Below are 280,258 nucleotides of genomic sequence, written 5' to 3' on the forward strand. Positions count from 1 at the left end.
TAGTTCATTTTCCCATTTATTAACTGGGTGATTTTTTTAGTGTAAAGATTTTTGAGCTCTTCATACATTCTAGATATTAATCCTGTCAGAAGAGGAGCTAACAAAGATTTTTTTCCCAGTCTGTGTTTTCTCCACATTCCTAATTCCTTTGCTGTGCAGAAGCTTTTTAAATTTGATGCTGTCCAATTTATTAACTCTTGTCATTATTTCCTGAACTTAAGGGTCCTATTGAGAAAGCCACTGCCTGTGTCTAAAAGCTGGAGTGTTGATCCTACATTTTCTTCTAGGAGTTTCATGGTTTCTGATCTAATTCTGAGATCTTTGTTCCATTTTGAGTTGTTTTTTGTGCAAGGTGAGAGAAAAGGGTCTAGTTTCAGTCTTCTACATATAACCAGTTTTTGTTACTACAGCTCTATAGTATAATTTAAAGTCAGGTATTGTGATACCTCCAGCATTGCTTTTTTTTGACTGAAAATTGCTTTAGCTCTTCTGGGTCTTTAATCCTTCCAAATGAATTTTAGGATTATTTTCTTCTAGTTCTTTTAAGAATTAATGATTAATGTTTTAACTGTATTTTGTATGGCTGATAAAGTTGAATATTGAGCAAGTTAAGTACAGACATGGAAGATTTTTTATACAACATATTTTTAGAGAAACTATAATGTCTGAGATGAAAAATTATAATGGAAAAGATTAAAAGCAGATTAGAAGTTGTTGAAAAAAGATTAGTGAAAAGATTAGTTGTTGCAAAGGTTAGTGAATAGAAACTGCCCAGAATGAAATACAGAGGGGGAAAAACTGGATAAAAAATTAACAGCATAAGTGAGCTTGGGAAAATTTCATGACCTAAAATACACAAAATTCTAGTCTCCTAGGGAGAATTAGCAGGAAGGACAGGGAAAAAAAATAATGGCTGATTATTTTCCAAATGTAGTAAATACTATAATCTCACAGTTCCAAGAAACTAAAAACAAGAAGAAAATGATACAAAGGCATACCATAACCAAATGGTTGAAAATCAGTGAGCTGGGATTCACTCCTACACTAACAGTTGATGCCAGAAGCAGGTGACTCAAATTTTGTTTTTATTCCCACATTTCAAGATCCGACATCATGGTTCCCCTCAGAGACAGCATCAACTGGCCGGAATTCCCTCCTCATGGGTCTCTCCCAGTTGCACTGGGAGGCTCTCCTCTGTGCTCCCGATGCACCAGTACCTACAACACAGAGCCTCCTCTTCGGAGATCAAAGTTTAAGCATCTCCTCATGGCCCCCCCTTCTTCCAGGCTGCTAGATGCTGGTAAACGTGACCCCTTCCCTTTGCTCCCAATCAGTAGTGGTGGGATTTGCTTCCTATTTAAAACTTCTGTGATGTTTTCATGTTCTCTTTTTACCTAAACAATTCTTCATATTAAATGCCCTGTTGTGGGCTGGGGAGATAGCTCAGCTGGTAGAGTGCTTGCCTCATGAGCACAAGGCCCTGAGTTCAATCTCCAGTACCGCAAAAAAAAAAAAAAAAAAAAAAAAAAAAAAAAAAAAAAAAGCCCTGTTACATACTTTCAACTTCAAAGAAGAATGATTGCATCATGTTAGGAAAAGTCATAAACTACTGTAGTATGGAACTTCAAACACACATAGAAGAGTAGGTACAGAGGCTAAGCAACCAGAAGTTGGAATGGGTTGGCTACTGAGTCATTTTCTCAGTTTCAAATCCACCCTTTTACCATTATCTTCATGGTTTGGGACTTTACCAGGTGAGCACCTGGTAGGTTCTGCTCAAAGAACATCATGCTACAGGGAGACAGAAGGCAGGAAGGGAAACAAGGGACTTTTATTCCTGTTTTACTTCCTCTTCTTCTAACCTCACCCTCATGGTGGGTCTTCGCTCAATAAGTAGCAAATTATTTGCAGCAGCAGTAGTTGGTTCAAGCTTCGAGTCTGTTCTCCTCCCTGCTCCCAGAAATAGCCTCAATACAGATCCAAGCAGCAGCAGGCTGGTATGCTCTCCTCAGAAGTCCACATCCCAGAACCATGGATTTCCTGAACTATTTTCTCCACGTGGGAATTCTTTTGAATTCCTGAGGCAAGAGCACCATTTATGTTATGCCTCCTTTCAGGGTTTTTGTTTCGTTTTGGTTTTGTACCATTTTGTGGGATCTTTCCCCAAACTTTCTAAGAACCAGTGACCAAATTCCTTAGATGTCTGGATCCAAACTCTATAGGGTCTCTTCCTCAAACTTTTAAATTCCATCAATCTCTTCTCTTTGTCCCCACAGCTCTAAGTGAGATAACTGCTTCCTGCAAGTATTACCTCTTCAATGCATTCCTTTGGTATTTTGTAATATAAAGACATACATTGCATCAATAATTTTATTATCAAGGATGCTACTTTTCACACGTTACTTTATGTTTCAATCTTATTATCTTCTGTTTTATCCCTATGTTTTCAGATAACTTCAATAAGGACAATAAGGGCTTAATAAGTGTAAAAGATCTGAACCAATTTTACTTTTTCATCCCCATGTTTGCTCCACTTTCTCCAAGAGGCAGCAGGGTAAAGAGACAAAGATGGGAGATGAAAGACCCATGTCCTTTATGTCCTGGGTAAGTTCAGCCACTAGGAAGCTACAGATTCTCATCTATTAAAATACAAATCACAGGGTTATTATAGATATTGAGTCAAGAATTTATGTGGATGTATTTATCAATTGAAAGTACAGTGTAAATAAATTTTCACCATTGTTACCAACTGGGACTAGATGGTGAAAGGTAAAGATGATGGATAAGAGAGGTGGAAAGAAAGGTGGAAAGAGAAGAAACAAGGGAAGAAAATATTCTGGAGCAATTTCTACCCACTCAGAAATAGCCTAGAACCCAGTTGTTACTGTTTTATAAGTTACTAGTATTTTTTCCCATTCCAGTCTATCTAATCCTCAGTCTACAAAGCAAAGACCCTTTCACCAGTAAGACAGAAGGCATTTGTTAACATATAGCAAATACTGTTTATTGCAGACTCTCCAGCTGACTCATGTGAAAAAGGCACTATGAAAAATTAATGAATCTAGATAATCTCTCTAAATGAATTTATGTTAAAATATACAACATTCTTACATAACATCTGCTTTATATATGTGAAATAATATAACATTTAATGACAAAAATCGTGTTTCCAAAAATAACATTTGTTGGAGGTTAGGTATCTTTCTTTTCTTTATCTAGAATCTTTCACAAGGTTAAAGTATGTGTAAATTAAATGTTTCTTATCACCAGAAAGACTTGACACATACAATCACATAAAATGGCCTCAATATCCTTTAACTACTTATATCAATATTCATAACTGAGGCCTTAATTAGGCAAAATACTGTAATGTACACCATTGCAGGCTACTTTCTTTGATAGATTTTGAATGTATATGACCTCTTGCCACTTGTGCTTTCTTATATATAAGTACACAGTACACATAATAAGCAGAATATAAACTAAATCAAAATACAAGCTATGCAAGGAATTGCAATCAACAGAGCCATGACAAATAAAATGTCTTGGGAATGCTCCAGAGGTTTATATTTGCATGTCCAAGGGCCGACTATACTTTACAGTTCATTCGTGCTTTAATTTTTTAAACAGTTGGCATTAAGAACTTAAAATAAATCTAAATATTCTATCATTGAGCATGTCAGAGGACAGACCCAAGAAAGCAGAGGCCAGCTTTAGTGAGCTACACCCTGAATGACTGACACCACACTCACAAAAAATGAATTATTTAGATTTGAATCATGGACGATACAGTTTACTTTGTGGTAGTGGATAATTCCTACTTATACAATAAGATGGAGTGAAATAACTAATTGGTAAAGTCGGAAAAATATTCCCAAAGATAAAAAATTCAGTCTAAAATTTGTCAGTTTTAATAAAAATAATGGGCCCAGAAGCAATTCCTCTGCTTACTCAGGTATTGTTTTTTATGGCAATGAATTATGTATACCAAAAAAAACCAGATCTGACATTCCCTTCAAGGCTTCTGAAAACAAAGCATGTTGCAATAATGCCAAGAATAATGGAGTTTAAAAACAAACAACAAATTAGTGACTGCTTCCTTCATCAAAAGATTCCACTCCCGAATCACTAGCAGCAGCACTGATCTTTTCCTGTCGTCTTCGCATAATTTCTTGCAACTCAGAGCTGCCATTGCTATCCTGAAAACAAACACAGTTTGGACAAGATGGTTACTGGTTGTGTCAGCTGTGGGGTGTGTAATGAAGCGGCTTAGGGTGCAAGTCAACTGTGGTTTTCTTGGAGTGCTTCTTCAGGAAAACGAAAGATTTCCCTGCACATAGGTGAAGCTTCTGGAGCCCACCAACAGGTCACATTAACACTGTTTTATAAAGCATCAGTGGAATTCAGTCACCATGTTTTTCATTTTAACATGACAAGGACAAATCAATAGTGCAGATGAAGTGCTCTGATTCCCTGAGAGAGAGGGGATATGTGTATAATAAGCCCAATAACAGGGTAAGTTATCAAAGAACCCTTTCCGGGTTAAACAAGACATAGTTGTACCTTCCTTTAAGGAGATGTTGTTTTTGCTGTTGTTATTGCAATACTGGCATCTGAACTGAGGGGTGCTTTACCACTGAGCTATTTTCCCACTCCTTTTTATTTTTTGGGACAGCGTCTTGCTAAGTTGCAGAAATTAGCCTCACATTTGGGATTCTCCTGCCTCAGCCTCCCAAGTCACTACAATTACAGATGTGTACCCCTGTCTCCAGCTCCTTTAAATTTTAAAACAGGCCAAAGAGTGGGCTCAGAACACACCAAGTTTTCCCTTATACCATTCTGACCCTTTAGGAAAAAACTGGCTTTTCTCATTCTCAAGCCCTACCTATAATCCATGAGTCTTCTCTCTTTCCTTATTCTTTCATCAACAGAAGTCTCTGGCAACATAGGTGAGAAATCTAAAAGGTGAATGGGATTCAGGAGATTCTAAAAGGGGAGGTGGAATGGTGGCTGAGGAACATGAGGAACCTCAAGTAGTCAGGCTCTGCCTCAATTCACACCCAGAGGAATTGGCAGCAAGAGACCACGATGAAGTGGTGCTGACGGCAAATGACAACAACAGGCAGCTCTGGAATGAAGGAGTTCAGGATCTTAGGAATACAGATTTTTCTAATAGGTATATTAGAAAAGGGTATCTGAGAAGTTATTTATACATTCTTTAAAAAAAATAAAATGTAAACCAGGCACAGTAGTGCATGCCTAAAATCCCAATGACTCTGGAGGCTGAGGCAGAAGGATCCCAAGTTTAAAGCCTGTCTCAGTGAGGCACTAAGCAACTTAGCTAGACCCTGTCTCAAAATAAAAAATAAAAAGGGCTGGGCATATGGCTCAGTGGTTAAGCAACCCTGAGTACAATTCCTGGTACCAAAAAAAAAAGTCCACAATTAATTAAAATGTAGAATAGTAACAATACTGCTTGAGAAAAGACATAATTCTTATTCATATTCAACATACAAAAAGCCATCATCATGACCTGATAAAGATCCCCCAAGATCAATGTCTTAGAGCAAATTTCCAAGGGGAATATAATAGCTCTTGATTAAGAATGCTTACAGGATATATATGCATAAAGCTATTGTATACTGAGTTATTTAACAGTTGAATTTATATAATATACCTGCTGGAAACAATTATGTATTGATTTTTATGCCAAAGCCTATACCTTTCATTTGAGTTCAAGCATAATTTTATGAGACAGTAAGAGCCATGAGATGTAACCATTGGAAAACAGTACCTTTACACAGCCTATTTTAAGGAGAGGACGACATAAAAATCTTAAGTATATCCAGCCTTGAAAACATGTACTCTCCTTCCATACAGACAACTATGACTAAGTAATTACTACTCAGGGCTCTCTGTTTTCAATGATCTCCAGTTACTATTCCACCCCCAATTATTCAGAAGTAAAACCAGGCTTAAGACACATAGCCAGGGTTTTAAGACTTTATAACCCACTAAGATCTCCAAAGTAAATATTAAGAATAGGCAGAAGAGTTCTGGCCTCTTAAGGCATTTACTAACTCAGATGTGAATTTTTTCTTTTCTTTTTTTTTTTTTATTTTGGCAAAATTAAAATTCCTATAGCAATAGTTAATGCAATAAAATAAGATCATGTTTTTTGTTCAATGTCCAAAAGTATATGCTCAAGCTCAGTTATGTGAATCTTTATAAGTTAATCTGCCTAAAAATGGTCACTGATGGTCTCCTGTAAAATTTACAAAAGCTGAATCACATTTAATTCAGCTTTGTAGGAAAGGGAAATTGGCCAATGTAGACCAGAATAGTTGTTTCCAGAGCTTTCAATCTACAGTCCATACGCTTGACTAATGCAGAAAAAAACCACTTTGGGTTGACAAGTCTTACCTCCAATGCAGCTTTTTGTACAGTGATTTGGCTAAAGACTCTGGCCCCTTCCGGGCACACTGTTCTCAGTTCATCTTTGTTGAGAGAGAAAAGTTGTGCACCATTTAATACTCCAAGACTATTGACAGTCCTGAAATATAAAATTTTAAAATCAGAACATTAAAAACATTGCCTCGATAGAAACCAGAAAAAAATCTGTTTCTGCTAGTAACATTTTTTAAAGGGTTCCATACCTGGGAACTCTCATTAAATGTCTCTGTAGTGCATGGTTAAAGGCAACTGACAAGGAACTTTTATGATCATGACCCAGAGGCTATACAAGATAACTGATTATGAACATTAAAAAGGAGCCAACGATCTAGTTTTATTATTGCTTAACATGAATTCCTTAAAAATTGTGGTTTATATAAGGAACAGACAGCTTTCAAGTTACAAGGTAATTGACTAACCACTGTACCTTTCAGTTGTGTTAAATGCGTTTACAAAATGTCAGGCTTCTTAGAATATGTATTATTCAAAGATTTCATTGTATCAAATATACACAAAAGGTCTATAGGCTTTTAGATTTTAGATTCATAGGACCTTTATCATGGGCTTTACTAAAGGAAAAGCTCTATTAGGATTTTAATTGATGACAGACAGTTAACTGCTTTTTAATTTTCCTGTGACACCATACCCCGCAGCAGGAGGAAGTCTATACTACATGTCATGTCCTAGATGGTGTGGGAAGTCCCACTAAGACCATAATCCTACCCTGTGTAACCTGTGAGAGAAAGCAAGGGTTCACAGGGGCTGACAGCTGTGGAACGGACCAATGATAAACAGATACTACCAACTAGAAAAGGGTGGCACCAAATCATAGTTATTTCTGTGTCTTTGTGTCTTCCTTCTTTTTTTTTTAAGCTATGTATAATCATTTTTTGGAATGAAGAATGCAGTCTGGGCTTTTATATTTTTTAAGTCATTTGTGACATGTAAATGACTCAACTGAAAATAAGGCATGCTTCACACAAAGAACTACCGAGGATCCAGAGTGAGACTTACACAGGGTTGAAGCCTTTCGACTGTAACCATGTCTTCACCTCCTCTGGTGTGGAGTCATAGGTGATATTGACAACTGGCACATTCTGCCGTGGCACGTGGAACTTCTTCTGAGCAGCACTTCGACCGATGGTCAGCCTGTGGATGAGCTCATCCTGCACTTCCTCCATCTGAGACTTCCTTCCTAGACACCAACAGGGAGCAGAGCAAGGCATGTTTGAAAGTTCCTAACATTACATTCCTCTCTCTAAGCCTCAATCCCAATGATTCTTTGACCCCAATAGGCTCATATTCTAAGACTTCTACCATCCCTCACTTTTACCCTCATCCAGTATAAAATCCATGATCCATTACCAAAGTAATTCCCTGGCTCCTCTCTCCTCTCTTCACTGTACTCATCTGGTAAAGCATCAGCCCTGGTGAATCTACCATCCTGTGTACTCTAGGCCTGCACAGCTGAGGATGTCACAATGTCAAATGGTCCCATTGACCACTACTGCAGTGGTGACCCCGATGGGTCTGCTCACATCCCCGACAATAACACACTTCCTTACTGCTTCTCACCTAGGGACAGTTTTGATGCCAGGGACCTTTGGCAATGCCTCGAGATACTTTTGGTTGTCAGAGCTGAGGGTGGTGAAGGGGGGAGGCTGCCACAGACTTACAATGGGTGGAGGCCTGCCACATGCAAAACATCCTCCAGAGCACAAGCCAGCCTCCCACCACAGGGACTAGGCTGGGAAACCCCACCTAGATCACATACAACCACACAGTCTTACCCAATTATTTAATATCTTCTACTTTCTCTGGAAACCTCCAACTCTATTCTCTAATCCTCACCCTCATGATCTCACATCCTAATTTCTGTATGAAATAAAGGAATTAGAAGAGAACCTCCATATGCTCCCCATTCAACTTTGCCCATTACATTACAGATGAACTGTGTCCATGCTCCAAGGCCAGTCCATCAACCTGCACTAGGCACCAAGTTCTCTGCCTATTCAAATACTTTGACTTCAATTTCCCCCCTCCACCAAATCATTTCATCAGCTTATTTAAATATGTTGTTATTTACTTATTAGTTCTCTTACCTTTAGATAAGTACTTTCTTACTAGGTTACCTCCCAGGGGCCATCCATTTCTCTGCTACCTTGTAAGCAAAACTCCACAAAGCGCTGCCTACACTAGCTGAATCCATTCCCATTCTCCCATTTTCCTTAGGTTCATTGCAATTCAGTTCCTCTCTCTACTATGCTTTGTAAAACTTGTAGCAAATTCCTTCCCAGCCATAATCTCATTTAACCTGTCAGCAACATTTGAAGCAAGAGGTTCCTCCATGAAAAACGTTTTTCTTGGGGTCTCTAGGGCTTCATACTCTCTTGATTTTCCTCCTTTTCAGTATCTTCCTCTAAATGGTCTCATCTCTTAAACTTAGTAATGTTACACCTGGGCAAAAACTGTGCACCTCTTCTCTGCCTACACCGCGACCAATGATCCTGTGCCTCATCTCATTTAAAAGCTGATGACTACCAAACTACTTGCTCCAGTTGCTATGTTTTAAATATGTGGTAACCCCCCAAAAGCTCATTTGTTACACAGTGCAAGAATTTTCAGAGGTGAAATGATTGTTATGAAAGCCTTAACCTAAACAATGGGTTAATCCACTGGGTGCTAACTGCAGGCAGGTAGTGTATGGCTGGCGGACGTATGTCACTGGGGGAGAGTCTTTGAGGTTCATATTTTGTCCCTAGTGAGCAGAGCTTTCTCTCGTTTTTTTCCTGTTTTCCATGTCCTTCATACCTTCTGCCATGATGTTCTGCCTCTCCTTGAGCCCAGAGCAATGCCATTGGCTATCCATGGACTAAAACCTCTGAAACTGTGAGCACCAAATAAACTTTTCCGTCTCTAAAATTGTTCTTGTCCAGTCTTTTGGTCACAGTGGTGAAAAAGTTGACTAAAACACCAGTCCTGACTACTACTCAGAATTCTATATTCACATTGTCTACTTAATATCCAATAGATATCCAATGAATATATCTGAAATATACCTCAAATATAACTTATCAATCCTAAATTCTTAATTTTCTTCCTGAAGTTTGCTTTTACTAAGCTTTTGGACTTATTTCAATAAATTCAATCTTTCCAGTTTGTCTGGTAAAAGTACCATGAAGCTACACTAGGCTGATCCATCCTATTCCCCGCCTATTAGGATCAAGTCTAATCTGCTCTATTCCCTAATCCTCACCCTCATGAGCTCACTTAAGAGTGAGAACATCCTGTTAGTATCACCATCAAAATATATTCCAGTTCAGTGCTGGAGATGCAGCTTAGTGGCAGAACACTTGCCTAGCATGTGTAAGGCCCTGGATTCAATCTCTAGAACGTCCAAAATAAAAATAAATGTATCTATCTATAGACAGATAGACAAAAAGAACAGACAATCTCCCAAATCCAACTACCTCTCCAAGGTAATACTTCTCTCCTCCTGAACCCCTTATTCTAGTTCACAATGTCTTCCTCAGTGCTTCCAAATTTAAAGGCCATTCCAGTCTCCTTAGCCTGAAATGCTGTCCCCCAAATATCCACATGGCTCCTCCTTCCTCTCCTTCTGATTTTCCCTGAGCTATTTGAACCACAGCCACCCCACCCCAATAGCATTCTCCATTTACAGAGCTATATTATTCTCCAAACTAACACTTTCTAATATTCTCTTGATATGTTTTTATGTATCTATCTCCTTTCATTAAAATGTAAGCCTGAGGACAAAAAGGGGTTTTCTCTGTTTTGTTTAATGCTATATCCCCAATACGTGGAATATGTTGTGATTCCATAAATGCTCACTGAACAAATTAATGAAGGACGCATTCTCCTGAATTTTTCACTGCAAGAGACCTTGCAAATCATCATGTACAAACCCCTTAAATAACCAGATAGAAAAATGGAGGTTAAACAGAGAAATGATCTGTCCAAGTCACATTGTTAATTAGAAATAGAATTTAGCTAGAACTAGATGTTCTGACTTTTCAGCTCAGACCTGTTTTATGGTCCGGGTCATTGAGACTGTCCTTCTCCCCCAGCCATTTTTGCTTCTGGGGAAGATGCATGGTTGAACTACCACCTTGAGGAAAACCGGGTGCAGGGGAAGGGTGGGGGGAGGGCAAGTATAAGAATGGGAATAATGTGTCTGTGTGTGCATTTTTCAAGCATGTATATACATACATCAGCACATTAAGTTATGTGTATGTTGTTTTCAAGAATTAAAAAGTATCTGTATATTGTTTTCAAAAAATTAAAACCAAAATTAGTGATACAGTAATCCAATTAACTAATCAAATTGGGAAGTGGCGATCCCTGGTCCCTAAGGGATATTTTTGTGATGTCATTATTATATTGTTGTTCTACATCTTTTTCTTTTCTTTTCAGGTAAAATGTTTTAGAAAATGTTTGGTATCCCTGTGAAGTAAGTGGAGTGTGAAATAATCAGTGTTGTTTCAGTCTAATTTTTTAATACCTCAAGTATTTTGGAAACCTTTTTTAGAAATCAAAAAAAGAAGAAAAGGAGGGAGGGAGGGAGGAGGGGAAAAGGAAGAAAGGAAGAAAGAAAGAAAGAAAGAAGTGCAAGAGAAAGTGAGAAAAAACACTATAGATTATTGTATTGAAATAACACATCACCCGCATTTCATTAGGTAACTTAAATTACTACATTATACAGCCATACATACAACGTATGAGTCCATCCCAAAGGAATTTTTAAAAAGTATCACCACATCAAAGGATTTATTTTCTCACCCACTGACTTAGCCAGCACACCATGGATCACCTTCTTTCAGGAAATACAAAAGGCCTCTTTCTAACATGCTCCTGGCTTTTGGTTTCCATTTTCAGTGTTCAAGCAAACAACAAATCAGACTAACTTCACACCTCTTTCTAAAATAACAGTTCTGATTATGAAAGATTAAACTCAAATAGAAGGATTAACATTTCAAAAGAAGTGGAAGAAATGCAAACCACTAAGGTGTTGGTATCTTCAATAGTGATAAGAGTAGAACCTTTCTGGATTATGCGATAAACCAATTTTAACAGCTTACATGACACATGGCTCCAAGAAGCTACTCTATATAGGTAACACACAATTACACTGCAGCAAAAGGAGTCTAACTGTGGCCATTTGTGGTATTTTGAAAATAGGCACAGTGGTTCTTGTCCAAGCATGGCTATCTGATAACATTTTTAAGAGTATTCACTTTCTAGTTCCTCCTATTTTATTTTTTATGAAAGGTTTAGGCAAAAAGCAGAAAATGTAAGAGCATGAAAGGATATTATTTGAGAAAAATGTGGTTCTCAATACACATACACACACTTAAACATGTCTGATTCTAAAAGACTGTTACCAAGCTCTAACATTCAGAGTAAAAACATGTCCTTGAAACAGTGCTATTAAGAAAGAAATGTTTTATAAAAAATTACTTTTGTTTAATGTCAAACTATACCTTTAAGATACCTTTAAAAAAGAACTTTACAAAAGTAACTGCAAATTTTTATTATTGTAAGGAAATAAGTGTATGTATTAATTTGGGGAGAGATGTTTATATTTTATATGCCAATGTCCTCCTTTTACTTATGAAAAACAGACTTGAAAATGATGAGTCACAATTATCAGGAGAGTTCTCTATCTTTAAAAGTATTCTAACTATGCCTCTTTCCCATTAGGTTATTCTTGGCTTCTTAGAGTCAGACAAAGAACAAACTGTTCCAATCCACATACTGTTCCAAATGGGGACTGGATGCTTGTGAACTCTGACCATAGGCCTGGAAAAAAGAGGACCACAGTGTCAAAGATTACTGTGTTGATCTAACAAAGGAGGGAAATGTTACAAACTTGTGGGAAGAATGAAGAAAGGAAGAGCCATTTCCCTAAGAGGAGAATTTTCCTTAGGGAAATCAATAAAATATTTATAGAACTTTCTCATCTTAAAACTACTTCTTTAGTATCCTTGCTTTTGCATCTTTTTGAAAAATCCACATGTAGCACATTATATTTTATTATGGTTATTCACACTTATACACATTGTTTTTGTTGCACAGAAAGAGCTAAATGCTTTTCCAAAATTTCATTTTCCCTTTAGTTTTCTGGTAAGGTTAAGATATGAATAAGAAGGTATTTAAAACAGTTACACCCTGGGAGAGAAAGTAATGTATAAAAGTAGGTGTGTGCTTATTGTACTTAACCAGAATTTCCAGAACAGTTGAACAGTAATTGTTTTATTTCTTTTTAAATTATTTTTATCAAGAATGATTATAACTGAGCAGGGCACAGGAACTTGGGAGGCTGAGGCAGGAGGATTACAAGTTTGAAGTCAGCTTCAGCAATTTAGTGAGACCCCTTATCCCCCCAAAAAAGTGTGGGGGGGCATGGAGCTGGGGATGTGGCTCAATGGATAAGCACTGCTGGATTCAATCTCTAGTATCAAAAAAATCATAATTAAATAGATATGGCTAAACTTACTGAGATGAAAAAACAGTAGGATGAAAATGAGAGTGAAAAGGATTTGAGATTTTAGTTTTTAACATGAATCAGGTGTCTGATCTCAACAATAAAGTTCATAGTTGAATATGTGTATCTAGAAGTCAGAAATGAGATTCGGTTTGAAGAATAGCTGGGAATCATTCTTTTTCCACAATATTAACAGTATTCAAAGAAATGGAAGCAGACTGATCATTTATAGTAAAAGTATATTTATATGGAGAAAAGAATACAAAACCCTCAGGGTCCCACGTTGATGGAACTAGAGATATCCATTTTACACGTGCACACACTCGTGCCTTCTATATGAAACATCTTCCAGGCTATAGTTTTCCAGTTTTATATAACAAGTATAGTTAAGGCAAAGTAATATTGTAATTCTTTAAAAACAATTTGGATGTTAAAATGCTATACTACAAAGTAAAACAAAAACTACCTTCTTCTTCCCAATACTAACAAAGATAATTCAAAGTTGGCCAGAGTGTCTTTTGTGTCTTTTCTGTTTATTTAAATTGGTTTTCATAGAAACCATTCTATAAAAATCAAATTTACATTTATGAAAATATGAACCAAACCTGCTCTAAATTAGATAAAAGCTGAATGTGAAGGGTGTGTTTGAGATCGCTTTTGGTAGGGATTATATTAAGCTAGTGACACTGTGCACTTGAGAGTAACAAACATGAAGAAGAGAAGCAGGAAAAGGAAGATGATGAGAGCAGTATGTACCTACTAACTGCTTATAATATAATCACGTTAGTCAGATCAGTCAGATTTTCAGCTTTGACACAGGTGACATTTTGGACCAGGTAATCCTACTGAATGCAGTTGTCTTGTGCAGTGTAGAATGTTGCTAAACATCCCTGGCCTGTGCCCATTGGATGCCAGTAAACAAGTCTCAGTTGTGGCAACCAAACAATGTCCCCAGTAGATATCAAATGTCCCCAGGGGAAGGGAGAGAAAGGTGAACTCACCCCTGGCTGAGAAGCATTGGACTAAATACTGTACATGCATTATTTCATTAAATCTTCAAACTCATCCTATGGAAGCAGACACCATTATTTTTGCCCCCACTATTCAGACACTGAAGTACAAAGAGGATTATTCAATTGTTGAAGGTCACAGAGCCAGTAAGTGATGCTTCAGTACACAAATTCCAGAATGTGTAGCTCCAGAGCATGCATTCAACTGCCACAATATATTGGAATATATGTAGTAATACTTACATGAGAATGGAGGGAACTTCCTGCTAATCAGTTTATAAACGATGAGAAACCAGGTGAAAAATCTCCGTAATCTATAAAGTACTATACGACTATAAAGGAGTATTGTTCATATTTAATAATATCTAATAACATCAGAATCAAGAATAAACGATATTCTACTTAACAGTCCTTTTAATTGACAGAAACTTTTTTCTCTCCCCCAGAAACTTACGGTCCACAGGCGGTGGTTTGTGTCTCTGACTGTCACGCACAATGCTGCCACCACTGTCACTGGAGCTGCTGTTCTGACGTGTTACATTTGCTGGGACTTTTGACACAGGAACAGGTGCTGGTACAGAAGGTGGAAGGGGGACAGGAACAGGAGCTGGTGTTGGAGGAGGTGATGGGGCAGAAGGAGTATCAGCTGGTCTTGGACCATACTCCATCCTTTGTTTCTATAAAATGACAAATAATTAACTTGAAATTTTAAAAATGTAAACCTCGATTAAGAAAATGAATTATACATAGGACATCGTTGGCTATTGATTTTAAGCTTATTTGCAAGCCTGTAACAATTTTGCATGTGTGTATGCATACACACACACACTTCTGATCCTACATGGTGAATAATAATTAAAAATCATCTTTTAAACATTCTACATATTTGTTCAAAGTCAACATATAAGTGTAAGGAGTAGCAATGATACACCAAGAGCAAACAGTATTATAATAATAAATGTCAATAAAACTAAATTTGGACTTGGATTCATAAAGATCAGGGTAGATCAAATGACTTGAAATTACTAGTGATTTCAATGGCACTGGAAGTCAATATCAACAGCATTAAACATCACTCCTTATTTTAAATGTATGCTATATTTAAAGGTTTTTAATTCTGCTATTTCCAAGAAATTTATTAAGGAGAGAAGCAACATTCTCATAAGGAGTATGCTCTAAAATAAATAATTTTTAAAACACTGATATTAATTCTTTGAAGGCACAACACTTTCTGCCACAATCTCCATACTGATCTATTAAAGTCAGAATTTTTCTTGTTAAAATGGATATGTTGTAGGGTGGATGGTGTGAGACATGGTACAGACATGGTCTTTAGGGCTGGGGCAGAGCTCAAGGGTATAGCACTTGCCTGGTATGCTCAAGATCAAGGGTTTGATCCACAACACCACAAACAAAAAACATATATTGCCAAACTATATTGTTAAATTGTGTGCATGTATGAATATTTAACAACAAATTTCACCATTATGTACAACTACAATGGAACAACAAAAAATACTGAAAAAAAAAGAGGAAATAAAGAAAAGAAAGTTATGGTCTTTGGTTAATGTAGATGACTGCAATTCATAAACAAACTACAAAAAAGGTATGTGGGGACTTTAAAAAGGCAGACGTGATTAAAAAAACATTGTTTCTCAATTTTTAAATCACAAATACTGATTATTATAAAACAGTATATGTATATATGTATTCCTTACTAAAAATCACAATAGTTAAAACTTCAAATGTAAACAAATTAATTTTAACTAATAAATAACTGCACTGTAAGAGGCTCCAAATTCTCAAAAGGCACATCTTCTTTATAGAATCAAAGATACAGAGAGTGATGCCTTGTAACTAAGGTATAATTTAAATACTGTGGTGGCACAATTTAATTATCTTAAAGTTTAGGATTAGCATATAAAATGCAAAGAGACCTTTTGGTAATCTGGTCCTTTGATTAGAACAGTATTTATTTCTATGTTTTAAATTGGCCCAAATATAAGGTAATATTGATTTCAAGAGTCCTCCCCAATTTCCACAGAGATCAAAAACAAAAACACAGCACTCACAAACACATCATTTCAAAATTAAAATTACTCAAAAACAACATGCCAGGCTTCATCGTGGCTGCCTTCACAGCGAATGAAGAACACCTGTGGAACTGCAGAGGGAGGAGCCCAAATTCTCCTAAGCCATCTCTTAAAAGCCAACACTCACCAACCAGCAGGGTGGGGAAGGTGGGAAGAGTGTAAGACAAGGATGGAAGTAGAACTGAAAGAAGGCATTATAATGCTGCCAAGTACCAGGGGAGACAGAGGGCAGGGAGGACAGAGGCAGCTAGGGAGGAAGAAGAGGAAGAAAGGGGCAGGATTCTGTCATGAAGTTAGATGGGACAGAGGATTGATAATTCCCTCAGCATTCAAGACCTGAACTATTTCTAATATATAAATAATGTATTAGAATGCATTATTATTATTATCACTATACTCCACAAAATATTCCTCCTATATTTGGGCCAATAAGATATTTAAAGCAACCAAAACTACAGCAAACACCACCAAAATGGAATACATAGCACACACCAAAGTCACCCAAAATATATTCAATGTTCCCTTGACCAGAATATTCTTTGCATGTAATTCCATGAAGGTTTAATGAATTCTTGCATTAATGTTTCGAAAGTGTCAGAGTTTAAAGTATTGTTTCTAAAGCTTAAATAAAGCAAAAAAGCAATGAGTTCTGCATTGCACGATGATTCATATTTTCTGCTTTCATAAAAACAAGAACAGCTAGTGTTTTGCTATCCATCAAATAATGCTATGAAAAACTAAATACATTGCGTGTTACTGTCGCAATCGAGCCTGAAGACAGGCTCACCAAATGTTCTGTGCCTCACTTCATTCATCTGTCATTGCTATACAATGCAACTTTATCAGTATGACTAACTGAATAATAGATTTTAAAAAAAAATGAAAATCTCCAAACTCGAGTGAAAAATTTTCATGACTTATATCATAAATTATATTTACTTGCATATTTTCCTCTTTTCTTGGTCCTCTCCTTCTGCCTCATGCTTCTAACTTCTGACATGAAAAGCAAGAAAAAGTGCCTTCCTTGTTCTGAGAAGGCAACCAAGACAGCTACTTTGTGGACTGGATGGTAACACATGACGTGGAGGAAGCACAATCAGTACCAATTGCTGACATCATTGCAGATAGGGATTGTTTCCCTCCCTATTTTCTTCACTTCTCTTTACCTACTGCTCAACTTCTGCCTCTTGGCTGTTTCTGGTTGGAGGTACAGAACTGATGATCCAATGTGCCTTCAACTTATAGAAAGTCTTGAAGGACAGAAAGGCACTCTGCATCATTTCCTTCTGTGCCAAAGGTGCTAGAGTTCCAAATACAAACAATATGTTGACCAATTCTTTCCTGGTAATTAGCACTGAAAGTCCCACATTCCCACAAAACCCTCAGTTTTGGGCAAAGTTGTCAGCGTGGGCAGCCTGGGGTGGACCCACTTTTGCATCACCCATTTTTTCTCACAAATATAAAGTTCTATTTAAGACAAAAATCTCTCCTTTTGTCTTTCTCTGGAAGAAGTCAGAATCACTAGACCTTGTAGGAAACTTACTTTCCTATTCATAATTAAGCTGGAATGAGTCACTTTTCTTTAGCAATGAAAGCTGAGTGAGAATTCTCAAGGGTTCAAGTTATCGAGAGACTGAGACATGAACTCCTGATTCACACAAGATACTGCTTCAGAGGGGAAATTATGCAAGTAACAAGCTCAAAAAAGCCATTAAAATTGAACTGTTTTTAAAATTTTAACCTACTCTGAATTACACATTTTTCTCTAAATTTGGTCTCTCTGGAACTCTGCAATGAAAACTAAGCACAGCTGGAACATTTGGAGGGTGTTAAGTCCAGAGATTGAATCCAAAAAATTATATTGAAAGAGTTGCCAGGAGGGAACGAATGTGGGTTACCTCTGAGAGCTCGCCAAGTAATTGCTATTAGGAAAATGGAGCAAATCACATTAAATGAGAAAATTAACACAGGAGATGGAACTAAAATAATATCAATTATAATTTACATCAAATATAGGAAACAGGAGCAAATTGGTTTTTGACAGTAAAATTACTTGCCTACGAATCAACCAATGAAGGAGATTTTAAATTTATATTACTCTTATCTAGCCATGTAAAACTAATCATACAGATTACACCACAGGAAAAACAGTGTAGAGTATTTCAGTTGTAACTATTTATGCATTAATCTGCTAAAATATTAAAATATAGATTCATTTTATTCTAATGGCTTATAAAACATACAATTATAGTACATTAAATGTAGGATTATTTCTTATTTAATAGTTGACTTTAGAAAAAGAAATAAACACCACAACAGAATTTTAGTGAGCTTTAGTTTTGAACTTGAAAGCATATAATTGTGTATGTGCCTGTTGGACAGTAATTATATATTTTAGAGTGGGTATTATTCAAACTGTCACAAGAAATACATGTTAAAATGTCAATACATGAGGCAGAATAAAAAGTAACCATCCTTAAGGTAAAATATACAGCGATAGAGAATACAACAGTGGTTACCAGGGGTGGCTGGTGAGGGAGGGACTCAGGAGGTGCAGGTCATGTGATACACAGCAGTGAATATGTAGGATGAACACACAGAAAGATCTAATATGCAACATGAGGGCCCTAGTTAACCACAGCATTTTCAGGATTTTTCCTGACTTGGTAGACTATTGCTGTTCTTGGAGGGTATGGATAACTATATGAGATCAGGGATACATTGCTTTGTTTTACTACTATAATCATTTTACTTTACTGTATGCCCATACATATGTATTTTTTCTTATAATATTATGTTGTATACTTTAAATATACACATAAAAATTTGTTTAACCAACAAAAAAGTAAACCCTGTCTCTAATTAATGAGCTTAGCCTTCTGAGATGAATTTTTCTAAAAAAAACCCAAATTTTAAAGAACTATACATTATCAGGAAGTTGGTCTTGCTGGAAGAATATGAAGGCATCATTAATAAAATTTATCACTCTGCCCAGGATTATCTGACTGTCAGGGCTGAGTTTAAAACACAAAGCATATATAACATGTGCTGGTTGCTCATTAGTTCCCTCTAGAAATATTTCCACTCTTAATTTAGGGCTATTTAAACATGCACATGAGGAAAAAAAATTATGAATCTATACTGGATTGTGAAGGCCACATAACCTGACTCCTATTTCACAGCCAAACAAGTCAAAACATGGGAAAATAAAATGCTCTTTTTAAGGTCCCACAGCTACCTAGTAGCAGAATCCTCATCTACCGACATACAGATTTGGACTTTTCCCACAGTGTCTAATAGTTAGGAAAGAGAGAAGATAAGAAACTGTGTTGAATTCACAGGATCACACAGACTGGGCATTCAAAATTATCTGAGTGTTGATAGAGTAAGAATATCTGTAATAATAATAATAATAAATACTTAATAATAAAAGGCTTTCTTTAGTCAGATCATTGGTGTATTAGAAATAAGAGCGGTGGGGAGGTAGTTTCTGTTTCTGGCATATAGCATGAGAATCTCTATGGCAAGGGGTAGTCCTAATAGATGCACATTCACTGTAATTCTGCAAATTAAGTCAGAAGAAATATCAAGAAACTGTATGGTAAGCAGATTCCAAGTGGAGAGAAAGAACCCAGGATGTCCACCTGCTACCCAGCCAAATGACCACAAAGCCCTGGAGTACACTGTAACAAATTTTCTAAAACTCAAAAGGTCTATCATTTCTCCATAATTCCTCATAAGCATATATTTCATCATCCCTGTGGTTTGGTTAAATTTTTTTTATTTTCCATATCTTTTTGTAAATTCTTTATTACCTTCCTCTCTTTATTTTTAACACAATTGAAGCTACAGGGAAAAGACATTAGGTGGGAATGGCTGTCTTCAGAGAGCTGTAAAAGGTCACACCAAATGTGAGGATATTAAATAGCCTGGATTCTCAGGGAACTCAGGTGACAATTCAACACCTATTCACCGGTGCCAGGTAGGAGCACCCTGCCATTAGAACAGAATTTCTGACAGAAAGTGCGTGAACAATTGGCCTTTCACCCCAAAACTGCCACAATCCACATACACTTTTTCTTCACTAGAAATGTAAAATTACAGATGAAAATAAGTCATAACTTTATACATTTAAAAAAATAGTTGGTGATTTACAGAAGTTACATGGAAATAGTTTACATCTAATTCCCTTAATTCTACCACTCACAAAATGTCCACTTTCTAAGTGAATCCTAAAATTTGGGTTATTTTCCTAAATTATTTTTTAAGTGAAAGAATGGACAAAAATTCAAGAAATGGATGCATAAGGTAAAAATCTAATTCTAAATTCTAAGAATTATGACTGATCAAATTAACTGTTAATCACAGTATAATGCATGGTAAAACTATTCTGAGAAAATGTCACTTTAAGCATTCATGCAGTGAAAAATTATAATCACCCTGTGTCAGCACTATTCCCTGTACAGCAAAGTGCATCAGAGCACAGCGTATAGATTCTGAGGGCTGGGTCCTTGTCCTGGCTCCATGTAGCTGTGTAACTATGGGCAAGTTGTTTCTCCTATAACTGAGTTCCACATGTAAACTGTGACAAGATATTTGGGGAATCAAATGAATTAGTATTTTTGAAGTCCTGAAAGAATGCCTGGTGCAGCATGAGCACAGACCACTGGCATTATCTCTTTGGGAGTGTAACACCACTGCTGCCCATGGGCGTGAAAGCCTCCTTCAAGAATGAGTCACAGAGGTCCTGCAGCAGTACAGGACAGGATCAAAACATGTCTGTTAGAGGAAGTATCTTTACATTCCTTTGATGGTTTTCGACCATGGGATAGAAGAGGCAGGAAAGGGAAAGTGTACAGGCCGTATGTGAGGAGGGGAGGGATTGCTGCTGCTCCTAATACAGCAGCACCAAGGAAAGGGCAGAGCCCTGGTGGATGATCTGGGGCCTGAGAATGTACAGCAGGCTTTCAGAGAAGATCTACTCAGTGCTGGGCTTCCTATTATCCTTTCTATCTCGCGCAAGATGCTGGCACTCAACAAACATTTATGAAATGAATGAATGAAAAGATTAGAATGATATAAATTGTAATCCAGTTGAGTTTTATAATGCATTAACATCACAAGAATCTACATAAATATGATATCTTTACTGTCATTCTGAAATAAGTCACAGAATTTTTCTTTAGATATTTTAGTAAAGGTATATCATAACATTGATGTAGAGATATAAAGATGACTGGCACATATTTCTAAGGATGCTTTTTTTTCCATATTACACTATTCACTTTTTAAGATAGGTTATAAATACTTTGAGAATAGGAATTATTTCAGAGCAGGATTTGTGGCAGATAGCAGACTGTCAAGCTTACTTATTAAAATCTTACAAGATCCTGATGCTGTTGTTGAGCTCAGCCCCAAATTTCCAGCAAGTGTTAAAGAGCAGATTGTTTTTAATACCTTTTAAAAGTAGGGCCCCAACATAAACACACACACACACACACCTTCTATACAAATCACTGCATTCATAGTGGCATTCAGAAATTTTCAGAAGACAGCAAGACAGTGTTGAAAGTTTAAAAGGAAATAGTCAAAGCAGTCAATCCCAAGGGACCACAAGTTTCTATTTACACAAAGTAGCAAAACACACTCCTGAAACTTGTGAGCACTTTAAAAAATTCTAGGTTGTGCCAAAGTTGACAAAAATGTAAGATGAGGTTCTGTTAAAGAAAAGAGGAATAGATTTTATGCTTTCCAAAAGTACTCTCTCTGCCTATAATATGTACTAACCATTTTGGTTTGGTTTTAGACAGAAGCCAGCTTTAAACAGAAAAGTCAACTTATGGCTCAAGCCAGGAATCAGAATTAAAGAACAAGAGTGAATAGCAAACAGGAAAAAGGCAACAAATACTAGATTCTGTCTCATGAAACCCCAATTGGGGAAAATACTTTGAATTTGTATTATTTGCAAAATTAAATATACATTTTTTTTCATTTTTGAAGTCTGCCTATTTCTAACTACCCTGCACAAAAGCAAAAATGAACTTGGATAATTGTTTTTAACATCTAATATAAAGTCTTGGCTTCTCCTCACACATAAGATTAGGGATATTCTTTGTGAATAGTCCTTCTTATGGATTCTCATGAGATAAATATTTGAAAAAAACCATATATCTCAAGGATAAATATCAGTGTTCTAGTCTTACATTTTAAGCATACATTCTAACACTATTTAACGCATTTTGTTCCATTGCCCCAGACGTGGAACACCTATAAAAACTTAAATATAATGATATATTTCATAATACATAATTATATCATATGTAATATAATTACATAAGGATAATACATTTATAATATAACAATATTATCATATATATAAGCTCTATATTATGATTTCTAATCTATTTTAAAGCACCTGGATCAATTTCATTGAAATATTCGAGAATGTAAATCTTGGGACTTAACTGGATTACAGAAATGGTAAAAACCTTTATAAGAAAGAAAATGAAAAACTGACATTCATAAACCAGACAGAAGCCTATATTATACCAGGTAACCACATCTTAAAATAAGAAAAGTACAAACTTAGAAAATAAACACATAAAAACTAAGTAGAAATGTCACTTCAAAAATCCACAGGAATGGAGCAGAGCATACCTTGAATAACTCAAACTCCTTCTTTGGCATCAATAGCTAATGACAAATGATAGACATAAATTAAGTACATAATATACATGCATGTTAGGCCAGGCAAAACTTAAGCACAGGAAATAGAATTTTCAACTGCCATCACTTTAGATTATAGAGGTATAGAAACTATGCACTAATTCTTTATTTTTAATTTTTCTTGATGCAGAGATTCTAATGAAGTCAGTCCCTCTGGACAAGCACACGATCTGCACTAGGCCAGAGCACCATGAGGAGCCATCTGTGTAAGTAACTCATCATAGCAGCAGGACAATGACCACAATTAGGTCTGGACAATCTGTATTTTATTAAGTCTATTCCTGGGATAAAAATAAACCATTTCACTGTGTATCCGTGAAGCTTCTACATGACTCCTTGAAATGATTATGGAGTCAGACATGATCCTTTTCTCAAGACTCTAAATATTAAAATAATTCTGGGGAGATAAGAAAGAAGTTACCCTAGGTTCAGAGGTTATGTGCATGTGAGAGTTCTTCTATTCTGGTTCTGTTAGCAGACTCAACTCTAGAGAGCCCATCACAGGATTGAAATCTCGGGAGTTTAACAGGGTGTGAATTCAGTTGTTATGGGGAATGAAATGACCAGGGTTACTGAAATCTTAAAAACCTGCCATGGGCCTCAAGAAGACATCAATGACTGAAATGAGAAACTCTGACCTAGCTAACCTATATATCATAAACATGTCTTAACTTTAAAATCAATAGGAAAAAAATATTATAATCCAACTGGAAAAAATATACACGTATTAGTCTAAGGTAAGGTGAGTGCAAATTCAAGGCTGGACAACAAAAGAACATTTAAGAGATTTCAAAAGGCAAAGACTGTTGAAAATCAACTGCTGGACACTCCAGTCATTGTCTCTGTGCCTCTCTCAAAAAAAGGGAAACCATTGGTGGATGCAAGTACTATGGATAAAGAGACAAGTGCTATTTTTTTTCTAATATCCAAAAAACAGTAGGTTGGCTGGGAGAAAGCATTATGAAGAGAAAGTCATTTACTGTTAAACATTTTGAGCAATTTCCTTAGGAAAAAATCAGAAAATATGTACTCTTCACTATGTCTCTTACCGTTAGCCCACCAATTGCTGCTAAAAAAATTGTGAAACCAATTAAAGCTCAAAATGATTATTACACAAAAGGTATTTAAATCCTTTCCAAATGATGAATTTGAAGTTTTATGAACTTTGTTAAAATATCATAATTACCTGTATGGTATGTGTATATGGTGGATCAGCACGTCCTAATCCAGATTCTGGAGGTCTCACAATATCCAGAATATTATTTGGCACAAACCCAGCATCTCCACTTGCATTTCGAACCTTCCACCATTGTTTCCTATCATCAAGTATCTGTCATCATAAAAGAAAGGCAAAATTACCATAAGGAACCAATCTATAAAGTTCAAATTTCACTCCTAGACTTCAACTAAAATTTTTTTCTCACTTCTGATAAATGGACTCAGATTATTGTTGATTTAAAGATTCTCAGGGATTACTCTAAGAATTACATGTACTAGTACAGAATAGGTATGGAATTGCTATGGTGAATCTATCCAAAATCTATTACCTCCCAAGAATGCATTTGCATTATTTGAGGTACTTACAGAGTACTAAAAGGACATCTTAGAAAGTCCTATTGTCTTCATTTGGGGAATAGAAAGGTAAAGTACGAAAACCATTTTTTAAATAAAATTTATTGTCACCATTCATCTTACATGTTCAAGATGAACTCTGTTATAACCTAGGAAAGATTTGGGTGTGGCAGTACTACCGAGTACACTTGTGCAAACATACTAGGAGAGAAAGAAGGGAACGTTTCCTCTCATTAAAATGTAATACTACATCTAAATTTGAAGGATAACTTGCCTTGATTCCAAAATGAATAAAGTCCAGAAGAAGGAAGACAATAATGTAAGCCAAGACATTTGTCTCTCTCCTGCCATACCTTATTCTAGGTAGCTTCTACTTGAACCTATGACATTATTATGGGGTCGGAAAATGGATAAAGCAGCCACTCCATCTAAATAGATAGAAATATCTATCATATACTGTATCCTTAGTTATAGAACATGAAGAATCATTTCTTGACCTGGGCATTTCTTTCAGGAAGGCTTAAAACAGACCAAAAGATGAATATAATAAATCCACTTTACTAAGAGCATAAAAAGGTAAGATTCTATTACCTCTAATATATCATCCTTCAGAACCGAGAGCTCACTGTTGTTCCTTGCTACAAAGTCATACTTGGATTTGGCATATTTCTTGGGTTGTGTTTTGAGTGGGTCATAATTTCTATAAAGAGGAAGACAAGAGACTATCATTCTACCAGCTCTTCCTGAAGGCTGAAAGCAAAAGCAAAACATGAAATCAAGCTAAATCTTACCAGAAAGCTTTCTGACAAATTATTTAGATGGCAGTTTAGTTTTATATTTTCCAGAATATAGGAAATAAAAACAAACTATGGCTAAGGCAAATATAAATGATGTAAAATAAAAATCATAAGACTAGTTGGTACAGATCCAACTCTAGAATTCAAACCTATGAATTCCTTGTCTAATAAATACACACATTGGATATTGTTTTATTAATCATTATCTCTCTACCATGAAAGAGCTAGAATAAGGGTAAATGCTATTATCTATTTTTCATAAAATTAAGAGAGACCAAAGAAAATAGTGGTAATATACGTTGATTTTACAATTCAAGCAACATCTCTTATCCAAATAAAAATATTTTAAAAATGTGACTAGGTGTCAATTTTTAGGAAAGCTTTGTGCAGGTATCTAAATTGTGAGGGAAGGTATGCGTTAGGCACAGGACTAGTAACACTTTGAAAGAAATAAATATCTTAATTCATTATAAACTTTTATAAATATTGTTTCTTTTTTCAAAAGAAAACTTTCTTAAAAACTAAATACCTCTTCTAATTAAAGTAGCATTAACAGATTAAATATAATATTATTTTATACATAACAATAAACCCAACGCATTAAAATACATCTATATTTTCTTCATAAATTTCAATAATAATGTTAACTCTTTATTAATTTTTACTCCCTAATCTCCTCCATTTACATTCCCACATTTCCTCACACATCTCCTCAAGAGAAAAAACAGAGACAAGATGTTTAGTCATTCTTGCCCTGCCAATTGGTCGTTCTTCTTGCTGCGTACCCACGTTCTCTAAACGGCTAAGTTTTGCCAGGGACTATGGGAGGACGCTATAAATACAAGGCATTCTGTCATCACAGATGTTTTGCTACCTCTTAAGTGGTAACTCCATTTAAGAAGGACAACAGGGATAAGAAGAAAAGATGATCTATAAGCTGTACAACCTACTGGCTAGTTTTGGTATATTAAAAATATATATGTATTGGAAGAAAAAGTGAAATTATAGTTACTATTACTATTATATATTGTTAATAAGTAAAAACCTATGGTCCATAGATTTCCCATCCCTATCTCTTTGGAAATAGCTCTTTTTTTGCCTACTTTATATATTCACATTATATTAAAATCTCATTTGAGGAATAAAAGATTCCAAAATTAAGTTAAACAAATTTCAGTTCTCCTTTTCTGCTCCCCATGTTCTTTCTCCTATGTTCTAGAAAATAATCCCTATAGCTAACAGAGAGTTGACTGTATTATAACAAAGAGTAAAACAACTCTGCCACTGGGTATCTGCCTTAGTTCATTAGAAAGAAAAGTTTGTGGCAGTTGTATGAAGTCTGTGCTATCTTATCCACCTCAAAAATGTTTACCCAGAATGCACCCATTAGCCACTATAGAATTTGCAAATCTTTATGGTTTATAGCTTCCTGTCCTCTATAGATTAAATCTAGATATGACAGTGATTATAGTAATTGATTGGAAAATCACAGTTCATAATTTTTTAAATGTTCCAGAGTTTATTAAGAAATTTAGAATGTATCAAAATGTACTGTTTCCATTTCTGATTTGTAATAATAGCTATTCCACTTGGTACAGAGTAGATATAGAGACAGCAATAATTTGAGAACATCTCTAAAATATGAATTGCATCTGAATAGCAGTAAATTGTAATCTCTCATTTTATTGTAAGGGCTCTACAAACTATGGAAATAGTCCAGGTGTCCATCAATGTATAAAAGAATGGATAAAGGAAATGTGGTATATATACACAATGGAGTTTTATTCCACTACAAAGAAAAATAAAATTATGGCATTTGCGGGAAAATGGATGGAACTAGAGACCATCATGTTAAACCAAATAAGTCAAACTCAGAAGGTTAAGGGTCATGTTTTTTCTCATATGTGGAAGTTAAGAGGAAAAAGGAAAACAAAGGTGGGGATGGATCTCCTAAAAATCAAAGAGAGAGTAATAGAGGAAAGGGACCAAGGGGTGGGAGGTAGAGAGGATGCAGGGAAGTGCTGGGAGTGATACTGGCCAAATTATATTGTTATATTGTGTGCATGTATGGATATGTAACAATAAATCCCATCAAAATGTATAACTATAATGCACCAATAAAAATGTGGGAAAAATAAAATAAAATCTATAACCCAGGGAAAATATTTGCTGAGTAAATGGTAGTTTATGGAAGAAAACTAAGTATGATGAATAATATTGTAACTATATCAATGATCACTTTAAATATGAATGACCTGAATATACCAATTAAAGCACAGAAATTGCCAAACTGGAAAAAAAGGTTTCTAAATTCATCAAATGATCTATCTAATGACATGATAATTTCACTAAACAAGGAACAGACTTCATATCGTACCTACTGCATTTCTGGCATGTAACAGAAATTAAAGTCAATGGTAACAATTATAAAAACAAATTCAAAACCTCTGTGTACTTCATGTCATACTACAACTTTCACGTAACTTTTTTAACAACACCAAACTTTCTAAGCAACAAAGCATATCAATGATCCAAGTATTTATCAACTGTCCCACCTCCCACTCTGCTCCACTGGGAGATGGGATACATAAGGACACCTGACATCTACAATTTACACACCACTCACTAGATTGCTTAAAATTTCTTTTCTCTGGTTCCATTTTGACTAGTTAAAGCTATTATCCCTTCATGGAATTTCCTATTTTCCATCCATTTAAATTTCCTACTGATCGAAGGTTCCTAAAGAAGTCTTATGAAATCCAAAACAATCTTCTCTGAATGAGAGAAAAAATAGTGGCCTTTACATCAACTATCCTGTCCCATACAAAATTCTGAGACAAATAATTTTGAAAATTTAATAATGAACTGATATATGCTCCCCACCCCCAGCAAGAGTAATGAATGATCGTTTTTCTTTTTTCTCTGATAGCCATGAATCTCAATGACAAAACTGAAATTCGATCATAATGTTAACACTTAGGCTTTATAGATTTTAATTATCATTCTCATTCTAAATTTCTTAATTTTATATTTTATTTCATTATATAAGTTTTACTGAAAACATTAATTGCATAGAATTTAAGTGACCTGCCTAAATTCACTTTAGAATTTGATAAGGTACAAAGGTTAATAAATCAATAAATTAAAAGTCAACAACTCAAGGGTACAAACTTCTCAATATTCTATAACAATCATAAACATCATGAAGTTTTAAAGATACTATATTAAACTGCCCATAATAAATGGTAGAGGTTATTCTATCAGGGATACCATACCTTGTAGATCTGCAGGTGGGGGTCAAAGAGGTAGTGACTAAAATGCTGGATACAATATCATGTACTTATTCACTCATTCAATCAATCAAATAAGTCTATACATAGTACCCACAATGTGCTAGAGGTTGTCATAAAATGGAACATGATAAAAATTTTCTACTATTAATATGTATAATAAGACTGAATGCACATAAGCCATCCTGATTTACTGGAGTGACATAACAAAAAGAAAAGGTAAGAATTACTAATCTGAAATAATTCCTAGATATTCTATGACAAAAAGAAAGAAAAAAGGAAATATAGGATGAGCAGTCACTCAGTCAAGAATTTCAAAGAAATTCTTCAAAACTGACTTTGACCTTGATCTACTACAAATTAATTATATAATTAAAACAGATTCAAATGCTGGCATTTTCAAAATACATTATTCATCAATGGGTTTTCTTTTTATTTAATTTAATATTTACAGTTGCCCTTAGAATAATATCTGTACAATTTCTATGCCAATTACTTAAGTAATACTTCAGTCATCATCCCTGACAAAGAATGAAAATTGTGAATCCTACCTTGGCAAGAATGACAAGGCATTGACTTAAATATTTAGTTACACTCAAGTTTAAAGATTCTATAAGAAAAGGATATATGAAAAATAAAGGTGGGCTGGGGCTATAGCTCAGTGGCAGAGCATTTGCCTAGCACATGTGAGGCACTGGGTTCGATCCTTATACCACATAAAAATAAACGAATAAAGGTATTCTGTCCACACACAACTATAAAAAATTAAAAAAAAAATAAAGTCAAGCAATACTCAGGATGAGAGAGGCTTCAACATAGGAGAGTACTGGGACAAGTTCCCTACCCCTTCATCTGAATGACGGCCTTCCCCTATCTCTGTTACCAGGGTTCCACCTCCTATCTTTCCCTTTTGTGCATGATCCCTATGTAAAGCTCACTTTCTGGAAAACAAGATTGAAAAAAAAAAAAAGTAAACCTATTCCTTCATTTTTTCATCTTAATTCTCCATCTCTAATTATATTTTTAATGGTAAAAATATGGGGAAATAAATGAAATGTACAAACTGGAAAATAAAGATAAAATGTAATCACATGAAATGGCAAGAATGGTGAGGTATTGACTTAAATATTTAGTTATACCCCAATTTAAATATTTCCATCTAAAGGAAGATTTGTTGCATGAGGGAAAAGGTGGAAATTGTTTCCCTTAAAAAGTTACAGAGCTGGAAAGTCTTTTAGACAACATCTGGTACAGATGAATTAAAAAGCTTCAAGATAATTCTTTCTTCTTAATATATGGATTCTTGACAGAAGTATCTTTTTAAAAAGGGAAGATTAACCAAAGATATGTGAACTAGGTGAGAATAAGACTGGAGGTCTAGATATCTTCTGCAACTCAAAGCAAGCTCTATAAAGAAACACCTGAAACTTTTCAAATCATTAGCAAATGAAAAGTAGACAATAGAGACACTGTCACTCATTAGCACTGAATCAGAGACAGTATTTCCTGGCCTGCCAGATGGCACCCATTAAATGTTACCTATCTGCATGGCGATTAGGAGTTGGCTTAAAAGCACCAGCGGCTTCCCCGTGATCCAGATGGGCCCCTCTTGTGTACACGTTGTTATTGAATGCATACCCATCAGCTGGAGGATACTCAGATACGCTGGAGTGCTGAAAGACAGCAGGGTAGGATAAGGAATCACCAAATACCATTCATTCAAATGACCACTGACATCCGCCATATTATGATCAGTTTTTATTTCCAAGTGATTATCCATTATGCTATTAAATTATGAAATTGGGATGATACATTTTGTCAAAGACCCACTTACGATAAAAAAAGTTATTAGTGCAAAGGTTAAATCTTAATTCTGAAAATAATCCAGTGTAAAAGCAGTAAGTTCCTTCATGAGGAATTTTAGTAATAGATGATTTGGGTATTAGATTTTAATTCCTGTATAAAACAAAATTGGTGTGTGGGGGGGAACCTCTTCAACCTTTGCTCTCCGAGTTTAAGAAACACACCCTCTCCACTTTAGCAAAGTCAATATTGTCACATGAAAACTCTCTGAACTCTATTAGATTTACAGCAACTCATTTTTTAAATTGTACACAGAATACCGTTTTTATTATTTTTTACAAATGGCAGCACTATTATCAGATATACTGATAAGGGAAGCACAGAAAGTCACAAAAATATTGATCTTGATAGTCAAGAGTCCAGGAAAAGACAATGCTAGAATCATTTATTTTTTGCATTTAACACAATTTGGACATGAAACTACTGGGTGCTACAAAGAGGGAAAACTGAGGCCCATGGGTCCCTGTGAGTACCATGGTCTTAAAGCTGCAGAGGATGTATCTCAGACTGGGAAAAAAACGAACATTACCACCTACAGATTTCATGTGGTTTCCTTATGTACCATGAAGCATGGGGAAAGAATGACAGATGCTGAAGCAGTTTAATTCCTTGGTATTCAACTGTTTATGGATTCACTAGGACAAATTTTTGAAATATTTGAAAATGGGAATGTTTTAAGAGACTCTTCAATAAATGGTTACTATAGCTAATCATAAAGGAAAGGGTGGCAGAAATGGGGCTGAGTTAATCCATGGTGTGGTGATGTCAAAATACCCATGTTATATTATTCCCCTGGAATACATAACAGGATATCGCACTTGGCAAACAAACAGTAGATGATTTTCAGCCATTTAAACACACAAGTTCAATCAATTCAGTTTATCATTTCCCTAGGAAATAGAGAGATACTAAATTGGATAAGTAATTTGTTTTTATTAAGACTGTGCTGAAGGGATGAAAGAAACAGAGTCATCCTCACCTTTTGCCTAGTTCTGAACTAGAGAGTGAGATTGGCTCACTGCATCCTGAGAGAGCCTGGGAGTGCTGGAGGAGGTGAGAAAGGACAGCAAATGATGGGCAAACCATGATGGCAACAGTGCAGTTGAGGGCTGCGGCTGAGTCAGAGGAAGTCAGGAAGGGAGAACTGCACCACATCTGTCCCTCCACGTCACCTATTCCTTTCAATTCCACACAAAATCACCAGATCCTGTATTACCCAAGTCTTGTAAATGTATTTATTATAGTAGCAATAAAACATAATAAAGTCTCTCTTCTAGGGATGATTACATTTTTCATGCATTTTAAATCACTATTACTTGGCCCCTTTTCCAACAAAATCTCAAGATAAAAAAATCCCCTACAATGGCCAGCAGGTGCTTTTCATTTCATTTTGTTAAACCTGTGAATGTCCACTTGAGTTATAAAATGGAAAAAAGTTTACAACAGGAAAATAACTCACACAAGGAAGGATTCTCAATAATTTATCTTTTAAAATTACTCAGTGAGGGTAGAGAAACTTACTTACTACAAGCCAGAACATAGTACTCTCTCTTTAAAAACACAAAATGAAAAGAATTCCCAAAAGTGAATTTGTGAGGCATACATTCACAGTGAGCATATTTTCTTATTTAAGATACGAATACTATAAACTAGAAATTTTTTACTTGAAAATAACTATAACTATATAGCAACAGCAAGTGTATCATAATTTCATGTTGGGTTATTTCTATGTATGTATAAATGTTCCTTTCTAAATGGGAAGAAAATTCACACTCATGAGCTCTGAATTATGAAGTATAGACAGGGATATATGCGATATATGCCTGCTAACCAATGCTCAGGGAAGTAAAGCCATCTCCTCAATTATGCATTTAGAGGGAAGGGCAGGTATGCAACCAGAGGAAAAACAATTAGGAAAAAAAATAATTTCAGAGTACTGTATTTGCTTTATTTTAAAACATTCAAGAGTTTAACCAATTTTCTATAATACTGTTATTGTCTAAAGAACGGTGCCCTAAAGGAATGATTTTTAAGAAATCTAATTTATATACATATTCTCCTTAAGTGGCCACAGGCTGTAATTTGCTAATTCACTTCTTTGTATCAGGTTTGCCACATTATAAATACCTGTCATAGTATGAGAAAATTAACCTAAGGAATTAAATAAAGGAAGGACATAGGACTTCAGGAGCATCTAGTTGTCACTTGCTGTTTCATTTTCAAACTAGACCTCATTCATCCAAATCCTCAGGTTCTGATCATTCCATTCATATTTGGTTCAGTTTAATTGATCTTTAATTTTCTTTTCCAATAGAACAAAAAGTCATAGAAAAAATCATTTTTAAGGAAAGTGAAAAGATAATACACCCAATTCCATTCCTTTAATTTGTTGCCCAAATAGGGTACAATCTAAAGCTTACTAAACACATTAAAGGCATTTTATGATCTCCTGAGGATGAGACCATGTTGCAAGTGATCATTTGAACCTGAAAACTGGAGTCCAGAAGAGGCTTTGGTCCTCCAGCCACGCCAACAGGACTGGAGAGGTTTTGAACTACACAAAAAGGAAGGGCTGGGGATGTGGCTCAGTGGTAGAGCACTTGTTTAGTATGTGCAAGGCCCTGAGTTCCATCCCAGCACCATTTAAAAAAAAAAAAAAAAAAAAAAAGGAAAGGAAGGAAGGAAATTTTAAAAAAGAAGGGAGGGAGGGAGAAAGAGGAGAAGAGGAGAGGGAGGGAAAATGAAGGAATTGGGGTGTTCAGGAAAGAGTCGCTTGGGGCAGACTTCAGGATCTAGGTGGAGGGAATTATCTTGAGTGTCTGATGACAGGAAAGGAAGCAAAAAAAAATAAGCCAAGGAGCAGTAGGGCACCCTCCTGACAAGGGGAGAGAGAGAGGTACATGCCAAAGAACTCAGGGTAACCAGGGCTGGGGAAGCAGTGGCAGCAGAGAGAAGACAGGGTTGATAGGCTATGGGAGAACAGCATGGGCTGGGGCAGAAAACCTAACAGTCACTGATTCTAGAACAATCTTCATATGAATGAGAACACAATCATAATGCATAGATCATTGCTACTCCATCTACAAAAAGATGATGGCTAAAAAAAGTTTACCTCAGTGGACAATCTTTTCATGTCTTGTTTGCGCTGATGTTCTGCTACATTTGCCACAGATTCAGCCAGGTGATACATATCTTGTTCCATTGGTGCCCCCATGAAGTTCAGCATGGGGGGTTCCCAGCCATTACGGAACCGTGGAACATATGGTGGAATAAACTGCTCTTTCGGCCACTCTGCTCTGGAGGAGGGCAGTAAGTCACAAAACAAAACAAATAACACACACTCAAAAGACAACATATACCTCATCTGGCCTCCATTCACCTAACAGGGAAAGTAAACATGTTTATCATATTTCACACCAGTTAAATGAAAGATTCAGTTATGTGGCATGATCTGTTTTCATTACTTTGCTGAAAGTCCTCATTAAACTCAACTTTTCAATGTGGATATGGGTTTTTAAAAATATGTGTAGGAAGAAGTGTGAAACCAGAAGTGTGATAAGTATCTACAGCATATACTTCAGCTAATCTGAAGTAGTTTCAGACTCTACCTTTCCCTTTGCTCCCCTTAAATCACTATGAAACCTCCTGAAAGAGATCTTTCAAAAGAGAAACTGTCAAGCCTGTTATTAAGGTTCATAATTTTTTATAATTATAAAGTTCACTAAAATGAAACAGATGACCAATTTTACAAATTAAATATATCAGCTCAGTTTTAATCAGCAAAGCCCACTAATCTGTAATTATAATCACTACCCATTCATCGCCCAGTGACTGAGAGAGACATTCCTACAAGCTCCTGATCACTCATGAACCACAAAATGGAGCAAGACAGGATTATGGCTTCACTTTTGCTATAATATGTTGCTTCATTTTTAATAAATGATTTAATTCTTTGTGTTATAGTTCTACAATGATGAAATAAGTCATTTTATTCAGATTACTATGTACTTTTGTGATTCTTTACTTTTTATGAGTTGTTAAATCAGCATATTTATTTTGTAATACTCTTAATCAGGATCTGAAATGACCCTTTTCTCATATTAAGAGTAACAATATATTTCCTTTAGATGTAAATTTTCGAAGGTTCATTAATGTTTTCACTTTATAGTAGAACCCAAAACAAAGTAACTAAAGAGCCTGGAATATTTTTATTGCATGAAAACTGACAAATTTAATAAGCTTTATGGAGAAAAAAATTAGATCCCACCAAGGTTTAATGTAAAATTATAATCTGCACACATTTAACAGATTTAAGAAATCTATTAAAGCAGTTTTATATAATGATATAAAAGCTGTATTATAGAGTATACAGTATGACATATTGATACATGAATAATAGACAAGTAAATATATAACAGATATGTAGAAAATTTAGATATTTTCACTATAAAAGCAAAAACTGTAGTGTTTTTAATGAATTTCTGTAAACCATTCAAAGTATAAATTATATACCAACACAAGTAGTCAAAAAGAAAATACATGGGAAAGATTTGTATGTGTTTTAATAGAAGAAAAAAGAAAACCATTTTGTGAAAATAAAATGCTTTAAAAGTAACTTGTACCTGATTTATTGAATTAATCCAATCAACTTTTTTAAAGGAGAAAACAATATATGAATGGGTCCATAATTTTACACCTACCCAAAAGCATTAACACAAAGTTCAAAGTAACCAAGTAGACTAACTATACTGAATGATTGACTCCAAGTAGAATAAAAAGATTTTGATAAATGAGCAAGCAAAAACTATTCATACATGAAATTAGAAATATATACTTGTTAATGATTTGTCTTTCTCAGTAACTTTATTGAAAAATGCACAATTCCAAAAATTACCCATTCTTCCTCTATAGTGCCACTGAGACTGTTCTGGTCTGGAGGATGCTGATGCTAAGCAATCTCTACTATAGCATGCATTTCCCAGAATGCTGCTGTCTCCAGTCACTAGACCCAACAACCAGACTGATCTTTTGGAAACAGATGTGGTCATGTCATACTTCTCTTCAATTACTCCACAGCCTTCAGAACCAGGCCCCGGTTCCCTCATGGCCTTGGAAACCTTCTGACCTACCCAGCTTACCTCGGACATAACACACTCCTTTTCCATCCCTCCTCCAGTCATCCTCCACCACAGTTCATCTCCAGATAAACCCATCACTCGCTCTCCCTGCTCTGGACTTCCCTGCTTCCTGCTTTTCCTCATGCCTTTCTTTCTGGTGGGAAGGACAGTCACTGCTACACAACAGAGAGATCCTACTTATCCTATTCAAAGGCAGTTTGACAAAGGAAACAAACATTGACTCCAGAGTCAGATGGCTAGGTTCATGTCCCCCGCTCTCTCACAAATAGTGTGACTCTGAGCGAATTACTTAACATCTCTGATCCTCACTTTCTTCATCTATAAAATAGGGATAGTAACAGCATCCATGTAAGCTGTATGGAAGAATACGTAGCAAACACGCGTATATGTTGTGTATACATACCTTACCTACTAGAATTATTATCTGTTGATTTTAAATGCCAGCTTTTTCACAAAAGCTAATTATCCTCCTCCCTCAGTCCTCTTCCTGATCCACCCTGCCAACCAACCACATTCTGCTTACCCCGTGCTCACGGCCCTCACCAAGGCTTACACTACATAAACTTCAACCTCCTTCACGTTAGACTTCAAGCTCTTTAAGCCTGGGCCTTTTCATCCTGTAACACCTAGTCTTTCACAGCTTTCAGACATAGAAGGCTAGATAAATGTATCATTAGATGAATGCAACAAAGAACAATACTTATAGCAGCATAGTATGGTTATTAATGCTGAATTCATGTTACCTGGCTTTCATCCAACTTTCTCCCAGTGAGATCCACAGCTGCCGTTCATCAGTATTGACAGTATAATTTAAGAAATCAATTGTGTCCTTGGTCAAGAGGGGGCTGAGTACTGAACTGGCTAGTTCAGGACCCCCTGTTGCCTGCACCACCTAGAATGATAAAGCATTTTTTAGCAAGAAGATGACTATTACTTCTGTATTTTCCAATTGTGTAGATAAAAACCCATGTCAAAAACAAGTACTGTTTTTATATATTCAAATTAAATTTTTATTTTGTTAAACACACTGCTGAATGAAAAGCAGCTTAATAAATCAACTTGTTGCTGGGCACAGTGGCACACACCTGTAATCCCAGTGAGTTGGAATTTGAAACAGGAGTTGGTAAGTTCAAACACAGTCTCAGTAATTTAGTGAGGCCCTAAGCAATGTAGTGAGACCTCGTCAATAAATAAATAGGGCTGGGGAGGTGGTTCAGTGGTTCAGAGTCCCTGGGTACCAAAATAAATAAATAAATAAATAATCCCCACTTGTGGGCTGGGATTGTGGCTCAGTGGTAGAGCACTCACCTAGCATGTGTGATGCACTGAGTTTGATTCTCAGCAACACATAAAAATAAATAAAGATTTGTGTCCATCTACAACTAAAAAAACAAAATTAAAAAATATAATAACTTGTCCAGTCCAATGGTGCCTTAAAAACTCTAAAAAGTTAACAGTTTAAAAGTGAATGGTCAACAGAATGAAACTAAACCCCTATCTCTCACCCTGCACAAAAATAAACTCACAATGGATCAAGGACCTTGAAATCAGACCAGAGACCCTGCACCTTATAGAAGAAAAAGTAGGTCCAAATCTTCACCTTGTTGGCTTAGGATCAGACTTCCTTAACAGGACTCCCATAGCACAAGAAATAAAAGCAAGAATCAATAACTGGGATAGATTCAAACTAAATAGCTTTCTCTCAACAAAGGAAACTATCAGCAATGCGAAGAGAGAGCCCACAGAGTGGGAGAATATCTTTGCCACTCATACTTCAGATAGAGCACTAATTTCCAGAATATATAAAGAACTCAAAAAACTCTACACCAAGAATACAAATAATCCAGTCGACAAATGGGCTAAGGATATGAACAGACACTTCACAGAAGAAGATCTACAAGCAATCAACAGATATATGAAAAAATGTTCAATATCTCTAGTAATAAGAGAAATGCAAATCAAAACTACACTAAGATTCCATCTCACCCCAATTAGAATGGCGATTATCAAGAATACAAGCAACAATAGGTGTTGGAGAGGATGTGGGGAAAAAGGTACACTCATACATTGCTGGTGGGGCTGCAAATTAGTGCAGCCACTCTGGAAAGCAGTGTGGAGATTCCTTAGAAAACTTGGAATGGACCTACCATTTGACCCAGCTATCCCACTCTTCAGCCTATACCCAAAGGACTTAAAACCAGCATACTACAGAGATACAGCCACATCAATGTTCATAGCTGCTCAATTCACAATAGCCAGACTGTGGAACCAACCTAGATGCCCTTCAGTTGATGAATGGATAAAGAAACTGTGGTATATATATACAATGGAATATTTCTCAGCCATAAAGAATAATAAAATTATGGCATTTGCAGGCAAATGGATGAAACTGGAGAATATCATGTTAAGTGAGATAAGCCAATCTCAAAAATCCAAAAGACGAATGATCTCACTGATAAACGGATGATGACACATAATGGGGGGTGAGAGGGGGACAAGAATGGAAGAAGGAGGGACTGTATAGAGGGAAAAGAGGGGTGGGAGGGGTGGGGGGAAGGAAAAAAGTAACGGAATGAATCAAACATCATTACTCTATATAAATGTATGATTATGCAAATGGTATGCTGTTACTCCATGTACAAACAGAAACAACATGTATCCCATTTGTTTACAATAAAAATTTAAAAATTTAAAAAATTTTTTTAAAAAAGTGAATGGTATCCACATATTGACTCTGTGACTGTATTTTTCCTGAAAAATATTAATGGTTATGCAGAAAATTTTTCATCAGTTAATTTCACTATGTTTTTTGATATTTTAAATATATGCATTTCAACTGGCAAATCTATTATCCCAACTTGAAAAATATGGTTCCAGAAATGAAAACTGTTGAAATGAACCTTGAATTATTAGTCCATGGCTATGCTGAGTCAGATGTAAAAAAATAAAAGGATCTGGGAGAAAGAAGACAGAAACTTGAGAACAGGTACTCTAATCTATGGCATTTCACCCCAGAATTTAATTCCAGGAAATTTATTTGATTGAATATGGATAATTTAATGACTAGCATAAACAAACAGGTGCCACCCTCTGATAAGCAGAATGAAGAAAGTGGAGATATAAACAGTGCTTCACACTTACTCCTCAAGAGCTACTTCCTGGCTAAAGAGCAGTTACCTCCTAAAGCAGAAAACAGAACTCATAAAAATATCACCTTTTCAGGGATGTGGCATAAGAAGAAAGGAGTTTTTTTCCAAATGGCTTCAGATCAAGAGTGAATTTCTCTTCCACTATCCAGATGGTACAAGTGTACTATGCTGTTCTATGCCTCTGTACTTGCACATGCTGTTCCCAGCTTCCTAGAAGACCCCTCCTCCATCAATCAGACCCTCCCAGGCACCACCTCTCCAGGGAAGCCTTAACTGCACAGCTAAACCCTGAACACAGCCTCCCACCATGCCCACCTCCTCAAAACAATTTATGCATATTAGAAACATATTACATTGTAATTTATGGCTTATTTTTCAGTTTCCTTTCATTTGAGGGTGAAGACTAAGACTTATTTGACTTTGAATTGCAAAAGACACAAATGAAAATACAGAAAAGATGATGGATAAAGGAGGCAGTCTGACTCTTGTTTGAGAACAAAACTTACCCTGACTACCCAGAACAGTAAATTTTAACTTCCAAGCCCTATAAGCATTTCCAGAAAACAAGAAGAGATGATTAAGAGGAAAAACCTGAGGGAGTAAAGACATAGAGGAATATTACAGAGGGAAGAGGAAATGAAAGAAAGGTAAATAAAAGGCTGTGGTCACAGTCTCCATCAAGAATGAGCAGGCAAAAGCATGAAGCTGTGGCTCTGCTTGTACTGCATGCTAAGGGTGGGAGAGCAACTCACTAGGTTGAAACTACTAAGTTCTGCCTGGTCCCTGAATAAATACCCCTTTCCCACTTGTCCAGGTAATGTGCCTGGCCCCACAGGGAGAACATTAAATGTAGTTACTTAAGTGTTATGATTGGGAGGACTGTTAATAAGGAGTCATTTTTTTAGAAAGGCAGAGATAAGATAAACCAATGTTTTTAGAAACATTGATTACTTGTGGATTAGGGAAAACAGTCTCACTGTTTTGTAGTTTTACTCTGCAATGACTAGATTTCTACTGACAAGTTGTGAACAATAAAAAGGGTGAAGAGAAACTGCTTTCTAAACAATACTTCCTATCATCCAAACTAAGATAGGATCAAACGTATGCCAAAAATACAAAGACCAAATGATATAAATTTTGTTAATGAGCTAGTATTTGTTACAGAACAAGAATTATTGAATCATAATTAGATAATCAGAAATCTGATGCTCTGTATAGAGCATTGGGTGGACACACTGATGAATCACCGATACAGTCTTGGATTTCCATCTTCTCACCTCCTGCTGCCCATCTTCTGACACTCATGCTAATGATGCTACTTAGTTTTCTATGTTTGTAAAGCAATGCTCTTCATAATCCTACCTCAGGTCTTGTCAAGTTGCCCCCAGAGAAAAAAGGATGAAATCTATCTCTTTTTGTTACTTTGATCTCTCTTTTTAAAAAATGTTTTTCTACTGTCCAAGAAAACCTTGAAATGTTCAGTATGCCCCATTTTTGATAAATATTAAAGAACTCAAAGACCACAGCCTTCCATGCTATACATTGAATCAGCATCTGCTTCATATGCTGACCATTCTTAGTCTTTGGAAAACACCACAAAAATGAAAGAGCAGCATGAATGATTCTCATAACTGCTATTGCTGTTCTATGATCATTTGTCCTTTTGAAAGGAGGAACCACTTACAGCCAACCATGCCACATAGTCCTGAGATTTTGCATGATGTGAAACTCTTTCCTCCTGGAGGCAATTAAAAGAAAGAGTTTCTGCCTTCTTTCTACTCTTCCGTCACTTGCCCTCCCCCATTAAAAGGGAAATGAATGATCAAATTCATAGAATTGTAGAGAAAGGTGCTTGGCAGCCCACTCTTCTTTGGGATCTGTGTAGACAACCAATCATTATTCCATCTGCATTCTGCTGCCAAGATCTACCCCAGTTCCAGCACTTTTCTGTATATACTCTTATGGTTTGGATGTGAGGTATCCCCCAAAAGCTCATGTGACAAAATGCAAGAAGGTTTGGAGGACAAATGATTAGGTTTTGAGAGTCTTAACCTAATTAATGAATTAATCCCTGAAGGGATTAACTGAGTGGTAACTGGAGACAGGTGGGATTCAGCTGGAGGAAGTGGGAATTGGCGTGTGGCTTTGGGGAATATATATTTGTATCTGGCCAGAGGAGTCTCTCTCTGCTTTCAGATCACCGTGATGTAAGCTGCTTCTCTTCACCACCTCTGCCGTCATAATGCTCAGCTTCACCTTGAGCCCCGAGGAGTGGAGCTGGCCTTCTTAGACTAAGACCTCTGAAACCATGAACCCTCAAATAAACCTTTCTTTCTTTACAATTGTGCTGGTGGGGTCATTTAGTCACAGCAGCAAAACAGCTGACTAAAACAACTCTTCATTTAATTCTCGGCTGTATTATAGGGTAAGATGGTTTTACCAAATACCAACTTGAGAAAACTGCTATTAAATTAATATGCAAATGTCAGAAATATAAAATAGTAAGGGGAGCATATAACAGACCTATTTCATTAAACACACAGGGAAAAATCATACCTAAATATTGAAAATCTAGGAAATGAAGCTGTGTATGTTGGCCTCTGGCACAAGTGGCATAATCTTTGCTGGATAAACTCACAGAACCATTCAGCTTACAAAGGGAAGAAATGTTTCCAATAAATTATTTTCAAGTTTTAAAAACTATACCTCATACAAAAATATACGTGTATGAGCAAAGATATTTTGGGGCGGGGGGAGTCATATGTGTTTATCAATATACCTTGCCTAGTAAGGCAGTCCAAGACTGCTAATTGTTTCCTGGCACCCATTCACTTCTTCCTTTTGGAAGAGAAGCCTCTACATTTCAGAGGGTACACGGCCTCCTAGATGGAGATTGTATTCCTTAGCAGTTAGGTATGGTCATGTGAGGAAGTTCACACAAATGGATACGGGAAGAAATTATCAGTTTAAGTTTGGAATCACCTTTTTAATGAAAAAGCTGTTTGCCCTGCACTTTGCCTTTATTTGGCTGTCACAAAGACCAGGAAGTAAGTCAGCTTCCACCATAGAGACAGCTGACAGTTACTAGATTCCTCCTGTTGGAAACAGTTTCTTCACTTGGCTTCCAGAATACAACAATTTTCTTCTTTTTCTTCTCCTCCCTTACTGTCCCTTATCTTTGCTGGTTCTTCCCAATCTCCTACCATTGGAAATACCCAGGGCTCAACCAGTCCTTTTGATCTACTTTATTTATAAACACAATCTTATTGACATCATCTAATGCTGTGTACATACAGATGATTCTCAACTGTACATCTCTAGGCCAGATTTCTCCATTGAACTCCAAATCCATATACTCAACTATTGATTCAAATTTCCCCATCTGGATACAACTCAGTTTTGACATGTGTAAACATGAATTCCTTGACTTCCTCCAAAAATCTGTTCTGCCCACTGCCTTCCCTTCTTAGTCAATAATCGCTCCATCCTGCCAGTCTTATGCCAAAGGAGGGATCAGTAGATCTTGCATAGTACATGCAAACCACCAGAAAATTAAAAACCAGAATCAGACTTTCTCTTGCCCCATCCAATGCCAGCTGGTCCATAATCTCCCATCTAGATTATGTTAACAGCCACCCTGGCCCATTCTTCACCCAAATTTCTAAAACTGCAGCCAGAGCAGTCCTTTTCTGCTGAAAACTAGCCAAGTATCAAAGGTCTCGCCAGTCATGTAAGGAACAGTAAGATGTGTCCTCAGGTTACTTTAGTGCCTTCTAATCCTATCTCCTTCTAATCTTTATCCCCTCATTTTGTTCAAGTCACAATACCTATGTATTCTAAGAACATGCTTTGCATATTACCACTCAGAGCATTTACACTAGCCTCTTTGTTTGAAACTATTTCCTTCAGAAATCAATATGACTCACTCCTTACTTCCCTTACTCCAACGGCGGCATCTTCTCAGTGAGGTTTCCCTAACCAACCCTATTCATAAAGGGTGACACTTCATGACACAAACACAAACACGTAGCCACCTATGGCACGCCCTGCTCTTCTTCCCTGTCCTATTTTTTCACATAACATCTAATTTTTTAGAAAACTTAACTGTACTATTTGTGCATTTATTTATTTACTATATTGGTTGCCTCTCCTCTCCTCTCATTACAATATAAGTTTCAAGAGAGTAAGAATTTTTATATGTCTGTTCCTCATGAGCTTCTGTAATGCCAATTACATAGGAGGTTCTCAAATGGCATTTGTTGGATGAACACATAAAGAATAAACATTCCAGAAAATGAAGACTTTAATGTAAAGAATTTGGGTCCTATATAACTTCATAGGGCAAAGCCATCCATCCATCACTTGACTTTTCATGATTAGCCTAGTTTGAGAGAGATAAAAACGCCTATATCACTGGGTGCAGTGGCACACGCCTGTAATCCCAGCAGCTAGAGGGCTGAGGCAGGAGGATTAGGAGTTCAGAATCAGCCTCAGCATCTTATTGAGGACTTAAGCAACTCAGTGAGACCCTGTCTATATAAAATACAAAAAAGGCTGGAGATGTGACTCAGTGGTTAAGTGACCCTGGATTCAATCCCCAGAACCAAAAAAAAAAAAGAAAAAAAAAAAAAAAGTCTATATCATTTAAGGTGCTTTATAATATATACCAGTGGGTTCTGAAACAACAGTATCCAATAAGTATTTCTTTTCATTTACCTAGAAATACCAGTTTCTTAATCTCTAAAATAAGGTGGTTTTGTCGTTGTTGTTGTTGATTTTTTTTGCCTTTGCAGTGCTGGGGATTTGAATCCAGGGTTTTTTATCTGCTAGACACTACCACTGAGCTACATCCCCAGGTCTAAAAAAAGTGCATGAACTCCCTATTTCTAAGGTTCTTTTAAATTCTCAAATTTCACATTCTCAGTGTTTACACAGATGGTAACAGCAAGATAATGAAGAAAAACTGATAAGCTAAATAGTGCAGACTCGGGGCTAAAAAGCATACTAAGAATAATTTACTAAATTAATAAAATCTCACCATATTTAATGGAGTAAACAAAAAATGAACCAAATCGGCAGCACTGGGGTTCTGGATATGAGACTTCAGTTTGGCCTGTAATATAAGAAAATAAACATATGTATCACTAAGATGTAATCAAGTAAAAAAATAGACACTTAAGGAGGTCTGATGTAGAATCAGAGGAAGAGTTATTTACCACTGGTTTTACTTTTAGTATATTCACCAGCCTGGAGAGAATGAGAGTAAAAGAAATTAGCTTAAAAAATAGGGGTCATCATTTTTTTACTAAGTTTCTTAGATATACAAGTTTTACAATTTGTTGTTTAAGACGAATTAAAACACAAAGAAAAAAAATAGATAAGATCAATTTTCCCTCTTAATTTAATTTTCAGGAATCTCCTTGCTAGGTTTGATCTTTTTCATTTATTCCTTCAAATTATATATAAATAAATTTCACTTACCAGAAGGTTAAATCCATGTTTAAACTTCTGGAAACAGTCAACAAATTCATCAGGAGGTGGAGGTTTTGCCCTCAGTGTTAAAACACCCTCTAATGAAACAAATAGGGGAAAATAAAAATGAAGTTTCAAGAAAAAGTTTTAAATAATAAAAAAATCATATTCATGTCTTCAAAGTTTTATAACACCAGACATGCAACCTAGTTACTCTGCCATATCTCATAGTGTAACTGTAATGAGGTGAGATGATCCAAAGTTTGAGTGGCTTCCTCTACTCTGCCACATTACCAAGGACTCACCTGATTCCATATATATGTATGATAGCCCTCTAGGCACTAGTCACTCTACTGCTCATTGCAAAGATTAAAAATGAGTAAGTTATAAGTCCTGCTCTGAAGGATCTTAAAATACAATGGATGACATAAATCAGAAAGAGATATGCCAACTAAGTATCATGAGAAGAAACTACACCTGATTGGTAGGTGGGAAAACGTATACCTAAAAGATGTTTCTGGAAGACAGTAACTTTTAAGATGAAATTTGAGAGGTGTCCCCCACACCCCACAGGGCAATTTGTGGAAATCATCATGGCTGGATGAAAATAGCATATGGAAAAGGAATTTGCAAGTACATGCAATAACAAACATTAAGCCAGAGAATCATGGGAATGGACAGGTACATTAAGGTAAGGTGGTAGATGATCTTGACTTACCAGGGTGAGGAATCTGATTAAATCAATAAAACATGGAACTAACATGCATTATAGCAGAAGGATAAAGTGACACAGAGATTTAGGAAGAGTTTTCTCACAGCATGAAAGGGATGAAGATTGCTTAGAAAGCTGGGTTAAAAAACCATAATCATTTAAACTGGATGCTACTTATGAAAAGGAAAAAAGGGGAAAATGAATGCAAGAGACATTGAGAAAATAAAGTGATGTACCTATAAGCTAGAGAATAAAGTCATGGAAGAATCTGTGGTTCTGAATCAGGTTGAGCAAGAGGATAGTTTGTTCTTTACAAAGAATACAGGAGGAAGTGGTTGAGACACCACGAAGCAACACTTAGGTTCAAAATATATGGAGGTGAGGTATGCGCAGATGTGCACATCTGGAAGACAATACTAAGTGCCAAGTGCTTCTTATACTGGTAAACAAAGATCTGAAAATCATCCATAATGGGAGGGACATTTATTGACTTGTTTTTTATATATTTCAAGCTATACCACTTGCCCAAAGAAGTATAAATGATACTTCCATATTTATAATTTTATATATTTTGAGGCATTTTAAATAGCTGAAATGCAGCAAACTTCAAAATTATTTCTATGTGATTCAAATGTGAATGTATTGTTTGGAATTGTATAATAATAAATTCAAATCCATTGACCTTTTTAATGAGAAATCGACTCATTCAAAAAATAATGAGGTTCTCCCCATTTGTGTACAATGAATCAAAATGCAGTCTATAAAAAAATTAGGTTCTATATTTATAATAAAATTAATCCACATAAGAGAACAGAGCTACAAATTTCTTTACCAGACACTAATTTTATAATTGATATAATGAAAACTAACGATATATGGTCACTACCTGAATCACAGAGTCTCTGTGATTTATACAGCGCATCCTAAGATTTTTCTTCACTATAGCCAGCCTGAACCAAAATAAGCTCTTTCCTGGGCTCATCTTCACTGTTTACATATCTGGTGCTATCCCCAAACTAAATAAGAACCTTGGTTCATAGTCAATGAGCTTTGCTAACCAGTTCAAAGGGCAGAAATTCTACTTAGAACTGGAGTCTTGAATAGTCTTTAGAAGATTAAGAAAGCCCAACTTACCTCCTGGCCCTTTTTTTTTACTTTTCTTAGTTTTTTTCCTTTTAGAAAGCTCAGAAAATGCTTCAGCTGCTTTTTGGAGCTTTGTGATAAAAAATTCAATGTCATCCAAAATATGGTTCAAGATTTGCTGGAATTAGAAATTACAGAATAAAATATAGAACAATGCAAAACAATTCTTTCTTTGCTGTATAATGCTAGTCAGTAAAGAACAGAAAGTTAAAAAAGAAAAGAGAATGAAACAACTGTAAATGCAGATCTTAAGTTGATCACTAATTCTAGGAAAAAGAATTGAACTAAATATACCTGTGGCTAATGTCTGACTTCTGCATTTTTCTTTAGCTTAATTTTGATATATTTTCAATGTCATCAGGAAAGCAGCAGATTATTAATTATTTTCGATTACTCTAATTTTCTCATCGTGTTCTCCCACACAAAGTGAGGAGGAAATTCTAAGAAATGTTTTGTTAGAAGAGCACTGAGCACTTTCATTTTGCTAATAAATGTCCTAATAAAGCACTGACAATAGTATTTCATGGAATTAAAGGCTCTTTGAATGCTGTGATTACCTAATAAACAAATAGCTGATAGGAAAAATAACAGGCATTGTGGGCAGGCAGTACAGATCAGTAGTGGAGAGCTTGCCTAGCATGCCTCACATGAGGCCCAACAAACAAAAAATAAAAATAAATAAAGAAAGAAAAATGGGCAGTAGCAAGAATTTCTACATGGTAAAATAGAGTTAATACATGTACTTTCAGGGATCACTGAATAATTAACTACCTTAAATATTGTATATATATATGTCTTACATACTGTAGTCACTGACTTTCTCTAATCTGTGTGAAACTTGTTCGTATGTTTCATACAGACTAGAATTAGGGGTTGGATAATGTTTAACATGTAATTGTGTGATGTAAAACTTAAGTGCCAAATTTCAAATTCCTTCAAGTACTTGTTTCTAAATAAACAGAAAAACGTATAGAGTGTAAAAAGTAATTATGGTAATATCATATTCTATAATTACATCACAAGACATTGTCACCCTACCAGTAAATTATTACAGGGAAATAAAAAGCATTACCCCTTACAAAGCATTAACATTTATTTATTTACATATTTACCATTAAAATTTACCTATTTGTCCTTTAAAATGCCACTTAACTGTTATTGTAGCATTCTAAAATAAAGTCTTAATAAACCCCAAGACATATTAAAAAGATATCTCAGGTATGTTTTACAACTCTGAGCAAAGACAAACTGAAATATTCCTTATATCTAATAATTTGGTCTCAATTCCTTTGTAAACTAGTTAATGTCCTAGTTCTCACAGCCTAAAACTACTAAGCAAATACTGGTAGAAAAGCAAAATAATTAAAGGGAAAAAGAAAGTAATTCAAAGAGCATAACCATCACTAGAAAAATAAAAAATAATTTCCACAAAACACCTTTATTTAAATCACCTCATCTCACTCAGTGTATTATTTTTCCTCTTTAAAAAAAAAAAAAAAAAGCTAATGATCTAAGATGAATGTTGTACTTACCACATCCCTGTCAATCCGGGCTGCTGTCATCTCTGGTGTTTCTTCCTGCTCATGATACTGCCGTGGTCTCTCAACTGAAGAAAGGAGAATCAAAGTCTGTAAGCCTTTTGTTAAGGTAATACCAGTACGGATTATTAAAACATGAAAACAGAATAGAAAAGAATGTCATGTGCAAAAGGGAACACCTAAACAGGATACATAAATCAAAAGCTCATCATCCAAAATGCCTCCTTGCCACAGCTATCAGGGTCACTTAGGCAGAGGTAAAGTCTTGGCCTTCCCACCCCAATAATGTTTATTTGCCCTATAATGCCCGTCTGTTCTCCCTCTTCCCTGTCAGTAACCCCTGAAACCAATCCTAACTTGGTATTCTTTAATTCCTACATAAGGAAGAAATATAAGCCAGCGATTATGCATCTATTTCTCAAAAAGCAGCCAACTAAATTCTAACACAGCAGAGCTACAGATTTCTATGCATTCCAACACTGTCACCACAACAAAACTTTGGGAGTTATTGTTGTAATTAAGCTTAAATCCACAATGTTTGGCTCATTAATTTTAAGCCATATTCCTTAAGTCAGAAATACCTTCAAGAATTTGCAAATTCAAGAATAAATATCTCAAGAGCATTTGAGATGCTAAGGCAGCTCAGTTGGTGAGAGCATGATGTTAGTCATGAGGTCGCTATCATGAGCTCCTTCCTGGTATGAGTCAGTTAACACAACCACCAGACACCAGAGCTGGTACAAATATTTCATAGTAGATTAAATTTAAAAACACAAGGATGAAACAAAAGCAGCAAATTACAATGAAAGGAAATATAACTCATGATATAGCATCATGACTCATGATACTCAATACAGATGCAAACAAATACTGAAAACTCTGTATTTCTTTGCCTCCTCTATGTTAACATTAACCATAAGTGTAATATTGGCCAAAAAAAAGGAAAAAAATTGCTGAGCCTTATGAAACTTAATTAGTGGCTATAACTACTTTAAAATCATTAGCATTTATCTATATGAAATCCTGACAGCTGCTGCTTTATATACAGCTGCTACCTTGGCTACCGTTACTACAGAAAGCAGGAACCCCAGAGAGGTCCCAAAATATCATCTGGAGGGCAGAGTGAGTGGGAGGTATGGTACCTCTTAGGGCTCTGGCAGGTCTGAGGCACCATTGCTACTAGTAACTTTTGGAAGTCATGGTAGTTCTACTTCAGGGGTTCCAAGAAGCTGTGTGCCCTGAGTTGGCCACAGTCTCAGAGGGATCAGAAATTCTCCTTTGCTGGTTTTTGGGGGGGTTCCAACTAAAACTGGCCTGGATCCAGACAGAACCTCATGCACTAAGAGTCGTGTTCTGTTTGGCCTGGAAGTTCTGAAAACCTTGCCTCACTGCAATTTTAACAGATGGCACTGTAAAGAGTACTTCAGACAAAATCTAACAAGAGGAAAGGGAGGTGGGGTGGGAATCAGAAAGACAGTAGAATGAACTGAACATAATTTTCCTATGTTCATACATGAATACACAACCAGTGTAACTCCACATCATGTAGAGTGCATGCCTGTCAAGCATAAGGCCCTGGGTTCAATCTTAAGCATTGCTTTAAAAAAAAAAAAAAAAAAAAAAAGGTAAGTTATATTCCAAGTATGTATGATATGTCAAAATACTTTCTACTTCATGTACAACTAAAAAGAATAAACAATTAAAAATAAATCTAATGAGAGCTTAGAAACACCTAGGAGTAAGTTCTCTCTGTTGTAAATTAGGTTGGACATCTGTTCTTACAAGTTTGTTCAGAATGGCTATAAACTTAGGTTTACATGTAAACTTTTGAAAATATCTTGAAGAATACAAGAAGTTTAATAAAATAGCAAATAATTCAGAAAAAAAATAATAAACACAATTTAGCAAAATGAGAACAGCAAATTATATTTACAGTCCTGTTAGGTATTGTTTTGTTTCCTATTCACAGTAACCCATGAATTATCATCCCCATTTTAAAGATGAGGCTAAAGCACAGAGAAATAACACTCCACAGTCTCAGATAGGCAGATCCAGGTCTCACTTCAGAGCTCAACTTCTGGTGCAGCAGATTCCAAGTAGAATTCAATGTCATTCAGTTTGGCAACTGAGTTACATTTCTTAACTACGTTGCTAGATATTCTGTCTGAATAAGAATTTACTAGGTAAAGGATGAGTGACTGAAGGAGATCCACTGAGTAGGAGGCAAAAGAGTAAGGTCCTTTGCATCAAATTTGAAATTGCTACATTAAATTTATTCCTCCCTAATAAATGAAGAGACTGGGCCGAATATATTTTAAGGTGTTTTTCAATCATAAAAATTTCAGATTCTTGTAAAATTTTGTGACAAAAAGTATCATTAAGTTCTATGCTATAACTGTTTTTTAAAAACAATGCCAAAGGGGGCTGGGGTTGTAGCTCAGTGGTAGAGCACTTGCCTAGCACATGTGAGGCACTGGATTCAATTCTCAGCATCACATAAAAATAATAAATAAAGATATTGTGTCCATTAACAACTAAAAAAAAATATTAAAAAAAAAACAATGCCAAAGGGAAATGAGATAATACACAGGCCCATCTGACAAGTTTAGCTCAAGGATGAAGCCTTTGTCCCTTCTCCATGCCCCTCCCACCAGTCACAGCTACTCTGTCCAGTGAGGGACAGAGCTAAGATCATAGTAAGTGCAAAGAATCTGTAGTACAGTCATAAAGAGAAGAGATCTGATGGTCTTTTGTTTGACATGTATTTTATTTCCATTTTTTTTAGCTGTTAGTCAAGTATAACTTCTTCTCTTAGAATTGAAAAATAAAGACTTGATCCTAACAACATATTTATTAAATGATTGGTATGAATGCTCATAGACAATAATCTTAACAGTCAAGGATTAACTTTCCTTTTCTAAGACTTATACATTTTTTAAGTACTAACTTGAACTTTAGCTCACAAAGCAGAATTTAAGAGCAAGTACTACATCAAAATCGAAAATAAGTGCTCATGGAGACTTAATCCTAGAGATACTCACAGTCCCCTTGGTCAGCGGCCCATGCTGACCAGGCTGCCACTCGACTTCTAACATCCACCTGGGTGATAGTCCCGGGTGGCACAGGTGCAGGAGCTCTGGGCGGAGGTGGTATGCCAGGGTCTGCTTTGGAAATCATCCTAAAAGAGATGAAAACAAACTGCACTCTCACCCTATTTCCATAACATGTTGATTCTCTCCATTTATTGTATTAGATCTTTAGCCTCAAAAAGAACTGTGCCAAGGGGTAATAAGGACTTCCTAACTGCTTCACATTGGATCTATTTATAAATATGAATGAGACTGAAAAATACAGAAAAATTAAAATTCACCTGAAAACTAGGATGAATTTTTTTCCCCTGGGTCTTGTGGGATTGGAAGGTTGAGGACCAATTACATGTCTAGTTTGTATGGCCTTAGGCTATCTTTTCTTAAAACACCACTCATCTGTCCCCCTCATCTGTCAGAGACTCCCACACAAGTAGGAGAAGCCATGTCAGAGAAAGGCCAGACACGTGGAGAGAAAGGAAGGAGCAGACACATGCTGACAACCTGCAAGAATATGTGAGTTGGGACTACAGGCTGTCATCTGTAAAGGAGAACAGCGTACCTCCACTGAAGATACGTTTTTGAAACCTTTAACAGAAAAAAAAGACACAAAGTCAATTCTACCCCTTAATACCTTTTAATGCTTTTACCTCAGGGCCTCAGGACGCCTTTTCTGTTTCCCTCCTTTACTGTCACTGATGGCGCTTTCAATATCTTCACTAATCAGGTTTGCCTGCAAGGACAGACAAGTTATCTGGAAGGCCATAGATCTTTCTTAGATTTAATACATAGATTAAAACAGAAAAAGGGATCATATTCATTGTCTGAATTGATATGTATCCTGATGCTATAGTTTGGATCTTGAATGTCCCAAAAAACCCAGGTGTTGAAGGCTTGGTTCCCAGCCTGTGGTACTGCAGGGGGTGCGGGAACCTTTATGAAGTGGGGCCTATGGGAAAAACAGTAGGTGTGTGGGGATATTGAGAACCCAAGGGCCTTCTCGTTTTTTTTTTTTTTTTTTTTTTTGCTCTTGGCTGCCATGAGGTGAGCAGCTACTCTGCGACAGATTCCCTACTACCATAAACCAAAAGGCAAAAAGGGTTAGGCAACTATGGACTGAAACCTCTAAAATTGTGAGTTACAATAAACCTTTCCTTTTTAGAAGTTGTTTATCTCAGGTATTTTGTCATAGTGCTAGCTGACAAACAGACTGTTAACTCATGGAATGAACTTCCACACTAGGTTGTACCTTTGCTGAGAACCACTTTATGTTGTCATTTCAGGTAAAAGTTAACTTTCTGCAATCTTTCTAATATCTTTCCAGAAAGATCAACAAGTAAGTACATTTTCTTGGGAATCAATGTGAGATAAGCAGCTAAGAAATTTATTTAGTTTGGTCATGAAGTATATTTATAGCCAGTGATTATTACTGTATATAAGATTACTGTTGATATATTCATCTTCTATTTTTGTGCCTGCTTGTTCTTTATAATTATGCTTTTCTTAAATATGTATAATATGTATTATTTTAGAGTAAGCACTGGTAATCATAAATTTTAGAGGTAAATGGACACTTCAAGATCATCTAATCTGTTCTATTTATTTTCTAGTTAATGAGACAAGAATACTTACATGAATACCAAGGTCATACCATTAGTGGAATGAAAGCACCAGTGACTCCCCGGTCAGTGTCACTTCTGTGACAATGTCTCAGTTCCACCAAGTTTTTATAAATATGTCAAAGGCTGTCTGCTGTGTATGACAGAAAAACTGATGATGCCCAGAAACACTGACCTTCTATGGGAAGACTATTATATTGCTAAGAAAAAAATTGCCACTAAAGTGGGCAGGACCACTATATGAAGTTCCATAATAAGCATTAAAATTCAAGAGTGATATTGCAAGATGATCCACATAAAAGAACCTGCATCCTATTTCCACTTGTAAATACTATGTGTATATATGGATCTATATCTTTAATTAGGCAAAGGAAAAACATGTCTCACATAGGAAGTATGGCACCAATGAGTGTTAGTTACTCAGTGGTATGTGAACTTTATTCAGGACAAAACAGTATTTGGTAAATAGTATTTGAACCCATCACTATCATCATCCCATATCAAAGAAGGAAAGCCCTTTGTTCTCAAACTGAAATCCAGAAACTCCCTCAGCAGGGTATATCTCAGCCCCCAAGGAGAACACAGATGCAAACACTAAATCTGAAGTACTTTTTCGCTTACTACTGTTTTTAAAACCACTGAATTAAATTTCACTACATTTTCAGAGCAAAATATTCATTTTAACATGTATTGATTTAAACACATCTAACCTTACAAAATTCTTTTTTTTTTGTTTATTCAACAAGTATTTATTGAGAACCTATTATATATGTTTGTCAAATAAAAATAATCAATAAATAAATCATATTTCTTTATTTCAGGCTGTGAACAAAATAGACAAATGTCCTGCCTAACTGGGCTATTACGTAGCAGAGAAGAAATATCCATAAATAAGTAAAAAGTAAATGCAGAATATAAAAAGCAGATGACAATAATGCTATGGAGAGATAACACAAGGTAGAGGACAGAGAATGGCATGGGTATCCAGCTGCATGGGGCAGTCAACATTCCTGGCAGAAGAATCAAGAGAAAGGCCCCTTTCTCACTGAGATGGGTCAGTGTGTCACACTGAGCAAGACTGGCCAGAGCTGCAGGGGTCAGAAGAGCAGACTGTTTGGGAGCTGGGGACCCAAGTGGTCCACAGGAAGGTAACATTAAAAGACTACAACCTTACAAAATTCTTAATATAATCTGTGAATTTCTAAATGCACTGCAGTATATAAAAATCTGAAGAACTTAAAATATGCAAATTAACTAAATGTCACAGTTCCTTTCAAATAAGATTTTCAGTCATCTATGACATAAACTGAAATTAGAAAAAAACCGTAAAATACACGTTTACACTCAAGTCTTAATTTAGCTGTAACATTGTAATATCAAAGAAATACAGAAAAGTTCAAGTGTTTACACTAGTCTTTCAGAATTTTTTATAAAAGTTCCAAGTATATTTTAAATTAAAAATACATCCCTGCCTTGATAAAGTACCAATCAACACAAAATGATTTCCCTTTTAGAGAAATCAACTAAATAAAGACAGTCAAGGTTGAAGATAACTTCTAAGGTCTAATAAAGTATCACAAATTATAATCATTTGAAAATTACAGTATACTTTGAAATATAAAATTTCAGGAGATAGCCTGTTATTACTGGCAACTATGCTCAACTATTTTCACAGATCACTTAGGGATTACAAATCCTGAGCAATTATTCAAGTCACATAATTAAACGGTGAACTTTAAACCAATATCATGGGAAACGTCTCAGTGCTTCACTATAATAATACATACTATGTGATTAGTGCAGAATAAAATAGGATAGCCACATGATTATTTATTGTCTATGAAGCATGATTTTTGCAGATTTGATTTTTAATTTTAAGTATTTTTTATGAGAATTTAATATATTATCTGTGCTTTTTAATCAAAATAAAAAAAATCTGATTTTTAACATTAACCTCCTCTTTATTTACTTGGTATGGAAACCTTAAGAAAGATAGTAATGTATTTGTTTTTCTTACAAAATTCTCATACTCTAAAATTCTACTATCTAATATCTGTATTATTGTAATAGGTAGTTCAAAAGCTGACAGAAAACCCACTTAAAAGAGAAAAGAAATTCACCATTCTTTTACCTTAATCTCATCACACTGAAAAAGATGAAGATCTGGCTTGTTCTGGGTTGGCTCTTTGCACACCAGGGCAAGAATCGAATCATAGTTGCATGAATGCATGACAGCTTGGCAGTGCTGGATTGTGTTTAAAGGAAAATTCTCCAATTCATTCTAAAATAAAATAATCATTTTAGTTTTTAAAATTTTTACCCACTTTCAAATAATCTGATGTGACAGCACATAATATTTGTGGTGCTTTCTTGAAAACAAAATTATATAAACTTCACAAACTTGCCTTTGATTCTAAATCAATCAGGCTCACAGCTCGGTCATCCACTTGAAGGATCATATCTTGAGTCCACACTTTGCCCTTGGCATCAAGCAATTTCAGCTTCCTTATTCCATCATCAACAGTTATCATAGCATCTTTCCGATCCAAAATAAAGGTAGTCAGGTGCTTATGATTGACAAAAAAAGGGAAAGGATTTATAGAACATACATACAAATTCTTAATATTTTATTTTTCAAAGGAAAGTAGAATTAAGCTAATTGAGGTCAATTAGCAGAGAAGAGAAGGATAAACACAAAGCACTTGATAACTGCATGGTTATCTGAGAATGAAGTCAAGCAGGTTTTTGTTGAATACAAAAAATGATGTTTTGATTCACAAGATAGCTAAACTTTCATACTGAGCCATGTTTAACTACAATAACATGATATAAAAACAAATTCTTCAAAGTTTAAATAGCATTCTCTTAAGTAAACGTTTCCCTGTTTTGCTCTATTATAGTTATTTAAATACCACACAATAGCACACAATTTGTTTTGGCAAGTACAAAACTCTGGACACTGATACCTCAGAGTAGCAAAGCAATTCTACTGTAACAACTGTCAAGCTTTCCATTCCATTGAAACCACTTACTGAAACAAAATGGTTTAAATTTAATTAAACATGCTTCAGGTAAGTAGAAAACTGAAAATAAGAGCAACAAAAATTGCTCCTTGCTTAAATATTTTCCATTATAAGCAGGGATCACCTGAATTCCAATTAAAAGCAAATATCTTAAAATATAACAATAGAGAAAAAACAAAAGAGAAACCATTATTTAAATAAAACTAATAAAGACCTTAGTTAAAACTAAAAATAAAACTAAAATGCTCACTGTATCAAGGCTGAATTTCAAGAAAATTCGAAGGTAAAAAATAGAAGCCTTTGTCTTATTTTAACTGATTTCAAATAGGGCCTGGAAACCTTAAGAAAGATATTAATGCATTTGTTTTGATTAATAACTAGTAGTTAATATTTCAATTTAATTGCTATGAAAAGAGAACAGAGACTAGCCAAAAACATTTATATGTAACATCTATTTGACAAAAATCTACAGGAAATGTCAACACTACTTAAAATACATGGTAAGAACGAAACAAAACATAATTCTGATTTTACTTCCAATCTGTATGTCCTTTAAGAGTCATTGTAAATAATACCAAACAACAAAGCATCTTACTTCAACTCGATACTGGGATATATCTGACACACTGCTGACACTGTCCCTTGCATAATTCTTCCTTTGTTCTGAAAAATAAATTTTAAAAGCCATTATTTACCCACTAATAGGCTGAATTTCATGTATTGGTATCATATGACATCTCTAAAACTAGTCTATCTCATATATAAATACAGTAGCTGACAAGTCACCATTGTGTGGTACATATGAAAACACTCACTGTTCAGAGTAAAGCCAAAAGCCACAAAAAAGCATAAATGATATGCAAGAACTCTTTCACCCAATAAAATTTTTCAGAATTCCAAATGTTAAAAGGATTATAATTTTCTAAGATAAAAAAGTTATTTCATCCAAAGGTTTTATTAATCAGGAACCTACTGTTTGACAAGAAAGATAAAAACTATTTTGTAAATTTCGTCTGCTGATGCACTAAGATCAAAATACAATTATAAAAATTGTCATACTGTATTATATGAGTTAGACTAAATTATTAAGATAATAGGCACTACATGGAACATCTCCTTTTACAACATCCGAACTGGACAATGTTAAAGAAGATTCAAAACATGAGTCAATCACACCCATTACTATTAAACATTAATAATTTCCACATCAATAGAACACAAAAATGTGATATTCATAACTGTGGAAATAGCTGTTAGGAAAAAGGAGATTTAGGTAGAGAGTTACTGCATCAAACTACTTAAAAAGCAAAATAAATCTGTATTTTCTAAAATACTGCAAAATCAAAAACTAAAATTAAAATATACTCAGCTGTATTTGTCATTTTTCACTTATCAAGCAATTTGCATATTTGTAAGTTCAGAACTATACTATTTCTTGTAAAATAGAATGCTAAGATGAAAAGGAACTAACAGGAAATCCAAAGATTTTAAATTCTAATTTCCAGCTTTGGTTCTGCCACTAAGTAGGAAACTAAATTTGGGCATTTGGGCCATTTGCTTAATGGTCTAGGCCTCAGGAGTCTCAGTGGAAAATAAGAAGATTCAACAAGATAAAAAAGACCCTTAAAGTCTTCAAATTCCAATATATATATATACCATGTGTGTATGTACAACTCACCTTTCCTAACAACCAATATCTTCTAAATACAAGTATGTGTCTTTCAGTTAATTTAGAAACATGTAGATAGGTCTACAACAGAAGTTGAAAAGTTCCGCTCAACATCAAAGGAAAAGCAAGTACAAAAATATAAAGAATGTATGCAGATTCAAAAATGTTAACAGAATTCTTTCAAAAAACTTGATCAATGTTTGTCTCACAACATATGAAAGTAATCATATTTACGTTTACTTTTAAAAATTAACATATTCCTTATATCAAATTACTCGAATATTATTTCAATGTTTCATTTTTGATTTTGCAGCATTAAAATTCCTTAATAAAAACAGACACACTTAAAAATTCAGTCTCTGCTACCTTTCCTTTTCTGTTTGGATGACGACCTGAAGAAGTATGATCCATCTGGTCCTACCAAAACAATGAGGTCAAAAAGGAAGACCTGGTTTCACCTCAAATTTGCTATTCTAATATAACAAAGCATAAATATTCACTAACTTACTGTATTTCAAATTAATATATGAAAAAGTAAACCACAACTTTTCTGATTACTAGTGGAGGATTAATAAATATGAGATTTTAACACTTAGATAATTATTCTTGGGAAGACCATTATGATTTCTGAAAGACAATATATAATTCAGGGATGTATCTGACAAAAGCACTTCTAGAAACAATCAGTATTCAGAAGCACTGGTTCATCATACTCTAATTCAAGTCTCCATGATAGACTCAGAACATGAGTATGGTTCTGCTTCCTTCAGTCTGACAGGACAGGTGAAAAATGGCAGTGGTTGCCATGATATCCAGTTATGATATGGTGGTTCCAGGATGTTTGAATGCTTGACTGGGTCTTTTGGATACCAGAATGGCAAACATGGCTGAGACCAAAAATACTGAATATTCATACTTGGATTTTCTCATTATGAAGTTGTAAGCATTCATCCCCTCAGTTTTCCTGCTGCAGTTTCTCAACCCCACAGAAACATAATTTACAGAAACCAAAGGACTATTTAATAGCATTTGTAAATAGTATGATATCAACTGAGCAATGTGATTGCCTTGAAGGTAAGTGTAATTCCTAATATTCCAAAGTAAGACCCATTTTAGGGTTTCTCTCCCATATTATACAATAAATAAGAAGCATGTTATAGAAAATGACCTTTTAAAGATTCTACAAATGTATAAATGCCATAAAATAGATTTACAAATAAATTAGTAGTTCTGATGATTTAAGTCAATGAATGAAGGCTAATATTAACATTTTAACAGGCAATTCTGAAAAAAAGCTCCCTAAAAGGTAAATTGCAATACATTTCCATTTTATGAGAATCATGTACTCACTAGTTGCCGAGAGTAATTACTCCTAAGCTGAAAAATCTCCCGCAAGCCTTAAAACAGTGTAAAAAGCCTAAATGAAGTCTTTCAGTGCCACTCAAGATAAAGCCTCTACTGAAGTCACCATTCTCTAACAATGGTTCTCATTCTTGGCTGCCCATGAAAATGAACTTTGAAAAGCACTGTGTGGGTCCCACCCTGCGCACTGATTTGTAGAGGCACTCCACGTGAATCTGGGGTGCATCCATGGTTAAAAACCACTAGTACTCCAACAATTCATATAAAGGCCAATTCATCTACTGTATGCCAACTCTTTCAAGCAGAAAATTTTCCTATCCAAATCAAAATTGTAAATCATGATCAAATGGCATATCAAACAATAAATGAGTAAATCTGGTAGTAGAGTTTTCAGTTTATTGTGTTATAAGCTTCTCACCTCCCAATATAAGCATAATAAGTCAGTGTCTTTCCACCTTCCCCACCTCGGTGTCTCTTTAACAGTTATAGCTTAGAACAAACTTTACCTGCTTATAGTAACCCTGGTTGTGTTTCGTTGCTTTTTCTGTTAACTTTATCCTATAGGCCGGAATACCCAAACCCAAACCAACAAATTTAGGTGTATTTGGTAATCAATTATAACAATTCTTTATGTGTCATTTTAGCATTGTTGAGTTGATATGCTATTGCATACAGTGTGCAATTTCCATGGAGGTGAGGCACTTGGCGGGAACAGTGAAAAACAATGAGCGATAATACATAAGGCAACTAAAATCAGTTTGACAAATCAGTATCTGAAGCAAGAGACCACTTCAGGAAACAAACAAGCTCATTTTCACAAAACTATGTTATTTAAGAATTAATTTTACTGGCCTGTTCAACTACTCATTTGAATGGCTTGCATCACGAGGAGAAAATCAGCTTTACATTTTTTTAGATAGTTTGGGAAATTTGCCAAACTGTCTTTTTGAGTCACCTGCTCTGGCACACTCTATTAAGCTGAGTTCGACTCTAACAATGCCCAATTTCTTCATGCTGTGTAATTGTGAGTCATTTACTTCTTAAGAATTTCCAAAAAACAGACTGTTTTTGCTCTTTTAAAAAAAAGTTTTGAAAGTTTTCTGTTAGTAAAATACACACTATAAAGAGGAGTGAGAAAGGAGAAATGGGTTTTAACTTTTAAATGGCCACTTGAACACGTAACAGATTGTTTTGGTTTCAATTATTATAATTAGAGGGACTAGCTTTAAACCAAGATCAGGAGAGACAGGGACAGAAAAAGAAAGATAGGTATGAAAACAAAAATGTGTGAGACAGGATGTTTGCTAAGAAAAGTGGCACATTCAGGAATACTGCTACAAAAAAGTTATTGAGCACTGTGAAGAAATTCAGGAAAGTCTACAATAAATTCAGTAACACAGAAATTGTGATTCATAGTTACAGGTTTCCTACACTCAATTCTTACCAGCAGGAAAAATACAAGTGTATTTTTTCACTTGTTGTATCACAGAATTTTAAACTCACAGCTAAAATGAGGCTTGAGAAGAGTGTATCATATGGATATACGATATTGGATATCGTATTTGCCCAATATTATTAGACTTTCTGATAACAGGAATCTCAGATTGACTGTAAATGTTGATAATGAAAATAAAGTATTACTGGCTGGTAATTTCTTGAAACTTGAGTTTCTCTGAGATGAGATGGCTTTAAGCAGCTGATTATTTGTAGTAAATGGCTACATTCCAAATTTTGTAATATCTACTATAAAGGAAAGTTACTTTTCTAAAAAGTTTAGCTATACAGAACAGCTGAAAACCCATACTTAAAGAAGTCCTCTGAGCTGTCATTGGAGATGTTGTAACATATAAATATAATGAGAAAATGTCTTAATTCACACTCAGAACCTATTTACTAACCAGAATTTCTCTCTAGTTTCCCAGCCCACAGATATCAGAAGCAACGCTACAAGAAGACATGTGATAATAACAGGGATGCGGCAACATGGGAAAAGCAGACCCAAATATTCAAAAAGGAAAATTAATGAATGATCTGGAGCAAAGGTAAGAAATGTAGCCTCTGGGAACATCACAGTGCATACACAGTGGGCACTCAGGTGACCCTCTAAGTCACCAAAAAGGAATAGACGTGCCACACCTGGAGGGAAGGGAGTATTTAATACACTTTACCAATATTTTCCTTAAAAATAACTTAAAATTTTAGTGTTTAAAACCTGACAAACAGGTTAACTGAAAAAAAAATATGTAAAATCTCCAATTCCTTGATATCAGTGGCTAAATGAAATTTTACTGTTATGAAATAAGTGGAGGAGAAAGACATGAATATTCTTTTGGTAAGCAAGAGTTATGTTTTGTCAGGGATGTAAATTATGCACAGCCTTTTACAAGCTGGTGTGGAATTTTCTGGTATAATAATGAAGAAATGGCAAAATAGAGTTATTAAAATTACAGCACAGGTTAACCGTTTTCCTAGAACAATTAACATATACCAAAAAAGAGATGCACTGTGACATAAAACAATACATTTTAGAGTACTTATATAAAAATTTCTCTAGAGTGCTATTAGGAGTAGTACCAACCATAAGCTTAAAAACAATTGTTACAGTGTTATTATCATTACTATTTCATAGATAAGGAAACTGGAAGTATTAGGTTAAATAATTTGCCCAAAACAGCAATTGGTAGAAGAGAAATCCCCTGGCTTTCTAACCCAGTCTGCCTCTCTTGGCACATTTAGTAGGAGCCATTGGAGTGACATTATGTGTCAGTCCTGCAAAGGGTTCTCATGAAAAAAACAATATGGAAAAGAAAGAAAACCTCTGATACAGTAACTAGCCTGTGGTCAGTATGTGAGAAACTATGACTATCATTGTGAAAATTCATAATCTAGTACACTGAATAGTATTCTCATGATCCACAGAAGTTCATGCATTATGTTAATATAATATATTAACTAAAATAGTAATTAATCCTGGAGAGACTATTCAATTAGTTTAATAATTGTGAAAGGAGAATTTTTAAAGAAAATGCATAAATTTCAAGGAAGTATTGTATTATAAATCATCAAATTTCTAGTTTACAAAGAGAAAGTTAAAAGTATGTAGACTGGGAGGCTAAACACTCTCAAAGATAACTAAAAAGACTTCAAGAATTTGTTTCTTGCAAAGGTTTGTTCAAAACACAATTATGTTTCTCCATGTCATTCTCTAGCTATTCATTCCATCATTTGCTGAGATTTTGGAATCTGTTTAAGAGGGAAAGCACAGTGTTCATGTGTGTGTGTGTACCACGTGTTTAGAGAGAGCAGTGGGTTATTAGACACAAATAAGAATGAAACAATATGTGCAAGTTCAAGGAACTTAAAACTCTTATTCTAAACCCCACACATAGCTACTCATCTTTCTTCCTCATAAATGCCTCCTGCATTTGCCCTTTTACACCCCAGGTCATATTCTCTGAATTACTTTCATACTGTTCATTTTCATCACACTACACAAAATTGACAAGCTTTCTCATAATTAGATTTTTTAAACTTACGTGATCTGACAATTCATCTAATCTTAAACAGAGCCTCAGTTCACTTTAAATGTAAAAGGAAGGGAAATAAAAATGTACTGCCTAACAGTTAAAGATTTTCAATCCTTGGATCTAAGATTTTTATAAAGCTGTCTTAAACATTAGAATTTACAGGTGAGTCCTATTTTTTTCATCCTTATTCCTTTCTTAGTAGTCTGAAAACAGACTTTTGGATCTGTGGTAACATGTGAGAGGATTATACTTCTCCTTAAAAAAAAAAAAAAATGGGAGAAATACGGGCTCGGCACGTCGCTTGGAATTGGATCAGCTGCGCCAGGGCTCCGGGCGGCTATCCGGAGGAGCAGCGTGGACTCAGGACTCAGGACTCAAGAAAAGGAGATATTGAGAGACTTGGGACCAACTCAAAGCAGCCGGGTGAGTGTTTCCCACTGGGCGGGCATCCCGGACGGGGCGGTATCCCCCGGACAGGGCAGTAGCCCCGAAAGCAGGGATCTTTGCAAAGTAGAACTGCTGGCGAGGCGCCCCTCCCCCCGCCGGAGCAGTGATCGCAGACAGCTGGGAGCATTGAAGAGGGGGCTGTTCACCACAGCGCTTGGACTCGGCGCAACCCACCCGCGCTCTGGGAGGCTGCCCAAAGGAGAAGGTGCTTGGTGAGCTGTTTGGACTGAACGTGACCACCCCTGAACACAGGGGGCTGCCCAGAGGAGAAGGAGAAATACGGGCTCGGCACGTCGCTTGGAATTGGAGCAGCTGCGCCAGGGCTCTGGGTGGCTATCCGGTGGAACAGCGTGGTGAGTGGTTTGGTCCCAGAGCATCCGCTCCTGAACATAGGGGGGTTGTCTGGAGAAGGAGGAGGAGCGCGGCGGGGTGCTTGGGCTCGAAGTGACTGCACCAGGGCTACGGGAGGCAGTCGGGACAAGAAGGTGCACAGTGAGTTCTTGGGACTCGTGACGCACCAGATCTCTGGGTGACTGCCTGGTGGAGAAAGTGGTGCGTGGTGGGTCACTTGGTCTTAGAGCGACCGCACGGAACAACAGGTGGCTGCCGGAGGAAAAGGCGTGTGGCGGGTCACTGGGACTCCGAGCGATTGTAAGGGGCTCCAGGTGGCTGCTCAGAGGAGGGTCCGCATAGCCAGGCGAAAAGTGCAGAGCAGGGTCCTAGACGGCTTCTTGGTGGAAGGGCCCCACAGACAAACTGAGGGGCGGAGCGAAGGCTCCAGGACTGCAGGCAGCTTCTCTGAGGAGAGGCAGCCGAAGGAGATTCGTTTGCGAAGGGTGAGGCTTCCAGGCCCAGGAGGTAGGTCCGGGTCCCTGGGAACACTGCAGAAGAAGGCTGCCCAGCCCAGGCGGTAGTTGTGAATTGAACGGAACCTCTGGGAGGAAAACCAACCAGCGAGACCTCCCCACCGGGTGACTCCTCCCGGTTGGGTGAGGTTCTCCCAAAAGGACCGTAAAATCAGAGACACAGGCCCAAACTGGTCTTGCATCAGCCCACAACCTACTTCCCTTCTGGATGACCATTCATCAGCAAGTGAAGGTACCTCTGCCCACTAGCAGGGAATATACCCCACCAGAAGGCCACCACCCCTAGGGAGTCAGCTCCCTTGTGGAGCACTGCATTATCAACTTCCTCCAAGATTTCAGGCTACTGAAGACTAAGAGGGGATATAATAGAAATCTTCAGGGATATTATAAGACAATAGAGGAAATCTGCAATATCACAGCGGTCAACTGATACCTGAACAATATGAGAAAACAAGGAAAGAAAATGCTGCAAACAAATCTAGATGTTACATCAATGAAACCCAACGACAGCATGGCAGAAGAAATGACAGAAAGGGAGTTCAGAATGTACATAATTAAAATGCTCAGGGAAGCAAATGACGAGATGCAAGAGCAAATGCAGGCACTGAATGATCGCACCAATCGACAGTTAAAAGAGCAAATACAGGAAGCAAAAGATCACTTCAATAAAGAGTTAGAGATATTGAAAAAAAACCAAACAGAAATCCTTGAAATGAAGGAAACAATAAACCAAATTAAGAACTCCATAGAAAGCATAACCAATAGAATAGAACACCTGGAAGACAGAACATCAGACATTGAAGATAAAATATTTAACCTTGAAAACAAAGTTGAACAAACAGAGAAGATGGTAAGAAATCATGAACAGAATCTCCAAGAACTATGGGATATCATGAAGAGGCCAAATTTGAGAATTATTGGAATTGAGGAAGGCTTAGAGAAACAGACCAAAGGAATGAACAATCTATTCAATGAAATACTATCAGAAAATTTCCCAAATCTGAAGAATGAAATGGAAGATCAAGTACAAGAGGCTTATAGGACTCCAAATATACAATATTACAACAGACCCACACCAAGGCACATTATAATGAAAATGCCCAACATACAAAATAAAGACAGAATTTTAAAGGCCGCAAGAGAGAGGAATCAAATTACATTCAGGGGGAAACCAATACGGATATCAGCAGATTTTTCAGTCCAGACCCTAAAAGCTAGAAGGGCCTGGAACAACATTTTTCAAGCCCTGAAAGAAAATGGATGCCAACCAAGAATCTTATACCCAGCAAAACTTACCTTCAAATTTGATGATGAAATAAAATCCTTCCATGATAAACAAAAGCTAAAAGAATTTACAAAAAGAAAGCCAGCATTACAGAACATTCTCAGCAAAATATTCCATGAGGAAGAGATGAAAAACAAAGAAACAAATCAGCAATGGGAGGAACCATCCTAAAGGAATTGTCAAATAAAGGAAGAACCAAGTCGTCTCAAAATAAATAAATAAATAAATAAAATGAACCAAGTGACCGGGAATACTAATCATATCTCAATAATAACCCTGAATATTAATGGCCTGAACTCATCAATCTAGAATCAACCACTGGGATAGATTCAAACTAAAAAGCTTTCTCTCAGCAAAGGAAACTATCAGCAATGCGAAGAAAGAGCCTACAGAGTGGGTGAATATCTTTGCCAATCATACTTCAGATAGAGCACTAATCTCCAGAATCTATAAAGAAATCAAAAAACTCTACTCCAAGAATTCAAATAATCCAGTCGACAAATGGGCTAAGGAAATGAATAGACACTTCACAGAAGAAGATCTACAAGCAATCAACAAACATATGGAAAAATGTTCAACATCTCTAGTAGTAAGAGAAATGCAAATCAAAACCACCCTAAGATTCCATCTCACCCCAATTAGAATGGCGATTATCAAGAATACGAGCAACAACAGGTGTTGGCGAGGATGTGGGGAGAAAGGTACACTCATACATTGCTGGTGGGGCTGCAAATTAGTGCAGCCACTCTGGAAAGCAGTGTGGAGATTCCTTAGAAAACTCGGAATGGACCCTCCATTTGACCCAGCTATCCCACTCCTTGGCCTATACCCAAAGGACTTAAAATCAGCATACTACAGAGATACAGCCACATCAATGTTCATAGCTGCTCAATTTACAATAGCCAGACTGTGGAACCAACCTAGATGCCCTTCAATTGATGAGTGGATAAAGAAACTGTGGTATATATATGCAATGGAATATTACTCAGCCATAAAGAATGATAAAATTATGGCATTTGCAGGCAAATGGATGAAATTGGAGAATATCATGCTAAGTGAGATAAGCCAATCTCAAAAAGCCAAAGGACGAATGATATCGCTAATAAGTGGAGGATGACACATAATGGGGGGGAGGGAAGGGTTAGTGTTAGGGTTAGAGTTAGGGAGGGGGGCAAGTATGGAGGAAGGAAGGACTGTATAGAAGGTAAAGAGCGGTGGGAGGGGTGGGGGGAAGGGAATAAATAACAGAATGAATCAAACAACATTACTCTATGTAAATTTATGATTACACAAATGGTATGCCTTTACACCATGTACAAACAGAGAAACAACATGTATCCCATTTGTTTACAATAAAAAAAATAAAATAAAAAAAAATGAAAGAACATGAAAAAAAAGGTAGCAAATTAAATTGACAAAATTATATATTTTATTTATCTTAAGTACTCATTGTATAAATAAAGTAAGATATATTTGTATAAAAAAAAAAAGACATAGACTGGCAGATTGGATCAAAAAGAAAGATCCAACAATATGCTGCCTGCAAGAGACTCACCTCGTAGAAAGAGATACACATAGACTAAAGGTGAAAGGATGGGGGAAAACATATCATGCACATGGACTCAGCAAAAAAGCTGGGGTATCCATCCTCATTTCAGATAAGGTGGACTTCAAGTCAAAACTAGTCAAAAGGGATAAAGAAGGACATTACATACTGCTTAAGGGAACCATAAATCAGCAAGACATAACAATCATAAACATCTATGCCCCAAACAGTGGCTCATCCATGTATGTCAAACAAATCCTTCTCAATTTCAGAAACCAAATACACCATAACACAATAATACTAGGTGATTTTAACATGCCTCTCTCACCACTGGACAGATCTTCCAGACAAAAATTGAACAAAGAAACCATAGATCTCAATAACACAATCAATAATTTAGACTTAACGGACATTTATAGAATATACCATCCAACCAAGAGCGAATACACTTTCTTCTCAGCAGCACATGGATCCTTCTCTAAAATAGACCATATATTATGTCACAAAGCTAATGTAAGCAAATACAAGAAGATAGAGACACTACCTTGTATTCTATCAGATCATAATGGTTTGAAGTTAGAAATAAATGAAAGAGTAAAAAACAGAAGCTACTCCAATACCTGGAGATTAAACAATATGCTATTACATGATGAATGGATAACAGAAGATATTAGGAAGGAAATTAAAAACTTCCTAGAGGTAAATGAGAACAAAGAAACATCATATCAAAATCTTTGGGACACTATGAAAGCAGTACTTAGAGGAAAAATTTATTTCATGGAGCGCATTCAATAAAAGAAGTAAAAATCAACAAATAAACAACCTAACACTTCAGCTCAAAGCCCTAGAAAAAGAAGAACAGACCAACACCAAAAGTAGTAGAAGACAGGAAATAGTTAAACTCAGAGCTGAAATCAACGAAATTGAAACAAAAGAAACTATACAAAAAATTGACAAAATAAATAGTTGGTTCTTTGAAAAAATAAACAAAATTGATAAACCCTTAGCCACTCTAACAAAGAGAAGACGAGAGAAAACCCAAATCACCAAAATTCGGAATGAACAAGGAAATATCACAACAGACATGATTGAAATACAAAACATAATTAGAAGCTATTTTGAAAATCTATATTCTAACCAAATAGAAAATGTCGAAGACATCAACAGGTTTCTAGAGACATATGAATTGCCTAAATTGAACGAGGAGGACATACAAAATTTAAATAGAACAATTTCAAGTAATGAAGTAGAAGAGGTCATCAAAAGCCTACCAACAAAGAAAAGTCCGGGACCAGATGGGTTCTCAGCCGAGTTCTACAAAATCTTTAAAGAAGAGCTTATTCCAATACTTCTCAAAGTATTCCATGAAATAGAAGAGGAGGGTACCCTCCCAAACTCATTCTATGAAACCAATATTACCCTGATCCCCAAGCCAGACAGAGATAAATCGAGGAAAGAATATTTCAGACCGATATCATTAATGAACATTGACGCAAAAATTCTCAATAAAATTTTAGCAAATCGCATACAAAAATATATTAAAAAGATAGTGCACCACGATCAAGTGGGTTTTATCCCAGGGATGCAAGGTTGGTTCAACATCCGGAAATCAATAAATGTAATTCACCATATCAATAGACTTAAAGTCAAGAACCACATGATTATTTCAATAGATGCAGAAAAAGCATTTGATAAAATACAACACCCCTTCATGCTCAAAACACTAGGAAAAATAGGGATAGTGGGAACATTCCTTAACATTGTAAAGGCCATCTATGCTAAGCCCATGGCTAATATCATTCTAAACGGTGAAAAACTGAAAGCATTCCCCCTAAAAACTGGAACAAGACAGGGATGCCCTCTTTCACCACTCCTATTCAATATCGTTCTTGAGACTCTAGCCAGAGCAATTAGACAGACCAAGGAAATTAAAGGAATACGAATAGGAAAAGAAGAACTCAAACTATCCCTATTTGCGGATGATATGATTATATACTTAGAGGAACCAGGAAATTCCACCAGAAAACTGTTAGAACTCATAAGTGAATTCAGTAAAGTGGCAGGTTACAAGATCAATGCTCATAAATCCAATGCATTTTTATACATAAGTGAGGAATCCTCAGAAAGAGAAATTATGAAAACTACCCCATTCACCATAGCATCGAAAAAAATAAAATACTTGGGAATCAATCTCACAAAAGAGGTAAAAGACCTCTACAATGAGAACTACAGAACACTAAAGAAAGAAATCGAAGAAAACCTTAGAAGATGGAAAGATCTCCCATGTTCTTGGATAGGCCGAATTAATATTGTCAAAATGGCCATACTAAAGGACGAATGATATCACTAATAAGTGGAGGATAACACATAATGGGGGGGAGGGACGGGTTAGTGTTAGGGTTAGAGTTAGGGTTAGGGAGGGGGGCAAGTATGGAGGAAGGAAGTACTGTATAGAGGGTAAAGAGGGGTGGGAGGGGTGGGGGGAAGGGAAAAAATAACAGAATGAATCAAACAACATTACTCTATGTAAATTTATGATTGCACAAATGGTATGCCTTTACGCCATGTACAAACAGAGAAACAACATGTATCCCATTTGTTTACAATAAAAAAATAAAAACTTAAAAAAAAAATAAAATAAAATAAATAAAAAATAAAAAAAAATAAAAAATAAATAAAAATAAAAAAAAATGGCCATACTACCAAAAGTGCTATACAGATTCAATGCAATCCCAATTAAAATCCCAATGACGTACCTTACAGAAATAGAGCAAGCAATCATGAAATTCATCTGGAAGAATAAGAAACCCAGAATAGCTAAAGCAATCCTTCGCAGGAAAAATGAAGCAGGGGGTATCGCAATACCCGAACTTCAACTTTATTACAAAGCAATAGTAACAAAGACGGCATGGTACTGGTACCAAAATAGACAGGTAGATCAATGGTACAGAATAGAGGACACGGACACAAACCCAAATAAATACAACTTTCTAATACTAGACAAAGGCGCCAAAAATATGCAATGGAGAAAAGATAGCCTCTTCAACAAATGGTGCTGGGAGAATTGGAAATCCATATGCAACAGAATGAAACTAAACCCATATCTCTCACCCTGCACAAAACTCAACTCAAAATGGATTAAGGACCTTGGAATCAGACCAGAGACTCTGCAGATTATAGAAGAAAAAGTAGGTCCCGATCTTCAACATGTCGGGCTAGGACCAGACTTCCTCAACAGGACTCCCATAGCACAAGAAATAAAAGCAAGAATCAATAACTGGGATAGATTCAAACTAAAAAGCTTTCTCTCAGCAAAGGAAACTATCAGTAATGTGAAGAAAGAGCCTACAGAGTGGGAGAATATCTTTGCCAATCATACTTCAGATAGAGCACTAATCTCCAGAATCTATAAAGAACTCAAAAAACTCTACACCAACAATACAAATAATCCAATCGACAAATGGGCTAAGGAAATGAACAGACACTTCACTGAAGATGTACAAGCAATCAATAAACATATGAAAAAATGTTCAACATCTCTAGTAATGAGAGAAATGCAAATCAAAACCACCCTAAGATTCCATCTCACCCCAATTAGAATGGCGATTATCAAAAGTACAAGCAACAGGTGTTGGCGAGGATGTGGGGAGAAAGGTACACTCATACATTGCTGGTGGGGCTGCAAATTACTGCAGCCGCTCTGGAAAGCAGTGTGGAGATTCCTTAGAAAACTTGGAATGGACCCTCCATTTGACCCAGCTATCCCACTCCTTGGCCTATACCCAAAGGATCTAAAATCAGCATACTACAGAGATACAGCCACATCAATGTTCATAGCTGCTCAATTCACAATAGCCAGACTATGGAACCAACCTAGATGCCCTTCAATTGACGAGTGGATAAAGAAACTGTGGTATATATACACAATGGAATATTACTCAGCCATAAAGAATGACAAAATTATGGCATTTGCAGGCAAATGGATGAAATTGGAGAATATCATGCTAAGTGAGATAAGCCAATCTCAAAAAGACAAGGGACGAATGATATCGCTAATAAGTGGAGGATGACACATAATGGGGGGGAGGGAAGGGTTAGTGTTAGGGTTAGAGTTAGGGTTAGGGAGGGGGGCAAGTATGGAGGAAGAAAGTACTGTATAGAGGGTAAAGAGGGGTGGGAGGGGTGGGGGGAAGGGAAAAAAATAACAGAATGAATCAAACAACATTACTGTATGTGGATTTATGATTACACAAATGGTATGCCTTTGCGCCATGTACAAACAGAGAGGCAACATGTATCCCATTTGTTTACAATAAAATAAAAAATAAAAAAAAATAAAAAAAAATGTTGGGGTTGGGGTTGTGGCTCAGTGGTAAAGCACTTGCTTAGCATGCGTGAGGCCCTGGGTTAGATCCTCAGCACCACATAAAAATAAAATAAAGGTATTTTGTCCACCTACAACTGAAACAAAATATTTAAAAATCGATCAATAAATAAGTAAAGAGTCTTAGGGTTATTATTAAATGACTAATTTATCTGGATTACTTAAATCTGATTCACCTGTTTTGATTCACACGTACCAAATCCATTCTTAATTTTGTTAACAGAATGACCCAAGACAAATTTCACCTATTTTCCCCTGATTAAAACATACCAAAGGCTGCTCAATATTTATAAATAATGTATAAATTGTTTGGTAAGATACTTCTTTTAATTTTTTTATCTGTTCTAATTAGTTGTACATTACAGAATGCATTTATACATTTTGATTAGTCATACATAAATGGAGTGTGATTTCACATTTTTCAGATTGTACATATGGCAGGATCACATCTATCAAGCAGTCATATATGTACATGAGGTAATAATGTCTGCTTCACTCTATTATCCATTCTGTCCTCATCCGCCTTCCCCTCCCTTCACTCCCCTCTATCTAATCTAAAGTAACACTATTCTTCCCTAGCACTCCCCCTACCTTATTATGAATCAGCATCCGCTTATCAGAGAAAACATCCATCCTTTGGTATTTTGGGTCTGGCTTATTTCACTTGGCATGATATTCTCCAATTCCATCCATTTACCAACAAATACCATCATCTCATTCTTCTTTAAAGCACAGTAATATTCCATCATATATATATATATATATATATATATATATACACACACATATATACAAATCAAGAATCAATAAATGGGATGAATTCAAACTAAAAAGCTTCTTCTCAGCAAAAGAAACAACCAATAATGTGAAGAGAGATTGGAAGAAAATCTTTATCACATGCACCTCAAATAAAGTATTAATCTCTAGGATATATAAAGAGCTTGAAAAACTTAACACCAAAAAAACCCAGATAACCCAATCAATAAATGGGCTAAGGAACTGAACAGACACTTCACAGAAGATTACAACTGATCAACAAATATATGAAAAAAATGTTCAATATCTCTAGCAATTAAAGAAATGCAAATCAAAACTACACTAAGATTTTATCTCACTCCAGTCAGAATGGCAATTATCAAGTATTCTTCTTAATGTGGTCTGTGTGAATTTTTCCAACTTTATTACCCCATGCACTCACTACCTTGTGCTCTCCAAGTAGCACCAAACTGCTTGCAGTTCATTAATTCTTTATATTCATTCTACAAGTAGCTCCTTAGCACAAATTATACATTAGACTTTGTGCTAATAAGCATGGGGTATCTGGAAGTGAACAAAACAAGTATGAGCCACCTTCACAGATCTCAGAGTCTAGTTCAGAAAAATCTCCTGAGAGATCCCTGCTGACCATCCCCCACTTAGAAAAACTGACGACTCCCACTACACCTGGGACACATCACCATCCAAACACACTTGACCTTTTATTATAAAAATGTATTTACTAGCTTATCTCACCAACATTGCACATAAGCAATGACAATATCCTATTCATCTTTGAAATAAAAGTTACAAAAATAGACTATGATGATCATAGTCTAGCACACTGACACACTTAATAAATATATGCCTAAAAAAAAAGAGGAAAGGAATTACTTTATTCTCTCAATTTTTTTTTCTTTTTTAGTTTTCTTCAAGTCACTCTCTAAAACATATGTCCCTTAAAAGTCAGGCATCAGATATTATTGGTCCTGTCCTGAACACATATTGACTACAAAATATTTGCTGACTACATTCTCTAGATATACAAATCACAACTATTTAGGAAAAAGTATGTCTCAGTATGATACTTGAGAAATGGAAATCAACACCAATCAGACTGACAGGGTCATTTTTTAAAAAGTATATATATATATATACATATATATAATGTGTGTGTGTGTATATATATGTGTGTGTGTGTGTGTATATATATGTGTGTGTGTGTGTATATATATATATATATATATATATATATATATAGGGAGAGAGAGAGAGAGAGAGAGAGAGAGAGAATATTAAATTCTTTCCATGAATGTATGTCTTCAGTTATAAAGCCAATTTACTAAGAATATAGGCAGAAATGAATCATGAAACTTTAGAATTGTTCATTCAAACCATAGACATGAAAAGACATGAAATTGTAAATCTAGATGATACAGAAAGAATTCCAAAACTTACAAATGATGCTGGTTCCTACAGTACGTAGTAACAATGACAGTATTGACAATAGCAAATATATAACATGTTTTCTACTTGCCAGGCACCATTCTAAGCATTTTACATTCACTAACTAGCTTGATCCTCTTATCAATGTCACCATATATCACCATTACGAGATAAGCAATATCAGGTACAGACAGGTGAAGTAATTTGCCTAAGGTCATTCTGCTAGTAAGTGATAGAACTGGATTTAAATCTAGGAAGTATAGTTCCAGAGTCTCTGCTCTTAACCATAATAACTATCCTGATTTTTTACTGTTAATACATTAATAAAAGGCCATACAGACCCTACACAAGGAAATGGACCTGTGGCACACTTCAAGATGTGCATTTTCTCCTTCTTTCTTCTTTCTATTTTTTTATACTTGAAGTTTAAAAAATATATGTATATATAAGACAAACTAGAGAGGTTATCAGGAAGTAGAGATTTGGAAAAGAAGTTTGATTATTCTGTAGTACAGAAAGAAATACAAGGATTGCTAATCATAACAACCTACTTCTCAAAAAGTTCAAGAGCTGTAAGGAAAAAGTCATCACCTGTCAGCTCGCCATCACAATTGGATCCATCACAAAGATCAACAAACATTTTACAAGTAACAAGTGGGAAAGCCCACTTCAGACACCCATGCCAGGTAAAAGACTTTGAAAGTGCTGCAATAGATTTAATTTATAGTTCTAAATTGTATGACAGCAAGCACATTTCATAACTTCAGCAGCTTTTGTAAAAAACCTTTCTTTAAAATAATTCTTATCTAGCTGTCACTACTTCATCTCAAATAATAGAAACAGGGTATGGATTCAATCTATGACCTTGAAATTTTAAATTTATAAAAAACTGGTTAGAAGCAGAATTATATCCCCTTCAAATAAACAAACATACCATATAGGGCCTTTGCACTTGTTTTTGAACTGTGATCTCTGTCCATTTGGGAAAAGGGGGGTGATGATCCGTAGCCACTGTAATAAAAAAATGGTTATTGTGTTGGGTTAAAGTCCAAAGTAGGTCATAAAAAATACAGAAGTAGAAAATAAAAATTCCAATGTGCCATCATCACCATGTGTTTAAAAAAGGCATACTGAACCTATGGTAAGTTTGCCAACACAAGCAAGATCCTGCTCTGGTGAGTGCTGAATAAGTACAACACAAACCATATGAGCCCAATGAGGACCAAGGTGGGTGCAAGTCAAGCCTCCTCTCGAGTGCCAGGTCAAACTGCAGCCTGAGGATTCCCCAAGGTTGGGACTATCTTAGAAGTCCCAACATAAATTTGCCATATCAATCAAGTTCTGAGTGGTAATACAGTTAAAACAAGTTCCCAGAGACTTATGATATAATGACGTAGATGCTATTATCACAAACACTCAAAATACAACCTATAAATAACACTTTATCACTAAACTTGACACGCTCAACTCTGTATCTGGTCTCATTACAAATATGTTAGATGAAGTAAATACTGATTTGTTAGCATTTTATTCATTTATTCAGTAAAAACTTATTAAACTTTAGAATCTAGAAGAGCAAGGAGAATGGGAGGGGGAGACAAGATACTGCTAATAATACAAGCAAAAATAGTTACAACAGAATGATACATCAGGGTGAAACTAATAAACATAACAGAGGATCAAGGAAGGATTGACTTCATTGGGATATTCAAAAAGTAGACATTTAAGCAGAATCCAAAAGAATGGAAAGAAGTTCAAAGTTGGGGGAGAGTAACACTGGGAAGAGATTTGTGGAACTGACCCAAGAAACAGCATGGTGTCTGTGGGACATGAAATTTAATGAGTTGTGCCTGGAAGATGAATGGTTGGAGAAGTGGAGGCACATAGAGCACTTTTTACATCATGGCTTAACAATTAAATTTTTATTCCCTCGATATGATAAATATTATCTACCTGAAAAATGAGAAGTGAAATATATATCACAATGGCCAGTATTAAAACAAAACTTTGCACAATACAGAAGATGTACAATTTGTCACTCAGGCCAGGATTATGATTTCAAGTTATACCTGGAGCCACTGGGATTGTTTCATCTGTCTTACTGTTGTTTTGTTGTACACATGGTACATATCTTGACAGCATGGACTAAATGAGATTTAATCCTCCTCAAAATATTCCATTCTACTTTTTTCCTACTAAAAATGTATAATTTCTCACTTGTAACTCTATCTCAATCACTTTACATAGGGTAATAAAAGCAGAGAACCACCAAAAAAAGCCAGTATTTTACAAATAACAATTTTTAAAATGTTCCAAAGATTCTTGAAGCTCTGAACTAGAGTCTATAAAAGCAGTCATATAAAAAATACTAGACTAAAACATCTTCCAACCATCACTGAGGTTGATAGTAACCATTTTATTCAATATAGACAAACTTTTAATGATAACATTTGTTAGTAATAGATAGCATATATCAATGAGGAATGAACTACATTAAAATTGCAACTAATCCTTTTATTAAAAATACAAACAAATTGAAACTACCAAATCAAATCCCCCAAAAAACAAATTTAAAATAGACTTTTCAACTTACTTCATTTGAGATGGGTACATTCCAAAACCACTGGGATGATTAGAAATATGACCATTCATTGTGGCTCTCACTTCTGTGTGCTTAAAAAAAAAGAAAGTGCACATAAATTAGAAGCAATAAAAGTGGTCAAGACATCTCGGTTTTCGAAAGTTACTCATTCAACAAGTATGTGCTACTGCAAGGAACAATGCTTAAAATGCAGACATAAAGATCTCCTCCCTCAAGGAACTCAGACTCCAGAGGAATAGATGGACATACAAACTAAGATATGACTGCCAGTTAGCACTGAAATACTAACATTATAAACAAATTTAGATGAGGAAAAGAAAAATCTAAAATACAGTCTTGAATCTCCCAAGTACATAGGCATAATTCTATATTCTGCCCAAGCTCAATAAATTCTCAACTTCATAAGATGTTATTTCATTACTTCATTGTAAAAATAGCATAGACTAATTAAACTAAAAAACTTACAAAATATAGAAAAGTACAAAGAGGGAAATATCAAGCCGAGCCCTATCACTTAAAGATAATCATGCGAGCACATGCTTAGATGTGTGAGGCCCTGGATGTGATCTCTACTGCTAAAAAATAAATACAAATAGTCATTTACATCCCTGTCAATTGCCTTCCCTTTTTTCCTGCGTGTATTTTTCTTTTCTCTCTTCCTTGCTTCAAAGCACATTTGACAACATACCCTATGCATACATAATTGGATACATCTTTTTTCAAGAAAGTGTTCCTTTACACATTCCTGTCACTTTTCATAAGAAAATGATTTTTTAAATCAACATTAAATATTTATCTTGAGAAACCATGTTACAAAAGAAACAAATTTCCTCCAGACAAGACAAACAAGACAAGAAAGAATAAGTAAAACTTCCTTATTGCCAAAAAGAATGGGCTTCCTTTCTTTCATCTAGACAGCATTGCTATATCTGACCTAAGTGTATGCACTCCTGGGTATTTTGTCTTCTCTCGATTCTGTGTCACCACAGTATTCTGGATCTTGTCTTACTTTTCTGACTTCTGTCTTTTCATATACATTACATGTCCTCAATAACTGAGAGGCAAAACACCCACCTTTGTTATAGAACAAGGGCAAGGGTAGTGCAAGCATGAACTGAGTGACTGCCATGTGGTATTACGACAGATGCGAGGACTACTGTGCAGAGCAAAACAGCTACCTCTCAGTTACAGGGCCAATACGCTAATGCGAAAAGCAGACACTTAATGAACAAATGTGAAGCTATAAATTGCAGTGACTATTATGACAGGAAAAATTCAGGGTGATATAGAGGCATATAATAAGGAAGCTTAATCCAGATTGAAAGAGGATTAAAGAAATGATATTCAAGACCTGGGAACTCCAAGTTAATCCTCATTCTTCAGATCTCAGTTCAATTGAAATATCCTCAGGGAAGCTTTTACTGACCTTCCTGAATAAATAAAATCCCACTATCAGTCATTCTCCATACTATAAACAATATTTCAAAGTATTCACCTCAGATAAAATTTTTCATTTGCTTAAATTAATTCCTGACTTCACTAGACCATTAGCTCTAAAAGAGCAGGCACTTTTGTTTATATAGAGTAAGTTTTCATTAAATATTTATCCAAAGAAAAAAAAGAAAGAAGTCTATGTCCCTCTCTTCAAAGAGGATATTGTAGTCTAAGGAGACAAAATAAATTCATATGAAACAAATAGTAAATAATTAAGTCCCAATGTATGGGCCTCTATTTTAAACCCACTAGAGGTTTAAAGAAGAGAAAAATCAAGCAGATTGTTCTAACTTTGTGGAAGGGTGAGGACTTTCAAGTACTGTTTCAGCAGCTCAAAAAAATGGTTTAAGATTTGTAAAGATTCTCAAAACACTCAAATTTAATTCAAGCTTTCCTAGGAGTGTTTCCATATTTATCCAGTATTTAAAAGCAAATTTCTAGATTAATTGGCCAAAGGAATTAAATGTCAATCTAAAATTATGCTGGACTAGTAGTATATTGAGCATTCCAAAATACAGCAACAGTCATTTGACCTTTATTCTCCTACATGCAGCAAGCCACAAAGATTCTTCTGGGAGAGATCTCCTTCATATATCAAGGCTGGAAAATAAGACGTGATCCTGATGGACTGGTAACTGGTAAATGTGAATAAACTCTGATCTTCCACCAAGTTCTATATACTCCCCCATATATCTCTTAGTAACATCCTGAGAATTTACTACCCGAACTCAGATATTCATTTGTCCTATCATTCCTCCACAGATTTAGTGTTCTCTTGTCTAAAAGGTATAGCTTTGGTAATTTCTTCAGATTCACTCTTGTGAAGATCCTTATTTACATTAAAATTAATAAAACTTTTATGCTCTTCTCTTGTTCATCCACTCTATGTTAATTAGTTGGGTTCCTAGACCCACTCACAGAGCCCACATAAGAACTGATGAGGATAGAGGGGATCTGTTCTCCCTACAGAGCAAATAGTGACTACTCCTCTACATATGTAGTACTCATAAAATTCTGCGTATCTTACATTGCCATTTTCTTTCCTTTTTTTTTTTTTTTTGTCATTTCTTTCTTCATTTTATACTTAGAAACAATCAGTGGTATTGCGGTATGCCAATTCTTAAAGGGGGAAAACATTTACTGATTTCCATAGTATATTCCCACCATGGTCAATTTCAAGCTATCAATGGTTTAATAGCAGCTTACAAAATTCCTCCATATTTCATAGTTGGCTGTTAGAAGTTACAGGATCCAACTCTGGAATTGGAACCAGGACGGAGGCCTGTAATAACACTAAGGATTACAGCTAATGGGTTAAAACAAGGGCATTCAGTTAAAAGCCTGGAATTCTAACACTACCTTTGGCACTTACTGGCCTTTGCAAGTCAACTAAAGCTTCTGTCTCAATTTTCTTATCACTAAAATAGAGATAATTCTTGATCTTCCCTAGCTCACAGGGCCAGTGTAAAGATCAAATGAGAAAGACACACAAGTTTCTTCAAAAGTCCAAAAAAAAAAAAAAAAAAGGAAGAAGAAAGTTCTTTCAAAACAAGTTGGTTCATTCAGTATATAAATCAAGCCTTCAGGGTCTGTGCCGATTTTGATCTGGTTTGCATCTTAAAAGCATGGCAGCTGGTTTTAATGAAAAGCGATAGTCACAGCATCCCATCTTTTTGGTGTTTAATTCTTCATGACAGTTAAATAAATGCCTGGTTTGTGTTTTGTTTTAAAATTGTGATTTGTCTGAATAGACAACATTGGAAAAGGGAATAGAAAATGTCAATTTGCTAAATTGAATTTTAAATATAGAAACATCTCATTGGGCCACTGTAGTTTCACTTTTCACAGCTAGTCATGTGGCAATAAGGGATCTTGCGAATATTGAAACGGGAACAGTTACAATGCACACCTTGCAAAAGAAATGATTATAATGTTTCTTTTTTCTGTAGGCTTTTAAAATACATATCCAATTTATACCTAGATAGACCATATACACAAGTTAAAAAGTAAACTGTTAGCACAATATTGTGTTGTTCTTCCCATAAAATGCTAATGCAGCTAAAAAACTGAGACAAAGTTTTATCACTTTGAAGTCACACAAATGCAGTTAATTTTACTAAATGTACTACCTGATTCTACTCAAAGTATATATTAAAACCATGATAACAACTTCCAACTATTCAATTTAAAGTAAGAGTCTCAACTTCCTTATGAAAACTTTTTTTATAAGTCACAGTTACTATAATTTTTATTATGCACATAAAATAATATTCTTTGCCAATTACAAAATAAAAATAATAAAATTTAAGATCTAAATTAAGCACACCCAAAAAGTTAAACCCTGCAACCTTTTTTAAAAATAAGTAAATAGGATATATGAAAATCACTGGAAGAATAAATGAAGCTGAAATAGCAAGTTAAATTTGTATCAGAAAGTTTTAAGATTACCAAGTATACATAAATGAAGTTTTAGATTCCCTTTTCTTTATTCTTGTTTGCATCTGGTATCAGTTTTCAAACTGTTGAATGAGAATACCACCTACCCAGTCTTGTTACCAAACAGCTAGTAGCTCTCAGCATACTGAGCTGTCCTTTCAAAGGTCTGTTCTCTCAGAACTTGCCACTAACTTGTTTTGTTTACTGATGTGCTTATTGGGTTTGGCACAGTATCCTGAAGTATCTATATCCAGACTGCAATTTATGTCTCAATCTCAGTTAAAACCAGGAAGGGAGGTTATTATTAGCATTTTGGTTTTAGCTAAAAGACCACTGAAACTTAATTTCTAAGAAAACTTTGTGAAATATTCTACCAGGGATTTTACTTAATACTTAAAAAAAAAAAATCCACTTTAAACTTTCAAAATCTACCTCCTGCAAAGTATTCTAGATTAAGTGCTTTTCAATACCTCTTATAAGTAATTTCAATAAAGATGCTACTGTCTACTTTCATTATTTAGTCTATCAAAAGCATCTGAGGTTCAATTAAATGTTTAGCTAAGTTCGATTTTTAAACAAACTTTTACATTTTTTAATAATTTTAGATTTACAGAATTTATGATGATAGCATAGAAAAGTCCTATATCTCCCATTTCCTTGCTGTACACATCTTACATCTACTCACATAATAATCTAGTGTTTTGAACCATCTAATGAACCAATATCAATATGGTATTATTCACTGCAGTTGATACTCTATGTGAGTTTACCTGATGCCGCCTTCTGTTCCAGGGTCCTAGCCACGATTCTCTATTATATTTAGTCCTTGCATCTCACTGTGCTCCTCTAGACTGTGAGCATTTCTCAGACTCCCTTTGCTTTTGATGATTATATTAGTTTCCGAGGCTGCCATACCAATTTATGGGAAACTGGCTTAAAACAACAGAAATTTATTCTCTCACTGCTCTGGAGACAGAAGTCTGAAAGTCCTTGGATTGTAGATGCATCACCCCAATCTCTGCCTCCATCTTCACTTGGTCTACTGCCATGGGTGTGTCTGTGTACAAATTTCCCTTTTCTTTCAGGGGTAATAGCCACTGGATTAGGGGTCCACATCAATCCAGTATGACCTCAATTTAATTATATCTGCAAGATACCTATCCAGTGAGGTCACATATGTAGGTAAGGGGCAGTAAACTTATCTTCTGGGGAGACACAGTTCAAACTGCCTTGGCAGTTTTGTGAGTAGTACCATATTTTGACATTGTGCAGTATCTCCCTCAATTGGGGTTTATCTGATGTTTTCTCAGTAGACTGAAGTGACAGGTTTAAGGCAGACACCACAGAGGCAAGTGTCCCTCTCATCACAGAGTTACCAAGATTCCCTGCTATGAGCATGACTTATTGCTGCTCATGCTCATCTCGATCCCACCTGTGGTGTGCCTGGTGCTCCCACTATACAGGGGCTCCTCACTCACCACACAGCACTCTTCAGGAGGAGTCACTCCCCACAGCCATAACTATAGCTGCTTGCGGAGGGAGTGCTATGTGAGTTATTTGTAATTCTTCAGTATGGAGGTTTTGGCCATTTCCCCCAAAATTAAACTGAAATGATGGGAAAGCATTAAAAGGGCTCAGATATAGAGCAGCAACTCTCAAGTGTTTTCTAAAAATTTCCTATTTCAGGTGATGAGAAAAGAACTGAGCTCCATTTCAGTTCTGTGTAATAATAATTAAAAAAAAAAAAAAAAAAAAAAAAAAAAGGCAGCAAGGGAATTGGGGACAGGAGCGAGACCCAATCCTTAATGAAAACCTCTGGCTAACACCACCCAAAAAGTGTCAGAATTTAAAAAGTAAACATCATCTAAGAAGTTCAGATCTTCCCAGAAGTCCAAAGTTGTTGAGTATGAATTCTCAGAAGAGGCAAAATCATCACTGTGGGCATTTTCTCCCAGGAAAAGAGTAAAACTAGAACATTTCCTCCAATTCCACTTTTAGTTGACCACATTTCAGGGAGTAACACTTTGGAGTGAGAAATAGAGAAATCCATTCCACAGGACTGGAGATGTAGCTTAGTGGCAGAGTTCTTGCTGAGCACGTGTGAGGCCCTGGGTTCAATCCCCAGTACTGCCAAAAAATGAAAAAACCCAGAGAAATCCTTTCCACCAGCCCAGCTCCCTTTTCTCAAGTCTTTGCTTTTCATAAATCAGTCTCAAGGGTTAGTAATCTCTGATAGTCTAAGAACCTTAGTGGAAGGTCTCCTAAATTAAACTCTATGCCATTGAGCAGTATACAACAAAAGTCACTGGAAAAAAAAATGAAGATCAAGTGAGATACATTTTATTGCTGGATATCCTTTTCCCATAGCGGTGCCATATGATAAATTAGTACAGTTCAACATATTTGCTCAACAAAGGCAAACAAAGAGCTGCCAGGGCCTGACATAACCCACCTGGGTGGGAAGACAGAAAGACATGCTACAGCTACCTTTAATGAGATTTAAACTTGTGAATTCAACTTTCATTCCAATGTATGAAATGGTCTCTAAAAATAGTAAATCATAAAACATTACAGGTACAGTTGGAAGAGTTCTAACCCACAGATGAGATATTTTAATATTTAACTGCCTATTACCACATGGTCACGTGCCCTGTGTTACTTAGAGCAAAGAACATCAACAATAAACAAAATATTACAGGCGATTCACTTTGCATTTTTAGTAAAGTTCCTTAGGAAGATCAATGTTCTACAAAATGAACATGTTTGGAAGTGGTTACAACCTAGAAAGTGGGAAGGGTCACCTTTAAGTAACTGGTGTACTGGATTTTTTTCCCCACTTTTCTAAATCAGACATACATCCCTCTAAGGTTAACTTCACTGTTAAACCATGGATGACTTTTTTTAAAGTAATGGATTTCTAGTTTTTGAAAGGTTAAAAGTACATTATATTGTACTATAATGTAGATGCTTATATGTCCTCCAAATTACCTCTCATATACTGTATAAAAAGATGTGATTTAGTATCTTAATGTCATCTTCTGCTGCCTACCCCTGCTACTCCAATATTGATTATTTTGGTAAGAGAACAAGGAAGCATCACAGTTCATCAAAGGATTTTCCCACTGTTGCAATTTGTTCTATTTTTGCAACACATGGGCTTCACGGTCAGATCAGGAGCATAATGGTTATATGGGGGCAGGTATTTGCTTTATGTACTTCTTTGGGTATCAAGATAGCATCAAGTTCAACAAGTATGACTTTATAAATCTATGGGACATTCATGATTGGGTAGATAGGGTAAACAATCAATCTTAACTGCTTATACATAACAGCTCTATAGTTTTTAATATTTTGTTCACATAGAAATGCTCTCCTTTCAAAATACAATTTTTTATTTATCTTTAAGAAACAAGGCAGTTCTAATATGCTATTAGAAAGTGAAGTGGCAAAGACAAGATAAAACAAGAAATCAATTCCTTTAACTGCCTGAATATAAAAATAACCCAGATTATCAGCAGGTAATACGATTAAGAAAACAAATCTCTGGCACATTATCCAACTCACAGAAGACCTAGGACAAGGAGAAACCTTCCTTGAAAATTCTCCTACTCTTACAAAGAAATTTTTTTTGCGGGGGAAAAAAAAACACATTTAAGAAAAGAGCACATTATAGGCAATGCAAGAACAGCAGAACATAAGGTTAAGGGGAACCAGGAAAGGGTAGAACAAGAGAGAACACAATCTCCCTCAAAAAATGACTGAATTGAAGAAGACAAGATGAAGCTTTTTAGAAACACGATACGGTGGGGAGAGAGATGTGGAAAGGCTCATTTATAGCGCAGGCACAGAGAAGGCAGAGTGCCAGGCAGCACCTCAGGATGGGTGGGGAGGGTACCTGGCCACCAAAGCCTCCCTTCACAGGCTGAGGCCAGAGTTAAGGCCACAGAGAATGGAGAAGACCAAAGGCAAGCAAGGGCCTGGCCATTAAGAAGCCCGCACCGCAAAGTGGAACTACTGAGGAACCATGTCAAGCACTGGGAAGTGAGGAGGGGTGAGGAAGGTGGGAGATGAAGTGAGAATCCATACCAGAGGGCAAGTTACAGGTGTCAAACTTCTGTTACACCAAAATTCAGTGTTTGCTTATGATGTCTACGCAAACTTCATTCACAGCAGACCAAGACTCTTTCCCTGTGGGTGCAGCCTTCTATCATGGTTACCTCCTCCCCAGCTCTTGGTTCTATGTACCCTTGATCCTATACCATTACTCCACCAGATCTGGATGTCTCCTTTCATACTCTCACACCTACCTGTTCTTCACTGGCCCGTCACTTTTTCGCTGCTGCAGGCCTCTCCCAGACCCCCACAAGTTCCTGCTGCAGCTGACCTGATCACCCTGAGGCTTCCTGCAGGCTCTCATTGTGGGACCAAAACCCACCCTCATTCCCTTCATATTCCCACCACCTTGGACCCTTACTTCCAGGATCCCAAGTCTCCCTCTTTCAAGCCTTTACTTGTTCTTATTTTGATAGAACAAGTACTTCTAGAACTTCCTGAAGAAGAATGTATGAAAGGCAGATTTTCTGAAGTTTTACATTTCTAAAAATGTGTTTATATGTGATCAAATATTTTGCTTGGTTTCAAATTGTACACTGGAAATTATTTTTTGCCACATAATTTTGAAGCCAGAGTTCTTCTGTGGCCTTGTTGCTGCTCAATTTCAGATGCTGCTATGATTCTCAATTTGGTATATGGCCTTGCTTCTTCTTTCTGAAGTTTTATGAACTCTATTTTTTTTCACCTGAAATTCTTAAAATTTCACGGTGATATAGGTAAGTATGGGTGCTCTTTTAATATATATTCTTCAGGGGGCTGGGGCTGTAGCTTAGTAGCAGAGCACTTGCCTAGCACATGTGAGGCACTGGGTTTGATCCCTAGCACTGCATAAAAATAAACATATAAAATATATATTCTTCAACATACTGATAACTCATAAGGCCTTTTCAAACTTGAAAATCTCTGTCCATAAAGTCTGGAAATTTTTTTTTTTTTTGCCTTATTTCTTTGATAGCGTCCTCATTATCTAAAACTTTCAGTTGTTCAGAATAGGAATTCCACATTCATACATTGCTGGTGGGATTACAAATTGTTGCAATCACTCTGGAAAGCAGTATGAAGATTCCTCAAAAAACTTGGAATGGAATTACCATATAAGCCAATCCCAAAAAAACAAAAGTTCTCTCTGATATGCAGATGATAACTCACAATAAGCAGGGGTACAGGGGGAGAAAAAAAGTTCATTGGATTAGATAAAGGGAAATGAAAATAGGAAAGACAGTAGAATGAATCAGACATAACTTTCTTATGTTCATACATGAATATACAACCAGTATAAACTCCACATCGTGTACAACCACAAGAATGGCAAGTTATACTCCATGTATGTATGATATGTCAAAATACTTTCTACTGTCATATACAACTAAAAAGAACAAATAAAAATTAAAAAAAGAAAGAACAGGAACTTCCAGACTCTCTATTTTTCTTTTCTCTTTGGTTTTTCACTTCCTAGTACTTTTGTTCTATTTCCTAGATGGCTTCTTTTACTTTATTCTCAAAAACACTGTTTTTAATTTTTCCTGTCAGTTTTCAATTTCTCGGACTACACTTTTAGTCCCAAGTGTTCCTTCTATTATTAATACCTGTTCCTATTTCATGATTGCAGTATATTGCCCATCAATAATAATAAAGTTTTCTTCTGCCTTCACTGTCTCAATTTTTGCCAATTTCCTTCTTTTCCCAGGTTTTTTTGGTTTCTGAATTGCTTCAAGTATCTGGTTATGATTGGTCACTATTCATATCAAAGTTGGAGTCCTAAAAAGCTGATAAGAAAGTCAGTGTCAATGGGTAGGGTTGGTGATCATGTGGACTTCATTGCAGAGGCCTCCTGTTGGGAGATCCCAACTGTAAGTATCAATGGGTCTTGTGCACAGATCAGATTCTTCAAAGAAATGCCTCCCAATTTCATTCCTGGAGATTATAAAGCTGACTGAGAAATTTTCAATAGTAAGTGGAAGAAGTGGGCAGGGGAGAGGGATTTGCACTGTTCACTATGTCACTTCATCCTCCATTTGTGCCTTGGTATCCCCAGCTGAGTTCTCCAGTTCATATTCTTTGGAAGTAAAGGTCCAATCTTACCGAGTGGGGAGTGGCAGGGATCTCAGTCCTTTAAACATGTTCCTACTTAAAACTTCTATTTTCAGTCTTACCCTCACCATTGAGCCCCTGGGAGGTTCTGAAGTGAGAATCGGGTTGCTTCTTGGTATCTCTCACTAGCAGCTTAGGTTTCAGCCTCTCAGGACTTCTACATTAGTCACAATTATCCATGGGATTTCTACAGTCCCTTTTTCTCACTGGGTTATTAAAATTCTTTACTGTTATTTTAGGAATAAATATATACATGCTTAGTCTGTCATTTTTCTGTAGCATATTTTGATCATCTGAACATTAACAACCATCTGTTAATGAACAACTCAGAAGGAAAAATCCAAGTCACCTCTAATATGAACTTGAGAGGTTCAGGTGAACTATGAAATATGAGCACAAGTTTATACTAAAAATAAGGGCACCCTAACAGTAAGAGTGAAATAACACAGAAAAGGAAGAAAATCTACTTTAGATGAAGTCAGGTGGTATTTTGGTAGTATATGCTTAACTACCTTTTGTTAGTATAACAACAAATGCTGTTTTTGAATCCCAGAAAAGAAATGACATGATAGTGCATGAAAACGAGGCAATATCTGCAACCCAGCCAGGCACTGCTGTTATGAGAAACACAGGCCATAAGTGAAGTTTGGGTTTTGTTTATTTTTTTTTTTTTGGTTTGAAAAAATTTCAAACGGCTTTATTGAGATATAATCACAGAGTTTTTTTTAAGAGAGGCCCATTAAATGAGTAGAGGTGGGAACAAATTCTTTGTGATCTACCCCAAAAGAAAGGCAAAAATAGTTATATATTAGTCTGAAGATCCACACTGCCTAAAAAGTAGCATGAAAATTTATTTTCTTGAGTTCTACATAGTCATGAAAATTTTAAAAAAGAAAAAAAGTTGAATTCAAAAGGAAAAATTTAATTAGGGTCACTAAATTCAGATTTAAAAGGCAATGAATATACACTTTGATTATAGATAGTACTACCTCTGAAAAGCCTCTGCTTAATTATAAAAATGGAAGTTCTAAAAAGAAAAAAACGGCACTAAAGTTCCCCACACATGAACTGGGGAAAATGTGGATATATCTCACTATTACAAAAACAACAATACTCATTTTACTTAATTCTTAACACCTTAAGAGGTAACCAGAACCTCTTATTCCCATTTTAATGAGGAACCTAAGGTTTATAAAAGTTTAAGTAAAGGTAAAGCTGGCCATGACATCAACGGCTAAGATATACCATGGCTAAGATTTGACCCCAAGTCATGCTTTTAAGTACTCTTATATATAAACATTTTCTTTTTACTAAATGATAAATCCAGTATTTTGATGTTGGCTGGAGAAATGTCAACAGTGACGAACTGAAAGACAAAATGACCTTTATAAATCATTATTCAGACAAAATTCAGTTAACATTAATTGGCACCAGCCAATGAGTACTAATTCAGTCATCCATTTGCTCGCTTAACCATTCTGTGCCCACCAGTGGTCTACAGGAGCACTGTTCAATACAACTTCCTTCAAGGATGTCAATGTGTCATATCAGCACTGCTCAATACAGCTCAGCACTAGTGTCAGGCACTTGAAATGGGGTTAGTGTCACGAAGAAAGTGAATTTTAAATTTTGCTAAATTAAAATTAGTTTACATTTAAATCTAAGTAGTTACAAATAGCTAACAGCTACCCTACTGGACAGCATACATCAAGATACTGAATACACAGTTTTAAAAAAAGGCATGGTTCCTGCCATGATTTGGACAAGTATTCCCCAAAGGTCCACATTACAGGACTGGTTGCCAGTCTGTGGCACTACTGGGAGGTGGTAAAACCTTTAGTGGGTAGAGCCTGGTGGAAGAAAGTTCATTGGGATCATGCCCTTGAAGGGAATATCAAGATCCCAACTCCTTCTTCTCTTTGCCTCCTAGTTGCCTGCCACAAAGTGAGCTGTTTCCTCTGCCACATGCTCCCACAGGCCCAAAAGCAATGGAGCCAATCAACCATGGACTGAAGTCTCTGAAACTATAAGCCAATATAAACCTGATCATTTGTTTATCTCAAGTACTTCATTACAGTGATGGAAAACTCACTAACACAGTTCCTATAGTCACAGAGCTAAGCTCTAGTGGGAGAGGAGCATGAAATAAGTGAACCCACAAAGAAAATTATAAATTATGTCCATTGCTTAGAAGAAAAAAATAGAAAATATCATATTTATAGGGTTATAAACTCAGACTGAGTTAAACCTAGCTATGAGTTCTAAAATGTATGGGACTGAGAGAATGATTCTGGAAATGCTCTCTTAGGATTCCCCACCTAAAATTAGGTGGGAATAATTAGCAAATCATTGAAATAAAAAAAAGTATGCATTTGTTAAAAGTACTGGTATACAGAAATAGCACACTACTGACAAGGAAATGTATACAGAACTAATTCTGGACAAGAATGCTGTTGGTCATTGTAGTTCAGGTTAAAATTCTAAATAAACAAGAAAGTGAAGGTAAGCAGAGATGAAGCTGCACAAAAACAAAACAAAGCAGAAAACATTCACAGAACTTTGGGTACTTGGATTTAAGAGCCTGGATCTGATGAGCAGGGAAGTCAGGGAAAAACAACTGAACTACTGTTCCTCTTGGGCAGAAATGGGACTTTTTTAATAGTAGCATGTCCATTTAGGGGCCAGTGTTAATTTATTAAACCCCCTAAAACACATTTGCCAGGAATTACACATTCCTGAATGTGTAATTACACATTCCTGAATTTGAGCACCTGGAATTGAAACAGAGAAAAAGCACAACCCTCTAGAGTGGATTAATAAGTGATGGAAAAAAGTATTTGGATCTGCAGGTGAAGGGAGAATCATCAAAAACCTCATGCTCCTAGATCATATTGTGGATTTTTGTTTGAGAATTTAAGATGAATTTGTTTGGGAAAATGGGCTGTTTGAGGTCAGAAAGGAAATTTGAAAAGGGAACTATCACTAGGGCTGGTAATGCCACATTTGCATTTCTTTCTTTTCAGTCCCAAAGTTCCCAACTCTAAGCAATTGGAAAATAAATGGCTTTAGACTGAAGAAGTGAACACTTGGGGAGAAGCAAAATCTGATTTAATGAAAATGTGATGATCATAAAAGGAAGCCTATTTTAACTTTTATAAATAACACTCCAAATTAATTCCAGCTCTTTATTAAATAAACTGGGTATAATTTAACTAGCACAACTATGGTCCCTATTTTAAGCCAAATGAGTGTATAAAATTGATGCACTGAGAGAACTAGACCACTACTGCTGGAAGGAGGGGCGGGAGCTGAGGAGGGGAGCTGCAGCCCTACGTGCCAGGCACAATGCTGCCTGCTTCACACATACCGTCCAACTGTTGCAACAACCTCCTTAGGTAGGAGCCTCATTATCCCCTCTTCACAGATAAGACAGGAAATTTAACAACGTCCCGTGTCAGAGAGCTAATAAGAAGTACTAGATATGGAATAAAATTCAAACACTTTGCCACAATTTTATCGTGTTATTAAACCCAAAAGCACACTGTCACATAATATCTAGAATCAACTAAAAGGATATTTCTCTTTTCCTATACATTTAAGATAAAGGATAATCCATATGCTTGCATAGAAAAGAACTGATGATCTAGCTTCACTGAAAAACAAATAAACAAAAAAGATCTGGACTCTGGAAGTTTATGAAGTAAAGGCAGAAGATAACCAAGACTACTAGAAACAATTAAGATAAAGGCAAAAGTGGTACCAGGGCAAAGACAATGGACTCCAGAGATTCAGAAGGGCACAGTGTCATCTTGACTTGCTGAGCAAAGTTCGTGCCTATTATGGAACACTTCTCTACAGGAACATATTTCCAATTGTATAGTGGCTATCCATAAAACTAGAGTTGACTCTTACACCCAACTTTAAGACAACGTATACAAAGAAAGGGGACATATGAGTGATCGTGAACAAAATATACTCTAAGGACTTTATGAAACCGTTTAAATGAGGAAACATGGCATAGCTTTACAGTTTCAAAAAGAAAAAAAAATTATTCCCATGAATATCATATTACTTAACTGAATGAAGACGTTTATTTCAAATCTTCTTATAAGAAAAGTTGGAATGAAAGATATAAAACAACCTTCTAAAAGTAAGAAAAGCATAGAAAATATTTTAATTAGCTGAGTTAAAGAGAAAAAACATCCTCTCTCTAGTTAACAAAAACCACACAAGGAGTGAGCAGTATCAACTGTGCTCCCCAGTCCCCTTCTCTAGGTCACCCTCACCACCCAGCAAATGGCATCTCTGACCTCCTGACTCTCCAGTTCCATCATTTTTATTGCCTACATCCTTATTTTCCCCAAATGGAGTGGAAAGTAAATGTTCATCTGTCTTCTTGCCTCTCCAGTTCTGCCCACCCTCTGATGATATGCATGGGTCCTCCCAGAACCCAAACATTTTTCTGAGTGGAGTAAATACCATTTTTTAACTTGTCATGGTGAACATCTCAGATGTCAATTTGATGTAGGTTTGTAATGAGATTAGAAAAACCAATGAATGCCGAAGCCAAATCCGGTCTTCCAATACTCTTCCTGGTTCTGTGCTCTTGGATGTGTCACTTAAACTCGTAGATTCACAATTAGTACTAACTAAGCTGGAAAACTAGGGTATCTATCAGTCATTTTTGCAGTTCCAAAATCCAGTGCATTAGCCCAGTGACATCAGGGACAAAAGTCAGCACCTTAGCTTGGCAACCTGCTTTTTGCATATGAATTCTCCTATAGAGACCACGGAGAGAACAAAGCACAGGAAAAATAATGAATACACTATTTTCTTACTTGCGTGTGGGTGGGGGTGTTACATAAGTGACTGTTCTCTACCCCCAATAAACTCCAATAAACTCCAAGCTTGCCTATAAAGAAAAGTGTGTGTGACATGAGAACTGATTTTCATTCTCTCTCTCTCTCTCTCTCTCTCTCTCTCTCTCTCTCTCTCTCTATCCCCCCCCCCCCCACTGCTAAGCAGCCTTGAGAATAACACATAGCAGCACATAGTAGCAAACTCAAAAAAAGTTAGCTTGAAAGACTCTTACTGCTCTCTTAAGAACTGAGATGCTCCATTCCAGGATGATGAAACAGAAATTTTTCTAGGAAACAAGTATGTGTTTGAATTTCATGAGATACGAGAATCTATGTTTACAAGAACCGTGTTCAATCTCAGCTGCAATGTGGAACCTCAGGGAAGGCCAGTTTTGCCAAAAGCCACATGGCTGCTTCCCTGCCATGAAGGAAACAGGATAAGACAAAATAGTATATTCTTGTAAAGACTGAGTGAGCCACACAGAAAGCAATTATTTCAACCTATCAAAGTCCAAGTGACTAAGGTTAAAAAATAAAAGAAAGTGACAATCAATCCACTAATCATCCAATATAAATGAAACTAGCTATGAATAGGACACACCAGTATCTATAAATGACCCCCAAACCTATCTAAACCAAAAAGACTCAAATGACAGTAGTAATTCACTCTCAGAAGACAAATAGGGTTCTGCTGTCGCTTCAAGAGAGGAGGAATGAACAAGCTCCACCTACAGAGGAGGGAAAGGAAGCTCACCCACACATCAACTCCCCAGCATTCAAAGTCCACTTTCCTATTCCTAAAAGAAAATAAGGACAATACCTATCGGTTGCTTTTTCCAAACTACTGGAAGGAAAAAAAAAAAAAAACCTTACAGAGTATATTCCAATGCTTTCATTGTAGTGTTGTGCTTGAGTAAAAATAATATGAAGATGCTCATCCCTGAAAGTAAATCCTGTCTCAACTATCTTGTTGCAATTTCAAACAACTCATTATCCTCTCTGGGTCTCAATTACTCATCTTTAAAATGAGGATAATACTGTTATAAGGATTATATGCACAAGGATACACAGAACATTTGAGATATATTTTAATACCTAGCTACTTACTTATCAATGCCTTTATTTTCTAATTAAACATTAGAAATAGAAATAAAGCCATCTTCTTTATATACTAGTTATAAAATGAAATTCAATGAAGTAAAAACCAGTTGACTCAAGCAAATACAGCTCAAGAAAAATATATGATAAGGTAAACAATGTTACCAGTTGCAGTTATACCTAAAAAAGAAAAGAAATTCTTTACTAATCATTTAAAATCCATCACGGTTTGCCTTAAATAATTTCTCTAGTCATTCATATTCTCTCTAGCACTCCCATGTTATAAAATCCTCACTATCATCAGGCTCTATCCCGAATATATGTTTGCACTAAATTTCTTTCAGGTAACTGCTCTTACCCTAAATATTGTTTCCACTACCTTATATCACCCATCTAGCAATTTCTCAATCCCTCAATTCCCATCCCTGTTTTCCAGTCTTTCCTGACTCAACAATGATGATACATAGTCATGTGGTAACTATCATGTTAACATTTTCAAACGCAGCTATGAAGATGCACTCTATTCTTCTCAATCTTTGTATCTCCTTACACAACTCTGGGTATGGCATACTAGTACGGCCTTTTGCAAAATAATCCCTGTATGAGAGTGGTATTATGGAGCATTTTATGGATATAACATAAGAGTCAGAGAATCTTAGTGACCAAGGTGAACGTTACTGCCAATACAAATTGCTTGCCAAGTGTAGTAATGCATGCCTGCAATGCCAGCAACTCCGAAGGCTGAGGCAGGATAACAAGTTTGAAGCCAGTCTCAACAATTTAGTGAGGCCCTAAGGATAAAAAAAAAAAAAAAAAAAAATCCTGTAAAAATTTACACCAATGACCACCTGATTCCACTCCTGTCAGAAGAAAAACTGGTATGAAACAAACTAATTTGGAAGTAGAGAATTTAATTTTTATGAAGAAAATTATTGATCAGACTTTCTGTAGTCACAATAAGATAAAATCCTCCAAGTTAACTGAGTGGAAATACTAATGAGGTACTATTGTTAGTGTAGTCATCTGTCAACCATGATTTTAACATCTGATCTGGAAAGCAGAACTTTTAGTAAAGTTTGCCTATTTACATCAAGGAGGTTCAAAACTGACTCAGAGGAAAAAGTATTATCCTCTGACTCACCAAGACCACTTCCTGAAACACCCAGTGTTTTTCTTGGAAGGAAGTCCATACAAATGCCATTTCTCTAGAACACTGATTAGACAAAATTGAACTTTAACACAAAATGGACAAAAAGACACATTTTCCCAAGGTTATCCAGGTTTCAAAGTAGAGCGCTTTCCATAAACATATATTACCTGGTCATGAGAGGAAGACTAAAAATAATCAAAATTGACAATCCAAGGTATATTACAGAGGATAAACCACTAATTATGCATATTCCTCTTTGCACTAGAATCTCTTAATGATAAACAACTTCCTAATTTGAACCCATGAAATTAACTAATTACTGGCTTCAGTTACTTTTGTTTTCAAGGTAATTTCTTTTCCCCTCTTTGAATCAACTATGTAGTCAATGTTTAATAATATATGTAAATAATAAAAAACACTTATGTCCATAAACATACACGCCATTTTTACAAATTCTTTGCCTGCATTAATTTGATGGATAAACAAAACTCCTCTAAGAGGTAGGTACTATATCTTTTAGATGAGGAAACTGAGGCACAGAACAAGGAAGCACCTCTCCCACCAGCCAGAGTGAGTGCATTGTAAAGCCTCTAACACTGGAGACCAATGCAAAAGCCCAAACTCTAAGTTTCAACGTTGTGTCATGGGTGTGAACCCTTCCCACATCAGAAGGTTTGTTAATATATAAATACACGTACGATAACACCTAAACAAATATGTATTAACATTTCATATTTGTATAATCTGTGCCTAAATTTAGGATTGTCCTGCTCATTCATTAGTCTACAAATTTTGAGGTAAATATCAGATTTATAGGATTTGGGTAAAATTAACAGCAAGTCTTCAATCTGGAAGCACCACTTAGATAAGTTTTGGATCATTCCACCATCCTGCTACTTTTATGTCAAATCTCACTTGTTTTTGAGTTCTAAAATACTGGAAATATCTCACAGACCTCTAAAAAACACCAAAATGATACTGCCCTCAACACAGCCCTCAGGGGAGAAAAATACACATAACATTTCCTTATTCAAAATAACAAGCAATTAAACTGAATCTCACTGTTTGTTTCCTCTTGAGTAATCCAGCCTGGAAAGAGTTCAAACATCTGACTCCTGCAGTATTTTGCTTTCAGTTGGAAAACCATCCTTTTATATGTCAAGTCAGCTAATAAGTATTCACTCATTATCTATTACTGGTTCACAGGAACTGACTTGAATATTAAATGATTACATACTTCTGGTTCTAAAAATGTGAAAAAAAAATTCCTGGGTAGCTAGTGAGGCCAGACTAATCACTCTGAAATAAGCCAGATCACTCTGACCTACAGATTACCAGGGAGCAGCCTAACAGACCCAAATTTATACCCGAGAGGGTAAAGCTCTCAAAGCTACAGCCTAAGGAAACAGAATATTCCCATTGGAGGTGCGCTTGGAAGCCTGCATGCCTAAAGTTCTAGGATCACAGAACCTTGTTGTTTCCTAAAAATATAACATTTACCTAAGTCACACAGTGAATGAAAATCTTCCACTAAAAAGTAATTCATTCCTCTAAGTCAACCATTTTCACACCTAGGAACCACTCTTAAAGTATAAACACTCCTGAGAGTAATAACTCATTATGCCACAAACATTTAAGTATGAATTGCCAAATACTTTCTCCTACAACAGGAGGACTTTCAGTAGTGTGAAACTGCCTATGGAGTCATAAAATTCTGTACCCAGAAATGTAAGAAATCTGCATAGAACTGGAGCAGTAGCAAGTTACTGGAGAAATTTGCCTGCTTGATACTCTCACCTATATCCAACACCTATATCCAGTACAATAATAATTACTGAAATTATGAAGGGAATTCCAGCCTATGCCTGGAATTATTATTTATTAGGGGCAAACATCCTATAGGGTGAGCAAAAGCATGTAAGAAATTCATCATTTGGGGAAAATTTATTACCCATAAGATGTGCTTTGCATGAGGGCATACAATAAATGTGGTTGCTCTCTGGAGTTGTCAGTTTAGCAAGGCAGACAAGCAAACAGATCATTAGAACACATTTTACTAAATGCTATTATCATAGTGTGAACAATGTACTATGAAAGTATACCTAGGGCAGCTGTAGGCAGGTTTCATGTAGGAGGAGCTAGGAGAATCAATTGTATATGAGTAAGGAGTCAGAGGGCATCCCAGAGACTTGCAAAACATGGTATACCCAAGGACATGAGTTGAGTGTAGTGGCACATGCCTGTAATTTCAGTGCACAGGAGGCTGAGGCAGGAGGGTGGCAAGTTCAAAGCCAACCTCAGCAACTCAGCAAGGCTTTAAACAACTTAGAGAGGCCCTGTCTCAGAATTAAAAACTAAACAGGGAGTGGGGGGCTAGGAATGTTGCTCAGTGTTTAAGCACCCTGGGTTCAATCCTGAGTACCAAAAAAAAAAAAAGAAAAAAAAGGACATGAGTTTCAGAGGATAGTGAAATATGTTACTCATATTAATCATACTAATAATGTTTAAGAATATAACTATTGGGGCTGGGGCTATGGCTCAGTTGGTAGAATGCTTGCCTCCCATGCACAAGGCCCTGTGTTCAATCCCTAGCACCACAAAAAAAAAAAAAAAAAAAAAAAAAAATTTATATATATATATATATATATATATATATATATATATATATATATATAAAACTATGCAGCTATTTTCCAGTTTTGTTTTGTTTTAGTTTTGGTTTTAGTGCTGGGGCTTGAACCCAGGCCTCATGCATATTAAGCATATGCTCTATTAATAGCTATATCCCTAATCTGTATGGGGGGACTTCAGAAGACAGACTAGAACAGAAAGCAAAGTTCACTGATTTTGATATAATTTTATCTATTTCTTTTATTCCTATGAGAATCCCCTCAATTGCATTCTGTTCTATGTACTAAAAAAAAAAAAAAAAAACTAAGACTTACCTATGTCATTCCCATAATTTCTTCAAACTCCATAGTTCTTCAAAGAGAAACAAATACTTGAACTCATATAAAATGTACTTACCAATAAGCTCTAAAAACACAGCCCACATTCCCTAGTTTTTAGTTACATAAGAAAACTAATGAAATTATTATATGCATCCTATTTTAAAATACATGTGCACGTATAGATGTTAATTTAAACTAAACTATATTATCATTATATATCACCTTAATAAAAATCAAGAAACATAATCTCTAAATTATGAAATCTATAAACTGAACTGTTTTGGTGGGGGGGAGAGCACTGGTCCACTTCAACTAACTCCTGTTCAGTTCTAAGATTATCTGGCTCTACCTTTTGCAAATGCCATTTCTTACTGATCTTGATCCTTAATTTTCACTTTAGTCAGATGCAGCAGAGACCCCTTGCTCCACCTATGCACACAAATCTATACAGAAGTTATGAAATAATGTAAATGCAAAGTCACTTTAAACATAGACAATGATTTAGAATAGATGTGCTATTATACATGTGGATCTTAAAAAATGGTTGGAAGAATTTTTTAAGGATTTTACATTCCACTTTTTAATTGAGCTTTTAAACCATATTAAAAACATACAAACTTTGAAGGAAACATCAACTGAAATACATTAAAAGTAAAATACATGAGTATTCCAAAGGGGGTACTTTAAAAAATCCATTCAGGAGCTGAGTGTGGTGGTACAGGTCTGTAATTACAGAAACTCAGAGGCTAAGGTGGGAGGATCAAGTTGAAGGCCAGCCTCAGCAAATGTTTTTTCAAATGAAACCATTTAATCTTTTTTTTGTTGTTGTTGGTTCTTTTTAGTTATACAAGACAATAGGATTCATTTTGACAAAACTAAAATAATTTGTTCTAATTCAGTGCCCAGTACTTCCCCTTCCCCTCCTTTCTTTACAATCCCTATTCTTTCCTCTACTCCACTACATAAGAAAGTTAGGTCAGATTCATTTCACTGTCTTTTCCTATCCCATTCCTCCTCCCTTCCCTTCATTCCCCTTTGTCTACTCCATTGATCTTCTTTTTTTATTCCACCCCCATCTTATTTTGGATTAGCTTCTGCATGTCACAGAAAGCATTCAACCTTTGACTTTTTAGAAATGGCTTATTTTACTTAACATGATAGTCTCTAGTTCCATCCATTTACTGGCAAATGCCATAAAGTCATTCTTCTTTATGACTGAGTAATATTCCATTGTGTATGTATACATTTTCTTTACCCATTTGTATGTTTAAGGGCACCAAGTTGGCTCCAAAGCTTAGCTATTATGAATTGTGCTGCTATAACTGATGTGGCTCCATCACTGTAGTAAGCTGATTTTAAATTCTTTGGATATATGCTAAGGAGGGGGATAACTGGGTCAAATAGTTGTTCCATTCCTAGTTTTTTAGAAATCATACTGCTTTCCAGAGTGGTTGCACCAATTTGCAGTCCCACCAACAATGTATGAGTGTACACCTTTCCCCACAGCCTTGTAAACATTTATTGTTACTTGTATTCTTGATAATTGCCATTCTGACTGTAGTGAGATGAAATCTCACTGTAGTTTTAATTTGCATTTCTCTAACTGCTGGATATGTTGAACATTTTTTCATATATTTCTTTTTTAATGTAAACATTTTTTTATTTGTTCTAATTGTATATAACAATGCATTTATACATTTTGATAGATCATACATAAATGGAGTGTAATCTCATTTTTCTGATTGTTCATATTGTAGGATCACGTCAGTCATGCAGTCATATATGTACATGAGGTAATAATGTCTGTTTCACTCTACTGTCATTCCTACCCCCATACCCCTTCCCCTCCCTTCACTCCCCTCTACTTAATCTAAAGTAACTCTATTCTTCCCTATCCCCCCTCCCTTATAGTGTGAATTAGCATCCACATATCAGAGAAAACATTCTGCCTTTAGTTTTTTGGGTTTGGCTTATTTTGCTTAGCATGATATTCTCCAACTCCATCCATTTACCAAAAATTGCCATAATTTTTTTCTTCTTTAAAACTGAATAATATTCCATGATGGAATATATATATATATATTTATAATATATATATAAATAAATGTGACATATATAACACATTTTTGACCATTTGTATTTTCTTCTTTTGAAAAGTGTCTGTTTAGTTTTTTTTGTCCATTTATGGAGTGGCTTTGGCTTTTTTTTTTGGTGTTAAGTTTTTTTAGTTCTTCATATATCCTAATTATTAATGTCCTGAGGAGCAGATGGCAAAGATTTTCTCCCATTCTGTAGCAAGACTGTTTCCTTTGCTGTGAAGAAGCTTTTTAATTTGAGGCCATCCCACTTGTTGATTTTTGATTTTACTTCTTGTGCTTTAGGAATCTTATTAAAGGATGTTGGAGTGCTGGGCCTACATTTTCTTCTAGCAGATACAGGGTTTCTGATCTAATTCCTAGGTCTCTGATCTACTTTAAGTATTGTTCAGGGTGAGTGATAAGGCTTAAAATTTCATTCTGCTACATATGGATTTCTAGTTTTCCCAACACCATTTGTTAAAAAGGCTATCTTTTTTCCAATGTATGGTTTTTGGCACCTTTGTCTGAGATAACTATTTATGTGGGTTGGTCTGTGTCTTCTATTCTATTCCACAGGTCTTCATGCCTATTTTGGTGCCAACACCAGGCTGTGTCTGTTACTACAGTTCTGTAGTATAATTTAAGGTCTAGTATTGTGATGCCTCCTGCTTTGCTTTTCTTGCTAAGGATTGCTTTGGCTATTCTGAGCCTCTTATTTTTCCAAATGAATTTCATAACTGCATCTTCTAGTTCTGTGAAGAACAATGGAATTTTTATGGGAATTGCATTGAATCTGTATAGCACTTTTGAAAGTATGACCATTTTGACAATATTGATTCTGCCTATCCAAGAACATGGGAGGTCTTCAAAGGTCTTCAGTTTCTTTCTTTGTGTTCTATAGTTTTTATTGTAGAGGTCCGTCATCTCTTTTGTTAAATTGATTTCCAAGTATTTGGGAATTACTATTATTCTCAGCAATTTAGAGACCCTCAGCAACTTAGCTAGACCCTGTCTCAAAACAAAAAATAAAAAGGGTTGGGAATGTAGCTCAGTGGTAAAGTGCTCTGGATTCAATCCCCAGTACCAAAATCAAAATAAAACAAAATTGAAACATAGTCCCATAATTATTTTCTTAAACATCAGAAGTATGAATCTGGGCATTGTAGCACACACCCATAATCCTAGCAACTCTGAGGGCCAAGGCAGGAATATCACAAGTTTGACACTAGCCTCAGCTATTAATATACCAAGGCCCTAAGCAACTTAGTAAGACCCTGTCTCAAAATAAAAAACAATAAAAAGAGCTGGGGATATGAATCATTGGTTAAGCAACACTGGGTTCAATCCCAATACCAAAGGGGAAAAATAAAAAACATTAGAAATACGATTAATATGAATAACATGTCTCACAATTTGGGTAGATGGGTATCTTCTTTCTCGTTGGTCAAAATAAAACTTTCAAATATTAGCACTTACTACATCTGCTGGCCAGTATTTTTTTGTTGTTGTTAAAATTTCACATGAAGCCCCAATAGTCTCATATCATTACACTGATGTTTCTGAAGTTTAAACTTAATAAAACATACACGAGTGTCATTAAACCTTGTATAATGAAGCATACATATGCTGTTGCTACCATAGCTATTTTTTAACCTAAAAGAAGTCTAGCATTCACAAATAACCATGAATATATTTTCTTTCTTCTCCGCTTCCCATTCATCTTCTTACCTAAGGTTACTCTCTGTCTTTTATTCTACAAATCCATATTTCATCTTCATTTTATGGCAAACATCTTACAAAACAGTTGCCCCTAATGGTTACTGCAATTTTATTTCATAGATTCAGGAAATGTGCAACCTTCTCCCTCTTCTTCTTCTATTTGATGAATTCCTCAGTGAACCCAAACCTATAAATGAATGTATCTCAGTTGAGAAACTCAAATTTGCTGAAGAAACTCTATTAATAGGAAGTACTTGAGGATTTTATTTACTTATTATATCTCTAAGTCCGATTACCATGTGTTATTTGGTTGCCAGGGATCACCTCAACCCCTCCCTCCCCTAGATCATGGATTCTAGTACAGAACATTCTTCCTCAACTGGTTATTTTAGGAAAGAGGCTACATGCATCCTAGCTCAGATTCATTCCTGACATTATAATAATGCAAATTTACTTCTTCTGCTCAGGTGCAGATCCAGTTGGAACACTCTATGCTCATTTTTTCCTGTCTTTTCTGTGCAGCCTGTCTTCAGGTCAAGTTCCATTCAGACACTCAAACAGCAGATAAGGTTTAAGAAAGCTGGGCAGGTAGTAGCCTAAGCAACCTCTGGGATTACCAACAATACCAGTATTCTCAAGTAATTAGGTTAGCTTCAGAAAGGAGGGTAGTGGTCTTCACCAAGCAATCCCTGGCTCACAATTACACCAGAAATTTCCCAGCAAAATGTCCATTTATTATTTATCCATTCAATAAATCTTGCAAAAGGTGTACTACCTGCCAGCAGGTACTATATATGCAAAACAGGTATAATTTCTGTCCTCAGACTTATTGGGAGATGGCCTTCTTTGATACTTCCCTGGATATGTACACCAAGCTCTCTCCTGTTGCCTCAAGGCCTAACATACTCTGTCTGGAATCATTATCCTCTTTGTTTTTGCCTCCCTAACTCCCGTATCTCTGCCTAAAAACAGACCATCATCAGGAAGTCATTCTCTGACTGATCCATCTGTCTCACATGCCCTCATACATGCTTTTATAACAACTTGGGAGTTTTCTTTCTATCTTTAAACATAAACAGTTTTTCTTAAAAAAAAAAAAGGTATACCTGGAAAGGACACTTAGCATGAATGGAGTGTCTGATGTATGTTTTGTATCTGCTGTGCAAAAATAAACCACTATCCTGCTCACTTTATATTGAAGCAGAACACATTTTCCTGTTTTGTACTTTGTATTTTAAAAAACTAAGTTTCACCTTTGAGGTGAATAGTATAGTATTTTTAAGTATGAAACTTGAATTTTCTGTCCTTTCTTCTTTCTTTGTAACTGTTTATAAATGTACCCAAAGACGTTCCCTAATGTACAAATTTTATAATACATTTGAAAATTCTCAAACCTATCTTATTTTTTCATTATACACCTTGGAATTTTTTCCCCATGTCTAAGTCACTAGCTAAACTTGCTACAAATGTCCATATTTGATATGTACTTATTTTCAAGTCAGAATTATGAAGTCTATACTCACCATTAAAGTTTTCTTTACCATTTTATTATCTGGAACAAGCCAGATATACATGAAATCCTACTACTTGTTAAATGTCAAATTTGAGGCTTTCTTAGACTCCATAAATCTAGTTTCTTTGCTTGTAAACTGGTTATAATATCTCTCAAAGGTATGAAAAACAAAAATGATGCCTCTAGCCTATAGCAAAATATCATGCTAAATAAATAGATTCTTTCCTACATTTAGAAAAAAAGAGTTGCAAGTTTAAAAATTTAGACCCCTGCAAAATTTTATAACACTTTACACACCTAATCTGATTTTCTAACAAGAACAAGCCTAATCTCTTTTTTGCTTCACAAGCTACACATCAAGTCAGACAACAAACTTTCTGAAAAGAACCAGATTCTCAATATTTTAGGCTTTCATACAGTGTCTTTATCAATCTTCATTTTTGTTTTTGTATTTAATAAACTACTAAAAATGTAAACATTCTTGGTGTAGAGAGAAAACAGGCCTCTAGCTGTAGTTTGCTGACCCTCTGCTTCAAGTTCACAATCATCATTTCTACCCTGGTTTATCCTATGACTTCATCTTAATCAATGAATACTATTGAACTTCTAGTTTGACAAATAGTAATTAAATGCTTGCTCATATGTAAGGCCTTGTGAAGTAAGTCACTGCCTAAAGGCAAAAAAGACACTTCACACACTACAAAAGAAGTCCAGTCATGTGTTGCCTAACCAGAGGGGTACGCTCTGACAAATGTGATGCCTCAGTTTTGTCACTGTGGGATCAGAGAACCACTTACCCGCTCCTGGGCTATATGGCATGGTATATAACCTGTTGCTTCTAGGGTACAAACCTAGACAGCATATTACTGTACTGATTACTACAGGCATCAGTAAAGAAAAGATATTTGTGTATCTAAACACTGTAAATGTAGAAATCACACAATGAAATCTAAAAGAATTGTTCAAAGGGTACACGTGGAAAGGACACTTAATGTGACTATAGAGTCTGTAATGCTGGGAGTGGCTCTGGGTGAGTGAGTGAGTATGAAGTGGACATTACATGACTAGACTTAGAAACACTGTACACTCAGGCTATATAACATTTGTAAAAAAATGTTTTTCCTTCTTCAATAAATTAATCTTAGCTTACTGTATCATTTTTACTCTTTAAACTTTTTATTTTTTTAACTTTTTGTCTCATTCATAATATTTAGCTTAAAACACTAACACATTGTACAGATGCATCAAAACATTTTCTTAATAAGCTTTTTTCTACTTTATAATTTTATAGTTTTCACCTTTTAAATTTTTTCTTTAAAACTACAGCACAAGTACACACATTAGCCTAGGCCCACACAGGGTCAGGATGGTCACTATCACCACATCCTGTTCCACGGGCAGGTCCCAGGGCAGCAACACGCATGGAGCCAACATCTCCCATGACATAGTGTCTTCTCCTGGAACCACTCCTGAGGGACCCACTGAGGATGTTTTACAGTTGACTTTCACACATGTGTAAACTCTAAAATGATGATAAAAGGTATAATGTAGTAGATACACAGACCAGTTAACATATTTATTATCAGCAGGTGCTACACTTCTACATGGCTGGCAGCATGGCAGGTTTGTTTAGACTGGCATCACCACGTGAGAGAGCAGTGCACCATGGTGTTTCTAGACAGGAGGCATTGTGCAGCTCCATTACAGTTTATGGGACCACTGTCACATATGCAGAGCCTGGTTACACAAATTAAAGCCTTTTGAGGGCCTCCACCTAGTGCCATTTTTTATTTTTCTGAGCCTACTAATAATCGGGACTTACAGCATAACCAGTTAATGTTCATGACCCTCACATTTCTCTTGTCATAGTCCTGTGTTGAAAATGGTGGTGTCATTCCCTTTGTAAGAACTAATTAGGCTTCGTACACACTGGAGGTCCCAGCACTTCACCTCCACCTGGCTCTCTCCTTTCCAGGTAAAGGTACTGTTGCAACTCACCTTCTCCCCCCACCTAATTTCCAACACAATCATTTCTACTTTTTTCATAGTCTAGCTCACCATCTTATCCCTATTCTCTCTCTCTCTCTTTTGTTTTTTTCCTCTACTCTTTATGTATAAGTGCCAGGAAAGACTCTGGGTTAGGTGTCAGAATCAGCTTCAGCTACTGTCTGCATCTGATACTCTGTGTATTCTTAGTCTAAGTACCTTTGTTTCTTCATCTATCACAGGAATCATAATAGCCTCTGATGTCAATGACAGTTATTAAGTGCAGAGGAAATAACACATGTGGAAGTTATTAGTTTATGATCTACAGTGTATTCTAAGAGACCACTGAGATATAAGGCACAGAAATCAAATTCAATTCGTTTCTGCCATTTATGAGTTATTGACCTTGAGCAAATTAATTAACCCTTGGAAGCCTCATTTTCTTCATCTATAAAATAAAGACAGTAAAATAGCTATTGCGAGGTTTTTGTGAGGATTACACGACATAATCCATGTCAAGCAGATCACAGTAGGACTAGCACACAGTAAAAGCTTAAAAATGTTGAACATAATACTTATTACTTAAGGATAAGATATATTTTACTGCAGGGGGCCACAGCATTGCATGTTTACTTTTCAGTTCCTATTCACTTTTAAGACAAAGCATTTATTCCCACGAGTAAGTTTATAACCCCTCTTCTTTTTTTTTTTTTTTTTTTTTCCCACAATATATTTTGAAAAAAAAAAAATCATTTGGCTTTATTTCTCTGTTGCACCATCTTCTTCCTTACAAGGACTAGTGTCTTTTACCACTAAAGCGGGTTGGGAAGTGGAAGGAAAAATCAGTCATATTCTGTAGGTTATTAATTAGCACAGTAAGTACTATTTTAATGTAATGTGTTTGTTCCTAAAAATCACGATGTTATGCAAAGGTACGTAATTAAAACCACAGAACTTATGGGAAAAACAAAGTTAGAGGCAAAATGCTCAAAAACTTTAATGACTTATTAAAAAAGGAAACATAAAAATCTAATACAGACCATAGTATAGTCATGCATATGTTAAATGATTATTTAAAAAAAAAAAAAAACCTGCAATATTAAGGTACTTTATCTTGAAAAAGATCTGAAGCTAGTGTGTGAAATTGGGTGTCAGAGGGTTACAACTTGTGAGTTATTGGAAAGTGGTGAAAGAAGGGTTACCTGAAATCACACAGGAAGTTATAACATAAAATGTGGGTGGGTGTGGTTCATGATACATGGTGAGGTAAGGTAGCTGGGTGTCTAAGGTGAGTGAGTACATTTGCATTCTGAGTGTCTCTATGTAGCTCAGTTCAGTTTGTGAAATTTTCTTTCACCTACCATTTCTTAAATGAAATCATGCATAAACATAATAATGCATATGCATAATTGTGCTCAAATTGCTCCCTAATGTCAATCACATAGTAACAAATGCCCATTTTCAAAATCAGCATTATAGCAGAACTATTTATTCTCTAAGTCAGAACTGTATTCAGTATCTACAAAGCCTGTTTATCTTCCATTTCCTATCAGCCTAAGTCTTTACCTAGGAAGAGTTGTTCCTACCCTGCCAGTATTGAGGAACCACATAAAATCGTCTAAAAAGTTTATTAACAGAAGATCAGCTTTCCCTGGTAGAAATAGGTCTAATTCAGAAATAAGGTCTCATTGCTTTAGACCTGTTCTCAAAATGTGCATTTCAATAGAGGAGTAAAATATTTGCTGGTCAACTCACTGCCATGTCATTCCGTTTATTTAGTCATCAAATACCTATATTGAGCAGCTACTGAATGTAAGGCAACACAAGAGAAACTAGACAAAACTACTTTAAACTCACAGTGATTTAATCATTTAAACTGAGTCAACATCATAGGAGGAGTAAAATATCACAGCATGTAAAAAGAAACAAAAGATAGAACCCAAAGCACCATAAGAAAATGGTGCAGAAACAAAACAAAAGAAAACAAAAGATTACTTTTACAAGGGAGAGAGAACCAGGAGCAATTTAATAATGGCACCAGTCAGTCAACCTTAGGTGAGAGATAAATTTTAGTTATGAAGAGAGACTTCTCAGTTGACATATGAGTAAAGGAAAATAGGAAAGAAATGGAAACTACAATATAGAAAGAACAAGAAACTTAGGCTGTAAACTAAGATACAGGATTACAGATGATAAATGACATACTAGACAATGACTTTTATATAATGGAAAAGGAAAAGTCCATTGACGACTTCTTGCCAGGAGAAATGTGGCATGAGTTAAGAATGGGCAAGAGGGAGCTGGCTCTCAGGAGGCCAGGCTTTGAATAAGGAAAGAGAATTCATTCACAGTCTTTGGAATGCCAGCCCAGAGCAGCAGGACAGCTTTCCCCAACCACAATCCCAGGCTTTGTGTCCAAGATTGATATTCATGGCTCTATTTAATGGACACTAACTGTGTCCTTTGGTCTAGCAAATTGTCTGAAATAGTGAACTAAAGAAAAATTACCTGCATAATGAGGGAAAGTATTAAAAAAAAAAAAAATTGAAGGAAGGTAAAGAAAATAATAGGACAGTGTTACCAGAGCTTTAGATCTGGTGATTTGGATTATATACTTAACAAAGTTAAATCGTACTACTCTGAATTACATATCAATATCTGACACAACGTATTTTAAATCAAGAAAATGACAATGGTCTTAAAACCAAAGCCTTCCTGGACAATGGGGATATGTGATCCAAGGCAAGCTTTCGAAACTCATGTACCATTCTGCTGGGATCTTACATTACTAAGTACGACATTCCACAAATCGCTTTAACATTTGAGAAAATAATTTAATAATTAAGACTACAAGTTTCTTCTAATCAAATTCTCAAATCTAGTTAATACAATTCTGTATGCAAGTTTCTACATACAAATGCTACAAACTTTAACCAAAATAAGAATTATAATTTCTTCAAATAACTGACAAATTTTAAGTACTTACATGCCAAATTAAATAACTGAAAACATATATATGAACCTAAACTCAAAATGAAGGAATTTTAAAATACTTGTTTAATTAAATTACAAAATCCCATAAGTAACCAAAAGCTATATGATAATCTAACTTCATTACATCCTCTGCACAAAAATGTTATATGATTTCAACTAACAATTATTTAAGTCTAAAATTCAATAAGCTGACTTTGTACCTTAAAACTCCAGATAGTTCCCTCCATTAAACTTCATGCCTACTTTTATGAATTAATGACAAATGATGTCCCTGAAAAATAAGCTAAAAAGGAAACTTCTCCATACAATTTATTTCAGACTTATTTATATAGAAAGGAGACTAACCATGTATCCTCTCTCCAGTCATCTATTCTTATACACAATTTACTTAAAGTTAAATTTAAAAAAAGGTTTTCAAGTCTAGCTGCTGAAAAGCCAAAACCTTTTTTAAACCACTCCAGGTACAGTATACACAAAGATATCCTCAAAGAGGGGACAGCTGGGTCAAACAACAAAATATTTTACATACCATTCTCAGAGAATACATGAGGTCTATATTCCACAGAATACTGACATTTGCCTTGGAATTTGACCAATAAAGCTCACTGAAACTTCATGGGCAGGGTAAGAATAAATTGAACTATAAACATTTCAACTATCTATTCTACTAAAAACTATGTAGCTCATATGGGTAAATTTTGTGTGGATTGATAATGCCTCTTATGGTATAGAAGAATCTTAAGAAATAACAGACACATTACAGGAAAATCAACAACATGTTAGAATATAATTCAAAAAAGGATCAATAAGCCATAACCAGGGCACTTAAACTGAAGAATATACTACATCTCCCAGCACCAAAAACAGTGACTTAACAACTTATTTACTTTTGTTATCTAGTATGTTCAGACACAATGTTATCAGTGCCTGTTTGGTTTTAAATAGTATTAGTCTTTTACTAGTAACAATAACAAAAAGGTTGTTTCTGAGTGTGATTAAATGTAACAAACCAATAAGAACCAGAGAAATAAAAGACAAACAGAGGACTCTATATATTAGGAATCATGTTTGTCACTAAACTCAAATTTGATATTTTAAACACATAATTATAAACTTGAATATTTTGAAAGAGTTTTCTTTGAAAGTTTCCATTAAACATTTACAAGTCCCATTAATACACATGGATTTAAAAAGGAAAACTTTAAATACACATATTCAACTACATTTTAGGTCCCAAATGAAATGTTTATCCAGAAATTTGGCAGGGTCAAGTCTGTGGACTCAAAGCCAATAACAACCTAAGAAGGCTAAACCTGGTTAATAAGCAAATTTTCATAGTACAACTAACTAACATTGTATAAACAATTCAAAGCAGTTAATATTTATAGGATAATCATAGTGTTTTGCATATAAGTTCAAAGTAATTTTATGGAAAATTGATAGCTTATGTCTGTGTATTTCCAAATGTTAATAGTCAACAGATTTCTTTTAGCTCTAAAATGAGGGGGAGATTATCCTCTTAACCATCATGACCCAAAGGAAGGAAATCCTTTAAATCCCCATCACTGTAAGCAAGAAAACAGGAGGCAGGACTCTGTGGAGACTGAGGTAACACCAATTTCACCAAGTTCAGAATCCACTTAGAATATCAAAAGGAAATTTAAAAAACTGTCAAAGGGCTTACTTGGACTAAAAATATTACTACATGTTTCAAGGTCCACAAACACCTTCTCTAATAATTATGCCTTTGAGAGCCCTCCTTAGCAAAGAAAATATTCACAAGCTCAAACTTACCTACCCACACAATTCAGGCAAAACTCCTCCAAGCAATCCTTAAGGCAATACTGAGAGGGCAATTCCTCTCAACTCACTTATGTGCCAGGTGACCTTTGGCATATCCACAGAAAGGGTGGAACTTCAAGCTTCAGTTTCGGTATTGTACCAGACTGAACAAAGTTTCTCCTTTGACTTCTCTAGGGCGTTAACTAAGACTTCCTCTTCTTGTTAAGTAAGTAAACATAGCTACTACTAAGAGCTTCCAACTCTTGCCTAAGGTGATAAAAAATAAAAAGGTGGGGGAGAGTTAAATGGTTAAAAAGAATGGCTAGCATTGATTGACAACTTACTCTGTGCTCTAAATTAACAATATACAGATAGTTACTATAACTGCTTACATGCTGAAGAAGCAGAATCTGAGGAATAGAGTGTTAATAAATAACTTCAGGGAATTGTGGGCACAGCAATATGCTTCAAAGAACTAATGGAAAATATTTTTCATTACAAATGCCTTAAAAAAGACAATGAGTGAAACAAAAGCAAATACATAGCTTTACTTACAATAAAGAAAATTCCCTGGTGTCAGACCAAACCTAAATCCAGAGGCCAAAGTGGTAAACACAAAAGCAAATACAGCCAGCAGAGGCCCTGAACAATGCTCGCTTGGAGTCTCCTGAGAATTCGGTCTAGATTCAAATTCATAGCATATCCCCACAAGCAGACAAGACCAGAGGAAAAGTGTTTGCTCAAGAGAGCAAACTGTGCTAGATTTCAGTCCCCACTATTCCTCAGAACAGAATAAAGTCTGCACAACCTTATATGGCAGTTCTGATGTCCACATAAGGATAAGTAGTCTTGGGTACACAAGGTATAAAGTTGTAGAAAGGCCCTTTCATAAAACCAGAGCCATCTTCTAAGTGCTGCCATCACAGTTAAAAAGGGATGGAGGCAGGGATGAAATTCACCCATTGTTTTAGTAATATGTCAAGGGAGCTTGTCTCTGAGAACATGGGGGAGAAAATAGGGGAAATATTACAATAAAAAATTAGGATTCTGGCAGGTATGGTGCTTCACACCTATAATCCCAGCAACTTGGGAGGCTGAGATGGGAAGATCACAAGTTCAAGAACAGCCTCAGCAACTTAATAAGATTCTGTCTCAAAAAAAAAAAAAAAAAAAAAAAAAAAAAAGGAAGAGAAAGGAAAAAAGAAAGAGGAAGGAAGGAAGGAAGGGAGGGAGGGAAAGAAAAGACAGACCTTAAAGTTTGAATCTTATTTGTATGAGACTATCCAAGCTAAGAAATTCAATCATGGGCCAGTGATACCACTAGAGTACCTAGAAGAAGCAAACATAAAAGCACTTTAAAGTAACACTCTATAAACAAGGCAACATCAGCAGACAGAAAAACCAAACAAAAAATAGGCACTGAGAGTGAAGTTATAATCAAATTACTAAATATGTGAGAAAATGATTTGCTGATTATTATTATTAACATACATACTAAACAGAATTTAGCGCTCACTTGAGTTTTTTAATATGAAGACTCAAAACACAGTATATTTGTTATTAAAGCAAGGAGAAAGAAAGAAAAAAAAAAAAGAAAAGAAAAGAAAGAAAACTGAAAAATCAGGTAGGTTTTCCCAAAGCCAATTCAATCTACTTGCACAAATATATGCAAATATTTATTTCTGTACACAGAGCACCCAGGGTTTCCATCAGGTTTCTGTAACTTGAAAAAAGAAGAGCAGCACTACAGGTGAAATGCTTAAGATTTACTGAGGAAAGTCAACACTATTCAATGGTCTAGCAGGACCAACTGCACTCCAACTTTTGTTTTCTACCACCTCTTAAGCTCCTGACCACTCTGCCCTGCACTTCCGTACTCCTGGAATTTCTGACCCATCCCCATGCTGTTGTTTACTATCTCCAGCAGCCAAATGAAGTGGAAATTGATGGGAACCCGGATCCACCTTCAGGACTGAGGGGTTATTCCCCAACGGCTGTGTGCTCCTCACCCAATATCACACCTTCCTCCAAGGGATGGTTTTTCAGTCATCCAGAGGCTGACTGGCATAAGGACTATAAAGAGTTGGTTCCTCTCTCCAACTGAGGACAATGATGAGAAATCATTCCAGCGTGGGAGCTTCCAAGGGGTCAGATCTTCCTTGAGACTGCATAGCAGCCCAAATTACCACTCTGCCCAATACCAATTTTTCCTTCCTTTCCACATGGACTGATACCAAGAGTAATTTCTAGTGTACTTGCCACATACTGATATCCATTTAAAAGTCTGCATCCTAGGGAACCCAAACTGGGCCAGGAGGGCATCAAGAAAGAATGGAGAGTTCAGCTACTCAAGAGAATGAGAACAGAGGAATACTAAACTCTTAAAACCAATGGGGAGAACAGCAGAAAGCATTAACAATCTCTTTGGTGTGAAGATCAATATTAAACACAGCAGAAAGGAGAACTTTCAAAATGAATAATATAATCAAAATTAATAATCATAAAATTACTAACTAGGGCTGGGGATGTGGCTCAGTGGTAGAAGTGCTTGCTGCCATGCATGAGGCACTGGGTTCAATCCTCAACACCATATAAAAATGAATAAATAAAATAAAGGCATTATGTCCCTTTACAACTAAAAATATATTTTAAAAAAATTCCAAACTAACATTTCAAGATATTCCTGTACTTGGGATGTGAAAGAGATCTGAGAGGGTGACCCAAATCTAAGCTCTGTCATTTTTAAGATAATGTCTCATAGGCCCACAGGTTTAACCAAACAAAAAAAAAAAAAAATTACCACTTGGTAATAACAGCTTTCTGGTAATAAGTTAATAGGTACTGTTAATATACTGTTGTTAAAGTGACAAAATTTTGATGCACTTTTTGCTTCTGAATCATTGCTAAAGATGCTGATAAAATTTTTAAAAAGGCTAATCTGGTACTGGATGGTATATGTCAAATCACTGTCCAGAATTTAAAAAAAAAAAACCCTGCATGAAACCATCTCTATTCATGCATGTGCACACTCAGGATGCTGATGACATGGGCAAATCTAAGCAATGTCCCCAGGTATTGACTGATTCCCTTAGCTTTCTAAGATAGGGCAATTTATCAGAAGGAATCAGATAAAGTATCATATATTTGGAATATGACAGAATTGGTTACATTTTTCCATAGTTTTTTGAGGACACTGGAAATTACATATATACATCTTTACTGGTAACCTTGTTCAACATGTCATACCTTGTAACCACACATAAAGGCAGACAAGAGAGGCTATAGCATAACGTGTCAACTAAGATCATCACATCTGAAATGATAAGGGGCCACTTACACACAGTATTAGAACAGTCAAGCAGAATGGTCAACAATGTCACAACCCACTCTCTTGGAAGTATAAGCAGAATTACAGTTCCTATACAGGTGAGCCTTAGCTCATCATTTGTCTCATTCCTTGCTCTAAGACAATCTGCTTCATCTTCTCAAAACCAATGCTTCTTTTCCTTCTAACTTTTTGAAGGCAGTAAGAAACTAATGTATTAATAATGAGACAATCTAAAAGAGATTCCTGCTGGGAAAAGTCTCACCATACACTGTCAAATTTCAATTACAACAAGCTATCTAAATTCTTATGGGTAGAAATGACATTCAAATGTTGTAACAATTCATCTGAAGGGATACTTTACATTTGGAGAGAATCATATCTAACTGCTAAGCATACCATAAACAAAAGGACACACATGCATGGCATGTGAGACAAAGAACCAATGTGTTCATATAAAAATGATTAAAGGACTCACTATAGGTTTGGAGTTATTGTTTGGTCATAAAACCTAGGTTAAAGGTAGAAAACCAAAACATATAAATAAATACTTGGTTAGGTAAATATAAATAGCAGCACCAATATAATTCATTCTTCTCATAAGTTATTTAGAAGAGTGAAATCATGATTAACTCTTCAAGTCTGAAGATGGCATAAGTCTCTTTTAAGTTAGTGGAACACTGATTTGAGAAAGATGAACTACAAAATGAAGTAACAGGGTATGTATGTGAACAAAATGGTAACCTTAAACTTGCTAAACTTAGAAATAAACTAAAGGCAATACCATATAAATATTAATTAATTTGATTAAGGATTTTAAATATCTGCAATCTGATAACTGTACAGTTCCAGTAAATCAAGATTTTATTTAGAAATGTCAATTTAAAAATTCAAAAAAATTTTTGAGGTGTAAAACACAAAGCCCTCAGCACTAGAAAACCACAGTCTTGGGTTTACATACCACATCTGCCACTTAGGAGCTCTGTAATATTCATAAGTAAGGTAACCTCTTAGCTTTCACTTGCTCACCTGTAAAATGAAACCAGATTGTAAGGCCTCTTTCAGACCTGATTTGCTAGAACATTTTCCTAACACAAATTAAAAATGACAAATATTCGCTTAATTAGATTTTGGCTAAAACACAGCAAGTAGCGGTTTTACTCTTTTCAATCTAAGATGATAACTTTCAGAAAACTGAAATAATCAAATATTCAGAAAACCTAGAGATAAATGAGATGCTATGAAGATATCTGTAAATTCTCTTTGCAAATGATCAAATGACACTTTTAATAGAACCTCTCATTTCTGGCTGAAAAATTCCCATTTAAATAGACTCTACTGGAACACAATATGAACAAAGAATTTCTGAGAGGAACATAGTACCAATATTTCCCATCATTAAGATTTCACTTAAATTTTTCTCATTTCACCTGGTCCAGATGGTGGTGAACACATATCAAAAGAACTTACTTACTCCTTGTAGGATGGCATTTTGAAACTTATAATGTCATCCTCTAAACCTGTCCTTTCCACAAAACCTTAAGCTCTAAATATAAATACTACAAAAAACAAGAATAATGATGATGATAGGACTATTTCAGCTTATTAAAATCATGAGTGCACTGGGGTTCTTAAGTGCCATTTGGCAATCAAAAGGCATCTCATACAGAAGTACCAATCCTTCCTAGAGTATTTTTACCTCAACTCTGTAATACAGTCAGGAAGTTATCATACTAGATAGATAATGAGGCTTGCCCTCTCCTATCCATAATCATGAGCTATAACACTGGACAGGAAGTGAGAGAAGAAGAAAGGGAGGGGTCAAACAGTAAATAGAAAAAAAAAGAACTGTGCCTGCTGATAAGGTATCATCTAAGCAAAAAATCAGAAGTGCCCAACTTTGATTCTAAATCACAAAACACTACAAAGTATCACCAGCTAATACTGAGCAAGCAGCCTTGGAAAAATAAAATCAGGAACCATTATAATAAACAGAATGAAATGCCAGCTTTCTGAATAGCAGTTTAGAAAAAGCTGTATAAATCTTTGCTACCATGATATAGCTTATGTCATCCTTTGAAAATAAAACCTGCAATTAAATTTGCACATCAAATGATCCTTGAAGCTTGTATGTTACCAATAAATAGGCACAACAGAGGGGGCTTAAATCAGACAAGCCCTGTCAGTGGCACACAGAACAGCAGTCACATAAAAGAAAACACTACAGCGGCACTTCAAACCTGAGGCTGAATGCCAGTGAGGCACTGATACTAAACTGCCAGGAGACACACCATTTTAAAAGTGCTTTAACTTCTGTGAATATTGCTGGATATTCTGCCAAGGCAGAAAAATTCAGATATTGCCTTGGGCTGAAAACTGTTACCATAATGAAGGTTTACCCCAGTTGGGCAAAATATTAAACGTTACTTTCACGTTTATCTTCAATTGATAAAATGTTGATTCTTCAACCCAATTCCTAATCTGTGTTTAGCTTGCATATTTGAGACTTGGAATGATAGTTCAGACTCTAGTACCTAATTCCCTTGTATTCTTGACATGGAGCTACAGAAAACAAACATATCAAAAGACCACGTTATTGTCAAAAGAGCCATGGATTTGAAATCTAAACCTTATTTTTTCCCCATGGCTAATAATTTAGTGTTACATGACTTTAAATAAACGATAAAAATAGGCAATAAAATGCAGGTGTAAAGAATGTGGGTTCAGATACAAAACAGGTCAAATCCTGACTCCATCATTTACAGCTGTATGGCTTTGGCCACATTACCTCACTAAGTCTGCTTGTCTGTGAACTGGAAATGGTGTCTTCTTCACAAAGACTGAGTGAAATAATGTACCTAAAAAATATAGCCGTGCCTGAGTAACTGTACAAAATAAGTGGCAGATTTCAAAACATAACAACTCTTCGGAGTTTTTTCCTCTGAATAATTCAAGTATTTTCTCCTTACTGGATGATGCTTAGGTTCAAATGAGGCAACGTAAATTATAATGCTTCTTTACTCCAGGGTGACAGAGAACATATTGGTCATACTATGACATAAGTAGAGCATATTGTAAAAGTTGCTCATTGGCAGTCATACTCTGGAAATTGTGACCAAGAGTGATACTCAAAATGCTCCTAAAATCAGCCACTCCTTAAAAGCAAACCTGATCATATCATTTACCTAATTAGAACCTTTCCATGCTGTCTAAATGCAGAAAGAAAAAGAGAGGGAGGGAGGGAGAGAGAAGGGAGAGGGAAAGGGAGAGGGAGGGAGAGGGAAAGGGAGAGGGAGGGAGAGGGGGAGAGAAAGAGAGAAAGGAAGGAAGAGGGAGAGAGGGAAGCGGGGGTCAATCAATCAGGATCTGATGCCTGTCACAATTTCCAAATTTGTGTCTTTCCACTGCCTCCTCACTCACTTTGCCCAGCCTAGGACTCCTTGGGCGAGTTGCTCTCTTTGCCTAGAACTAAATCTATCCATCTCTTAGCACTTCTCATCCTCTAAGCTGCATATTATTGCTTGCTCACAGAAGGACACACAGTTACTTATCCATCCCCCTACCTAACCCACCCCACTTTATTATTCTCTATAGGAAGATAGTTGTCATTTTCTTCCTACTACTTGATGTAATTGGGGATTAAGTACATTACTTGTTTTTGGCCTGTTTTTTCCTGTAGGACATGTGCTTTTTGAGGGCAAAGACTAGCCTTTGTGATTTATCACCATAACCCCAGCACTTGACACAACTGTTGTCTCCTAGCAGGTAAAAGGAACCTATATTCACTCAGTGAGAAAAATACAAGAAAATGATATAACTCATATACCACAGCAGAACTCCTACTCTTCCCTTGTGCAGCCCATAGAAAACTCACCCAACCACATATCAGCAATCAGACAGCAGTCTGCTATTCCCCAGTCACAATTTAAATCCAACACAAACCAAATAGTTATTTTTTAAATTGACAAATAAAACCGAATGCGTTTTTTTTTAACTCCAGTAGTTTGTCTCCCACCTGTTTTTCTAGATAGACAGAAACAAAGCAATATTTTTAAAAACTATGTAAAACTCAGAGAAAAAAAACAAAGTTTGTGGTACTCAACAAAAAAGTAATTACTTGGAAGCAGCCAGTTCTGTGAACCAATGAACACAAAACCTCATCTACAAACCCAGAAAAGCTATCTAGTCTGAGGCACGATGCTTCAAAGGTCAATCTACTGGCTTTCCACTTTTAGAATAGTAAATATTATTTTCCTTTTGTTATGCATAATAATGGGGTTTGGTCTTTGTTTGCATCAATTTAAAAAGGATTTTCCCCAAAACTTAAAAAAGCGTATTTTACTGCTATGATGAATTCAAATGCATTCAAATTCATTAATTAAATGGTTTCTCATTAAAGTCTTAGTATTAATTTAAAACGTAACTTTTAAGAAGCATATATTTCTTTGTCATGAAAATCTGAACTATCATCCTTGCACCAAAATCTTTGTATACACTCTTGAATATTTTCTTATAATAAAATTATAAGAAGGAAATGCTGTATGAAGGAATATGTCCATCTCTGAAATTATTGCTACATTGTCAAACTGCCCTCCAAAGATGTTATAGCAACTTGCACTAACTTAGTCCATTTGGGCTGCTATAACAAAAATAATTTATAAACAATAGAAATGTATTTCCCACAGTATGGAGGTACCGGCAGATCTGGTGCCTGATAAGGACTCTGCTTTAATGATGGAGACTTCTAGCTATATCATTCATGGCAAAAGGGGTGAATAGCTCTCCTGGACTTCTTTTATAAGAGCAGAAATCCTCTTTAATCCCTTCTTAAAGTCCCCACCTCTTTATACTATCATATTGGTGATCAGGTACCAACATATTAATTTTGGGTAGACACATTCAGACTACAGCACATTTACACCCATTGTTTATGAGATTTTTTTCTGTTATATCACACTCCAACCCAAACTTTGGATATTATTTCTTTTATAAATTCTTTTCCAATCTGGAGAGGGGAAAGTATATATTTCTTGGTTTATTCATGCTCTCTTTAAAACCTTTTCCCTAATTTTTTCAATGCTTTCCTTCTAATTTTTTCACATTTGTTTTTTCTTTTGGATCTACAGGAAACATTCCATCAGTTATCAGCATGGATTTTTCATTACATATATCCAAGGCATAAATATTTTCCCTCTAGACCAAAATGAAAAATAAAATAAAATCTTGGATTTATGTATTTAATGTCAAGTCTTAGGTTAAAAAATATAATATAAACCTATTCTATATTTACATTTTTTAAAAAAGTGATTACACCCTTCTATAAATTCAGTAAAAAGATCAAACACCTAAATTAAAAACTATATTTTAAAAAATAAACATCCTTAAAGTTTCAAAAAAAACTGTATCTTTTTAAAAATTTAATGTTAGTGGTAATCTTTCTACATAGCTCCTCAGATTATTCTGTTAAATACAAAAGTTCCTTTTTGATCAACTCCCAATTAGTATCATTTTATGCATAAGAAAATGAAGTTTTGTACATTAAATTAATGCTATCACTCTAATCCCAAAGAGGTTAAATCTTAATTTTTACTGCAAACACAGAATTAAGTTTTAAAATTACCTATACTAAAGCAACGCTTTATTTCTATAAGAACACTGTTAATGTCTTTATTTCTTTGAGTATTCTGGTCTTCACTGACTTAAGAGAAGTTCTATGGCTTCTTAAGACAATATCAAATATCACCAATGAAAAAGTCAATCTTAAGGCCTGTGAAATTACATAGTTTGATGTCAATATTCAATATTCATCTCAGAATACCAAAACAGTATACTTTATGTAGATGGTACATTTCAAATTCTACCAAAAAAACCTTTAGTTAGAATCAACATTAGGTAAATATATGACTTAGATCAAAAAATAAAAACAAAAAACCTTTGATTCATAAAGAATAAGTGTTTCAGAATATGAATAAACTGGTATCAAAGGTTTCTTTTGGTGGGGGGATACTGGGGATTGAACTCAGGGCACTCGACCACTGAGCCACATCCCCAGCCCTATTTTGCATTTTATTTAGAGACAGGGTCTCACTGAGTTGCTTAGCACCTCACTTTTTGCTGAAGCTGGCTTTGAACTCAGATTCTCCTACCTTAGCCTCCTGAGCCACCGGGATTACAGGCGTGTGACATTGCACCCTGCCAATATCAGAGTATTCTATATCTTTAAGTAATAATATAGAAATTAAGTTAAATCAGTTACAATTCTGTTTTAAATTTGATTGCTGACTACTATAGTATAAGTACTTATTAAACAATTACTGTATATGGATTTTTTGGGTAGATTTTTACATGAATCTTTTACAAAGACATACATATTCATAACTCCTCCACAAATTCTCCTGGCAATGCTCCATTTTGTAAGGAGGTGTGTTTAAAGACATCTCAGTATCTGCAAATATGGATATGCTTTATTTTAAAAAAACCTATCAATCTTCAAACTTTTCTTCAAAAATTTATAATAGCACACAATGCATGAAAATGAGTCTTCATTTCACTTTCTGTCATCTTGATTCATTTGACAATGAAATAAAATTCAACATCCCTAAAGGATCATTCACTCCCAGGTATTCTGTTCAGAAACATTCTTTTTAATTCACTTCAAGAAAATATAGCTCAGTTGGTAGAGTGCTTGCCTCACAAGCACAAGGCCCTGGGTTCAGATCCCCAGCACCACAAAAAAAAAAAAAAAAGAAAAAAGAAAAAAGAAAAAAAAAGAAAATATTATTATATATTTCATTAGGATACCAGTAGTCCATGGGTCCATGACAAGAAGTAAGGAAAAGCCAGCAAATTTAATACTCATCTTCCACATATCTAAACCAAGTTCTACTCATTTATGAAGACTATCAAGAATTTCAGTGGTGACATACTTTATCTCATACCATGAACTTTGCATTATCTGAAAGCACTCTCAGATATATCAGGAAACTGTGCACACATTTTGTAGTGTATATAGTATACTGACTTACATTATTCTTAATCCTCATACTTTTGTTACTTTATCAAAGGTGACAAAATAAGGTCAGGCAATGGCTCTTAGTCATATAGTGGGTGATTCATTCACTTACAATACCAACTCTGGACATTACACCTGTAAAGATCTCATTATAAAAGCCCTGATTCACCACTAAAGAACAGATGTAGATGAGGGAAAATAGATGATTAATGTAAAAATGGGAATATTTTAAATTCACAAACTCTGTCAATAAACAAGTACTTATTATCTCTGTATTACATGTATGTCTTAATCATTTGTTAAAATTTGTCTCATATCGAATATCATGCTAAGTGAGATAAGCCAATCTCACAAAACCAAAGGAAGAATGATCTCGCTGATAAGCAGATGATGACACGTAATGGGGGGTGGGAGGAGGGCAAGAATGGAGGAAGAAGGGACTGTATAGAGGGAAAAGAGGGGTGGGAGGGTTGGGGAGGAAGGAAAAAAATAACAGAATGAATCAAACATCATTACCCTATGTAAATGTATGATTATGCAAATGTATGCTGTTATTCCATGTACAAACAGAAACAACATGTATCCCATTTGTTTACAATAAAAATAAATTAAAAGAAAAAAAATTGTCTCATATCAGTAGGTTGATTGCTTTATAAATAAGATAGACTGCACTAAAAGGTTAACCTGTATTATAAACACAGATTCAAATGCATATATTAAAATCATTCAAGTAGCACATGTATACTGAACACCATAAATAGTGAACAAAAGCACAAATCTAATAAAATCATATTTAAGAATAAGTGAAAGATCAGAAGATGTTAATATGATGGCCAGAGAGCAGTCAGTCATAAAAACTGAATAAAGAAGATATTTTAGGAAGCAAAATGTCATTTCTCTTGCAGTAGGTTAGAAAGGCTTTGTGCGGGGGCTGATAACAGAGAATTATTTCACAATAGAAACTAAAAGGCTGCTAAAGAAAGGATCGGGAGCTTCTTTCATATGAAGGGTGGGTTGAGGAACCAAGAATAAAGCAGGAAGCAAGCAAGAAACCAGTGGGACAATGACACTGTCCAGAATGACTGTGATGGGATCTGGGGAGGGTGCTGAGGATCTACCTGTGGATACAAAATGAAGTCCCTGTAACTGGCAAAGAAGAAAAATCTAAAAACCAAATCCCTGGACAAGGTAGCACTGACTCAATGGAGTTCAAAGATGTGCCAAAGTTCAAGTTCAAGAACTAGGACCAAAGTTCTACAGTGAGACATGCCAGGCAAGTTAATAAAATTGATCAAGATAGAGGGGGCAGGAGTCTACCTGGTGACAGCACCGAATGAAAACATAACATGCACACAAACAATACTTTCTTCCCAGAGATACAAGCAAAATTTAGCAGGCATTCCTCAAAATAGGACAGCAGTAAGAGGCAAATTTTGAAGTGATGATCTTAACTTTTTTGAAAATTTAGTGTAAACTGGTAATTAGTTATTAGACCCACATCCTTTGCCTCCTTAAGAAAAAAAAAAAAAAAAGAAGAAATATTTACTGACAGTCCACTTTGTATTGTGTACTACATTAATAAAATTGAAATCCTATAGTCATACCAGAAGCAGAAATGATCATTCCAGTTTCACCAAAGATGGAAGAAGCAAGGAAGAGAAAGGAAAATCTCCTTAATTCATCTTAAAACTGGAAAACCACTTCGATTGCTCAGCAATCGAAGAGAGAGGGGAGAGATGGCATAACCAGACCTGGACCAAATTCTGTTGCATATGGCTAATTAAGGTTAGATGGAGTGGCTGGGATTGTAGCTCAGTAGCAGAGTGCTTGCCTAGCATACGTGAGCACCACATAAAAATAAATAAAATAATGACACGCCGTCCACTTGTAACTACAAAAAATAAAAATAAAAATATTAGATTGACATTGTTAAACAGAATGACTGTAATTCAGTCAGCAATACTTTTTTTCAGGTTTTGAAATTTCCTCTCTTAAATCATCATTCCACTGAGTAAATCTTATTAATTTTATAACTGAATCTAAGTTAATACACAAGTACTATATATAGTTTCACTGTTTAAATTTCCCACAATGCTTATGGCACCTAGGGTTCTAATTCATTCTCCAGCAGTATTTACCTGAAGATCTAGGGCTTTTACTCAGCTAGATTTGCTTTAGGAGCAATGACTTCAAGTAGGTCCCTCACTACATCCAGTTTCAACATTTGGCACCAAGGATGTACATACTCCTGTCAGTAACTCACTTTATTCCCTCAATCTCTTTGTTTTACTTTGTGTTAAATTTTAAACCTAACTGAAACACTTTAACATTTCTTTTAATGTTTATAGATATTAGCAGGTTTAACTTTAAGGCAACTGACCCATTCTTACAGCTTATGTAAATACAATTAAGCAAAATATTTCAAGTACTGAGTCATTAAGATAAAGAATGGGTAAGTCTAATTTCCTTTATCAAGATGCTTTTGTCAGTTTGCTTCTGCCTCCCCCATAATTCTTTAACAAATAATGACAAATTTATAACTGTAGCATAGGATAGTAACTCCCTACCAGCTCTGATTGCAATGGAATGATTTAAAGCCATGTGAAATGACTAAGCTCCTGCTAGTTAGCACTGAAAGGAAATAATCAACAAATTAAAAGCATTGATGTAGCTAATTCTACTAAATTACTAGGTTTGCACTCTACCTACTTGCTTTTCAGGGATGGAAATTTACCTGTTGCCCAAAGAAGCAAGGAAGAGAAAGGAAAATCTCCTTAATTCATCCTAAAACTGGAAAACCACTTCGATTGCTCAGCAATCAAGAGAGGGGAGAGATGGCATAACCAGACCTAGATCAAATTCTAAGAAAACACAGGTGACTGGATGCAGAAGAATCACTCCAATCATAAACTAAGCAGACTATTCATCACCATAGTATTAACTCTCAAAACAGACACAGGTAAATTCACAGATTCCACTTTGAAACCAGGAAATGAGTTGGGGGGCAGGGGTGTGCATGTGTATAATTTACACAGTGTCCTGTGCCAAACTCATAACGATCCAAGAGAGGAAGCTCAAAGAAACTACAGCAGTGGCTCTTTACCAACCCTGGGTCCTGATGCACTGAAGGGCAATCTGCTCCTCACTACAAGAGTTTTAGAGGGTGTTATACACAAAGCAACAGCAATCAGGAACATCCTTCCCAGTGATGTTATTTTTATTTTACTGTTTACATTTGGTCCAGTGTTTATGCTTTGTGACTTTACTCTGAATACAAAAGAATGTATAGGTTAACATGTTAGATTTTTTAAGTAAAAGTCAATCTCTGTTATTGTGGTGTATTCATGAGATACTGAAAATTTTCTAGTCATCTCAGCTTTTGCTTTCTATTGTTAATCATACTAACAATGGTCATCGTTTAATACTTTCATAATGTATTCACACATACACATTGTTATTTATCCATTCCACAACCTTATGAGAAAAATAAACTGAGGGAATAAAAGCTCAAAAAGTTTAGCCCTTGCCTGAGGTCATCTAATTTAACTGGCAGTTGACTTTCAAATTCAGATCTTGGTAACTCTAAAATTTCTTCACTTCACCACTATGAGGAAAATAAAAGCACCACTTTTACTTTTGGCACTTGATTCCATTCTACCATTTTAATTGAACCTACATTTCAGAATATGTATTACAAGCAGCATGCCAGGTACTTAAAACAATTTAAAAAGTAAAGATTCAACAAGATAAAGTGGAACTAGACTACTTATATCTTTGAACAGCTTAAAAACTAAAGGGCTTTAAATTGGATAATTCTAACTTGTAAATAAAACTATGAACATTTTGAAGACAAGAACCTTACCTATGCTATTACAACTTAATCTTCTTTATATTGCTTCCTGTGTCACTAAAGAGAATTAGACTTGGCACACTACAACTTTACATCAGCATCCTCTGGTTCCTGGCTGTTGCTCATTAATGCTTCATATCTTGTTGGTTCCATAATATATTCCGCATAATAACCATGTATTCAAGTTATAATACAGACCTTCTTTTCCTTTATACTCCCTGTTATCTCCTCCCATATAACTAAAACAACAGGGACAAACTGCATGACCTCCCTTATCAACATATAAATAAGAAAATCTCTAGCAGCACAAAAGATCTATTAGGTGTTGAATATTGCTTTAAAAATGAACTAAAAAATGACATCCTTCCACGTGACACTTAAAATGTTCCATTTCATTACAGAAATGAATCTCAGGTAAAAAGTAAAATCAACAAAATATATTACAGGAATGTAAAGGCTTGCTTTTATGTGACACGGAAACTGACCTATTTTGGATAGAACAATCAAAATGTTCCAGAAAACTGTTGTACAAATTTTTTAGCTGGTTTAAACAAACCCCCTAAACAGAAGCCTTGTAATCTTGGAAATAACAATTCTTTTTCGAAGAGTTAAATTCAGGATATGAAACTTCAATTTTTCCACATTAAAAACATTCCATTGACTTGGGGTTTTTTCACTTCATTGTGAACTCCATACTAAAGAGTCAAAGAGTAACATTTTCTGAATGGATAAAGTATATTTTTCAGTATTCTTTTATTAAAAGATTTATTTTAGTGTTTCATGTAAGCATTAGTAATTTCAATTATCCCTCAAACTGGCAGCAAAAAGCTATTCTGTGTGTTGTTATCTAACCCTACAGCCTGTACACTCATACTCTGAAATGAAAAAAGATCAGCATGTGTGTGTATGTCTGTGTGTCTGTGTGTGTGTGTTTAGGCAAAAGGAAGCTGGATAATTAATCACTATATATGTCTGAATTTTTTGTTTTAGTTTTGCTTTTTAGAGGTGCTGGAGTTTGAACCCAAGGCATCACACATGCTAAGAAAAGTGCTCCCTCACTGAACATCCCCAGCCCAACACATCTGTTCTTTAAAATCTGATTTTATGGTGGAAATTTTTATCTTGTCCATGAAAAAGAAACACAAACTGAAAAATCATATTTTTTTTGTCTTTTAAATTGATAATTACTCCTTTTTTTTTTTTTTTTTTTTTTTTTTTTGCAAAGGTAAATGGTTTCAATGTAACTGTCAGCTCCTGGCAGGAGGTAAGTCTAAAATTAAAGTCATAACATTTTAACACTATTTCCCAAAATGTAGCTTATTAGTGAGCAATTAACCCATTTCCTAAATCCATAGTAATCTCAGTCAGATAAAATGACACATCTCTAGGCCTGGACTTTCTCATCTTAGTGAATATGAACCAAGTATCATAGAACCTTTAATTACCCACAACTTCCCAAGCTGATCTACCATAGCAAGAAATCTTTATCAACACCAGAATCCACTCTGAGCAAGGCCATTTGTACAAAGCTCCCTTTGGGGCCTTCCCACATAATCACGGAGATAATGATAATAAAGAGGAGGAAGGGAGTTCAGCAATGACATGGTCCCCTGAGCACTTGCCCTGGGTGATGTACTTCTGCTTTCTCATTTAACCCTAACAATTTTATATACAAGTAACACTATGCCATCTTACAACTATGAAGATGGAGGCTCAAAGGGTTCATGCCTAAAATTGCACAAGTATTAAATGACAAATACTATAAAACCAAACCTTTCTCCTACATCCTATACTACCTAAATTTATAATTAAAAAAAATTAAAAATTGATGAATGTTCCCTACAACTGTCTATTTGGGCTGATCAGTTACTTTTTAAGGAAGTCAAAGAAATGACTTCCAAGAAATAACATTTCTTAAAAAATACAAAGGAATCTAATTTGCAAGAATATAAGAATACAAAAGTAAATGAAGTAGCCAAGCAACAACTCAGAAGTTGAAGTGGCCACAAAATTAAAACTGTTGAGCTGGTTCTAAAGTTTAAAGTACATGTTGTCAATCACTGTTAAGGCCCTGAATACAACCTCGCAGTCACTAAGAATGACACTAAGTAAACTGTATAAGAAAAATGTAACATTCTCTTCCAGATTAAGAAACAGAAATAGCAGCTGTAACATTAAACAAAAGATAACCAAATCATGCAGCTACAAAGTAATGACTACCACACTAGAATTGAAGATACCTAAATAGCAGAGTACACGAGGATAATTTCACTAGCAGCTAAGCAGTATCTATTCTTCTAAACCACAGATACTGGAGAAAAATACACTAACCCATCATGTTCCACTGTCCTATGGTTTTTATATATCAGATGATAGGGCATAATGAGTGAATCCCATTCACTCAATAGTATCCAGGCACCTTAGCCTAAACAAATGTGCTTAGTGGGTGGAAGAAGAATACAACACCACCACAAAAAAAGGAAGTTCAAAAGAAAACCAAACAAAAATACTGAGGAAGATAGAAGAAACACCCAACACCCATTTCAGAGTTTTTGTTTTATTTGTTTGTTATTTTGGGATTTTTTGTTTGTTTGTTTGTTTTGTACTAGGAATTGAACCCAGGGGTGCTCTACCACTAAGCTACATCACCAGACCTTTTTATTTTTTACTTTGTGACAAGGTCTTACTAAGTTGCCAAGATTCTGACCTGTAGTCCTCCCAACTCAGCCTTCTAGGTCACTGAGATTACAGGCATGCACCACCATGCCCAGCACCCATTTCATTTTACTAAGCATCATGCCACATAATTAAGGTGTCCAGATGAAGGGCTCAAAGACCAGAGAAGGGAAAAATCAGAAACATTTTTTTTTTCCACAGTAAGGAATGCAAAAGCACTGAAAATTATACAAGCAAGTTTTTAACAATCATTTTTAATAATCATAGATTTAAATTTCTTCAAATATTTTCTAGTAAGCAATGGGTAATTCTAAAAGTACCAATGCTTTCAAAATTACACAATTGTTTTTTTTTTTTTCCCCTGCTGCTGCCTCTCCACTTCTTCATCTTCTCCTTCTTTATGTTTGCCACTTTATTAAGAAACAACACATAAGACAGTCCTGTCTTACTACTGTCCCAACTATACTAGACTACAATAACAGAAAATTTTCATGCTTAAGATATCTTTTTGCATGTAACTGCTAATTTTCATTTAATTTACAACAACAGTTCATAATATGTATCCTCTACCTTATGTTTTCTTAATAAAACACTTCCATATTGGTGATTTCAATTTATTCTCACAACATGAAACCTGGAAGGCAAGCAGAGAAAACAGCCATACCATTCTCATTTTAAAAACAGACTCACTAACACAAAGATGTCAAGAAAACAGGGCCAAGATGCCAAAGCACATCTGTGGTAAGGCCAGGTATGGACAAGGGAGCTCCAAACTCAGTCCAGGCTCTCACTTGCACTACACATGAACAGTATTTTGTGGATGATTGTAATATTTCCCTGAGCACATGCAAATGACAAAGTTTCCCAAGAAACAACAGACTACTTTAAATGTATACTAATTTTTCTACAAATGGACTCACCTCAAATTAAAAGTAAGCTTCTCTTCTTATGTTTCTACTTCAGCCCAATGAGGGACGTATTCTACGTGGCCTGCATGTCAAAATAAACGATAAAGGTAAAATATTCATTTTGAGGCAAATATGTAAGTAATGATTGCTTTTGCATAATACATATTTCATTTTCCTTTGCTTACACTTTTTTTCCTAGGTTCAAAATAATACAGAAGGAAAGGGCAAAAAGAAAAAATAATCATGAAGATGAAATAATAACATGGTAATGGCATCTGATTTAATCCTTGCAGTAACCCTAAGAAGTACTGAACAAATAGATTCTAAGAGTTAATGTAGGATTTGAAGCCATGCACTTTATTTTGCATCTTTGTAAATATTCTCTAGCATCTTATCAACTGTAAGCAAAACACATATTTATTTCTTATACATAGCTGGATAAGTATTCTCAACTCCAAACAAACATAGTAACCAGGTTGTATTTAAGTTGTACACCCTTTTAAATGTCCACGTTATTATATACTACATATATTTATGTCATTTACAATGTTATTAGGTACATGTTAATCTTCAGACATTTAAAGAATTCATAATTAGGATAATTTTTAAAAGCTAGGATAGAGGAAAAAGCCAGTAATAGAACAAAGAGTTTGTGTTTTAAACCAAAACTGATGCCAGAGCATTTTAAAGAAATGTAATAATTAACAGCTCTAACTTCTTTTTCATAAGTCTAGCAGCAATGAAAATGGACTTTGGAGTGGGGAGAACTGGAATTGAATACCAATTCTATATAGCTGACAATACAGCAATAATAAGGATGGGTATTTCATTCCTCTGTAGATGCAAATAAATAAAATCTCACCTGCCTAAAGGCCACACAAACATAACAACTTTAGCAATGTCATAAAATAAATTTAAAAGTTATATGGCTAGCTAAGTGTCATATAGTCTATGTGCTAAACATCTGCACTGTGCTCATAAAAAATGCCCTCAATCTTAGTTTAGATCTTCTTTAATTTATAAAAAGTTCTGATGTATTAATAATCAAATCAATACAAAGAAGGTTAAAAGCATTAAATTTGAACTTCAGTCTGGGCATGGTGGCACACACCTATAATCCCAGTCTCTGGGAAGGCTGAGGCAGGAGGATTGCAAGTTCAAAGCCAGCCTCAGCAATTTGTGAGACTAAGCAACCCAGCAAGACCCTGTCTCTAGATATAATACAAAAAAATGCCAGGGATGTGGCTCAATGGTTAAGCACCTCTGGGTTCAATCCCCAGTACAAAAAAAAAAAAAAAATGAAGTTCAGAAACTAATGTTATCAGAGAGCAACAAGAAAGTGGGAGGTCATAACCACATAATTAAATAAAACCTAAGATGCAAAGAAAAAATGTAGAAAGCATCCTGAGACGATATGATATAAAAACATAACCAAGCATACATCAATAATCTCCATGAATACATTATACTACAACCCAAACAAACAGTATGCATGATGATGAATCTATATTCTGTTTTAAAATGCTGGGAAATATTTCATGCCTGTAAGGAAAAAAGTATTACCATCCTGGGTGGGGTGGTAGCTCAGTGGAGAGTATTTGGTTAGCATGCAAGAGGCCCTGAGTCTGATCCCCAGCACCATCAACCCCTACCCCCGCAGGGGGAAAAAAAAAAATTATCACCCTAAATAGTTAAAAATTAAATAAAATACTGATGTGTAAAACAATGTATTCTACTAATAGCTAGAGAGCTAGGAAATACACTAACTTGTGAATTTGAAAAGTATATTACTAGGTAATCTGAAAAACAACATATTAAGTATAGTTAATGGAACTAAAATATTAAGGGCTTAGGTTCCTTAACTAGTAACGGGAAAAGAATTAAACATAATAGTATAAAGTAAGTCCCTTCCCTCCAAAAGATCACAGCTTAACAGAAAATACTACCATATACAGAAATAAATGTGAATGCCATTTTGTACTATAACAGAGGAATCAGTGAAAGACATTAGATGTTTGGTTGTGTCCCCTTCTCATGACATTACCAGTTACTGATACACTCTGCCTACGCACTTTAAATTCAGTGGGGATTACAAAATATGACAATAAGAAGGCTGGGACACATGAAACAGAGGAGATAACATGTATAACAGAGGCAAAAGCTCTGTAACATGAAAATAAGCATCAGAAGTTCCCCCTTCTCACTCAACCAACACTGAGAGCTTACTGTGCTGGGTTCTGCTCAGGTGCCTGATGTGTGAACTCATTCCATCCCCACAACCCTGAGAGACAGGCTCCATTAATACCCTGATGTAACAGATAAGAAAATTAAAGCACACAAACATTAAGTAACTTGTCCAAAGTGACAATGGTTAAGTGAAAAACCAAAACAAGAAAACAGGAAGTCTGGTTCCAGAGCTCATGTTCTTAACTATAATGTTCCTTAGGATCAACTAAATATCTAATGATACCATTGTCTTTATAGTATTTCTCAAATCACATCACATTATTTTTTAAGCTTATGTTTCTTATTCCTTCAAAACCAATTATTTTAAAATTTAGGTCATTTATCAATACACGTTTAGGATTTGGCCCCATAAATATTCCTTGATATTCTAAAGTTTTTTTTATAAATGTATCAAAAATTTCCCAATGACTCCTGCCATTAAAAACTCAGAATCTGCACAAGAATCAAGGACATCCAATTTTCATTTTTGTGAACCACACAATTTTGTACACAAATAGTAAAAGAAAATAGATCTTAATGAAAATATTTCAGAAAATGAACAGAGATAAAATTGACAATATATTATAGTTTGCAACCCTGATGAATGAAGGTATCTAGGCATAACAACTAGCATCAAACAAAGAAAAGCAACTACATATTTTATGTCTCCTCTCTGAAGAAGAAATATCACCCCTGTGGCAAGAAGTAAGGAGAAGGGAAAGGAAAAATAAAGCAAAGAAAGGAAAAGGAAGAAGGGGAGGGGGAAGCAGGAGGGAAGGAAGAAGACATACCTGAATTTGGTCACAAATCTAATTCTTTCTACTTTTGTTTAAGTCTACTTTTATTTAAAAAAAAAAAAAATACCCACAGGACAGAGGAACATGTTAAATTACTAGAAAGGTGATCAGCATGACCTTACTATAAGAAATTCCACAGGCCAAACCAGTTTCTTCAACAAATAAACCACAAGAATATACAGATATTATGGTTTGGATGTGGAATGACCCCAAAGCTCAGAAACATTAGCCTCTAATGCCACAAGGTTCAGAGATGGGGTTTTCAGAAAATCGCTGGATTTTGAGGGTTGTAGTCTTATCAGTGAATTAATCAATTTGACAGATTAATAATTTGAATGGCCTACTGAGTGGTCACTACAGGGCATGGCTGAAGGATCAGCCTCCTGGGGGACTGGCCTCGGGGACTCCATCTGTCCAGCTGCCACAAGCTGAGAAGCTTTCCTTTTCTATACCCTTCCACCATGATGGGTCTTCCTTGGACCCAGCCTACCAAGGATGGAATCCTCTGGAACCAGGGTAAAATGAATGTTTCCTTCTCTAAGTTGTTCTTGTAAGGGACTTTGATCACAGTGATGAAAAGCTGACTACCACAAAAGGGAATGTTGAGAGCCATTAAAAAAACCTATTAGTGGATCATAAAGAGTATTTTCTACTTTGATACAAAAAAATTGTGAAAAGAGGACTTTCTTGAAACTACCAGCAAACTGAACATTAACTGAATATTCAATAAGATTAAGGTTATTAACTTTTAGTTTGGGGTATAACAATGAAATGAAGTCTTTTTTTTTTTTTGGGAGAGGGTACTAGGGATTGAACTCGGGCACTTGACCACTGAGCCACATACATCCCCAGCCCTATTTTGTATTTTTTTATTTGGAGAAAGGGTCTTACCAAGTTGCTTAGCACCTCCCTTCTGCTGAAGCTGGCTTTGAATTCACTATCCTCCTCTCTCGGCCTCCTAAGCTGCTGGGATTCTAGGCCGGTCGTACTGCAACTGCACCTGACTTGAAATTAAGTCTTTGAAAAGTTTGTTGTTGTTGTTGTTGTTGTTTTGTTTGTTTTGTTTCCTCTCCTCTGGTGCTGGGGATTGAACCCAGGACCTTGTGCATGCAAGGGAAGCACTCTACCAACTGAGCTGTATCCCCAGCCCTGAAAAGTGTTCTTTATCTTTTAGAATAACACAGACTTATTATAAAGAAACAGTATGTCTGAGATTTGCTTGGCATCACGAGACGAGAGAAAATGGGGAAATATGGATGAAAAAAATTTAGTCAAGGATTAACAACTGTTGAAGTTAGATATGGCTACATAAGGACTTGTTTTACTATTCTTTCTTATTTGTTTGTTTGTTTATACTGGGATTTGAACCCAAGATGCTCAAACACTGGGTCACATCTCCAGTCCTTTTTATTTTTTATTTAGAGATAGGGTCTCTCTAAGTTGCTTAGGGCCTCACTAAGTTGCTGAGGCTGGCTTTGAACTTGTGATCCTTCTGCCTCAGTCTCCTGAGCGGCTGGGATTACAGGAGTGCACACCTGACTCTAACTTAATATATGTGAAATTTTCCCATAGTATAAATTTTTTAAAAACTAAGAAATATGGCACATCAAAAAAAATTGATACCTCAAATATTACAAGTATTTTTAAAGAACAATTTAAAATATAACAGCATGTTCCCATAAAGAAAAAACTGTTTTAACTAATACTAACCAAAGTATCAGATTATTCTTAGTAGCTTACCTAAAATGTTACATTTTGTAAGTAATAGCAGATCTCTTTATTAAATAATGCTAGTACAATGAAAACAGCAGTTTGTTTGAAAATTAATGCTATTTAAAACTATTAGCAAATTGCTAGACTTTAGGGTTTTTTTTTTTTTAACTTACAAAGTATTTTATTCATTTCTACTAGCATCAGAAAGACATTATGATGAGTTAACTGGTAAATTATAGCCTATATTGCTCAAATTTGGAAAATGCATTTGTAGTTTATTGTATTATGAATACTGCTAGGTGAGAAAATTGAATATAGCATAAAAGGGTAAAAAGAACAAAGGTTTTGAAGTTCGATTTTGACTCTACCATTTATTAGTTTCATATTATCTCAAATTCTTTCTCCTTCACCTGCAAAATAAGGAAACTAATTGCTTCCATCCAATGTTGTAATACTTAAATGTGGATTATTATGTACACAGTAAATTTCATGTTTTAATCCTTTATATAAACTACAAGTACATAATATATAAATGTTTATAAATAATACAATATCTGATATATATATATATAAATACATATTTCCCGGCATTGCTCCTGGTAATGTTTAGTACATAATATTAAATGTTCTAATTGTCAACATCCAATCATTGTTATGGTAGTTAGCATCGTTTTTATGCTTGCCAATATTAGACTTGCTTCTCAAATGCCAACACTTCCTGAGAGTGTAAATGGTCACTGGGAAACACATCCACTCTGATGGCTAAGAAAGCCTTTTGAGCATTGCAGCGATAAGTAGTGTTTATATAATCAACAAAGCTTTTTCTTGTAACTTCTATTCACCTAAGTTGTAAAACTTGCAGATAAATGACATTAGGGAAGTTTGAAAATCAGCTTCTTTCAGTTAAATTACCCAAAGTTACATTTTTAATATGCTTGGTGTTTGAAACATCAACCTACATTAGAACATATCAGAATAATTCATTGTAATTACTGATAATGCTTCTACTATGAGAAAACTTTTTCCTTGAAAATAAAGTATCAACAGAGAATGGCTTCCTTCCAACTCACTGTGTGCCCAAGGGCATTTCGTACGTATCTTAAAGCATTTATCACTTTGTATCAGTCATTTGTTTACATATTTGTCCCACAGTTGGAATATAAACTCCAAAAAGAGACATTTTTTTGATAATATCAACACCTGCAAAGTGGCAGATGCAAGGACTTTGTGAATCCAGGTAGAGCATACACCTTTACTAAAAGGACTTTTGAATCCAATCAGCTACAGTCTGGTTATGGTTTGAGTGTGTCCCACAAAAGCTGGTCCCCAGTGTGATGGGTTTAAAGGGTAGGATTTAGTGAAAATTAATTAGGTCACTGGGGGCACTGACCTCCAGGAATTAATGCTGTGTTCATGGAGTAAGTTGGTTGTTCTCAAGAAAGTGAGTTGTTCTAAAAGAGTAAGTCTGTCCTCTGAATCTCAGATTTCCTGTCTCATCAAGTGATCACTCATGCAGGTATTGCCATCACTGTAATGTCATCTACCATGAGGCCCTCCCCAGAGGCTGACTCTAAGTGCTGTCTGGTATTGGAATTTCAGTGTCCAAAGCTGTGAGCTAAATAAACCTGTTTTCTTTATAAAGTATCCAGCCTCAGGTTCTTTGTTATAGTACTAGAAAACAGTCATACAAAATTAAGTATTCCATAGTTAAGCATTCAGTGATGAATCTGGTTCTACCAAATCTGGGACTATAATCTGAATAGACTTCTACTTTGGTTTTATCATTATCCCTTACTCCATGTAAGACACATCTTCTGCAGATCATTCTTATTCAACACAGACTATATCCCTGGATTACTATTCAAAGCTTAAAACAATAGCTAATACTACAGACAGCACTTTACATGAAAAGTACTACACTAACATTACATACTTTAGTTCATGTGATCCTTACAATAACCTGGGAGGCTATATTAGCCCCATTTTACAGGTGAAGATGCTGAGGCTTAAGTAGGTAATGAAACATGTTCAAAGTCTCAAAGTCATAGATAAAAAGCAGGAGTTGAGTCAAGTCTGTCTGACTATAGAGTCCACTCCATCACCAAGACTCCTGAACAGAAAGTCTTATTATTAATTCTAGGTGTCAAACTGACTGTACTAGGGACTATCCAGAGAGCTAGTAAAGCATTATTTCTGTGTGTGTCTGTGAGGGTATTTCCAGAAAAAAAAGGTGTGTGAGTCAGTGGACTGAGTGGAAAATCCTAACCTGAATGTGGGTGGGCACCATCCAATCAGCTGGGGACCCACAAGGAACAAAAAATGGAGGAAGGGCAAATTCTTAATGTCTCTTACAGAGCCAAAACACCCATTTTCTCCTGTCTTGGATGTTGGAACTCCAGGTTCTCAAGCTCTTGGCCTGTGGGCCTTGCACCAGCAGCCCTCAGGGCTCTTGGGCTTTTTTCCTTAGACTGACCATTGGCTTCACTGGTCCTAAGGTTTCTAGACTTGGACTGAGCTTTGGTTCTCCATTTGTAAATAGCCCATTGTAGGACCTGTCAACCTCCATAATCGTGTGAACCAATCCCAAATATCAATTCCTTTTCATCTACTGCTATCTCTGTAGGTTCTATTGGTGTTCTCTCTCCCCCTCCCCCCTCCTCTCCCTCCCTCCCTCCATGACTAATATAAAAGACTACTAGTAAACAAAGCTTTTCAAAGAAGGCTTTCAAGGTCCCTTGAGGTCACTTTATATGTTTTTAATGAGCATTTAAAAAGCAATGTTGGTATCCATATGGGAGTCCATAAGTTTTTCCTCTTCTGTTCTCTGACACACGGAGAATACTAATCAAGAGAAGTTTCTCTGACATGGCAGCAGACCAAACTGAGGATGGACATCATGCTCAAAGAAAGAAACCTGAGCAGTCTATAAAAACTTATGAACAAAGATTCAGAAGAAATTCAAACTGGTGGATGCACAATGTTACTGCATAAAGGATAAGACCACAACGTATGACTAAAATTTATAGAAGACTTAAAAACTACTGAATGCACAGAAGTACACACACTAAATACACTAAATGGGAAGTTCCTGAAGTACAAAGCTGCTACCGGAACGCAGGCATCATGACACTGAAATTTTCACTAATGCTAGTGGAAACAATATAAGCTAAGAAATAAGACTGCTTTTCCCAATTAAATCTCAACTCTGTACATCATTTATGACTTTAAGAAGGGTATATACTAACTACTCTGAACATCAGTTTCCATGTATGTAAAATAAAAACAGTAATGCCTTCCTTGCAAGAAAATTAAAAAATACACAGTTCATGTACCATTTTGTCCCAAACTATTAGGTAAAACACATCAGTGTGGACTGATAACAAGAAAGGAAAAGCTAACACTTAAAAAAAAAAAACGGTGGAGCTGGGTTGTAGCTCAGTGGTAGAGCACTTGCCTAGTGCATGTGAGGCTCTGGGTCCGATCTTCAGCACCACATAAAAATAAATAAGTAAATAAAATAAAGGTATTGTGTTCATCTACAACTAAAAAATTACTTTTTAAAAAATGGTGCTTTCAGACACCTGTATGCAGCCTTAAAGAAGAATAAAATTATGGTATTTGCCTGTAAATGGATGGAACTGGAGAATATTATGCTATACCAAATAAGCCAATCCCAAAGAACCAAAGGTCAAATGTTTTCTCTGATATGTGGATGCTAATTCACAATGGGACAGATAGAATTGGGAAGGAAAAGAGGAACTTTGCATTAGACAGAGGGGAATGAAGGGAGGGGAGGGGTATGAGGGTAGGAATGATAGTAGAATGAATCGGACATTATTATCCTATGTGCATATATGATTACACAACTTGTGTACCTCTACACCACCAGAAGAATGTACAACCAGAAGAATGACAAGTTATACTTCATTTTATGTATCAAAATGCATTCTACTGGCATGTATAACTAATTACAACAAATAAAAACAACAAAAAAAAAGAAAGAAAAATCTGACTCTCAAGCACAAGTGCCTAGGTTCAATCCCCAGCACCGCAAAAAATTTAAAAAAAAAAGCAATCTGTATGCTCAAAAGTAACACCAAAAAATAAAAATAAAAAGTAGCAGCAAGAATGCAAATGGCAGTGGAGAGCTGTCCTCCTGATACATTTCCAGATAGAACTGGATTGCCTACGTAAGTGATCTCACCCAGAAAGGAATATCTAAAAACATTGTTCTGCATCAGGGAGAACTTTACAGGTATGCACCAGGACAGCTGCACATGGTCCCAAGCTTAGAAAGAGCCCAGATCTTGTCCTATAATTTATCTTGAAATCCTTAATAATGATATCCTTGTATTTGGGTTTTGTACATGAAGTCCAGTGGGAGAGCACAGCTGGGCCTAGAGCCTTGACTCATGTGGAGTCCTATCTCCAGTCACCTCCCCACCAAGGCCAGCAACTGGGTTGAAGTGACTAAGTGGCCAGGAGAAGGACTGGCCATCCCCATCCTGTGACTGTGGTTCCACAGCCCTTTAGGTAAATAACTCAGTGGGGTCCTCTTGCCCATCTCAATTCTTGTACTGAGTGAATTCTGTTCTAAATTTTGAGGTTTACCACTTGCAGTTTGGGGTAAGCAGCCTATAGGAAGGGGAGATTGACTTTCTCACCCTAGCTAGATCCCCGACATTTTCCTTTTTCTTCAGTTCTACAAATTGTGCAGCCTTGCTCTGTCCTTCACACTGTGTTGGCAAGAAAGAGATTACCAGCAGAAGAGAGGAGTTTGGCTAGCACTTACCATCTTTCAAAGTGTAAAAGCCACTGGGAAACTATGAGCTATTCCTACCCTAGATCAATTAAACAATTTCCTTTATAAAATGACATTGAGATCAATAACATTAATAATTGGTGACTAAAGAAAAAAGTTTTAAAGAAGAGAGAAACTGAGCAAGTATGAAAGTATCATCTGAAGAAAAATAAATAAATAAATAAAACAGCTGTTCTGTTTCACCCATGGATACCTGTGACACTTTCTGCTCCCTCCTCATTTAACCAGTCCTGAAAGTGATCAACTAAGTGCAGACACTCTTCTAGGTCCAGGCACATTATGACAAACCAGAAACAGAATAGTGAGTGAAACTTACCAGAACAATAATAGCTAATATTTGAGAAGCTGGTAGCTAATATTTGCTGCTTAGAACACTGGTTCAAAAGAGTTCGCATGTCTCTTTTTAAGTGGTGTCCTCTTAGATGCCAGGCTTTTCTTAAAGTGTTTTACATGCTTAAAAATTTAGTTCTTACAACAAATTATTGGAGGTTAATGGTAATACTGTCTCATTTTAGAAATGAGAAAATGAAAAGATAGAGATTTGAACAACTTGCTAATTCATATATGGCTACTCAGTGATGAAGGCTAGTTTCAAATTTGGGCAGATAATTGAAACAGTATGACAAATGCTGGAACACAGGATAGGGGAAGATCAACAACCACATATCTAAGTAAACTGGGCAGTAATGGAGAGTGTTAATAAATATTTTTAAAAGTCTTTTGTGAACTAAACTGAACATTCAGCTATCCACTCTTTTAAACATTATTTATAGAGGAAATCTCTACCTGCTTTAAAGAATTGATTTTAAGTGAACAGCTTTAAACCTACCTAACTGCTCATGACAAGTGAAGTTAATCATTCAACAGACTTCAGTTTCCTCATCTGAGAAACAAAAGAACAGACTAGATCAGGTCATCAAATACCTGGCATCTGCGCAGGCACACCCCATTCCCAGAACCATAAAGGACATCAGATACTGATTGTTACACTCTTTAATGCTGAACTTTGAGTGTGGAAATCCTCCACAGTGCTCCAGTCACTACTAATTTATAAAGTAGGCTTTGTTTCAGAAACTATGTATTACCTCTGCATTAGAAAAGCTCTAATCCCCCCCAAAAAAGATCCTATAACCCATAGAAAAAGAAATCACTTCCATAAGGTGAGCTAGCAAAATACAAAGCTCTCATTATCCTCCTTCAAATTTTTACAAATATACAAAGCGAGGGTAAGTGACATTACTGTTCACATTTTTTAAATTGGCATGGACCAAATAGCTTAGGTTCTCCACCCTCTGACAGAAACGTCCACAGCTGTTATATTTGGTCCCCCCACACACACAAGTTTAAAACAACAAATGATGAATGACCAGAGCAAATACATTGCCCAATGAAACTGGTTTCATTATTAAGTTGAATTTCCATCATGCAATAAATGTGGTCATGCCATAAAATCTCAGCAAGCCACTACGGCAATGACTGAAGGGTGACACCATTTATTGTAACATATAGGTTTTACATGAGGTTTCACCTTCAACTAATATTTTTTTATTGGAGAAAAAGAAGCATCATACAATTATACAATAGGGTCAGTAAAGGTCTTTTTGAGGTGAACCTGGCTACACCAGTTTCTGAACCAGATGTCTCATTTGGTGACACACCTAATAGATAACTAATTCTTTCTCGAAGGAGCAGCTGTGCAGAGACTTTCTGGAGTTCAGTTGCCCTCAGTAGTAGGAGGTGGAGGGATTGGTCCTCTATTGCTTGCTTTCCTTCTAGTCTATCCTAACCACATATAATTGAACAGCTAGAATGCCAGCCCCATGCTGCTGTCTGCCTAATAAAACATTTCTTTTTTGATGTTCTAATTTATTCAGAAGGGAACTTGATCTTCCCCACAAGTTTACTCTTCGAAGTTTCTCGTCTGTTTGAACTGCACTTCCTTTCTCCTTGTCACCCTAGCATTGCCGCCACCTCCATCTCTCACTCCGTGTCACCTCATGCCTGGATTATCAAAATAAGTACATCAAATCTTTCTACTTCAAATAACTTCCACTTCTAACCAATCCTCTTTATCTAAGACCCTGCTTTTGCCTTGTTGCCCTCTCTCAAAATCAATAATGGTAACACAGGTGATCATATCATCTGAAGCAGCATTAGCTTACTGAGTTCCAGGCCCAATTATTCCACAAATCTGAGCAACTCAATCTGGCTTCTTGGAAAACAACAGTCCTGGATTACCAGAGCTCTGGGATCTCCTACTTTAATGAACAATGCATCTCCTATCTGGAATTCACTGTCCTTCATAATCCAGCTAGTGAAAGTAACATAAAACATCCCCCAAGTAGCATAATCTCCTACTCTCAGCTACCATTTGTCTCACTGATTCCTCCTTCTAAAATGACTTACCTTACCCCTTCCCTCTTAACCTATAAGTCCTCAAACAGAAGGGACTGTCTTCTTCATTCTTTTCTGGCATTTTCAAAATTTCCACAGTCACTATGTACGCAATAAATGTTCAGGAGGGATAAAAAAATGAAACTTCCCAAACCAGAAACACAAAATTATCTCAACAAACAATGCCTAACCTAGTAACCTTCAAAAATATATCCTCTTTCTTCTAGAGATTTTATCTGCAGTGCATATTTGGCCCTGTTAACTTTAAAACTTAGCCTGTGTAAAGTATGGCTCCAAAGTGAGAACTCAACAGCTAATGAACTGATTTTATTTTGGTTCTCTGAAGTGTGCAGGCTAATTTGTTAATGCCTGATTGAAGTAGATATTATATGTAGTTAATGTGAAAGTACTTAATCTTTGTACATTAACAACCTCATTCCCCATTTCCTAGAGGCTCAGCTTATTTTTAAATATCTAAACACATTATTTTATGAGGAGCAGGTTAGTTCCAATAGTGCCAATTTAGTAATTTTTTAAGTTAAATTATTTTTCTGAACTGCTCTAAGAACCCCCAGCCAACATTTACAAAGCTATATTAGTAAGAAAGTGGCAAGAGATGAAATAAGAACTTAGGGGGAGCACCCAAGACATTTTCCCTTTCCCCAGCGATCATTCAGCTTACAGGAAGAAGAAATCAGTAGTACCTAGATATCATCCACTTCTCCAGAATCTGCAGTGATGTGACTCTGACATTAAGAAGGACAAACAGTCATATTTAAGAACAAAGATCGTGTCTCATCCAAACTAGAGAAAACACAAAATTTTCTATCAAAAGGACTGTTTCAAACTCCACTACCTAATAACTCATTGTTAGAGTTAAGTCTCATTTCTTCTAATCCTCAAATTCCTTATCAGGAAAATGGAGGCTATCATAATACCAACCCTGCCTACTAAATGAGGCAAGGTTCAAATGATATAACAACATTTAAGTGTTTAAACACTGCAAAATGATTCAAAAATATAAATAAAGACAGTCTATAGGAAATATTCCTAAGTCAAATGTGCATGAAGTGTTAAGTATTTGTCTATTATCAAATAAATCCACCTAGTGGGAAGATTAAAGTGAATAGGATTAAACAGGGAAGAATTATCCTCAGTAACATCCATTTTCTAAATACATCTTGCTTTTTTTTGGGGGGGGGGGTTCTATACATCTTGCTTTTTTTTTTTTTTTTTTTTTTTTTTTTTTTTTTTTTTTTTTTTAAGTAGGATACACAAAACTCTATACATACATTTCAGGCAGTTAAGTGTTTGAACACCTTTTCTTAAAGATCTCCAGGGACAGAAATTCCACAGGTTCCTTGGTATTTTTCACTCTGGAACTGAACAACCCCAACAAGGTATAAACAAGTAAATTCTCATTTCTTTCATCTGATAAAAGTCATAGAAAATATACCCATTTGGCCTAAAACACTAGATAAACAATCATATTCTATAACAAGTTTTATGGCAGGAAAAATATCCAAGGTATCCAAGGTATAACTGACCTATGCTTTTTCTCTCTCATTTAAATTTCCTCCTTATAAAGGTAGGAAGATCCATTGCCTCGTGACCATCACCCAAAAAAAAATCCAGTTTTCCCAGCGTTCTTGTTGGAATGCTAGCCTTACACTTGCTAATCCAGAAAAGATATGTTCTTCATTTATTTCCATACCACAGAACATTAGCACCTCATGTACTTGTCAAATGTAATGTTTCAACTCCTGAAAAAAAGCAAATACTAAGATAGTTGATAGATGTTTTGGATTAGAACTCCTCTGCTCTGAAATGCTCTGAAATCCATAGCTTTTTAAGCATTAATATGATACTCAACAAGTTTCAGATTTGGGTACATTTTAGAATTCAGATTTTCAGACTGAGGATGCTTTACCTGTAAGTTTATGCAAATATTCCAAAATCTAAAAAATTCTGAAATCTGAAACACTTCTGGCCCAGGCATTTCAGACAAAGTACACATTAAAAGAAAGAAACTAAGGCCCACGTAAATTTTTCAAGATCTATACCAGTGTTTTCTTGCAAGAGCTGAATTTAACATAACTGAACGATATTACTTTCATTGCTCATAGAATATATTAATTACTTGACTTAAAGAGTATACCTTAGGCTCTCATTGAAGACCAACTTAAGAAATGAGTACTTAAAAGAATACTTTTCTTCTGGTTTCCAACAACATGCAACATGTTTTTAATATATTTTTAATACAATATCTTCCTACTGCATTTACTATCTGTAGCATTTCAATGAAAATTCACACCTTATAGCTTTAATTAAATACTTATTTTCTTGTCTATCACTTCCCCTGGGCAGGAACCTCAAGAGCAGAAACTACATCTTGTTCATTGCTATTTCTGAAATGCTGAGTATAGTGCCTGGCACAAAATAGAGCTCAATAATCATTTGCTGAATGAATAAATCATTTACTATAATTTCTCCCAGGACATATGCTCAGTTCTAAATAGAAAATAATCTCCTTGACACTTCACAGAAGATCTACAAGCAATCAACAGATGTATGAAAAAATGTTCAACATCTCTAGTAATAAGAGAAATGCAAATCAAAACTACACTAAGATTCCATCTCACCCCAATTAGAATGGCAATTATCAAGAACACAAGCAACAATAGGTTGGAGAGGATGTGGGGAAAAAGGTACACTCATACATTGCTGGTGGGGCTGCAAATTAGTGCAGCCACTCTGGAAAGCAGTGTGGAGATTCCTCAGAAAGCTTGGAATGGAACCACCATTTGACCCAGCTATCCCACTCCTTGGCCTATACCCAAAGGACTTAAAATCAGCATACTACAGAGATACAGCCACATCAATGTTCATAGCTGCTCAATTCACAATAGCCAGATTATGGAACCAACCTAGATGTCCTTCAATTGATGAATGGATAAAGAAACTGTGGTATATATATATACAATGGAATATTACTCAGCCATAAAGAATGATAAAATTATGGCATTGGCAGGCAAATGGATGAAACTGGAGAATATCATGCTAAGTGAGATAAGCCAATCTCAAAAAACCAAAGGATGAATGATCTCACTGATAAGTGGATGATGACACATAATGCGGGGTGGGAGGGGTTAGCGTTAGGGTTAGGGTTAGGTCTAGGGTTAGGGTTAGGGAGGGGGGCAAGAATGGAGGAAAGAAGGACTGTATAGAGGGAAAGAGGGGTGGGAGGGGTGGGGGGGAGGGAAAAATACCAATGAATCAAACAACATTACCCTATGTAAATTTATGATTACACAAATGGTATGCCTTTACTCCATGTACAGAGAAACAACATGTATCCCATTTGTTTACAATAAAAAAAGAGAAAGAAAATAATCTCCTTAAAAGAAGAAACCACACCTTCTACTTATTTATCTTCTTCACTCTTCCTAGAACTGTGCCTTGCTCATAGCTAGGACTCAATAAACATTTGATGATGACAATAATGATGATGTTAATAGTAGCAGTAAGGAAGACAAATTAACCTCATCAAAACAACATACAGCATATTGCTCATCTTCAAAATCAAACATAATATTAAGTTATTATATCTTGAGATTATGAATATTTTCTTCTTTGTTTTTCAACATGGGTTGGAGTTTTTAGTCTTGTTTGCACCCACTGAGCTAAGGAAAAAAAAAAAAGAAAAAAAATCAGTTCTTTCTGTAAACAAAATCTAGTAGACTACAGTAATTCACCTAAGAAAAGTGAATCTCCTTTCTTGGAAATATTTACATTTCAGAAACCTCAAACCACCTTCCTTTTGCCTCCTAGGTCTAAGATTTCAGATAACTTCCCTTTATTTCTTCCTGCAGCAGGACAACTGCCTTGAGAAGTGGGCTCTTTCTGAACCTGCTGGGTATTTGGATGAAGATAAAGAGAAAGCAGGGAGCCAAGAGTGACAATGATCTCCCACCCTGTAGAGGATACATCTGCCACTCCAGTGCTCAGTGTGCATTTGTCATGGTCCTGTCCTAATTCCAACTCCTGTTTTAGTTCTGTCAGAGAAGCAATTGTCCCTGACTGGCAAAACTGGCTAGACACTCTGTCCTATGGCAGCCATATGTGCACATGCACCAAAAATGTTATATTTTTATATGAAACAATGTTTACTGCAGTTTGAGGTGATCTGATACCATCATGTACTCAATGAAGATAAAACCAAAAGAAGAAATTCCTTTACATGTATCTATCAAGATTACTCCCTACCACCATCAAATTTGATTATTTGGGTTGTACTCTAGATAAGTTTCACTTCCCTAAAGTAGTAGTATTTGAAAAGTATACATCACATGGTCTTGTAGAGACATGTTTAAGTAGCTCCAAGATGGTGGCTGGCGTTGGGCCAAGAGGTGGTGCATAATTAGTGTTGACATGGCGTGATCTCTCATGACCTTTTGTCTGATTGGTTCATGTCTCTTCCGCGCTCATGGTCAACAGATGTTCCTCATTCTTTCTTGACTGGTACTGTGGCACGTGCTCCTATCATGCTACTTAATCCTAAGCTGATTGGCTGCCTGAGGGTATATAAGACATTCTCCTCACCTTGGAGGAGGACGCACCTCTAAGAAGCAGACCTCTAAGAAGCAGACCTCTGAAAGCGTAGCCTCTCTGAAAGCATTAGCACCTCTAAAAGCAAGCAAGCCTCTCTTCCTCTAAACTAGGGAGCAAGCAAGCAAGCAAAAAAAGCAAGCAAGGAAGTAGCACAAAAAAGATAAAGAAGTAGTTCATTCCCAGTCCGCCTCTGATAAATTCCCGCGGACTCGTTGCTGCAGGCGGCAACAGGTCTAAAATAGACCATCTGAAGTCCAGAGGTACGAGTACATAAAGAGGTCAATCTGACACCTAGAAACACTGACTCTGGCACCCAACTTCAAGGAGCCTCTAGCAGTGACTAAATGCTTCATAATTTGGGATGCCAAAGTAAACCAGGATGAATAGAAACTGTGAGGGGTATGCAGTATAGCTCAGTGGTAGAACACTTGCCTAGTATGCCCTGGGTTCAATCACCAGCACCAGGAAAAGAAAAAAAGAAAAAAAAAAAAAAAAGGAATAAAACTGTAGCTGCCTTTTATCACCTTGTTCAGTATTTGAAACCATAGCTTTTATTTATAGAATAATGAATCAAAAAATTCTTCTGATGTTGCTGATATAAACATGTTGATTATATAAGCAATTATTAAAGCATGTTTTAGAAACATATCCACCAATTTAGATACTAAATTTAATTCAGAAATGAGCATCTTATATAAAAAAAATTCCCTTCCTTTTTAGTATCAAAATAAGTCTCTCTGAATCCTTCAGTTTAAATGGGAGTACACTGAGAACAAAACTCTCATTAGACAGTAAATAAGAAGATACAGAACTCTGCATCACTCCTTGTCACATAAAAGGCAATGTGCACCTTAGCATCCAAAATTTCACATTATCAATTTCAGCACTCTAGCATTAGCTCCAAAATTTATTCATTTACTCAGAAAACTATATAATATAAACTGAATATATTTATTTAGAAAACTATATATGCATGTGTATATGTGTGTATACATATATATATATACACAAAGCTACAACAATAAACAAGTTTGCCTGGGCTGGGGATATAGCTCAGTTGGTAGAGTGCTCGCCTCACATGTTTAAGGCCCTGGGTTCAATCCCCAGCACCACAAGAAAAAAAAAAAAGTTTGCAATGACCCTGGTCTTTAAAAGTTTGAGTTAAAGTGATCTCTAGTTAAACTAGTCAATTCACTATGTCCCTAAACACACATTCAACAGGTATCTATTAGACAAGCTAAATGCAGGAACCATTTCAGGCACTAGTTGTGTAGCAATAAGCAAGGGGACAAGATTCCTTGTGAATAAAGAAATATACCAGTCCCTTTGTATTTTATGCTTCACATGTCATTTCCTCTCTCTCCTCCACAGCTCCTCCATACTTTTCTTTCTCCTCATACACCATAGGTCAGATAACACAGATGTGAAGTAGACTGCTGCTGAAAACCCAACTCAGGGATGAAATCTGGAGAGGGAGCAATAAACTTTAGGAAATCAAGGAGAATTAAGGGATTCTGGGCAGGTTTTTATGGCTAAGACAGAGTCAATACAAGAAATCAATAGCTGGATCTATGGTGCAGTTGAGGATTTCATTGTACAAGCAGACAGACACCCTGTGACCAGACTGGGATACAAAATTAATACAGAATCAGTAGCAATGGTTCTTGGCATCAAGATAGAAGCTCCTATCAAGGTTCTCAAATTTTCCCCACAGGCAGAGCTGGCCCCTCTAGCAGGTTTTAACTTCTAGTATCAGTCAAGTATTCCTAGCAATGAGTTAAAAGAAAGTCAGGGACCCACAGTCAGGAATGCTATCATACTGAAGCCACAGATTTTCTGAGAAAAAAAAAGAAGTCTCTGATTAAAAACAACCATTGGATATGATTTCCTTTCTCTTTTGTTGTCAGAAGGCAGAGGAGATAGGTCTGAGAAGTTAACTCCACAGTGACGATGTTAACAATGGTGATGCTAATAATGATTAATAAGAAAGTTAAAATTTATAATCATATTGTCCCTATCTACTTATTGATCACTTAACACCTTTAAAATATTTTTGAATCCACCATCTCATTTCATTGTCATAAACTGCTATGAAGAAGGCCAGGCAAGAATCAATGACATTCATAATACTAGTTACATCACTTTAGTTACATTATAGAAGAGGAGGCATTTGTAGGTTAAACCTCATTTATTTATAGCACTACATCTTAAAGAAATGTGACTCAGGCAGAAACTACACCCTTAAGAAATCAGAATATATCCTTGAGCTGCAAATCTAGTGGTATACAGGGACCCAGTCTAGGCCATAGCATGAAGATGATTTCCCCTCAAAATGTCAAAGTAATTTAGCTTTGTTTAGAAACATTTGTGTGTCTCAGAAACATTCTCGATAAAGTTATTGGGCTTTTCCTGTTACTTTACAGAAAAAAAAATAAGAAAAAATTAAATAAAATGCAATTGTATGAATGCTATTAGTAACGTATCATAATCATAGAAAGCAAAGCTAGTGTTTAAAGAGAAGATCTGCCCACAGGAAATCCTGGGAAATTACCAGGTCTTTGTTTCCTTTTCCCATTCCTCCTTGAATTTTTCATACATCTCCAACTACATTTGGGACTGAGAAATAAATCATATCAACTATACATACTATTACCATTATTTAGATAAGGCATACCTAATGTTATAGTATAAACAAGCCACAAAAGCATAACAATCATCAAATAGATACACTTCCACCTGAGGGAGACCCTGGATGTGCATTTCTGTATTTATAAATGTCAAGAAGTAGCTAAAAGATAAAAGGTACTAAACTATTTAATTCATGCAAATCTCAATGAAAGTACTTTAGCAACCAAAATATATATACCACATGGACTACACTACTTCAGTCTAATTCAAATCTTCCCACTTCTTCTCTATGTTCAGTCCAGAAGCTCTTACACTGACAAGCTGGTGTTAAATGGATTTCATTCCTAAATTTCATCAAGTAACTTCAAGTTTTCATAATACCAATAAAATCATTCATATCAGTAGTACTACATTTACAAACTTAAAACCATATAAATATTAAGTAACTGAGGGCAATTACTGTTTCCACAGGCTCACTCCTGCAAGGTAAGGGACAGCTGGGCATTTTATCCTAGACCTGAGGAAGCTGAAGAAAGGTCAGAGCCAAGGGTCATCTGCTAGGTTGCTATCTGGCATGGGACCAAAGCGAACAAGAGAGCTTGGCAAAGGACTCCTGTTCTGTGCATCCAACTGGACAGCTTTATCCCAGTGGACACTGTTTGGGTACATAGTTTCACACCATTCTTCTACTGTGTGAATGCTCCTTCTGTGCCAGAGATGATGAGGGGGAAGATTGTGTCACATTAGGTGTTTGCCTGACCTCAATTAAGACACTTGTTCCATTTGGGGGAAAAAAAGGAGTTTAAATGACTCCTATTCTATAAACTCCCAGAGAACCCAAGGAACTAAACCAAAACTGTAGGCAGATGAAGGGAAAGATGAAGTTGGCAGGGGTCAGAAGCTTGGCAGGAGAGGGAAGAGCTGGGATGGAAATCATGAATTTCTTCATACCACACCATTATAAATCTGAAATACAGGGGGGAAAACTCAAGAAGGATGAGTCACATAATAACATACTCTGGTTTTATTTAGCATTGATCTAAGGATATACTAGTTGACATGACTTGGTAGTAAATGAGGAGTAAGTGAACAGACATTCATTCATTCTTAGGTCCTAGGAAAATACTAATAGTCTTGTATGCTGCCAGCATAAAGCCATCCAAATAGCTCAAACTCTTTCTGTAACTGGAAATTATTTCTCCTTTCCTGTAACACCCAGCTCCATATTTTCTAAGCAAACTACCTACACAATTTAACTAAAAATGTTAAGTGAAATACATGAAAAAAACCAAAAATTGCAACAATATTAGCTTTCTTTTCTTCTGAAGTGTCGGAAACAGGGTTGTAAACTGGCTGAGCAGTGCGTGATGTGACACGATGTGACGTGATGTGATGCGATACGACAAGGCCAAGGAGATTATAACGCTCCCCTGGGCAGTTCTGCTATTTGGGTATATTCTCTTCTACCTCTCCAAGGTACAAAGGGAGAGAATGCTGCTCCTTCTCTGAAGACTAAGCCCTTGGAACTGCAGTTCCTCCTCATCACTACTATCTCCACCGCAATATCACCCTGGCCCAATGTACCCACACCCAGAAAGCCATGCAGAGGTCAGGTCAACTTGATCCTGTGGTGAGGGATATCAGGAGAGAGGCTGTATCAAAATTTCATCTATCACTGGGAACAGAGGCATGAGCCTAGAATCCCGGTTACTTGAAAAGCTGAGGCAGAAGAATTGTAAGTTCGAGGTCAGCCTGGGCAATTTGGTGAGATCCTGTCTCAAAAGGAAAAAAAATTACATTTATCAAAGTTATATACAGATGACAACATTCACATGGAGGCACACTTTCAGAAAATTTTCAGAGACTGTCAGACCATTCCTTCAGTTTTCAGGATTCTGAGAAATCAGACCTTCCTCCTTGACACTTACTAGCAGTCATCAAGAAATCTCCTGCAATGACATTTGATTCTACTGGGTTCCCTGTTCAGCAAATCCATAAACTGGTCTCTCTTTCCCAAGTACCCAAACCCACATCTCCACTCCAAAATTGAACAAGCTATTTTAGTTATCTCTGCATTCCTGTGACGAAAAGACCTGACAAGAACAACTTAAGGGGAGAGAAAGTTTATTTTGATACATGCTTTCAGAGGCTCAGCCCACGGTCAGCTGACTCCATAGTTCTGGATCTGAGGTGAGTCAGAACCTTATAGAAGGAGGACATGGTAGAAGAAAGAAGCTCAACACATGGCAACCAGGAAGCAGAGAGTTCTGTTGACCAGGGACAAAATATAAACCTCAAAGGCACACCCCTGGTAACCTACTTCCTCCAGTCACACCCTACCTACCAATAGTTCCTGCCCAGTTAATCCACATTGATGAATCAATCCACTGATTAGGTTACACCTCCCACAATCCAATCATTTCAAATTTGAAGATTCTTGCATTGACTCATGCATGAGTTCTTAGGGGATACCTCAATTTTAAACCATAACACAAACCTACTCTCCTCCCGTCCTTTCCTCTCTTCCAGTATTGAAGTCTCCCCTGATGATCACTTCCTGTCTCTCTTAACATGTCACTCTGCAGTGTTATTCCATTTCTTATGTAGTCAGCCCTATTTGTCCACAGGTTCCACATATACAGATTCAAATGAACTTAGATCAAAAATACTTGGAAAATCCAGGAGCAGCAGCAAAAGCCTGTAATTCCGGCAACTCAGGAGGCTGAGACAGGAGGATGCAAGTTCAAGGCCAGCCTTGGTCAACTTTGCTAAATCCTGTCTTAAAAATTAAAAGTGACTGGGGATGCAGTTCAGTGGTACAGCACCCCTGGGTTCAACCCCCAGTACTGCAAAAAATAAATTAAATAAATATATATACACGTATACACATATATACATTTGCACATATACATGTACACATATGCATGGACACATACACATGTACCTACATGTACTCACATATACACATGCACATATTATTATTTAACTTTTTTATCATTATTCCCTAAACAACATAGCATAAAATTTTTATACAGCATTTAGATTGTTTTAGGTATTATAAGTAACCTAGAATGATTTAAGGATACAAGAGGATGTATGTATATCATTTTATATGAGACCTGACCTTTGAGGACTGTGGTGTCTACAGGGGCTCCTAAAGCAATCCTTCATGGATACCAAGGGGGATGACTGTGGTTCCACATTCCTTCACATTTACCTCATCCTCCTGGAGTGAAACAAGTCTTCCTAGTACTGCATGTCTCCTAGAATCTGACACTTTCCAGAACTCATTTATAGGTGGACTGCTCTTTCCCCAGTTACATGGCATTATTCCTCTGTCTTCCTAAGATTATGAAGCAGTTCTGAACATACTTCCCAGGTATAAAACTCTAATATTGTTTTACTTAGCAAGAGCTGTATTCTGATTTGTTTTATTATATTGTTAATTGTTCCATTCATTCTTTCCTGAGATTCTTCTTATAAGCAACTTACTTGCGTGAAAGTGTTCCTAAATATTCAATCAGGGAGAAAGTAACAAGGGAAACTGTATACCCCACAGAGGAATTAAGTATCAGGAGCCTGGTAACATTAGCGAAGTGGTCTAACCAACAGAGAGACAACAAATAAATAATTCCTTCGTTTGTCTTAAATTATATGTTTTACCAAGAACTTTAGAATTTGGTACAGAAAAATCTAAGTAAATTTGCCACTAAGAAACCAAAAACAAACAAACAAATGATTCCTTGTTTTTTATCCCAGAACTAAAGAAGAAGAAAACTATGGGTTCTTATCGGAAGAACAAACTTTAAAAGCACTTGTGAATGCATTTTATTAATAATCAAGAAACATGGATTATAAAGCACATTGTTACAGAACTTATCCAATCAACAACTATATAGGGTACTATCATTGTTAGCATAACTCCTAAATCAATTGTAACCTGTATTTTTTTAAAAATCAACAAATAATATCCCTAAAATCTTTAATTCATAAACATTTCATTTAGCTCATTATTTCTTATTTACATAAAAAGAAGCTTTTGACTTGGTAGATGTGTATTTTAAAATGTATGCACTTATATATACTTAGAAAAAGACACATTTTAATCCCTAAAACACAGGACTAATAGAACTTCTAACATAAAAGTATACCTTTTAAAAATCTGTTTATCTTTTAATTCTGTATAATTCAGAAAGCAGCACTAATCAGTTTTAGAAAGATAAGAGTCTACATTTACCAAAATGACATCTTTGTCATTTAGAAAATAAAAACCTCAGCCAAATCATGTTGAAACACAAATTCTGTATGACCCAATCAACCCCTTTGAATTCTAGTCACATTAGTCTTTATCCATAAACTAACTAAAAAAAGGACAGTATCTTATGTACTTCTATGTTCCCAGTTTCAAAACAGTAACTATAATGAAATATTAGTCATGTTTATTAAATCAAGCTACAGTATGAAGAGATTGAACAAATAATTTCTATGATTGTTTCCATTTTTAAATCCACTCAAAAGAGTAGAGAAGCCTGGGAAGAATATGGGGAGGGGGGATGGAGAGAGAATGGTTAACAGCTGCAGGAGTGCAGCGGGGTAGATGAAATAACATCTCATGCAGCACAGTAGAATAGTTACAGTTGACAACAATTAATTGTATATATCAAAATAGCCGGTAAAGAATATTTCAAATGTTCCCAATGCAAAGAAATCTTAGGTGATAGATATGCCAATACCTGATCTAATCATTACACATTGAACACATGTACTGAAATATCACACCATACACCATAAAAAAGCAGTTACTATACATCAATGAAAAACAAAACATTTTTTAAAAATTGTGTGGAGCAAAATGTTTACAAGTAACTTGGCAGAAGATTATCCTATACAAAATCAAACATTCCTTCAGATTATGACAAAGAGAAAAAGGTGATTTATGAAATATCTGGTACCACTACCTTAACCAAGTAACCAAATTTCACCAGTAACAGTCATACTGACATTGCCTGCCTCCTAACATGATGCAACAGAAAATGCACACCATCATTTACATAGCACTCTTGCCAAAAGCATTTAACCTACTAGTTATTACTGCTGCATAACAAATTCCCCAAAACTTAGAAGCTTAGAAGAACAATAATTTATTTGCTCTCACAGTTTCCATGTGCCAGGAATACAAACAGCCCTAGCTGGTACTGCTAATCTGTTGCACTGAATCTTAGGCCTCAACTGGAAGCACTGAGAGCTGCAGATGGAGTCAACTGAAGCCCATTCGTTTGCATGTCTGCCTGGCAGCTGAGACCCTCACTGGTACTACATAGCATTTTCATACAGCTGAGTTTCCCTCACAGTGTAATAGCTGGTTCCAAAAGTAAGCGACCCAAGGATGAGTGAGTGAGGCTGGGATTATGGCTCAGTGGTGGAACGCTCACCTAGCTGTGAGCCGCACTGGGTTCAATTGTCAGCATGGCATATAAATAAATAAAAATAAAGGTCTACCAACAACTAAAAAAATAAAAAAGAAAAAAAAAAAAAGAATGAGTGAGTGAATTTTAAGTCACATCATGGGACTTCTTCCTTACTTCATTGGTCATCAGTCACAAGTCCTTGCGTACATCCACGAGAAGGGAACAATGACCTCACCTTTCAGACAGAGAAGTGCCAGTCACATTTTTAAAAGAATGTGGGATGGACTAAATGTATTAATGCAGCGATCTTTGGAAGAACAATCTGCCACAACATGAATCTAATCATAAAGAAATAAGACATATCTATATGAGGAACATTCAATAAGACAACTGGCCTGAACTCTTCAAAACATCAATTTCAGGAAAGACAAAAAGAGGTGGAGAATGTTCTAGATCTGTCCAATAATATTTTCTGTGATAATGTAAATATTATGTTCATGCTATCCAACAGAGTAGCCATTAGCCATACAGGGTCAGTGAGCACTTGAAATGTGGCTAACATGACTGATGAAAATCATTTTTTATTATATTTCCATTAGAGTCAGATTTGGCTGGTGGCTACCACATTTTCTGGTATAGAGTAAAAGAAGCCTGTCCTAAAGAGATAGGATAATCAAATGCAAATGCATTTGCCTTGATTAGATTCTGTGTCAAACACAAATAGCTATGAATTTTCATATGATTAAAGAAATTTGAAAATGTCCTACATAATGATGACAGTATTGAATCAGTGTTAAAATTTTTAAGTGTGAAAGTTGTACAGTGGTTATGTCTGTGTTGTTAGGAGATATATACTGGTGAAATACCTTATTGTCTACAGTTTATTATCAAATGATGAGGGAGGTAAAGAAATGTGTACATGCATTATGGGGGGGACAAATACAAATATGATGAAATGCTAATGATTAATGAATATGGATGAAACATGTAGTATTCATGAACAACTGGTTAATTTTAAAAGGAACACCTGCTAATTCAACTGGGAAGCAGAACTACTTCTTGCCAAATACAGTTTATATAATTTTTATCTAACTCAATATTAAATCTATTTTGTGAAATAAAGATTTGCTACAATGACCACCTATTGCATTTAATACCAGCATCTACAAATTGAACTTTTATATGCTAAAAATCATCATTATTTTTAAATTTTAGGTGAGAAAACAGATTTCCAAGTGTATCTTATTATAAAATTACAGTTAGAAATGGAAGTATATAGTTCAGTGGTAGAGCACTTGCCTAGAATGAGCCAGGACCCAGGTTTGATCCAGAGCACCACAAAAAAAAAAAAAAAAAAAAAACAAGCATATACATACATACACAGAGAGACATCTATCTCATATATAGTTATGTAGATACAGAAAGGGGAGGATTTTTTCTTTTTTTCTAAGACAGGTCATAATCATACATAGATGGAAGGGAAAACAGATGTATAATACTAATGATTAACTGTGATATCTAACTAGGTTCAAACACTAAACTTTCCAAGTTGATATTAAAAAAAAGCGAAGAAACATAATAGTTAAGGATGACACATATGGGTCAATTCCAAACTAAATGGAGAGACTACACTAACTAGAGAATGCAGAAATAGCCTCACCGTTGCTCAATCTTCCAATATAGATCTTTGGGGCAGGAAAAAGGCAAAGTCCTGCACCACAGTAACTATGCTGGCTTCACAACAGGGGCTTCTGTTCCTAGAAAGAAAGGACCCGGAGATTAACAATTTTAAATGGCATTTATAAAGGGAATGAGGTTATTTGCAACTACATGATAAATTTTAAAAAGGAAAAACTCATAGGTCTGTATACACATGCCACATGTCACCCTCCTTTCTCTGTCCCATTTCAACCTGGTATGAATATTTCAAGGAACTCTTCTATTCTGCAAGCCAGTGCTCCAGTTTAGAGGTCAGAGTAAAAACTTCCAGAATCATTTCACACACAGGAAACTCCATCCCATCCCTGTAAACTGTAAAGGGCCTGTTAGACCTTTTCCCTCTGAGTTTATGACTATAAATCCTTAAGATCATATCTTCTGGACTTGGTAGAACTTCAGCTAGAAAAAGCAATACCTGAACCTCAGAAGTGAGAAACTGTACTTTGTCAATTTATCTCCTCAGTCAAATCTCATTTGATGATAGCAATTCTGTGGAACTATATTCTGGAGAAAGGGGTTCTGTTTAGATAATTTGACTAAAAACTGACCTCTTCTTCCTTCAAGCTCTCATCTTGAGGTTAAGAACATACCATCTCACGCTTTCTGGGGAATGAGGTGCTAACATAATCAAATAAAATCAAGTAATAGCTACAACCATTACAACCAAGTATCACAGATATCAAGTATGATGTCAATCTCTAAAAATAGTAGACCATTAATCATTTTTCATTAAATCATATTTATTTATTTATTTATTTATTTATTTATTTATTTCAATCCCCAGTGCCTCACACATGGTAGGCAAATATTCTACCAATGATCTACATCCCCAGCCCTAAATTATATTTTAAGTCAGGAAACATTCTTTTCTACAAACTAAAGTTAAGCTACATTTAATGACACCTACCAGTTTATAATTAAACTTAGGAGCACTTTAAGTTATGTGGTCACAGTCAACTTAGAAATTCCAAAGAAAACAGAAAGAAAGAAACTGTTAATATTTAGCATTCCAAATATATATATATTTGGGGGGAGGAGTGGGAATTAAACTCAGGGGCACTCACCAGAGAACCACATCTCTAGCCCTATTTTGTTTTTTAGAGACAAGGTCTCACTGAGTTGCTTAGCGTCTCTCTTTTTGCTGAAATTGGCTTTGAACTTGCAATCCTCCTACCTCAGCCTCCCGAACTGTTGGTATTACAGGCGTGTGCCACCACGCCTGGCTTTCACAGCACTTTTAACTCGCAAATTAAAACCTGGAAGAACCTAGAAAGAGTATCTCAATGAATAAAATGAGTGTTTCTCCCAAAGATTAATTCCTAGTGAGGTGTTGCTTCACTCTAAGTGATTGGAACACAGTAAACAGGACAAGTGAGAACCTCACTCCCATACACTTGCAAGGGCCAGGGTGTGTGATTCCATGCTTGTGCTCACCCCCACATTAGCAGCTGACCTTCACGTGCTGCTCAAACAGATCTCAGCAGTCAGACATTAAAAAGAGTTTGAAAAGTAGTTCCTTGCTGGGGGGACAAAAACAGAATGGAAAAACTAAATAAGTTAAAATAAAATTTAGGCCCTGAAAAAGAAAGAAGAAAGGATTAGTAAACTGCTCCCCTCTAGATCTTTCTCAGTAAGGAAAAAAAGAGTAGCTCTGGTTTGGTTTTTAATTATTAGAACAAAAGTATGAGACAATAAAATTACTGGAAGGGGGAAAATAGCAAAAGGCCAATGAAAAGCGTAAAAACATTTCTTCAGAAAAGTAAATTGGTAGTAAATTGATGTTACCAAATAATGATTTTCAGAACGTCTGTAGGGAGTTAAGTATTTCGGCAGTAGTAGTTTGATTTTCAGATACATACATACACCTGTAGAAAAGTTCTAAAAGAAAAATGAACACTCTTCACAGTGATTTATTTCAGTGTTAAACAGTTTAAGAATATATATATATGTGCATACATATATAAAATATATATGTGAATATGTGTGTTTATATATTTAAAATATATATGTGTATGTATGTGTGTATATATATATATATATAGATAGATAGAGAGAGAGAGAGAGAGAGAGATGACCATGAGATCCTTGTCCTAATTTAAGCTAAATAAATGAAATTGCTTTTCATCCTGGCTTCAGCATGTAAAATAAGACTATGGGATCATTTAAACATCTCTCTGACTTGATACTCTGAAATGTGCCAACATCATTCAGTTATTACTACCAAAAGGAATGGTTCTTAAATTCCATAACTATACACATTTGTTCACCTTAAAAACCAGGTGTAACATTTTAAGAATCTCAGTTGTATACTTCTCACAAATTCTACAAACCAGTAAAATAGCATCTCAGAAGCTTAAACACATCGATGATAACAGCAATGATGGCGGCAACGATGAGGATGATGTAGAAAAATGATGACCACAGCTAACAGCCTGATAAACACCATGAAGAACAGGAGACTGCATGATTTCTTTCACTATTCTATTCAAAGAAATAACCATTTGTATGGTTAAGGAGAAACTAAGAAATATTTTTAAATATATTCATGCTAACAGGAAGTGCATAAATGGGAGAATGAGATATACACAGAACCTTAAAGTTCAGCCCCTACCTTTATCACAAACCAAAATTTATAGGAACAGGCTAGTTCTACTGAAGTCTGGTGAATACTGCTCACCAATTTCACTTTATGCAAAAAAAATTTGTTTCTACTATAAAATTTACTTTGACCTTTTCTGAAGACACAATAGCTTGCACACAGAACAGAGACATTATAAGAGAGTGGTATAAAATGAAACCCTCTAGAATATTCTTACTGGATAGAAGACACAAAAGTTCACAGTATCAGGTCACTCTCAGGCCATAAAAATGTACTTTATTACCAACACTGTTCTCCATAATAGTGAACTAAATGCCCTATTTTCCAATACATTTAAAAGGGTTTATAGTTATCCGCCTCCTCGAACACCAAGCATTTGCTTCAAACTGCAACACGTCTCCTCCTCTGTATGTGTGGGTGTTACAAGGAAACTGAAATGGTTGGAGGCACAGCTCTCCTTCCAGGAATACCTGTCAAAATACTCATTTCTCAGTTTCAAGATATCTGGAAATCTGTCTTTCTACTAGGATTTCCCAAAGTAGAAACAATTCATAGAATTGTCTTTTCCCCAGAGAATAAAAGCAAGGTATTTTTTGGTTGTTACTTTACAAATAAATTTTCCACTCAATTTAAGGCAATGTGAATAAATAGTAATTTTTACCTCAGAAACTAGAATCATGTTACCCTTCCATTGTGCTGATAACTGACCTAAATAAAAATCAAGGTCTTATAGACTACTGGAGTTGTAAAAAGAGTTCTGAAGATATCCAATTTAAAAAAAAAAAAAAAAAAAAAACTGTTCTGAATTATATAATTAACTACTGAAGAAAAATCCTGGGAAAAGACAAAGATGATTGAGATTTAAGAACATTAAGAGCAGAAATAATAAGACAACAGTTGCCTAACAACACAAAATTTCATATGTAGTATTTACCAATTATTAATTAATGAGAATACTACTTTAAAAGTTGAGTTCAAAATGTAATTACCAGAAAGTCATATAATCACCAGAAACCAGTTTTTTAAAAGGAGAAGACAATGAGTTTTTTCAATATTAAATAAATAAAATCTCCTTTCATCGTAGAAGTAATTTGGCTATCTACAAACATCTATATAAAAAACCTTTTCTTCCTAGCTTGTTCAGGCAGATGGCTAATAGTAAGCACTACTGACACTTGTCTCAGCAGTCATCGTAACAATGTTATCAGGGAAAATGTTACACAGGGGTGAAAAGACTAAGGAGAGGTCTGGCACTCTCAAAATTTTCCAGTTTTACATTTCTTTCTATCCAGTCAGAAAAGGAAAAGAAAAAATTAAAAGATCCAAAGCCATTTTTTAAACATGGACTATTTTAATCAGACTCTATTTTTGACATTTTATAAATGAAATTGAAATCACATGGACATGTAAAATATAAAATAAAAATTATGCATAGCTACCATTGTTCCTAATTGCATAAGCAAACAGTTCTCTTAAAAAATATTTAAATTCTCTGTGAAGAAATATTCCCCTTTCCTTTCCATGTGCCCTCAAGTCAAACCTAATCTCTCTCCTTGTCGCCCACACAATCTCACTTTATGTTCTATTACTCAAGATTGCATGAAATCAACCCCAAAGAAAAGGAGTTCTCTTTCCATAGAATAATTCTGGAAAAATAAATTGATATGTGCTTAACAAAAAGCACACAAAAAAAGAGACAATCAGGCAAATGTTCTAAGTTCTTTTTCTATTCTTACTACAAAGTAGCACTTCTAAGTTTTATCAACAGATTCTCATTAAAACTGCCACATTTGATAAATAATATAACAACAAGGAAGAAATAAATGAAAAAATGCATCTGAGGAGACATTTTTAGAAGATCATTTTTGAATTTTAAGTAAAATAAGCAAATTAGCATTACGGTTATTAATTAACTTTCAAAAGGTTACACAAATATGGTATAAGACAATGATACTGGCATATGTTAGGATAAAGCATTTCATAGAAATATTTAAAGTATTACATCTAAAAAGCAAAACACATTTTAAGATAGTAAAATATAAGATATATTTATGACTTATAATCATTGCTATAAAATTATTCCATGCATAAGAATATTCAAGATTCCATTGAATTTCTCCCCAAACAATAAACATCTCTAAATAGTAACCATATTTTCAGTCCTTTGTCTAACAATAACATCCCCAAGAATCTGATTACGAGCAAAATAAATTGAACACAGTACAAAAATTTCCTGATCTTTCTGACCAAAGCCATGTTTTACTGTTTTTCAATTTTTTGCCATTATGCTAATTTTATTTTTAGCAACTGAATAATCCCCAAAATAGTTTCAGTGCCATAATTACTTATAATTTTCATATTCAATAGATTTTTATTCATTATAAAAATCAGGATTAATAATTGCCTAATAAATAATTCCCAAGGAACTAAGAGTCAACCCAATTCACTTTACCAGAGAAAATAGTGCAAAATAAGTCCCATAAAGCCAGGGAAAGGAGAGAGAACATTATTCATACTATTTAAAATATTCATAATCACAATGAAACTTGGTAAAAAATAATAATGTTAAACCATGGCTTTTAAGGCCCTTGTTAGGAGAGTTGGTTAAAGAGAGAATCAGAAAGATCTCATTGTCTATTGTAGGTTTGGTTTTTTTTTTTTACACCTTGAAAATTGTCCTGTAATGACAGGAATGAACAGAAAAGGCAAGTGTGAGACTGAAATACTTCATCTTTATTGGCTTTTTATCAAGAGTTCAGTTTCTTCAAGGAATAAGTTATAACACACTTTAAAACAATGCTTTACTTATGAACTCTATGAAATGCACAGAGAATAATCATAGCCCACATTTAGAAGAATGAGAACTTAAAAAATGGGCATGCTTGCCAGAAGGTTGTGTCCTAAATAATAGTGCATTCTGACTGTCACCAGGATGAAGATTTTTCAAGATATTTCCATTTAGGTTCAGTAAAAATTGTAGCCAGTATTATGTTTTCCTTTTCAGATTGAGACTTAGGGAGTTAGTGACACAAATCTCATGATGGAATACACAAGACCAAATATCATTTACTTCATCCTTTAACGGAAGTGTTGAGCTTCTACCATACACCAAAGCAGCCCTCTACACTTCGTGGCTTCTCTAAAAGTACAAATCACGTGTGGAGTCTACCTTGGAGAAGCTTGACGCCAAGTAGCAGGTAAGATACACAAATTATAATACATGATAAAGAAATAAGTGCCTATGAGATCCTGAGGATGCATACTGGGTATGAAAGAAGGTGAAGATCATTCTGTAATGCCAAATAATCAAATGACAGACTAGACTTGTATATGCTGATAAAGTCAAAAAGATATCCCGAGTAAAGACTGGAGAGACACTAAGGGCAAAGAAATTGGAAACACTGAAGTACACAGGGAGGAGTGTACAGCGATTAAGGACTAACACCATCTGAACTTGACTTTAGCAGAACTGCTCTGAAAGTAGTAATTAAAATTAATTGAAACAGACTGAAGCTGATCTGGAGACATTCAGGACACGATAGTTTAAGAAAATGGTCATGGGGTCTTAAAATAGTGAAAAACTGAGAAGGAACAAAGGTGAGGGTTAACTTCAATATGAAAACAGCAGATCTGGCAGCCAACTGAAAGTGACAGGTAAAGAAGAGGGGTCAAAGATGTGTTATGCTAATGGGCTAGAAAGTCTCCTTAGAACTAAATTATTTCTGAAGCTAACTCATAATTAAATGGGATTATTTGAGGCCAAATAGCTAATTTCAAAATTAAAAAGGGGGATGAAAATATTCTGTATAACCTAATCCTGAATTCAAATGAGATACCTAGAAAGATTATCCCATATTTCCTTCACTCTTTATACTTTTTTTTTCCTAAACTCAAAATGAATTGGCAAAAACACAACTGGAGATCAGCCAAGTGACAAAGGAAACATGAAACTCAAGTGTCATCTGATCATAACTTGCCTTGTGAACCCCAGGCATTAAGCACTGAATGTAAGAGTAAGCTTTGCCCAAAAGTAAAGTTCAATCCATGGATAACGGATAACAAGAGATAGGAGAATGAATGACAGTGTAGACAAACTATCTCCTCACAATCTCACCTCCAGATGCTCGAGGAAAGCAGCTGAAGTAGTCAAACAGGGAGCAAGTGATGTCAGCTTAGCTTTCCTTTTTTTTTTTTTTTTTTTTTTTTTGTTTACATAAAGAGCAAGGAGTAGAATCACTAGTTTCAAAAACATTTTTAGCATTCATTCATCAAACACATGTTCAAACAAAACTCGAATACATACAGTACATCAAAAACATTGTTCTAGGACTGGGGTTGTGGCTCAGTGGTAGAGCACTTGCCTAGCATGTGTGAGGCAAGTAAGCAGATAAAAAATAAAGGTTCATTGACAACTTAAAAAAATGCCCATTTTAAAAAAAAATTTTTTTGTACTAAGGCATAGCAGAGATAAAAGATTATTCAGACACACTTTCTACTGACACTTGTTCACAGACTGATTAGAGAGAAAAATAAGCAAATAATCCATAAATTGGAACATAGTTAACTAATGAAAAGTAACAATGAGATACTATTTGGTACAAAAAAAAAAAGAAATGGCATTCCCCTTGTCCCATGCTTTGGGGAAAGTGATCTTTAAGCAGATTTCAACTTAATGAGTAGTTTTCCATACACATCAGATGATGGAATTGACCAAGAAAAAAACACAGAGGCAGAGAGAACAGCATGTGAAGTCATGGAAAAGTGAAGCTAAACATGTTCAAGAAATTGCCATTATACCGGAAATGGTGGCACACACCTGTACCCAGCAGCTTGGGAGGCTGAGGCAGTAGGATGGCAAATTCAAGCCAGCCTCAGCAACTTAGCAAGGTCCTAAGCAATTCAGAGAGACCCTATTTCTAAATAAAATATTAAAAAGGACTGGGGATGTGACTCAGTGCTTACATGCCCCTAGGTTCAATCCCAGGTACCACAAAAGAGAAAAGAAAGAAATTGCAATTATGACAGCGTCCGTGGAGTAAGGGTGAAAGATGAGGCTTGAATGTAAGCAGGGACAGTGAATTGGGGGTGGGGAGGGTGTGTCACTATAAAGAGGAGCTGGGTTTTTTAATGAGCACTTCATAAATGGGGAACTACTGAAGAATTTCAAGCAAGGTGGAAAAGATTAGCAGTGAGACCAAGAGGAGTGTGATGCTCTGTGGACCATTTTGAATAAGAATCGATGGGACTTAGGGACTGCTCACTCAAAGGTGGGGCAGAATGATGAGTATGGGAGAGAACAAGAGTCTAGAAAAACATGGGCTCCTGATGTCATCACTGTGCTGACAGCGGCACCACTTAGTGGGACAAAAAAAAGAGGAGCTAGGAATAGAGTTGGATAAAAGGTAACCAAGTTATTTTGGAAAATGAGAAGTCTAAGAGGCCTGTGTGCCATTCAGGTACAGTCAGGAAGGAGGGGTCAGAGCTCAGAAGGCATGGGTTGAAAGAAAAGAACTGAAAGCCGTGTTCTAACTGAAGTAATGTAAGCGACTGAGGTCCCCTTAAAGGATACTGAGACAAAGAAGGTAGCATGAAACGAGATGAGGGCTGAGAAGATAATTCCAGAAAACTCAGAAATTTCCCAACTTTTGAGTGTTCAAATAATGAACAAAACTATGAACTCAGGCAAAAAAAAAAAAAAAGGCTCTCACTGCCACCATCTGTTGGTGCGGAACTTACTGAAGCAGCATTACAATTCAAACAGCTTTTAGGTTACTATTCCGTCCAAAGAGCAGAGCTTCTGAAATAACATCTAAGTGCAGATGGATCACAGAGGAGAGGTAGGTGCACACCACCAACCAACAGCACCACAGCGGCCAAAGGAAGAGGGCTTTCTTGAATCAAGGAAAAGACCAACACAAACATACATTCACTCAGCAAACACAGAAATCTACAAAGTTCTAGAAACTCCATGATGAACATTCATGGTGAACAAAACACAATTCGTGCCCTTGAAGAGGTGACAGGTAAAACTAGTGCAAAATCAGTAAGAAAAAAAGCTAAACATGTTCCTCTTGGTTTGGCTCTTTGAAGATTGCAGATGACTAATCCTAGAAGTGAGATGCGGGAACAACAGGTACAAGCTTCTTTGTACGAATCTCATCTCGGAAGAGAAAGAAATAAGGCAGCAGCAAGAGGCAGTTAAGAGAATATTTTACAGATGCGCATAATATCACAGCAAGAAACACCTAATCCCAGGAACCTACAACATAAGCTAAACACAAACATACATAAGAGAACATTTTAAATCCACTGTCATTTTACAATAGACAGAGGCCTAAATTATTAAAATTACAATCCAATGTTATTAACTTTAATTATTAATGATGATCTTACTATACTTGGGTCTAAGTCAAGTTGAAAACTAGAAGGCAATCCTAAGGTCACAAAACTTCAGTTGCCCTTAGAGGAAGAAGAAAATGAATGGAGATACCTGAATGTAGTTGGCATTAAAATACAGATGGGACCAGCTCCCTGTGAAAGAGACATACATGAAAATATTTTAAAACTGCGTTTACCAGCCCCTTCAAAAGATTCTGGTGATGGGTAAGAAAGACATGATCGGAAGAGAGAAACAATATGATAGAAGCAAACAAGTGCTGTAAGTACTTAGGAACAGTGTGATTAAAATTACTCTAGCTGACATAGTCTGCATCCATTTCATCATTCCAGCAAATAATATCAGTATGACATTATTCTGATGTAACACAGGGCATAACCATATGCTTGGGAAGAAAGAAAGAAAGAAGTTCCTATCTGTCTAACCAGGTGACTGAGAATCAAGGAGGCAATTAGGAGAAGTCAATATCTAACCAAACAAAAATAATAAATCATATTGGTGTCAATAATTCAACTTTATATTTGCAGTTATCATTTATAAAAATTATAATGTAGACTGGAGATCTTACGTGACTTTAATAAACATCATCAATTACATGAACTCATAAATATTTGTTAAAAGAAAGATCTTCTTTGGATATTTGAACAATTGTCAAAGCAATTTACTGCAAAAGAAAAGCACAGAAATGATTCCACCATCTCCTCCCAATACATTCGAACATTACCTTTTTCTTTAAAAAGTCTTCAAAAAAAAAAAAGACATTTTAGTATACTATCGATTTTGGGGGAAAAAAAAGATCCTCTGGTAATGATCTGTTTGAGACACAAATAGAAGGACTAACCAGAATGAGAAAATAATGAATTAAGTTTTCTTTTAGAACAGAAGTGTTCATATGTTATGGATTTGGCAAAAGTGCAGGGATGGATTTACATATGTACCCTTCCCTTCTTTTTCCCACTCCACTCTCATGTTACTGAAACTAACAGCATACAATTGTAACTCTCCAGTTAGGTAGACAAAGCTTGGAAAATTAGGTCATGAGGTTGCTACGGGGACTCCATCTGTCTGGCAAGTTTGTATGACTTCCTCCTCCCTGTGATCCTGTGGTACAATGCCCAGTAGGCAAGATAAGGGAAAGGTTAGTGGCACATTCTGAAACAGAGACAAAAATATTTTCATCCAATCCCCTAGAATGTGGTCAAACTCATACCTCAATCCTAACACAGCCACAAAATAATCAATTATTTAATGAATATTTATCAAGATCCTTCTTGGTAAACAAAAATCATTTATTTTAAGTTCAGTGTCAATCATGGCCAACCCATATATGTTGACAGGATTTTAAAGAAATTCTTGATCCTACCACCAAACAATTAAGCTCTCTGCAATGCAAATAAAGAAGTTTTGAAACAGATATTTATGAATCTTTCATTCATTGTAGCTAACTAGAAACACATGAGCCAAACACATTGTGAGGATCAGTTCAATGATGTGTAATTTGAGAGGTATGTTAGAAAGACTTGGCTCCACTGAAGGAGGAGGAGTCCACATCCTTCTTTCTTGCAAGTGAAATGCAAAAGCAATTTTACAACTTTGCAATTCATATGGTGATCTTAAAACTGCCAACAATTAAAATTCAATAGATTTTTTTCTTATCTCTAGAGTTTAACACTTAAGTAAGTCTAAAATCTTTAGTATGACTTCATTTGATGAATGGTTTCTTCATTCCTAGAATTTCCAAGGAAAAAATATTGAATAGTATATATAAAATAACAAACAATACTTGTCTGATCTGATCTTAAATTGACCTTAATAGTTAAAAATCTTGCAAAGGGAGAGAACTGGTATACAGTCATTTTTCCCAAAGCTCATAAATAACTAATGTTCCACTGTGAACTTATTGTAAGATAATACATAATTTAGTCACACTTATTTTATAACTCACAATATCATTACACACAAAAAATGTAATATGAAATGTGATCTCTTACATTTGAATAGGAAAATGTAAATTTTAAATATTCAAATAGAAAAATGGGAACAATTAAAAAGAAAGAGAAAAGACAGAAAGCTTATCCTGCACTAATAAAAACTTATCAAGAGTAAAGGAGAAGGAAGAGGAAGTCAAAATGATCACAGCTAGAAGCTTTAAAAAAACTTGGGGGAAAAATACACTTCTGGCTGAATTAGTTGCTCTGGACTTCAAAGTTAAACCATGTTCTCAAATCAATCCCTGCAAAACTCTGTAGACTCTTTTCTTCTTTGGAAGAGAGAAAAACATGGCAGGCTTGGATTAGCTGCCTAATCTAAAACACAATCCAGATTCACACCTACTCTCTCTCAGAAACTAACACAGAAATAATTCCCTCTATATGGATCAGCAAGCAACCTGTCACACCTAATGCCCAAAATACAGTTAATATTCACATTAGCCTAATAAAGTCAAGGTCAGCCAGAAAAACTTAGCTGTTAAATCTTGCATGAATAGGAGTTTCCATGTTAGGAACCCAAAGCCTAGTAAATACATATTTATTATATTCTTATATCAAATAATATATTGTTTCTTAGCAACATGTAATCATAGTTCCTTAAATAATGCACATGAACAACACAGTAGTGGTAAAAATTACTCATAGGTTCTTGAGAAATTTTAGTTTCCACTTTGCTACCATCAAACTATTTCTATATCTATCAAATTCTACCACCACTTGCTTTCCCAATAATTTTACCACTAACTTATTAGTTTAGAATCTCACTTAAATTTTCATATTTCTAGGTAACAGCTTGATGATACCAGTACCTCTGAAAACCATATATATTACCCAAAATTTAATTCACCTCCATTGATCTTCTATACCATATAGATAACATACATAGGTGGAGGAGGGAAGCTGGAGAGGTAAGATGAGACTATTACTGTTTGAAGACCCTTTAAATGCTGTGGCATAGGGCTGAAGATATAGCTCAGTTAGTTGGTAAAGTGCTTGCCTTGCAAGCACAAGGCACTGGGTTCAAACCCCAGCTCCACCACCAAAAAAAAAAAAAAAAAAAAAACTGCTATGTTGTGGCCAGGACCAGCAGCCAAAGGGTGAAGCGGGAGCATCCCAAGTTCAAAGCCAGCCTCAGCAACTTAGTGAGGTCCTAAGCAACTCAGGGAGACCTTATCTCAAAATAAAAAAATAGAAAGAGTTAGTTAGGGATGATGTTCAGTGGTTAAGTATCTCTGGATTCAATTCCTGGAACCCAAAAAAATTTTCAAAAGGAAGAAAGACAAGTTAAAAAATGCTATGATATGTCCTATACTTCACATTCTAAAATTCCCTATAGTGATAAGGGACTTTTACCAAGCAAAATATTTTAAAAATCAATAGCATATATATATTCTAACATATAAATAAAAACTATGGTAGATCCTTCTAACTAGTATAAAAACTCAATGTTAAGATGTGTTCTGGTTAAAATGAAGCACTGTTAACATATTTACTCCTGTCTGGACAAGATTTCAAGTCTCTTCATAATGAAATTTTACTATTTTCAAAATAACTTACTATCCAAATAAGTTGGAAGGTGATGAAGGCTTCAAATACTCCTTTGTTTTAAACCCTCTAGCCACCTAAACACAACCTTCACTTCCACTGTGAATGTCTCTTTTATCCAGACTTCCTTCTCCAAGACTGAAATCTCACCAGGCAGTGAGTTAGAATAGTAAGTGGAAAGATATCAGAGTTTAAAAAAGTATACTTTTTAACTAACGTCATTTGAGGGTTGAAAAAGGCTGCCAGATAGTAGAGCTAAAGGACAGGGAAAAAGCAGGGAGGAGGAAAGCAAGCTGGAGAAGGGGCGATGAGGGAAAACCCACAGGGTCATTTATCTGCTTCAAGATTTTTATAGGACGGTTGTCTTCATGAAACCATGGAAAATATCAAGGCTTCAGATAAAGTTGAAAAATGTGAAATGTAGCCAAGTACATGGATGCTGTAGTAACTGGTGCTGAGACTTTTTACTGCAACAGTTTGAGAAAGTAACATATGAAAAATTAAAATAATATAAACAGAAAGCTGATGCTTTAAACAATTGATTCTATAATTCTACAAAGATAGCAAATATACTAATGTATAAACTTACTCCTAAATTTAAGTAAAATGATATTTTTTCAATTATTTTTTAACAAATTATTGTTCAGGTTTGACCATCATGGACTATTCATTTTAAAATACAAGTGATAATACTTTAAGCAAATCTATGAATTAACATACATTAACATCTTTAGAGAATTATTGTCCTCAATTACTAAAAACAAGCTAACACATATTCTTTGGTCATACACATTAATCCCACACCTTTACATAGGTGAGTATCATGTAAATAATGCTACAAGAATTGGCCCAATGTCCAGATTTTTATCACAGAAAGAATTCCATTGCTTTTAAATTATTCAAAATCTAACAAGGCTCCACAGATGAGTTGAATGAAAGAACTACCAACAAAATGAATGCTCTCTCTTTACTAAAAGGATCTTGATGTATAAAAAAATATGTAACACTGTAATTTTTAGTACCAAGGTAACAGGAGAAGTTCTGATAACAGAGAAATGCAGTAAAAATAACAAAACTTGATCTAATATCAGATTTCTAAATAAATATCCTTAAAGAGTAATATTTTAAACTCCCTAATAGATATAGGTTGTCAAAAAAAAAGACAGTTAAAGTTTTAAAAACACACTGGAAAGAGAAATTAGAGGTCAATTATACATGCATACAAATAAGCTGAGAATATTTTTGTTAGGAGAAAAAAATCTACGTAGACAAAGTCATGTTCTATTTTCTTCTGTATAAGAAAGAAACAATCAAATTCAGTTTGCATGTTCTGACAGAAAACAAGTCATTAATATTCTAAGTTTCTTACAGACTGAACTTCAAGAAATCTAGACCTCCAAAAAGAAAGCAAAGCAAGATTTTCAAATGTGACTGACTTCCACTAGCTAAGCAGTTAAGTGAATCTTCTCTACCATCACATCTTCCTTTAAATTTTGAAAGTCAACCTGCCAAAAACTGTCTCATTGTACATTCATGTCTAAAATAGCCATTAATTTCAAATGTCAAAATTATAGAAAATTAGGGCTGGGGAGATAGCTCAGCTGGTAGAGTGTTTGCCTTGCAAGCACAAGGCCCTGAGTTCAATCCCCAGTACCACCAAAAAAAAAAAAAAAAAAAAAATTATAGAAAATTAGGTAAATTCTATTTGATATATTCACAAAGGATGAACTTCACATTTTTCTTAATAGCTTAATTTTGCCACCTGTACTTTATTCAACATTTTAATTTCTAATGGAAAATATTTAAAAATTACATTACAAATATCAGAATCAATAGGAAAAGAGAGAGTGTTTAATAACCAAAAAGCTATTTCAGACACTAGAAACATTCTGCAGTTGCATGTGACCAATAAATATCCAAAAAATATACATGGACTTGGAGAACAAGGATTAACTTAGGTAATACTTTATGATACTAACAATATAAGATTTTCTAAATAAAATGAAATTCAAAAGCCTTCAATAATGAATTCTTCTTTTTTTTTTCTTTTTTCTTTTTTATTTTTTGGTACCGGGGATTGAACTCGGCCACTTGGCCATATCCCCAATTCTATTTTTTATTTTATTTAGATACAAGGTCTCACTTAGTGGCTTAGTGCCTCTCTCACTGAGGCTGGCTTTGAACTCAAGATCCTCCTGTCTCAGCCTCCTGAGCCTCTGGGATTACAGGTATGCACCACCACACCCAGCTGAATAATGAACTTTTAAAAACATTTTATTCCTTTTATTGATTTTTTTTTTTACAATTTTTCCCTTTTCTTTTTTATCTCCCCTATATTATGAAAACAAATTTTCAACAGTTAAACTTTCCTCTAATTAAACACGTAATTTAGTTAACAAATAATTTTAGCACATTCTTAAGTTCTGCAATTCAGGTTCTGTTCAGAAACTGTGGCTCAGAATTCTAGATTGCTCAAACAGAACTAGACTCTGTCTGCACAGAATATTACATTCTTAGTTGCTACACCATGGAATAGAAGAATGGTTTAACACAGGACCTCTGATTTCACCCAAAGACATACAAGTCATCTTTCTTAAGTCCCATATAATCACTTGAGTATCACAGGACTGAAAAAGAACACAAGAGTTCATCTACTACATAAAAGGCTATATTCAGAAAGCCATATGATTACAAGCAGAAATTCACACAATTCCTAGGTTTGGTGTCTTTATTCTCTCCTATTACTATGCAATGAATAGTCTATTGTACTATTACTAATAAAAAATGAAAAATAACTGGTTATTCAATTCTCCATGAGCTCTGAATGTGGGAATGTGCAGATTTCCCACCACTCCCATCGTGATGACCCATTTGACACTTATCATATACATCCATCTCTTTGCCTGGAATGCCTTAGTGTCTCACCTCATTCTCTCCTTCTCAGCTTCAAAAATTCATCCCGAGATCTCCCCAATACTTTTCTGGCTTCCTCAGCAACAATGAGCCTCTCCTTTACTATGTTCTGGAATATAAATAAGTTTTTATTTGTATGTATTTATATACACACACACACACACACACACACACACATTCTTTTTTCATTTAACCTCCCTTTCACCTACAACTGTGACCAATGAGTACTACCATTGTTTCTACTGCTTAAATAGGAAAACTAAGGTAGATAAAGTTTCTCTGATTTCAGAGTCCATTGTCTGTATTTTAATACACACTTCCTTCAGCTCCATGGCACTGAAATTATCCTCTAGCTGCCTCCATTCTCTGGGTCTTATGAAGGCAGAAGGCAGAGACCCTGTCTTCATCTTCATATTCCTAGTGTCTGCCCCAGAACAGACACTCAAGAAATGCTCAATAAGTGAGGAATGAATAAACAAATGAAGTTCAGTTATGTTCAACTTCCTCTGTGAGGAAAAACTCACCCCCTTCTAAACTCTTATTCTGTAAAGAGTACGATCACAAGTGCTACTCACTGAACAAGTATTTTGTGAGTGTGTATCCTCTGTGATGTGCTGTATTTAATTACCACAAGGAATTTTAAAATAACTGAGATTCAGTTCTTTGTCCTCAAGAAACAAAATTCAGTGGGGAAAAAGGTGAATAACCTTTAGTGCTACCATTACTTATTTTTCTTAATCCCCACAACTTCCTCTTTAAAAGAATTTCTTCATAATTTTGTTTCAACACTACACATTTCTGGGTTGTTGGGATATAGATCAATCAACAGGGCAAAAAAAAAACAAACAATTTCCATGGATCTTAAATATACAATCTCTCAAGCCATTCTCACTTAGCTCAGTGGTCATTTAAGTAGAATATATCATTAAAGAAGATAATAAAATCAAGGACACCCTGCGACTATCCTTGTTTTTTCTTTTGTGAGAGGCGGCATAAGCAAGTGGAAAGAACGTGGATTTTGAAGATCAGGGTTCCCATTCCAACTCTGTCCTTTTCTCCCCATGTGAACCATCTACAAGTCCCTCTGTTTTTCTGTGTCTATTCTTTGTCTATATAATATGCAGATAGAGACCTGCCTGAAAGAGCACTTGTAAAAAGTCACATCTGGAGCCTCACCTGATGCACCTTAAAAGCAGTTGGTTCTAACTTTCATGTAACAATATAAACACTTCCGCCCCAATGTCAATAACACATATGTTTACCAAAAAGAGAGGCACTTGAAAAAAAGCCACTGTAATGGGAAAAGGTATCTTGGATAAGATTCAAGACCATAAAATGTAGTTAAGCCTCAGGTTTCTAAATCATCTGCGTACATCAGCTGCCTCTTCCCAACACATACCCTGCAAATCCCTTATTCCATATTCTGTGTGGAAAAACAAACAGTGATTATTTTCTGTTAAGATCTAAAAGAACTGAAAAATGTTACTCTGTACTAACAAAACCATTTTTACAATGAATCTCTGAGTAAAAAAGAGGGAAATTAATCATGTATAATGTCAAGGAACCAAACTCAACACAGAGCGTACGTGGTATTATATCTTAGTTTCCAAGTCATATCTCAACTATTTCTATTAAGCAATTTTGCAGAACACATAAAAATTTTCCTGTATGTTCTAAATCTAATTTATAATCTACTGACTTAACACATTTAATGATGTTGGCACTGGACATCCACATGAAAAAAGAAATTAAACACACATCTTAAATTTTTTTACAAAAATTAACTCAAGATAGATCACAGACCTACATGTAAAATGCAAAACTATAAAACTTTAAGGGGGAAAAAAATGGCTCTGAACCTTTGCACCATGAAGCCAAAGGGAGAAAGTAGTGAATGCACAAAAGATGAAGGAGAAAGTCAAATTAACTACTAGCTTCTGCACCATGGAGGCCAGTGGAGCAAAAACAAAGAATGCTGGAGGTTAGGGACACTGACACAAGTTGTTGGACTGTATGCTACAATCTAGAATTTGTCTCACAATGCATCTAGACCATCAAATCACGGAGACCACCTCTGAGACATCCACCTTGTTCATGTGAAAACAGTCCCTATTTATCCTTTGCTTTAGACCTTTGGCATTCTGAACTAGTTCTGTTCTCAGATGTGGTGCAGTACAATATGTATGCAATAAATAATCTCTTGTACTATCTTAACTGAAAAAATCAAATATCAAAAATAAGAACCAGAATAAAATATAGGTGGCCTTGGGCTTAGCACTGAGTTCTTAAACATGACACCAAATCATGATGAAATTGGTACACTGGACTTATCAAAATTAAAAACATCACTCTGATAATGATACTATTAAGAGAATAAAAAGACAAGCCAGTCTGAGAAAATATTTGAAAACACGCTTATACACAAAATTTTTTCTTTTTAACTCTCGGAGGTGAGGGTATACTTCAGTGGCACAGCACATGTTAATTAGCATGTATGAGGCCCTAGGTTCAATCTCCAGAATCAAACACACAAAAAAAAACATTGAATTTTTAAAACTCAAAAACAGTAAGAAAACTTATTAAAAAGTAAGCAAACGATCTGCACAGCATCTCACTACAAAACATATATGGATAGAAAATAGCAAGTGTAAAGATGTAACATCATATGGCATTAGGTAATGGCAAGTTAAAGCACAATGCGATGTTACTACATACCCATAAGAATAAACAGAACCCCCAAAATTGACAAAATTGAATGCTACCAAGGATGTAGAGCAACAGCAACTCTCATACATTGCTGGTGTGAATGTAAAATGGTAGTCATTTCGGAAAACAGTCTGGCAATGTCTTTACAAAGCTAATCATATGATCTTACCATATGATCTAGTGATCATACTCCTAGGTATATATCCAAGTGATTTCGAAACTTGTTGTCTACCCAAAAACCTGCACATGAGGGCTCCTAACAGCTTTATTCACAGTTGCCACAACCTGGAAGCAACCAAAATTCTATGTGACATTGTTAAGTAATAAAAAGAAATGAACTATCAAACTACAGAAGGCATGGATTAACCTTAAATATGTATTGTTAAGTAGAACAAGCCAGTGTGGCAAGGCTGCATGATTCTAATTATATGACATCTGGAATAAACAAAAATATAGAGAGGGCAAAAAAAATCAGAGACTGTTGGGGTAGGGGATAATAGGTGAAGCCCAGAGAATATTAATGTGTTGGAATTACTCTTATGATATTGTGACATTATAATGATAGAGATATCAAAACACAGAACTTTATAGGACAAAGAGTGAACCTTAGTGGATGAAAATATAAGAAAATCATGGTAAGGTCAGGGATTCTAAGATAGACTGCAGACTATGACAAAAACTGTAACTGTATTATAAATGTGTGTAACAATCGCACTAAAGTGCATACAAGAAAAGGGTGCTTCACTCTGGAAATGAGTGAAAACAGAAAGACTAAAAGCAAAAGGAAGTCAGGTGCTATGGCACACACCTGAAATCCCAAACACTCAGGAGACTGAGGCAGGAGATCACACGTCTGAAGCCAGCCTCAGCAACATAGTGAAATCCAACTTTGAGACCTTGATGTCTCAAAAATTAAAAAATAAAAAAATGGGACGGTAGCTCAGTGGTAAAATGTCCCAGGATTCAATCCCCAGTATAAATAAACAGGATAAATAAATGCAAAAGGAACTATACATAAGCACTGTACTCTAATTGATAAAGTTGTTTCCCATGAGAACATAGGTTAGCAATTCCAATATTGCTATCTTTGTATAATAGAAATGAACAATTAGGCAGAGAGTGGGAGCCAGGTTTCTTCCCACTGTTGGAGGTCATTTATAGATAAATAATTTAGGAAGACCAGAATGATACATAGTGTCATGGATTACAGTTAAAATATACAGTTAAAATTCATAAAAGTATGAATTCATATTTAGCTTAATATGGCGATACACAATCACGCAGAAATGTATATGCATAAATATACACACATGTAGAAATATGTATAGTCATATTCATATACGTGGGTTTGTATACATACATATATTCCCTTTTTTCACATGAAAAAGCCTGGAAGCAATGACATTCTGGTAGTAACAAGTATACCAGGCACCCAACCTTGGTTTTTTAATATAATTTCCAAACAAAAGGAACCAGATTGCTTGGATAAGTGGCTGATTCTCAAACTGGTACAGAATGCATACAAGAGCCTGGAATATCTTAAAGCACCAAAAAGTAAAGAAATGCTTCCAAAAAGAAAAAACTCACATTGATGGTGATATGTCAAAGGACACAGGGGCAAAACTGTAAAAATTTGGGCAACAAAATAGACTGGATTATAATCCAAAATATAAAACATACATCCATGATAACATAAGTAAATCATGGCCAATAAGAACAAAGGATAAGTAAATAAAATGGAGAAAGAAAGAAAACTCCTCCATGAAGAAGAATTCCAAATAATGTACATAGATATTCTAACCACGAGGTTGGGGGTAGAGCATGAGCATAACTCTCCAGTCTCCATTGACTTCCTTCAAAGAGTACAGAATGGAAAGGGAGAAAAAACAAGGAATTTCACAGTGGATAAACTTTACACCACCTCCTTAGTTAGATGATCAAAATAAGTATCAACCATGATAAATAACACTGATAGTATGTACCCTTGAACATATGATATGATAAAAATGGCACTTTACCTCTGTCACGTTCCTTCCCAAAACCCATGGTCACAGTTTAATTATGAGCAAAACATTAGACAAATTCCAAAGGAGGGGCATTCTATGAAATACCTGACCAGTTCTCAAAACTATCAACATCATCAAAAACAAGAGAAGGCTGAGAAACCACACCAACCAAGAGGCTAAAACACATGATGACTAAATGTAATGTAGAATCCTGGACAACAAGGTCCTGAATAGAAGAAAGACATTAGATAAAAATTAAGGAGGGGCTGAGGGTATACTCATCAGTAGAGCACCTACCTCGAATGCAGGAGGCCCTGGGTCTAATCTCTCTCTCTCTCTCACACACACACACACACACAAATATATATATATATATATATATATATATATATATATATATATAATATTTATATATAAAATGTGAACTGTAATTAGTAATAACAAACTGATACCAGCTCATAAAAAATACCAATATAAGTTATTAATGAGAGGGGAAACTGGGCTTATGTAAGAAGTGACTATACTATTTCTGTACTTTTTCTATAAAACAGTTCTTTTAAAAAAATGCATTTTTTAGATCCCATTTAGGAATGTATCTGGAAAACACTGAAGAGTTTTTTATTGCAGCACTGAAGAACCTTCCACTTTCTTGTATATATTCAACTTAAAATGTTTGCAACTGCTCCACTACAGAATCTTCTCAAGAAAGTATTTTCAATTACTAACAGCTGCAAACAATTTCATGCAGTAATTCCCAGCAGGGATGTACTATAGCCAGAGACTTTAAAGTTCCATTTTTCCCTTTACATACCTCTGAGATGTCCAAAAGTTTGTAACCTATCATTAACATATTGTTTTGTTCTGATCTAAATACCTACCAAATATGCTTAATATGACTCAGGAAAGCTAACCTAAATTTTGAATAAATCAGATTAATGCTAAGATAATCCAATAAAACTTCAAGCAAGTAAGAACTTTTTTTAGAAGTGTAATTTTCTCTTCTGGATATTATGTTTTCTTATTCAACCCTGATTGAAATGACCTGCTGCAGAACTGAAACAGGTAAATGAAGAAAGGAGAAAATAAAAAGCAGTGGAGGAGGGGGGAGATGGTGTGTAGTATAAAGAGAAAAAGACTAGGTTTGAAATGGATCAAATAAGAACAGTGGAAGCAGAGAGTAGCAAGCCTATGTCACGACTGAAAAGGTACTGATACCTCAAAAGAATCAGCATAGATCAAAAACTTGAAAGGAGGAAAAAGCTAGAGACAGAAATAAAATGACATGTTCAGTCACAAGCTGTTCAAAATTAACAAAAGAAACATCATCTTAAATGCAATTTGACCTGAAGTATTTCTCCACTACTAACTCCCCACTAAAAACTACTATTTAATAATACTCAGTGAAATGAGCAAGTGAAAATAAATTATAGAGTGAATGCACCAAGTATTGTGAACTATCTATGGTTTTCTCAGGATAGAAATTAAACACAAATTTTCTTTCTTTTCCCTCCCGTGAAATGAATGATTTGTGGAATTTTACAAAGTCTTAATGTGTGTATTCTGTTCTACAGGCATTCTATGAATATATTACATTTATGATACACTGGCCAGTCTATAAAGTGTTCTAACTTTCAAATTTTAAATGTGAATCCATGACAAAAAAACTTCCACACAAGCAACTTAAGAACTACAGCAATATGTTCACAAAGCTCCAATTCTGAACAGAAATCTACACTAGACGAGAGAAGATAGCAATGATTTTAAATTCAACAGACTCACTACCACATTATCTACATTTGTACATACTTTCCAAAACCCACAGAGCTATAGGATGGCATCCTTCCAATGGCAATAAATTAGGAGCAATACACAACACAAATACTTCAAGCTTTCTGGGTTTGTTTTGTTTGTAACATAAAGAAGTCTTCCAATAATACTAATTCTACCTTCCAGTGAATTAGGAAAAACCAAACTAATCACACACATGTGAAACCAAGTTTTATCTGAATTCATCCTAAGACATTTTACCTACTTCCCTTATAATCAGAGGTAAAAACGGAAACCTTTTAAAGAAAAGCAATCATACATTTCACTGAAACACCCCGAGTAAAGGAGGATTCCAACTAATGCTTTACCGCTATAGATGTCTACCTACGGATTTCAAATCCTAATACCACAGCGACCTGCCCCCAGCGAGAATCCAGCAGTTCTATGTGAGTACTACGGGAAAAGAAAGATTTAGGAAACAGCATGAAAACAATCAGTGCAAAGATTGTGCATACAGGTAGTACTGAAAGTAAAAAGATGGAGAGAGCAGGGTCTTTATGGGCGGGGAAATACACTTCAAACGCTTTAACTGACAACAGAAGAAAGGCCATCATCCCCAAAGTAAAATGGTGCAAGTAAAGTGCAGCGAGCTGAGAAAGGAAAGTCAACAACAATTAGAGACTGACAACCATCCCAAAACAATGAGCTATCTTAATTTGAAAGGGTGAGACCCTATCTCTGTGGATCACTTTGAAAAGACCCTCCCAACTTGGGGTGGGGGAGAGTAGCTTTGAAAGCCCTCATCGGAATACTCGGTCTGTAGCTGACCCACGGAGCAGATAAGCACAGGTGTATCTGCGGAAGCCCAGGTTACAACGATTATTACACGGAATCTTCCCTTCCCGGTCCTCCCGAAGCCAGGTAGCCACGGATGGGGGGACGCGGGTCGGCACCCACCCCGCGGCGCGCCACGACCAGGCGCGCGGACGCGCTCCAGCGGCAGCGCCCGCGCACACCTGGCTGCCAACACCAGTTGAAAGCAAAGTGAATGAAGGCGGACACCGTGCCTGGCACTGCTCTGATCCAAGCACTCAAAGGCGGGTTTTCAAAATCAAGGGGTAGTCAAAGCCGCCAAACCCCCGGACTGGCGCCTTTTGCCGAAGGACTCTTACCTCGGACCCGCCCTCGAAGCCTCTACCCGAGGTTCCAAGAACCCAGACGAGGTGGGAGGCGGACGGGAGACAGACCCCCAACCCGGAGCTTGCCTTCTCGATCCCCCACGAGCTGCAGAGTCGCCTTCGGCGCCCGGCTGAAAAGAAGGGCTCTCCGGGAGAGCACCGCGCCCGCCTCGCACCGGGTGAGACCGCCTTGCTCACCGCTGCCTGTGAAGTCTGGAGCTGCCCGCCCGCTCGCGGCCAAAGCCAGCCACGCCGCGCATGCCCAGTGCCCGCGCGAGGAGCGAGCGGGCGAGCGCGCGCCGCGCGGCCGGGAGCTGGCTCCGCTTTCCGGGTTTTGACTGCAGCCGAGGTGCGGAGTCTCTTGGTCCACCCTAAGCGCTGGAAGCTAAGGGGCCAGGCGGCCGGAGGGAAGGAGGCGGGGCCCGGCGCCAAGTTATCAAGGCCGCGATCAAAGTCAGAACAGGGTTCCGAGCCGCAGGCGGGTTTCCAGAAGTGCCCTAGCCAGACGGACTAGCAGTAGGGAAGACTCAGGATGGGCAATAGAACTGTGGAGAGGTTCGACCCGGGCAAGGGTGGATGGCCCGGGCAGAGGGAGCGCTTCGGTTGCAGCGCCTTGGGTCCTGCTGCATAAATCGTGGCCACTCTCTTGTGGCAGAAAACTGCCGCACCCAGTAACCAGACAGCCTTTTGTCTTCCTTCTCTGGACCCCTGACCTATTTCTCCCTTTTTGTCGCTTTCCTCTTTTTTGTCTCTCTAATCTTGCAGTAAACCGATGGTACCCAAGGTCCTCCAGTGGTTCCCGAGATCTCCAAACTGACGGTCTTGTGCTCCATTCAGCAAGCCCAGACCCGCATCCCGCCGCTGCCTCCGATCCCATTTTTCATTGTTGCTCTTGCCAAGAGCCTGATGTAGTTTGAAGTAGTGGAAACTTTAAAAAAAAAAAAAAAAAAAAAAAAAAAAAAACACTTTTCGTCTCTTGTACCTTAACCAACCTTCATAAACTTTGCCTCCTCGCTGAGATAGAGCCACAAAATGAGAAGTCTTGTTGTCATAGCTACGCCCCCACACGCCCTGGTGTTCTCATTTCCAAGTCAATTGACTTCCAATAGTCAAGGAAAGACTAGAAATTAAACTTCGTTCAAATAGACTGGACCTGCCTGCTTTGTGAAGCCTGTGAGAGCACAGTCAGGGGGAACTGAGGTAAAGAAAGTTGCAATAGAACTCGTGTATGGTCAGGTCCCAGTTCCTACCTTACTAGTGAATCCTCTCTCCAGGTCACCATCCACTTGAACATTTCCAGTATTATAACTCTCTATTTTTGCCAATATTATGTATAACCATGATTATTGTTGAATATTTACCTATGCCAGGAGCTAAGCAATTTACATATATTAACTCTAACCCTTAAAACAAAATAGGCCTTATTATACCTATTAAGCACATTAGGCAAATGAAGCCAGAATTTTCCTTCTTTTTGCCAAAGCCAATTCTGACATCTGAATTAAAATTCAGGTCTGTTTATTCCAAAACCTGTCATTTAATTTGTGAATCCAAATCAACTTCCCTTAAATAATACCTCTGATCCTGGTTCTACCCTTAGAATTCACACAAAATTATTATTCTTATTTGGTTCAGGCATTGAAAGCCGTGAAGTAGTAGAACAAAACTACTAAGTAGCAACCAGAACATCTAACACTTTTCTTCAAAATTGTTTTCCTTTCACTTTCCCCAGAAGACATAATGAAGCCTATAACTACCCTCTTTACCCTGCTTAGATGTGATTTTCATTCTTCCCACCCCCACCACCAAATTGTACACTCAGAATAGAACACTACTTTCAAATAACCAAGTCACAAAGAGATCACTGGCCCCTTTCATCCAAGAAGCCCCAGTAAAGCATCCTAAACCTGTATTAGGTTTTTCTCTTAGCAAACATACTACCTAGAATCAAATAGAATACCCAATTAAAATTAAACTATGTCTTTCACCTTACATCATTTATATCTCTAAAATTCTGTGTTTAAAGCTTAATTTCTCCTTTTTATCCTTATTAAATTTCATCGTACTTGTTTTCAGACACCATTTTAGATAAAGAAATATTAGTGATCACTTCAGGTGTAATGAATATGCCTTCTTGGCTCCATTTAAATATTCCTTACTCTCACCTGCACTAAGATGTAAAAATGTCATTTAAGAACTTGCAGTCTTAAAGCCATATAATGCAAAAGAGACCTATAGTTAAGTCTAGAAAAGGTATACTGTAGTATAGTATATTATAATTTTTGGTGAACCAATTTCAGTCTTCTAAATATAACTTGGTAGACAAGTAATTTCTCTTTGGCTGCCACCTTTATTATTGTTTCTCATTTGAAAGAACAAACCAAATTGCTTGGATTATTATATTTGCTTTGAGGTGCTTGGACTTGCTTCTTACTTTGTAATTGATGTTTATATTTCTCGTTTGTTATGGTTCTTTACATTCATTGGGTTAACAAACAGTTTTACTTACATTCAAATGCATTGAAGCGAGAACTTCAAAATGCTTTATTATGTACCATATGAATACAAATGTGTGAAAATTGCAAAGCATGATAGTAAGTGAAATATGACTAATAAAAAGGGGTTTTTCGCCCATAGGTAACATCTATTTCACTTACAAGAAACTCTCCTAGTCAAAAATAAATAAATGAATATACATCATTGCTTACAATGGATTAAATCATCTGCATTGTTTTAATAATCAAGAGTTAATTTGCCCACAAAGAGATGAAAATCCAAAAGTGCTATACACAAATCCTCTCTGGAGAAAAATAACAACAACAAGTTAGCATTCTAGAATTTCCCACGAATTTAACATCAACCAAGTGGAATTCATAATCAAAGATCACAAGACATATAAGAAAATTAGTTGCCATGAATGTCAGCAGAATAAACAAAGATAATTAGTTATATGAGGCAAAAAACTAATTAACATTAATCTAGCTGCCAGAAGAAATAAAAAATAAAAGCATAAATAAAAAACTTATAAAAATGACTAGGCATTAAGGAGACCTTAAAAGAAACCAGCAGAACTTTTTGGAAAGGAAAAGTAATAATTGTTGAAATCTGACATTCCATGGATGAGTTAGGGTGCATGAGTTAGAGTACATTAAATATAGTCAAAAAGAATGATGTAAGCTAGGTATAAAAAATTTATCCAGCCTGCAGCACAGGGTGAGTAAAAAGAGATGGAAAATAAAAATTAAGAGATATGGTAGATCCGTTATATAGCTACTCAGAATCCCAGAATGAGACCCTAGAAAGAATGGAATAGAGGCAAGAGGTGAAGAGACACTAGCTGGTAATGTTCCAAGATTAACATAAGATATGACTCTGCAAAGAGGAAGGACTAGCTTACACTTGTATCACATAGGATACCTGGAAAAACCAGATAGAAGAAACACAACATAAACAGATATCACATAAGACACATGAGAACAAAAGCAAATGAATATACGCTAAGTGGAAATGCCAAACACCCAGAGGAAAGGCAATCTTAAAAACATTGAGAAAGGAAAATAAAAGTATCAACAAAAGAAAAACTCACAGTGAGGAATTCTCAAGAGTACTAATGGCATCTAGAAGACAGAGGAATATATCCACCGATGTTGAGTAAAAAAAACTGTTAACCTATAAAAGTTCTAGGAGAAAATATGTTCTGGAAAGTTGTATTTCTAAAACAAAAATAGAATTAAGACATTTTTAGATAAGCAAATCTGTCCCTTTTACCACTTTCACTAGATGAACTTCAAAAACACTTCACAGGCAGGAAAGTGACCTGGTAGGAAACGCTGGAACACAAGGAAAAAGGGTGTGCAAACAAATCGATAAACATTTGGGTTAATCTAAAGAAACCTAGCCTGTATAAAATGGTAATAAATGATGTGAGCTTCACGTGGAGTTAAAAGAGGACACAACTAAAGTGTTGGAAAATAACAGAAATTAGGAGGAAGATGGTCACAATTAAACTTCTGAGGCTTTTAAACTGTTTTAAGGAGACCTAGATACTAATTTCAAATGGCCTCAAACAAAACAGTCACAATAAAACTTCAAGAGAAACTACCCATAAGACACTTACAATGTCTAAATGCTTAATATGAATTCACTCATTTAAATTCTCACAATAATCTTCTAATAAACTCCACTTCTTAAGTTAAAACACACTTACAGGCACCCACATATGCACACCATAAGTCAAGGATAAAATTGGGATGTGACTTCCAGCATCTTGACTCCAAAGACCATGATTTGGACTAATATGCTCTTCAGTATCCTAAAGACTCGAAAAGAATAGAAACAGTACATAGAAATTCCAAAACTATAGAGGGAGAGAAAGGGAAGAAGAAATGAATAAACAACCACTAACTAGTATAGTTTAGTGGTGGAGTGTGTGCTGCCCTGGGTTCAATACGCAGCACCAAAAAAAAAAAAAAAAAAGCAAAATAAATAAGCATAGAAAGGGGAGGGGGCAAATAAAAAGATTAAAAATAATGACCGAAGGGAAAAGCATTCGAATACATAAATTATCCAATATTCGACATTTACTAACAAAAGAATGTAGAACTGGCGTTGGTAGCCCACACCTGTAATTGCAGCAGCTCTGAGACTGACACAGGAGGATTTTGCATTCGAAGCCAGCCTCAGCAAATTAGTGAGGCCCTAAGCAACTCAGTGGAACCCTGTCTCTAAATAAAATATTTAAAAAGGGCTGGGGATGTGGTTCAGTGGTTAAGCACCTCTGGGTTCAATTTCTGGTACAAAAACAAACAAACAAACAAAAAAAACCCATAAGATACCCAGTTATATAATAATGAAAAGAAAGTCAGTATAGTTATATTGATGTCACACTTAATGGAATTAAAGATAAACTAGCATTGTTGTGGATAGAGAGAGTTAACCATATAATGGTAAAATCTGCAAAGAGCAATTGATAAATCCATCCACTGTAATGTTTCAAACTCCTTTAGCATATTAATAAGTTATTGATCCCTGTCTCTACATATATATGTGTGTGTGTGGGTGTGTGTGGGTGTATATGTATATTTATGTATGTAGGTAGATTAGGTATACAGCAATTATAAAATATACATTTTCATCAAACCCATGAGAAATATTTATATAATCATCATACTTTAACACATTTCAAAGAATTTATGTCATTTGGACCAGGGGTTGAGAAACTTTTTCTGTAAAGGGCCAGACAATAAATATCTCAGCTTTCTAGGTCAGTGGTCTCCATTGCAACCCTCAACCCTGCCACTCTATAGCTCAAAAGCAGCCATAGACAATACATAAGCAAATACCATGGCTGTGGTCCAATGAAACTTTGTTTAGATGTGCAAATTTGAATTTTGCATAATTCCTATACACCTTAAAGTATTACACTTCTTTTGTGCTTTTCATCCATTTAAAATGTGCCAACTATTCTTAGCTTGCCAGCTATGGAAAACCAGGTGGTAGGCTGAGTTTGGCCCACCAGCAGTAGTTCACTGACCTCTAATCTAGACTCAGCTCTGTTTACAAGGCAATAGAGTTAGAAATCAATAGCACACTAATTTTTTAAAAGATTAAAGTTTAAAATTAACTTAAATTTTAAATGATAGTACATTTCTAAGGATTAAATGGGGTTCTAAAAAGACTTCCAAATAAATCATGAATCAAAGAAAAAATAATTAAAATTTAAAAAATACTTAGAACTTCGAGAAAGAAATATATTTTGGTATATTCAGATAATGAAAAATTTTATTGCATTGAACACAAGGTAGTAAGCACTCTGTTCAGCTGCATAAATTACTCTTGTGTGAGAAAAGTCAGAAGATTATGTACAATCAGGTATGCTTTTTACAAAACTCAAAGCTAAATGGCATGGGCTGGGGATATTACTTGGTTGGTAGAGTGTTTACCTCACATGCCCAAAACCCTGGGTTTGATCCCCTGCACCACCAAAAACAAAACAAAACAAAACAAAACAAAAAAACACTAGATGACATGTTATTTAGGAGTATGAGTATTTATTAATAATTTTCTTGTAAATAAAAGAATGTTAATCATAAAATTGAGGTAGTGGTTACTTCTGTGTGGTGGAATAAGGAGACTAACATGGATAATTTGTAGTAGTGTAAGGTAGATCAGAGTTATTTGTTGGGTGTTCTTAATTATTGTTCTTGTTCCTGAAGAGGTAAAGGTTGTGAAGTTGCATATAGTAGGGAGGAACATTAAGCAGGGAGACAGCTACTTGCTAGGGAAGGGCTGGAAAAAATGAGACAAATTACAGAAAAGAGATAATTGCTGCTCTGATTTGTGTGAAAATGATCCATCATGTCCTCTTATTTATCTGGACTGGGGTCATCGGAATGTCTCTTTGCCTTATCTGTGGCCTTTGGATAACTGATAAGATAAAAACACTGCTTTCTCAGCAGGACCACAGGTAATCTTTTTCTAAACATAAATGTGGAAGTTTACTTTTATGACAAGATTTATTTCCCCTGGAAATTTGAATGCTTCTGTATAATAGAGGGAAATTTAATTTTTGAATCTGAGAGTTATTGATTCACATACTAGCAACACCTGAATGTTCTTTAAAATGTAAAAGAGACAGCATTTGTTTTATCTTTTTGAGATAAAGATGCTGTTTAATCCACAGAACTACAAAGTTACCACTTGAAAACGGCACTTATCTCATCATTTACATCCTTTTCTAATCAAATCTAGATCCATCTTATCTCTGACCAAGAAAGCAGGTGAGAGTTGAGATGAAAAAATAATAGTAACAATGAATAAAAGAACTTCAAAAAATTTTATATTTTGATTGATAATATGACCATAAAATGGAATTCCACCTTACAAGTAAAAAGAATGATGTGGGACCATTAGCTACCTACTTGGATGGAGAGTAAGATCTATAGTTGTCAAGTGGGGAAAATATAGGTAAGTTGCAATAATGTGTGTGGTATAAATTACTTATGTAAAAAAGAATAACAGCTAGAAAAACATAAGCCAGCGTTTAGCAGTATTTTATGGGAGAGAGGGGGTCAGTGTAAATTTGGAATTACTTTTATTATTTCAGTTAGTATATTTCTATAATGTTTGAGTTTGCAACTACAAACCTACATTATTTTGTAGCAGAGAAAATTTATTAACCATTGTGAATTCTGTGTATTTCTGAATTTTTTACTCCTGCTGGATTCCAGATTCTTAAAATTTATATTCCTGATATCTAAAGTTGGGTTTTTTGTATCTTTAGGTTTGCTAAGCTAGAATAACTCTTAAGCTATTTAACAATTCTCTTTGGGTACACTCATTGGTATTGCAGACACAAACTCTGCTTCCTTTAGTTGGCACCCAAACTTTCTTCTTGACAGCAGAATCCTCAGGGGAAGGAAACAAAACAAAACAAAATAAAACTTCTATTACAAATTTGGAACATTTTAAAATATAAATTCAATCTTTGAGTAGCTACAACCTTAAAAGTAATTTGCCTGATCACAGTGTAGAAGCCCAAATTTTGGCAGAGAAAAAGCAAATATATCCTCTAGGCTCCAAATACAATTCATACATACACACAGACACCCAAAATCTCCAAAAGGTACTAAAGACACTTGTTGACTTTCCGAATATACTAAACATTTCTCATCCCTTAATGAGCACTTTGAAAATGCAATACTTTCAAAGCATTTTTCAAACTTTCTTATCTTCTTAACCATGTTCATGTTTGGGCATTCATGACTATACTGCATAGGTACACAGTCCTCCCATCCAAAATGCTTGCAATTATTATTATTTTTTAATTTTGTAAAGGCACTGTGGTGCTTAGACCATATATTCATCGGGTCTGTAATTAACACATTATTTCTTCAGCAAAACACATTGCCACAAATTAGAATGAAGCTCACAGGCAGCCTCACATCAGTTCAGATCAGACTTGCTGACAAACTAGTGCAAGTGAAATTAGTCTTTGCCACCAGATGGAATTTGAAAGCAAACAAACAAAACAACAATAACATTTTTAAAAACTAATGAGTCTTTTGAATTGACGTTGCAGAAGTCTGTGCAGCTGCACAGTGGAGCCTAAATGGGTAATTTAATTGTTTGCCTGGACTTGAAGCCCTCAACACTGTGTCACTTTTTAGTGTTTAATTCCTGCTTCTTGTACACTTTCTACTGCTTCTGTGCCATCGGGCGTCCTTCCACCCTTTCTGTTGCCACGAATTCCTTTACCGCCTTTTTCTGCACTGATAATTTATTACTTTTAATCTTCTGTGGCTTAAAAATGAGATAATGATATCATCACACTCATGTATGACATTAGAATATGTAGGTTTTAATTAAAGAGCTCAAAAGTTTTGTATGTTAAGATATGTAAATTCTGCTCACATTTGTGATAATATCTGCTTCAATAATTTTAGAGTCTTAGTGTTTGTTTGCTAATGACTCTAGCCTGTATTCACAATTTTGAGATTCTTATCTTTGAAAAACTAATTCCAACTTTCTGGTCTAACAGAGAGAGAGAAAAAATACATTGTTTTATAAATGACTGCAACTTTCAAGGAAGTGGAGCCATGTTATTTTAATATATGCACATATGACATTTGGTCATATGAAAACAAACTAAGATCTAAAGCTTATTCACTCTTACACAAAAAAGGGGTTATGTCAATAAGGAAGTATTTATAAAACTTTAAAAGTTCAATCTCAGGGTGACATTTGTAAACACACATGGTCAATTGACAATATTTTTCTTCTCTCCTCAACCTACAATTCCTGACTCTTTGCTTGCATTTATCCTCACATATTCTGACCCCATGCTTGCATTTATCCTCACTTATTTGTGCTCCCAGCATGAACCTTCCCAGAGCTATGATATGTAGCACTCTTGGGTGGCACTGCCTGCACAGGCCACATTTACCAGTGCCACACATAAGAAATCTGAAAGGAGTAGAGGGTCACAACTGGAAGTCAGCACAGGTGTGTCCATGATCCAAGTTTCTGGAAAGGAAGTAGCCAAAGCTAGTAAAACTTGAATACCCAGTGCCTAGAGCAAGACAAGGAAGGTCTACCTCCAAATTCTGAGAACAGTGGGAACTCAGTGACCCAATCAGTCGACTCAAGCATTTTCTTATGTATCTTAAGACCTCTGACTCACCCATTCAGCAAAGGTCCAGGCACCTGCCAAGCACAGGGACAGACCTTGGGGATACAAAAAGGAGAGAAAATGATCCTCACCCTTCAAAGCTTGAGTTATGCAAGTAGACATAAACAATGGCAACCATACACCATGTTGCAACAGTACTGTGTAATATCAGGCACTGAGCACTGAGAAATGAGTGCCCAACTCTGCTGTGCAAAATCAGGAGTGGCCTCACAGGGACTTGCTCTGCTGCTTCCAACTGAATGCATTCCAACTTCCATGCTGTTCCTAGAGCACTCTGGCACCTTCCACAGCAAAGCCTTAGCATTTGAAGCTCTCTTGTCTTGGTTCACCCTTCTTCTTCCAGAGAGCTAGGGTTCACTCCCTCACTTCATTCAGGTCTCAGTTGGAATACTACATCATCAGAAAAGATTTCTCTGACCAACTACAATATTTAAACTGTATTTCCATCCGCCCACATTCTCTCTCTCTCTCTCTCTCTCCCTATTACATTGCCTTTTTTTTTTTTTTCCGCAGCACTTATCACAATCTGAACATCTGGTTTAATAATTTATTATCTGTTTTCCACATGTAAATTCTGTGAGAACAGGGATTTGACAATTTTGTTTATTGCCATATCTACGGTGTTGGGCAGAATTGAATGAATGAGTAGAAATTTGAGCTGAGTTATAAAGAACATGTAGCAGTTTGTCAAGGGAGTGGGCAGTGGGTGGGGATGGACACAGAAGTAACTAGGTACCAGGATACTCAAAAGGAGCCAGGGTACCTTGGAGGGAATTTAAACAGAAATAAAATCATCTGCGCCTGGCCGACGGCTGATTTACATTAAATATTATTAAATAAACAAGTGAGAGAAATGATTGAATTAACTGAAAGCACCCAGAAACCACTCCAGATGCGCAAACTTACACAAGAAACTATTAGCAGACAAAGTGTCTGCTCTTAAGGGCGAAAAAGAGAAAGAGCGAGAGAGGGAGAGAGGGAGAGAGTGACTGAGAGTGAAAGTGAGAGAGGAAAGAGAGCAAATAGCAGGGGAATTACTCTTAAACAGTGAAAGCCCCCGGGCTAATTGGACCAATGACTGACAAGAAAGTTAACAATCTAGATTACAAAATGGTGTGTGGGGAGGGGTCAGAATCAGGGGAGAAGTAGCTGCAGCCTTGTTCCTTACATTAACAATTAGGGTTATGCTGGAGAAAGTGTATGAAGAGAGACTGGGAACGGAAGATAGGAGTGGAGACTACTTTGAAGACTGGTTTTCGATAGAAAAAGTATCAAGGCCTGAACTGGGAAGGTGGGAATAGAGAAAGCACCTGTGCAGAACAAGTAGTATCGCCACCTATGGAATGTGCAGCAATTGATGAGGGAAAAGATGCTGATCTGGGATCCTGGGTGGGTGGCAGTGCCATGGACTGCAGCATCAGAGTCAGACCAGGTTTGGTGACTGAAGCCTGCAGTGGGGAGATAATCCACCCATGGGGGTCAATTTGGATGGAAATTTGTAATAACTGGAGACAATTTATAGGTAGTCGGAAGTGTAGACCTAGGAGTACAGTCAAGACAAAACTCAGATCTGCCAGAATCACACAGATGCCTTCATCTTCAGGATTAGATGTTAAAATAAGACAACAAAAAGATAAGAATCATTTAAGAGGCCAAGAGACAGAGGGTGGAAAAGCAACCTGCATGGAAAATTGATAATCAACTGAGAGGCTGATAAGAGGAAAATGGGCCTGGGGTTGTGGCTCAGTGGTAGAGCGCTTGCCTAGCATGTGTGAGGCACTGGGTTCAATTCTCAGCACTGCATATAAATAAATGCATAAAGTGAAAATCCATCAACAACTAAAAATATGTTTTAAAAAACTTTTTTTAAAGAAGAAAATGAAGCGTAGGAACCCATGAGGATACATCCGTACTGTATTGCTCACTATGGTAGCACCAGTGAGTGTCTTGTTGGCAAGTAGCACAGACTCAAATTTTGGGTGGGATGGGGAGGGGGGCGGGAGGCGACAAACAAACAAAACCTAAAGGAAGAAGGAAAGACAAGAGATTGAAGAAAGGTTGGAACCTGTCAACAGTAATACTACAACAGCATCAAGAAAGATAAAAATAGCTAAGAATTCAAAATTTATTGTACACAATGTAGTTTCATACCATTCATGTAATCATACATGTACACAGGGTAATGATATCTGTCTCATTCCACCATTTTTCATACCTCCCTCCCTCTCATTTCCCTCTAAGTTCCTCCATTCTTCTCACCCCCACCCCCAACCCCCATTATAGAAACAAAATGATGTACCCCATTTGTGTACAATGAATCAAAATGCAGTCTGTAATTTTAAAAAAAAAAATAATAATAAAAAAGGAAAAAATATATATATATGTATTTTTGGGGGGATTGTAATACACCCAATGCTGTTAGAAGCTGTTGATATGGCTTAACTTACTGAATCCACAAAACAACCCTGTAAAGTAGGGATTCTTATTACCATTCCCACCTTATAAACGAGAAAATGAGGCACAGAAAGGAATTTTACTCACAGTTACCCAGGAAGTCAATGAGAGAAGCAAGACTCAAAACCCAGCCATGGTGCTCCAAAGCCACATGTGCACAGATAGAAGAGCTGCTTTGCCAGGGATTGCAGGGAGGGTGATGCACAGGAGTGGCAGCTTTGTGGCCTGGGAAGATGAAAGGAAGGTGAGGAAGTGCAGAGGCCCAAGGCAGACTGCAGCTGCAGGAAGGATGGCTGGAAGAGAAGGCTAGAGTAGTAGCTGGAAGGGAGCAGAGGAGTGACAGAAGCCGTTTTGTGTTTCTAATGAGCAAGTCTGGAGCATGTGGACTCATAGATTCTGTTTACATCACACTTTAGAATTGCTAAGGAAAAATGAGGGGGTTGGATGAAAAGAAATGCCGGTTCCTTCCAGCTCTGATTCTACTATTCCACAACTTTGAATTTCTTTCTCAGTGAGGCCAGATGGAAGATTTCGCCTGATAAAATGAGTTGGAAAAAATTATTTAATACACTTTCAAAGAGGTATTTAAATAGAAACCTAAGAGCCTATGGATTCTGATTTCCTATACTTCATGAACTTTTAATGTTTTACCATTCTGGTCTGTGGCATTTTTTAATCCTTAAAGAAAACCTAAACTTTGAATGTCTTTAGATTTGACCTAATAAGTTTCCTTTCTAAGGTTAGGAAAGAAAGAAGGGCATCTGGGTGTATATTCTTTTTCTCCATTGTCTTTTCCCATTTGTACTCTGCCCCACCTTCCACAGGGAGGGGCGGGGCGGGGAGGGGGTGCGGGGAACAGTACAGACATAAAAGAAAAGCCATAAGGTTTCAACTTTCCCAACATGTCCTACCCTAATATAATCACTACTGTTTCTTGAAATACATTACCTTTTCTTCCAACCTAAAATATTTTCTTTATGACAAACTTCTTTCCTCTTCCATCTGAAAGCATCTGAAATGGATGTATTACAGTCTCAGAAATTACACCAGGACTTTGTTTTTACCTCTACAACACAAGTCCACTCTCAGCACACTTTCGTCAATTACACCTATTCCTATTTTGTTGTACTCTTTTGCCCTTGTCTATTTTCAGCTGTTCCTTTTCCTGTCCGCATAATGTTAGTTTGCCATTATTCTTTAGTAGGGCTGAAAATGGGGCAAGATGGGCTGCAAAAATGTAGAATTCATTTTTTTTTTTTCTGAGTTGAGGATTTATTTTCATACTTACCAAAACTGGTACATACCCAATTTTGGAAATTCACAACACTGCAAAGTAAAGTTATAGTCATGTCTCAAAAGGAATTAGAAAACTATCCACTTAGCAAATCTTTGCTCCTTGCTCATTTCTATTCTGGGCAGTTCTCCATGCAATGGATGAATAGCATTATCTCTTAGACAAATGCAAATAATCTTCATAGATCTTTATTTCCCTCTCTAAAGTATGCTATCTTTCTAGCTCACAAATCCCTAGAGCAGGGTGATAATTAAAGTGTTTCAGGTTCAAAGGCGTTCTCTCTAAAATTCCTGATGAGCTAGTTTTAGACAAGAATGAGAGTAAACAGAAATGGTGATGATATCATAAGTGGATCAGGTTATAATGCCAATAAGGGGTTGAAAATAAGATGTGTCATTTGTTTAGTGTCAATAATTGACTCTATTCACATTTTCCCCAACACATGTAAATCCAAACCCCAGCATTCATATTCGTAGTTATTTTGACAGACATATATACCAAGCTGACACGAACAGAGCACAAATAAAGAATCTCTGTCAATGTTATAGTCTACACCAGGACAGCACCTCATTATTAAGAGACCTAAAACATCATGTGCCAGCAGGAAACACTTATCTAGAAATAGTAGAAGTCTCAATATCGTTAAATCCAAATAAGGGTTTGTACCCTTTATCTTTACAGATTGTGCTTTTGAACCTATAAACTCTTTCTCAGTAGTAATTTGGAGCAACCTAAGTACTTTTCTGTTTAGTTGAGCAATGTTTTCAAATATTGACAACGATGATGAGTCTAAACCAACTTAATCAACATAATCAAGTAAGTGTCTCTCCATTTCACTCTCTGGAAAAATTATTTTTACATTTATTGTTACAATAACAATTCATTCTTATGTTCTTTTCTCTTCTTTCTTTTTTTTTTTTTTTTTTTGGTTAAAAATATGCTGAAATTCTAATTTTTAAACCAGGAAAATGTTCCACTGGAAAACTTTTCAATTTTCAGGAAATTTGTTCTATCAAATACAAGACAATTTAGATTAAAGATTAAAACAATTAAGCCAGGCATGGTGGTACACACCTGTAATCCCAGGGGCTTGTGAGGCTGAGGCAGAAGGATAGCAAAGCCAGCCTCAGCAGTTTAGCAGGCTCTAAACAACTTTAGTGAGACCCTGTCTCAAAAAAAAAGAAAGGGACTGGGGATGTGGCTTAGTGACTAAACATCCCTGGGTTTGATCCTTAGTACCAAAAAAAAAAAAAAAAAAAAAAAAAAAAAAGACAAATGACCAATGTATACACTTTTCATCTCTTAATTTTTTTTATATCTATTTAAACTAGGCACAGTAGTGTGTAACTATAGACCCAGCTACTGGAGAGACGAAGCAGGGGAATCACGGAGTCCAGGAGTTCCAGACCAGCCTGGGAAACACAGCAAGACCCTGTCTTAACAACAGCAACAAAATTTCTGTTTTTGCAAAGATAAAGAACCATGAAATGTGTGATTTTTGTTATCTAAAAGTTAAATTTGTCTGCATTCGAGAATAATCCATCTTAACAGAAAAATTTTCACTGAAAGAATTTTGAATGAGTCCCTTTGCTATATTCTTGGGGCACAATAGTTTTTTGACAACACTTGTTTCCTAGAGCTTCTGAACCTTTCCAAATCCTCAGGAGCAAGAGTATTCCCTTTGCTTATTCTGAACAAAAACTTTAGAAAGATTCTCTCTGTACTCTCTCCTGACCTCCTGTCCTTCTCCACTCTTACTCCCAGGAGTTCTTCCAAAGATTACTGATTGGTTTTAATCCAACTCCAACTTTTTAAGTGAGGGCTTGTAAGGGTAACCTTGACTTTTAAAACTTTTCTCTCTTGCTTTGTAAAACACAAGATAATAAGATTATTATAAAATATCAACTTTCAAACACCTAAATGACCCCAGTCATGCTTTTACTGGCAGAGTCCCCAAGAGCACTGTGGTCCCAAGACCGGTTAAGAGGTGGAGTGTTATTTCTGAAAAGGATTTGGACCATATGCAATACGTGTTTTCCTGCCATGGTGGAAAACATCTGTTTTGCTAATGGATTTGATTCTACTTGCCAGAATAACTTTCCAGATGTTTTGAAAGCTCTAAACAACTGAATCCTTTCTGATCTGCTCTGGCTCAAAAATTGATTTGCTAAGATAACACTTAAGTCTGTGACATAAATAAAAACATTGCTATTTATCTTAACCTGTCCATACTATCTAAATATTTTAGACATGGCCTTGAATTAATGGCATTCCGAAGGTTCTTTTTCTTTCTAAAACATGTACACAGACTTGTATACACATAGTTTCTTGGAAGGGACTATAGTATGAGTAGAAAATTATTCCCAATCCTCTTAGTGTAAATAACTGCTACTGGTAGACAATTTATGCTCCTTTGTCATTTCCCCAACTTTTCCAATAACTCAAATTAAATGATACTCCAAGCTGGGCAGAGGGGCCCATGCTTGTAATCCCAGTGGCTCAGGAGGCTGAGACAGGAGAATCTCAAGTTCAAAGCCAGCCTCTGCAACTTAGTGAGGTCCTAGGCAACTTAGGGAGACTCTGTCTCTAAATAAAACATAAAAAGGGCTAGGTTCAATCTCTGATACAAAAAAAAAAAAAAGACATCCCAACAGGATGTAACAACAACCAGCCCATATTAGATCCTCTTTAAGGATTCCAAAATAGCACAAAAAAGTATATTACACACTTTGTACCCATTCATGTTAGTGTCTTTAGCTTTGACTCTAGCTATTTCTTCTCAGCTTTTGCCGCAGTTTTGTTTTTGTTATTGTTTGTTTAATGTTTACATAATTTAAAGATTCTTTTTCTACTGACAATGTAGTGTTTCTTTTTTCTGCCTCACGATAGCTAATTATTTCACTCTGTGAGTCTTATTCCAACCCTGTTCAGATCAAAACCTATGCTTTTTTTTCCATTTATATTATTTTTTCGTTTTCCTTTTTGCTGAAGATAGAACCCAGGGCCTTGCACATGCTAGACGAGTGGTCTGCCACTGAGCTACCTACCTGACCCCAAGTTATCTACCCAACTTTTCCCTCTTTTTTTTTTTTTATTTTATTTTTATTTTTTTTTATTTTATTGTAAACAAATGGGATACATGTTGCCTCTCTGTACATGGCGCAAAGGCATACCATTTGTGTAATCATAAATCCACATACAGTAATGTTGTTTGATTCATTCTGTTATTTTTCCCCTTCCCCCCACCCCTCCCACCCCTCTTTACCCTCTATACAGTACTTTCTTCCTCCATACTTGCCCCCCTCCCTAACCCTAACTCTAACCCTAACACTAACCCTTCCCTCCCCCCCATTATGTGTCATCCTCCACTTATTAGCGATATCATTCGTCCCTTGTCTTTTTGAGATTGGCTTATCTCACTTAGCATGATATTCTCCAATTTCATCCATTTGCCTGCAAATGCCATAATTTTGTCATTCTTTATGGCTGAGTAATATTCCATTGTGTATATATACCACAGTTTCTTTATCCACTCGTCAATTGAAGGGCATCTAGGTTGGTTCCATAGTCTGGCTATTGTGAATTGAGCAGCTATGAACATTGATGTGGCTGTATCTCTGTAGTATGCTGATTTTAGATCCTTTGGGTATAGGCCAAGGAGTGGGATAGCTGGGTCAAATGGAGGGTCCATTCCAAGTTTTCTAAGGAATCTCCACACTGCTTTCCAGAGTGTCTGCACTAATTTGCAGCCCCACCAGCAATGTATGAGTGTACCTTTCTCCCCACATCCTCGCCAACACCTGTTGCTTGTATTTTTGATAATCGCCATTCTAATTGGGGTGAGATGGAATCTTAGGGTGGTTTTGATTTGCATTTCTCTTATTACTAGAGATGTTGAACATTTTTTCATATTTTTTTTTTTTTTACAAATTCGTCTAGCAGATCATATTCCCAGATCCATTCTGATGCAGAGAGGCAAATATTTGAAATGGAAATTCCAAACAGAACAAAGCAAACCTATTGTGCATCGAAGTTCAGATGTATTTTTCCCTTGTAAATATTTTCCAAACTTTTGCGTATTTTTTTCATTTCACATAAGTTTCCAAACTCTAAGCACCTGTTGTTTTAGATGCTAAAGTTCATTTGTCATTTCTTTTTTTTTATTTTAATTAAAAATCATAAATTTACATAGAGCAATGTCGTTCGATTCATTCTGTTATTTTTTTCCCTTCCCCCCTCCCCTCCCACCCTTCTTTTCCCTCTATACATTCCTTTCTTCCTCCATTCTTACCACCCTCTGTCATTTCTAATAAGCACACTTTTTTTCATTCTTCCCCTAGAATGTAGTCTGCATTATGTTTACCTTTGCATTATCAGTGTCTAAAACAGAGAAACTAGTATGCTTTCAAATATCCATTTTTTAATAAATCTAACATTTGTTTTCAGGGGGGTATTACACCCATAGACTGTGCTAAGCTAATATACATGTATACACAAAATAGGTAGATATTTACGTTTATTTTATGTAATCTCAAGAAATTGTGCAGTATTATTATCTCCATTTTACAATTGATAAAACAGAAACTCAGAGAGGTAGAGAAGTAGTTTAGACAAATTTATACAGGTAATTTTAAAAAGATATAATTTTAAAAGATTTAAAATTTATAAAGATAAATAAATGAGTAACATGAAAGATAAACATGAACCACCCAAACTTTTTTCTTTCCCATTTTTCTCTGTTGTGGCTAGGTCTAAGGGAAACTTCAAAATAGAATTGATCCTTGCTAAATCTTTCTTTTTCCCTCAAAACCTAACTTTGGGTGCCCCAACCCTTGGACTTATCCATCCCAACCAAGTCCAGAAGTTTTTGCTTCCAGGGGCCATATGCAGATATCCTTAGTCACACTATATTCTTATTCTTGGGCCTGGGGCTGTAGCTCAGGGGCAGAACACTTGCCTAGCATGTGTGAAGCACTGTGTTAGATCCTTAGCACCACATAAAAAAAATGAAAACAAATAAAATAAAGGCACACTGCTTATCTACAACTATAAATTTTTTTAAGTTCTTATTCTCCCTTCATCAAACATTATATCCTTTTGCTTCATAATACTTGAATTTTTGAGTTGAGGAACTTGCTTAATAACTGATTTTCTTCCCTAACATTGAATAGTTAGAAGAGTTTAAAGAATTATCAGACCATAATTTTATGGGTCTAACATCTCTTCAACTACTCTAATCAAAAGGCTCAAACTTAAATTGGGCTAAATAAGAAGCTTAGGGAAGCATATTGTCGGGAGCCTGGTCATTTGCCTCCAGTCAGACTTCCCTGGACTATACCAGCCTCTAGTTAATGTATTTTCACACACACAACGAAGGTACAATCTTTCTTGCAAATTTTCCTCAATAAATCTGTACAGTATTATTATCTCCATTTTACAATTGACAAAACAGAAACTCAGAGAGGTAGAGAAGTAATTTAGACAAATTTACACAGGTAGAAGTTTGTAAATTATTTATTTACAAAGCTAAATGAATGAAAATGATTATGGCTGCCTTTTGCACAGTTGTGTAATTTACACACATTGACTTAATCATTAATTCATTCAATGAATTGTTATCATCTACAGAATAAAAGGCTATTTGTGGCACAAAAAAAGAAATTACAATCCAGCAGGCAATATGAATCATGTACACAAATGATTGAAAGTTAAAGCATATCAGATTATTGTCAAAAAATGGATAAAAATATTTTAAGATGCCCACATGAGAAGGAGTATGAATAAGTAGGGGGATCAATGGTGATTTTGACATATTAATTTTTACATTTTACCTTATATTTTACCAAGAATAATAACCAAACACATACTATTTTTTCAGGCAATTTATAGCATAATTGAATCAGGTAAGATTGCTTTCAAATGTACCAAAATACCCTCTTGCAACTTATTTAAACATAGTAAGAAGTATTTAAACATAGTAAGAAGTTTGGAGGCAGGCATTTCAAGAATAAGAGAAGGGGTTCAACAATGTCATCAGGGAAATAGTTTCTTCCCCACATTTCCCTACAACAGTTTTGTGATTGCAAGATAGCTAGAGCACTTTCTCCAGAATCTGCTATTTACAAAAAACTTCAAAAGAGCTATTCTCTTCAATGGTCATTCTCTGATATAGGAAGGAAATAGTTTCCAAATGTCCCTACAAATTTGCAATTTGGGCAGGAGTTTGTAGGGATCAAAAGTTGCGGTTCTCCCATGGCATCAGCTGAGGTAGCTTAACTGGGGCAGAATCCACTTCCAAGACAGTTCACTTGCATAGCTAGTGTCTTACTCAGTTTGAACTACTATAACAAAAACATCAGACTGGGTGGCTTTGCCAACACACTTTCTCATAATTTCGAAATCTAGAAATCTGAGGTCTGTGTGCCAGAATGTTTGGGTTCTTGATGAAAGCCCTATTCCTATTTAACAGATGACTTTCTTCTTGTATCTTTACGTGCTGGAGGGAGAGGGAGAGGAAAGGGAGTAGGAGACCTAATAAACTTTCTTTTCTCTTATAAGGGCACTGACCCCATCATTAAGCTCCATCCTCATAACCCAATCTTCCAAAGACTCTATCCCCAAATACCATCATATTGGGGATTAGAATTTCTCCAAGGAATTGGGGGTGGGTACAAAAATTTTCAATCCATACCAGCTAGCAAGCTGTAGTATTTCTGCCGCAAATTCTGTCAGGGTATGGGCTAGGAAGTTGCTTCCTTTGTATATGAGCTTCTCTGGTGGGTGGACCTCTCCACAGGAGTGCTCTGCAGGCTTCCTCACAGCATGGCAGTCGGGTTCCAGACATGAATATTCTAATAGGAAGTTGAAATTGTAAATATCTTAGCTCTTGGCCCAGACACTGTCATAGCATCAATCCTGCTTTATTTCATTAGTTACAGTCATACAGACCCAGCCTAAGCTTAAAACAAGTAGAAACACATTCCTACTTTGTATGAAAATAGTGTTGAAAAAGTTGTGGCCATCCTTAATCTCCACAGATTGAAAAGAATACCTGAGTCGATTTTCAAGGTTCATCCCCATGAAAATTCTCTCTTCTTTATAATATAGTACAGTTGAACCCCAAAGACGACCAATTTTGTAGGCAAAAACCATAATGAAAATGTACCAGAGTTTAATTATAGATATTACTATAATTTGGGGACCTTAAAATATTCTAGATTAAAGTCTTAACCGGAAATATTCATGTTCTCTAAAATTGAATTGCATACTTTATATTTTATAAATCATGATAATGTTACATATTATTTTACATATTTGTTTAGTTTGGCTTTCAAGTGTTAGGAAGTCAAAACTTGACTGATTTTGAAATGTTGCTACTTTGGAACCAAGATTTATAGTAATTTCTAATTATAGAACCCCAGTATTTTTCTGAATCTTTTTGTGTGATGTTATTTTACCCTTATAACATATACCAGGGGAGATAGTTTTATGATTTTTTATAGACAAAAATCAAATCCTAAGTATGTTAAATAATTTTTTCAAAACTATTACAATGTTAGCAACAGAATTAGAATAAAAGTTTAGTATCCACCTAATGCTTTTTTACCCAGACACTGGTCAAAACAAATTCTCACCAAGAAGCAATACTAGAGTGCTATTTGATGTAGTATCAATGACTAATTAAAAGGTATTTCTTGCTATATTTCTTTGTTTGGATCTACACATTCATATTACTTATGATAATTTTTCACTTTTAAAAGGCAGTAATTATTAGATATTCTTAAACTGTACTTTGATAATTCAATTTAAAAGTAAACTAAAATAGAAAATTTTTTCTTTATAGAGTTAAATGGAACATAGCAGATAACTTTTGATGACAAACAAATGAAAATTTTTATTACATAGTGAGAGACTGGTACTAACTCAATGTGAGGTGCACTGAAATAGTTTTCAATTAACTTTTATTTTTATGAGGATGATGTGCTTGGACTTTATAGAAATTGAAAGATTTCATGATACAGTAAATGACAAATCTTATGGGGTTTTCCCCCTCTATTATTAAGCTGCGGAAAAGGAGGATACCAGTTTATTTCTTTGATTTGTGAGAAAACTCTTCGTTCTCTAGTTTTATAGGCATCATTAATATTGTTTGTCAGTTATTGTTCAGCAACAATGTGCAAAGCTAGGCATGAGCAGTCAAGGCAATGGAGTGAGAGAATTAAAAACGAGCAGATGGTGGTCTCTTCCCTTCCAAGGATAAGCCATTCAGAGTTTTCAGGGCTATCAGTTAGAGGAACACTTTCTCCTGGAATGTTTTGATGACTCTGCAATTTTTTTTTCCCCCATCTAGGCTTTTATTTTTTCTACCCAATGGGTTCTTTAGTCTCTTTCTACCCAGGGAGTATTGGTGTTCTGTAGTGTTGCTCTTGGCCCTCTTCTATTATGATTCTATATTCTTTGATCATTATCCTTAATATTTGTATCTCTAGTTAGAACTTTTATACTGAGTTCCATATCTATGAGCCAATGTACTATCTACATGCCCCACAGGACCTGTTCGCATACCCTACAGGAACTGCAAAGTCAATCCCAAATTAGAATCGTTGTTCTTCCTAAATGGTTAATGGATGCTCCCCTTCACCGATATTCAGTAAGTCATTCGGTCCTAAATTCCATCTTGACCTACACTTATTTCATCTCTGTTACCATGAACGTATTTCAGGTCTCCTCTTAATTTCCTCCCAACGTTGTTACAAAGGTCTCTTTACAGATCAAATCACCCCCAGTTTCACTCTAAGCCGTCCCCAAATGGCTGCCTGACTCATTGAACCAAAAACACAAATACCATCCTTCATTGCTTACACAGTAGAATTTAGGCTTTATCATCAGATATAATAAACTGTCTGCCCATGATATGACTCTTGCTTTCCTCCCTGTTGTCATTTTCCTCCACTGATTCCCTACAGCTATGAATAGCTCCTAAAAGATTCATCACCTTGTTTCATGACCCTATACCTTTGCGCATGCGTGCATACACACACACACACACACACACACACACACACACACACACACACACACACCCTAAATCAAATGCCTCCCCTCTTTCATTTGGTATGTTTGCCAAGACCTAGTGTAAACATAAACTACTCTTTGAAGCTTTCTCTCACAGATCCTCCTCTGCTGCCAAATGGTTTATTACACCCTGTATTGTGCTACGAATTATGCCTAAATCAAACAAAAACTTTTGTTATTGTACTTATGAGACTGTAATTTCTATTACCTTTCACATGTATATCTTCTGTAGAAAAACAGGAGTCCTTTAAGAGAAGACATGACTTATCTACCAGCAACATATAGCTGTGTTACCCTCCACAAAAACCTACCGCTTAAGCTGTGTAAAACGAATGAAAGAAAAATCTAAAACTCAACCACATTAAATACAAAATATTTATAAATTTCTAAAGTTACGTTGAGAGACTAAGAATTATATTTTATTTTGACAGAGAAAAAACTTAAAATTCAAATTTATAGAAGTAACAACTTAAAATCCATTCACAGTAAAAAAAATATTGTCAGGTTTCAGTGATTAGTGTCAGTTCTTTTCTATGTAACAATTAAAGCTAGAAATGTCACAGAAAACATGTATCAGAAAAAAGCAAACTAAAATAATTAGTATTCCAACCAATTGTAGAGGCAGAATAGACTAAAACATTTGCAGTGGTATAAAAGTTTTGATACTAGTAGAGTAATAATGCAGATTTAAGTGAAGCAAATAAAATAATACAGTGGAAAAGAAGAACCAAAATTATAAATTATAATAATAGTGATAATAACAATAATAATAATATTCACTCCTATTTATTGCTTACTACATGCCAGGCACTGTACTGGACCTCTGCATATCTTATTTCATTCTATCCTCACAATAATCTTGAATATAGGTACTATAGTTATTTATCCCATTTTACAGATGATGAATCTGTGACTTAGAAAGGGCTCTTTAAATTAAATTGGCAAGGGCACAAGGTCACTTACAAGGTCTAATAAGTGACAGAACCAGGTCTTAAAATATGACTTAGGAGGCCAACCTTTTCTTTGTGTGTTTTAACAGACAGCAGTTTCTTACTCATGTATGACCATGTCTCCCCAGTCCCTTAGTGAAGACAAATTAGAAATCACATAGGAAATAATTCCATAACAATTATAGCAGTTGGATAAAACTAAATATTGCATTTACACTCTTGGGATCATGAAACCAACAGTTGGGAGTAGTGTTTCCCCTGGAGGGAATATATGCTTCTGCTGTCAATCATTAATCCACTAAATAAACCTCAGGTCCACAACTAAGGATTGATTAGCAGGCAATACATAGATATGAGAGGAGAGAAGATTTTCTGTTTTGGACTAGGAAAGTGGTTGGTTTTTTTGTTGCACAATAAAGGACACACATGAAATGATTTTTGGTGGGAATTGATGAACTTGTCCCTGGCACGTAGATTTAGTCAAGGTATCTGCCTGATCAGAGAAGGGAAATGAGAATAGGGATTTGTGTAGAAATTGTCATTAATTCTCAGGGTTGTAAACCCCTCCTGTACTTACCCAAATTTCAGTGAGATCCCAGTAAAAGTTATAGTCTGATCTCACCTGGACTGTAAAAGAGTTAAACTGGAAATAAAACTGTGACCTAGCTTAAGGCAAAGCAAGGGAGGAGGGAGCAGAGTGGAGGTAGTAAATGCAGTGAACAAGGGAAGGCAACTGTGCCCAGCAAGGCAGGTGTCATGAGGGTCAGTGGCAACAGAGCAACCCTGGAGAATATTAGATTCTGAAAATTAATAAATGATATGTACAAGAACAGCAGCTGCCACATAGATAATGGTTTATAAATGTGTCATTATGATTCATATAAGTTGATCATTCTGAGTAATATGGTCATAGTTTTCATCCCAGGTGGATGAACTTAGATTACTAGCTCAGCTTAATCATATTAATGTGCTTTAAGATCTTTAGTATCTCCCTGATGTCTTCAAAAGGAAGTTCAAATTTTTTAGCATGTCCCAACAAGGCAATTCATGAAGAGTCCCATGGCTAATGTCTGCTGTCACCTCTGCTGCTACACATAGGTCCTCAAGTTCAAATATACACAGTCATGAAAATTTCTCTAAATATGTTTTTGTCCTTTTTTGCTTCTAGATACATGATGCTCTCTCTGTGTGTAATTAATAATCCCTTCATGTGACTCTGGCTTTGAAACTCATTCTTTGGGGAGTGTCTCAAAAACTGCCTCTTCCAGGGGTTGGGGATGTGGCTCCATGGTGAAGTGTTCCTGGATTTAATCCCCGGTAACACCTCCCCAGTGGAAAAAAAAAAAGAAATTGCCTCTTCCAAAAAGTCTTTCATGACTAAATTTCAGCATAGGTGCCCTTCCTCCTTTCTATATCATGTACTCCCTGGTAGAGGGCAATAGTATGTTTTGAGTGAAGAACTAGTGAGCCTCTTGGTTATCATGCAAGGAACCTGCTCTAATCCTCAGAGATTTACTTAGGGGTTATTGTTTTTATTGTTGTGGTTGTTTTGTTTTGTGAGAAGACCTGTAGGCCAGAAGTTAGTTCTTCCATTAATTTGTAAATTAATCTAACTAACATTGAAATTAGTGATGCTGGCAAACAGGACTTAAGAAGAAACATTTGACAATATTTTATTTTCCTTCTTTAGTTACTTTCATACTGAACACATGCTAAAAAAAAAAAAAGTATATACTTTCCCTTTAAACAAGGTACAGCATTTCAAAGAAATGAAAGTATTTAAAAAACAGCTTTTATTAAATTCTCCCAATTCATACCAATTCTGACCTCATTTCACAATCATTTAATTTTCTGGCACTGTTATTCCATTCATGGAGTAAAGGGATGTATTGATCTGATCCTTGACCTAATAATAGAATTTCATCAAACTTTTCAACAGATTTGAATTATAGCAGTCTATAATAGAGATCAGATTTGCATTGTAAACTTAACATTTTTACAAGTTCTGTCCCAGATTTTACAATCTCTCCATTTAATATGATCAAAGAAGAACATCATTTGCCTCTGTCTCATTGTTTCCAATTCTACTGTTCTGCTAACACTTCACTGCATAATAATGGTTGTAGGTGACTCATCAATGATATTACAACCTTGTATGCCCCTTCCTTCTTTTTGCAAAATGGATGTTTTACATTTTATGCAGTCATATTAACAAACTACTAACAGTTTTTCTCTTTACCACTAATTGAATAAATATTCTTGCTATATGTTCTATGCAGCTTTGTGCCAAATATGTATCTAAAAACCGCATTTCAAATATTCTTTTTTCAGCATTCACACATGTCAGTGTTAACAGACTGTATGCTATTAGATTCCATACCAATATTTAATTTGCAAGGGTTGTTTCAAGTTTTTTTCTTTTAATTATAAAATATTTCATACATTCTAAAAGGCATAGAGGCAATTAGCACATGAAAAGATGCACATCATTAGTCATCAGAGAAATGAAAATCAAAACCACAATGAATTGTCACTTCTTACTCAATAGGATGGCTGCAATCAAAAAGACAAAAACTAACGTGTGTTGATGAGGATGTGAAGAATTTAGAACCCTCCCATGTCACTCGTGGGAATTTAAAATGATGTTTCTGCCCAGGAAAACAGTTTGTCAGGTCCTTAAAATGTGACACGCAGAGTTACCACATGGATCTAGCTAGTGCACTCCTAGGCAATATAAACATATGTTCACCCAAGAACTTTACACAATTGTTCACAGTGAGACAGGATTTAGGATAAAGAGAAATGCTGAATCTAAAGGATTCAGTCACTGAGATGCAGAAAACACAGTTGTAAATCTTGAGTGACATGCCCTTGGCCCAGGCCCTTGTAAATTGGGGGAAATACGAGAGTGCAGGGAAAACGGACGCAAAATTGTGCAGCTCCACCTTGGCTCCAGTACAGCCCTTCTATAAATATTGGACCCTGAGCCCAAGCCAGGGCTTCTTACTCTTGAGATAGCGTGCATTCTCCCTTGAGTGTGTATCTACCTTCCTAAATGAACCTCTGTCTATACCTTTGTCTTATTCCTGCTGAAATTCTTTTCCATCAAGTCTGCCAAGAACCTTGCTGGTCTTTAGTTGAGTTCCCTCTCTCCTTTGGGAACTCCTTGAACCCTTCTCAGGAGACATCTCTTCTTCCTTCACAATAGCAGCATGTTCATAATAGCCAAAGAGCAAATATCCATCAACTGATGAATGAATAAACAAAATGTAATATACTCAAATGAGTGTAATATTATTGGGCCATAAAAAAGGAGGGAAATACATATGCATGCTACGACATGAATGAACCTGGAAGACATTACATTAAGTGAAAGAAGCCATCACAAGAGACCAGAAATTTTACAATCCCATTAATATGAAATACCCAGCACAGGCAAATTTATAGAGATAGAAAGTAAATTAGTAGTTTCCTAGGGCAGTGAGTGTTGGGAGAAATTGGGGTGTGACTGTTAATGGGTACCTGGTTTCTTTTGGGGAAAATAAAAATGTTCTAAAATTCATTGTAGTGATACTTGCATAATTCTAAATATATGAAAACCCATTGAATTTTATAACTTACAATTGGGGAATATATATGGTATATGAACTGTATATCCATAAGCTCTCAGAAAAATAATTAAAATGAGAAAAACATTTTCAAACCTGACATTGTACAGAGAATATGTAGTAGACACCCATTAAAATAGCTCTAAGGTTTAAAAAGATGTTATTTTGCCAATTTTGCATGAGTATTTTTTTAAGAAAAAAGAAATTAAAAATAAACTGAAACCTCTCGTCCTCACATTGCCCACTTTGCCCAAAAACAACCATTGTATGAAATTGATGTGCATCATTCTCATGCATAGTTTTCTTTTTTACTATTTATGTGTATATTTTTATACAAAACATGAGCCTATTTTGAGTGTTTTTTACATTTTACATAAATGTTAAATGAAAAAATATCTTTCACAGCTTGCGTTTTACACTTTGCCTGGTGTTTACAATTTTTAAATGTGTCCATATAAACATGCAGACCTAATTCATCTATTTACATTATGTGTAGTATTCCACTGTGTTAAAATAACACAAAATCTATTGGTTTAGTGGTGAAAATTGATGTTGTTTCTAAGCTTTCAATGTTACCAAAAATACTGGGGAAAAAAATTCTTTGCAGGTGTTTTGGTGGTCACATCTACAAGTATCTATGTGGAACTACACGCCTGAAATTGAAAGTCTCTTGGTTGGAGTTATGATCAGTTTAAGAAAGTGTAAACTTATTTCCAAAATATTAGTGCCAAGTTATGTTCTTGATGCCAGTGTTTAAGAATGCTACTTCTTCAACCATCGCCCTCTTTTCAAATTGTCAATCTGAGGGTGGTGAAATAATATCTCATTAAATTTTAATTTTGTTTTCTTGAATTCAAGTAAGATTGTTTATTGCTTTTGAGTATTCCTTCTATAGATTTTCTCACCTATCCTTTGCAGGAATTCTTTATATATTCCAGATGATAATCCTTTGGTCGTTATACATATTTTAAAGGTCTTTCCTAATTTTGGTTTGCATTTTAAGTTTTAAAATAACATTTTTGTCAAATGTAGACTTTAAATTTTATACTATTAACTTCAGTGGTTTTCTTGTGACATGAACATACTGTTATACTTTTTCTGAACATTTTAAGGTTTTAATTATCATGTATGTTTCTTAATTCTCCTGAAATTTATTTTTGTTTTGTGTGAAATAAATTCTTTTCTCCTTTTATTCAAATAGTCACTTGCCCCAGAAAACTTTCCCTACTGATTTATGACTATTATATATAAAGTTCCTTGTATAGATTTTTGTCTGTTTCTGGAATCATTATCCTTTACTCTTTGTCTATTTGCCTTTTCTTATATTAATATGATACTGTTTTAATTGCTAGATCGTATAAGTCTTGATATCTTGTAATTTTTTTTGTACCTTATCAGCACTGCATTGACCAATCACTGGATAAACCTGTGAAGCAGAGTCCTTGAGAAAATAATTTCTCAAAATGATAAAATGTTGGCATTGGCTCTGGAACATCATTTGGAATAATTCACAGTGGTACCTGTTAATGAAATGTGCAATTGTCTAAAAATGTTTTGAATCATGGTCAACTGCAAATATTTTAGTTTACAAAGAAAATTATTTTCAACTTAACTATATCTACTAGGTGGAGGATTTTTTTTTTTTTTTATCAGAAGTTGCCTAGAACTCTTTCAAAATACTGATACTATGAGAAACATATACAGGTCCCTCCCTGCACTCCACCCCTCTCCCCATTTTTTATGTTATAAAAACTGGTATGTCAATGGGAAAATTAATTTTTATTTTTATTGTACAGATTAGTGTGATTTACTATGATACTTCTATATGTGCAAAGAGAACAAATTGAGCAGGTCCATTCACTCTTTCTCTACCTGTATCCTTTCTAGTCCCTACTAATCCCTCTTCTATTTTCATGCCTACTTTTTTATTCATTTGTTTTTCTTTTTTACTTTCCACAAATGAGAAAGAACATGCCATACTTGTCTTCTGTGTCTGGCTTATTTGATGTCTTCCAGTTCTATCCATTTTGGGGCAAATGACAGGATTTCAATCTTCTTTATGGTTGAATAATATTCCATTGCATATGGTATATGCACATATGCCATATTTTCTTTATCCAATCATCTGTTGATGGCCACCTAGGCTGATTTTATATCTTAGGTATCATGAAAAGTGCTGCAATAAACATGGGATGCAGGTATCTTTTTTGTGTGCTGACTTAATTTCCTTTGGATATATACCCAGGAATGGTCCTCCTGGATCATATAGTAGTTCTGATTTTAGTTTTGTTTTCCCACCAATATTATATTTGGGTACGTTTTACCCCCACATCCTTTTCAGCATTTTTAAAAAGTAATAGCCATTCTAACTGGGCTGAGATGTGATCTTATAATTTTGATTTGCATTTCCCTGATGTCTAATGATGGTGAGTTTTTAAAAATATTTACCAATCATTTGCATTTCTTTTTTATTAGAGCTTAATTGTTGACATAATAATTGTGTACATTCTTTTTTTGGGGGGGTACCAGGAATTGAACTCAGGGCACTCAACCACTAAGCCACATCCCCAGCCCTATTTTGTATTTTATTTAGAGACAGGGTCTCACTGAGTTGCTTAGTGCCTTGCTTTTGCTGAGGCTGGTTTTGAACTTGAAATCCTCCTGTCTCAGCCTCCTGAGCCGCTGGGATTAAAGGCATGTTCTTCTTTTAAGAACAGTCTATTCATATCATTTGATCATCTTTTAACTGGATGGCTTATTTTTGTTGTTGTTTTGTTGGTTTTTAAAATAATGTATTCTGGATATCACCCCTCTGCCTGATGATTAACTGGCAAATATTTTTTCCCATTCCGTAGTTTGCCTCTTTGAAGTTCTTTAGTTTGATATAGTCTCATTCGTTAATTTTTGCTTTTGTTTCCTGTGTTTTTAGAAAACCATTGCCTGTACCATATCTCCAAGTGTTTGCCCTGTGTTTTCTTCTAGTAGTTTCAGAGTTTCTGGTCTTAAGTTAAGGTCTGTGACCCATTTTGAGTTGAATTTTGTACATGGTGGGAGGAGTCAAGTTTCAATCTTCTGCATGTGATGACCCAGTTTTCCCAGCACCATTTGTTAAAGAGGATGTCCCTTTTGCAATGTATGTTTTGGGTACCTTTAACACATGGATTTATCTCTGAGTTTTCTGTTCTGTTATATTGATCTGTGTCTATTTTGGTGTCAATACCATGATGTGTTTGTTACTATTTCTCTGTCGTATGTCTGAAAGCAGGTATTATGATGCTGCCATCTTTTCTTTATGTCACTCAAGATTGCTTTGACTATTTGGGGTCTTTTATGCTTTCATGTGAATTTTAGGATTGTTTGTTCTAGGTCTGTGAACAATGTAATTGGTCTACTGATTGGGTTTGCATGAATCTGTAGATCTCTTTGTATAATCTGTAGATCACTTTGTATAGTATGGACATTTTAACAATATTTATTCTTCTGATCCATGAATACAGAAAGTCTTTCCAACTTTTAGTGTCTCTTTTCTTCAGTATATTGCAATTTTCAGTATATTGTAATTTTTATGCAGGTTTTCCACTTCCCTAGTATACTCCTAGATATTTTATTTACTTATTTATTTTGTGGCTATTGTGAAGGGGATTGCTTTCATGATTTCTTTCTCGGCAAATTTATTTATTGGTAAATGGAAAAAGTGCTGATTGTTGTATGCCAATTTTATATTCTGCTGCCACAGCTTGCTTCTTACTGCCTTGGGATGTCTGCTGGGTCCGGGTGTGGGGGTAACAGAACCACAGAGTTCTGGGTAGGGAGAGAGGCAACAGGAACTGTGTGGGCCCTGCCCTCCATCCTGTACCCTCATACCCTCATCTCAGAGAGTGGCTCCCCCTAGTCCAGTTCTAGAAGGTGGAACTTTCCCCTCCCCTCTGCAACATAGCTCTCTCTCCCCACTATGCAGCATTCTCAGAGGGTTTTCATCTAAGGCATGCACCGAGCCGAGTCTGTCTCATGAAGCTGTTACCTGCTGAGTTAGTGCAGTGGAATGACTATGGGGTCCCAAAGATGGGGATATGCAGGAGGTTTTGCTCCCCTAGGGCAGTTCTAACTCAGACAGTAGGCTCCTTCTCAAGGTGGATCACAACTACGGTAGCGGGAGATGTAGTGAATTCCTTCTCCAAAGGCCACCCACTGTGAGCCCCCAGCCTTCTTATGTACTCAGGTTGTAAGCCTAAATATTGCCAGCTCCAGGTTGACAGAGCTTGTTCGGACTCTCTTTCACCTTTATTTCCTTCCCCACCCAGAAGGAAGACTTCCTTCCAGTAGTGGAAACTGGCAGCTGGTGCTAGGATATTTTCTTTCACTTGCCATGCTGCTCTCCCAGGTGTCTGGGCTTTACCAGGTTTCTGCATTGCCATTGCTGAGTTCCAGAGTTCTCTCATGGTCGCTAACCTCAAAATGTGGCTACACACCTATTCCTTTGGTTCTACTTCATGGAGGAGCTGATGAGTGCTGGATTCTTCTGTTTCACTGTCTTTCAAGATTGTGACCATGGGAAAAAAAATATTTTGAAGGCAAAATTTAAATTATTTAATAGTAAAACATATTAATCATAATATGAATATCTGTGGTGCATAGCAAACATCCAAAACTACTCTTAAGGGTTACTTAAAAAACTTACTGAATATACTAAAATATATGAATAGAAAAATTAAGAACATTGAAAAGATCTTATCATAGCAGTAATTACCATCAGCTAAATCACAATGCTTTTACTACTGAGTACTTAAAAATTGTCTGTGGGGAAATTTCATTTGACTATCACACCAATGATTAAGCTCAGAATTGGTCAAGATGATTTGTTCCATATCAGTTTCCCCTCTCGGTTTTCTTATTTCTGTTATTTGTACCGTTGTCTTTAAAATTTCCAAGTTTCAAAAGCTTAGCATGATCCTTAGTTTGTTTTCCCTCTGTACACTCTATGTGTAGTATAATGATCCTCTACCCCAAAGACATCCAGCAAATATGCTATGTGATGTGTAAGGAGGAATTATCAGCGCTAATCAACTGATCTTAAAATAAGGAAATTATTTTAGATTGTATGGGTGAGTTCATAATAATCACAAATATCCTTCATATGTGGAAGACAGAGAGACAGAAGAGCGAATAATTGCTGGGAGCGGTGGTATATGCCTGTAATTCCAGCAACTCAGGAGACTGAGGCAGGAGGATCACAAGTTCAAGGACAGGTGGGAAACTTAAGGAGACCCTAACTCAAAATAAAAAAATAAAAAGATCTGAGGATGTAGCTCAGTGGTAGAGTGCCCCTGGCAACCTAGTACAGCAGGAGGTGGGGTTGGGCGGGGGAGTGAGTGTGCGAAAGTGACTCAGCTTCAGAAACTCAATCAGATAGTTCTGGTTATGAAGATGGAAGAGATCCATGAGTCAAGGAATGATGCAGCCTGTAGCAACTAGAAGAGGTAAGGAAGATGATCCTTCCCCAGAGCTTCCAAAGGAAGGCACCTACTGGCAGTACCTTGATTTTCACCCAGTGGAACTCACTGGTCAGTGGAACTTCTGACCTTCCAGAATGGAAAGATAATACATTTGCATTGTTCTGAGCCAACAGGTTTATGGTAATTTGTTAGAGTAGCAATAGGAGGCTAATATCCAATCCAATCACTAATCATATCTTCATTGATTCATATTTTATACTAACTTTCAAATGCTTTTTTCATCTCAATTTCAAATGGCAGTAATCTAATTCAGGTCTTCATTTGTTAGCTCTGAGATGTTGTAATGGATTCCTAACAGTGGTACAGCAAATACAGTCTGGAAACCTGGGTTCTAGTCTGCTCCTGCTGTTAAATAGCCTGTGACCTCAGGAAATCTATTATCAACCTTTGTCATTCTTCATCTGGCATGCGCGCACGTGCACACATACACACACACCATCAGAAATGAAGTAAGGTGAACAAGATGATTATTAAATTTCTCTCTAGCTCTTGCTAGGGCCATAGTGCAGTCTGCTTCTTCCTTATAACATCAATTCATCCTATACATCAATCCAGAATTATTCTTAAAATTAGCTTAGTAGAAATTTGACTCAATTAGAAACTCACATTGACTTTAATTGCTTAGAACTTTTTAAAGTTCCTATTAAGGACCTTCTACAACCTGCCATACCTTGTATCTCCGCAACACTTTTTCTTTTTCAGCATTTCCTTCTCACTTCAGCAAAACAGGTCTACTCACTCATTCCTCAAACACGGACTGTTCCAGCTCTTCCTCCTTCCTATAACATCCATCCCACTTCTATAGAGTTATCAGATTCCTGCGTTTTCTGTAAGAGGCCCAGCACCTACCACTCTCTTGTGATTGCTTCTCCCCCATAAGCTCTGTCAGCACTTTGTTTCTCAAACTAAATTGTAATAAGAACTTACACATTATTTAAATTTTCCAACATTTAGGATTAAGGATGGTAAAGGCATGATAGGAAAGGGATAAAGTCAGAGAAAAACTAGTTCAAAGGGAGACAGCTTTGACTTTCAAGACTCTGGAGGAAGTGGGAACACAATTGTGCTCAGAACAGATCTGGTAAAACATGCATTATTGTTTCTCCATTTATGATTAGATCTTGTCTCCCAAGGCATGGGGGGCATGGTCCCATAACAACAGGGTTCTTTCTTTTTTTTTTTTTCAGTGCTGGGGATTTGAACCCAGGGCCTTGTGCTTGTGAGGCAAGCACTCTACCAACTGAGCTATATTCCCATCCCAACAGGGTTATTTCTGATGTTTCTTTTTTTCCCCATCATTTGGAGAAACTTTTCTTTTCTTTTCTTTTCTTTTTTCAGTGCTGGGGATTGAACCCAGGGCCTTACAGGCACTTTACCAACTCAGCTATATTCCCAGCCCTGGAAAAACTTTTATGTCCTACCAACATAAGTTACTTGTCTATTCAGTATTGTAATATATAAATAAAAATAACATTAATATACAAAATCCAGTTTTAACCTTCACCATTCATAAGGATATGAAATACTTAATGAGGATTTTATCTATGAGCTCATCAATCACATATTTTTTTAAAGCTTCCTTGAGCTCAGTGTATGTTAGCCAAAGTATTCCCCAGTGTTGGACCATGTAGACATTTACCTAATCTCCCTGATTTCTTGGCCTCTAAAGCCCACCTTCCTTCCAGCACTGTGCCAAACATGACTCATAGTTCTCCAGTCCCTCTTGAATGTCTCTGTTTTCTGGGAGGGAGTTCCTCCTGCCAGTGGTCCAAAGCCTACTTTGATGCAAGTTGTACGATCACAGTCCTTTGGCCAGGGCAGTCAGCTTCAGCTAGTGGGGCAAGGCAGAGACCTTGAGTAAATTCAAGACCCTGTTTCCAAAGAGGGTCAATTTCTTAAGGAACTGGACATCTGTAGGAGGTAATATAAAAGTTAATTCCATCCTTAAACCTCCCAGGAAATTTTTAGATTCCCTTGGTTAACTCACAATAGGACATAGTTGAGTTCTTTGCTTCACACTCTGTCCAAACCATCTATTCAGTCAATATTTGCAATTCCTACTAAAGCATCATCTGTATGTGGACTTCGTAACTTTGCCATTGCATTCTGAAACAAGAAGGATTTCTGTATGATCAATTTATGCTCTATACAAGATGCTAACAGCTGAACTGTCATGATGAACGTGAGCTCTTTCAAGTCTAGTGCAACAATTTTAATCCAAAGTGAACCCATGTACTTAGTCTGAGTCCCAGATACTATGTCAGTACATACACATCCTTGAGAATCTAAAACAATAATTTTTAAGAATTGTTACATATAGCTAAATATTTAAATTTTTCTATTTGTTCTTCTCCCTATATAGTTTTCTCTCTTCCAGTTCTCTCCTTTCCTTTTTTCCCCCCACACTTAGATTGATTTCCACATACATATTGTACCAACTGTCACACATATAAATGCCTCCTTTTTTTGGCTTGTCAGTGATATAAATGTTCTCTAATATAACCTGACAAGAGCATTGTATTAGCAATGTCATTCATTTCTCTCATTGAGTCATACATTTTTAAGTCTCTTTCAGGCATTCTGTATCTTTCTCATACAAATTCCTTTGACTATTCAACGTTTTTCTTTCCCACAAAGATTATAAGGCAATAACTTTTGGTTTTGGAAAACCATGATAGTATCTTAGACCTAAAGTACTATGGAGCTAATTATTCCCATCAATTATATGTGATTATCCATATCTTCCTATACAATAATATAACCACCTCTAAACCACATGTGATGTACAGACTCTTTCACATACACAGTCATATCTATGAACTAACGTATGCTTTATAACCACAATTTCTTATACTTCTATTTTCTCCCAAACTTTCCCCCTATCTTCTACTTCTTAATTATCATCAGGGTGGTGGCATAGTGGTTAACTGGATAGTGTGCCCAGCACTGTCTGTAACAGTATGCAGATACATTTGTTTACCATAATGAACACAGCTAGAATCCAGAGAACAGTGCAAAGTATTTCTTTATTTTTATATCATGTTCTTTTACTTGAGGATATAGTATAAGCCTTATGTGGTCACTGTCACATCCTCTTTCTTCTAAGCATGCTCATTTTTCTGTCTCTCAGCACTGTTGCCTCCACCCCATAACATGCTAGCTCTGTCTTGAAAACATGAAGATGAATTGAGGGTCCTTCCTTCATGTAAGTAGATGAGGCTGTCTCAGTCTGCAAAGCAAAGCAATTATAGGACAAGAAAACCTTTCTTTTCCTAATTCTGGTCACCACTCAAAGCAAAATTTCAATGTATAATCATGCTACAAAGAACTAGAACTGAGGATAGGAATAAAGAGTTGGGAAATATGAAATATGTAACAGCTAGCTGGATATAGCAGATGCAGGTGTCCAGAGTCTTTAAGGCCAACCCAAGGTGACCCAGATTAAATAGTGGCCTGGGTAAAACTGCCTGCCCTAAGAGTTCAGGCCTCAGTGATGCCAGTGAAGGGTATTCCTGCTTTGAGGAAATTGCCTGGGAGTGTTCTGAGGATCTCAGTCCAACCTTTTTGCTAGCAGTTTGCTGGAAGGTAAGCAAGTCTGACTAGTGCCTGAGACTTTTCAAAGAAGGTTTAAACAGTGATAGAAGCTGTGAGCAGCAGAGAGCATAAAAACTGAAAATGAGAAACAGGTCAAGGTAGGCATCAAGGTAATGTTGATAGCAGTTCAGAAGGAGTAAAACAACCTAAAATGAAATTCCTCAACCAGGAAGAACTCTCCTAATTTCAGAATGTAAGCTCTTTAAGGGTAAGGACCTAGGGTTCTTAGTGGGAGAGGCAATCTGCTTGTAGGCCCTAAGAGTCCTGTAATAAGAAAGCAAAGCTGTCTCTGGTCTTCACCTGGGTCATTTTTTAGAGCTATATTCCTAAGCAATCAACCTTGGAGTGATGAGGTAACATCAGCCCCTGAACAAAGAACAGCTTTGTCACCGTTCACTCTGAAATTGACAAAAACAAAGCAGCACAGCATTTCTCTCTCCACTGAGTGTGTAGGCATCCGTAGAGGCCACCTGTGTCATCCCCATAGAATTTGGTGATGGTAGGAAATGGATGAAAGCAAACAGGCTCATGCTGCCTGCTACATCATAAGTGATAAAGCCCTTGTCTCTGACTCAAGAGTCTCATATCTTTTGCCAACATCCATGACACAGTAACAGGGTAATCATCAGTTTAAAAGTAGAGTAAAATCCCAGGACTGTCACAGTTCCTAATAACTCTATCATCAGAATGCAGAATGGTGCTCAGCTGAGAGGTGTAAATTTGTTAAATGAGTCCTTTACTTTTTTGTTTGTTTGTTTGTATTTGACGAGCTGGGGATTGAATGCAGGGGCGAGGCAAGCACTCTACCAACTGAGCTATATCCCCAGCCCCAAGTCCCTTACTTAAAAAAAAAAAGAATTGAATTTGGTTTACCTTATTGTTAACTTCATTTCTAAACATCAAATTAGTCAACATATGCTTATGAAAAACATGATGTGTGGGTTATTACTATTAAAAGTTTGTGCTAGGTGTTTACTGTTCAAATTCAAATAAAATAGCTAAAGGGACTTCCACCAAGAAAAAGGTTCTAGTAATTTCTGAATATTCATCAAATTATATGTTAATCACTTACCATAGACTATTTAAGAAAAAGCATCAAAATCTTAATTGACTTACATATAATGTTAATTCATGTATATGATAACCAAACTAGCCATTTTATGAAGATAGTGAATAGTGACCAATAAAGGATTGAAAAAGACCTCCCACTATTAATTTTTCAGTATGCCCACACCAGGATCCAGGACAGAAAACCTTAGAAAAATAAGCAACTCAGTTTTCCTCTTCTCCCAAACAAGGCATTGATCCCAGATCCTCTCAGTTCCAGGGAAATTTCAGTTTGTCTTGATTTACCAATAAAACAAATAACCTCTGATTAGAGATACCTTTCAAAAGAATCTTTATCCATTAATATACTAAAGAATAAAAGCATTTTATTACATGAAACTAACATTTGCAAGTCATGTTTTATGTACAAGGCTGTGTGCTATGTCTTTTCATGCATAATCTCTTAGTAACCAGGGCCCGTGTTAAGTTTTGGTAACTGGTTCATTGTATTTTTCTCAATATGTTACAATCCTTTTTGCATGTGGGTTCCACACCTTTCTAAATACTGAGCACTCTGTGGAAAAGGCAGCCTTTTTTTTTTCCTGGTGAGAGGTTGTAGAATTTGTTTCAACTGAATTAGAGAACTTCCTCTTCATTTCAAACAATGTGAGCCTGTAAACTGCCAGCAGTGGCAAGAGTAACGCTGGAACAACAACAAAAAACTTCAGTGAGCACAGTGGATCCTCGGTGTTTAATCCAAATCTTTAAAAATGGTGGTTGTGGGGAGATGATCTTAGTGAATAATCTATAGATGTCAAATGACATTAAAGATGAAAAGTATTTTATTATAAAGAGAGTAAAATGGGACCCTGTAGATAATCTCATTATACTTTTTATCATCACTTTCTCCAAACAATTCACTCATACAAAATTCTAGAGCCTTGGAATTTTGACTAGTACGGCCATTAAAATCTCATCTTTTCAAATGAATGTCAAAGAAACCATTTAAATTATTCAGATCATTGCATTAGACTGAAAAAAATAATTTCCTTGAAATAAAAAGAAACTTAGAGATGGTTGAGTTTTCCTAGCACCTAATAACAATGTGAAACTTAGTAAAATGTATCTATATAGCCTATGCCATCACACAACCAGGATGACAAACTATGCAGATTTGCCTCACTTAAGCTCTGAAAGAGAATTTTCAAAGATGATCAATGATCTTGACAGGTAAATGAAATTTCCTCTCTTTTGTCTTCATTTTTTTGAAGCAAATTTATACCGTTGCTAGTCACACTCAATACCTTGAATATGCTTTCTGCGTGTACTATATATTATAATCATCTCTTTTCTAGACTGTCACTAGTGCCACTGGTAGCCAGCAGATCCTTGATGGTAGAGACTATTTCCTATTCTTTAATTATACAAACTATCCCTGACCTCTAATAGCTTGATTTATATTTTTTTTGATTTTGTGATGGTGCAAAAAGCAATATGCACTCAGTAGAAACTATATTTTGATTATTTATTTATTTATTTATTTATTTATTTATTTATTTTTTGCAGCAGAGATTGAACCCAGGGGTGCTTAACCACTGAGCCACATCCTGAATCCTTTTTAAAAATATTTTGTTTTTAATTTTGAGACAGGGTTTCACTAAGTTGCTTAGGGCCTCACTAAGTTGCTGAGGCTGGCTTTGAACTTGCCATCCTCCTGCCTCAGCCAACTGAGCCACTGGGATTGCAGACATGTGCCACTGAGCCAGACTGAATTTTGAATTTTGGTCTTTTTCCACATTAGCATATATGTCACAGTGCTCTTCTAGGACATCAGGCTAAAGCAGCAAGCTGTAGTTCCTAGCCAGCCATGAGATCCCCAAGGTAAACCACCTGTTCTCTACAGGGTACTGTTGCTAAGTTATAATGTTGGGTAGGTGCTGTGGTTTGAGTACATGCCCAACAGTTCATGTGTTGGGACCTTAATTTCTCAAGTGGCAGTGTTGGGAGGTAGAGCCTAGTAGAAAGTGATCCAGTTGTTGGGGTGGAGCCCTCATAAATGAATTAATGTCTTTCTCACTAGAGTGATTCGGGCTCTCATTGGTCTGGATTAGTCATGAGGGTAGGTTGTAATAAAGTGAGGCTACCTCTCATGTTTTTCCCTTTGCACATACCCACTTGTTCTTCCATTTTCCAATATGAATTAAAGCAGCATGAAGTCCTCACCAGATTCAGCTGCCTCATATTAGACTTCCCAACCTCCAGAATCATGAGCCAAAATAAATCTTTTGATTTTATAAGTTACCCAACCTCAGGTAACAGTTACAGGAACAAAAATTGAACTAAGTAGATTAGGTATATTAAATAAATTTTCAAGTTATACTACTTTCAACTCACAATGACTTTATAGGATATAACTCCATCATAAGTCAAGAAGCATCTGTATTTGTATAATTGTCCGTAAGTTCTTGGAACATTGTAAATTAATAATAAATGTTAGCTGAATAAGTAAATTTGTATCCTCCCATAATCAATCCTCAGTTTAGTGTTTCAACTCCAACTGATTGCTGAATGTTCTGCAAGTTTTGAAACTCAACATGTGTAAAATTACATCCTCTAATTCAACATGTCTTTGAAACTACCATTCAAAAGACATTTGTTAAGGCTACAAATAGTGAAACATGCCTGTAATCCCAGGAGGCTGAGGCAGAAGGATCTCAAGTTTGAGGTCAGTCTCAATCTCTCAACTTAGTGAGACTCTTTCCCAAAATACATATGTAAACAAACAAATAAACAAATACGGTTGGGGATGTAACTCAGTGGTAGAATACCCTTGGGTTCAATCACAGTAACACACACACACACACACACACACGTTTGTTGATCATCTCTAGGTACAATGGACCTTACGAGATAATGCAGGAGGTATTAACAAGAGGTAATTATGGTCTCTGTCCTCATGGAGTTTACAAACAGTAAGGAAAATGTACGTGTACAAAGTACAGCAGGAAGAGTATTGTAAGAGAAGTACAAACTAAGGACTGAAAATTGTGGAACTATCTCACAAGCACTAACTCTTTGGGAAACATGAAGGTTTTATCTTGAACTGGACATAAACTTCAGAAAAATCTCCAAAATGTTTTGCTCCACATTTACCCCAGAATCATCCTTTGAGTTTTCATCATGGCCTCAATGCCCTAGTTATATTTGAAATTGTGGCCATGACGATTAGCATGAAGCATCTGTCATTTGTATGACTGACAGGCTACCCTGACTTTCCCTTCTGCTCCACTTTAGCATGTGGGGTAGTCTAGGCATCTCTTCAACCTCTAAGCTCTTATTTGCTACTCCAGGTCTGTGGCATCCTGGCTGCTTCTATGCTTCAATCCTACCTCAGATTGCTTTTAAATTTGTAAGATACATGTTAAGAGGAAGAAAAAAATCATATTTTAGTAAATGCTTTAATAAATGGTTAGCATTTAAGTATTAAAAGATGGGTTTGATTTTAATAGATTAAGAGTGGGAAAATTCAGGTTAAGGGACAAATAAGAGCAAAAACATCATAGAAAACCTAAGGGCATATTCCAGACAGATTGGAAAGAACAGTTTGGTGTACTTGGGCCTGTTTGATTCCCATTTTCTTACTCTATTCACAAGAAGAATCATTTAACCCACATTATCTTCACACTAAAGGACTAATTCTGACATTAGGGAAAAGGAAGAATATTGTGCCAGAAAAGGGAGTTTGGAAGTAAGGAATAAAATAAATATATATTAAAATAAAGCAAGAAATATCATGAGGGGATAGCAGAGGTGCACAAAGGAAATTGGAGCATGTCGGTGGAACTGGTATGTAATATAATTCACGTCTCAGCTCATCATCCTCCAGCAGGACAATCAAAGGGTTGTGCATAGCAGAATATCATGACAGTAGACCCTCCAAAGTGTCTCTGACTACTTAGCAGGTGAAATCAGCTCTCCTAGCTGCCCTGAGTTCCTCTCCTTGTCCAGGTAGTATTAGAGGGATTCAGGAACTCTCTACATTGATCCATTGTTAATGGTGGTAATCTCTTTAAGGCGTTCAGAGACGGAACCAATGCTGTTCCTTATGGTAAATGCCTTGTCTGCTTGGCATTGCTCTGACTCTGCTGCTGCTGCCAACTTCACCTCTTCTCCAAATCTTTCTTCTTGTTGCTATTGCCCTCCCCACAACTACACCTTGAAGCTCTGTTCTTTTTTTTTCCCCCCAAGGATTTAACCCAGGCATGTTTAACCACTGAGTCACATCTCCAGCTCAGTTTTGTTTTGTTTTGTTTTGTTTTTTGAAACAGGTTCTTGCTAAGTTGCTTAGGGTCTCACTAAATTGCTGAGGCTGGCCTTAAATTCATGCTCCTTCTGACTCAGCCTCCTTAGTTGCTAGGATTACAGGTGCCACTGTGTATGGTCTTTTACTACAGCCTGGGCTTTGGGCTGTATCATCTCAACTGTGTGTTATAGGGATGAACATTCGGGGTGGAGGAATATTGCCGCATTGAAGAAACAAAAAGGAAAAATTTGCCCTGGACTTTGAAAAATGGTGGTGCTGGGTGGGGTAGGGGTTGAGTTTTGAAAGGCGGAGGAATTTTATAAAGGAGAAATCTATGAGTTTGAATGAAAGCATTAACTATGGAATTGCAAAATGTGTTTAGAGTCACACAATAGAACCCCTTAGCAAGTGATCAAGATTCAAGTAAAGGAGTAGTGACATTATGTTTCATCTTGGAACTAAATACTTTTTCAAACTTAATGACAGAAAGGGAGAATTAGCATTAAAAAATAGCCTTTTATGAAGCTAGAATACTCTCTCCTTTCTTCCCTGTTGAAGGGAGTTGACTGAGGGTGATCTTTAACTGAGTTGAGACTTTTCTTCTTTACATTGTGTTCACCCAAAGAAAGGAAGGCACACTTTTTTAATTAGAGGAGACATTTGTCACAGTAGTTTGAATTTCTCCAGGCATAGCTAATTTCTCCAGGTATTGGCTCTGGTCCTTAGTGGAGACAGAGTCAGTTCATACACAGACTTTGTGTGAAGGAAAAAGTACTTGCTATGATTTGGTCTGAAGTGTTCCCCAAAAGCCCATGTGTTAAAAAACTTAGTCCCCATTTTGGAGCTACTGGGAGGTGGTAGAAATTTTAAGAAGTGGGGCCTGCAGAAGGTCTTCTAGGGGCTTGCTCTTAAGGGCCCTGTGAGACCCCAGCCCCTTCCTCTTCCTCTCTTACACTTTCTGGCCATGAAGTGAGTGGTTTTCCTCCACCATGTACTCCCACCAAGAAGTGCCTCCACAGGCTCAAAACAACAGGGCACAGTGTTGCACACCTATAATCCTAGTGGTTAGGGAGGCTGAGGCAGGAGGATTGTGAGTTCAATACCAGCCTCAGCAAAAGTGAGGTGCTAAGCAACTCGGTGAAACCCTGTCTCTAAATAAAATACAAAACAGGGCTGGGGATGTGGCTTTGTGATTGAGTGCCCATGAGTTCAATCTGGGGTAATGACAGTATCAACTGATCATGGACTGAAATCTCTAAGACTGTGAGTCAAAACAAAACTTTTCTATGTAGTTGATTATCTTGGGTGTTTGTTACAATAACAGAAAGCTGATGAAGGCCATACTCCTTCATTCCTATATAGGCTCAGGCAGACACATAGATTGTAAGCTCAGAGCGAACTGAATTTAAATCTACCTGCCCCTTAGTCAGGTACCTTTGGGTCTGTATAATCTTCACCCAAAAACCAGGAAGCCCTCAGGTTGAGGCAGTCTAGATAGATTTAAAGTGAATATGAGAATGCTCCATTCCTCTCCCCTGTCTGACATGAAAAGAGATAGAGGTTTCAAATGACAATGAGTCTGTTTTCTGGTGCAATGAGATATAAGCCTGGATTCACTATCCCTGTGCCTATTTTTCCTGTTTCCTTGAGATTGCATTACTTGTAGCCTTGAGTGTTTAAAAAAGATCAAATCCATTTATTTAATGTCACAATCAATATTGATCCCAGGGCTAGCTATAGAATAGATTCTTTGTAGGCCGTGCTCACTATGGCTTTCAGGAGTTCAGAGAGAATTTATGAGCACAATTCTTTTTTCTGTTACAAAGGAAACACATTCAAGATGTACTAAAACAGCTGAAAAGAAGTTCCCTACTTTATGCACACAAGATGAGCTTGTATTTACTAAACAAAGAATTTACAGCTAGGAGAAGTAGGTTTTAGTTTATAAGAATTTCTAACTATTTTTCAACTCACTCCAAGAGCTAGCTATAGAAAATTGGCATTGAGAGACTCTGAAAAATAATGAGGTCATAAATGATTGAATTATAACATTCAATTGCTAGCTTTCTCAACTAATAATATTGCCTTCTATGATTTAATGCAATTTATAAGTAGTCACTTAAAATATAATCTTCCCATTACATATAGTGAAATATGACTCTGTAGATAGGTTATTAAATAGAATGTAGCAGTGGATAAACCATGCTTTCTACTCACAGATCTGTTACAGAAATCAAAAGAAAATGTTGACCCCAAAGTACTTTTCAACATATATAATTATAAGATAAGATGAATTATTTTAACTTTGTGACATTGTTTAATTAGATGGGAAATTAATATTCTGTATTGCTGTCTCTGAAACTCATTTGCAATTTTATGTAAGTTAACCACAATTTTTTTAAAGTTGTAAAATACTGGGAAAAAATCATGGTAGTGTTTCCTATTAAAACAAATGAAAAGCCAGGCACAGTGGGGCATGCCTGTAATCCCAGCAACTCAGGTGGGTGAGGCAGGAGGATTGCAAGTTCAAGGCTAGCCTCAGCAATTTAGTGAGACCCTGAGCAAATGGGCAAGACCCTGTCTCAAAATAAAATAGGACTGGGGGATGTAGCTCAGTGGGAAAAGTCCCCTGGGTTCAATCTTCTGTAGCAAAAATAAACAAACAAACCCTACAAAAATTGGAACCAACATTAACACTATGTTATCGACCATACCTCACATGTTGGTGTTTTGTTTGCAACATGTTTCAGATGAACAGTTTAATCTCCATTACCCTAAGATCTACTGCCAAAACGAGAGCAATGATAATGTCATAAAGATTAGAGAGAGTAAATACTGTACTACTCTATCCATTACACAATCCTTCATTTTGTTCTACTGGTTGTCTTGTGAACACATTAGGATGGGTCCTGAAAGCAAGCTTGTGTTTAAAATATTTCCTCCCCTAGAATGTCTCTTTCAGTACTCTCTACCTCTGCAAATCCTACCTCAAATCCAAACCTCATTTTTGTTGCTGTATAGAGCTTAGGGTAGAGCTACACACAGAATTGGTGCTACTTAAATTTCATTCAGTAAATTTGAGTGACCTTCCCTCCAACATAGAGGCTGGGGCAATTCTCAGGATGTTGCTCCTCTTCCCTCTCTACAGACCATATATATGCCATATTGCCTCTCATCAGATCTTATTACCTGTAGCTTAATCTACCACTCAACCTTAGCTAGGGAATGAGACACATAATTAAATTATGTCAAAGGAAATTTAATTAAGACTCATTCCCTCAAGAGACTTATTAGTAGCCTGGAAATTAATAGTGCTTGAGAAAGTATAATCAACATCATGATATGTGAACATGGAAAAACTGAACTACTTCACCAAATCCATGAAAAAAAAAAAGTTATTAAGGTGGAAAAGACCAAAGTCCTTGCATGAAGAAAACTTCTAACTTGAGGACATTGTGCTGGGACATTGTGAAATAAGCCAGTCACAGAAGGACAAGTACTATAACGATTCCACTCACAAGAGCTATTGAAGATAGTCAAACTCAGAGCAGTAAAGAATGGAAAGACTGCTGCCTGGGACTGTGGGAAGGAGGAATGGGGAGCTGTTGCTTGTTGGGTGTGAAGTTTCAGTTATGCAGCATGAATATGTCCTAGATGGTATTCTGCACTTAAATATTTGTTAAGAAGATAGATCTTCTGTTTACATTTGACACACACAGAGACATACACACACCCAATCTTTTGAAGGTGATGAATATATTTTTTACTTTGTGGTATTAATATAATAGGTATAAGCATATGTCCAAATTGTGTATGCTTAACATGTACAGTTTTTTAAAATATCAATTGTATCTCAATACAATCATTGAAGGTAGTAAAATCATCTTCACTTTACAGAGGAGGAAAGTGAGGCACAGGGAAGTAAAGTTGCATGTTCATCCATGACAGAGCTGGAACTCAACTTCAGGTATCATGATATCAAATCTGGAGTTTGAATGCTTTTTTAACCATTTGGTGGACATCTTGGTGGCAAATCCTGCACAATCAGCCTCCCTAACACTGCCCCAGACAAGGGTCCTGTCCACTGAACTCCAAAAAGCTAAAAATCATTTTGATCTAAATTCTTCTACAGTTGTTCTGAGCACAGACTTTTTGTGGCAGACACTTCATAAGGTGACCCTCAGTGAGTGGCACCCTTTTATAATCTCTTTCCATTGAATATGGGATGGAAACTGTAACTTCCCCTTAACTAACACCATATGACAAAGGCAAGAGGATGTCACTCTTGTGATTAGGTTGTGTCTCATAAGAATCAGTCTTGGCATACTGGGAAAGGACTCATGCTGGCTTGCAGAGTGAGCAACTATGCTGTGAACTTCATGTGGCAGGCAGCTGTGAATGACTTCTAGGACAGATGAGTGACTTTCAGTCAACAACCAACCAAAAGCCACGACCTTCAGTTCCATGGCAACAAAGAGATGAATTCTAGTAATGACCTGAATGAACATGGAGGAAAATTCTTCCTCAATAAGCCTCCATATGAGAGAACACAACCTCTCTGACACCTATGAAACTATAGGGAGAATTCTCAGACTTCCCCAAGATTCATCACCCACAAGTGTACACACACCTTCTCTCATTATTCCATCAGATACTAATCTAGGTGCTACTGTGAAGGGATTTTACAGATGCAATTAAGTTCTCAAATAAGTGCTCTTAAAATAGAGAGGTAATCCCAGGTTGGCCTAACCTAACCAGATGAGCATGTTGAAGAGACTAGAACCTTCCCTGAGAGATGTGAAGTGTGGGGAATATTTGACACAAGGGAAATTCTGCATTGTTGGCTTGAAGATGGGGGAGGTTGTGTGACAAAGAATGTAGGAAGTCTCTGTGTGCTGAGGGAAGCTCTCTGCTCACAGCCAGCAAGGAAATGAGGCCTCATTACTATAACCACAGGGACTAAGTTCTGCTTGGAAAAGGAGCTTGAGGTCCAGATGAACCTGGTTTGCACCTTCATTTTATCTACCCAAGATCCTGAACAATCAACATGTTGTGCCCAGACTTTTTTTTTCAGTGTTAGCAATCATACATGCTAAGCAAGTGCTCTACCACTAAGCTCCATCCCAGCCCTTGTCCAGACTTTTTGTTTGTTTGTTTTTTGGTTTTGATACTGGGAATTGAACTTGGGGGCATTTGACCACTGAGCCACATCCCCAGCCGGGTTTTTGACCTTCAGAAAAATGAACTAATAAGTAGATGGTGTTTTAAGTCAATCAGTTTGTGGTAATTTGCTTAATTTGCTGCACAGCAATAGAAAATTTATATATGTCTCTTATTTGTAATTGACATAAGATGAGTCATTTCATTTAAATAAAGGTGAAACTATCCAGTTTAGAGCCTGGAATATAGAAAATGCTAAGTATTTGTGGGACTTTTTCCCTACTGAGCCTCTGAAATACAGCATTTCTTCCATCATTGTTAAACTCATCAGGTAATATTTGCAAGTAAACATGCGGACCATCCAGAATAAATGAAAAAATATCATATAATACTCTATTAAACATAGTAAGAACTGTCTCTTTGACATCTGTGATAATCCAGAAATCAAAGAAAATAAAAACAAACTTTATTAGCATGACTTAAAATAGAATTTTCAATTCTTAAAAAAGAATTGAAGTTACTAACTTGATTCTTAAATGATAAAATGTAATATTTCATGTTTTATTATGCAATATTATTATTTCTCTAACTTCTCAAACAAACTTCCACTTACCAAAATTCAAGGATACTGAGATCATGGGAAAGGTTTCAACAAATTGTCTCATAACTGACTCATAAAACTTGGCAGCTGTGAATTTGTTAGTCGTGTATATAAGATGATCTCTGGGTGGAGAATTCAGATGCTTAAATTCTGGCCTCTGCATCATAGATAATTTGAACAACAGCTCCAAGATTTTGGGATACATTCCAATGTAAGTGTATGTTGACGGAAATTCCAAAATTCTCCTGTAGTTTAAAGTGTCTCACTTTCTGCTCTAAGAGAATTCATGCATCAAATTGATTCTATTTGAGATGTCTTTGTATGTCCCTGGAGAAGTTTTCACATTGTTGGTGAAAATAAATGATTTTCACATGCCTGTTTGATGTGAACATTTTGGTCCATTGGTTCTTAACATTTATAAGTCATCTTGACCATTTCAGGATCCTAAATATTATGGATTAAAATGAGTGAATTTAAACTTACTCTTTGAAAGCAAAGAAAGATCTAACATGCTACTTGTTGGTTTCAACAGAGTTACAATAGATATGTGGGCATTAAATTATCTCATACAGTAAAGAGTTCTTTTTCATCAGGAATAAGTTTTAACAATGAACAAAGGGATATGTTCAAGTTTGCACTGGTAAGAAGCAGGGTGAAGTGAGATGTCTCAGAATTTTTACCCATGAAAAAATTTTGTTTATACCCTTTATGGAGACAAACTTATCCTTTATAAGATAAAGCACATTTTTGAGGCAGTGAGCTGTTTTATGTTACTTGTGAGATTATAGTAATTCAGATTTGATTTTTTTTTTTTTTTTTTTTTTTTGGTGAGGGGTGGATATTGGAGATTTAACCCAGGGGCACTTTATCATTGAGCCACATCCCCAGCCCTTTTTAGTTTTTATTTTGAGATAAGGTCTTGCTCAGTTGTGTATGGCCTTGAACTTGTGATCCTCCTACCCCTAGCCTCCTGAGTTCCTGGGATTACAGGCCTGCACCCTTGCTCCAGGCTTGATTTCTTTTTTTAAGAAGGCATATTTGCTTTTGAATAGAGAAACAGTTAATATTTGGCTAAAGTCAAATGCTCTCTATTTTTTATTCTTTTAAACATCAACTACATTTGCCATTCAAACTTCTAGTTCTGCCTTAGAAGTCACTCTTTGTTCTAAAAGATAATCTATGACTTTAGCGAAGTGGAGATTCATTGTTTTTAAAGAGCAGGGAAACTTATAAAAATATTATTTTCAATTTCTAACTGGTGCTTAGGAATTTGAAAATTGAATTTTGTGAAGTCATATATTAATACCTGCATAGTTCATAATCTAATACAGAGAATATGAGAAAATGTTGACTTTTGAGGGTTCTGGGATATCCAATATGATATTATTGAGTGTTGGAAAATCGTTTCCTGTTGGGATGACCCACTGACTCACAAGATTACTCTCTAATACCTGGGATAGAGGATAGGGATGGGCTCTGTAGAATCAGTAAAACACTTGGAACATACTCCAGATCAAGGGGCTGTTTATACTGGAAAAAAACAATGAATTCTGGAAAGCCCCCCCTCCACACACACATTTAGTATGATTATTAAAAGATTCTAAAAGCTTGAAAGAATTATTGGAAGATAAGGGTGATAGCTCAAGTCATGGAAAAAGGACAAAGTATAGTATCATAAACGACTCTCTTTTGGATCTCCAGTTATACCTTAAATCAAATTTTTTCTATTTGTTTGTGAGCCTCATTATTTTCCTACCAGTCAGGTCCCCAAACAGAATTTATTATCTTCCCTAAAGCATCACTGTCAGACACTTTTGAGTAAGCCTAGGCTCCCTCTCTTATCCTGCCTGAGTGGAGTCAATCACCAAGCCCCATTGCTGAAAGCTTCCAGATATTTATCAGATACCTCACCATTTCTCATTCCATTGGCTTTAGGACAAACCCTAATCATGTCTTGTCTGATACACTAAACAGCCTCCTCCTAATTGGTCTCCCTGCATCCACCATCAAAATGTCAATCCCTCCCCATACTCCTAGCTAATCTCTATTCTGCCAGATGACCTAAAATACAAGCCTTATCCATTCATTTTCTTAAGTGCTTTCCTGTTACCTAAAAATAAAATCTGAACTTGTTGGCATGACATGTAAAAGTCCCCCCACCCACCCCAGCTCTGGGAATTGAACCCAGGGGCTCTTTTACCAAAGAGCCACAGCCCCAGCTCTTTTTTAGTTTTCAGACAGGATCTTCCTAAATTGCCCAGGCTGGACTTGAATTTGGGATCCAACTGCCTCAGTCTCCCAAGTCCCTGAGATTACAGGCATGTGCTACTACACCAGGCAAAAGTTTCCTTGATTTGACTTCTACAAGTTTTACTAGCTTTTTGTCCCATGGTTCCTCCACACATACAACATACTTCTCACATTTCATTGGTTTTCCTACATGCGCTTCTCCCAGTCTACCTTTCCTTTACAACTTACTCTATTTAACTTCTACTTTTCATCTTTTTTCCTTGATTGCTGATTGTGTTGATCCCATTTCTTTCATTCATCAATCTGCAAGTGTAGATATAAAGCTGCATCAATGTACAACCTACCCTCAAGAATTCTGTAGCCCAGTGGGGTTCAGTGGCAATACAATAGCATGTTGAAATAGCAGGTTGTACATCCAGCAAGCAAGAGATATATCGGACTGCACTGTGGAGATACAAAGAAGGAAAACAAAATTATTGTTTTTGCATTTGCATCCTATCACAGACCACTAAAGCTAATCCAACACAGTGTTTAAATTATTCCTGCAGCACTTCATATTTTAAAACTAACATAAATATAGCTAAATGTAACAACTGCATTACTATAATAGCACATATGAGCTAAAGGTACTAGCACACATAAGCTAATATGTTTATTTACTTCTTTACTATTTTTTACTAGGTACTAATATTCAGCGAATACTTGCTTAATGTATAAACATGATGTTAAAATTTATTCACCTTTATTATTGTGCTATATATTTTATTTTGAGTTTTAGTGAAATATTTTTTCCTACATGTACTTCAGCTATCTGTACAATAATTCAGCCACACTTACTTTATATTGTGACTTGGTATTTAGTTAAAGTACTCACTGAAGTATATAGTCGCATTTCCTTTAATGTCTTATATGATCTCCAATTACCAGGGAATTTGCTGGATAGCTGCCTGCTATCTATGAGTTTTCAGTAACAATAGAACATTTATTTTGAAATTTATAATTTTCATTTTTCATGATTAAAGGTTAAAAGTTTTGCATATTCAAAATGTATATCTTCCTGTCACATTACAAGCATTCAGTATTTACATGAATGAACACATTTTTCCCTCATAAACCAATTTTAATACATGTTTGGTAATGTATACTCACCTCCACTTCCATAACACAAATTTTATAAGAAGAAAGAGGCATAGTTTATATGCCAGCAAATGTCAATTCATAGAGTACTTCCAGTTAAAGGGTTTAGGGAAAGATTCCAAAGTAACATTTGAGCTGGGATGGGATGGATAATTTGGAAGCAACACAAAGGACTGACTGACAAAATAAAAAACAGGTCTATGAGGAAATTTCGTGAAGGTATAAAAGTTCAGAGCATCATTGTGTACCTGCTGTAACTCAGAAAGACTTCAATCAGCATATAAAAAAGGAATTTTAGGAGGTACAATTGAAAAGCTATATTGGAGCCAGGTCACAGAGGTCATTGACTGCCAGGTTGTGGGTATAGAAGTTTATTTTGAAAAGTATTGGGAGCCTCTGGAGGTTTTTTTTTTTAAAGAACAGAAATAATATAATCAAAGCTTCTTTTCAAAAAAGATTAACCTGGCAACAGCATTTTAAGTGAATTAGAGAGATGAGCTGGAGGTGGAGGACTCCTATAGAGAGGCCAACAGTGCAGATAATGTACCATAAAAGTAATGAGAATCTAAACTAGAGCAGTAACATTGAAAACTCACAGAAGAAGCAGAAGGAAAAGTTGGGGTAGGGACTGAATCAACAGAATTCATTATTATTTGGATCTGGAAGGCAAAGGAGGGAAGAGGTAACCTTGCTGTTATGTTTCAGAGAATGGTAGCATGCATTAGGACAGAACTAATGCACTCATTTTTTGATGCGCCTAATGCACGTGAAGTCAACAGATGTTCAGATTGAGCACTCCAGGAGGCAGTTCACAGGTTAAGGGCAGAAATCATGAAGGAGGTCAAGTTTGGAGATGCTGATTTGGTAGTTGTGGTAGGCATAAGAATGTGTCCAACAAGCTTCCTACTCCCCAGAAAGTAATAGGCTAAGGACCCCAGGCATTGGACTTTAAACTCACTTTAGCTTTGAGCTGAGGATGCATCTCACAGGAAATTTCTTGCCATGATTAGTTGCATTGGAAACACTAAGGCTGATGAATTCCTGAGAAAAGAAGTCCTTTGTCAGTTAACTTTGACTCCAGGACTCACCAATATTTTTTGCTGAACTTCCTGTTGACTGTTCTGCTTGAAAATTCCCACTCAACCCTCCTTCTATCCAGTCTTCTCTTCCTCTCTCCTTTACTTGGGATCAAACATCCACAGTCTGATCTGTCTCTAGCTCTCTCCCCCATTTTTTTTTTTTAAAGTAAAGTCTCTTTATACCAACCATAAAATCCTTGCCCATTTAATTGTGACCTTCAGAACACCTGGATTAACACAGTAGTTATTTGTGTTTTTTTCTGTGTGTGGTGCTAAGATCAAACCCAAGGTCTGGAACAAGATAGGTAAGTGCTCTACAGTTGAGTTACACCCACAGCCCACAATAGTTATTTGAAAAGAGGTAATAAATTTTCCATATGCCATTTTGAACAATTAGAATTCATGTTCAAAATAAATCTTGAATCATTAAATCACAGTTAAATTATTGAATTTAATCATAAATTGTAAAATTATATTTAGTAGGTTATATCTTTAAATGCAAATGTTATGCATTTATAATTTAAAATTATTATTTATCATGGAAAAGTTAGAAAAATTATAAGTAAATTCCAGGGGATGGATATATTTAACCTCCAATAAATATCCTAGAGTTGAGAAACACTAAGTTGGAGTCACACATAAAAGCGATCTATGAGGCAATGCAAAACCCTAGGTTTCAAAAGAAATGTCGAGTGTTCTAAAAAGGAACAGCTTAGAATCAATCAGAACAAAAGGTCTTAATCCATGTAATAATAAGGTTATTGTCTGAATCATTCAACCAATTATGGCTTTCAATTTTATTGATGTATGTTTTCTAAAAACCAATGTAACATGAGAATGATTGCTTTGTTTGCTAGAATATGAAAGGGTATCTCTTCAGAGATTAGAAGAAAATATTATATGGAAAAAACTTTATTCAAAAGACTTGTGTTTCTTTACATTCTTAGGAGTTGTTTACTTTCTCTTTTGCTTTAGGTTGCAGTTTAGAAATTTAATATGTTACTAACTCTGGCTCCAATGGATGCCTTTTGACTCGGGAGACTAACAAACAATGTAGCAGGAACATCTGCTGATCTTTTGAAAAGAAGCCAATGATGTGGAGTTTCTTTGGCCAGACTAGTCATGGGATCAGAGCCCAGTATAGAGCTAAGTTAAGAACAATTAGATTTGTTCTGACATCTAGGAAAAAGAATTGAACACATGGGGAAATGCTAGACTTAGAAAAATTATTATTCTCCAATTTTTTTCACAGTTAAAGTGAATGAAATTGAGTATTAGGTCTAGCTTAGAAAAGTTGTAAAAACTTATGTATGCATAATTAAAATAAAAAGATGAATTATTTTGTGAAAAGTTTGGATCATACAAAATTTGGCTATGAGAAAAGATCAAATATCTGGTCTGATACTACCCAAACTTTATATTTAACTGGGTGTAAGACCATTAATATTTGATATTGAAATGCTTAAACTTTTAAGCATTATTTATTTGTAGAAATAATGACTCTCACACTAGTTTAGTATACTTTAGATATTGCCAATTATTTCTTTGTAACATTGCAAATTTCATTTCTTTCCAGGTATTTCTTTACCCTGTAGCTGCTTAACCAGAAGTCTACCATGTCTTCAAAGATCTTCCATTAGGTGATCTCTCACAGGATCAATTCCCTGCAAATCTTTATTCCTTTGGTATATTGACCCTGGTGATAATAGCCTCCATGGTTTCCATTGCTATTCATATGCATTGCATTTATACAACAACCATTCTTCTGTCCCTAATCCTGCTCTCTGCCCTCTAATTCCTACATCCTGAATTCCATTTCTAACCACCTTACTTTAATAATTCTTTTTTTTTATTGTTTACATATATTCATACATTTAATCCTTTTCTCATTTAATCTCAGCAACCCTGAGGAAGGTGTAATTATCCCCACTTTACAGATGAGTAAACTGATATCCTAGGTTAGATTACATGTCAAAGATCATATGCTTATTAGTAGCAATGCCACTGATAACTCCAAAACCAAGGGAACTTGAGTAGTTCACAGACTGCTGCCAAGGAGAGCTTACTTAAATAATTCTTAATTGTCTTTAAACTATCTAATATTACCAAATCTAATTATAGTCTCCTCTGTATTATTGCTATGCTATTATGCATAAAATTTATTTCTCAAGTATATTTGTAAACATTTAAAGGGCACATATGTGTGCCAATTTTTAAACCCTTCAAATATAAAATCAGTTTGATTTTATTTTTATCCTAGTAATATATAACATGATTTATACATCTCTTTTAAATTCTAACTTCTAAAAAAAATAAAATTTTATCAACTCAGATGCTCATCTTTAACATACTCTCTTCCCTTGCCTTCTTATAATGACAAACTGCTCATTTTGCTGTTCCACGGTTTCTTTAATGCCAGCTTTACTGTTGGAGCCCTCAGATACCAGGGCTCCTCAGGGGGTCTTCTAGGGTTTAATGTAAACCCCCTCACTGTGGGTTATTTCTCTTCTTCTTTAGCTTTCATTATCTTTTACACAAATATGGAAATTTTAAAATATGGCTGAAAATTCCTTAGCTCTATCAAAGTATTGGAATTCCAATAATATTGTATTAATAGGAAATACTTAATTTCTTTGTATTCTCTGACTACTATTTTCAGGGACTAAAAAGAGATCTCTTCTTATGGTTTGGATGTGAGGTGTGCCCCCAAACGCTCCTGTTAATGTAGGAATATTCAGAGGTAAAATGATTAGATTATGAGAGCCATAACCTAATCAGTTCATCCTAGTTAGAATGGAATGACTGGGGGGTAACTAGGCAGGTAGGGCAAGCTCTAGAGGAGGTGGTTACTGGGGGTGTGCCCTGGAAGGGTTTTTCTCCCTGTAGCATCTTCACCACCCCAACCCTGCCTCTCTCTCTCTGCTTCCTGACCCTGCCAAGAGCTGAGCAGTTTTCCTCTGCTGAGCTCCTCCCCCATGATGTGCTGCCTCATCTTGGGCCCAGGACAATGGAATTAGCCATCTATGAACTGAGACCTCTGAAACCATGAGCCCCAAATAAATGTTCCTTCCTCTAGGTTGTTCTTACCATGTATTTTGATCACAGCAATGCAAAAGCTGACTAAAACACTCTTTTCCAAAGTTATGTTCTGATGTTAACTTTTGCAGGACACTATGTCACTTACCTTATTGCCTTATAAAAACCATACCATGCACAGAGGCTTCAAAATTAGCCATCATTTATTTTGTCCATGAATTTTCAATCTAAGCAGGGCTTGGCTAGATGGCTCATCTCTGCTTCATGCAGGCTCAGCTGGGGTGGTTGTCTGGAGCCTGGAGGGTTTACCTTTAATATGGTTCACTCATATGCCTGGCAAGTTGGTGCTGGCTGTCAACGGGGAACTCAATTCCTCATTACAAAGTTTTCTCCATGGACTTTTTGGGTTTCTTCACATCAAAGTCACTACTCCAAGAGTTATTGTCCCAAGAAAACAAACAGGTAAGCATGTTGCTTTTTATGAACCGTATCTTATTTGAAGCAGTCATAACACCTTACCTAGGTTCAAGGGGAAGGAATATAGACTTCATCTTTTGAGTAGTGGCAATGTTACAGAACAGCATGGGAACAAGAGATCCCACTGTAATTGTCTTTTAAAAATCACAATCTGCTACTGTGACTAAAATACCAAGTCACTATCTGTAGGTTAATTCTGGATCATCCACATAATCCAAAAGACAACCAATATGCCTTTCCTATTCTCATTGATGCAACTTTTTATCTCTCTCTCCCCAGATGCTTAAGGATAGTAGAAAAAAATGCTTTTTTTGTACTGTATCTATGTGTACACACACACACACACACACACACACACTTAAATATATATGAATTCCCATAGCTGCATCTGTGATAAATCCTCAATGATAGTAAAATTTATATCCCTGTTAGTCAGTTAAGTAATCATCTCCCACAGATTTTGAAGGAAGTAAAGCAAGCAAACAAAAATTCCCCAACATGACTTCAAAGAATAAATATTACATAAATGAGACTGTCAAATAGATAATATTAAGTTTATGTTCTTTTTCCTGAGTTGACCACTTTTTAGAAATGGACATCGACATCCTACAGTATGAACTGTGGTCCTCAATTGATTTCTGTTAAAACACACATTTTTAAACATTGGAAAGAATTACACTCAGTGCCATAGGAAACTTAAACCAGTGACCCTTAAAATTAATACTCAGTGTCTCATTTTAAAAATTTGATGTAGTCTTATCTTGAACTCAGCATGACTACCTAAAATAAAACAGAATGTAGTGTTTAAGATCATCTATCACAGGCAGAAAATAACAAACAAATCAGTGTGTGACAGTCTTACATTTCTAGGGTCACAAAATTTTTGCTGTTTCACAAAAGACAAGCGAAAGAAAATGTTATTTTGTTATTTCTCCCAAAGACAAAAAATATCAAATATACGAAAAAAAAAAAATCATCTCGTTTTCCTAAGAAAGCATTTTCTCATGACTAAAACTCAGTACGCTTCCCCTTAGGATCCCAGCTGCCCAGATTGTGGATCTTTTGTTGGCTCTTTGGGTTTATAGACTTGCTGTTCTCAGCTTCATGGTCTATGATCAGGCCCAGGACCAGTGCAGGCTAGGCAAGTGCTCTACCACTGAGCTACATCCCTAACCCTTTGTTTTATATTTTATTTTGAGATAGGGTCTTGCTAAGTTGCTTAAGACCTCACTAAGCTGTTGAGGTTGGCTTTGAATTTGCAATCTTCCTGCCTCAGCCTCCTGAGCTGCTGGCATTACAGGCTTGCACCACTACATCTAGCCTAGAGAAATAATTTAAAAAGTGATCTGCCTTCCCTTTTTGTCTACACATTTATTTCATGATATCACTTTAAGATAAAATAAAATCCTCTAAAGAGTAAACCAAGATACATGTGGTAGATCCTTAAAACTTGTACATTCTTAAGTTTGATGAGCTATAAGATTTCCCTCATAGTTTTAAACATTTTTGTTATATGCATATATTTTGGGACTAATACTATGAACAAGAATTATATGATAAGAGTTCTTTAGTTGATATGCAACACAAAGGAGTGAGTTGAACAGAGAAAAACATAGTCAACAAACTGATTATCTCATTTAGATGCATAGTATCTTCCTAAGAATGAGTTTCATACTTAGATGAATGGGTTCAAGTCCTAGCTTATCTATTTATCATGAAACAGGGATGATGAATAGTATTTACTTTTAGTGTTGGCAGAATTAAATGAAATAATTCTTTTAAATCCTGTTTGTGAAGTGGCTGGCACTAAACAGGATTTGATGACTGTGACCCATTGTTATTGCCAAGTCTAGCTATTACTCCTCTATGAAGTTCATCTTCCAAATCTTCCCAAGTTCCTTGATGAAAATGAATTGTCCTACTCTTTCAGTACAACATCAATATTTCATTTCCCTTCTTTCATACACTTCTACTGGGAATTTCAGTGTATATATTCACAATATGTGTGTATGAATATATGGACATGCATTCCTCACTGGAGATTAGATTCCAGCAGGCTCAGACCATGTGTTCTGCATTTTGTGTTTTCCTCCTAGCACACTCTTTCTAATATTTAACACCAGGTTTATTCATGCCAAACCTGAAATGAATGCTCATTAAGATGACAGGCTCCTTCTTATTCTTCTAGTCTGAAGTCAAATGTCACTTCTTTGCTAATTCATTCTCAAAAGTTTTTCCATCCCTCCCACAAAGTAACTCTATCCCATTATCTTGTTATTTCTTTTACAGCCCTTATCACTTTTGGAAATTATTTAATTAATACATGTACTTGTCTGTTCTTTATCTCTCCTGACAGGACAGGGGCACTATGACAGCAGGGCCCTGTTCATCACAAAATCCTTAGCCACAAGCAGGTAAGTATTAATTTAATTACTCAAGAAGTATTTCTTTCTTCTTCCTTTTTCTTTTTAGGTTTTAGGAATTTAACCCAGGGGCATTTAACCACTTAGTTATATCCCCATCCCTTTTTATTTTGAGATGGGGTCTCACTAAGTTGCCCAGGGCTTCACTAAGTCATCGAGGCTGGCTTTGAACTTTTTTTTTTTTTTTGGCTTTGAACTTTTGATCCTCCTCCTATCTAGTTTTCCCAAGCCACTGGGATTATAGGTGTGCACCACTGCACCCTGCCAAGAAGTAGTTCTTAGATGAAACATACCTCCTAGGGCCAAGATATAAGAAGTAGCATGTCCTAGGGCACCTTGTTTAAAGAATGAGTAAAGTAGTTGATGATTTCCAAGCATTTAGAAAGGTGACATTCAGGAAGTACTGTGAAAATGTGTGTTCCTTGGCCTCGCTTCCTTTGACATCCCAGCTGTACTTGCCCACCGAGAGCCCTGTCTGCAGACTTAAGACCAAATGAATTCCCAAAGTAATTATGGCATGAGGAAGGGAAGTTTCAAGCAGCTGCTGGAGGCAAGATTAAAAGAGAGCTAGTGAGGTCTCCGTCTATCTGGATGGTTTAGACAAAGTCTAGCTCAGAGGGAAGGGTCTATCAGGTTATGCACCCCAGGCCAGCATTGCCTCTTGCCAAACACAATGAAAGATTCTTTCTGGCTTACTAAAAACCATTTGAATGACACAAACATTTGACTTGCCTTTATGGAGATTACCTTCCATTTGGCTCATTCTCCCATATGTTTGAGTCTGGTGAACAACCTGGTGCCTGGAACAGATCCAACAGATCTGGCAGGGTCTGTAGCAGAGACACCCTGAAAATCATTACAGAACAAAAGTTTCATGTTCTTTTTCAGTTTGAAGATTACAGGAGTTCCCACCCATGATATAGAGTATGACTTGGACAGAAAGCAAATCTTTTTTTTATTACTAAATCTATAAGCTTAGTGTTAAAGAAATGACATGGGTTATGTCATATTATAAAAACAACTCAGTTTCTTATTAAAAATATTTGTTACTTGGACCAAAATATCTTGACTCTTTCTCTCACAGTCTATATTCAATTCATCAGCATATTCTGTTAGCTTTCCTTCAAAAGCTGACCACTTCTTACTACCTTTCCTGCTACTATTCTGATTCAAATTTCTATCCTCCTCCTGCAGATTATTAATATCCTCCAATGTCCCTGTGTTAACCCCAGATGTCTCACTCTTTGTTTAAAACTCTAGTTGGCTTCTCATATTGCTCTAATTAAAAGTCAAAATATTCACAAAGACCTACTGAGCTGGCTCCCATTACTGCTCTCATTTCATCTCCTACCAGTCTCCACCTTGATCATACAATTAAGTAAGCCCTCATAGCCTTCTTACTCTTGCCTTTCCCTGAAATGTTCTTCAAGAAAATATCCACACAGCTTACTCCTTTACTTCCTTCAAGACTTTGCTAACATCTGATCTTATCAATGATGCTCACTGTACCATTTTTCCATGGTTCTCATTGCAATATTCCACAACATATTTATTATTTGATTATTTATTGCTGTCTGCCCCCACTAGGATGTAAGTCTCCTGAAAGCAGAAATTTTTGTGTATTTTGTTCACAACTGTGCCTCAGTTTCCAAAATATGGCCTAGAACCCAGTAGCACTCAAATAATTTTTCAAAGATCATAATTATATATTTCTTTGACTCCTTCACCAGACTCTAAGTAAAGATTTTATCGTACCATCTATCTCAATGCTCTAGTAATATCCTGAATGAATTAATTGAAATGTCTTGAGAAGAAATCTATAGTTTTATTTGTTATTTTAAAATTCATGCTGTATTCACGTCAAGTTGCAATTATTGGCACAGATGGTGTTATTTTTAAGTTTGTTTGTTTGAACAGATGAAGAAAATAATTATGATTATAAAGCAAACAGTATTCACATTGAATATTGACTTCTAATCTTATTTTAAAATTAAAATCATTCTCTGAAACATATTAATGGATGAAGCAAACATTTAATTCTCTAGATATTGAACCCATATTTCTTAGCCTGATGCAAAACTTAGTCTTCTAATTTTCTTAGTTTAATTTTATGTTTTCGATTTCTACATACAGAGGATAAAGAGAAACATTCATCCTCACAGAATGGCGTAGCATGCAGAAGTGATGAGGGCTGCACTCTGAGAGGATTAAGCACACAAAGAAGATCATTAACTTGCTAAGGCCGCATAAAAAACTGTGGAAGAGGAAGAACAGCATTCAGTTTCTGTTATCCTGAGAAAGACCAATTTAGTCAAATAGCTACATAGTCGTGCTTCAGAGTTCATTTATAGCCCTACATGTTAACATAAATTTAAGAAATATTAAACCCTAAACATTAACACACAAAACATTAACCCTTAATAATTTACAAACCTGGTCTGATCTTTTTAAAAATTTTTATTTTTTTTAGATTTTGATTCATTGTACACAAATGGGGTACAACTTTCATTTCTCTGGTTGTACACAAAGTAGAGTTAAAGCATTTGTGTAATCATACATGTACATAGGGTAATGATGTTTGTCTCATTCTATTATCTTTCCTTCCCCCTGCCCCCTCCCCACCCCTCATTTTCCTCAATACAATCTATCCTTCCTCCATTTTTGCCTCCCCAGCCCTATATCATCTTACACTTATCAGAAAAAACATTTGGTCTTTGGGTTTTGGGGACTGGCTTATTTCGCTTAGCATGATATTCTCCGACTCCGTCCATTTACCTGCAAATGCCATAATTTTATTCTTCTTTATGGCTGAATGATATTCCATTGTGTATATATACCACAGTTTCTTTATCCATTCATCTATTGAAGGACATCTAGGTTGGTTCCACAATCTAGCTATTATGAATTGAGCTGCTGTAAACATTGATGTGGTTACATTACTATAGTATGCTGATTTTAAGTCCTTTGGGTATAGACCTAGGAATGGGATAGCTGGGTCAAATGGTGGTTCCATTTCAAGTTTTCTAAGGAATCTCCATGCTGCTTTCCAGAGCGGCTGCACCAATTTGCAACCCCACCAGCAGTGTATGAGTATACCTTTTTTCCCCACATCCTTGACCACATTTATTGTTGCTTGTATTCTTGATAATAGACATTCTAATTGGGGTGAGATGATGTCTTAGGGTATTTTTGATTTGCATTTCTCTTATTACTAGAGATGTTGAACATTTTTCATAAATCTGCTGATTGCTTGCAGATCTTCTTCTGTGAAGTGTCTGCTCATTTCCTTAGCCCATTTATTGACTGGGTTATTTGTAATCTTGGTGTAAAGTTTTTTGAGTTCTTCATAAATTCTGGAGATTAATGCTCCATCTGAAGTGCATGTGGCAAAGATTTTCTCCCACTCTGTAGGCTCTCTCTTTACACTGTTGATTGTTTCCTTTGCTGAGAAAAAGCTTTTTAGTTTGAATCTATCCCATTTATTGATTCCTGCTTTTATTTCTTGTGCTTTGGGAGTCATGTTAAGGAAGTCTGATCCTAAGCCGACATGATGAAGATTTGGACCTAATTTTTCTTCTATTAGGTGCAGGGTCTCTGGTCTAATTCCTAGGTCCTTGAGCCATTTTGAGTTGAGATTTGTGCAGGGTGAGAGACAGGGCTTTATTTTCATTTTGCTGCATGTGAATTTCCAGTTTTCCCAGCACCATTTGTTGAAGAGGCTATCCTTTCTCCATTGTATGTTTTTGGTACCTTTGTCTAGTATGAGAGAACTGTATTTATATGGATTTGTCTCTGTGTCCTCTATTCTACCTACCTATTTTTTTTTTTTTTTTTTTCCGTGCTGGGGATTGAACCCAGGGCCTTGTGCTTGCGAGGTAGGCACTGTACCAACTGAGCTATATACCCAGCCCTACCTACCTATTTTGATGCCAATACCATGCCATTTTTGTTACTATTGCTCTGTAGTATAGTTGAAGTTCTGGTATTGTGATACCACCTGCTTTGCTCTTCCTGCTAAGGATTGCTTTGGCTATTCTGGGTCTCTTATTTTTCCAAATGAATTCTTAAATATAGGTTGACATCTAGCTTAAGATCAAAACACACTGGAATTTTTGTACTATTTTAAAAATTATTCCCAATAGCAACAAGACTCTCACAAAAATTCACTAGGGATAAAGATGAGAATGCAGAGGCACTAGACTTACTTATTTAACATAAACTTTTAAAATTGTGGGTGGGATGTGGATCAGGGGTAGAGTACCTGCTTAGGCATGAGTCCCTGAATTCAATCCCCAGTACATAAAACAAACAAACAAGGAAACACCTTTAGATTGGTTTTTTTAGCCATTTATAAGAACACTTTTCCTGGGTGGGGAAGTTATGAGTGATGTTAGCTTTTATTCTTTGAGTTTTAGACCACTCTAAAAATTTTTTAAAGAATGTACATTTTGGAATCAGAAGAAATTATGAAAAATTAGTATTGCTTATATATTCTTCATCTGTAGTAGTTACCCTTGAATATAATATTCAGCTGTAAAATTTAGACATTAGAAATGCACCTCACGTTTAAACTCCAAAAGGCCCAGTTGATCTGGCAGAAAAACAACTCTGAGTCTACCAGATTTGACTCATTCCCTGAGTACTGTTTATTGTATGTCAGAAATGTAATGCAGGGTGGATATGTCATCAGCCAACTAAAGTGAAACATAAAGAGGAATCATTTTTGACAAGCAATCAGACTTTGGAAAGAAAGGAATAGAGAAAGAGAAAACAACTCTGAAAGGTATTTGAGATTTCTTTGTTGTCTGTAGTACTCTAAATTCAAATAATGGTGAAAATAGCAATAGCAATTTTTAAAAATCTTTCCAAAGGATCTATTATCCTCTAATATTTAAGAAATATCCACTAATACCCCTGAACATATTATTTCAGTCAAGATTTGGAATCATTCTGAGGTGTGTCATCAGGACATTTCCTGCAGGACTATCTCTTCTCTTCTTACCCTCTGACCTCAGAAAGTTTGGTTTAACTTGATCCCCATGAGTGCCAATTCTAAGGTCTGTCCTAACACGTTGTTGGTATACCTAGGGGCCTGGCAGTTTCCTAAGCCTTGAATAACAACAGTTAGACTAAGTAGTAGTTCCTGTGGATATCATCAGCAAGTCTCAAGGTCTACATCAAGAGTAAAATCAAAGGGAAATTCAAAGACCTTTTAAGAAGTGTTTAGGGCTAACTGGAATAGAACTAGTTAAGATACCAATAAACAGGAAATATTTATAAAAAACTTGATTTGAATTCTAGATAAATCCACAATTTTTTAAATGTGTGTTGAAAAAGCTATAAATATAAAATTATATTTTGTTATTTGAAAAAGAAAATAATACATAAATGATGCACAATCCCTAGGAAAGTGCTTCAGCAAATTCTAAATGGTGTAATACACATGAAGAGAGTGCCATCTAGTGGCTCAAGGCAAAATATATTTTTGTGTAAGCCTGGGGGTAAAAATATGTCTGTCTGTATTCCTCACTAAACTATTATTAATCAAACATTCCTGTCATAATTTAGGAATCAAGTAAATTCAGATAGAATATACATAGTGGCTTTAAATTTATAAATGATATTTCAAATAAGTTATAATTTTTTTTCTGTTTGGAAGTGTAATATATGCCATTGTAGAAAATTTCTAAACTATAGAATATGGAAAATAAAATAAAATATATAATACCACCTAGAAACAACCAGAGTTAATATTTTAGTGAATTTTCTTCAGTCCTTTTTCCATATGTTCATGTTTTTTCATATAATTAACATTATAGAAAGAACTTAATTTTGTTTTGTATTATTTTTTATTTGTTCTTCTTAGACATACATGACAGAATATATTGACATACATACATGGAAGAATTCAATTTTAAATAATGTTTTGAAGACGTTAATGTTATAGTATGTGTTTTTAATAGGTGGCTAAAGTTTTCTATAGTTCGAGTGAGGCTTTTTTTTTTTTATCTAGGAGGAATAAATATGCATATGAATACCCCTGATCCATATGAATGACGGTATCCCTTGTTCAACAGACTGATAGTAGCTTAATGAATTTGAGAAATGAAGTTAGAAATTTATGGTTCAGTGAAGAATTAAGCAGACTGGGAGAAGTCCATGGGAACCAGATCAAGAAGAATCATGGGCATGCCAGCTAGTTACTTGTCTTTTGATATGGATAATCATTAAGATATTTGGGGTAATAAACTGACATTATCACATTTATGTACCACAAAATAATAACAAAAATAATTTGATATGAATGTAGAAGACAGAGTGAAATCATAGCTGCCAAAGCTGGTTGCTACCTAAAAATGCTGGTTCCTAGATCCCAGTCCAAACAAATTAAATCAGGATTCTTGGTAATGAGATATTTCAAAGAGCTAAAGAGCTTCTCCAATTATATTATTATAATGAGAATTATGGTGGTATGAGAATCACTAGACTAAAGAAAGATGAAGCTAAAAACGTTAATTCCAGTTAGATGGGTGTTGTATTAGATCATGTGAAAAAATAATGTGTGCCTAACCTGGATTAGTTGGTATATTTGGAGAAGTTATTTAGGTGGTATAATTGACATGGGTTGATAATTAATCAGACACAAGGTATGAAGAAGAGCAGAAACAAGGATTATTCTCTAATAGTAAAGGATGTTGGCAAGAAAGACTGCTGATTAGGAGGAAAAGAGGGGGATGGATGTTAATTAAGAAACTACTATTTTCTTTTTGATCCATCCCCATTGGCACAAATACATTTAGATATGAGCTGCTCTGTTGTAGGTCCTTGTACCAGATGATATGTCTCGGCTCCACCCAAGCCTTCTGTTCTCTCCTCCATATGGTGTGGCCAGGACTCTGCAAACCATATTTTTGCCTCTGCAGGTGGTTCATGTTAGGGTCTTCCAGCAGGGGGTGTGAGAGGAGGATGCTGGTGAGAAGGAAGTAACTTGCTCCTCTGGTGTGCTTCCTGATGGCTTCCTGTTTGCTTGTGGTTCTACTAAAAACCACTCTGGCCATACTTTTTCACCTCTGTACCAGTCTTGTCTTTCTACAGCAGCAGCTGAATCCAGTTTCCAGTTTTTTCAACATTTGTAGAAACAGCCTCATCACCATCTGGGGCAGACAGCATCAGCTGTCTGGTGTCTGCTCCTCAGAGGTCTGAATTTCAGCACCACAGATCTCTTCTCCGTGTTTCTAAGTCTTTCTTCTTTGTTCTCTCCGTTATCTCACATCTGGAGTGGTATCTGCTTCCTCAAGTTGCTATTTCCACGTTTCCTTTGAGTTCCTTTTCCACATGTAGTAGTATTGACATGTACAATACTATTATATTTCTGTAATTCTCTCTACTCAAAGGACTGGTGTGATGCCTGTCTCTGGATGAGACCCCACAGGGTCACAGGGGTAGAAAAATGCCCTTTTGACACTAATTTGGCTTGACTGCCTTCCTAAGGACCACTACTCTATGTCTCCAGACTAAATAATCATTGAACAACAATGCCAATTGAAGAGACCATTTTTATAGAACAGTTAAATAAATATTCCCAATCAGTGAAAAATACAAGAACTTATGAGTTGTGACTTTATGCAGTCCTTTCTCTTGGAATACACAGGGAGAGAGGAGCAAGGAAAGCCCTCAGCACCTAGGCCTTTAGTTATCCCTTCTGAACTCTATCTTCTCAAACCCTAACCTTCTTTTAAAGAACCTGCTCAAGACTCCACTGTCTATAGTTCCTACCTATCCTCTTAATCAAACTCAATTTCTTGCCATATGAGAAAAGAGATACATCATTGTTTATGGTTAAATTACATAGACTTTGCATAGATGGTGATGGAGTTTTCCTTGGCCTGGAATTTCCAGAGTAATCCAGAAGTTTGCCAAGGGACCCCTGTGGGTTCTGGTTTCATAGATGGAGTATGAGAGTGTTCTGCTTCCAGACTTGTCTCTTCATTCAGTGAGGGCTGCTGCTATTTTACATTTGATTTATCTAAGGACAAGAGCAGCTTACCACTGTAATATTAATTTTCTCCCAAAACAACACGATGTAGCATCTTATGTGGGAGGTATAATTTTCATATCAATGTTACTTAGTACTCCTTAGAAAATAACAACTCTAAAATTATTGAATAAGGATCTTCTGGCTTGTTCCTGAACATGTCCACATTACTAGAACCATTACTTGAACTTGAAATTGCTCTATATGAATTATTCAGGGAATTCATTTCAGGTTTCAAGCAGATACTTTCTGATAATGCAATATTTCCTTTCAGAAAAGCATGGGTGAGGGTGGTAGCAGAAAATCTCATTTTATCTCATCAAACCATCTCTATCTCTATCTCTATCTCTATCTCTATCTCTATCTTAATCTCCATTTACAAAACCATGAAAGCTGATCATTTCATCCAAACCACTCAGGTAGAAGCAATACTAAAAGCGTTCATATTAGGTCTCTCCCTCCTCTTCACCTGATATATAATGGGATTTCCCATAATGAAGGCAGTTTATTTCATCCCAATATAATAAACTAATATTCATTCTTCTAGCTAAAGTTGTAAGGATATACCAAAACAATTTCCAATAAAAGTAGGAGGAGAAACACAAAGAATATGTTTATACTAGTCTTGTGCAAATATCATACTGAATAGAACAACTACGATTTAAAGGTGAATAAATGTGATCTTTATATTGAAAAACATTGTTTTAAAATAAAAAATGCAAAAGACAGATAGGAACTACTGAAAAAAATAGATGAACTGTTTAGGCAAAAATGTCCCTAAGTGCTCTAAAAAAATAATAAGAGTATGGTCTCTCTATATAACAAACAAAAAGAATTAAAAATAATTTAATTTAAAAACAAATATGTCTTAGCTATTCTTGGTCTTTTTGATTTCCTATATTGCTATTAACATCTGTGTAAAAAGTTTTATTCAAAAATAATTGGAGGCTGGGCATAATGGTACAATCCCAGCAGCACAGGAACTGAAGCAGGAGGATTGCAAGTTCAAAGCCAGTCTCAGCAAATTTAGGAAAGCCCTAAGCAACTTAGCAAGACCCTGTCTCAAAATAAAAACTAAAAGGAACTGGTCAAGCACCCATGGATTAAAACTGCAGCGCCAAAATAAATAAAAATTAAAAATAAAAATAATTGGAGCTTTTGTTTGGAATTGTATTGAATCTATAAACCAATTTGGGGATGTACTGGTTTTCTAGATCTGCCATAACAAAATACCACAGACTGGGCAGCTTAAACAAAAGAAACTTATTTTATCACAGTTCTAGAAGTTAGAAATCCAAGATAAAAGTGCCAGCAGATTTAATTTCTTTTGAGGCTTCTCTCCTTTGCTTGCAGATGTCAGCCTTCTCACTGTATCCTCACCTGGCTATTCCTTGGTCAGTGTCTGTCCTAACCTCCTCTTTTCATCAGAACAACTGTCATGTTGGATCAGGGCCTACCCATATAACCTCATTTTACCTTGATTATCTCCTTAAAGGTTCTATCTCCAAATATAGTCACATCACAAGACAGCGGAAATTAGGGCCTCAACATAAGAACTTAAGGGGGGACAAAATTAGCATATAACAGGAGAGCATTGACATTTTTCCAGTCCTGAATTGTCTGATCTTTATTTCTATTTATTGATATATTTTCAATGCCTTTCAACAAAGTTTATCATTCTCCATAGAGATCTTGAACATTATATTGAGTATTCTCTATATACTTCACCAAATCTCCTTGAAGGAGGGCCCAGTCACTGATCTAACCAACACCATTTTGTCCTTCTCTGACTCCATGTCTCTTTTAAAAACTTTTATTCTCATTCTTCTGAGCCACTTTCTTCTGCAGTTACCTTGGTATCCAGCAATCACCAGTCTTGATGATAAACATCTTTATCACAAAGGACCAAAACTATTTCCAGACAACAGAGAACCTCAAACAATGGATCACCATGATGAGATTGCCCCCAAAGTGGGAGCAATTACCCCATGACAGAACTGAGGCTGCTGCCTAAGCAGAAGCCAATCATCTCATGATTGGGAACAATATGATGTGCCTTAAGCAATAATGACCTTCTCACAGCTTCATAGCACCAGTCCTGAAATAATAATCAACCAAACCATGGCCTGACCAATATGACTTACTCTGCCAGTGATGTAAATCCCCTATATTGGGACAGGTGGCCTAGCCTGGTCAGTTGGCACCACTAGGGTGGGGCCTTAGCCAAAGGGCTCTGGTAGCACACCATCCTCTCTTCTGCACATGTCCTAGAAGGTTGATATATTTGGACTCCATCAAAAGGCTCCCTTGCCATTCAGTCTCTGAATAGGTTTAACAACGGGAACCCGAGGTAGATTTACAGATATTTCCCCACTTCCACCTCAATGCTGGGCTGATGATGGTCAAGAGCTATCATGTTCACCACTCATTGTTGCCGCTCCTGTCCAGCAGCGGCCTACTTCTAAGCAACAGGGGCTCTTTTCTGTGAATTCAGGTTCAATCAGCCCCGTCCTTTTCAGTTGCCCATTTGCATCTATGGTAAGTAGCCCATTTTCTCCCTGGAGTTCTTCACTATTTCTTCGTGGTTGGTTTTCATTTCTGCATTTCACTTTGCCAGTCTTTTTCTGCTGGGAAACATACTTTGTAAGACTTACTTTCATGTACTTTATAACTCTTGATGCTATCATATATGTCTTTTTTTTTTTTTTATGTGGTTAAAAGAGATTGAATTCAGGGGTAGGCAAATGCTCTCCCACTAAGCTGAATCCCCAATTTTGTTTTTGTTTTTGTTTTTCTCTGAGACAAGGTCTTACTAAGTTTCCCAGGCTAGCCTCAAATTTGTGATCCTCCTGACTTGGCCACCTGAGTAGCTGGAGTTACAGGCACGCACCATCACACCTGACTTATTTATTTTTATTTGTATTTTTACAGAATGCATTTTGATTCATTTTACACAAATGGAGTACAACTTTTCATTTCTATGGTTTTACACGATGTAGATTCACACCATTCGTGTACTCACACATGTACATAGGGTAATGATATTTGTCTCATTCCACTATCTTTCCTTCCCTGGTCCCCTCCCCTCCCCTCATTTCCCTCTACACAATCCAATGCTCCTCCATTCTTCCCTTACTCCCTCTTCCACCCCTGCATCCCCATTATGTATCAGCATCCACTTAGAGAAAACATTTGGCCTTTGGGTTTTGGGGACGGGCTTATTTCACTTAGCATGATATTCTCCAACTCCGTCCATTTACCTGCAAATGCCATAATTTTATTCTTCTTTATGACTGAATAATATTCCATTGTGTATATATACCACAGTTTCTTTATCCATTCATCTACTGAAGGGCATCTAGGTTGGTTCCACAATCTAGCTATTGTGAATTGATCTGCTATAAACATTGATGTGGTTGCATTACTGTAATATGCTGATTTTAAGTCCTTTGGGTATAAACCAAGGAGTGGGATAACTAGGTCAAATGGTGGTCCATTCCAAGTTTTCTGAGAGTGGCTGCACCAATTTGCAACTCCACCAGCATACAAGACACATTTTAAAATTCCATTTTTTTTTTTTTATAGCTCATAGGTAGAGCATGCCTGAGGCCCTGAGTTCAAGCCACAGCACCATCCCCAAATCCATTTTCTGTTTGTTATTAAGGTAAAGAGATATTTTCATAAATTTTTTTTAAAAATCCAGTAACCTTGCTAAACTCTTTGATGAATTCTAATATTTTCTACTAAATTTTCCCCCATTTTATTTTCCTTTTTAAAGTATTTTCTTAGTTGTCAATGGATCTTTTATTTATTTATACATGGTGCTGAGTATCACGAGTCCAGGGCCTCGCACATGCCAGACAAGTGCCCTACCATGAGTCACAACTCCAGTCCCATTTTCTTTATTTCTATATGCATCTTTTTACCTATTTTCTAATCTCTATAGTCCCAGATTTATAAATCTTTCCAAAATTTATGCCTTTCTGGGTTACCTAGATGTCTAGTACCATGTTGTACTGAAGTGGTTGCAATAATCATTCATCTTTTACCAAACATAGAAGAAAATACTTTCAGTGTTTCATTATAGAGTGTGGTATTTTTCAAATATTCTTTCAGGGTAAGGAAACTCCCTGCTATTTCTAGTTCCTAAGAGTTCTTATCATGGATGAATGCTGATTTTTACCAAAAACTTTTACATGTTTATTGATGCGATTATTTTTGCTTCAGTCTTTTTAACACGGTTAATTATATTAATTGCAATTAACATCTCCTAATATTGAACTGACCTCGAAGGCCACACAATTGGTTTTGATACCTAACACTCTCAGAATTCAAAATCCAAACATGGGAGAAGTAATACATTCTTTAGAGTCAAAGTAGGAACCATAATTATAAGTTATATTCTTATCTATACACAATGAGCACTAAATGAACATACAGTGATGTCTACCTGATCGGTTCTGTTGTTTTAACTTGAATGTGCCTTTTATTAATTTACCTCCCTCAGTAATGTAGCAATTCTATTTAATCAATAAACAATCATTTGTTAAATACTTAATAAATGTCATTCATTCTTCCCCACATCATGGTATAAATGAAGAAACCATAAACATTGCTCTTGTGGAGTTCATTATTTAAATGTGTAAGTGGTTGTCTGTGTGTGTGTATATGGCAGGGTGGGGGGAGAATGAGGTGAGATTGGCTCAAAGGAGAACAAAAGATAATGAAAAACATAGAGTAAGTGCTGTACTGCAAGTGAATGAAGAAAATATTAAGGAAATAGAATGAAGACATATTCCAAATTCCCATTCAAGTTATTTGACTTGAATCTTGAAGGACAGATGTTCATCTCCAATAGTACATGTTCATCTCAAAAAGATAAATATTCAGGTATTTGTGTTAAATATTGGTACATACACATGAAATATTATGGCCTTTGGAATACAGCAGTTAACAAAACACAAAAATCTCCGCTTTGTGCTTACATTTTAAGATTAAGGCAAGAAAGAAACAACTTGCCCAGAAATAGTGCCTTTCCTGCTTAGGAAAACTGAGCCATCAAAGCACAGTTCCGGTTATACAGAAGAATGGTCTCCTCAGTGGGTTAGAAGACAATACCAGAGTTTCTACTTACATTTACTTTTTTGGAGTGCTTTAGTATTTCTATTTTTTGTTTATGTATTATAATGTAATTTGCAAATTATCGTCCAAATATTGGGAGTGCCGACTCAAAATTTACTGATGCAAGTATTTAATCTAAAGAACTGAGGGTCTACTAACTCTAGGTCTCGGGGGCGGGGGGGGGGGGGGCCCGGCGGAATTTAACTATTTAAAACCACTTAGCATTCATGTCTGAAACACTAACAAAAAAGGAAAAAGTTTCAGAAGGAATGGCTAGAGAAATTAATTTCCTTAAGGGTCATAACTTGTAGACAATCCCAGAGGAGATGGCCCTATATCTTTTAATTAAAAAAAAAAATCAAACAAGTTAAGATGATTTTCGTTGGCTTGGGCCGCCTTAGGTACTGCTCCAATTTCTGTACAGCAGTTAGGAAGCAGGTCACAGTCGGACCGCTCTGCGCGTAGTGCACAGAGACAGCCAAGTCCGGGAGCGGACGCGCGTGGGAACACTTCTGGACCCCGTAATCTCCGCCCCAGGACATCACGAACGTTCTCACCCACTGGAGCTCGACAAAACCGACTGGGGTCCAATGCCCGAAAATCCTTCCAGGTGCCCTACGCAGTTGGCGTGAAGCCAGCCTCACGAGCCACCAAGCACTAGACTCGCGCCTGCGCGTTCCCTCTTTGCTCTTTAAGCCTCTTACTATGCGAACCCACCCTCTCGCCGGACCGTCACTTCCGGTGGACGCTCTGCGTCATTGGTATCGTCACTTCCTGCCGATACCGGTGTGGACGGTGAGGATCGTGGCTCGGCCGGTGTTCCGGTTCTTTCCCTCCCCTACTTTCCTCCCTCCCTCCCTTTCCCTTCCTCGGCGGCTGTCGCTAGCCGGTGTTTGACTCCCTGACCCCTCCCTAACCCCTCCTGACCTCGGTGCCACTGGATTGGCCTCCTTTTCTTGTTCCTTGGCCCAGCCCCAGTGTCAGGGCGGGGGGCCTTGTGGAGCGAGAGGCGCTGCAGCTGAGGAGAAGAGGACTACGACCCTCCACTCACCCGCCGAATAGCCGGGTGCGCCGCCGCCATGGCAATGAGGCAGACGCCGCTCACCTGCTCCGGCCACACGCGGCCGGTGGTTGATTTGGCCTTCAGTGGCATCACGCCTTATGGGTATTTTTTAATCAGTGCTTGCAAAGGTGAGCAAGGCCTCTGGCCCGGGTCCCTGACGGCTAGGGCTGGACCGAAAGGGAGTGGGGCTGGCATTCGCCAGTGCCTAATGGGTGGTTGGAGTGTTAACGTTGGAGGTGGGAGCCAACGCTGGTCTGATGGGGAAAAGAGTTGTGTTAAGGAATCCGCAATTGGAAGGGCCTTCTTTCTGACGCCTCTGACGAGGTCTAATATTAGCCGCCAGCTAAGCCCCCTCCTCGTTTTTATTGCTGTTTCTAGGGAAGCTGGACTGCACCTTTCTAGGCGCTCTGGGCAACAAACACTGTAAATATACCTTTCCAGGATTTAGGGAAAGGGAAAAATTAGGCCAGGTCGAGTGATGCCTTACAAAGATGTTCGTTCTTGTCTCTCTGGATATTTTTTCGGATATTAGCCTCATTTTTTTCAAATGGGAGATGGAATTTAGGTTAATTTGGTTTGCCGAAAATAAAGACTCAAATCTAGATTGTTTTTACTCAAACCAGTGTTCCCACTCACATATGTTTCCCATAGAGAATGACCGGTTCAACTATTTATTTTTAGATAGTTCCTAGTGACGCCAATGAGTGGGAATAAACAAACTTCAACCTTGCGATTCAATATAATAATTTGATGTTCGAATCTTAGATTTCAAGTAGTCTGAACTTCTAAATCACTTATCTTTTTAAACATTTTCTAGATGGTAAACCTATGTTACGCCAGGGAGACACAGGGGACTGGATTGGAACATTTTTGGGTCATAAAGGTGCCGTTTGGGGTGCAACGTTGAATAAGGATGCCACCAAAGCTGCTACAGCAGCTGCAGATTTCACAGCGTAAGTGTGACCAAAATGGCTAACTTTGTTCTCTGTGGATTGTGTCCTGAAAAAAATCAAAATCTTCAACCTCAGTTATTCATATAATTCTGACTCATTACCTACCACATAGAATACATGATGCTTCATTTTACCAAGATTCCATCCTGTTTCTCTGTATTTCTTTGTCTTCACGGTACTCAAAAGCTTCAGAGGCTTAGATGACTGACTTTTATGTGTTTGCAACCCAGGATTCTGCCTAATTACTAAGCACCCCAGATAAAGAATGTTATTGATCTTTACAAGCATTTCTCTATGTGAGTTCCTTAGTAATATATATCAATGACCCCAGATTGTTATTTCTGTTGCTTTGTTACCTGGATTTAGACATACTATGTCCCAAATTTAACTACTGTTTTTATTTTCTAAGGTTTTCTTAAGATTGAAATCTTAAATCTTGAATTTCCTTTCTTTCAGATGATAGTCTTATTTTTTTTTTTTTTTTAATTTTACCAAATATCTGCTGACTACAGTGTTCCTTAGTCTCTCACTACTTTAGTTCTAGTTTATTTTTTACTTGACACCATTGGTCTCTTAACCTTCTATTCATCTTCCATATTCCTGGCAAAATTCATCACATCACTTGTCTACTAGATGATCTTCTTGTTTTCCTTTGGCCATTTAGCAGTTTGTGACCTTAGGTGTATATTAGCATAACTTGGAGAGTTTTTAAAACATCAAATGCTTGTGTCCCTGAAATTCTGATTCAGTTTGTCTAAGGATGGAGTCACCATTGTTGGTTCTTTTTCCTCCCATAATTTCCTCTAGGTAATATGCCTATAGCCTTAGAACCACTGGTGTAAGGGACAGAATTTAGTTATTAGCACTTTTTATTTTGGCTTATCCTAGTGTATTAGCATTTTATGGCACTGCACACTGTAGACTCTGCAGTGTAGCTATACTAAATGGACTACTGCTGTAGTTCATTTTACTTGGTCTGACTTTTCGTTTTGCACATATTAAACTGACTTGCAATGACCTTCCTTTTCCCTTTGGATTTGTGTCATATTTTTTATAATTTGGTACCTCTAGTTCCTACCTATGTGTGGACAATTAAATATTTACTAATGAAGGCAATGTCACAAGCGACTGACATACATAAACTTCCTTAGGCATGAAAACCTAGAGAGTAAAAGTGATCTTGTTGATCTTTTTTTCCTCTCTCTTTAAACAGAATTTCATACTAAGGAGTAATTGTGAACGAGTTTCCTCCTTTGCTTTAAGCAAATTAAACATAACAAGTTTAGCATGAAAAATGAATGCAAATTGAGGTAAATACATGACTGTGTACTTAGTTGAAACTCAAGACATAAAATTTTATCATATGTAAAGTTTTTAAAGTAGAGAGAGGGTGAGAAAGGTAGTAGTGCTACGTAGGATTATATCGAAGATGGTAAAGAAAGGTCAGTGAGAAAAGTTATAAATACAATTCTGGACTTTTTTTCCTTGTCTCCAATGAATAAATTGCTATTATGTTATTACATATAACCATTGTAATGCTTTATACTCTGCCCTTTATAATACATAATCCTGATGAAAGAAACTGCTTGGTTTTACATAAGTCCTTCCATGTCAATATTTTCATGCCAAAAGTTGCTTTTAATATGACAAAACACTTCTTTGTTGATTGTGGGAGGTGAAAATAGGAAGTAAAAGTGATTCTTGGACAAGGAAGGTGACTTATGGAATACTGGAAGGTTAAAATGAAGACTTCCCTTCTAGCTTAAGTGTCATTTTAAGGTCAGGGACCATGTTCAGTATCCCTGGTTTGTTCACTACTTTATATTTGCCAAATAAGTAACTTGAAAAAATTTTCTAAAGTAATCAAATGGATGTGTAAGTTATAGTTCTTGATTTCACTTATAGAATATTTGTGTCTATGATTGCTGTAAGCTTAGTTTATCTCAAAGTTTGTTTTTAACTCAGTTCAGTAAGAACATCATTGGAATGAATTTTATTGATTTTATAATGAATGTATAAAGTTGGATTAATATACACAACTCTAAATTTCAGATATCTGGTAAGCAGATTTAAAAATTTTTATAATGGTAATTAGATCTCAGTCTGATGATAAACTAATAGTGAATAAAGTGATATATTAAATGTAATTAGTTTATAAGAGTGAATGCTACATGCAGAAATTAGCATTAAAAGAGGTAAGCTTTTGGATTGTAGTTCTGCAAAGATAAATTTTTGTTGACCTGAATTCTACTGCTGTTTGGCCCTGATTACATTAGCAGAATGTTTTGTCACCTGCTTGATGGTCTAATTCTGATGTTTTGTGCATAGCTTGTTAGGGAAATATGCCTGTCTCATGATAAGATCCATGAAAACTCTTGTTAACCTTTTGACAAATTGTATTTGTCAGCCTTCAGGAAAAGACATAAAGGACAGTAGATAGGAATTACCACTCATGGAATAACTTGAAATGGGGAGTGAAAAGATGTGAAAAAAAAAATGTGGCATTTAAGTACTTCACAGAATCTCGAAAAGCATCCAGATTTTATCTTGCTGCCAGAGGAACAGTTATATTAGTTTAGGTTACTTACAGAGTATTGTTAAGTAAAAAGAATCACACATTTGAGAGCATATCTCTGAATAGTATTGTTTTTGTACTTAACATTTCAGGTCTCAATGTTTTTGTTTGTAAGTGATATTAAGAGCATGAACACTGGAGGTTGATGGCCTGTATTTGAATCCTGGCTCTATCATTTAATGTCTCTGTGACCTCAGGCCCTAGATATTTAGCTGCTTTTTCTGAGTTTTATTATCTGTAAAAATTAAAATAATATGATACTTATTTCTTAGATTGGTTGTATTAAGTCAATGTTTCAAATATTTAGAACATTGCTTGAATTTCTATGTAAGTGTTACATATATAAGGTAACAATGATAATTAAAAACGTATTATAAGGTAACAATGATATTGTCACCTCCATAGACCAAAATCATACATGGTATTTTGAAACTTCATGGCTAAAACCATAAAACCATTTGCTTTCATGAAAGTAAGAAAGAGTAGATTTAAATATCAAGAAGGAAGTTTTTTTATATTTTTATTTATTTATTTTTTTATTTTAAAGCTGTTTTCTTCATTAAGACTTTGGGTACTGTGATAGAATGGGAAAAAATATAATAACCATTGGCTTAAGTGCTGATGTGCTAGCTATGCTGTGTATTTCCAGTTTGATCATAGAATTTTTTTTAAACCTTAGTTTTTATTTTAATAAAATGAGACTAAGACCAATGAGGTTAGTGGAAAGATATGGACATCTTTTTCCGTTGTATCCCTAAAGTGTAGCATAGTGCCTTTCACAAAGCAGGTTCTTGGTAAAAGGTGGTTCAAACTTACTCCCTCATTTTTGTCTGTGCATTGTGGGAGTATGTGCGTTCATGTGTGTTTAGTCTGCCTATTTAATGACTTGTTCAGGCTTGTGTTGATAGAACTCGATCTAGCTAAAGAGTAACTCCCCCAATCAGCTTGTCCGATTAGTCCTAATCTATCTAAATCATTTGTAAGAAGATCCTTTTGTCCTATTTTTATGTTTCTTTTTTTTTTTTCTTTCTTTTTAGTTGTAGATGGACACCATACCTTTATTTATTTATTTTTTGTGTGTGTGTGTGGTGCTGAGGATTGACCCCAGTGTCTCACATGTTCATGACAAGTGCTCTACCACTGAGCTACAACCCCGGCTCCCATTCTTATATTTCTTAGAAATGCATACGTTTTGTTCTATTTTTTGTGGATAAATTATATTCAGGTTAGCTTTGTGGGTCAGTTTCTGAAACACCATTCTCTTTTTTTCATCTTTTCTTTCAAAGCTAATTTTAGCCTGCCTTCATATGATACTCTTCTATGTACCTCTACTTTTCCTCCCATCAAAATTGTTTTTCTAGACTGCCAAAATAGAGAAGATTACTATGTTCTACTCCAAAGAGTGCTTAAAATAGATATGGAGCTGGCCCCAGGAATCTATACATAATTATTATAGTTTGTTTCCACCAAAATTCAATTTGAGGCTATAGTGTTGAGAGGTGGTTGGGACATATAAGGGGTTATTAGAAATGAGGACACTACCTGCACTAGAGGGTTGATGTTTTTCTCAAGATACTTAATTAGTTTTCTTCAAGAATGGGGTATTATGGAGTACGTTTGGCACCGTCCTGCAGTCTCTTTTGCACATGTGCTCCCTCAGTATGCATCTATTTTCCATTTCTGCTCTGTGCCTGGTATGAAACAGCATGAGGCTCTCACCAGAAGCCAAATACATGCTGGCATCCTGCTCTTGGACTTCTATAACTATGAGCCTTTTTCTTTATAAATTACATAGTGAGTTAATTAGCTTTCCGTCACTGTAACAAATACCTGAAATAATAAAATTAAACAGAAAAGGTTTATTTTGGCTCACAGTTTTAGAGGTTTCTATGATCTCTTGACCCTTTTGCTTTGGGCCCATGATATCACAACATGGTTGGAAAGTAAAAGAGAGCAAGAGTCTACGATCTCAGGGTCCACTTCCAGGGCATGCACCCAGTGATCTAAAGACTGCCCACCGGGCTCCACTTATTCAGCATTTCTACCACTTCCCAGTAGCACCAAGCTGGGGACCAAGCCTTTAACACACGGACCTTTGGGTCTATTCTAGATCCAAACTACAACACCCAGTCTATGTTTGTTTTATGCTATACAACAGAAAATGAACTGTGACAATAAGTATATGGTCTTTTGTATTTTTCCCCCCTGTACCGGGAATTGAACTCAGACCCTTGTAGCATGTGTTCTATCACTGGGCTATACCCCCAGTCACTTTTTCCTGTAAAAAACTGGTTAAAAGATCTGACTTTTTCTGAATGAGGGCCTTGATAAGTTAAAAAATGGTATTATCTCTTTAACGACTTGACTGATATATTGTAATTAGGCACTGTTTTCCCTCCAAGGTAGCTTAATTGTTTCAATAAAGCTTTAAATAAGTGAGTTAAGCACCCCTTTTTTTGAGACTTATGTTTGGAAAGTACATTCTTTCTCATAAAAAAATGTCAGATAGCATCGAGTATTATGTGTAAGAAACAGACATATAAGAGCTATTAATAATGTGGGAGGGCTGGGGTCAGTGGTAGAGTGTTCGCCTGGCATGTGTGAGGCACTGGGTTCTGTCCTCAGCACCACAAACAAATAAATAAAATAAAGGCCCATTGACAACTAAAAAAAAATTCTTAGAAAAATGGGAAGTTCCAAATATTAAAAAATAAAAAGTAAAAAAGTAATAATGTAGGGAGACAACAAAGTCTTCCTGAGCTGTGTAGAAAATAAATGATGTATGATTCGCTATTGAAAAGATATTGTTAATGATGCTTTACTGTCTTGATTTGAGTTGGGCAGCCTACTTCATTGATGTCAGTTGTTTTCCTGATGATTAAGTAATACATTGGAAAATATTTATATTAATCCACATTCCTTTTGGACTTTTATTGTAATAGAAGTATGTCAAGAGTTAGTACAAGTGTTTAGAATGTGATCTGTTAGAATGGCATGTCTAACAGGATTTCTAAATAGGAGGAGAAAAAGACTGTTGGTATATTAATTAGCTGTCTTGTTTGGTCACTCCAGTTCTCTTCCTTCGCAGGTAAATCCACATGGTCTGTGCAAAATCTTAAACTTTAGAATTCTTAATTAAGCCGGGCACGGTGGTCCATGCGTGAAATCCCAGCAGCTCTGGAGGCTGAGGCAGGAGGAACACCAGTTCAAAGCAAGCCTCAGCAACGTCAAGGCATTTAGCAACTCAGTGAGATCCTGTCTCTAAGTAAAATACAAAATAGGACTGAAGTTGTGGCTCAGTGGTTGAATGCCCCTGAGTTCAATTCCTGATACCAAAAACAAAAAACAAACAAACAAAAAAGAATTCTTAATTAAGAATTTAAGGGGCTGGGGAGATAGCTCAGTCGGTAGAGTGCTTGCCTTGTAAGCACAAGGCCCTGGGTTCGATCCCCAGCACCCCGCCCCCCCCAAAAAAAAAAAAGAATTTAAGAAGTTTTGGGAAGATAATTTAATGTACTTGAAGTTAGCATTTCAAAGGACATTGCTCAGAGTTTTGTTGAGCTTCCTGAATAAAATAGAAATATCAGATAATCAGTTTCCCTGTGACTGAGAATAAGCATGTAAACAAATTTTTAAAAAGCCAAATTAAGCACAGTGATCAGTGGAAGCTGAGTTCTATGGAAGAAGAGAAGGAAATGATTAACTCTTAGAGGTGAGGAATTACAGACTCGAGAATAATTGGAAAGAGTACATAGAAGCCTGAAAGAAAATGCTTGGCTTATTTGAGGAATGATTTATGATTTTGGTGTGGATAGATTCACAGAAATAATGCAAAATGAGATTGGGAAAGTAGGTTGGGGCCAGGGAGTTGAACTGGAATGGGTTACTGGAGAAGATTTCCTGTGTGGAGAAATGAATACTTGGGTGTTTAGTAGCCCTACTCAGAGTTGACATAATTTTTCTCAGAATATATTTTTCAGTCATTCATATGATTTATGTGTACAGTACACAAGATTTGATGTTGTATCATCAGTTACATAGTCTTTTCATATTTCTTTTGTACATACTTGTCTGGTGCCTTAGACCATTTGATCATCGTGGCAACTAACTTGTCTAAATATTTGTCTAGAATAGTTTTTCCCTTCTTTTTCCTCTGGTGCATTTCTGCAAGCTTTGTGTGTGTCTGTGTGTGTGTGTTTGGGCGGGGCGGGGGTTGGTACTGGGGATTGAACCCTTAGGGCCTTGTGCATGCTAGGCAAGCACTCTATCAACTGAACTATATCCCCAGCCCTCTGCATGCTCAAGTAACTCTGTTACTTGATTTTTCTGGACTTTTTTTGCATAATTAGAAGTGTGTTTTTTCATTGTTTCTATAGGTGTATGTACTTATTTTTTAATTATATTTATTTAATGTGTTATATAATGCATATTTTTCTCTTCAGCTAAACTGTACTAAAGCAAGAACTTTGTGGAACTTTTTTCTGTCCCATTTGTACCCTAACACTGAGCGTAGAAGGACATAATATGTTTGGTGTGTTTATAGTATGTTTGTTAAGTAAAGTAAAGATACCCTTGCTCTTCTTTGCCCATTTTCTTCCTAAAAATTAATGTCAATTATATTAAAATGAAAGTCTCCAAAGCATTTTTAACAGTTCTTTTCCCTGTATACATAGTTTCCTGGCTTATTTTTCAGTGACTTCCTCTAATCGAAAATTAATTCTTTTTTAAAAAAAATTCCTGTTCCTATCTGGGTTCAATGGTGCACACCTGTAATCCCAGTGGCTTGGGAGGCTGAAGCAATAAGATCTTGAGTTCCAAACTAGCCTCAACAACCTAGTGAGGCACTAACTCAGTGGGCCCTGTCTCAAAGTATAAAAAAGGACAGGGATTGTGGCTCAGTGATTAAGCACTCCAGATTCAATTCCGGGTACCCTCTTTTCCCCCCGGCAAAAAAAAAAAATTCCTCTTCCTTTTTTTTCTTTAGTCTATTTTGAGGAAATAGACTACTTTTATCAAGTATTGTTCAGCCATGACCCCCACCTTGACATATACACAGACTATGTAGTATATATCTTACATAATATAGTAGTATATATCCTATATTTAGGGTGGGATAAGTCAGGGGAAACAAATATAATTTAGAGATTCAAATTCTCAGCTTAACATTGTACAATAAAAAGATGTTACTTTGGGTACAGTTAATTGGATTCACATTTGAAGATTTAAGTCAACTTTGAGGAAGAGATGGGGAAAATATTCTCTCCACTATCTTTTACATTTTGTGTAACCCGTATCAAGGTATTTCATTCTTATAAAATTTAAAAGACTTTTTTTTTTTTTTGTTTTGCTCACATGTGAGTAGATAACTGTGAAGAACAAATTGGCATGGTGAAACTAAAAATAGGTTGAAATGTTTTTCAGTCTTACTAAAAGGGTATTATAGGTTAAAAAAATATAAGTAGGATGGGTTGATTCATAAACCTTACTTTTCAAATCTGTTTTACTGTCAAAAGAAATTTAGGATTATAAGACTTTTATAGAGAAATTGCCTTGAGACTTATGTAGGTATTTTCTCAAATGAAGTCCAATAATGAGGGCTATTACAAAGGAGACTTATAAGGCATATATATAATTTTCTATATATTTAATTTATTTAGTAGTAATCAAAATTACCGTTATTTATCCTTTCAGTATATTTAACGTTGCATAATGTCTTTTTTCCCCCCACTTTTAGCAAAGTGTGGGATGCTGTCTCAGGAGATGAATTGATGACCCTGGCTCATAAACACATTGTCAAGACTGTGGATTTCACACAGGTATCAGAAAATGGAAATTTGTGTGGGACTTATGTCAATGGTACAGTGCTTACCTAGGATGTATAAGGACCTGGGTTCAATACCCAGCAATGCAAAAAAAAGAAAAAAAGAAAAAAGGGAGGAAGGAAGATAACATTTATTTTAGGTAGATTGTTATTGCAGTGTGATAACAATTTTAGATTTGATTGGTTTGTATATGTGGCTTGTATTTTTGTGGAATATTTGGTTTGTATTAATTTATATTTGGTTTGGTTGTATATTAAGCTGTATAAACTTGTTTTTTTCTTAATCCTGTGAGACTTTTAGATACCCTGGAACTCTTGTCTCAAGTCTTCCAACAAAAGCAGTAAATATCTAAAAAGCTCAAGAAATTATTTATTAGTTAGTTATTTGGTAGGGGAAAGATAGATATAGATGAGATCATCAGAGAAATGCTATTCAGGAGGGAGAAGGGCAGGATGAGAGTTTATGTGGTATGTGGTATATTGTAACACATTTGAACTAGGAAGTTGTAAGGGCTTGGCATTTATGAGAAGGTCATTGTTCCACAGCATATTTTCAAGTAATTGGTTATATATTGCATTTCTTTGTGATGTTTGTAACTATATTTGGATATTATTTGGTGTTGAAGATATTTCCAAGAGAAATAACTATTAAAGTGGTTAATCTGTTAACAGTTTACTTTTTTTTTTTTTTTTTTGGTCTTTAGGATAGTAATTACTTGTTAACTGGGGGACAGGATAAACTGTTACGCATATATGACTTGAACAAACCTGAAGCGGGTAAGCATAATTTATGTACCAATTTCTGGCTTTGTTTTCTTTTCATTTAAACAAAATATAACTGATTGAAAGAGTATTCCAATTTGGAAAATATAGTCACAAAAAAATCATAGTCCATTATCTAGTATTAATCACTGTTATTATCTTTAGTTTTTTTAATAGAATGTCCAGCCCCTTCTAGATTACTCTTGTATAGCCTTCTTGCAATTTAAAATTTTTATTACAGAAAGTTTTTTCATGATATTAAGTTTTTATCAAGGTGCAGAATGTTACTACCTTTTGGAATCTGTAGAAAGTGAAGATGATGTAAATTCTCAGTTGTTGCATGTTAGTGATTAGATTTTTGAACCATGTATGTTAACTGTTCAACAGAACCTTTTAAAATCTGTAGTAAAATTTTTTTTCATGTCACTGGGTGTTCTCTGAATTGTTTTTAATGACTGTGGTTTTCTTTCCTGTGGATATACATAAGTGAATTAACCAGTTTCTTATTATGGCCTATTTGGGCTATTAACGTATTTTAAATATGAAAAACAATATTATGCTAAACATCCTTATATTTGCCAATATTTTCACAGTATTTTCTTTAGATAACTGAGCAAAATGGAATTGTTGAAACAAAGAAGAGCATAATTATTGGAAACGATTGATAGAGTGCCCTACCCACAGTTTGTTTGTTTTTTTTTTTTTTTTTTTTTTTTTTTAATTCTGAGACAGTGTCTTGCTGAGTTGCTGAGGTCTCTTTAAATTGCTAGAACTGGCCTTAATTTTTGCAGTCCTCCTGCCTCAGTCTCCCAAGTGGCTACGATTATAGGCATGTGCCACCGTGTCTAGTTTATTACAGACTTTAAAACATTATTCTGTCATTACCTTGATGAATTCTCTCATTGTACAGAAATTGTGGACATCTTTTCTAGTCCACATGATTTCCTACACACAAAGCTATCAAAACATAATAAACAGACTTTTAAAAATTGATTGCTTATTGGTATTGTGTGTGTGTGTGTGTGATGCTGATATTGAACCCATAGTTTGTGTCTTTCAAACTTAATCATGGGCTTTTTTTTTTTTAATTAGATGAGCATCTTGGTTATGTTGCCCATACTGGACTCCAACTTGGCAGTCCTCCCTCTGCAGTCTCCCAATAAGCTGGAATTACATGCACTACTGTGCTCAGCTTTAGCACAGACATTTATTATCCATAAATCTATGAAATTTAGAAAGAGAAATATGAAAGAGTAGTATCAGTACATTGGAAATTAAGCGTTTACTTTCTTAAGATACCTTCTCTTTGAAGAAGCATTTCTAAAGTGAGGAAACAACTGCTTTTATAGATTTCTTGTTCTCCATTTGCACCTAACAGTTTTATTTATTTTATCAGTGCATTGAATTATACATCATAGTGGGATTTATTGTTACATATTCATACATTCTACATTCTTTTTGATAGACTTACACTAAAACACAGCCAAGTACATTGACCTCAGTCCATGAATTTGTCCAGTGAAACAAATTCAGGGCTTGGGTAGACATTTTTTCATTCTCTTTTACCTTGCCCAAAACTGCTCTTTAGAAGTTGCTCCTCTACTGTACCGGCAATAGAAATTATAGCAATTAGTAGAATTTTTATCATATGCCAGACACCATATCAAGCACTTTAGAGGTATATTTTTATCTGATTCTTACAGACTGCTATATAATACCTATTGTTATCCCATTTTACAAATAAATGTAGTTTTCAAAAAAGTTAATGTGCCCAAAGTCCAAGTAGTGTTGAGTGGCATTGTTGTTTCCATTTGTTTTTGCCCAGAGATGATAATGTGGGTTTGTGTGTTTGTTTTAATCTGTTGAAGGGATGTCTCCTACTTGAGCTGGGTTCCATTCTTTTGGATATTTTCCTCAATTGCTTGTCCTGTTTTTCAGTTTCCTTCTAATTCCTACTTCCTAACAACAATGGTTTGGATAAAGGTTCCAAAATTAATGATGGCATAGGCTTAGCTCAGACTACCTGTTTCCTGGGTCTGTGTTGTTATTAAATTATGCCTCATTAGTAGTTCTTACTAGTTATTTTTGCATTGTGGTATAATAATGCTTTTGAAAGTTATTAGTTGTATAGAAAATGAGCTTGAGGAAGTGATCGGTAGGTACACTGGCTGTGTATAGCAAAGATCATCATTTTGGGGTTTCTCGTCTTACAGATGAATAGGTTTTAGTTCCAGTACAGAAAATCCAATGTATTCTAGTAAACATCAAGTTTTCATTTTGCTGGGTGAAGAGTTGCAGTCCAATTTCAAATGTTCTGTTTTTCTCATTACATTTTTTAATTGTTCCTATAGTGCTCAGTTTAAAAAGTCAAATATTAAATATATTTTAAATTGTTTCATCTTAAGAACCTAAGGAAATCAGTGGTCATACTTCTGGTATTAAAAAGGCTCTTTGGTGCAGTGAGGATAAACAGATCCTTTCAGCTGATGATAAAACTGTTCGGTAAGTAATTTTTCTTTAATAATTTAAAGTTTGAAAAATTATTTTACCTTAAAGCTTATATTTTAAATATTTTTTTTATAACTAGCATGCAGGAAAAATTGAACATTAAATTTAAAGTGCACATATTCGTTTGGAGCTATCCATTTACTACTAGATACATAGAGTTCAGAAGAAACTTAATTAAAATTACTGACACCTATATCAGGAGGTGTTCTTAACATAGGTTTATGGACAGGCTGCTTAAAGGAAGTTAGTTCATGAAGCCCCTAAAATTCTATTCAGAGTTTTATGCTTGAGAAATCCTTCTGTGAAAAGATACATAGCTGTCATCAGATTAACAAAAAACAGTTATTTATAAATAATTTAAAACAGTGCTGAAATTGATTAGATTAGGACATAGGTGTCTTAATGGCATAGTTTTGCTGAGTTATTTGGAAAGTGTAGGTATTTGAGTTTTTCACCAACAATCTTCTAAAGATTTTGACATTCTATATCAACTCAATTCTTTATATCTGAAATTTATTGTTTGGAATGAAAGTTGTTTTTACTATCATTATGGTTATCATTAGCTTATCTGCAGATATAATTAGAATTTAAACTTGTTTTTCGTAAATGAATAGATGTGGCCATATTTTCCCTTTTTTTCAGCCTTTGGGATCATGCTACAATGACAGAAGTGAAATCTCTAAATTTTAATATGTCTGTTAGCAGTATGGAATATATTCCTGAGGGAGAGATCCTGGTTATTACTTACGGACGTTCTATTGCTTTTCATAGTGCAGTAAGGTATGTCCAGGGAATCTCTACATTTTTCTTTTGTGGGTAAATTCAACATCTTCTATATTTTTCTTAAAAGAACCACTGTTTGTTGTTATACTTAAATGTTCTCTCTAGGACTATTGGGATCTCAAGCCTCTTTGTCATTTTAAATTTTTGGAGAGCTAGGTGTGGTGGTGCACACCTGTAATCTCTGTAGTTTGGGAGGCTGAAGTAGGAGGATTGCAAGTTCAAAACCATCCTAAACAACTTAATAAGGCCCTAAGCAACTTAGCAACACCTGTCTCAAAATAAAAAGGGGCTGGGGATGTGACTCAGTAGTTAAGTACCCCTGGGTTCAATCCCCAGTACCAAAAAACATTTTTTGTTTTGGAGAAATGGTGATTTTTTTTTTCCCCCACTAATTCTAAATATGTACATGCTTAATGATCCTTTTAAACAGACATAAGTTTTGTGACTAGAATATATCATAGTAAATGCTCTTATAGAAAATTTGGAAAATAATAACAATTGAAAAATATGTACCCACAATCTTACAACCATAAATTCCAGAATGGTGGTTTTTATACCACTCTTTTTTTCTTTTTAAATCATGTTAAACACAAGCATATATTTGTGTGCTTTTTCTTTAATTACTAGGACCATGGTGAATATTATTAGGTATTTTATTGAAAAGTATTCTTATTCATCAGAATGTCTTTGAAAACATTTCCATTTGCTGTATTGCATTGTAAGTTGTACTAAATTATGTATCAGTTCTGTTTTAGCACTTCAGTGAGTGTTATGGTATATCTCTGTTTCCTTAGTAGAATCCTGTAAGTGGAATTATTAATTTAAAGGATAGAAATGAGTTTAAAGTATTTAAACATGGTGCTCTATTGATTTCCATGAACATGCCACACTGCACTCCGACTACAGTCCTACGTTTTTGTCCAAAAGGCTACTTCCAGAGCTAATTTTCATTTAATGAGAGAACAAGAGGCAGTGAAATTGGAAATTTTAATAATGTGAAGGAATTCCTATATACACACAAAGAAATTGCAGTCACAGGATACTTTTGTCTACAATCATTAAATTGTAAGCCATATTACTGCTCTTTTCTGGAGTTGGCAATGTACAATACTGCTTTAGACTGCTAACCTCAAATCCCATTTTGGTGGCAATAATTTGCTTACCGGTTGAAAATTCAAACATTTCAGCCAGCAAGTTGCTATTTGGTGATACTGTGTAAGTCATAACTAACTTTAATTTTCATGCTTTGTACTATGTGTTCTTGGGAATAGGAGAGTGACATTTAGGAGATGGAATGTTATGTTCTGTGTTTAAGGCATTTCATGATTTTCAGGGTTAAACTGAAAAGGAGCCAATGTCTACACTGTAATGAGTTTTCAGTGATGATATTGTTATACATTGATTTTTTTTAACTATATAACTATAGTCTCAGATCTAGTTATTCTTTTACTATATGGTAGTAAAACCAGCTTTTATAGCTGTTTCATATTTTATGGCATTTCTTGTTGCAGAAGCTTAAACCGTCAATTGAGAATAACCTACAAACAGTCCTTTATATTAAAGCAATTAGATGCCTACTGTCAAGCTTTTGTTGCTGTCATTTACTAAGATAACACCTATCACCTGCTTCGTGTAGAAAAATCTAAAAGTACTGAGAGGAAAATATTTTAAGGAGAAATTCCGGGAACTAGAAGACTAGCTCAGGGGTAGAGTGCTTGCCTAGCATGTGCAAGGCCATGGGTTCAATCCCTAGAACCACAAGAAAAAAATATATATATATTTTTTAATTTAAAAATCCCAGGATATTATTCATACTATTTATTTTTTATTTTTATTTTATTGTTTTAGTTGTAGAGGGACACAATACCTTTATTTTGTTTGTTTATTTTTATGTGGTGCTGGGAATTGAACCCATTCCCTCACACATGCAAGTCAAGTACTCTACCACTGAGCCACAACTCCAGGCCCTATCCATACTATTTTAATTAGCAAAGATAGTGATTTCCAGAAATTTTACTGCTCAAAATGTATATATCTTTCCATTGCAGTGTCTTCATATTCCTGAGATGAACTGTACTTGGACATAGCATCCATCTGAAATTTTCTTTGCTTATGTAGTATGGAGTTTTTTGGTGTTTTTTTTTTTTTTTTTAAATATATATCACTATTCATGTTTGTCTAAATGAATATTTGTCCTGTTTCAGAATTTAGGAACAGTGTAAATGTAACTTTTCTTGTATTTATTTATGCAATATTAAAACTTTGCAAACTTATACTTTATTTTTCCCCCCAGTTTGGATCCAATTAAATCGTTTGAAGCCCCTGCAACTATCAATTCTGCATCTCTTCATCCTGAGAAAGAATTTCTTGTTGCGGGAGGTGAAGATTTTAAACTTTATAAGTATGATTATAATAGTGGAGAAGAATTAGGTAAGTTTTCCTTTTTTGCCTCGCTTAAAATGATGTTGTTACCTAACTAAAACTTGGTGCTTACAAGTGTAAAATTTAAGTTGTTTTATATATTTTGGATAGAAATTGTTATAGACCTGTGAATGAAATCTGCTGAACTCAATTTTTCTTTTCCTTTAAATTGAAGTTATCCTTATGCTGATGTTTGGTACTTATTGTGCAGTAATTTTCAGACTTTATTGGGGATGGACAACTTTATGTCAAAATCATTTTAAGCAGATACAAGGAGATTTATTCTTTCTGAAATGTAGTGGATGTGTGTAGCTCCAATTACCTTACTCCCTTTCTTTTTGCCAACTTAGGAATTGTAAAGATTCTATAGAGAGTAATGTGGGCAAAATCACTGGCTTATTATAAAGTTACCTTGGGGAATATGACTTGGAGAGTTATTTTGTTCTTATTCTTTTTTGGAGTCTCCAGTTTTGCTGCCTTTTCATGCTGATAAGGGAACAAGTAGGGTTAATATGAAGTTATGTACAATCAGATAGTTCAAAAGTTATGTGATACATACTTTGAGCCTTCCCAAATAATTTTTGCTTTTAGTCCAAAAAAAAAACTCTCTCTCTACACACACACACACACACACACACACACACACACACACACACAAATATAGAGCAAGAGAGAAAACTGAACTGAAATATCTTCTGATCTGAGGCCACTGTGAATTTTAGACCTTGAACCCATCCACAATTTCATGTTCTTTCTACTCCCATAACTTTTTTTTTTTTTTTTTTTTTTGAGTGCTAGGGATTGAACCAGTGCCTTGCATGTGCTAGGCAAGTGCTCTGTCACTAAGCTATTCCCCCAGCTCCTATACTCTTACAACTTTTTTATTCTCTTGTTGGACAGAGATGGAAGAAAAAACAGGAACATTGATCTAGTAAAATAGCGCTTTGAAGACTAACAAGATGTTGAGGCACTAGGATATAAATGAGAAAGTTTCATAAATATGACTTAAAATAATCTATAAACTTTTTTGTTATATTTTATCAATTAAAATATTTAAAGATCAGTATTGATCCTGTATCTCAGTGTCTTGTGTAGTGAGGTCATTAGTGTATTCTACATAGCCTGGTAGAAATTAAGAGTAAAAGTGTATAAAAGAGCTCCATCTGGTGGCTCTCTATAATCATAGGAATTAGTTCACTAGTATAGAGGCAGAGTTTAGGTTATGGGAATTGGAATTGCACTGATAGACTTTAGATCTACTTTCTGTAGAATCTATGGGTTTTTTGTTTTTATTGACCCTTCTGCCATCCTTAATAGGACACAAAGATTCATTTTCTTTTTTGAAAGACAACCTAAAACTTGTATGTTAGATTTCTCTTAAGAAGAGATGGTATGATGTAGCACTTTGTGATGAGAATTACTTTATTTTCAATTATGTACACTTCTTTGTATTTACCCTTATGAATTTTTACATTTCTCCAATAATAATCATCTTTGGTATATCAGTACTTAACCTAATAATTATTAAATTGTCTAATGATCCTCATGTTCCTTTTCAGAATCCTACAAAGGACACTTTGGTCCCATTCACTGTGTGAGATTTAGTCCTGATGGAGAACTCTATGCCAGTGGTTCTGAAGATGGAACATTGAGACTATGGCAAACTGTGGTAGGAAAAACCTATGGCCTTTGGAAATGTGTGCTTCCTGGTAAGAATTTTTATTCAGAGCTTTCAAATTAAAATGCATGGTTTTGTGTCATTTGTTAATTCTGTTTCAATGTTTCTGTCTCAGTAAATTTTAAATTATCCAGTACAGTTTAAGCAAAGAAAAGCCATGATTATAATTGGCTACTTATGTTCTTCTGTTAGTTTTTTTCATAAAATATATTTTACTTTTAAATTTTTAGCTCATTTGGTGATTGGAGTGAACTTAATTCAAAATTTGTTAGAAGGCAATATAAAGAATTTATAAGTGAATGTATCTCATCTCTAGATTATAGTACTTAATCCTTACCCATAAGGTAGACATGTTTTAGAATCGGTTACTAAAACAAGAGTTATTCCTATTAAACATTGCTTAAAGCAGTATTGTCTTGCTCTTCTTGAGTATTAAATTGTAGAAATTACTTGTTTTATCCTAATTCTTATAAACATTGCTCTTTTTATAGAAGAAGATAGTGGTGAGCTGGCAAAGCCAAAGATCAGTTTTCCAGAAACAACTGAAGAGGAATTAGGTAAATACAAATGAATGACTCATTTTTATGAGTGTCCTGGCAGATTTGAAACTGAGGTACTTAAGTGAGTTTTACTCACTGACAGAAGAAATTTAAAATGAACATATCTAATGTGAATAAATTTAATAAATGGAAGCATAAGTTTTTATACATACATATTTATAAACTGAATATTTAAATACCTACTGCATAATGGTGGGCACTGAGATATAGTGTGGACATGAACAATGTGGTTACTCTTCTAGAATGTAAGTATCTAACTTAGATGTTTTAGCAAATTAGTTAAAGAAATTATTAAAATGGTAAGAAGAGTCAGGGAAAGTAACACTGGGAAACAAAATGGAGTACAGCATATGAGGAACTAGAAGAACTTCAGTATATGTCCCAAGTTACAAAGAGACTAGAGAGAGAGGTTAGACCATTCAGGACCTCATTTGCTTTATTAGAACTTGGAGAGTTTCATATGGAGGTAATGAGAAACTTTGAATTTTAAGCAGAGGAATAATAACAAATTTAGATTTAAGTTTCTAAAGATTGCCTTGGCTATTATAGTATGGAGAGAAAAATTGGACTAGGGAAAAGAGTGAACCATTTTTGTGGACATTATGGCCTAGAGGAGCAGTCATGTGGTTTTGAATGAGGGAATGTCAATAAGAACAGAAAAAGTTACATGGAATTGTTTTTCATGGTAGAATTGATGTCATAATGTTGCTAAGTTAAATTTCAGATTGTTGGCATGAGAAACTGGGTATTATGATTTGGGAGCAATTAGGAAGAGATTTGCCATTTACTCATTAGTTTTCTTTAAATTGTATTCTTCTTAAGTACCTTTTTGCAGAAAACTTAATGTTTCATAGTTAATATTCTAATATGACTAGCATTAAGTATTAGGATTTGAATCCCTAAAGAAGAGGGCCAGTTCTCTGAAAACATGACTTTAATTCAGTGTTTATTGGATAGCTGGAGTTAATGAAAATTCAGCTTAGAAAGAGAAAACTTTTGTTTAAAGTGTGGTGTAAAAGAGTTAATGGATAATAAATGTATAAGTCTTTCTTCGTTGCTGTTTCAGTGGCCAGGGTCCAGGCATAATGGTATGTGCAGTTGCTCTATTCCCCCAACACACACACACAACCTAGTATGCTTAAAAATTTTTTTCTCCATTCAGTATACAGAAATGTGGGTTTGCTTCTTTCTTTATTAAATTAACTAATGTGACCTTGTTTTTATTTGTAGAGGAAATTGCTTCAGAGAATTCAGATTCCATCTATTCTTCAACTCCTGAAGTTAAGGCCTGAGCATCAAGCATATGCCACAGATAGTGTATTATTTATGGACTAAATGACCAAGCAGAGAAAAGCATCAGCCTTCCAGAGTTACTCTCTGCTTACAGCAAACACAGCAGTAAATAATGGGGAATACGAATTAGCTCCAGTGCTGGAACAACTTACTTGGTGTTACCTGTGAGTGAAAACTCGGAGTATCAGATGAAGGCAGGTGGAGGTAATGCTCTTGTAGCATGACAGCCTGTTGTCTTTTTAATGAATATGTACAAGCCAACATCCAATTTCTCTTATTATAATTAAATTTCTTGTAGCTGTTTATGTTATTATGGAAAAGAAAAATATATTGGCCTATTTTTCTGACTTTTCCCTTAAAGCAGAATGCCTTTTTTTTTTTTTTTCTTCTTTTTTTGCTTTAGTTGTAAAGAAGAGGGAAAACATGATAAAGTAATTGGTTTGATTTCTCTTTCTATACACTGCTTCTGAACATCTAATTATTTTTAGTTGTCTAAATAAAATGCCTCTAAAACAAAACAGTGTTTTCTTTCTTTGGAAAAAACTAATAAATTTAAATTTTATGAATGAGTATGGGAACTGTTTCTACATCATGACCACAGTAAAAGACAATTTGTTTGTACAGTCTGTAATACTAGTTTCTGAAATACATTTGCCTATACAAAATTTACAAATTTTCATGTCCTTTGTTCAAGTTGAATTTACCTCCCCACCTTCCTGAGTGAATAGCAATGCTTAACCTGCCATTAAAATGATAACTTATGATGCATGCTAGTTATAAGAAATACAATAAAGCAATTACAGATAGAAAAATCACTTAACATCCTACCACTCCCCCCAGAAATTATTAAAATATCGTGAACATCATTGCACAGTAGTGTATTGCTGTGTGTATGAGAGATAATAATAAATGATTTTATGAAAGCAGAGTAACTGTAGAACTGTAATGTTTAAGACATACCATTTTATTTTATCTCATGAAATTTGGGTAACGAATATTCAAGAAATGTTTTTACTAACTTTCTAATAAATTGGATCAATTGAGTTTAGACTCTTTAAAATATGGAGGGAGATGTTAAACTAGTAATTTAGAAATATTTCAGACTAATAATATCTGCCAGTTTGCTTTTCCTTTCCTAATTCAAAGATATTTTGAATAACCTTTGATAACTTCTTAGAAGAAATAAAAGGCAACCAAAGGATAGATTAATTTTTGAGGATTTCTGATAACCAGGAGAAAGAAAGCACTGTAGACTAGATAGTCACTGAGAGCCAAGAGAGGTGTGTTAGGTAGAACTAACAGATGATCCACAGATGATCTCACAGGGTGGTAGTGTTTTTGTGTCAGCTCATTACATGCCTGATTTTCTGCTTTGTAGCAGTATTATCAATGTATCAAAGAGTTACTCAGACTAATTAAAGTCTGACTTACTCTAAATAAAGTTGAGATTTATGTGTGTATCAAATTGAAATCATAGTTGCTTGGTATTTATGGAATTAACCAGTGGAATTTCTTCTACTTTTCATAAAAGTAATGACTCCGTACAGATGCAATCCCTTATGTATTGGTTTCCTATTGCTGTTCTCACAAACTACTACAAATCTGTGACTTAAAACAAATTTTTTCTGGTTTAATAATTCCAAAAATAGGTCTTTACTGTGCTAGAGTCACAGAACTGGACCCAGGTGCAGTGGCTCATGCCTGTAATTCCAGTGACTAGGGAGACTTTGGCAGAAGTATCTCAAGTTTAAGAACTAAGTTCAATCCCTAGTAACAAAAATAAGATGATAAAATCAAGGTACTGACAGTTGTACTCCTTTTGAGGCTCCAATAAAGAACCTGTTCCCCTGCCTTTTCTAGCTTTCTTTGTCTTAAAGCCAGCAGCATAGCATCTTCTAATCTCTGTCTTGACTCTCTTACTGCTCTTCTTCACATTTTTGACTATGTGGTATCCACCTGGAAGATCCTGGATAGTCTTCAGTTCAGGATCCTTAATCATATTTACAAAGTCCGTTTTGCTATATAAGGTAACACATATACAGAATTTACTATAACAAGTTTGAGTATCAAACTTGCATTTCATGAGATTGCCCTGAATGTTTTCTGTACTCACTATCAGTAACATTCAACAATTGTCCTCTTGTTTTTGAAGTATTTTGTTTGCTTCTATGAAACAACACTCCTGGTTTTCCTTACTGTTGAATTTGACAATTTCTCATTTTCTTCTTAACCTCAGGGCTGAGTTGTAGTTTCTAGTTCTATCTCCAAAGAGGCAGTGGCAGGGGAAGGGACAGTGGGATCATCGTTAGTATTATGTAACATCTTTTGATACCTTCCAAGTGGTATATCCATCCTGCCTCTCTGATGACCAGAGTTTGTGCAATAGTTGATTGTTCTAATTAATAAGCATTTCAAACATATAACACAAATCTTGATATTTCAATCTGATGTTTCTCCCTTAGTTTATTCTCCAGTAACTTGTTATGTTACTTTAAACTCATTTGTTCAGACTAAATGATGTGGAAATCTTTGACTCCATTCTCTGTCATTCCTTATATGTAATCAATATGCAAATCCTGTGGGCTGTTGTGAATGTATGCTTTGTCTCATCTCCATGGTTGCCATCTGAGGCCAAGCCACCTTTCTCATTTAGATTGTTGGACTGCCTTCCAGACTTCTCCCTCTTGCTCCTTACCTGGCTCTTATCCTATCCATCTACACAATAGAGTCATTGCTTTAGAACTTAAAGAGACTGCTTTGTTTAAATCCATAGCAGCTTCCCATTACATCACATTTATATTATTATGATCTGGCTCCCGCCTTCTGTGACCTTTTTGTTTGTTTTCTTGCTAGCACTCCTCTAGCCATATTGGACTCATTTCTGTTTGAATTCATTTCCACTTCACTTGCTATTTCTGCCAATCGGTCCACTCTTACCTAAACGTTTATGGCTAACCCTTTCTTATGATTCAATTCTAAAACGCTTCTATATGTCTTCTCATCACTTTATGGTTTAAGACAGTATGAAATAATCTCGTATATTTTTCATCTTCAATACTACTACCTTTAGAAAGGTGGCTGATAATGTGTACAGCACTTGTCTAGCATGTGTGAGGCACTGGGTTCAATTCTCAGTACCACATATAAATAAAGGAATAAAATAAAGGTCTATCAACCTCTAAAAAATAAAATAGTTAAAAAGTCACTACATTAACACTAAAGTGTATCAGACCAGGAAGACTATTTTTCTTATCCTATCTGCAGCAGACATCATCTCTGCTGGAGTCAGACCTGCCTCTCCAGTGAACGGGTGAACAGCTTTGACAGGTTTGAGACTCACACAGGATAAGCCCGTCTTGTATGATGCAATCTCTTCATCCTTACCCACTTTGCTTTTGATTCCATTCTTTGTAGACTCCTCTAGTCCTAATATTCAATAATTCACGGTATGTATCCCAACTTCCTGCCTAATTTAGTAATGTACATTCTCAGTTTCAGTGACATCCACAGGTTTCTTCCAGGAAACAAATTGAATGTGGCTGATTCCCTTGAGCATATTTTTCATGTTAATAAATAAAGTTCAGTACTTTTTGGTGGTGCTGGGGATTGACTGATGAGGCTTTACACATGATAGGCAATCACTCTCATCACTGAGCTATACCACCCAGCCCTATTTTTGTTGTTTTGTTTGTTTGTTTTACTTGTAATTGAACCCAGGTCCTTGTACTTGCTAGGAAAGTGCTCTACCACTGAGCTATGCCCCCAGCCCCTCATTCTAATAGCTGCAAAACAGCTTAGTAAAGATGTACCAAAATGCTGGGCATGGTGGTGCATACCAGTAATCCCAGTGGCTTAGGAGGATTGCAAGTGCAAAGCCAGCTGCAGCAACTTAGCAAGACCCTGTCTCTAAATTTAAAAATACAGAAAAGGGCTGGGGATGTGACTCAATCCCTGGTACAAAAAAAAAAAAAAAAAAAAAAAAAAAAGGTGCATAATGTATAATAATTTATAGGTTTACATTTTTAGTAGCTTCTCAAAGTCAGTGAAATAATAAATAATAATGTAGCTGCTTTTGCTTTTTTGAGACCAAGGTTGAGGGGGTAGGAATTGATGTCTACAAAAATGGAGAGGCATTGAAAATGCAGTCTTTGTCCTGCTATAACAAAATACCTCTGACTGGTATTTACAAAGGATAGGAATTAATTTTCTCTCAGTTCTGGAGGCTGAGAAGATCAAGAACAAGGTGCCGGCTGTATTGTTTTCCCATGAGGGAAACCTCTTAAAAGGCTCAACCTTTTAATGCTATCACATTGGCAACATATGAATTTTGGAGGGGACACCTTCAAACCATTGCATAGACCAAAGGAAAGTATTTCTCAAGCAAGTACTTTATTTTATACATAAGTGATTAATACTTTAAAACAAAAATTGATTCCTATTGGGTTACTGTATAAATAAATTACTGTGCATGTATCTTTTACATAGGAGGATATCTAAACAAGAATTTGTAGAACAAAAACATTCTCAGAAGGAGACTTAAACCCTCTTTGCTATCTATAGAAATGTTCAATTACTGGTGTGACTTTAAGAAACAAGGCCTAAAATGCATCTAAATGATAGCTAATCATTAACAATATTTTATAGGCTTAAATCATTTTAGTGGGATAAAGGAACTTGATCAAGTGGAAAATAACTGATTTTAGCTTAATGATGAGTATGGAAATAATATTAAGAATTATCTTAGGTTTTTATTTTTAATTTTTTAGTTGTAGGTGGACACAATAGCTTTATTTTTATGTGGTGCCAAGAATCAAACCCAGGCAAGTGTTCTACCACTGAGCCACAACCCCAGCCCTATGTTTGTTAGGTTTTTGTGTTAAGATATTTCTTACTCTTGAGTATCTCCTAATAAGCCAATGAGGTAGATTTGTTTTCCCCATTTTATGGGAAACCTGAATTTCAGTGATGATAAGAAGCTTGTCTAAGAAGTTTGGATTCAAGGAGATAATAGAGAACAGTAAGTATATCATCTTAGGGTTATACTGCCTAAAAAACTCTCTTGACTTATAAACTAATCTCTCTATGCCTCAGTTTCTTTATCTGTGCGGGAACATAATTGTTCTCACACAATTTTTTTTAGGGATATATAAATTTATTTTTTGAAGTATCAAATGATATAAAGCTTAACTCACAGGAAGTACCTAATATTAGCTAGTATTATATATTCTATCAGTGATTCCCCAAACTTCAGGATTTCATGGCCAATAGATTAATAAAAAAGAGGGACAAGATAGAATAGTCAGCTTCTTATCTTCCCAAGTGAGACTATTAAAAAAGAAAATTTACTATTGCAGTGTTCATAAAGAAAGGACATTTTAAAATCCAAGTTGGTGGTTAACAAGTCTCAGAATGAAGAACTGTTCTTTAAATTGAATCAATTTAGCTTTGTAAAAGGCCAATATAATTCTTATTTTTCTTATTTTACCATGAAATTAGATGTTCTGTAAGTCTCCCTCCAGTTTTGAAATATTTTCACTCTAATATTCATACTTTTCTCTAGCTCTCCCTGCTTCTACACTTTTCTCCATCTGCCCTAGAAATACTGACTGCCAATCCACTTCTTATGTGATTAGTTACCCAAGGAATCTACCAACAACTGCTCTTGTAAACCATAGGATAGAGACTGTATCAAATGAAAGTGAACTGGATAAAACAATAGTTACTATAAGAAAAGTAGCACAAACAGCAATATGCATTCATTCATCTAACAAATGTTTATAGCTTAGTACATTACCAGGTTCTCTTCTAGAACATAAGCATATGACAAATAAAGCACAAATGGTCTGTACACTTCCTTCTGGGCTTAAAATGTGAACTACTCCTAACTCCCAAGCCAGGTAGGTTCTTAGCAGCTTCAAGATAAAATATATTACATATTCCTAGAGCTTCGATTTTTATTTTGTTTTGTCTTTTATATGGGGCAGGGGTGAACCCAGGGTACTTAACTGCATCCCTGGCCCTTTTTTATTTTTTATTTTTTTCATTTTGAAACAGTCTCACTAAGTTGCTAGGTCTGTGTGATCCTCCTGCCTTGGCCTCTCAAGCCCTGGGGATTATAGGCATATGCCAGGAGCTTCAATTTTTATTGAAAAGAGGAGTGGGTGTAGGAAGACAATTTCTCTGGCAACTAACATTTATAGTAAAGCATTCGTAAATAGGAACAGCATGCAAAATTTACATGTTTAAAAAGTACTTAATATTTTAAAGACAATTTTACTTTTTCAAGAACCAGTTAGGACTATGGATCCAAATTGACATGTGCAATTCATCTTGTTCCCTAGGTTGGTGCCTCTTTACAGTTTATTCATGTAATCATCATTGGATGAACTTGTTAAAAATACTGATTCCAGTATCCTAAAGATTCTGATTCAGTAGGACTGCAGTAAAGCCTAGAATTTGCTTCAGAAAAATAGTTATTGACCATGAACAACAAAACCCATCATTATACAATTACAATGTGCCAACATAAAATATATTAAAAAAGAAAAGAAAAATTGAAAAACGTTTTTGGCAATTCAGTATAGTGGTCTATAGATTTTCTTTGAGAGGCTTTATCTTAGGGATACTTGAGAAGTTTCAAAAGGCAACAAATTTATTATTTATTTATTTAGGTACTAGGGATTGAACCCAGGGGTACTTACCACTGAGTGACTCCCCAGCGCTTTTTTATTTATTTTGAGTTGCTGAAGACCTCACTAAGTTACTAAAGCTGCTCTCAAATTTGTGATTCTTCTGCCTCAGCTTGAGTCACTGAGATTACAGCCATGCGCCACCACACCTTGCAGAAGGCAATAAATTTAAAAGGGACCTTTATAAAATGAAATTTGGGAATGATTCTCTAATACTTTTTTTAAAGCCTATTTACATTCTACCCACTCTCTTAATTTTGTCAAGTTAAAATACTCAAACTACAGAGATTAATTCCAGATTGGTAATGTCCAACAGGTCAATTTCAGAAAAAGTTCTTTAGAAATTCTCATTAGAGCTGGTGTAGTGGTGCATACTTGTAATTCAAGCAATTTTGGAAGCTGAAGCAGAAGGATCAAAAGTTTGAGGCCAGCCTGAGCAATTTAGTGAGACCCTGTCTCAAATGAAAAAAAAAAAAAAAAAAAAAAAAAAGATAAAGAAGGGCCAGGAGTATAGCTCAGTGGTAAATCACCCTTGTGTGCTTCAAACTCCAGTATCAAAAAATAAAATAAATTCTTATTAGATTTATTTACAAAATGCTAATTTAATTTTTTAATGTTTAATTTTTTATTTGTTCTTAGATATACATGACAGTAGGATGTATTTTGACATTTTACATACACGGAGTATAACTTCCCATTGTGGTTATACGTAATGGGGAGTTAAACTGTTCATGTATTATTATATGAACATAGGAAACATGTCCCATTCATTCTGCTGTTTTTTTATTTTCACTCCCCCTTCTCTTCATTCCCCTTTATTTACTCCAATGACCTTCTATCCTCCCCCTCCCACACACATACTTACTGTGTGTTAGCATCTACATATCAGAGAAAACATTCTTGGGATTGGCTTATTTCACTTAACATGATAGTCTCCAGTTTCATCCATTTACCAGCAAATGCCATAATTTCATTCTTCTTTTATTGCTGAGTAATATTCCATTGTGTATATATACCACATTTTCTTTATCCATTCTTCTGTTGAAGGGTACCTACATTGGTTCCATAGCTTAACTATTGCAATTTGAACTGCTATAACCACTGATGTGGCTGAGTCACTATATCTTTGGGTATACAGATGGAGGAGTGGAAAAACTGGTTCAAATGGTGGTTCCATTCCAAGTTTTCTAAGGAATCTCCATACTGCTTTCCATAATGATCGCACCAATTTGCAGTTCCACCAACAATGTATGAGTGTGCCTTTTTCCCCACATCCTCATCAATACTTATTGTTTTTTGTAGTCTTGATAATTGCCATTCTGACTAGAGTGAGATGAAATCTGTGTAGTTTTTATTTTCATTTCTCCAATTGCTAGAGATGTTGAACATTTTTTCATATATTTGTTGACCAATCATATTTCTTCTTCTGTGAAGTTCCTTTGCCCATTTATTGATTGGGTTGTTTGTTTTTTGGTGTTAAATTTTGTGAGTTATTTATATATCTTGGAGATTAATGCTCTATCTGAGGTGCAGGTGGCAAAGATTTTCTCCCATTCTGAAGGCTCTCTCTTCACTTTATTGATTGTTTCCTTTGCTGTGAATAAGCTTCTTAGCTTGGTGCCATCCCATTTATTGATTCATGATTTTACTTCTTGAGCTTTCAGAATCTTGCTGAAGAATTTGGTTCCTAAGCCAATATGATGCAGAGTTGGGCCTACTTTCTTTTAGTAGATGCAGGGTCTCCGGTCTGATGCCTAGGTCCTTGATCCACTTTGAGTTGAATTTTATGCAGGTGAGTGATAGGGGTTTTATTTCATTTTGCTACATATGGATTTCCAATTTTCCTAGCACCCTTTGTTGAAGAGGCTATCTTTTCTCCAATGTATAGGGTTTGGGACATGAATGGATGTTGTATTTTGTCATATGCTTCTTCTGCGTCTATTGAGATAATCATGTAATTCTTATCTTTAAGTCTATTGATATGATGAACTATGTTTATTGATTTTTGCATGTTGAACCAAACTTGCATCCCTCGTGCGAACTCACTTGATTGTGGTGCACTATCTTTTTAATGTTTTTGTATACAATTTGCTAGTATTAAGTATTTTTGTATCTATGTTCATCAGGGATATTTGCCAGTATTTAAGAATTTTTGTGTCTATGTTCATTAGGGATATTGGTCTGAAGTTTTCATTCCTTGATGTATCTTTGTCTGGTTTAGGTATCAGGGAGATACTAGCTTCATAGAATGAGTATGGGAGGGTTAAGATTGGTGTTAGTTCTTTTTTGAAGTTCTGGTAAAACTTGACTGAGAATCTATCTGGTCTTGGGTTTTTCTTTGTTGGTAGATTTTTCATGGTGTCTTCAATTTCATTGCTTGAAATTGATCTGTTCAAATTTTCTACGTCCTCCTGATTCAATTTTGGCAGGTCATATGTCAGTAGAAATTTATCAATGTCTTCACAATTTTCTCTTTTATTAGAGTATAAATTTTCAAAATAGTTTCTGATTATCATCTGTATTTCAGTAGTGTCTGTTGTGATATTTCCTTTTCATCATGAATTTTAGTAATTTGAGCTTTCTCTCTTTGCTAGCTTGGCTAAGGGTTTATCAATATTATTTATTTTTTCAAATAACCAACTTTTTGTTTTGTTGATTTTTTTGAATTTTTTTGTTTCAATTTTGTTGATTTCAGTGCTGATTTTAATTATTTCCTGTCTTCTACTGCTTTTGGTGTTGAATTATTCTTTTTCCAGGGCTTTGAGATGTAATGTTAGGTTATTTATTTGGTGACTTTTTGTCTTTAATGAGTGAGCTCAATGCAATGAACTTTCCTCTTGGAGCTAAGTGCCTTCTTAGTGTCCCAGAGATTTTGATAGGTTTTGAATAGTATTGCTATTCTCATTTGCCTCTGAGTATTTTTTAATTTCATCCCTGATTTCTTCTGCTATCTATTGGTCATTCAAGAGCATATTATCTAGATTCCACGTGTTAAAGTAGCTTTTATTTTTTATTTGATTGCTATATAATTTCATTTCATTATGATCTGATGGAATGCAAGGTATTATGTCTATTTTTTTGTATTTGCTATGAGTTGCTTTGGGCCTAAGATATGATCTATTTTAGAGAAGAATCTGTATGCTGCTGAGAAGAAAATGTATTCACTTATTGATGGATAAAATATTCTATATACATCTGTTAATTCTAAATTATTAATTTTGTTTTTTAGTTCTGTAGCATCTTTATTTAACTTTTGTTTGGAGGATCTATCCAGTGGTGAGAGAGGTGTTGTAAAGTAACCCAGTAATATTGTGTTGTGGTCTATTTGATTCTTAAAATTGAGAAAGGCTTGTTTGATGTACATAGATGCTCCATTATTTGGGTCACAAATATTTACAATTATTATGTCTTGCTGATGTATAATTCCCTTAAGCAGTATGAAACATCATTCTTTGTTCTTTCTGTTTAACTTTGACTTGATGTTCACTTTATCTGATATGAGTATAGAAACCTCTGCTTGTTTATGAGATCCATGTGAATGATAGGTTATTTTTCCCCATTCTTTCCTTTCAGTCTGTGGATGACTTTGCTTATGAGGTGATTCTCTTGGAGACAGCATATGTTGGGTCTTTTTTTAAAATCCAAGCTGCCAGTCTGTGTCTTTTGACTGTTGTGTTTAGGCCACTTATGTTCAATATTATTGAGATATGATCTTTATTCCTTGTCATTTTGATTTATTTCTGGTTTTTAATTTGAATTAACTTCTCCTTTGATTGACTATTCTTCTAGTGTAGTACCTTCCTTTGCTTGTTTTCACTTCTTCATGAAATATCTAATTGAATATATTTTGTAGTGCAAGCTTTGTAATTGTGAATTCTTTTAACTTTCATTAATCATGGAAAGTTTTTATTCCATCATCAATTCCAAAACTTAATTTTGCTGGGGGTTGTATTCTTGGTTGGCATCCATTTTCTCTCAGAGCTTGGTATGTATTATTCCAAAACCTTCTAGCTTTGAGGGTCTGCTTTGTGAAATCAGCTGAGATCCAGGTTGATTTTCCTCTAAATGTGATCTGTCATTTTTATTGTGCAACCTTTAAATTCTATCCTTATTCTATGTTAGACATTTTCATAATAATATTGCTTGGCATGGGTCTGTTGTAATTTTCTATATTGGGGTCCTGTAAGCCTTCTGTATTTGATTTTCATTTTATTTTTTAGTTTTGGGAAATTTTCTGATATTAGTTCATTGAAAAGATTGTGCATTCCTTTGGTTTGTGTCTCCAAGTTTCCATCTATCCTGATAAATCTTAAATTTGTTCTTTTCATGTTATCCCATAGTTCTTGGAATTTCTGTTCATGGTCTTTTAACATCTTTTCTATATGGTCAACCTTATTTTCAAAATTATATGTTTTGTTTTCATTGACTGAAACTCTGTTTCCCAAGTAGTCTAGTCTGTTGATGATGCTTTTCATTGAATTTTTAATTTGGTTTATTGATTCCTTCATTTTGAGAATTTGTGCTGATTTTTTTTTTCAGAATCTCTGTCTCTTTATTGAAGTGATTTATCATTTCCTGAATTTTCTCTCTGATTTTGCTCCTTACAATGTCCTTTACTTTGCAGATCAGTTTAGCTATGCACATTCTAAACTCCTTCACTGACATTTCTTCCACCTGGTATTAATTGATTCTTTTATAGAAGTATCTTGGTTTGTTTGTTGTGATTTGTTCCCTTGCTTTTTCACATTGTTTGTGTGCCTACCCATCTAACAGTATGGTTACTCAGATATGGTTATCTGAGGAAGTAGAGTTTCTACCATGTGGACTTATATGTCCTTGAACATTTCCAGTACCTTACCTTTTAGGGGGAGACATATAATAACAAAAACTAGTGCAAACAATATATAGCATTAAATATAGTTCCTGCTATGACATTGTTTTAGTCAGTTTTTTCACTGCTTTGACTAAATGACCCAACAAGCACAACTGTGGAGGAAGAAAAGTTTTTTGGGGAGCTCACAGTTTCAGAGGTCTCAGCCATGGATAGCAGGTTCCATTCTTTGGGGCTCAAGGAGGGTTAGAACAACATGGCAGAAAAGTATGGTGGAAGGAAGCAGCTCACATGAAGATCAGGAAGCAGAGAGAGATCTCCACTTCCCAGATACAAATATATACCCCAAAGTCATGCCCCTAATGTCCCTCCTCCTCCACTCACACCCTACCACTTCAGTTACCACTTGGTTAATCACTATGGGAGGATTAATTAACTGATTGGGTTAAGACTCTGAACCTTCTTGCATTGTCTCACATGTGAGCTTGTGGGAGACAGCTCACATCCAAATTATAACAGACATCTACAATGTTCATTGTCACTATAAACAGAAATGATATGATCAGTTATTGCCTACAATAAAAACAATATATTTGCAAAAGGGTTTACAATTTTGAATGGTGGATAAGGAGAGGACAGAAATGATGTTAGGATGTGAGGATTATGAGGTAGAAGGAAAGAAGTTAGAAGTAAAAAATTAAAGGAAGAGTGAAAGAGAACAATAGAGATTGACTGTTATTAGCAGAAGAAAAGAGAGAAAGAGAATCAAGGGAAATAGATAAGTGAGAGGAAAAAAAATCTATAAAGTAAAAATTTTTAAATATAAAAATAAAAATAATATAAAACAAAACTGAAATACACTAATCAAATATCCTAGTCCTGAAAGTATTGATCCATGAAAAATAACTGGCTTCAAAAATTCTAGACATGAGGAAAAAAAATGAATATTTATAAATGTCCATGAACCATTAAGGTCACATTCAAATGGAGAAAAGAAAATAGAAAAGAAAAAAGAAAAAGCTCAATGAAAAAGAATTATTTCCGTTGAATTCTCAGCTTCCCTTCTCAGCAGTTTTAGTTGGGGTCATCAGGAGCATGACGCTCGCTCCACCCTCAGGGTGGGGTTGTTATACTAAGAGATGTAATCCCATAGGTGGGACTCCTGGAGGTGGGGTTTAGGCTTAGGTGGGCTCCAGGGTCTTAAATAAATGCCAGTTGTTCAGGAGAGTTTAAATCAGCACACCTTCAGAGCCTAGTAATTGCAGGTTCACACTGGAAGATTGTACCCCAGGGATCTTCCCTAGGTTCCACTTACATAGTGGAGGAGTCACTTCTTAGTCCACTATGACATCTGTGGACCCCATGTTTCCTGATCTTGGGTTCAGTCTCCAAACTCAATCTCTCCTTTCAAATTTCAGGCCAGCAAATGGAGAGACCAGCATTCAAGAGACCAGTATCTCTTCCAGTGGATCCTGTAAGCAGCCAGATTGGAGGGGGAAGGGTAAAGTTGGGTGGGTTTTCACAACAAGTAGTCCCCTGTGTAAACCTCTCTCCATGTTTGATTTTCTCCTGGTCGCCTAGGCACACATGTTGTGCAATGTGGGTTTGCCAGGCCTGTATTTTGGGCCAGTCTCAGGTGTACCAGTATTCAGCTCTCTCAGCTGATGGTCCCCACACAGTGCCTGCAAAATGTTTCTTCTGTCCTCCACATGCAGCTGGGGGAGATTTGGCTTCTTTCCTGCACAAGGATCTTGTGCATCACACCTTTCAGTTTAGTCAGACAGTGTCTTTGATCTCTGAACTCTCTGTACCCATACATGCCTAAGGTCTCCTAAGGCTGTGGATTTCTTTAGTTCCCTTATCCCTCCACTTTGCTGGGTGATGGACCCATGGTTCCTCCAGCTGCCACAACAGCTGTGGTGCTGGGGATTTTTCCTTATTTTATCACATCCAACCTCCTAAAATCCCTGATCTGCTTTGAATTTCCAGGATTCAATTCCAATAAAATCCTCCCCTTTTGTTCATCCATCTTGCTGAGAAGCTGCCTATCTGCTTTCTTGGTTTCAGGTCATGGAGCAGTTGGGAAAGCAACCTCCTCTATTCTGCCATCTTGAAACACTCCAAAAATGCTAATTTCAGGTGACCTCCCTGATTCTAGTTTAGTTTTTCTTTTTTTTTTTTTTCTGTTAAGCTAGGATAACAGTTTAAAATAATAGATTCATACTATACACGAATTCATAACAAATGGCTTGGAATCTGGCCTGAAGTTATATCTACCTCTGATAATAGAATTCCATTTATTGTTTTTGAATCTTTTAGAACATCAGCGCTCTCAGTGCTAAAATCCACCAGGAATATACCTGAAGATGGACACAAGTGTGACTTGTTGCTCACCATAGAGAACCAGGGGATCTCTGTAAGATAGTGTTACAAACAGGATTTGGGTTTGTTTTGGGAGATTGGGGAAGGTTAAGGAAAGTGGGCTTTCTTCTGAATTGGATTTGAGCAGAAAGTGTTGATAATTCTATGATGGGTTTCATAATTATCCAAAAGACAGGAAGAATGGAGTGAGGCTAAACTTATGGGGAAAGAAGTGGCAGTCACTTTTATTATCTGGGATGAAAGCTATTTGGTCATTTTTTGTGGTTTGTGCAATATTCACTGTTTTTCTGTTCAGATATGATTATGAGTTGTGTCATTTTTGATTCATGTTGGTCACAGTGGCCTTGGCCAATGTTTTTTTGTAAAATTGCTTATGATGTTCATCTGGGGAGCAATGGTCTCGTAATTTCCAGGCTAGCTCCAGGCTTTTAGGGCCTGTTTTTCTCTCTCAGGGTTAAATAAAAATAAAGGTAAATGCTATTACATATATGAATCCAAAATATTTAGCAGTAGTTGTATGTGAACAAGGCAGAAAGGCAGCTCAATGTAAGGGAGTCAAGCAAGATTACTTTTCTATTTAGCCCTACTATTGCTAACATTAATGGCTTCGATTTATTGAACACCTACCATGTACCATGCTATTTACTAGGTGCTTTACACATGCACAGTTTTGCAAACCAAATACATTTGATTGCCCCCATTTTGCAGACAAGTAGATAGCACATACATTCCCAGAGTCTTCTGATCATTAAGTAGAATTGCTGGCATGTTAATGAGTTTGGCCCTTTTTGGAGTCCACCATATTGTATTTCCATTGTATCAATATGCCTCTCTCCACAGAATTTTGCTGTCAGTAGCTTTAGCAATATAATATATAACTGGAAGGATTTCCCTGAAACTCAAATGCTATCATATATCCAAAAGTATCTAGAACAATAATTTCCTCGTGGTAGACAGGCCACACTGAGAGTTCTGTTTTTTCTTTTTTTCCATAGAACACAGATGCCTTTGATTATGAGTACAGATAAATTGTAGTAATCTAAGATGAAGTTGTGGAG

The 280,258-nt window shown here is 35.9% G+C and overlaps 2 protein-coding genes across 8 annotated transcripts; one reads left to right on the forward strand and one right to left on the reverse strand.

Annotated features, from left to right (window-relative positions):
- Positions 1–2,978: 2,978 nt before the first annotated feature.
- EPS8 (EGFR pathway substrate 8, signaling adaptor) lies at positions 2,979–174,786 on the reverse strand. Of its 7 annotated transcripts, none has more exons than XM_079140394.1 (23): positions 174,529–174,666; positions 166,890–166,986; positions 125,127–125,196; positions 75,071–75,150; positions 73,412–73,488; positions 55,785–55,852; positions 54,572–54,733; positions 54,298–54,447; positions 51,198–51,280; positions 50,503–50,639; positions 47,456–47,529; positions 45,915–46,041; positions 44,078–44,166; positions 43,635–43,709; positions 36,191–36,339; positions 33,422–33,605; positions 29,986–30,119; positions 24,951–25,059; positions 23,974–24,117; positions 14,423–14,645; positions 7,468–7,648; positions 6,424–6,553; positions 2,979–4,199 (listed from the first exon to the last, which is right to left on the reverse strand). In XM_079140394.1, exons 4-23 carry the CDS (start codon positions 75,127–75,129, stop codon positions 4,086–4,088), a joined length of 2,469 nt encoding a protein of 822 aa, XP_078996520.1. In that variant the 5' UTR covers positions 75,130–75,150; positions 125,127–125,196; positions 166,890–166,986; positions 174,529–174,666; the 3' UTR covers positions 2,979–4,085. The 7 variants fall into 7 exon arrangements, with proteins under 7 accessions (XP_078996520.1, XP_078996521.1, XP_078996519.1 ...); XM_079140395.1 differs by lacking the exon at positions 166,890–166,986 and adding an exon at positions 138,359–138,448 and having other exon boundaries at positions 174,529–174,661; XM_079140393.1 differs by lacking the exon at positions 166,890–166,986 and having other exon boundaries at positions 174,529–174,662.
- Positions 174,787–245,634: 70,848 nt separating this feature from the next.
- STRAP (serine/threonine kinase receptor associated protein) lies at positions 245,635–265,649 on the forward strand. Its single transcript, XM_079140400.1, has 10 exons — positions 245,635–246,072; positions 246,762–246,897; positions 255,207–255,288; positions 255,998–256,070; positions 258,461–258,557; positions 259,206–259,343; positions 261,640–261,776; positions 263,327–263,476; positions 263,937–264,002; positions 265,236–265,649. The coding sequence occupies exons 1-10, from the start codon at positions 245,961–245,963 to the stop codon at positions 265,295–265,297; spliced, it is 1,053 nt and encodes a 350-aa protein (XP_078996526.1). The 5' UTR covers positions 245,635–245,960; the 3' UTR covers positions 265,298–265,649.
- Positions 265,650–280,258: the final 14,609 nt, after the last annotated feature.

This window comes from Sciurus vulgaris (assembly GCF_902686455.1).
Source record: "Sciurus vulgaris genome assembly, chromosome: 5".
In the NCBI taxonomy this organism is placed as follows: domain Eukaryota; kingdom Metazoa; phylum Chordata; class Mammalia; order Rodentia; family Sciuridae; genus Sciurus; species Sciurus vulgaris.

Excerpts from the sequence above, each read along its gene's own strand:
- EPS8 (XM_079140398.1), bottom strand. The coding sequence starts at position 75,129 with ATGAATGGTCATATTTCTAATCATCCCAGTGGTTTTGGAATGTACCCA. Across the intron at positions 54,734-55,784 it reads TATCCCAGTATCGAGTTGAA|CACCTGACTACCTTTATTTT; the intron begins GTAAGATGCTTT and ends GTCAATCATAAG. Across the intron at positions 33,606-36,190 it reads GAAAGTTGGATGAAAGCCAG|AGCAGAGTGGCCGAAAGAGC; the intron begins GTAACATGAATT and ends GCCCTCCTCCAG.
- STRAP (XM_079140400.1), top strand. The coding sequence starts at position 245,961 with ATGGCAATGAGGCAGACGCCGCTCACCTGCTCCGGCCACACGCGGCCG. Across the intron at positions 246,898-255,206 it reads GCAGCTGCAGATTTCACAGC|CAAAGTGTGGGATGCTGTCT; the intron begins GTAAGTGTGACC and ends CCCCACTTTTAG. Across the intron at positions 255,289-255,997 it reads AGACTGTGGATTTCACACAG|GATAGTAATTACTTGTTAAC; the intron begins GTATCAGAAAAT and ends TTTGGTCTTTAG.